Source organism: Athene noctua, chromosome Z (genome assembly GCF_965140245.1).
Source record: "Athene noctua chromosome Z, bAthNoc1.hap1.1, whole genome shotgun sequence".
NCBI classification, from domain to species: domain Eukaryota; kingdom Metazoa; phylum Chordata; class Aves; order Strigiformes; family Strigidae; genus Athene; species Athene noctua.
The window spans coordinates 55,410,169-55,698,526 of NC_134077.1; the positions used below are offsets into that span (position 1 = coordinate 55,410,169).

Genomic DNA, 288,358 nt, shown 5'->3' on the forward strand with positions numbered 1-288,358 from the left:
ACGTGTGCTGGGTTTGTGTGGCAGGGAGGGGGCTACAGCGGTGGCCCCTGTGAGAAGCTTCTCAAAGCTCCCCTGGCTCCAGGATGGACCCACTGCTGGCCGAGGCTGAGCCAATTAGTAACAGTGGCTGCACCTCTGGGATAACGTATTTAAGAAGGGGAATCTAGGAGGGGGTTGGGGCTTGTGAGTAGGACATACAAGAAGGACATATATGTGACCACCAAGGTCAGTGGAAGGAAGGAGGAATAAGAGGGAGAGATGTGCCAGAGCAGAGGCTCCCCTGTATCCCCTGGTGAGATGGCAGGGCCGCCCCCTGCCACCCATGGGGGGTCTACGGTGGAGCAGATGGTGACCTGCAGCCTGTGGAGGGCCCCACACTGGAATAGGTGGCTGCACTTAAAGGAGGCTGGGACTCTGAGGGAAGAAGAAGCCCCTGCCATTATAGTTCAGTGGTGGAAGGACTGCAACATGTGGGGGTGACCGATGCTGAAGCATCTTGAGAAGAATGCATCCCGTGGGGAGGATTCACACCAGAGAAAGTTTGTGGAGGACTGTCTCTTATGAGAGGGAAGCCACGTGGAGCAGGGGAAGAATGTGTGGAGTCTCCCCCCACCCTGAGGTGGAAGAAGTGATGAACTGACTTCATCCCTCATCCCTTGTCCCCTGCATGGCCAGCAGGGAGGAGGTAGAGAGATGGGGAGCAAAGCTGAGCCTGGGAAGAAGGGAGAGGTGGGGGAAGGAGTTTTTAGGAGGTGGCAATGCTTCTCGCTGTTCATTCTGTTAAAGTGTTGGTGTTGTTAGTGTTTGAATTAAAGTGATGTTCTTTTGTTTCCTCCCCTAACAAGTCTGTCTTTTGCTCATAACCATAATGGGTGAGCCACCCCTTGCTGTCATTATCTTGATTCCCAAGCCTTTTGCTTCATTTTCTTGTTCCCAGCACTGGGGTGGGGTGGGGGTGTGGGGTGTGAGTGAACGGCTGTGTCGTGATCATTTGACCTCTGGACTCAAACCACAACTGTATGCCATACATGAGTAGCAAAGTTGCTTTGCCCATGCATGGTGGGAATGGTAGGGATTTACAGACTTTGGCAGATTGGTCTGAACTGGCTCTTCAACTAAACAACCATCTGGAAATACCAGTCCAAATTCTAAATCCAGAGTTCTATTTACACACAATTTGCAGGCAGAAAAAGAGGTAACAGTCAATTTTGCTCAGGTGTCTCGTAATCCTACCAGAGGGAAGGGCTAGCAGGTACCTAGAGTAGATGGCCTGACACTAGGGTGCTGAGAAGAAGTATCCATGAAAAAACGGCAGTGCTGGTTGGACACCAAGGGTGATTACATCATATTGAATGTTTCACTGTAGCTGTGGGAGTCAGCTGCTAATGCCTTAGAGGCCACAGTTATCAATGTGGAGTAGTGCATAGTAGGTGTTTTCTCTAGGTTACAGGTACTGACTTGTTCCAGAATAGGCAGTAGTGCTAATTCTAAGTATATTGATGGATTTTGAAATGGTGTACCTTGCTTACTTATTCATGCTTCTGCGTGAGAAACTGTGGTTTGAGATAATAAAAGAGATCTTAAATGAACATGTCATAAATTATACTGATCCATCCAGTTAGTTTTAACTCTTTCATTCTACAGTTCACCTTCGGGTTTCTCACCTTAGCATAGGGATACATAGAAGAGTGGTTTTATTTTTCTTTAATTAAAAAAAAATAGTTTAATGGGCACTGCCATAACAAAAGACAGGTATTGAAATTTGAAAATTTGATTTTATGGGAAAATATATCCCTGTATATAATCCAATTATATACATTGGATTTCCTATTTGTTTTTTACTGTAAGGACAGATTAATGAGGTGATTGCAAAATCACTAAATTTATTACACTGGACAGAAAAAACTCAAAAACCAAAAAAACGCAACCCCAAAATTTTTAGTTAGATAAGAGATCTGATAGTGGTGGTGATTCTTCATTAAATGAATTGAAGTTGTTTCTTCTTCAGCAGTATTTTAAGTTAGCTCCTCCTTTGAAGGAACAAACTTATTAAATGTGTATCAGTTAAGTAGATTATATCACTAGTTTCTCAAATAGAAGTCCTTCTCCAAAATGAATAAAACTGAGTCAGTCTTAGTTTCTGAAGCTAAAAGTGGTAATATGATGTTGTATGAATCAGACTGTAGAAGAAAATCTCAGAAAGTCCATTAAGTTGCCCAGTCTGCATGAAATATTATTTCCTTTGCAGGGTGCCTCAGACAATGTTATGAGTGATGGATGCCTTGCATTTTTTTTACTGTTATCTGTCTCTGACCATTTAATTGAGGTTGAAACTGCCTGTCTTTCACATGCCTATTAAGTTTCCTAACAAAGACCAGAACCTTCCAAGTTATTAGGCTACTACCCAAACAGCCCAGTCCTCAAATCTCTAACAGGCAATAATGATTCCCTTAAGGTGCCCAGTGGCTCAATACAGATTATGTTGTGATAGTAGTATGATTGTGCTAAACTAACTGAATTTGCATCTTTTGAATTTCTTGACTGGTTAATTGTGAAGCAGGGGGAATTGTTTCATTCACATGAAAGTTCTGGGGAGATCCAAATGAACAAACCTGTAAATACCTGTGGTTGCTTTGACCCTGGAAGCATTATCACAATTGGTATTCCCATTCCCAGAATTAAAACCTTAATTGCTCTGTCAGAACAATCCTTGAGGTTTTGTTAACAAGAGCAAGTGACTACCCCACCTACAGTGCACACCCAACCACTTCTGTAACCAGTTTATCTTGACTTTTTCCAGATTGATTACTGCAAAGCATAGAGAGCATCTGTTTCTCTACCTGACAGCTTTTTTCCCTAGTGCATAAATCTGCATTTTATAAAAAGCTCCATGTCAGGCTGGTGTGATGTCATCTAACAGCTATTTTATATCAGTGTATTTGCAAGAAGTCTTGCCAGGAGTTCTCTTTTACTCAAGCCCAGGCTAAGAAACCATGAGCATGCATTGACAGAGCTGTACAGGCAGCAGTGTGCTCTGCAGATGCTGCTGCAGGGAGGGGAAAAGGAGATGGAGAAAACTAATCGAATTGTACAAACAGAAGAGCCTACAGGCAATGTGAAGAAGCCAATTATATTCAGACTTCCTGCTGGTGTGGTTCATTTGATTTGTACAGATATAATTCATATTAGTAGTCATCTGGAGAGATGACTGGATAAAACTCAGCCAGACAGTTGACTTAACAGGATCACATTGCATATGCTTCAGCATCTACCGAAGATGTGTTTAATTAAGTTGTAAATCCAAAAAGATATGTGGATACTTTTGGTTTGAATTTTATGAGGTTTCCCTTCCAGTCCGTCTTAGTCACAGGCAAAATAAATATTTTTTCCACTAATCATTTCTTTAATAACATGGAGGAGCTTCCTATTAGTCTTTGTCATTTAGTGATATATGCACATCTTAGGATATTTATTATGATGGTGTTGTTCCATTGAAGACCATTTGTTATAATTGGCATGGGTGCCTTCTGTCTAGCTTTTAAAATTCTTGTTATTTCCAATGTTGGCAGAATATATAACTTGATTCTGAAGCTTTGATGTAGTTACATAAAAAAGCTGTACAGTTACATGAATTCCAGAGTACATTCACATAGCTGAAATGGAGAAAGTGGAATATAAATGTCTTCCGACATTTTATTTATTATATACAGGTAAAAGTAAAATATAATGGTGAAGGATGAACACTCAAGAATTAAAAGGTAAAAACCCTCAAGAGTACCTACCAGAAAATCTATCACGTACTTATAGCCCCTAAAGATTTTTTGAGGTACTGTATTTTTAAATACTTTTTAAACTGGCATTTAGTCTATTTTATGGGGGTTTTGAGTATTTTCAGCATCTTTCTGAGCCTTTCCAGTTTGACTAATTGTCTGATACTGAATTTGTGGAAATCAGTAAAGCTTTATCATTTGCTTAAATTATCTGTCTAATTTTAGAAAGGGGTAACATGAAATACGAGTGAAAAAATTTTACTTTCCTGGAATTATTCCTGTTTGCTTTTACTGTATCTACCTCCTTCCCAGAGATACTAGGAAAGGTCTGTTGTATTCAGAATATTGACAAATTCAAAGTAGAAAAAAGATTCCCATCTTAATTCCTAATTAAAATTTATGACAGCATAATGGTGAGCTACTATAAAAGTGCACAGACCTCTTAAAGCTTTCCAGCAACATCCAGCATCATGGATGCCTGCTTCTCATAAAGGGAGGGCTCAGATACTGTGGCTAATCTCATCTTCCTGAATCTGTCAAGCAGCTAAGGCCCAAATTTATGTAAAGCTTTATGGGTTCAAATTAAATCCTGGATATGTATTGACAGTAAATACAAGTTAGAGAGTGTTCATGTGTTCACTGTGAAGAGAGACACTGAAATAGCCTATACCGTAGTGTTCTGTTAGTCACAGTCCTTATGATGAAGTAAATCAGCTTCAAATTATGTCTCTGTTAATCAAAACAAACAATTTTCAGAATTTGTTTTGTACAATGCAAAATCAGTCAATACACTGTTGGAAATGCTGTCTTTTTGATTGTAAAATAGGTATTTCGAGGGTGGAGGAGAACTTAGGTCAAACTGGCTCTCTGCACCCAACGGGATTTCCCAGTACTGGGAAAAAAATTGTCAGTTTGATGAATCTCTCAAGCTTTGAGACATTTGCACATGCTACCTCATCCCATTTTTCCATACCGAAGTGCAGAACTTTAGGGTATGATGTTTATGAAATAAAAAATGAGAGTTGTAAAGAACTCTTCTTATTTTTCCAGTTTGCGGTACAAAAAAACCTGGGTAAGAGGGAACTGGAGTCACTTTACTTTGTTTCTTCTAAGTGACCTAAGTATGCTCTCAGCTTGATTGAGAAGCTGAAGGGATGACATAATTAACTGGTAAAAGAAGAATGCAATACTTCATTCCATATTATAACCTGTACATGTCCTAGCTCACTAAATTCTGTATAGGGAAGCCTAAGAAAACTGATCTAAATGTTAAATGCACATAATTCTAAACACAGAAGCTATTGTTAATTCATTTTTACTTTTCTAGCAACAAAGGGAATTCTGTAATGTGCTTATGCAATGGCTAGTTGACTCACTTTCAAGAAAATTAATATAGATGCGCAGTGGAAATTTAGTTGTCTTTTCACATGGTTGCTCCTTAGGTTTTGAAAACAACCTCATTTTATGGGGTGTACTTTATCAGTGTAATCCAGAGGAAATCTTCAGACACCAGCTCCAGGTTTGCACAAGAATCTTACCAAATTTAATTTTTTATAAGAAATCAAAGTCTGTTTTCCCACATAAAGATTTCTTCATGTGACATGACCAAAATCAACCCATTAACATAAAGACTCCTGAAAAGTGCTTGACAAATCAGTATCTGTCTGAAACCATGAGGTCATAAAATAGTATTTTATTTAACTGACATGTCAAGAGTGTAAAAAAAAATGGGAAAATTACAGTGGTTTCAGACCAGAGTAACAACTAAAGCTGCAGCAGTGTGATTCAAAAGAGACTGCGAAAGTCAAGGGTTTGTATCTGGTGTAAGGAAAACACATGGGTCTTTCTGTTTGGAGGTGGGGTACACAGCGCTCACAGTGAGTGTGCAGCTACTGTTCACTCATTCACTGTAATTTCAGTGCTACTGGAGGGACAGACTGGAAATAAAGACCACAGAGTTATGGGAAGATGATTTTATTTTCTTTAGTCTCTTCAAAAAGAAACCAGGTATATGTAAAGAGGACATCAAGGGAGCTATACTGTTTCTTTTCAGTCTGAGATCAGAAGTAGCTTCTCCAGGATTACTTTGTCCCTTTGAAAGCTTCTGGCCTCCACTGGAAATACAGGATCTGCAACAGATTTATTATTTTATCATCTCCTCTTGTATTTGTCTCCTAATAGCCAGGGTGTAAAAGTTACATACTCTGTATTCCAACCTCACTTACAATAGCAACAGTAAATGCTGATGTAGAACCATTAATTTTGAAAACATTAATAATGCTTTGGGAAGTGGCAAGGAGAAAATACATGGATCTTAAAATGCTCCTCCTACAAGTAAGTCATAAGATTACTATTACTGAGCAGTTACTAACAAATGCTTTTGAAGTGTGCTTTCTTTGTGTCTCTGAGGTTTTTTGCATTTGGTTAGTCCCCATTTCTTCCCTGGATAATCAAGTCTTCATTCTGCAATCACTTGCATGCATGCATAGGTCTTACACCACAGAGCCTCTCATGTGCAAGAAGTTTGGCAACAAAGGCGATTGCAACTTTAAATCTTGTCCTCGTTAGCTCTTACCTAATTCAAAGAGCCAGATCAATATAAAGCAATAGTCCTTACAGTAATCTGGAAGGGAAGTAATGACAAAATTCAGAAGCTATAGACAGCTGTATCAGAAAGTGAATATTACTGCATATACTTATTTTAAAATCACGGTGCTAATTACTTTAATAACAGACTGTGAATAGAGATTAGATGCTGTCAAGATTAACAAACTTGAAATACCTGTTGTGTATTTTTCCTGTACTATTTAATTTGTTCACAAAATGTACTAGGAGCCTGTGCAAAGCAGAAATTCTATTTTCTGGATTTCACTTTGATTTATGCAAATTAGACATGGTATAAAATCTGATTCCTCATACAGACCCCAACTTCGAAAATCATTCCTGGTTGGAAAAGTGCTTTAAACACATTTCACAACTACCAGTGCAGACAAAGGATGTAAAATTCAAATTGTATGATTAGAGTATTAAAACTCAAAATAACCGCAAAAGAAGAGAAGGAACTACAAAACCAGCCAAAACTGGTCTAAGCACTTCCAGCTATTTCAAAGTGCATGTGTAGCATCCATGGCAACAGGACATTACTGCAAGTGAATTCTGCCCATCAGCATCCAAGTTCTACCCAGTAACAAGAGCAATACAAAAGAGCACACCAAACAGGTGTGTGGTGGAGATTATTTCTCTGTGGACTCAGTAAGCAAGGCTTTTTGCATGCTGGGAGTTCTTCAAAGCCTGGCTCTGAAGAGTGTGCTGGACTGGCCACCTGGTAACTGATAAAGTTTTTATGTATTTGATGTCTAGTCTTAGTGTTACAGTAATGATCAGCTTTTACCTGCAGTGATAAAGTTGAAAAAATGTGAATATTTGTTGTAACATTAGACTGTATTTTAAACTGGAGCCTTACTGAACATTCATTTAGATAAATACTATTAAAAAGAGGAGCTGTTCAGGCTATAGGTAGGCAATACTTCTTTTCTCTACTTGTCAACAATGTCTGCAAATATACCTCTACCTACTTAAGAAAGGAACTTTTCTGTCAGGCAGATGTGCATTGCTATAGTTTTTGTCTATACACAAATGCAGTCAGGAGAGCAGAGCCCTGATTTTTGGCTTAATCAGGAGATGCAGAATACCTTTATTTGGATTACTAAGTCACTGGTGTGGGAATTTTAATTCATCATAGAGTGGGGAGATACATGGATGTAGCAGACACCCTGCATTCCGCAAGAGACAATTCGGTTTCTGTAGGTACTGAATTAACTGTAGACATCTGAAACCAGCAGTTGTGTCACATGCAAAATCTGTTAGTCTTTCAGCAGTGTGAGATGGAGGGTTTCTCTGGGGCTGTTAACAAGCCTGGGAGTTTACTGCATGGATTGTGTGAAAGCAACTAGAGAGAACCAGTAGTAAAAGAAGTATTTGGGAACCAACATCAGAGGTGAGAGACCCCTTGGAGAGACAGCACAGGCAACTCTGAGAGAATACACTGCCTGCTGTAGTTTTCCTGACAACAATATTAAAAACCCAGGACTGGCCATGTGTTCACTGGAAAGAGAAGAGTGTACCAAAGAAAGTTTTCAACCCCTGGTGGTGAAAACCTCTTGGCAAGTCCTATGACAATCATCTCACTGAGTTTGTACGCTCTGAACCAAAGGCTGAGCTGACATTTGCCTTCATCGTAGTTGTCTTGTGTGGATTAAAATCAAAGTAAAGTTTGCTCCAATAAACAATTCTCAAGTGTGAAATTCTGCAATACTGTTTAACTCAGACAAATGCTGACAGGTATTTGAGCTTCCAGGTGACATCTGCAAGAATTTTGCTAAGAAGTTTGCACAGTACATTCAACCCATCATTCTGCACTGGAAGAGAGTATTGTAATGTTCTTTGCATACTTACTTCTCAATCTTTGCAGAGATTGCTAAACTTCAGCAGTAGAAGAAAATGTGTACTTCTGACTCGCCCTCACTCCGGCCATGAGCCATGGTTGTGAATGCTGTAGCAGTGCAACCAAGGAATCTGGAGGCCAGCAGGACTGCCAGTGCCATGCAAGCTGTGAAACATCCCTACAGATTTCAATAGGACTATAGAGCCTTTTGCTGGGGTAATTGTGGCCAGATATATCACTGATAGCTCTGCATTTTTTAGTGTATTTGGAGTGAGAGCATGTTTGGCTTACAATAGGAATTCCCTTTGAAGTACAAACATGAAAATCCCAAGCACTTCAGTACTTATGTCAGATAATGTCACATTTTACAGATCTTGTTGCCTTCTAGTTCATGCAATGCATATGTGATTTTTTGTAAAGTTTTTGAAATGTAAAAGAAAGTAGAAACCCCGTGTGAATTAAAGTTTCAGCTTCTGACTCAACTCTGCCATCACTGCAATCAGTAGAACTTTTGCTATTTAAATATTTTTTTCTTTGTAATGTATGTATTTTTAAATACTCTTAGGGTTTTTTAGTACAGTAATGAGCATTATAGAAATATGCATTAATATTTTATATACAGGTTTCAAATTACTGGTGTAATATTCAGATGTGAAAGACTTCATTTCAAGATGCAAATGCACCCTTTTTCTTTACAATTTCTTACAATTTTTTGCTATGATTTTTTTTTTTTTGCCTTCCAAAAGATTACTTAAGATTGAAACAAAAGTATCCCATAGGCCTGGGATGTCTGTATATGTAACATTAGATAAGCTTGTTTGTTTTCATGTTTTGAGTGCTGCCCAATATGCCCAGTTCTATTCAGTTAGCTCATTGCTAATTTCAGCTTGGCTTCTGGATATATTTTACACAAAATGTGTGTCTCAAAGGCAATTCCACTGAAGATAACAAAGCATACACACAAAAATTTGGGCCCTTGGTATGAACAAGTTGTTTGTCTAGTGTTCTGGGTCCTTCAGAAGTCATCCAAAGCTGCTTCTGTGTAATGGGACCTCTAGGACACTAGGAAGCTAGCTTTCCTGTGGACCTTTCAACTGTGAGAGCAAAACTCACACTTCCCTGACTATAGTAAACTGCTTCCTGAAATACAGGCCCATTGGTAGCTCAACCCCCACCCTCTACTCCTTAGGATATATTCAGGTGAAGCCCAATGTCCAGTTCATGTGTCTTCAGCTGAAATATTTTAGAGGTGGCTGTTGTAGGAAGGAACTAAATCAGATCTAAACTGTCCTAGACTTCATTAATTTTAATTAAGTAACTGTTGTTTGCGTATGCCAGCATGATCTCTGAGGCACAGTTAATTGCTGTATGTGCTGTATGGCCTGGCTGTGAGAACCTTTCGAGGGGCCCGAGCCCGAGGTGATTAGTAGGTGTGGGCCTAGGGGAAGGAGGTTGGTGTGACATGCAGAATACCCCTGTGGGCACAGCTCTATCCGTGCTAAAACCTAAGGTCTAACCCAAGGCAGGAGTATTTACAGCTGCAGCAGTTGCATATATGGATTCATCTTTTGAGTATTTGGAAATATATGTGTGCATGTATACTTGTTTAAATTATAAACATTAACTTAAGGAGCCAAAGTTGCTGTGAAGTCACTGAAGGGAAAAACCTTGACTATTATATTCTGTAATTTGGCTTCATGCAGAATCATCCAGAAATCAAAGCACTACTTAAGCTTATTAGTGCACCCTGCTATCCCTAAATCTAGCTTTTTATCTGTGAGCAGTTCCTAGTTAAATAGGAAGTATAGGCTACTGTCCCTTACTCCATCCGGGTATACTCAGTCCCAAGCAAATTCACCAGTTAGATGAACAAAGAATGGCAATGTGGCTGTTGCACTGAGTGGTTGACATTCCTGAGACTGATGAACCTCAAATGCATTTCAAGCATGTACCTACCCATCTACCCATGGCTGTTCTTGCAGCCATAATTACCTGATATTGAGATCTCCCATCAGATCTCCCAGGCTCTGCACTATGAAGCCAGGTGAGTGCTTGGATAGACCTCTCTACCATATGCCATGGTCTTGGCACCAATAGCAGGAGCTGATAACCTTCCAGTGAGTCAGATATCCACTGGTAGGTGTGCAAGCAATATTTATTTATTTTTTCCATACTATATCCACTCAGCATTACTGGTAGCTGAACTGAATTTAACTATGTGTTGCTTTGCCTTTTCTAACATTGGCCATACTATTTAATGCCAGTTCGTGAAGTATCTGACTTTTCAGATGATCTTTCCAAATGCTATCTGTCTAAGAACTGTTTGGCCTCCAAGCTACAGCAAAAAGGGGTGCACTCAGTCAAACATGGATGTTGAAATATGTCTGTGGGCTTTTCTGTGTAATTTGTAATGGTATGAGACTTTTAAGAGCCTCCTATTTGTAGGGGAAAAAAAGGCCTATAATGCTTTTTGAATAAGGAGGGGATGGGAGTCCTAACACCTGATGCAAAATCCATCTGATGGATTTACAGCCTGCAGTTCCAACGGGGTAGAGTGTTTGCTTTAATTGTCTGGGTTTTTTCCTATTGGATGGAGTATTAGGTTTTGATAGTTTCATTTATTTTGTGACATCCTGCTAGACAGCTGTCATATTCTGTGCTAGTAGTGACTATTTCTGAAACATAGAAATATTTTACTTGTCTCAGAGAGCAATCAGGTACCCCAAGTCTACATGGTATGGGGTATCACAGAAGCAAATAAAGTGTCAAAAAGACATGAGTTATCTGTCTTTAAGGCAGGGAAGTAAAATTCTGCTGAGCTTTGTGCTCCTGCAGCTGTGCTGCTGTTGGTACACACCAGTTCACACTCGCTGTGTAACAGACAGTTTGGAGGTGTGAATTTCACACTGCACTCATCACTGTGTAACTCTGAGAACTCCCGAGAAGCTCATCCCTCTCCATGTGGTCCTGACAGTAGAGCGAAAAACCCTCTGATAGCGGTGGACTTTGACCAGCTCCCTAAAGCTTCATCATTTGCTTATCTCCCTCTTCTAGTTCCCCTTTTGGATGGAGAAAGGTGTGCTGCAGAGATTGAAGGGCAAGGTAAAATACCCGGCCTAGAAACCGGCCTTCTCTAGAGAAGATTCCTTCTCTACTGTAAGCAGGAAAATCTGTGTTGCCTGAGAGTCAATCCACATGTGGGCTGAAATCCTGCCTCCTCTGAGTTCCCATGCTGCAGGAGGGTAGGACAAAATGCTATTTTATTATCAATGAGTGGGTGTCCACAACTGATGTCTTGGCTGGTAAGGACCTTCTTTCATACTTTGTGGGCTGACTGTGGCTACTGAGGTGAATAATCTTTTTCAAGTACTCACTGGTTTGCTTCACTATACGCTACGCAATTGGAAACATTTATAATTTATGAGAAGCATATACTTAAAGATTTTCTTTTATGTTCCACATCAAAGGGCTTTGCATATTTATTAGCTGATGGTAGTGAGCACTGTATACTTCTCATTTGTTTGTGGCTGTCTGCATTTCCTGCTGTTAGCAGCCCAGAAGAAAGCCAAAGGAAGAGTTTACAGGAGTAGCAGTGCTTAGGCTTTCCCACTGGATTTTCAAAAGAACATTACATTCACACATAACTATTTTCAAAATATGGAAGTTTACAGGTGGTCACGGAGAACTAGGCAAAATGACTGAAATACACCTTGTGCGTGGCTCAGTACTTTTTTTTTTTCTCTTTGGAGACTTCCAGTCACATCGCATTTCTCACTGGCTGTTTTTCATCTCCCACTGAAAAAGGAAGTGGTCTTTTTTCAACACAATGCTGCTGGTTTCGAGGTTGGTCAACTTCAGTGCTTGCTTCCTACAAGGTTTTGCACAAGTGCACATAGCCTTCTGTGGGGAGAACGTAACAGCGAAGCCGCAGGATGAGATATATTGTCTTTCCCACTTCCACAGCAAATGGGATGAGACTGCTCCTCCCTAACGGACCGTTCTTTTTTCCCCGAGGAAACCAGTTTCCAAGACTTGCACTCCTAAATGAAAGTGCATTATGTTTTCTTCCGTTTCCTTACAGTGCACTGATCTTCTTTGGTAATTTTTTTTATCTATTAAAAAACCACCAAAATCGGAGTCCTCCTCCTGTGCTGGGGGATCCCAGAGAGCCGCGCTCTGGCCGGGCAGCGTGGGGACTCCACCTCCCGCCATCAGCTGAGGGGCTGCCCCCCTCCTGCGGGGCGCCGGGCACTCCGTCCCACGCGAGCTCCCGTCGCTCAGGTGCACTCAGAACCCGGGACAGCACTCCTGTGGCGGGGCAGGCCACCGACGCGGTGACCGTTCCCCTCCCGGGGCTGCCTCTTCTCTCCAGCCCGACGGAGCGGAGCCCCGCGGGGCGCCCAGCCGGGCTCGGTGTGGCGACGGCGCGGGGGGAGCGGTTGAGGGCGGAGAGGTGCCCGGCGGGCCGGGCCGTGGCAGGCCGGGGGCGGGCGCAGGAGGATGCTGAGGCCGGCGAGCGGGGCGCAGGCTGACGCAGCGGCGGCCCCAGCCGCGGCGGCGGGCGGGCGGATGGCGGGCGGGCGCGGGGCGCCGCGGGACTGAGGGGCGGCGCCGCCGCCGCGCCGTGCCGTGCCGTGCCGTGCCGCGGTCGGCCGGGCGCCGCTGCAGGCTGGCCCCCTGCGGTTGCCTGAGGGGCGGCGGCGGGCGGGCTGCCGGCATGATCCGGTTCCGGAGCTCCAGCATCAGGTCGCTGAGCCCGGAGATGAAATGCACCGTGCGGCTGCTGGACGACTCCGAGATCTCCTGCCACATCCAGGTGCCGGCGGGGAGAGGGGCCGCGGCGGCGGCGGGGCGGCTCGGCGGGCAGCGGGCCGGGCCGGGACTTGGGTGGCGGCTGCCCGGCGCGGAGCCGGTCGCAGGGCCCGGGCGGCGGCTCCGCTCCGCTCGGCGCGGCAGCGGCGAGGGCGGCGCCGGAGCTCTCCGCACGCCCCGTTCCCCTGCGCGGAGCTCCGCGCACCCGAGGCTTCCCCGCCACCTCCCGGCGCTGCGCCACGGCGTTGCACCGCAGGGCGCGGAGCCCGCCCGGCAGCTGCTGAAGGCGCGGGGTCCGCGGTGCTCCGGCACCCCCAGCACGGCGTCCCCGCGGGCAGGAGCAGCCCGCTGGGCTGCGGCGGCCCGGGCGGGAGGGAGAGCCCGGCGGCGCCGCCCCGTCCGGCGGCGCGGTAACGGAGCGGCGCGATGGGCGCGGAGGTGGGGTGCTGGGGGCACCTGCTCTGCGGAGCCCGGAAAGCCTTGCCCTGGGAGGAAGGCCCGCGGCATGCGGTGTCTGCAAACGCCGTTACTGAGATAGCGGGCAGAGTTCAAAATGAAGCGCTGCTTCCCCTTCCTCTTCATTCAGGGTAAAAGATAACTTGCAGAAGGGTTTTCGGTGACAGAAGTTGCGCAGTTGGAAAGAAAGAAACTTTGCTGTAGTCCCTCTTTGTAATTGCCTAGTCCCTTTTTATTCCTTCAAGTAGTAATGATAAGGAGGTGAAGAGTAAGGAGTCTCTGGATTTCTGGCAGAGCTGCAGTGTTTGTAGTGTGTAAAAGCAGGTGTGTTTTAGGTGTTCTAACCACCCAAACTCTGATGCAGTATGGAAGTCTTAGTGATTCTTAAACTGCAAGTGTTAGAAACCACGTCAGTCTGTTTGACATTTTTATGGCATTCATAGAACCACTGAGATGAACTGGGCATCCAGATTGGAAGATGTGAGTGGTCTTTTGGGAACTTGCTTGTCACGGTTGCTCTTTCTGTCGCTTCGGTAGTTATGAATTATAAATGGCTTTAAATCAAGTTGGTGGTCCTGTACAAAGACCAACTGCAAAAATCAAGTGCCATGAGGTGCAAGGTACATTTCTGCCTGGACCAAATTCTGGGTTTTATTAGTTCCAGTGGAGCCATTTAATAGTGGAATAGACTAGAATAGAATATTTCAGTTGGAAGGGACCTACAACGATCATCTAGTCCAACTGTCTGACCACTTCAGGACTGACCAAAAGTTAAAGCATGTTGTTAAGGGTATTGCACTCTCAGGCATGGGGTATTGACTACCTCACCAGGAAACCTGTTCCAGTGTTTGACCACCCTCTCAGTAAAGAAATGTTTCCTAATATCAAGTCTGAAACTCCCCTGGCACAGTTTTGAACCATTCCCACACATCCTGTCACTGGATCCCAGGGAGAGGTGATCAGCACCTCCCTCTCCACTTGCCCTCCTCAGGAAGCTGTAGAGAGCAATGAGGTCACCCCTCAGCCTCTTTTTCCCCAAGTTGGACAAACCCAGAGTCCTCAGCAGCTCCTCACAGGACATGCCTTTCAGCCCTTCCACCAGCTTTGTTGCCATCCTCTGGATAATTCAAGGAGCTTCTTAAATCGTAGGGCCCAGAACGGCACACAGCACTCAAGGTGAGGCTGCACCAACGCTGAGTACAGCGGGATAGTCGCCTCTTTTGCCCGGCTGGTTATGCTGTGTCTGAGGCACCCCAGGATGCGGTTTGCCCTCCTGGCTGCCAGGGCACACTGCTGGCTCACACTGAGCCTGCTGCCGACCAGCACCCCCAGATCCCTTTCTGCAGGACGGCTCTCCAGCCACTCCTCTCCCAATTTGTACTTGTGTACTGCTTAACTCTCAAACAGCATGTAGCCTGGAAGTAACAGGAAATTGTTGAAATGTCTTGTACCTTTATCATTGTAGTGGTCTTGTTAATGAATAGCATGGTTGTGAGATCATAGCTTTAATGAGTAGGAAGTAGAATGGGCTTCAGAATCTTTTCTCAGAGATTAATACAAGTTTTGCATAACTTCTTTGGCATCTTTAAAAGTTAGTCTCTTTAAATGATGAATTTAAATTTAGCATCTGAGATGATGTCATTACAGCTCTGTAGATTTATAGTGCTCAGCAGATTTACATGTGCTAAGAGTATGCCCTTGGCTGCCCACAGGGTAGAAAAAAATAGTCATTACTTTAGGTGTTACATTGTGCAAGGTGAGGTAATGAGCTCAAAACCAGTTGAATCCTATTGCATCCATGTGGCTCATTCTATGTGTAATGCATGCAGAGGAAAAGTGTTTTATGCCACAGTTGAAAATGTTTTAACTATTATAGTTCTAAGCGTAATCCTGAAAATTTAATCCTGTTGTAAACTCATCTAGAACTTGTTTTCCTTAGTGTGCATACTGACCAAAAATATTTGAAAGCTGGAAATGACTCCTGCTTTCATTCCCCTAGGATTTTTAGGTACTGAAATTCTAAACATCAAAATGCAGATCGTAGTATGAGGAATCATACCGCTCTTGGTCACTTCAGCAGAAACATGCAATTAATGATGACATTTCATAGTTCTGACTTAACCTTTCACTCTTTCCTGTGTCACATGCTTCAAACTGTTTAGTCTTATCTACAGATAGCTACCCGCTACCTATCACTGTATATACAGAGGACATATAATTTAGTTGTATAATTTATTTATCCTCTGGCATGTACATAGCTGATAAGACACTAGAATAACAAATCCCGAACCACTCAACTTTTTGTCTTTAGCCTCTTGATCAGATCTGTATTTGAACTTAATGATGTGGACAAAACTTTCTAGGAGCTTTCACAATGCTACAGTTTTATTTTTCAATGGAGAGAAAAAGAAGTTGTGAGTTAGTTGCGTATCACTGCATATTAAATGGGATAAAATAGCCCAGATGATGTGCTGCTGGGTTAACAGCAGAGATGCCAGGGTTGTGCCAGCTGGAACATGTTGGACAGCTGTGTTTTGGTCATTAAGAGGATAAGAAAGCCTAATTCTGCAACACTGAGAAATGCCAGCAGAGTCTCTTAAGGACATGGGATACAGGAAGCAATAGTGACGACTAATATTCTAGCTGTGCATTTTCAGGGGAAAATGAGGAGAAGTACGCAGCTAGTCTAGTTGGTGATGTATGTAGCTGATGATTTGCTGTATTTTAGTGCACTGAGTTTTGCCAAACCCTACTTTTTCAGGTGTATCTTTCCAGGAGTTGGATTGCTTACGTGGCCTAGTATCAGAGGGCCCCAGTGCCACTTCAGTGCAGAGATGTCCGCTAACTTTGTCTTTGGGCATGCACTGTAGATCTTTGGCCCTACAAAATGTGCAACCACAATTGTGTTACTCAGCTAACACTGGGAGATAGCATTAGGAAAAATAAGTGGGAGGAGAGGTATTTAGGTGCTACATATGTGTGTATTTTTTTCTCTTGCTGTGTAAATTGCATAGTGTTTAGGTTGGAAAATAAAATTTTCTTTTTACTATTAAAATTCTTTCAAAGCAGTGTTTCATCAAGGCTAATAGAGCTAGCTTTTGGAAATTACATTTTATAGCATTTTATAGCAAACAGTCTAGTGACAGCATATGGGGTGGTGTGGGGAGAATCAGAGATGAGTCTCGCTTTTGCAGGCTCCAGCCAACTAGTTATTGAGCTGTGCAGCTACCATGTAGGTCACCAAGTTGCTCAAGGCTAGGTTTGCAGCTCAAAGGTCAGGATTCAGTGTGTCATCCTCCTCATCAGAGAGACTTCATTACTGCAAATCAGCTGAAATGATGACAGTCACAGGAAGGGGCTGGAGCCTGAGGGATGCTTAACTAATTCTTATGATGACATTTATTTTCCTATGTTTTTTATTGGTTTCTGAAGCTTCGCTTGGACCCATATCTTGGGCAGTCTTACAGCAGTAGCAGGGTGAAGTTGTAGTGGCAGAGCTAAAATGGAGAGGTTATGAAAAACAGCCTGAAGGACCAGTGGCCACTGTCTGTTTCCATGTGCAAGTGAGAGAGGTGACCTGCTTGTGCAGCCTGCCTGATAAAGCACAGAACCAAGGTGTGAAAGAGGGCAATGGGGGAAGTAGGTCTTCAAAACTACTGGAAATGTGTCTGGAGAAGCAGGAAGACCTCCTTTCTGGAGGTACTAATGAGATATTTATTTTCTGAGTCATTGATATAACACTTTATTCCCGTTTTTGCAGGCTTCATGCAATAGCTTCACGCATCTAATTAACCTTTTAGTAACAATAGCCTAAACATCTTAAATAGTAAGGATTTTTTTTTCCCTGTCTTATTCTATAAGATTACTTGTGCTTATTTCAGTTGTGAGTAAAGTTAACTGTCAAGGTCCTGTTATGGTAGACTTACTAAATATGTAAGTGGTGCTACTGACATGCTTTAAATAAGGCATGGGCTTCAGTATACCTCGTTTAACTGAAGTGAGTACTACTACTGCTACTTTAACTTTTTTATAAATTTGAGTAAGTGTGCATTAGTAACCATTATACTCTAAATTTCGTTCTCTATATGAGGTTAATAAATTGTAAACTCACTCTAAAAAAATGCTACATTTAATATATTACTTAATTTTTATAAATTTTATAAATTTTTATATTAATAGAAGTTTTACTTTATTCCTTGAGCTGTTCAGGTCCAGCTGTGCAAAACTGGAGATAAGGTTGGCACGAATTAGTTTTTTTTCTCAGCTGGAGCTTATTATTGACAGTAGTAGTGAACTTTGCTGTCTGTGTGTTTATTTGTAGAAATACTGTGTGACTGGATCTTCTTGTGCCTCAGCCTGTATGTAAAATTGTGTAGTGATGGGGCCTTTATAATGACAAAGGTTTTGCTTTGTATGAGCTTTCCCAAACAAAAATCTATATAGATATCCCCCAAAATATCACCTGGCTACACTACTGATTAATTTATTTTTTAATGTATCTGAATTATTGATTGTTGTTTTAAAGAACAAACTTGAATTTCTGTGTGTGTCCAGCTTTTGAACAAGGAAAGACAGAATTTTTTACAAATGCATTAGAAATCAGGAAGAAAACAAGCGGAGCAAAGCTTTGGTTTATTTGTGGTCTGTTCTTAGACGTTTTACCTTTTTTTTTGCATGAGTGAAAATGAGGGTGACAAAATCTGAGAAGGCTCATTTCTTTCTCTAGCTGATTGTCCAATAGTGTAAGATGGCCTTGTGTCTTTTTAATCTTAATTCAGGGGTGGTTTCTGTGCAGTTTGAATACCTTTGCCTGTAGTTTGACCAATAATTTACTAGCCTAACTTCCCCCCCCCCCCCCCCCCCCCTATTAAATGTGACATACACTGTCCTGTTAAGTTCTTGTTGTAGCACATAGATCACTGGAAACTTTCTTTCTTACTTAATATTTTCTGCTTGATCTGTGTCTTGCAGGCAGATGCTAAATTTAATAGAAATCTGGTAACCAAAGAACTCTCTTTAAAATTCCCATCCCTCAGTAAAGTGTAAAAAACAAAACAACATGCCGAAGCAGGCTGTGAGGTAAAAGAGTAGTGACTATGAGTCTGACTGTGAAGATATGCTGAATGTTGACAGTTTGGAAAAGTAAGTGGGAAAGGGAAGGTAGCGTGAACATAAAAAGAGCAGAGGCCAGAGATGAGAAGGCTGCAGAGAATAATGACTGTGGAAGGGGAAAGGTTAAGGGATTACGTAGACAGCAGGCAGGAGATTTAGTGAATTTATATTTATCCTGTAAGCGATGTCAGAACCGTAACCAGCAAGCGCCTTGAGCTGCTGGGATGATGCTATAATGGTTCAAGATAGAAAGATGAAATAAGGATGGGGATGCAAGTTAGGATGACTTCTTTGCCATGTTCTGTTGACACATTTTAGAAACTGTGTACTAGGGCTTGTATTCCTGACTTCATGCTTGAGCCTCTAATTGTACAAGTTGCAATAGGTACTCTTAGCAAGAGTTTCAGATGAGAAACCTTTCTAATTAAGCTAAGCCTATCGGTTAAAGCTGCCTCTGTTGCAGTTTTGTGTGTTTGATTAAATTTGCAGTAACGTGTTTTTGTTTCAGCAGCACTATGGATGTGCTCTTTGCTTCTTCCAGGGCTGAAAAGGAAAAAGGAGTAGAAAGTGCTACTAAAAAGTTACTAGGGTATTGGGAGTTCTCATTACAAAATTGAGAAATTAATTGTCTTAATGGATTTTGCTAAGTGTTTGTGAAGCTCAGTATTTGCTTAATATTGGTTTCTGTATCTCTGGTAGGGGAAAGGCACGTATCTGTGTGTAATACGGGTTGCTACCGATTCGCAAGTTGCTGTTCTTTCTTGTTATTCGTAAGTGAAAATAGTTACAAAGTTGGTTTATGCAGGACTTGATCCAATATTTACTAAACTGGAGCTGAACTGCTTTTGTGTTGGATAAAACTTATTAATGATGTTATTTTTTTTCCACACTCCATGTTGTCTGATTAATGAACAAAATCTGAAAATTCTCTATCCTGAAGGCAATGATCTTGCCTTTCATTTTAATTGTGTATTTCCTGTGTATTGCAATTGGCATTGTAATTAATGTCTGATTGCTACCAAACAAAGGTGGAGGAACTTAGATGTGTGCTTAAGGACTTGCCCGATCCTGGGTTGAAGGTGAATGTATATTTCAGTAAACATACAAACAGTAAACATACAACAACAATGTGTATTTCAGTAAACATACAAACAGTGAAGATGATAAGTATTTTAATATATTGATGATGATTCAGTGTGGAGGAAAAAAATATGAAAAATGCAGGTATCCTTAGGCAAAGCTAGCTAGTTAACAGAGACAAGCTAAAAGAATAGTTCCTGATTTAAAATGTAAGTATAATTTTTTTCACTTTTACCCACTTTTTCTTACAGCTTTGAGTAAAAATTTTTACATTATTTATTCTCATGCATGTTTGGATGCTGACTGAACAGTGGGGGTCGAGCTGTAGTACTAATAAAAGGTAACGGGAAAATCAATAAGACGATTCAGCACAGTTTAGACCTCAAAGTGCAAATCATCAGTTCGATCCCATAAGGTGGAAAGTGGCTCCTGTGAGAGCCTCTTTTTGCTAGCAGGAACTTCATACGCTGTTTTGTCTTGAAAGGACTTTTGGCACCTCATGAGGCTTGCACGTTGAGATGCTCTGGTCTGTCTAGGCACCTTCAGTGCACTTATACAGATCAAATATAGGAGGCAGCCAAGAAACGATCATTTGACAGAATTAATTGACCTAAGATTAGAGCCAAAATGAGTCATTGGTGAGGAAGTACTGCATTTCCACTTTTTGGTTGCATTTGCCTAGATTGAATTTTCTGTATAGGTCAGGAATGGTTTAATAATGTATGTCAATGTTCCTGAAATTACCTTTAACAGAAGAAGAGATTAGTGCCTTTTCTATGGGAGAGTGAAATAGGGAGTCTGGATTTTGCCTGTATGGTCGCTGCTGGTCCCCTGGAACAGACAGTATATTAAAAACCCAAGATTTAAATGCTTCGGTTAAAGAATGAGAGAAATGGCAGCTGATTTTTCTCTTCTCTCTCAAAAAAAGCAGGTGTGTTGGTAGGACTTGTTTTATCACTTTCGGTGATAAAATGCTTGTTTTCTATAGTGCTTCTGGGTGTTTTGGCTTATTAAATCAAACATACTGAAAATGGCTCTCTTAATCTTCTTATTCTATATCTCTCTTTTTGCACTTCCCTCCCCACTCCCCAGTGTAGATAATATCAACCTGTTGGCAAGATTCATAATGTCCAGATAATCTTTCTCTCCTTTTCCTGTTAAAGTCAAGCTGTCACCAGATGAGTTCTGCTGTGTCTTTCCTTGCTGCATGTGGAAAAAATCTCCACACAGTTCTTCCTCCAGCTGAGGCTGCTTGTCTGTTACTTCATTGTTTGCTTAAATACAGCTTCATTTTTCTCCTTAGCCTTGCTTTCTCAGAGACCCTTTCTAGACCTTACAAATCCTCTTTTTGTTCCTATTGGATTACCTTGTTCTCACTTCGTTTTAATTCTTTGTCTGATAGTGAAAACACAATTGTAGTAATTCAGCAGTAATTAATACTAAATCTTTTTCTTTCTGGCATAAAACTAAAAAAAAAAAAAATCACCACTCTTTTCTTCCTTCACTCCACTGCGGGCAGTTTATTTTATCCTTTCCAACTACAGATATTCAGTTCATAAAAGTGTTCCCATTTTCCTCTTTCAGGGTTTAACACTTCATTTTTGATGGAGGTGTGTTGATAATCACCTCTTGCCATTTCAGTGTGCTGTCAAGATAGATGCAGCTCTCCAGCTCCATCAGTAGCAGGCCAAGTGTGAATAATAATCATGCTATTCATAGTAGCTGTTTATGGGAGTTACTAAGAAACTCCATTAAGGACCAAGGGATGAAGAATGCACTGTTACATTTAGAGGAAAAGTTTCTCCTGACTGAAAATAATGCTGGAAACTTGAGATAAAATGCATCATACCAATCTGTGTAAGGTTAAGTATAGCATAAAATTTTTCAGGGTTGCTCACAGCCAGAAATGAGAAGGTATGGGCTGTATACCATGAGATTTTTTCAGCGGAAGTGTTCACAAACAGAAAAAACTGCAATAATTGGAAATCTGACCGGTCAAGATAGTTGCAGGAAAAACCATAAGCACTAAGTGGCTGAAAAATTATTGTTCTTTAAACTTTCTTTGGAAAAATATTACAACATTTTCATTAAAAACACTTGTTATTTTTCCCTTGTTTGCTTAAACCCCAGGAAGAAGTAAACAATCTGGTTTGAAGACGTACTTTGCTCCTTGCAAACATACTATCTCACAATGATATTTTTCCCCATAGCAACTGTCTTTGGAAGAGAATTGTGCTTAAAAAAAAAAAAATCAAGATTTGAACCTGGCCATTTTTTAACCTGCTGTTGTAATATGTAAACGTGCTACAAAACAGCACATGTTGCAAAGGTAACTTCGGGTATTTCTGACAATACTGTTTAAAACCTTTTGCATACAGTCAGTCTGTATGCCCACTTATTTTGGTCTTTCACCCAGCTGCAACAAAAGCAAAAAAGAAATAAGATTGCAAAATGAAAACAAACAAAAAATTCCCTCATCCCCCCCCCAAGCCAAACAGTATCAGGAGAATTTACAACAGGACTTAATAATTTATTAAATATAAAGAGATCAGAAAGCAGTCACAATTTCAAGTTAATGATGAAATGCTGTGGAAGTTGATGCGTAAAGTTCAGGTGTAATGGTGTATTTGTGTTATTTCCAGGCACAGAGGCTAGTCATGCATTTTTGTCTCCAAGAGAGTGTCTGCATGTGAACTGCCTTTGGGAATGGTTCCTGGAACCTTCTATCTGCTGGGGGATGCCTGGGAACTGGTTAGCAAGAATGCTAATTGGCACATCTTGGAGTTTTGTCAGGCAATGCCCTAACAGTTTGCTATCATGGGTGGTGGATTTCAACACCCCAAAATGGTTGGAGGGTTTTAGTAGTTATAGTAGGGAAGGAATCCCTGTTTTCAGAAGGAAGATGAAAAAAATATTTTCAAAATGACTAAAGATGTGTTCTGTAGTTCAGATACTAAAATGTGAAATGATAACTGTTCATAACACTTCTAAGTGGAAAATCTGAAGTGTCGTGTGGAGCATCTTAAACAGGTGGTGGTAGTTAAAAACTAGTAGCAGCACTGGTTTTAATAGGTGCTTACAAAATAGCTGTGTTTAGGATCTGTGGCAGTAATTTTGGATTTGAACCTGTAATCTCTTCTGGGATGACAGATTCTTGATTTTTTTTTCTTTTTTTTGAATGCTCTTAACGAAGAGCCTAATACAAAAGTATGCTGCAGGATCAGGACATCAGTTGGTGGTGGGTTTTTGGTTTTGGTTTTGTTTTTACAGACACAAACTCCAAGCCCTGTTGTGGAGTGAGAAATGAGATGTGGTGATTTCTTTGAACAGTGATTGCAAAAATACAGATGAGATGCCCTGTGGGGTGCTGTACATGCCACAGAGATGCTACAGAACATACTTTTAATCCTATTTCTTTAGGCTTTTCAGAGTAAAAGCAGCTGATCCTTCACTTTCACTCCGTTGCTTTAAAATTGGGTAACAGATCAATACCTTGCAGTGGGAGAGTGATGTTTGCTCTTGCCTTAGATGGGACAGTTACCTGGAGTGCAGTTTGAACTCTGAAGCTGTGCAGTGGCAGCCTGAATTTAGGTGACTTGAAGGGTTTGTCTCAAGACATTCAGTGTGCCAATAGGTGGAGTGCACCAAACACACCTACCCGGCTTGCTCCTGCTCTGTGCGAATTTTCTTTAGCTGCATCCTGGGAAAAGGAAGGAAACAGCAGAGGCTTTTACAGACGGTGTTGTGAGTGATTCAGCGTGCAGACGGAGCCATTCACATGAAATCGCTCCAGCAGCTCGCGGTGCCCCTGCCAGTTGCTAAGTGCAGATCCAGGGAGGCTTTTCTGTTTTGACTGGAGAATCCACTCATGCTGCCAGGATTTCCGGATTAGTTCTCTCATATGGTCTGGCAGTTGGTACTTTACAGCCACCAGAGCGACGAAGACTTGAGCGCGAATCATCAGTCCCCAGACCAAACCATGCTGCTGACTCGTGGGCATTAAAGCAAAAAGAGTGGCACATCTAAGTAAACAGCAAAAAATGTACACAGTTTCAGGAAAATGTGGTCAGGACAATTCTGGTTATTGTTTTCTTCATGGAGTACATGCACCAAATAAGTAGCAATTTTCATCCTGTAGCTTCTTGGGAATCAGAGGCTGGTTTGTAGAGTTTATGGTGTAATTTCAGGGAAAGGGCAGTAAAGGAATGCTTAATTCGTGTTGTGGTGATGAGATCACACAGAGTAATTCATGTAGTTGGCCTGAGTTTTAACTGAAGTAAAGGGAGGGAAAATACTACTGTAGAAGAAGAAATTCCAGGAGCTGGATGCTTGTGTGTGTGTGTGTAAGCCAGCAAGACTCCAGTTGTGTAGAGATTTCAGCAGTTATGTGGTACCTTGCAGAAATGGCAGTACTGACTACACCTTTCCAGTGTTTGCACCTGTTTTTTGTTTTATTCTGTTAGTTAGAAACTTTCCAGTGAAAGAACACGTAGTTCATAAATCTATGATCTCAACTGCTAAGGTAATTTTTACTCCTCTAATCTGTTTCCCTGTTTATTTTCTACTTCACGTTTGCTTTAGGGTGTCAAGAGGTGAGCTCTGTTGCATTAGGTTTGCATAAATAACTTGCCAACTCCCTGCTCTGTTAGAGGTTTGTGCAGTTTGTGAATGTAGCAAGAACCACAGGGTTGAGTTGGATTGGGGCAGAAGGGGAAACACAATTTGTAATTCTTCTCTTCAGACCCACTGTTTTTTATTTCTCCTCCAGCCTTTCAGCAACTCTTAGCTTACTGCCCTCTCCATCGTGAAGATATTAATACCATGCCTAAACCCAGACTCCTGCAATACCCTCTGAGGTCATCATCCAACTCACCAGTTGCATCACTTTTTCATTATCCCTTTCTTTAGTCCTCCAGACAGTTTTCAGTCCTTTTCGCAGGGCTTATATTTGTGGTACTTCTAAGTTACTATTTCTACTTTTTTTTTTTTTTTTTTAAGTAGGGCAATACACTGTGTTGGAGACAGAGCAGAAACCTAGATCTGTTGAAAAACATCATTACCTTATTTGCTGATTCCTGTAATTATTTCACAGAGAATATTCAAAGAATTGCTATAGTTTCACACTAATCATTGCTTACTTTTGTCTCACTGAGTTTTTTTCCCCCAAGGTGCATTTTTTGTTCATCATTTTGATGATGGAGATAGTGTTTGGACAGTAATTACCAGAAGTACTGGTTTTTGAAGTTTCATGCTATATTTTGTATTTTGGTGGTGGGTTTTTTGACTTAGGGGGGGAGGGGGGCAGTCTTTTGTAGTTTACTGTCTCAGTGAATTATCTCGACTCACTTGTTATGATTTTGTTGCTCTTGGTAACATACTCTCTGCACAGGGTAATGTATATATCTGTGTGTTTGTATACATCCTGTAACTTCCCTGTAATGGTCTGTGTACTTGTAAGGCTTTTACAGTATCCTCATTGTTTGTATGTCTTCTGCTAACTGCAAAGTGTAATGATTAGGTCTTACAACAACCATGTTGTACTTAGAAACTTCAGTTTCTTCACCTTCTTGCTCATTAACTAATTTATTCTTACCAACTTAATTTCTTTTAATCTGTTTTAGTCAGAAAAATCTTTTCATGGTCTGCTAGGCTGACCCCTCTCAACTCATATTACATTTTTTTCTGTCTTTTCCAAAGCCTTAATGTAATGTACGTATTTTTAAATTGAGATCCAGCACTTTCAGTCTTTATAATACAGAGATTTGCCCATTCTTTATATTTTCACTGTTGTGTGAAATTCTGAATGATACTGGGGTGGTTCAGGAATAACATTCAGAAATGTTTCTGTGTCCGGCAGGGGTTTTCATACTGTATGAGGAAACAAATAATTATTGAAAACTAAATCTCCCTCCCTAGATGAATTTCCTGTTAAAACTCAGCACTGCTAACATACTCTTCTGTATGAATATTCACATTTTTTTGTTTGGTTGGTTTTTATGTTAGAATTTACTTAGACATTCTGGCTTGTTTCCAGGAAATGATACAGTTTTCTGTCATGAGGTGCTAAATAGTTCAGTGGATAGCTTGAGTCCTGAAAAAATAGACACAAACTGAATGATTTTTTATTCATGGTTCCAACATCTGTCTTTTTACCGTTCTTTTTTACTCTGTGAGTAGTTACGCTGTTGTTGCTTTGTGATCAGAGCTATCATTGTAATCCAAAAAACTCAAGAGAGTTGTATTTAATTTTCAGTTTTTCCATATATAGCTGGTATTCTGAGGACGGAATAACTTCTGTTGCATTTGATGCATTTCCATTAACATACTTTTAAGAGCTCTGGCTAGCTGTATGTGGGTTTAGGTGCCTTCTCCTTCTTTCTTCTTCTCCCCACCATCCACAGATGGAACTTCTGGTCATTTTGAGGGCAACTGATTTCTAATAGTGATTTTGGTGCCCTCCTTCTGCTTAGCTGGGCTGTGCTTTGGTGGTACTCCAAGAAGGATGAAAACTACCAGGTGTTGGCAGGTATGGACCAAGAGGTATATATCCTCCTTGACTTCCAGGCAGGTTGTTAGTTATGCCTATGATGTCCTCACTTTTCTTCTGCCCCAGACTGACTTCTGTGGTTCTCTTGCTTGCTGCCTGTCTCATTATTATTAGTGTTATTTGTAAAACCTCTTTGCTTTCAGTCTTGGCCACACAGGTAATCTGTTGAGGAGGGAATGTCTTTTTTCTGTTCACTGCATCAAAGTGGGTTTTTTCCTTCTCTTCTAGTTTCTATTTTTTCAAAAGAACAAGCAGATAGGCACAGTGACATGTAAATCCTTTTGGAAATTCCTAATTCTCTGACTTGACAGTACTCAGAGATGACAAGAACAGCCATATTCATGGTGAACCCTCAGAGCTGTTTGTGCCCTACGTAATGTTTGGGACTTTTCCTTAGAGATACAGAAGGAATTGCATTTCCTAACCTATCTCTGCCTCCTCTGTCTTCAGAGGATTCACTGCTTACGCAGAAACCAAAATGTTTGCTGGAGGAGGTTTCTGAGTGTTTCATCTTGCAGGCTGAATGACGAAGATCAAGTTTATGAATCCAGGGGAAAGCCAGTTTAACAAATTCTGTCTTCCTGTTGTGTCCATACATATTTGATATTGCTTTGTAATTAAAATTAGATCTGCTTCTACAGAATATTGTTTTTCTCATTTTGAACTATGAATTCCTTTCCTTATGCATTCCTGAAACAGAAAAGCTAAATGTATGCTTAAAAAAAGGGGGAAATAAAATGGAAAGTACTGTCCTGAAGGTGCACTGGGATTCTTGTTGCAGTATTTCTTTGCAGAAATATCCTGAGTTGAGTTTTCTTGCTGAGAGAGGTTTCTGCTTTATGAACAAGATAATTGTATATTTCTGTTCAAACATCATTCTGACATGTTTCATGACTGCAAGATATTTTACGCACTCACTGGAATAAACACCACACAGGACTGTTTCAGTCACTTAGTCAATGGATAATGTTGGGCCTGCTTTTACACATCTTTCAGCTAAACCAGAGATCAAAACTGAAACTCCAGCACTTGAGGGCATGTGGGGAGAATTTTTGATGCTCTGGAGGAAAGTCAGCCTGTAAAGCTTTAATGAGTGCTCCTTCATCTCTGCAGATTTTGCTTTAATGGGTGCCAGATCTGCTGTAATATTGATGACATCCTTCACCTCTTTAATGGCTCGAACATTACAGAGCCAATGCTGGTAGTCTAATTTTGTTCTTTATGGTAGGGAGGCCACAAATGGTGAAGATTGCATGTAAGGATGTGAACTATAACTACAAATTTGGCATGCTTTCTGTTAAGTGAATGAAAAATATCTAAAACTGATTTTTGTGCACTGGACACATCCCATGGCTTAGCTGGCATGAGAAATTTTATTAAGCAAATTCTGGAACAGCTCTCTGACAGTGAGGCAATTAATAAAGTGTTGCAAGATATAATGGTAAAGTCACATTTTGAGCAACTGCTCTTATTCCCAGGAAAATATGAGAGTGTGTGGATGTACAAATCGCCTGTTGCTTTCTGTCCATTTTGGTCTGTGTGGTCTGGAGTTTTGGTGAATGGCAGTTAGAGCGCAGCAGTAGTTGGTGAAAAATTAAACGGGTAATACAAATGTTTAGCCAGACTGAGCAGCAGTGGTGTTCAGGTTTACTGGTTTACAGTCTGGGATTGAAAATGCCTGAATGGGGCTGCGATGACCCATGGTCATAGTTAGGGTTGCTCCTGGACTGATGTGGTCCAGTCCCTCAGAGAAATAAGAGGTGCTCTCCATGCACCTCTTAGGACTTTTTGTGGTTGTAGTGGTACCGTTCATCCCCAAATGTCTATTTATAGTGTTCGTATAAGGCATGCTGAGAGTTGTGTTTCTGGATTTTAAGGATAAAAACTGTTACTGGGAGAGAGGTTGTAATGGAAGGTGTTTGATTTGGAACACTTTATGAGTTCTGCAAGAATGACTACAAACTACCCAAATCGGGGATAGAAACATTAATGCTCTCCTCTCTGTACATGTAGATACATTCCCATGGGAACATTTTCCCTGAGATTCCTAAGAAGCATTTAGTTCCTCAGGTGACTGTGTGGGCTGGAGTGTCTTGCAGTGAACTAGAACTTGTCTGTTGCAGAGCTCATGAATGAGAATGTGCTTTGCTATGTGTAGTGTGGAAAAATGAATTATCATTCATATTTATTGTCTTCCTCCTGAGCCTCTCCTGCTTTGCAGAGAGGGGAGATGGAGCTTGCATTGATCACAACGTAGCTGTAGCACTCTTCCCAGGTTTGCAGGGTCAGTGTATCTCTACAAAGGAGAGAAGTAGCCATCCAGGCTGTCTGTACATTGCTGCTACTCCAGAGCTGGAGGGGATTAATTGATAGATGCCCTCTTCTGCTGGGTGGGATAGATACTGTGTCCCAGAGGGATGTTAAGCATTAAGTTTTTCTGTGTCTTGTGATTCTCACAAGAACAGCTATGGCCTTGTGCATGACAGTGTTACTGCCAGACCTCAGGTACTCCAGATCATCTGAGCATTATGTTTTTCTGTATTGTGTATGAGATAACCATTCAGGAGTATAAATAGACAGCACAGTACAGGAAGCACTCAGAACTTCCAAAAATTACGCCACATGCCTGTCAGAGGTTTTTAATTTGGCAAAGGCAGAATCATTTTTCTTTCAGAGCTCACTGTACCTCAATGCTAGTATTCACAGAATCACAGAATCGTCTAGGTTGGAAAGGACCTTGAAGATCATCCAGTCCAACCATTAACCTAAGATCGACAGTTCCCAACTACACCATATCCCTCAGCGCTATGCCAACCCGACTCTTAAACGCCTCCAGGGATGGGGACTCCACCACTGCCCTGGGCAGCCCATTCCAATGCCTGACAACCCCTTCTGGAAAGAAATGCTTCCTAATATCCAGTCTAAACCTTCTCTGGTGCAACTTGAGGCCATTACCTCTTGTCTTATTGCTTACTATGTGGTTAAAGAGACTCATCCCCAGCTCTCTGCAACCTCCTTTCAGGGAGCTGTGGAGGGTGATGAGGTCTCCCCTCAGCCTCCTCTTCTCCAGACTAAACACCCCCAGTTCCCTCAGCCGCTCCTCGTACGACCTGTGCTCCAGACCCTGCACCAGCTTCGTTGCCCTTCTCTGGACACGCTCGAGTCATTCAATGTCCTTTTTGGAGTGAGGGGCCCAAAACCGAACACAGGAATCGAGGGGCGGCCTCACCAGTGCCGAGGACAGGGGTCAGATCCCTTCCCTGTCCCTGCTGGCCACGCTATTGCTGACACAAGCCAGGATGCCATTGGCCTTCTTGGCCCCCTGGGCACACTGCTGGCTCCTGTTCAGCCAGCTGTCAGTCAGCACCCCCAGGTCCCTCTCTGACTGGCAGCTCTCCAGCCACTCCTCCCCAAGCCTGTAGCGCTGCTGGGGGTTGTTGTGGCCCAAGGGCAGCCCCCGGCATTTGGCCTTATGGAAACTCCTCCAGTTGGCCTCAGCCCATGGCTCCAGCCTGTCCAGGTCTCTCTGCAGAGCCTCCCTACCCTCGAGCAGATCAACACTCCCACCCAACTTGGGGTCATCTGCAAACTGACTGAGGGTGCACTCGATCCCCTCGTCTAGATCATCAATAAAGATGTTAAACAGGAGTGGCCCCAGCACCGAGCCCTGGGGGACACCACTTGTGACCGGCCACCAACTGGATTTAACCCCGTTAATCTGTGTATTGTCTCAGAATTTCAGTGTATCGTTTTCTGGTTTCTTGCAAAGGGGACTGATAATAATTTTCCTCCATGCTAGTATTTTGGTTTTCTTTACCATATCACCATTTTATTTTTGCAGGATTTGCCATTTTTAAATGATAACTGTGTGTCTTAAAAGTTTGGGTGACTTTCATTAAGAATGTCTCCTATTTAATCTCTGCAATTTAAAAGAACCATACCAAACAACCAAAACTCATATGCTTCAGTTGTCTCAGTATGTCTAATGAATAGAAGGAGCTTAGAGCCAAGATGCAAACAGCAGCTTGACAGAGAGAATGAAACATGTGGAGTGCTTTCCCATGGGCAGTGATAGCAGTGCTTACTGTGGTATCACAATAGCATGTCAGAGCCTAAGGCATGGATAAGGACCCCTTTTTCCTATAAGATACTAGTCTTGTATGAGGATGTGGACACCTGGTGGAATAGTAAGTTATATAAATAAAACAGCTTGCTGCCATTTAGTTGAGAAGTTGTGCTTGAATCTGCATGTGCTCTTGGTTCATGGCAACCAGGAGTGAAAACACAATAGTCTGAAGCCTTTTTGCCAATACATCTTAATATGTTGCAGCTGGACAGTGTTCACCAAGGCAGGCAATAATATATTAAATCCTCAAATGCAGCTGAGTTATATTCTGTGCCCACATTCTTAAAATAAGACTGTTGCAGACAAAGAAATAACACTGGGCAGTGTGTTAGTGGTCTCTGCACGTTGTCGTCTTTGCCAAGAACAGAGAGGTTTAGAAGGTTATAATGGAGTGTATTTTGTGGTCCCTTCTTCCTGACAGAAGGGTTGACCTGGAAGGGAATGTATTGTTGCTTGCTTTGAAAGTTTAAGAAGTGGAGTGTGGGAGCTGGGAAGGGTAGGCGATTGCTGTCCTCTGCAACTCAGCAGGAAGGCGACAAGGAAGCATAAAGTGAGAGGGTCTTGATAGGCACGGGTGAATTATGACTGGGAACAGATGGATGAGTAGCTGGTGGAAATAAGAAAATCACAGGAAGGGGTGCACAAAGGGATACGCTGAAGCAGTAGACCAGGGAAAAGATATTTGCGTCATTATTTGGAAAGATGTAATTGGAGCAAAACAGCATTTGGCAGGCCAGAGGATATGATATTGGCGTAATCTAGTCACAAAATGATCGTAACAAAGTAATGTCTTGTTTTATTATACCCTTGTCTACTTAGGGGTTAGGAGGAGTAACAATTATTTGTAATAAGAATGTGATTTAAGGAAACAAAGTAGGTGTGTGTTAGGAGAACAGCGGTTTTGTCACACTTCAGAATTAACTGAGCAAGTAAGAGCTTTTTAAAAGCCTTCTTTGACAGGCCACGGATGCATGGACTGTGAAGCTGATTGTATTATGTGCTAGGTGTGCTTCCAAGAAGGTAATAAATCTCTGGGCACTTGGCAGTAGAGCCCCATTTTCAATTAATAAATGACATTTTAATACTTTTTTTGTTTTCAATTTGGCAAGGAGAATCCTGAGTGACATACTACTGCCCAGTTGTGTGCTGGCAGGGTCAGAGTCTTCTAGATGAAATCATTTAGATTTAGATTTGCCCTGTTTTGGGATTGTCCATAATGTTATCTACAGACTTGAAAGATGAGTCTGAACTCCGCTGAGCTCTTCAACTTCTACAAAATTGCCGTACTTTTATCTAACCAATTACATGCACTCTGACCTTGAGTGGTATGATTTTCAATATGACACGCAGCTTTTAATGCTTAAAAAAATGTGACACTGTTTAACAATAAAAACCAGCTGGCATCTTGAACATGAAAGTTTTAATGGGAAAAACTCAGAGATTTTGACAAGGTGTTAGGGAACATGGCAGTACGGTAGAAGTGCTGGTGAGCCTTTTATTGTCTTCCAGTGTAGCTTGCCGCTTTGGAGAAAAAAGATGAGGCTCTAGAGAAAATGAAAATACATTTAGAAAAAATAATGTAAATGTTTCTGTTGATTTGTATCGGGTATTTGACTAGATTAAGTTGAATTAGAATAGATTAGTTTCCTAAACTAGGATAGTTAAAATTAAACTTAGGTAACAGGCTTTTGGCATGAGGCAACCAGATGAAAAGTGCTGAAAGACTGCAATACAGTGAATGCCTGTTAGAAAATTAATAAGTTAAAGAATTTAAATACTTTTTAATGAACATTTCATGGTTGGCTTTTAAAGGATTGTTTCAAGTGATTAAGCATTATGTGGTGAAGAATGTCAACAGGCTGTGACTGTTGTTAATTCCTGACCAAAAATGTGAAGGAAAACTGTTTGCATGCTTATTGCATTATTCATGGAGTACTCAGAGATATTATGCGTAAAGTTGAATATGACACACCTGAATTAAGAAAGTGGTTTTCTTATTTGCAAGAGACTTCTTCTTAATTTTATAGGATAATCAGAAGTGAATGCAGGTGTACGTAGTGCTCTTCTTAGTGCTGACGCCAGAGATGTAGGAGTGGGATATGCAAATACATATACCTTTCATTACATCTAAATTTTAGAGTACTGAAAATGTTTTTTTATTAGTTATTACTAGGCTATATGACAGACCACATGTTTTTTAACTGCAAAAAATGCATTGAACCAATGCTTTTGAACACAAAGGGGCAGAAGTTCATGAGCTTTAGAAGACATTGATGCCAGTTATGTTAGCATGTAACAAATCGGATGGATCCATGCTTGTCAACTCCTGGCAGCGTGGATTTAGAGGGAAGTTAGAAGTTATATATACTGCTTTACAGCTAAACTGTGTTACTGTGGGAATAGGGGTTATAATTTACATCAGCTTCAGGCAAGACTGTACCATGAATAATACACAAAGCTTACACAGTTTTTTAAAATTTAGATTAAGGTGTGTACAACTTTGATTTGTTTAACCAGTTAGTGACATCAGTTAGAAACAAATCTTTAATGCAAAACATTATGCAGAAAATTGATCTGTTTTCAGGTGTAAAGTACTTGAAAAGCTCAGAGTGGGAAACAAGCTTGTATACAGAAATTTTAGTTTGGAGGAATGGTTAGCTCTCTTTCAAAAAATCCTCCAAAGTGGTGATTTTAAGGTGAATGGAACCGACTGAGTGGTCCCAGTGCAGTCAGTGGAATCAATGCGGTTGAAGATATATGGAAGGTACACGGTTTATACATGAATCACCTTTATTTCCTGAATCATGCCTGGAATCTAGAACTGCACGCGCACAGTACCTAAAAGCATTTGCTCTGAAATACATGCGGTTTCTTACAATTTTGTTATGCTTACACTAACCAGGGTCTTTTCTCACAGGCATGACTGCATCTTGTTTTTTAAAGATACTGTAAGTGATTTCCCATCTTGCTCTATTGAAGTCAACAGAGAAGACATATAGAATGTTGTATGTGGCTCTGCTGGTGTAGATGTACTGACAGTTTTGGATTTGGGGCAAGAACAGTACATGCTGGTTTAAACGTTACAGCTATTACCTTCAGCCCTGTTTTTCTGAGACTGAGGATGCACCACCAAAATCATATGAGCATCACAACCAGCTTTGAATGTTAATTTTATGTGATAATTCTGAGGTCTTGTCAGACCAAATTAATAATTTTGTTTGAGGCTACATAGCTATAACGAAGACAGTCTTTGCAAGCGCTCAGAATGCTGAGGTTGTTTGCTTTATGTACTATAATAAAGCTGATTTTATGCCTGATGCAAACAGATAATGAATTGGAGTTTCCTGTAGCAATGTTGTTGGGTCTATCTGTGATTTTTGAGTTACAGCGAAGAAAAAAAGAAAAAGTTACAAACCATCCCATTGTCACAAGAAGCCACTAATCCATGTTTTGCTTCACTTCCTCTGCACAGTATGTTAAGGATTAGATAATGTAATACCTGGTAGAATCTAAAATTTGACATGTTTAATGGTATCAAGTAAAAAAAAACTTTCCAAAATGACAAACCTTATAAAAGTTGACTACTTTGTGGTAGTATTTCTTTATCCATTATTTACAATGGCTTTTCCTCGAACAGTCATAGGTATTGTTCACCTCAGTGATTGTACAAACTTCAGAAACTGATGAGAGCTGAAGAAAGAAGGCTTTTTTCCTCTTTAGCACTGTGAATGAAATGTTAACAAGAAGACACAAGCTTAGAAACATACATTAAAAGTAGTACCATATACAGTCCATATCGCCAACTGTACAATATTGCCTTCCTTTTTTTAGTAAGTGGTGTTTACATCTAAAACATTTAAGTCACTTGCTGGATTACCTTCCAATCCATAGTTTAGTTTTAATTAGTAGACATATATGTAATTTAGTTTTCAGCTGAATTCTATCCCATTACAACACAACACAAATGGAGATAGAGTATAGAAATCACACTTGGTGGTAATTGCTTAAATAATTATGTTTGTATATTCAATACAATGGCATAGTTATTTTGGCTAACGTTTCCAAGGATTATCAACTAAAGACAATTAATTCAAAGAAAAAAATGCAAATATTAAAATGGGTTTGTTTATTTTGCATGTTGGTAATTTCCTGGTCCCTATTGTAAATCCAGCATACATGTGTGGCAGTTTTCAATGTGCGTAATGGCTGCAGTGCCAGTTTGGCTTCAGGTTTTACTGGCAAAAATAAGCAAGCAAAAATCCTGACTGGTTTGGAGCTGAAGATCCTTCCCTGCTACTGTCAAGTGTGCCTGATGAGGAATTTTTGTAAACGTTTCAACCTTTGCAGTTTATCTTGTGGGCTAAATTCTGCTTCTAAAGGTGACCGTGTGCTTGCCACTGATTGCACGGCATGGAGTAAGTCAGGGCTGTGAACTGCTGGGCTCTGTACTGTCTGTGCTGCTGTATTGCTTGCTGTTCCTGGGCAGTCCCACTGCTGTCTGTAAAACTGAGGGAATTAATCAATTTAAAGGGAATTTACAAGTCTGTGGGTTGTTTTTTAAAATTATAGTGCTTAGGAGGAGGCAAATATAAAGGTCTCAAGTATTCACATTTACAGAAATAGATTTTTTTCAGTGTAGGTAATTTTTCTTTGCAGAAGGGTCACAAAAGTGTGTTAGTCCTAACTTTGTCTTATTTTCTTTTTATCACAACAAAGTGATGTTTGAAAGCAATTTGAGGGAAAGAGACAGTGTTAGGTTGGAAGTTCCTTTTTGACAATAAATATCGTGCTAAGAATAGAACATCAGTGTTTCTGGAGATACAAGTCTTACTTGGCTTATGAACTAGATGGAAGGAATTAAGCCCATTAAGGGTATGAATTTTTGTAATTATTTTAAAAGCAGATATCTAGCTCAGCCATTTTCAGTCACATAAGCCTGATTTACCCTATATGAAACAGCTAAGTAAAGTATATTACTTCAGTAGGAGACTGTAAACACACATATTTCAACTGAAGGGAGGGAAATTTGGGGGCATGCAATCTATCATAAAATATAATATATTGAAGGGATTATTATGAAGGTTTTTCTTATTCCTGCTGAGTGCTTCACAAAAGGCTACGTAATAACACTAAAGATTGAATTAGTGGTCACAGAGGATGTCCTGTGTCAGGAAAGATTTTTAGGTAAATGGGAATGAGTGCATTTTTTTACTCAGCTGTAAAAACATTTATTTATATGTGCATTTATTTATTTTAAAATTTAATTCATTTATTTAGGTATTTATTAATTTAGAAGACCTGTGTGCCTGAGGGGAGAAAAGCAGAAGCAGCATCTGCATCACTTGTGGAGAATTCTTTATTTTTAATGGAATTGGGCTTACTTTGGGGAAGAAATCCTTCATTAGTGTTACACAGCATGTTAGCATTTACTCACATGTTAGGGGTATGGCAGTTCTGTGCTGCAGTTGGCCTTGGTCCTATATGGGAAGGACTTGTTTTTTACTGTATTTTGTTTTTTTAATCGTCAAGCTTTTTTTTGTTTTTTTTTTTTTTTTTTTTTTAGGACCATGCTTTCTGTTTGGGGTTTTTTTTGTTGTGGTTTTTTTTTTTTTTAATTTAGGGGTAGTGTGTATTCAGATTGTCATGAAAATCCCTGCAGGTGAGAAGTTGCGATGATCATAGTTAGAAATTTTCATCTCAATCATTTGACTTCAGAACCGGTTGGTAGTTTAAAAAGGAAACCTTCCCTGACCATTGTCTTTTGATGTGTGACTAAAATCTCAAACATTTGACATCTCTGGGCTTGAATCAGTTCTATCTATCTGTGGTATTACTGGGCAGTGTTTCAGAGAGTATTTTCATCTCTCTATACACACCTACACACCCACTCTTTAGATGGATGTCCTGCCTACTGGGACGGGAGGCAGGACCCCGCTTCTGCACTGGGTAAAGTTTTTAGAGGTGTAGTGTTAAGAACAGGAGCCTTGGCATTGCTACAAACACTTCACATCCCTTTGTGCCCCGGAGCAAGGGTGTCCCAAAGCTGCTATTTGGGAGATGCTGCTGTTTAGACAGGCAGTAAGTAGGCAACTAGCAGTGACTCTTCTGTTTGCACAGCCCTCTGCTGATGCAAGTGAAAAGGGGCTGAGGAGTAGCATCTTCTGCTGGAGGGGTGATAGTGGTGGTCTGTGACTGTCCCACCTCGAGTACGGGCCTCCCTCGATAGCCTCTGCTAGGGCTGCTTCCTCACCTTCAGGCGGGGGAGGGTGCTTCATCTGTAGTTTTGGGAAGGATGGGGTTGATTAGGAATGGTGCCGAGGGATTGCATGGGATAGGGATAATTAGCTGCACACCTGTAGTGGGCATTGAAGGTGTCCATGGGGAGGAGTTCATGTGTGGTTGGAGCTCCCATATGTTGCTGGATATAGGTCTATGGGGGAAGCAGCTGGGACCCTAAGGACTTGCTTTGTTGCTGCTGCGCATGTGGGGGACAAGGACAAGATGACATTTTGTTGTGTAGACACCTTTGAGCTGTCCCTGATTCCTTCTTTATGCATTTCCTTATCAGCTTCATTGTGTGGGTATTCATTTGTTGGGACTACAAAATGCTGTGCATAAAGGTTTTAGTCCTCTTTATGCTATTTCTGACATTTCAAGCTTGCAGCAGTCCAGTTACAAAGTACAAACTTGATGTATTTCCGTTTCAGTCACAATAGCATGTCTCAAGGTATAGTCGTAGCTTGAGTATTAAGAGCTGTTTACATTTTTATTGTACAGTCGTGAGCAGGTTCTGCCCAAAAAATTATCTACAGAACTTTTTTTCAATGTGCAATTCATATTCTCATTTCAGTTAAACAGTAGATCTTGGAAGTTTTTCCACTCCAGTATCAGTACGGTGTCTAGGGGTTATATTTAGAGTATAAAGGGGTCTTTAGGAGTGGGACAGGTCCATTTGTTTAAGCCATACTGAATGCTTGAAAATTGTGTAATGTGGTACAGGTGAAATTTGGCAAGATTGAATTAGGCCTTTAGCTCTTTGCTTTATTGATAATTCTTGGGACAGATCTTATGAGCTCTTGTGATATTAATCTCACTTCTCTAATTCATTCCTAACTTGTATCATTTAGCAATTCAGAGGCCTCTGCTTCTAGGCTTTTCCAGTTTTTGGATACGCTCAACTGTTGGTCTTTTTTTTTAACTGCATGCTGAATGTATCTTCAAAAAAAGGCAAAATACTCCTACTGATAAGTAATTTTGCAAGATCTGTATTTTCCATTATGGTCAATCTGTGGATAAAGAATCAAATCTTCCACAATGCTTCCTGAGATGCTTTGGTTTGTGGTTTTTCAGGGTTTGATTTCTTTGTTTTGGTTATTTTCTTTTACCTGTGATTTAATTTGAGTGCCATGGAGACTTTGCATACCTTTGTAGCCTTAAACATGATTGAGCTTAATAGTCTAGCTTCTGTATTTCTGGAAATCAGCAAATGAATAGGTAAATAGTATTCCATAGTATAACTAAAAAGGCTGAGAAAATCTGTTGTGGTCTCTTTCCTTCATAGATTTTTACTGTTTGCCATCAGAAATTGAAGGAATCTTCAGTATTCATGATTACAGTGTATTGAGAGACCAGAGGGAAGCTACAGCAGCTCTTTCCTGTCAGCCCAGCTGTGGGTGAATGATATATTTAACTGCTTCTCTAGAACCAAGCTCAAAAGCTTGTTTCAGTCTTCTGTGAAAGCACTTTATTTGTAGCATGTAGTATTTGTTAATTAAGATAGAATTTGAATAAATAATCAAAATGTTGATTTCTTTGTGCATGAAGCTGTGCTATTTTTGAAGGTCAGGAGTAATAATATGTTATGACTAATGTTTCTGATTTTAAAAAAAAAAAGTAAATATTTATATGTTTGCTTTTATTTAAAATTTAACCAAAGCCCCCCTCTTTTCTGTGAGTTGTATCAGAGAGAAATGATCAGGACTCCAGATATATGTTTATTATGAGGAGAAAGTATGTCTGAATGCAAGGCTGAATGGTGTTTTATATGTAACCATCTCTGATACTAATTTTGGTGGAGTTAGTTTACTCTCAAACACTTTTTTCCTTGGCAACTGACATTCCTCAGTCCTTGCAATTTATGGGATTTTTACAGGTGTTTACAGAAACTGTTCGGTCTCTGGGTTTTTGACGTGTGAAAACTTTCTTTTGAATATATTTTCTTCTGTGATACAGCTGTGTCAAAATATTGAGTTAAAATATTAAGTTAACTTGCAACTGCTGCATGATAACAATAGCCTTTCTATATTGGATAATATGGTATTAGTTTGTCGTTATATAAGTGTGCATATATGTGTGTTTGTGTGTATAGTATTGGTTTACTATTATGATTATTGATGTATGTATACTAGGACAGGTTCCAGGTACATGGACCAGGTTAACTAGAAGTATGAGCTATTGGGTGCTAAGTTTCATGTGTGCCGTGCATTTCACTCAGCTTGTGCAACTGTGCAGAATGTTTAATGGTAATTTTATTTTTCTTTCTTGTTTATCTAATTTAAATAATGTGGTCCATGTTTACATAGTCCTTTTTCTAAGTGAAATGTAAATATGTTACTGCCTAGTCTACTATGAATCCCCGTACAGACAGTTCTGTAACCTCTGCTACTTTATTCCTCCCTTACCATGTCTGCTAAATGGTGCCTGTGGTGAGTATTTTCGCTTATATTTGTGTTTCTTGTATTCTGTATTGCCCTTCAGTGCACCTGTCTCCACAGCACCTGCTTTTCAAAGGAGTTGGACAAAGTGATATAATACCCGATTCACTTGTGGAAACTAATGACATATCTGGCTCAGTTTCAGAGCTTAGTCTGATCCTGACTTTGCTATTTGCAGTTGCAAATATTGTCTTCTTTCAGTTGCTCTTGCCTTATTCAGAACGTCAAGTTGGAGCCACTGACTCTACGATCTGTCATTAGTTGAGCTTCTTTAATCTGTCCCACTCTTGCTCTTCCTCCAATCTCTCTCTCTCTTCCTCCTTGTTTTACAAACTCATTTGTAAAGCTTAGATATACTTCCCTAAAAATCTGAAGACATTGTTTATTTTGATGCAATTTCTCTCAACAGGGGATTTGTAGAGAAATTGCAAAGGTTTCTTTCATGAGGGCTGGATGCAGCACCTGAATTGCTTACAACTTCCCAGCTAAGCTCCATCCACAGCATTTTGGTGAAAATCTTGTGTCCTTTTGATGATCTGTAATTATTTTATGAATTACACTCACTTGGTCATTGAGATGTTTACACTGTGAATATCATAGTTAACAAAGGATTACATAATTAATTTGAGTCTACTGAGAGTAAACCTTATTAATTCCCTGTCTACGAGGTCAGGCATTAGGGAGTAGTTGCCGTGTGATGACTCTAGCTCTGCAACACCAAAAGGCACTGCATGTTTTCTAAGCAGAGTGAGAACTGGAGCAGCACATTGCAGCAGCTACTTCCTAAAGCCCTGGGACAGCTGGGGAAGGATTTCCTGCCAGAACGTAAGAGGCATTGCGTATCTGGGCCATTGATGGAGGCTTGACAAAGTACAGAGCTGGCTGTGGACCAGAATCTGCCATTTAAAATCATTTTATGCCTGGTTTAACATGTTAGACACCCATAAGCAGTAGCAACTAGTAAGAAGATAAAAGAATGTTCAACATCAGCTGCTGCTTTCAAAACACTGAAGAATTAATTTGAAAAAATCTCAAAATCTATGTAGGATCTTGTGCATCTGTATCAGGTTTAGATTTGTGTCCGCACTGCTTGGTAGACACTGATACCATTTTACAGCATTATAGCTCAGTACAGTCTGCTCTTACTGCCAGTCATCTTCACTTCTCTTTTCTTTCCTCCTATATCTTTTCTGCTTCATTTGTAATGCTCCCTTTTCGTAATTTGTAGTGATGCTTACTGATAAATCTTATTTGGAGAAGATGGAAAGAAGAAGAGAGGAAGATGACTGAGGTAAAGCAAGAAAAGTAGGAAAGAAAGGAGTATGGAAGAATCGTCCTGTGGTCAGAGGCTGGATTTGAAAAAAGATTGACACTTTGAAAGCCATAAAGAGGTATAGCAGATGGTCAGTTGCAACTTTTTATTGTTTTCCTCTTTAACTTCTGTCAGCCTATTCAGGATCTTTTCAGAGGGTCATAGATTAAGTCTGCTAGCTAAAAATAGTTTTACAAATAGGCCAATTGTGTGGTCAACCTGAATGAATTAACTGCTTTGCTTTTTTTGTTTTGTTTTGTTTTTAAAGAAGTGTGAAGGATAGCGTATTTCGACCTTGGCCTTAATAGCACCAATACATTTTCTGATGCTTTGACCCAGGACTGAGTTTCGGGCTAGGGTGAATTTCCCACTCTCCCAAATTCTTCTCATTTCCTAATTGTTTGTCATAAATTTGGATATATTGACATATGTGGATGTATTAATACTATTGCTTTTGTTATTTTTCATTTCTGTCACTTGCACACTTTGCATGTACACAACATGCATGTTCATGTATGTACGGTTTTGTTTAAAAAACCTAGGTACAACTTCAGCAGAGGCAAATCTCATCTTCATATTTGATTCAGATGAGCAAATAAAGAGAGAATCGGGGTCTTCCTTTCTTGGGAAACAGACTGATTCAGGTAAATGTGGACTTACCCTAGGTCTTGTGTGTTCTCAGTGAATGTCCTGATGTGGTGTCAGGATTTTCTCTGTTTTTGACAGAGAGCTGGTGTCAGTAACACTTTCCTCAAAGCTTCATATTTAATGAATTGACATTTATTATGAAAACTTTGTACAACTTACTTTGTGTGTGCAATTAAGAAAGAAATGGACCAACTTTCTTTTTTTACTAGAGAACTTTACATTTAACCAATTTCCTAAATTTGTGTGGCATGTTCATATAGAACTGCAGATGGGTACTATAAAAATTATCTTAGTGAGTTTGGACTTTTAAATTTTTTTTTTTTTTTTTTTTTTTAATAAATAGCTGGACTGTTGAGGTTTTTCTTTCCCCTGTTGCATAGTAGGTGCTTTGTACACTATGAGTTTTATTCTATGAGCACTTATGAGAGGACAGCATTAGTGGCATTTTCTACATTTAATCATGGTATCACAGTCATTTAGGTTGGAAAAGACCTTTAAGATCATAAAGTTCAACCGTTAACCTAGCACTACTAAGTTCACCACTAAACCATGTCCATATGCAGCGCATCTACATGTCTTTTAAATACCTCCATGAACTGTGAGTTAAAGACTTCCCTAGGCAGCCTGTTTCAATGCTTAACAACCCTTTCAGTGAAGAAATTGTTCCTAAAATCCCATCTAAACTAATTTTTTAGTGTTGGTTAGATGACTTGTAAGAATGATCTTGCTTCCGGTTCCCAATGAGAAAACGTCTATCCTTCTGCCATCATGTCCTACTGCTTCTTTTAATTAGTTGTCTGTTGGCAATGTTTCTCGCTGTGGCACCTCAGGCCATCAAGTGTGGGATTTGAAATGCTGCTCATTTGCTAATTTGCAAGAGATACATTCTCCTTGGGATGAATTTTTCTTGCTTCATCTGTTTGGTTTCAATTAGCTGTTGGTCTAGGTGTCAAAATGTCCTACAGACAGCATGGACAGTTAGCTCTGAAGTATTTTGTTGATGATACACAGTTGGGAAAATGCTATTGCCTCACTGCTTCATGGGCAGAGTTAGAAAGTCTTATAATTGTTGTTAATTTTTTGATTGGACTGCAGCCTTATAGACAAAGTCATCCTTCTGAACAAGGAGGGGCCTGAAACTGAGACTGCCAGCTGACCTTGACATGCTTGGTGCATGCAACTTCCACCATCTTTTAGGATGTGTTTTTACAAAATGATGTGTTACTGCTTGTTTTCTGTAAGTGGTTTCATGGAAGGCTGGGATGCAGTTGTTGCAATTTATTGCACTGTTTTCTCCTCTGGTCTTTTCACGTGAAATGTACGGTATGAGCATGGGAGGGAGGCCAATGGTTTTGTGGTACTTTAGTCCTCAGCTTTTTTTGAAGAGGCAATTCACTTAGCTTTGTGTGTACCTGTTGCTCTCTGTGGGATCCAATCTACTGCAGTAGTACATGGGTAAAAGTCGCACCTGCAAGTGTGGCAAGCTGTGAAAACACCTGGCTGCAATTTAACTGCTACCTTTACAGGGCAATTCAGGGCCTTTCAGAAGCCCATTTTGCCAAAGTCAATTTGATTCATCTCTCTTTGTCACACTGGGGAGCAAGGGATGATGAGAGAGCCATTGGAGGAGTCAGATCCACTGTTATGCAGATCAAGTGTCTGTATTAGTAAGCCTCTCTCTTTAACAAAAACATAAAATAAAATAGAATATATGGGGAACCATAGACATAACCAGTTGAACTGTGGCCAGGTTGCGTGTTAGCATCTGCTGTGTAATTATTGTCAAAGGAGAACACTAATTTTGTAGAGTGATTATTTCTCATGAGATAATTTTTGCCTTTTGCTTAGCTCAATAGGTGTGGTTCATACTGTTTGCTAGGCAAGATATGTACTGCTAGGATTGACTGAAAGGTCTTGGTGTGGTGGCCAGCTAAATCTGTGTAGATGGTATGGGTTAACTATGGAGTTGTAACACAGTGATGCATAAAATCATTATTCAGGTAATTTTAAATGTACTGTATCCCCAGCAAAAACTGAATCCATTGATATATTGTAAAATGTGGTAAGAAAATAATTGGAGTATTGAATGTTAGTTAAGCCAGTGTTATAAAGATATAGAAATTTGGTAAAAACTAAAAGAGATGAAGCATGTTTAGTTTTTCCAATTGCAAACTCCACCTCATGCTTGAAGTTTGTATACTGCAAAAATGGCACCTTGTTTAGTTCAGTATTTATTGGTACTTGAATCTTCTTAGACAGATAAGCAGTATAGCTAATTTTAAGCCAGTGATAGAAACCTGGATTTGATCCAAGCAGTTCTTTGACTTCTGCCAGAAGAGCCCTGTTCAGATTTGCTGGGGTATCTTTACCTGGCACTACATTGTGTTACTTCAGCGTATGCCAAATGTTGAGTCCCTTGCTGCTACTTCTAACGTATCATGTGCTTTCCTTTCTCTGCATCTAAGAGAAGAAGCTGCAGCTGATAACAGGTGTTAGCAAAAACCAAATTTCATTATCTTCCTTCTTAGCTCCAGTAATTTCCCTTTTTACTTCCTTCTGATTTGAGAAACAGGAAATGTTTCTGATAAAGTATCATGGTCTCAAATGACTTTTGCATACTTTCTGAGAAGTGGCATTGCATGCGTGACTTCCAGTGTTGCTAAAAGCAGCCGAGAAGATATGTGAGTAGAATTCAATAATCAAAGCATCAAAAAATCACTTAGAAACACACTGGAAAATGATCTTATTTCAAAATTGGTCAGTATGACTGCTACCTCATGTTTTTACCATTGTAATTTCGACATGCTTCTAGCTGATATTATCATCTGCATCTAGAGTGAGTGGAGATTAACACTGCATGTCACTTGAAAGCTTTGATTATAAGCTTCCAGCTGGAATGCATGTTTGCTTTAGTTCCATCAATTCTGCAAGAACAGCCTCATGAAATAATGTGAGAGTAGGAGGAAAAGAAAGTAGAACTGAAAATAAGAAATCTTCTGTTGTAAAGTCCATTGGCTAGTAGATATTGCTAAGACTAACTGTCAGCCTAGAATTGCAGGAAACTGTTAAAATTTTTAGGAATTACAGTGGTTCCAGGTTGGTTTCTTTTCATAGAGTCCTCAAGTCCATGCTGAAGATTAAAATGCTGACATGAAATAGTCCAGCAATTTTTAAAACAGTCCTGGGCAGGAACCCTTACATTCTTAATTTGGATTTTGTTTAGTTAGCTTACAGGCCACACTCTCAGTAACTTCAGTTAGAGCTTTACCTCTAATCCTTTCCTTAGTTGGTGAATATTGTCTTGTGTAATAAATGTGGTTTTAATAACAGATCTTAAATATGTGATTCGCAGAGGTGATGGGTGGAATGTGCCAGATTTGTGTTTGTGTGTGTGTGGTGGGGGGGTTGGTAGTGGGGGAAGTGGCTACAGTGGTGGCCCCTGTGAGAAGCTTCTCAAAGTTCCCCTGGCTCCAAGGCCAAGCCAATTAGTGACAGTGGCTGAGCCTCTATAATAACATATTTAAGAAGGGGAACCTAAAAGGGGGTTGGGACTTCTGAGGAGGAGTTACGAGAAGGGCAAGTTTGGGAAAACCAAGGTCAGTGGAAGGAAGAAGGAGGATGGAGGGGAGGTGTGCTGCAGCAGAGAGGCCCCTGTATCCTGAGGTGAGATGGCAGGGTCACCCTCAAAAGGCCATGGAGATCCACATCCCATGAAGCAGTTGCTGACTAGCAACCTGTGGAGGACTCTACGCTGGAGCAGGTGGCTGCATCTGAAGAAGGCTGTGACTCTGCGGGAAGAAGCCCCCACTGTTGTTGTTCAGCACTAGGAGGAGGACTGCAACATGTGGTAGGGGACCCATGCTGGAGTGTATGGGAAAGTGCTGGAACGTATGGGAAGGACTCAAATCAGAGAAAGTTTGTGGAGTAGTGTCTCCTGTGAGAGGGACCCCATGCTGGAGCAGGGGAAGAATGTGAGGAGTCCTCCCCACCCCGAGGAGGAAAGAGCAGTGGGACTGACTGTAACCCCATCCCCTGCCCCCTATGCCGCTTTGGGGGAGGAGGTAGAGAAATCAGGAGCAAAACTGAGCCCAGGAAGAAGGGAGGGGTGTGGCAAGATGTTTGTAAGATGTTGTAATGCTTCTTTCTGTCTTCCTCTGTCTGTTGTCATTGTTGTTAGTGTATAATTTAAATTGATGTTCTTTTTCTTTGCCTAAGGAATCTCTTTTACCTGTGACTAATGGGCGAGTCATCCTTCCCTGTCCTTGTGTCGATTCCTGAGCCTTTTGCTTTATTTCTCCTTCCCATTCATGAGGGGGAAGGGGTGAGTGACTGGCTGCGTGGTGCAGTTGCTTTCTTGGCTCAAACCATGCCGGAGGGCTCAAGACCAATAGGACAAAGAGCAAGTGTGTGTGGGAAGCAGATACAATGTTAAACTAGAAACAATTTGCAGACAAGAGGCATGTCTGTTGACATCAAAGAAAGGTCATAGCTACTAACGGTGTAGCAATACTAACAAGTTAGCCTTGTGAACAGGCTTATTCTCTACTAAAAAATTATACCATAGCTGCTACATTGAGCTCCTGGCCTGTCAGATTCCTTTGAGATTCTGATGGTTCAGCCTTGGAGGAGAAGCTGTTCTAAAGCAAGTGGATGTCAGACCGTCTCATTTGAAAACGTTCAAGGAGTCCTGTTCAAGAGCATTCAGTGTGTGCACCAGCAGTATCAGTGGTTCAGCGAAGGCATGCCTCCTGAGGAGCTGCTTCTGCAGGCAGGCACAATCTCCATTTCTGGGAGCATTTATGATCCCTGCACAGCCAGATGACAAGCTGACATGCAGATCATCATGTTCAAGCAGAAAGTTTTGCATTAGCATGCAATGTTCTTATAGCTGCAGCAGGCCATCACAGCTTGAGGGGTCCCATGAAGACTGTCTACTGTGAGGTCTACCAGTCTATTCTTGGCCCACTAAGAAAGCATTCTCTAGCAAGAAGTAGGCTCTCATTAAAAAAAAAAAAAACTTGCAAAAAGTATTTTTTGTAGTGGACAGTGCTAGAATGGTGTAAAAAAGGAAAGGAGGTCTAACGACAGTCTGGACCAAATGATAATGTTTCGTGATATCAAGCATATTCCTTGACCTAATTATATCTAAAGTGACTCTAAATGTGGACTTCTAATCCCAGTCCATCCAGGGTAATTAATTTCAAATAATAAACATTAGATGTTAGGATCAGATTTGTAAAATTCAGAAGATGATAATATGAAAATGTGTCTGCATTTGTTGACCTTGTCCTACCTGAATGCAGGTAGCTTCTAAGTATCAGCCTCTATACATAATAACCATAGAGAAATGTCTGTTACAATGACTTGTGGAAACATGAATGCATACCTACATGCATCTTTTGTGGATGTCTCTCAGACCTGCCTTGTGAAGCTGTGGTCTATACCTTGCTTTTAATCCTGAAGGATCAGATAGGTGAGATGCACAGAGCTGTCCAACCTCTTGGCTTTGATCTGGTTGCAGGTTCAGCAAGTATGGAGCTGAGGTCCTGTTCTGAAAAATAGCTTAAAGCTTAACAAGGCACTTTGGTAAAGTGTGTTGTGAATTTTTTCTACAAATGCCAACTCTGCAGCGGAGTAATCTAGTAATGATGTTTTAATGGAGTGGGTAGGCTTGCCTTAGTGCAGTTTCTGTCTGTAGCATGTATTGTATCCCTTCGAAGCATCCTCAGAGGAGATCATTGCATTCCTGTGGTACATGGCTTTGCAAATAATTGAGAGTGTTGGAGTCCTGGATTGCTGAACAGGACCTCTTTAGAGATGGTAAGGACATTTAGGCGTTCGTGTAACTTCACAAATGAAAAGGAAATATGTTTGTGTTTGTATGTTCAGACATTGTCATTACTATTTCATAATTAATTTTAGCCTTTTCCACTTGTTACTTGGCTGTCTGTAACTCTTCCAAGCAGGTTGTTGAGAACAATATCCTGCATAGTAATCTTTGCAGAAGCAATGTAGTAGGTTTCTTTGCTATTAGTAAAGAGAAGATAACCCCTCTTTTGAGCTTTTCTGGTTGTACTAAGTGCCAAACAAATAAAATGTTCCCTGAATAAAGCTCTGCAAGCAGAGACCCAACTACTTTAAGATGCTAGGAGGCTTAAATAGCACTAAAACTCTCTCTTATATTATTTTATCAAAGCAAGAATCTTTACCTGAACTGGAGATACTTATTTTTCTGAGGTAAATGGTTTTGAGAGCTAAGTAGAGAAAGTTTCCAAAGGCTTTAAATGTAGAAATATGAATACAACAAAGAAGTGGAACTCCAAGCAGTTGTATTTCTGCTGTTTTAAGTATGTACTCAGCTGTTTGATCTTGAATGATTCTGACTCCATATATCTTACCCTAAGGTTCTCAGCTTCCAAAGATGATATCCCTTTGTTTAATGATTTGAGAATGCCATGATATCTGTTAATACCATTATACCATGGTGATAATGACTGGAGCTGGTGAGATGTTTCTGTTAACTTTGTTATGTATCCTGTAACTGCTGTTCTTAGGAAAGTAAGTGAAATATTTAACTTCTATTTTTTTCCATTAGAAAAGGCGGAGGGGGGAGAGGAAAAACAAACATAATTGAAGTTGATTGTGAAAATGCATGTAGTAGTATCATCATATGCTGCTTGTCCTCAGAAATGCAGTACAAAAGGAGTATTTAGTGTACCGCATATTCTGTTTTTCTATAATCATGTTAGTGGTGATATTTAATCATAGTTGCTGGAGATGCTGCATACAAAATTCTTTTAATATGGTAGATACCATTCATTGTCTAATCAAAATTAGCACCTGTTTTAGATGTATCTTGTATTAACCAGTAACACTGTCTCAAAATTTAAGAAGCTGTTCTGCTTCATGCTATTTTTTTTTTTTTTTCCCAGAAATTACCATTGACAGAAGCAAAGTTCTTCTGTCTTTAAATAGATACTCATTTTTCTCTTTTCTGGCTAGACCTCATCTAGTATTTTGAAAACTATTTTTAGCGTTTGTAGGAGGAGTGTGCTACAATCCTTCATCCTCCTGCCTCTGTCAGTTGTTAAATGTGCAAGTCAGAGGAACTCTGATGCGACCATGCTTCTCAGAGGATTTGTTTATGCCTTAGGGTTTGTATACATGTGGGCTTCATCACATGTTTGCAAGGGATAAATATTTCCTGCATCCATTCTTATAAAGAGCTTTTTTGCATATAGTCATTTGTGACAGCTCCTGAGAATATAAGTGGGAGGGTGGGGGGGAGAAGATGTGCCTCTTCCGCCTAATTATATTTTGAGTTTCTGTTTTGATGTATTTTTAATCTTGTTATTGGTTCATGTTGATTAGTGGTTTTGATGCAGTATATGTCTTCAAAGATATTTCACAGGTAGACTCAGAAGTTGAACAGCTGTTTGTAGTGAGTTGCTGCTGGCGCACAGGAATCAGTTCAGTCATGTTAAACTTCTGTGTGAGAATGAGATGCACTGATCTCATCAGTACAAAGCAAGCAAGTAAACATAAAGTGTCTTATAAAACACAATTGTGCCTTAAAGTGTATCTCAGGATTTAGTAGCTTGTTTAAGAATTCTTATCAAATATAGTTGTTTGAAAATGAGCTGTAAGCTTGTTGCTGTAGAGTCTGGAGTAGCTTTTAAGCCAAAAAGCTGCTGAAGGAATACAGTAGAAACTGGGAATTAAATGTAGGGCAACATCCGGGGTCTTACTGGCTTAGTGGTAGTCAGCTTCAGTCTAGTTAACAGGGATGTATTTAATGTGGAAGATTTTCTGGCAGAAAAATTGTAATTGCATTCTGCAAAGGATGAAACTTTTTTATAAACAGTTCAGTTAAATTTTAAGGAAATAAGTAAAATTTTGATTAAAATGTTATTTTTACAGTTGAACGGTAGGCTCATTGTCAGTCTTATTCACTCGTTTCATAAATATGGTTGTACTGAGATGATGAATTACCACATCCAAGACTTTCCAATTAAAGGCTGTCCAGCTTGTGCAGTTTTGACCCGGACTGATGGATTGATTACACAGCGAAGGTGCAGATTTGCAGCTGCACTCACTTTCATTTAGACGGGTTATTTGAGGACAGTAAGCAGTATACTATCTTGAACTACATACATAAAATACAAAAGAAATCAAAGGAAAAAGTAATTGAGCTAATACAATGAGACATTTTTTACATAGCTTTTACTTTGGTGATAAAGTTAAGTTTGATAGATACTTGTGTTGCTGCAGGAGGTGCATATTTAAGTAATTTTTTGATTTACAACACTTGACAGTAGCAGCTATTCTGTGCAAGGGTTCATTCTGTTTTCCATGCTTACTTTTTAACTGATAGTGAACCTGAAACTGCCTGCTGCTATGTGAGTTGTTAATTATACATCTGTAATTTATTAACCAGTTATATGATTGGATTAACTGCCCACCATTTCATCTTTATTCCCTGTTTTTTTCTTCTGCTTTTCTGTGGGTGTTGGTACCTAGATAACATGAGAAATGTGAAATGGCTAGAGTTAGTGTATATCATGCTCTCAGCCTCTGAGGCGGTGGTGGGATCTGCCTTCCTTGCAGATTTAAAGCAACATCTATAGTAAACCTTTTCCATAGAGGTTCCTAAAAACCATCAGTAATTTACTTCACACTCTTCTTTGGATAATGTTCTGGACAAACTTTTATTCCTGAAGTTGTTCTTTTTAGCCTGTGTTCTGATTTAAATCTTTTCTTGTCAGGGTCGCAGAAATTGGGAAACTGCAATGAGCAAAGAGGGAAGATGGTGCAGCTACAGCAGAAGCCTGGAAGAGCTGAGGTTTTATCTGCCTCTGATGATGATTGCTTATTTGTGTTTCCATGAATCTTACACCCTTTTTCTTCCTTCAACCCATCAGTAGGAAGTTAGATTACAAGGAATCATGAAAATGTAAAGCTGATACTTCACAGCTTCTTTGTTCCTTATGCCCTTATATGTAGTTTACCTGGCATACTATGTTGTGTTTTCAAGGAAGGGAAGAGGAAGCCAACAAGGAAGTAATTCCTTTACGGAAACATCCACTGTAGTGAGTTTATGTTTTCATATTAGCTATTTACTATGCATTTTTGAACTTGACCTGTACAGGTCTTCATCTAACCCCTTGGCTTCTCTAGAGCATATAGACCCTGGTTTAGGAGGATCAGGAAGCAGTATATCTTTTTAGTAGATAGTTACTGATGCAATCTATCACAGTACTGCTGATTGAGAGAGATTAGTGTTAATCCTGTATATTTTACTCCCGTGTGTGTTACTTGTGTGTATTGCAAAAAGATGTACTTTCAACGGTATTCAGAATTTGGAGTTGGAGGCTGAGAAATAAATATGAAGAGGTTGACAGCTGTGGGTCTACAGCTAATGAAAGTACCTGAAAGACACTTATAATAAACTTTTAAGCAGTTGCTTGATTTTAAAGCATGCTCTGCTTAGAATTTAGGTAACTATAGGTGAATATCTTTGCCCTTCCAGTTTTGCACAAAAGCATAAAGGGTGTGCATTTTCTGCAGCAGTTGACTAAAAGGAAAACATGCAAATAGCAAAAGCCAAAGTTGTGGCTGTGCTTCCTTGTCTTTGCTTCAGTTTTACACTTTTTTCTGCCCACTTTTCACAAGAATTGATGTAGCTTCTCTTCTGTAGTAATCATCTTGCAGATTTGAAAGGGCTAAACTTCTTCAGAAATTTTGATGGCTATTTACATACCCTAGTGGGTATGAATTTTTCTGAGAGAAAGACAGTAGTTTAGACCCATTTTACAGGAGAGCAAAAACTTAGATGTTCAGAGATTTGTCCAAATTCACACAGGCGGGGTAAATGTAGGACTACGGAAGCTTTCTTTGGTAGTGGGAAGCTCAGACCCCTGTATTCCCATATGTCAAGAGAGACTTACATGGTTTGAAGGCTTGAACAGACACTAACAGTTCTGGTGCAGCTTTTGGTAAGGTTTTACACAGGTCTACTTGCAAGTGAAGTGAAAACAGATATATGACTTAAGCAGCACTATCTGTGTACATGCACCTTTTTCTTAAATTGCTAACATGAATATGCAGATCTTATCCACAGTAACAAAAATTTGTAAGTGGTGTCCTACAGTAGGGTCTTCTTACAAAACAATTTGAGTATCAGGGAAGTCTTCCATTTTTGGGAGTCTCTGAAGCCTCTGAAATTGTTACATTAAAGTTTCAGTGAGATTATTCTGGTGAACTTTAGATCTGTAAAATAAAATTACAACATGCAAAGTAGCATGTCTGGGTTTTTGATATTTTGAGAAATTTTTGCTTCTCAGAATGAAGCTTCTAGCTGCTGCCAGGTGAAAGGAAGATGGATTCCTTGCACACCCCTTGTATGCTTCCTCATATGGGGCTGCACACCCCAGTTCTACCCCATGCTTCACATTGACTCCTACTAGAGTAATGTTAAAAGTGTACGCTTTTGTAAAATGTACAGTAATCCTACTTTTGAAAGTAGTTTTTAAATTCCATACTCATATTCTTTGAGAAAAGACTATTTGTGTGGAGTGAAAGAAGCTAACTATTTTAAAATCTGTAGAGGATTATCTGGGTTCTGATATACTGATGTCATAATGATATCACTGAATTTACTCTCATTACGCACCAGTATTTGTTTACTACAGGTTTATTTAAGGTAAATTTTAGGAATGCAGCTAGTTTGCCTTTTTGTATCAACATTTATACAAGTTTTCTTTGTGCTAAATCCTATGTTAAAGTATGTATAATATTTAGTTATAGTAAGTCACTTTTCATTTTAAAAGAACCTGCAAAACTTGCAGCAGCTGTGATATTTGCCTTTATCTGGAACAAAGTTGTTTATCTCCAGGAATTGAATGGCATCACTGTAGCACAGGGTCGCAAGGGGTTAGCTTCTTGTGCTTAGACATGAAAATTGGTATGCAAGTGGGAAGTTGAATGAGCGGTGGGAGGCTTTTATCCCTTCTCCCCAGAACAGTTTGGCAGAGCTTGTATGAGAGCAACAGACAAAAGCCTCTATCATCCCCTTAAAGAACAGTAGGCTTCTGTTGCGCTCCTGTTAAATGCAAACTTTGTGGGATTTCTAACAGGGAGTAGATTGCTTGTTCATACATGTTTCTGAAGAAAAATGGCATGCAGATGAATAAAAGTTGTAGGCTGGTGCTATACCACATATCTGCTAGCCAGGCTGAGGGGGAAACGGGCAGGATTGTCAGCTGAGGACACAAACTGGCACTTTTGCAAAATGCTACCCTGTTGGGTCTTGTTTTAAATAGTCTGAACAGCCTTGGGGCACTGATCTGGTAGGGTCCAAAACTGGTATGGAGAAGGATGTGATTGAGGAAGTGAGCAGCAAATATAAACCTACATTGCCAAGCGACAGATACTTGTCTGTGTGGGCATCCTGTTGGAAGTGTTTGTGTAGTTCACTGGGAACTGGTTTGTAGTGGAGGTGGAAGAGAAGAAAGGATTTATGAGTGAAGAGAGGATTTCTGGTGATTCACTTACATTGTTTAGGAAAGTGCCTCAGAGGGGAAAAACCCCAAATCTACTGGGGAGTCTCAGATTCTCAGAGTAAAAATGCATAGGGGTGAGTTGCAGGCAAAGTACCGAACTTGCTTTCACCAGGAGCAAGTGAAATTCTCAATCTCAGCTTCTCAAAATATCTTGGTTTCCTGGCTGGAATAGGAAGCATGGTGCTTATTTCCATCACTAAGATACCAAAAGAGAGATGAATCTATTAATATTTACTGGAAGTGTTATGTGACAATGATGGGGGCTAGTATTATGCTCTAAAATGAAGGAATGCAGAACTTTCTGCATACTTTTTTGCAATATTGTGATATATGGCCAGTTGGAGACCTTGGTTAACCTGGCTTCTGCAGCTCTGATACTTACAGATCCTGCAAAAGGGTGCTGTCATACAGATTGCAGAGTAAATCTATGAGCTGTAGGACAGATCGATGGGAATCTAATGCATGACTTCTAAGTAGGAAGATTACAAAACCCGTTATTTTTATTTTTTGTTGCAGAAAATACTAAACAAACTCTCTGACAGAAAAGCTTAGTATGATGAATTTACAAGTAGAAAGGAGGAGGGAACTTGGGGAGGGAGGAAAACTCCTGCCCAGACAACCTTTGAGTTTCTCTGATGAACCAGAAGGGTGTTTAATTCAGTTTCTCTTTTTTTTTTTCTTCTTCTCTTGTTCATCTTACTTCCTTAAGGGAGCACGCATAGAAAACTTTTTGCTCTTTCATTTTCTCTTGCTTTAGGCTTTCACTCCATTCTCATGGTGACTGCAGTTTTTTGAGAATGGGCCCAGAGCACAGCAAGCCATGATGGTATTTTCATCCTATTGTGTACTGCAGTATTGCCACTGGTACAGTGCTTATTACAGGTCTAAAAAGCCAGATGTAGAGACAAATTGGCTGGAGGAGAATTATATGTGTACCCAAGAGACAGTTCTTCTATGTCTAGGTGAGGCAAACAAGTCAACTCGGTAATATGTAGTTCCCCCTTCTTGTTGTGTGAAGTATTTGCTTACATGCCCATAATGTTGCACAAATCTGAGTTTCCGGAAGTCTGTAGCCTTTTTCTAGACGGTAACTTATTTCAGAAGAAGTAGTGAAGATTAAAGTTGCGTTCAAGTCTTCCAGACTGTTTAGATGTGTAATGGTCTGAACATTTTAAACTGCTTGCTGCTTGTGAGCTTAATTTTTGTAGGTGTTTTCAGAAGACAATATTTTACTTTACAAAAAGATGGGAAATAAATTGAGGCTATCACCTAATGTATAGATTTGTTGAAGCCCTTGTGTCTTAACCAGAAATAAAAGAAAGAGAGTGGTAAGAGACTTGGTAGTATATATAGTTGTAGCACTACAAGTAAATCAAAACTAACCAGTGTATGAGCATGTATTGAAGTGCTGGGCAAAAGTGATCTGCTTATTTATTTTATCCATTTATTTTGCACCTGCTGTGATTAACCCCAGCCAGCAGCTAAGCCCCACACAGCCGCTTGCTTGCTCCCCCCTGGTGGGATGGGGGAGTGAATTGGAAGAGAAATGAGAAAACTTGTGGGTTGAGATACAGTTTAAGAGGTAAAGCAAAAGCGGCTCCTGCAAGCAAAGCAAAGCAAGGAATTCATTCACCACTTCCCATCAGTAGGCAGGTGTTCAGCCATCTCCAGGAAAGCAGGGCTCCATCATATGTAACAGTTACTTGGGAAGACAAACACCATCAGTCTGACTGTTCCCTCACTTCCTCCTTCTTCCCGCAGCTTTATATGCTGAGCATGACATCATATGGTCTGGGATAGCCCTTGGGTCAGTTGGGGTCAGCTGTCCTGGCTGTGTCCCCTCCCAACTTTGAGGAGCGGAACAGGTCTTGACTGTGCAAGCGTTGCTCAGCAGTTAACTAGACATCCCTGTGTTGTCAACACTTGTTTTCAGCACAAATCCAAAACATAGCCCCATACTAGCTACTATGTCGAAAATTAACTCTATCCCAGCCAAACACAGCAGACCACTGCAGAAGCATGTTTTTGATGTTCATTCTAGTCAGCTGCCCGTGCCCATATCTCAGTGTGGGGCTTTTATGCTGCTAACCCACCAGTGTGATGGAGGGACAGAGGCTGTGGAGTAGCTCTTGGCTTGCTGTAGGGAGCTGCGCCTTGTTTCACACCTGGACTGGGCTCCACTGGTCCCTGGGAAGAGAGCCTGAAGCAGAGTAGCATCTTGTCATAGGCCTCCTTTAGGCCAAGCTTTATCACTTCTGTGCCCACTAAAGGAGAAATACGGGGTAAGAGAAGAATGTTTACTCTTTCTCCTGCCATCCCTCAGATTTCTCCATCTTGCTGCCTTCCTAGGTGTCAGAGCCCATCTTTTATTCAGCTTTAGGCATGTGCTGACCGAGAGAAGGCATTTGATTTAGGCATCACCATGTGAGACACAAAAGCAGCCAGGCGTAAAAGCTAGGAGGGGATTTGTTTATGTAAATATAAAATCAAGATATAGAGAACAGCATGGGGCATGAAGTGTGATCGCACATGTTAGCACTTTTCAGAGCTAGTAATAATTTTTTTGGCTCTAATCCATTTCTTACTGAAATAATTTCCAACTGACTTCAAATGCAGTTGAACACTTGAAGAAATCATTCTAAACCTCCCATATACTTCTAGCATATTAGGTAGAAAAGATCAGATTTTTGACTTGAAATTAATGGTCACTGAAGAGCTTATTGCCTGTGGGATACCTAAGCAGATTCTTCAGGAATGGATATTTATATTTTGCAGAGTCCTTCTGAACAGTAGCATCTCCTGTTGGCTACAGCATTTAGTCCTCAAGCTAACTTTCTGTTCACTTTCAATATGTATTCAGTATGAGGTTTTTAAAATTGAAAAAATAGCTATGGTTAATTTTGCTTATATAGTTTAACATCATATTCTTTAGACTTTATTTACAAAATTTTCATTGATAACTTCCTGTCAGTACCATTGTGATCTATAAAAATGGACAGAACTGTCAGTATATTTGAAGGATACAAGAATTTCAGGTCTGCTCTTGTAAATACATATTGTAATTAGATTTCCCTGTGTTTTTGTACTTATAAGTCCTGTCAAGTCATCAATGTTCAGTGCCAGTATTCAGTAACAATAGAGCGTGAAAGTGTGGAAAGGGACTATGCTGGCAGGACTGCTGTCCATTACAAGTTTTACCTAGAATAGCAGAGGAGAAAATGTTAGTTACAGTTCAGCGAACATGGGAAAAATGAGCTTGATGTTAGTAGCAGGCTCAGTGCTCTTGCTTGTCCATAATGGTCACTTCTGCAATAAAAAGTGATCTTTTAAAGTAGATCATGATCCAAGTAAAATTCTAGTATCCACAGTATGCTTGTGTGGTTTTTTATTTGGTGTTTGTAATGGTTTAAGCCCTGCTGGGACCGGAGAGCACGTTGCTATTGCCCTTCCCCCACCCGCAGCCGGTCGGGCTGGAAGTGAGGCACAAACCCGGGTTAAAATAAGAAGAAATTTAATACAACAGTGTGATAAAACAATCTGAACAACAACAGTGGCAATGATAACAACAATAAAAAGCAGTAACAGTGAACAAGACAAATGATATACAGAGAAATACCGCAAAATGGTCAGGGAACAAAGCTGACGCGTGGGGTCCCGCCACCAAAAAGCCAAAGAGAAAGTAAAATCAAAGTTTCCTGCCCCTGGACCTGACTTCAGCATGGTATGAATAACCCGGCTGGAGATCCCTTCCCCCTCTCTCTCTGCTGGGAAAACTTAACCCTATCCTAGTTGAACCAGGACATAATCCACCCCTTTATTCTATACCATCTGTGTCATGTCCAGCTGCCATTTAGCAGTTAACAATAGGAAAACAATAATTTGCAAAGGCACAGCATAATTTACTGCATGTTCTCACCCAGAATCTAGTCCCCCTGTGGTACACATTGGACCTCTCCATTGTCCTGCATCACCCACCAGGTACACCCAGGTCCTTGGGCAAAAGCAATCCCGTGGATGGGTTTGCCTTTACTTTTGCCTGGCGCAGGACTAAACCAGACCATTTTTCCCAATATATTCCTCATGCGCACCACAGGGACTTTATCCCCATCTACAGCACGTGGAGGTTTTGACTGAGCCGGGCCAGCTCGCCTGGCAGACCTTCTTGTGTTGACTAGCCAGGTGGCCTTTGCTAAATGCATGTCCCAGTGTTTGAAGGTCCCACCTCCCAGTGCTTTCAATGTGGCTTTTAACAGTCCATTGTAGCGCTCGATCTTCCCAGAGGCTGGTGCGTGGTAGGGGATATGGTAGACCCACTCGATGCCGTGTTCTTCTGCCCAGGCGTTTATGAGGTTGTTTCGGAAGTGGGTCCCGTTGTCTGACTCAATTCTCTCTGGGGTGCCGTGTCGCCACAGGACTTGGGTTTCAAGGCCCAGGATGGTGTTCCGGGCAGTGGTGTGGGGCGCTGGGTAAGCTTCCAGCTGTCTAGTGGTTACTTCCACCATTGTGAGCACGTGGCGCTTCCTGTGGCGGGTCTGTGGCAGTGTGATGTAGTCAATCTGCCAGGCCTCTCCATATCTCTATTTCAGTGTTTGCTCTCCATTTCGCTGGGGCTTCACCCGCTTGGCATGTTTGATTGCAGCACACGTCTCACATCCATGGATGATCTCTGCAGTGGTGTCAAGGGTGAGGTCCACCCCTCGATCTCGAGCCCACCTGTATGTTGCATCTCTACCTTGGTGGCCCGAGGTCTCATGGGCCCACCGGGCTATGAACAGTTCACCTTTGCGCTGCCAGTCCAAGTCCACTTGAGCCACTCTAATCTTAGCAGCTTGGTCTGCCTGCTGGTTGTGTCGATGTTCATCAGTGGCCCGACTCTTGGGTACATGGGCATCCACATGGTGCACCTTCACAACGAGGTTTTCCACACGGGCTGCAATGTCCTGCCATACTTCAGCAGCCCAGACGGTTTTACCCTTACATTGCCAGTTGTTCTGCTTCCATTGCTGCAGCCATTTCCACAGGGTATTCTCCACTGCCCACGAGTTGGTGTAGAGGTAGAGCCTCGGCCACTTTTCCCACTCAGCAATATCCAAAGCAAGCTGGATGGCTTTCACCTCTGCAAACTGGCTGGATTCACCCTGTCCCTCAGCAGCTTCAGTGACCCGTCGTGTGGGACTCCACACAGCAGCCTTCCATCGTCGATGTTTTCCCACAATGCGACAAGACCCATCAGTGAACAGGGCATATCGCTTCTCCTCATCCGGCAGCTCGTTATATGGTGGGGCCTCCTTAGCACGTGTCACCTCCTGCTCTGGTGACATCCCGGAATCTTTGCTCTCTGGCTAGTTCGTGATCACCTCTAATATCCTGGGTGGCTGGGGTTCCCTATTCAAGCCTGTATAACAACATAAGACCCTTTATACATTTTCCACCAATAACAAGCGCTAGCACTGGGAACACAGAGTGGATATAAGGATTAATGCAGCCCCACAATGCAAGCAAGTGGGCCAGCATTGCAAATGTTTTCTTATCAAACAAATAGAAATACAAACAGAAAAATTACACCCAACAGTTTGCTCTAACACACTCTGGTCAGGGTCTGTCCCTTTTTATTCTTATTTTAGCCCCATGTTGGTGCGCCAGTTAAGGCTGTGATGGTTTAAGCCCTTCTGGGACTGGAGAGCATGTTGCTGTTGCCCCTCCCCCACCCGCAGCCGGTCGGGCTGGCAGTGAGGCACAAACCCCGGGTTAAAATAATAAGAAATTTAATACAACAGTGTGATGAACAATCTGAACAACAACAGTGGCAATGATAACAACAATAAAAAGCAGTAACAGAGAACAAGACAAACGATATACAGAGAAATACTGCAAAATGGTCATGGAACAAAGCTGACGCGTGGGGTCCCACCACCAAAAAGCCAAAGAGAAAGTAAAATCAAAGTTTCCTGCCCCTGGACCTGACTTCAGCATGGTATGAATAACCCGGCTGGAGATCCCTTCCCCCTCTCTCTGCTGGGGAAACTTAACCTATCCTAGTTGAACCAGGACAGTGTTTTGTTTTAGTTTTAATTTTTCTGGCACCTTCTTCATATCAAGATCCAATTTTTGTTGAGTTTTTTTGGGGTTTTTTTGTGGCTTGTTTTTTAAAGTTATTTACAAGTGCCAAGTCTACAGGGAAAGAAATGGGGAACTGCTCTTGAGGTCAGAGCAAGGTCTGCAATTGCCATGAGCTGTGGAGCATATGTTTCCATGTTACCTCTCTGTGCAGTGACATGCAGAGGAGAACCGAGGAAGAAATGGTGGTAAGTCAGTCACTGAACTGCATGAACCCACAGGGCAATTCCTGTTAGAGGTAGTCTGCTGGAGGCATGGCTGCAGTAGTTGCTAGAATGTTACTTTGAACTGGGAAAGCATTTAACTTCCTTGCTTACTGAATAAATCATACATGCAAACACCATTTGCTTCATCTTTGTGTACCAGAGGAAACAATGACTCTCCTGGATTTTCCGTTAGAGGATTCTAAATGCTGGATTTTCTATTTCCGTTAAATTATTTTTTGGCTTTAAGCAACAATTGTTCAGTAAATAGTGGTATAATAATTAAATTTATTAAAGTGGTAACTACAAAGAGCTTTTTTCCCTTTTAATTTTTTTAAAAAGAAAATCAATATAAAGTTTCTGTAGGTTGAGTTTTTTAGAATGTGTCCTTTCTCATTTGAAGTGTCTTTGGTAGCATTAGGTGTGCTAAAATGTAAAGGAGAAAGACTGGCGTTTACTGGAAAAAAGATCAAAGAGCATAAGGATTGTGCAAAATAGAGATCGATTTTGTTGCTCAGTTTCCTAGGGAATTCCAAAGAAAATTTCAGGCCCTGCTACTTTTAAAATATTTAAGATTTATGCAACTATTGGTCAGCTTACTTTTGAACTAATGAACATGAAAGCAGAATTAATTAGTTTTTTCATCGCTAGAAAACTTTAAATATAATTACTGAAATTAATACACAGATGTCTGGTTTACATGAAAGGAGGGTAAAGAACTAAGGCTAAAACTTTGTTTCATTGCATAATTTACCCAATCCATTTGCCTTGAAGATGTCATTCCTCTTGTTCTGCTGGTTCAAGTTCATACCTTCTCTGAACAGTGCTCTGATGTAATTTCCCATGACTACACCAATTGATACTGGGTACAAACCTACTTCTCTGTCTTCCCTTTGGGAATACGTGAAACTTTTCAAAGGCTTCTGCTGCAAGTACGTTAAAGGGATCCAGCAACCTTGAGTCAGTAGCTGTCTCATCCTTGGTAGTTCCTATGCATATCTTGGGGTGCTGTGAGTGTCACACCTTCACACTCGGCATTGTAACACTCTTAGCCGCTGTTAGCTGCTGGTAACAAGCTATGGCATTTGGCCACTCTCTTTCAAGTGGATGCCTCTGGGCTATTGCTGAGTCTTGTGACTGATGACGGTTTTTCTGATTTTCCTTGCCCTGCACAGATGACAGGCAGGTGGACAGGATAATCTAGGCCCACATCTTCCCCTCTGCAAATTGGTGGCTGGCCCTCCTTATACTTTTTCCTGAGAACACATGATGTACGTGTGTAATATTACCATGATAAATTGACGTATTTCAGACCTTCAGAAGTCTACATGATATGCTGTGCTGCATCTCACAATATTAACACATTGAAAACAGAAGAAATTCAAGTCAAGGGTAAAGAAAATAGGTAAGCATGTTAATGCAAAGGGAAGCACAAAAAGGGTGACCCTGGCTTGCTCATGCTACATATACCTTGAGTTTTATTGAGACCTATACAAGAGAACTTAAGCCCTGAATTCTTTATTGCACTTCAGGAGTTGTGTACAAGTTTGAACTGCATAGATTAGCATGAAGAGGTACTTCTGTGATGTGTGAATAGCAGCTTGCATTGTAGGCTGAGATGCTAGCCTGAGACTGCAAAATGCTGTGTGGTGCATGCTCCTTTTTCTTTTTCCCTCATAGCTGTTAATTTATTCAGCCTGCATCAGATGTGAAGTTAGTGGGGCACTTGACCCTTGCAGAATTAAGATCTGAATTTTTGAAAATAAAACCAGTAAGATTTGTGGAGTGAGGATGTGTAATAAATAACTTAAAAATACAGCCTTTTGTAGGAGGGATCGCCTAAAGCCAGCCTTTGAACTAGTATTTTAAAAATGCAATTTGAAATTATATTGAACTATATTATTTACTCAGAAGGGTTTAATAAACTTTTCAAAATTATTCTCACATGTTTTTGAAAGCAAGGAAAAAGTTTTGATGGTAGCCTGGAAGTCTGTGTTGCTAGCCCAGAAGCTGGCATTGCTGAGGTGCTAGCAGTATGTTGTTTGATGCTGATTCTGCTGCCACTCTCAATGCTATGTGCTTTAGGCATGGAACACCCTGAAGTGAATAAGTACTGGATGTTTGAAGGTTATTCTTTCTTTCCACCATGCCCTGTATACTAGTGTCCTGGCAGTGGAGACATCTGCCTGTCCTGGGCTGGAACTCAAATGACTAGCTGCGGGATACAAATGTTGTCCGTATTTCTTTCATGGTTATGTTGGACTGTGACTAATGGTCAGAATAAGACCTTGAATTTTCTGTGATCTTCCCTGAGAAGCCAGTATAGGCAAGAAAGTTTTCAGTTTGCCTTTTTTTATTTGCTCTGTGGTGCTTTGGGCCGGCGTGGGGCTAGGGTTTTTCTTAGTTTAGGATGCATGTGGGAAAGAACTAGTGTACTTCCATAGTTAGGTTTCTGAGTGGAGACATGATCTGGCATTCAGTGCTGCTGCTCTTGGCCGTTTTATTCTCTTTATGAGTAAATAAATTTGCCCTTGAAATGAAAACAAATATGTAACTATATTACTTAGATGTTTTCCATGAATGTTCTAGGCAACTATGAGACGTTCTTGTAAGTAGACAAATTTCCTTAATGCAGCTTCTTTCTGGAGGAGTTTGGTTATATAATACGCATGGGGTTTTTGCATTGCCAGAAGACAATCATAACAACCCTTAATGAGATGAAAAATTAGTAAGAATCTACCTTCTGCAGAGGGGCTGATCCATTGTTCAGGCTAGTGTGGAGCAAGACTGTCTTCTTGACTGAAATACTGGCATTAAGTGGATAGAATGGATGGATGATTAGATTATCAAGCTGCATAATACAACTAAGCCCCCAGATGTTCTATTTGCTGTATTTTAGGGTGTTCAGTGCTATATAATAACATAATAGAAAAGGTTTTAGAAGTCCATAGTTCCTCACTATACCAAGATGGGCATCAAACTATAAGGAAGTGGAATACAGCTTTTTTTGCACATGAAAAAAAAAAATTAGTAGGAAGGCAAGTGGTATGGCAGAAAACAGTCAAAACTTATTTCATTAAATCTAGGCAATTTGTCCCTAGAATTTTTTATTGAATGTACTACTAAAATTTATGAAATGGAAAAGATTATCAAATGTTTATCATAGATTACCAGAATAAAGGCTATTTGTACACTTGATGTAGCATTCAGACAGCAGATATTTTTCTGTAATGTCTTGCTCCTGCAGTTGAAAGCAGTGTATACAAATTCATAGCAAAACAATTTTTTGGGAGTTTATATTTTATTGTTTGAACGCGTTAAGCCATCTCAGTAAAATGTGGTGTACTCCTTCCTAGATCAGATATAGTGCTGTAATAAATGTATTCATTTTTTCATTTAAAATTTGAAATCTGCAATGCAAATGACCTTTAGATGTTTGCTTTTTCACAGTCTAGGCAGAAGACTCTTGCATTAGGAAAGCTGAAACTTTGTCCTTGACACAGATTAATATCTCAGTGTTCAGGAGAAAAGCTGAGTTGGGTCTAATTTTTGTAGTCCTGGCAGGATGCTGTTGAAGGCTAATTGTTTATTGATACTCTCTTGGTCACACTAGTTCATTTGCTATGTGTCATACACCATATTTACTACACTTTTCCAATACTGCCAATAGCAAGCATATGGAAATCACCCCCAAAGCTTCAAGATTGGCATATAGGAAAATCAACTGTATTTACATAATGTAGTTTGCCTCCTTTTTTTTTAACTTTCTGGTGTTTTGAGGTGGTGGGTAAGTTTTTCTTAGCTTGGGGTGCATGTTTTCCTTGTTAAAGTTCAAACGGGTTCTTCTTCAGTTTTATGTCAGCTGAAGCTTTCAGGAGTAGATCAAATATCACAACAATTTTAATGCAATAATGGGAGCTGTCATCATCAGTTCTCTAGTAATCACACCTAACACCAGGTGTTTTGCAACAGGAGACAGATGATGTTGTAGGGAAGGGTAGGATGGCAGCTACCTGTTTTGAGAGGTTGAAACCTGCTCCTGTTGTGCCATTTGCTTTGGAGTATCATGGTTTTTCTTTTGGTAATCAGAGAAAGAAACTGAAAAAAGTATGTGAATTTTTAAGTTACTCTTGTCAGTGTCTTTTTTTTCATGTGCACAGTGTAGTTAACTGATACTGTTTTTGCAAGTAGAAGAATTTTTATGTTTTACTTTTCCGGTAATTTCAAAGCTCTCTGGCAGAGTGCATAATTCAGATGAGGGAGGGTGAAGTAAAGTGGGCAATGTTCTAATTAAGACACAGTCTGAAATGGCCACAGAAAGTCTAAAGTGGGTGGGAATTGCCACCTGCTATAGGCAGCATCTGTTTTCTGTGTCTGTTTCCTTCTTAGCTGAGCTTTTTTTACGGAATTTAACAAATACAAAATAAATCTCAAGCATTCAGTGCATGGCTCTGAGGATTTCCCTTGTTTCTGCCAGGAGGGAGGAGCCACCCAGATTTTTCCCCCTGATGTAGGGTAAAATTAGAAAGTTGTGCTGCAGTAAGATGGGAACCACAACTGTCATATAGCTGGAGCTGACATATGGGTTCCCTGTGATTTCAGGGGTGGGAGTGTGCAATTTCATCCCAGGGCAAGCTGCCTGCCTGCCTTCTGTTTCACTATTCTGTCATAAAGTTATCGGAAATGGGTGTTTCCAGTGACAGTACAAAAGGAATATCTATGACCCTTATTCTTGGTGCTAGCTCTGCATCAGCTATTGAAGGGCAGGGCAGTAGGCACCAGTGCAGGAAAATTGCTACATTTTGAGAGCTTGAGTGCAACTGTGTCTGTTTTTCTTGAGGTCCATGGAGTGTGTGCAGTCTGTGCACAAATTCCTTTCATACTTTTTGGAGAAAGGATATCTAAACTTTACAACTATTCAGAATACTAGAAGCTGTTGGTAAAATTTTACATAATTTTAAAGGATGATGCTGAAAAACAAGGTAGAGTTTGAAATAGATTCTTGTGTGTGTATATTGTAAGAGTGTAGTTTGGTTGGTCTGCAAAAAGTTTTACCCAGTGTGATGCTTCAAGTTGGCTGCTCACAGCTGTTTTAGGGACTTAATAAAATAATGATGAAACTATGTTAAAACTTTTTGGGAAAATCTGTGCTTAAAACTTTGGGATGTGTTCTGATTTGTGAGAAAGTGGATATTATTAAATATGACAGCACATATATATTTTAAAATAACAGTTTTTGAATGCTGTCAAATAGATCATGGTCCTTCATTACATCTGTTTGATCAAAGGAGATTGTTCTAGATAGATAGCTCTTTTTTTAGTATTTTTATTTTAGTAACAATGTTCATGGGGAACTATGATGATCCATGGGTCTATGCTGACAATATAAGTGAACCGTGATTTTTTTCAAGTTTGTTTTGTAAAGCTTGTAATGGAGTAGAATAAACCCGCAACAGAATCTGCAGATTTTCAGCCTTTTTGTTAAAGCTTTAAATCAAGATTGGCTGCCTTGGCTGAAGACATGCTGCAGAAAAAATGCAATTATTGAGCTTGACGAAACATAAATCTGGCTAGTATGAGACGTAAATCAGATAAAGTTGTATATTCCAAATTATACATACAGACAAATGATCTAATGGTCTTACCTAATTTTAGAATTCTTTAGTCCTTTTTCTTATATCTTTGTTATATCTCATTTCTTTATATATAAAGTGGTATGCATGTGTATAGACACACAACCTTAAAAAGTGTGGCGTGTGTATGTGTGAGAGGTATCAAAGATGCATTATAAGCTAGAAACGGAAGTGCCTTTTATTATCTAAAGACATGATGATGGTCAGCATTTTTTATCTATCGGTCATTGCTGTTATAGGATCTTAAATGAATATTCCAAGTCTAATATCTGATGAACTCCAAGATGGCTATGTATGGGTATGTACTGCAGAGACTCAGTGGGGTCATGTTTAAATAGGTAGTCATATGTAGAAATAAATACTGGCTTTTAATTATTGAAATACCTTTCAACCCCACTGTGAAACTGTGTCCTTCAGGAGTTCATTGCTTTCTGACAGCTGTGCACTGCTAACCATGTAAGCCTGCTTTCATGCCTTGCTTATAACTCCATGAAACTTACAGTCAAATGCTCAGAGCCCGGAAGCTGACATTCATTTACTTGTGGATTTCTGTTTTCTGTTGAGAGACGGTAGCCAAGCTTCAGAGCATATTGGTTGTTGGGTGTCTTGATGTGCTCTTCCCACCTGTGGCAAAGAGAAGGATGGGCAGGACTGGGAAGGGTTAGAGAAGACCAAGTGGTGGGACGGGGCAGCACAAGAGCGGTGTGTCACTCCTGCACTAAGATTTTAAATGCCTTGGAAAAAAAGGGGATCTTCCACCATATCTAGAAGAATACATCCTGGTTTAATGGGTCTAATGTATCTTTGGTATGGTTATGCTTAACTCTGGTACTCTCTCAGTTGATTTGGGAGTCCAGTCCTTTCCCTAGGGCTCTTTGGAAAACTCATGAAGATGTGTGGGTTTGGGTTACTGACAGAAGTGCACTCAGTGGAGAAGTCTTCCCTTGCTTCTCTGGCATCCTTCTGCTTCCTGCTCACACGTACTTAGGGCACATGTCTAGAGATGGTTTCCTCATCCCACGAGAAGGGTGCAAGTGCACTGAAATGTCTACTTGCTATCTTGCCAACTCCCATGCTGCCTTGCTTCTTGCTTTATTTCCCCAAATTTTTGCTTTGCTGTATCAGGCAGAAGAAGAAATCCAATAAGTTGCCTTGTGCTGAAAGACAAAGGTACCTTTTCTTCTTTGGTGTCATCTGCTCATATATTTTACTTTTCCAGTTTTGAAAAAGAGGATCATTAAAATAATTGTGTACTAAGTTTTTGCAGTCAGTTTTGGCGCAGCACATATGAAGCTGTCAGAGCTTTGCTTGTTATAGTCTGCATGTCAGCCTTGCGCTGGCTCTCGTGCTTTCTTAGGAGACTTTTTAAGATTTAATTTTTTTCATATAAGTCTGTAGCAGCCATAGATGACCTGAGTGAAGAGAAGGGAAAATGTGGCCTCAGTCTGCTTCCAAGTGACAAGAGGTTCAGCACAGAACTTTCAACATTCAGAAGGGAGAAAAAGAAACTTACTTAACTTTTTATCTTGAGATAATATTCAGATCTGTTCACACTTTCGTCAAGTTTCCCAGGTTTTGTCCTGACATTTACTGTGGTTCTACTTTTAATCTAAATGAGACAGGAGTGTAAACAGATAAATTTCTGATGCAACTGGTAACCTAGGAACTAGCTGTACAATATAGTTAGGAATTTTATTGAATGTTATAATATTTGACAGGTCTCCCAGCCACCTTAATCACCTGTGTGAGTACTGTGAGTAGAGGACTTTATTTCCAAGAATTTGCTTTGGTGCTTAAATACGTGTAAACATTTCACATTTAAAAAAAAAAAATTCATGTTTGACTTGTCTCAAGAGACTTGCGTGGGGGAACTATGCACTTCTTAATTGTGTACAGAATGTTCTTCTTAATGTATAGCTTTCTTATCTGACACTACACATAGTAAAATGAATACATGAGATCGTGTTCAATATCTTCCTCTGGTCTTTTCTTGTTTTAATGAGTTTTGTGTTCAGTTGCAATAGGCAATGTGGGTAGCTGAGGGAAACTGACCTGAGTGCAGGATAGTATCATATGCAATAAACTGAGTGACTTTACAATGCTTTTCTTAAATGCCAGCTATTATGGAACATGTCAGACAACTCCCAGTGTTTAAACATACATTCAGAAGTCTTTTTCTTTTTTCTTCAGTTTCAGCAGAGAGCTAAAATGTGATAAATACCAAAGACAGCAAACTGTGCCCTGAATAGACATATATAGTGTTTCTGTGAGGTCAGGGTTTGCACTGGGAAAAGTGAGTTGTCATTTGGTGTGTAATTCAGGGCTTTACTTTCCAGCTACTACATGTAAGAAATGATTGCAATGTCCTAGGATTTATTTTAGTGGTGTGGATCTTGAAAGAGATAAAAGAATAACTACTGCTGAGAAGAATCAAGTGTGATGAGTTCCCAACTTAGTCAAAAAGTATGCATTTTAATAGTGTGTCAATATGTTCTGTGACTCAGAGATGTAGGAAACAGACCAATTACTGAAACTGTAAAAAGCTAGGTCAGTTTGTCTTTGCACTCTGCTGAGTGTGTGGGAACAGGCAGTCTGGGCATGGGACAGAAAGATAAAGATTAATCTGACCAAGTAAGGGAGAAAAGTAAGAACAATTCATTGGTTATGGGACATGTAAAATGTATTGCTTTATTATATTATTTTTTGTAGCTATGGCTAATGGAACAAGCCTGTAGAACCCTCTGGAGTTTTGCTAGCCATTATTTAATAAAATGTGTTGTGTCTTTTGTGGTGATTCTTATAAGAAATTCAGAAAGAATTTTTGTTTCAAATCTGGATTATATTTAATTGTTCTTAAAATAGTTTAAAAAAATACTTAACATAGTTGTAATTTTGTGAGGTGATGATTACGAATGCAAGGGGAGTTCTGACTGTGCTATCAAATGGAAATCTTATTTTAGGTAGTGCTAATGAGGCAGTTCCTGTGGCTTTCAAGGACCGAATGACCTCCAGAAAGAAAGAGAGAAAAAAAATCAATCCATCTCCCCCCACTACAAAAATTTTGCAAACTAGGAACTTTTTTTGTCATAGAGACAGAAGATTGTATGACACAGAGAATGAGTTTCTCCTCTGATGCCAATAACTGGCTTTTATTAAATACCATTGGGATGCATTGTTGTAGGCACCTTGTCTAAGGAATGCTTCTGGAGGACTTCTTTCTCTAGTGTTTTCGATCTACCATAAATTTGCTTTTCTGAAGATTTGCAAACTGGGGAGGTCCCAGTTGACTGGAGGTTCGCAAATGTGATGCCCATCTATAAGAAGGGCCAGAAGGAGGATCCAGGGAACTAAAAGCCTTTCCGTTTGACCTCGGTGCTGGAGAAGGTCTTGGAGCAGATTGTCTTGAGTGCCATCACATGGCATGTACAGGACAACCAGGTGATCAGGCCCAGCCAGTATGGGTTTATGAAAGGCAGGTCCTGCTTGACTAGCATCAATTCCTTTTATGATAAGGTGACCCACATAGTGAATGAGGGAAAAGCTGTGGATCTTGTTTACCTGGAGTAAAGATGTAAGTAAAGTCTTTGACATCATTTCCCACATCGTTCTCCTGGTGAAACTGGCTGCTCATGGCTTGGATGGGCGCACGCTTTGCTGTGTAAAAAACTGTCTGGATGGCCGGGCCCAAAGAGTTGTGGTGAACGGAGTTAAATCCAGTTGGTGGCTGGTCGCGAGTGGTGTTCCCCAGGATTCAGTATTGTGGACAGTTCTGTTTAATATCTTTATGAATGATCTGGATGAGGGGCTCCTGTGCACTCTCAGTACGTTTACAGATGACACCAAGTTGGGCAGGGGTGTTGACCTGCTTGGGGGTAGAGAGGCTCTGCAGAGAGACCTGGACAGGCTGGAGCCATGGGCTGAGGCTGAGTGCTGGGTACTGCACTTGAGTCACAACAACCCCATGCAACACTACAGGCTTGGGAAAGAGTGGCTGGAAAGCTGCTCAGCAGGAAAGGACCTGGTGGTGTTGATACGGCTGAATCTGGGCCAGCAGGTGACCAAGAAGGCTAATAGTGTCCTGGCTTGTATCAGATACTAATATCCAACTGTATCAGTGGTCATCAGGGACAGGGAAGTGATCTTACCCCTGTACTTGGCCCTGGTGAGGCTGCACCTTAAATACTGTGTTCATGTTTGGGCCCCTCACTACAAGAAAGACATTGAGGTGCTGGAGTGCAGAGAACGTCCAGAGAATGGTGATGAAGCTGGGAAAGTTCTAGAGCACAAGTTTTATGAGGAGCGTCTGAGGGGACTGGGGTTGTTTAGCCTGGAGAAAAGGAGGCTGAGGGGGGATACCTTATCACTCTCTACAACCACCTGAAAGGAGGTTGATAGCAAGGTGGGTGTTGATCTCTCAAGTAACAAGTAATAGGACAAGAGGAAATTGTCTCAAGTTGCACCGGGGAAGGTTTGGAGAATTTCTTCACTTGAAAAGGTTACCAAGCACTGGAACAGGCTGCCCAGGGAAGTGGTTGAGTCACTAGCCCTGGTAGATATGCTTAGGGACATGGTTTAATAGTGGACTTGTCAAGTGTTAGGTTAATGATTTGACTTGATGATCTTAAAGGTCTTTTCCAGTGTAAATCATTCTGTGATGTCTAATCTTACAAATTTAATCTTGTTTGTTCTTCTTCACAATAAGGATCTAACAGCTAGGAGTATTACAAGGAGGGAAAATACTGATGAGAAATTTTTTGCTGTGTGATTATTTCTGACAGGAAGATATATTTATGCATGTGTGTCTAGTTGAGCAGTTTGGAAATAGTTTTTCATAGTAAAATTATTCTTTTAGTTTGCCCAAAGAGAGTAAAGAAATAAAACACTTTGTTGAGTGGGAAATGACCCAACACGATCCTTCAAGTTAGAAAATTTCTGCAGTCAAAACACAAGCGGAATGTGCGAAAGCATAATGTGATATTAATAAAGACTAAACTAGTCCTTTCAGAAAGGAGTGAGTTACTTTGGGCAGGTGAGCAAAGAATTTGAAATATTTCAAATATTTCAAATTTCAAATATATTTTCAAATATTTCAAGTATTTGAAAGAAAAAGTGTGTTGATGGATTCTAAATTAGTAAAAGGTGGGAGAGCTTTTTGTGCATTCTCACCCTCTTCCAATGCATACAAACCTTTTTGGATATCCTCAGAAGGTGTTATGACAAGTGTCCTCTGAGGCATTAATGATATGATTATATAGTATGACTATTGGACAGTTCAAGGGCATGGAGTGGTGAGGATTCCTCAGTTAATCAAAATTTTTTATCTAGGCACTTATCACATCAGGTTAGTGAATTACTTACACTTTTAGCTGAATCACTGGGAACTGTTGACTTCATCAGGGTGTTTGGGAGTCTTGTGTGTGAGGAGTCCTTATCTGTAATTTGCAGCACTTGTGGAGATTCAGTGTGCTTCAGAGTTGATACTGTCAGACCTACACAGCTGGGTTTGTGATACTGGAGTAGTCCACATAATGATGGGTCAAATTACCGTATCTAGTCATATATTCTGTTTTTTTTATGTAAGCTCTTAGCCTCCGACATCGCTCTAATAGCCTTTCAAATGGGCCTTAATTCAGCAGTTAGGAAATCTTTCCCTCTAGGGATTATGTTCCATGATCTTTCTTTTCCTTCTTCCTCCCTCCCACACAGTGCATGCACACCCCATGCCATGCTTGCAATCATTCATGGTGTATTTTCCTATGAGAGAAGAAAATGTGGGATTACCCCAAACTGGTGGGGTGAGGGAGAACAGCTGAGGTGCCATTACTAGTGCTTACAGGGGCACCAACTGCCCTATTGTAACAGCAGCTCCCATGCTCTGGTCATTGCTTGTTCCAACTTGTCCTTCTCTGCTATAGTCATACTTTCCTACCTGGTGTGGAAATGACAGTGTGGCTGTGTTGCATGACCCTCACCATGGTTGGTGTTCAGTACATTCAGCTGAGCCCTGAAATGTAGCTGCAAGGAGCATTCTTGTCCCTCACCAGTTGTTTTTTTTTCCTGGGAGCAGCTTAACTAAGCTGTGTCACACCATACCAATTCTCTCTTCTGCCTGTCCTCAGGGAAGCATCTCGTTTGGCTAGAAGTATTTTTTTTTTGTTGTTTTTCTTTTTTTAGAACACTTTTTGTATAAAAAGGGCTTGCTGCTGTGTGTCTGATACAAAACATATAGTTAAAGAACTGTACTTGGAGCAGAATATGGGGGAGGCCTCATTTTTGATATTGCACAGGGCCAAGGAAGGGTTTCTGACCATCACCTGTACTGGGGGACATTAAGTGGTTTTGTCAAAATCCTGATTTGGCTTTTTAGGTTGCTTTGTAGGTGGGGGCTGAGAACTCATTCTTGAAATCTCTCATCTGCTTTGCTAGATGTGGTATGATGGTGTGTCCTAGCTGTATCTTCCAAGTCAGTTTTAATGTTGAGGATGCAAGAGAGAAATCAGAGTTAGCTTTGCTGAACAATGCTGGATATTGAATAAAATGACAGATTTATTGACAGAAGCACTCAGTTCCTTTTAAGAAATCAATAGTGCCTCAGATAGCATCACAAATGCTGTGCTAATGGAAGCTGTTACCAGAAGTGAGTGGTTAATGCTGGAAGCCTTCTGTGAGGCTGTCACTTTAGCGATGTAAAACCTAAATGGCCAAGTGTTGCCCATATGCAGAGGGACAAAAAAGGATGATGAGCCCTGTAAATGAATATTACATTTGTGGTTTCTTCAGTGCCTGCCAGGCTGTCTGGTGGTGACTTTTGAGAACTGCAGTATGTGAAGTATAAATACTTTTTTTGTCATTTGTAATTTACTCATGGGTCAGAGGAATTTACTTGCAGAATAACACCGAGGTTGAGAGCTGATTGTGTGAAGGCTGTTACCTGTGTTCACTCCTGCTGTCCAGGTTCTACTGTGTAGTAGAATACAATTTTCATTTTCCATATGATTTTGTATTTATGATAGTTTCCATTGCATGGGACTAGCATTGTGTAATTTTTCTATGCTGTAGCTGTTTCTTTTTCCCCTTCATTTATTATTTGACCACTATCATCCTACAATAACCTCTAATTCAAGAGAGGGCAAAAATATGCTATTGTATGGAGAAAACTGACCATCTGTTGCAAAATAATATTTGTTGGCCCAAATGAAGCAGTAGGAAGAGATTGGTTTGTGTGTTTGTTTTTTATTTGTTTAGGGATTTTTTTGAATGTAGTTTTGTTAATTAACATATAGCACTTGGGGCTCAACTTACAATTAAAGGCTCAGAAATTTGAGTTTAAAGATTGGTATCTTTATAAAAATGATGTTCTTCAAGACCCATTCCAGGTTAGTAAACAAATTATTTCTGCTGGATTGGGTGAGTGATGGAGTTGCTTAGAAACATCTGGACATATGTAGATAAAACCTTTTTACAAAAGCTAATTTTATAACATTGTGTAGTGAAATAAGTGAATTTATACATAACAGAATGTATTTAGAGACACATTAAAAAAATCCATCCTCTCCTACATTCTAGAGTTAGAAAATGTTGATACAAACTACGGTTAGGTGATTGACTGTACAGAATGAAGTATATAATTTGCAAGATGTAATTGATACAAAATAATTTATGGAAAAGGACTCTTGTAGTTAAGTTAGTGTCAACTCCTTTATTGCAATGTCATTTTTTTGTGTTTCTCGCTAAAAATTATTAGCCTTGATTTCTTCCCCTTTGTTTCATGTTTGTAGATATACAATGAATTCCTCACTGTAAAGAAAAGAAAATTCTGTCATAAATTCTTTGCTTATAAAATTAAATCTGCCAGTTGCAAGTTGGGATTTTATCAGCAAAAGCTTGTTGTCTTTTTATATTTTGAAATTTTAACAACAACAAAAAAGTAAATAACATCTGGCCGTTCTTACAATTGAGAAAATTTCCAGTTAAATGCTATATAATAGGCTTCCAGTGTATTTTCAAGTAGCTTAAAATACCAGAGGGTGCTGATTATGAGCAGGAAGGAAATATTAATTGTTCTTTGTATTTTGAAGGCCTTATGCAATGTCCAGTTCTTCTGAAATATCTGCAAAAAAGATATTCCAATTTCTGTTTCCAAAGATGAAGCGAAAAAGACAAAGAAGTTGTCTCGGTATCTGTCTTGTGAATAGTTACTGTCATTTGTAATCTCAGTGAATCCATAAATCCAAAGAGCTGTAAGAAATTTGCCCAGGGTGTTGGAGGTTGTCAGGTTTAGGGCTGGCCCAGTGTTGTCTGCTTGGAGCTAAGCCCATTCCACTTTGATTGCTGCAGAATGAGGATTTTGTTCTTGATGTTGCTATTTGGGCATGGCTTAAAAATTGATGTAGAAGATAGTGAAATTCAGGCATGCCGGGTTGCCTTACTTCTCTGTGCCTTCAGCCCTTGTCCCTATTCAAATCCATGGGGTTGATATTAGATCAGTCCTGTTCCCATAGCACATGCCCCAGTCCAGTGGTGATGTATAGTGAACTATTTTGCTGTGCCACTAGAAAACAATGCAAATGTGATGACAGCTGTCCCAAAACTGACATGGACAGAGAATTGCTCCCAGACGTCCTTTTACAGCCACACTTTAGGGTATAAGAACAGACCCTGATACTGAACTATAAAATAATTGTCAGTGAAATGGAAGATGTGTGCCTGTTGGGATTCAAGATATTTCTCTCATGAAAAGCCTAGGAGAAGTATGATCTCATCACTGGAGGAAGATGTCTGAAAAGAAGCCAGAACTGTAAGAGGTGACAGTCGAGGAGGCAGTTAGCTCTGTAAATCTCTGTTGCTTTTAATAGTTTTTGTAAAGTATGTCAACAGAACTATACTATTCCAGTTTTCAATGGTTAAGGCTGCTTTTTGAATTACATTTTTGCCTTGGAGGAATTTCTTCATTTTGTCTGTTCTTCCGACCTGGTTAAATTTCATTCTGTGTGGTATTATGATTATTCTTGAATTCATGTATTTAATTTTTTTACATCCATATAACTTCAACATGCATTACACACTAAAGAAAACAAGCATACAAAATCAGACGTTATTCTTGCCTTGTCTGAGAGCCTGGACTTTCCATTTATTTAAGCAGAAATACTGGTTTAATTGTGGTTTTAATTTACTTTTCTTTTTTGAGTGGATTTACACTTAAGTAAGGACTTAAGTATGTGAGCAGCTTTACACAGAGGGTCACTGTTGGGAACTGTTCGCAGGAGTAAAGACACTCGTGGGATGAGGATTGAACTCCCTGGCGCAAATACACACTGTGTTTATGACCCTGCACTGCTGCTTAGTAATGTTAGTGGCTTCCTGACGGAGATAAGCACAGCTGGCAGGACTTCAGTGGTTAGATAACAGAGCAGAAGCATTGTGTTTAATCTGCTTTTGACTCTTGCTCTTCCTTGTGACGACATTCAGATAAATAGACACAGAACTCCACAGCAAAGCAGATGCAAATAGGGGAGACATTTCGCTGAATGCAAGATTTTAAACTGCTGTAAATGGCTTTCCTCTCAGTTTCAGAACTGTGAAACAGCCACAAATGTTTTGTGGTCTCATGTCATCAGAGAAGGCTTAAATTAGCAGAACAAAATACACTCTACCTTGCTTTTTAACTTGCACAGAGAAACTAGGAATAAAAAAAGAAATCCCGAAAGCAAACATGATATTGGGATTAGATTTAAACTGCTCAAGACCCATACAAATCTTTGTTTGGATTAGTTTCTGTGTAACAGAGGAGTTACCAATAAATTGTTTTAATCAGTTGTAAATTTGCAATTGCAGAAATGGAAGCCGTAATAGTAGTGCCTGGTAGTGAAAATGGAGCATCTCTGCAGTGTCTTACTTGGTTCCTAGAGCTAAGGAAGAAGCTCTAGTTGTCCTATGAGTCCATTAATGGAGGACTCTGCAGGATCATGTCTTCATGTTTTATTGGAGTGGAGAATGTCCCTTGTTTGGCTTAATACTTTTGCAACAGCTGCTAGTTTAATTTGATACATACTTGTTTCAGTAGAAGAGAAAAATTTTGATCCAGCTTAAAAAGCAGAGTTTAACAGTTATTTTTGCAAGCTCACCTTCTATGTTCAGGGTTTTTGTCATTTACATGGAATTATATCCCTTGTATGTATGTTGGGGTTTGCTGTGGGGTTTTAGTAGTATTAAGATCAGATACTCAAATGTAGCCTTAGGAAGAACATACCCATCTTGTCTGTGCCAATTTATATAAGCGAAGAAAGAGGTGGTCTTCAAATTATTTACAGGAATCTCCAAAAGCATATTTTTGTGTGAGTGTGTTGAATGGCTACATTATAGGACTTTGTTTAAGGCCATTTTAAAAAACACTCTTCATAGAGTATGGGTTACAAAAATCTGAAATATATCTCAGTTGAGATAGCCAGATGTTGTATTTGAGTTCATGGACTTAGAAAAAAGTGGCTTGTTTAATGTGGTATTCTTTCATTGAAAACAGTGTATTGATTGTGGTCTAAGGCCTTTGGTTCTCTTACTTGCACACTTTTGTGATTCCTGTTTCTGCCTGGGTTGGTCTTCTCTTCTTGAGAATAGTTGATGGCTTCTGGGTAAACTCTAGTATAATTATCAAAGATTTCAGCTGTGAGGCTTTTAAAAATCTGACTTGATTTTTGCTCTCAGATTCTTGTGGTTTTTTGTTGACATTTTTCAGTAGTGTTTTAAATAATGGCCTTTTTTATGATGTAATTTTTTCATGTTCTGTCAACATGCTGAAATGTGGTATAAAAATATTTTTATGAATTGCTGCCAAGTACTTATTGGTGTAGCAGGTTTTGTGGTTTGGTTTTGGTTGGGGTTTTTTGTTTGTTTGTTGTTGTTTTTTTTTAATTGGAAAGCTGTATGACAACTGTCTGAAATTTCAGGCAATGTTTTATATTCATTAGTCTGTGACCCAAATCCATTCCTGTGCTCTGTTGTGGATGACTGGCAGTTCCTAATTTAATTTATCCATATTCTGTCAGAAATGAGGATAAACTTTGGATTTAATATATTCTTTTGTACTATAATATGTAATAAGTGTATCAAAGAACACAGGAGACGAGAAAGATCGTCGGATTCTAAGGCTCAGGAGAATTCAGAGCATTGTTAGAGACATGTAGATGTTTATGGATGCTGTTTGCAGGAAAAAAAATTAACCATTGCCTACCCTTCTTGCAACACTATCTATTATGAATTCAGACTTCAGGTGCTCTGTGCTACATCAAGTATTTTCCCCTCTGTATCAGTTATGATCTGAATTTTTTCAAATTTCAGGTATTTAAGAAGTGCAATAACAGAACATTTACAACAGTATTGAGAACACGCATTACATTATTTATGTGCTTATTTAGCCATTTTTATACGTCTTGAATAATTTCCAATATCTGGTAATGAATCACGTGGAACTTGAAGCCTGTCTGAGTAGCACTATTAACTGAAGTGTGTACTAACCAAGAGTGAGGTTATTAACTAGTTCCTTTTATTTATCTGTGGAGGGCTTAAGGATTCCTAGAGCATGAATTCAGCTGGAAGCTTTTGTTCCATTGCACTTTTTTGTTTGGTTCATTTCCATCGTCTATCTTTCAAGCAGGAAAACTAGGGCATCAGTTCATTTTAGAAAGGGAGCATTGTTACTGGGTTGAGAAACACCGTATGTGCCTTAGTCCTTTATCAGATTCCTCAATAACGCAAAAAACTTTCATGATTATTTAAGTGGGTGAAGCAAAGTGCTTTTTAAATGAATGGATTAGAACGTGAACCTACAGACATTTAGTAGATTAGTAGATTTGCTGGCTGTTCTTCCAGTAACAGTCTCTAATGTCAGATGAAGATATGACTAGTTTGGTTTCCTCATCTCCAGTATTTTAAAAATTCAATCTCTTTTGTACACTGTTGTCAGTAAAATGTATTTTAAGGTTTGACTGTACTTGAGTCACCTAATAGCTGTTATTTGTCAGTTCTATTTAGTTCATTGTAGATTAATCTTAAAACTGTGTGCAACTTATATTTCATATCTGTGTTCAAATTTTTTCCCACTGCCTTTGTATTGAAATGTCACTGTAAAATTTTGTCTTAATATTTTGATGTTCTTGCTTATGACATAGTTACAAAAGTTTGCAGACACTTCTAGATTTTAAGCTGGAAAATACTTCACTGAGATATGACTGTGTAAGCGTAGACCTTTTTTTTTTTGTCAGTCACAGGGAGAATGGCAGTTTTCTTTTCATACTTTCCAATCTTTGATACCAGCTTTGCCTTCTGAGGAAAGTTTTCTCTGTGATGTCACTAGCACGCTCATACTTGTAACTAGGTACAGCAAACAAGTCTTGTTTTGTATGTCCCGAGGCTGAAAAGAAACAATTACAGAAGGAAAACCGTTACAGTTATGTTACAGGGAAAAAGATAGAAGTGCAGGGTGCAAAGCATGAGGTTGAGTGAGCATGTACAGAAAACGAAGAAATTAGGTTAACATTCTTTGACACTGGCTGTTTAAAAATAGGAAAACAAAGTACAGAAATACCACGGTGCAGACAAGGCAGTGATGTCCTCCAGGCAAGCAGCAGCATGTGGAAGAATAAAGGACACATGGTGAGGGGTAAATGCTTAGGAGATACAAGGTGGAAGAAGAAAGTTGTGGAAGTAGTTAGCTTACACAGTAGGAAGAGAAGCAGGTACACCATGTCTAGGAAAAATAAATTTGTAGAGAAACTGGAAATTCCATTGTGGCTGGAAGTGAATTTGTGAGGAGAGAAGGTCCATGTGACAGGGAAGAGGATGACTACAGGAGCTCCGTCACACTGGAAGGGCTGTGCAGCTCTCTGCTGGTGCCTTAACAGAGGCTGCTTTTTATTCAGCTGATCTTTTTGTTCAGTGATAGGAGCGGAAGGACAAGCAACTGTATCAATGTCAGAATTCCTTATTAATTGTAAAGATAAGAAAATAGAACATTATTTCACAAATTGTATTCTTTTCTAACACTCCAGTTTTGCAGCATGTCTCTTTTTTTTGTGGGAAGCAGTAGGTCTCACTGCACAGTGGTGGTCCCAAGGCCACATTGCTGTTTCTGCCCTTTAGAGTATGACCCTGGACAGGTAACGGCACTGTTTTTGCCTCAGCTGCTCCTGTGTGAAACGCAGATGATAACAATGTCCAGTTTTGTGAAGTACCTTGAGAAATGCAGGATCTGTATGTTCTTTTTTGCCTAGCTATGGTGTTTATGGTTTAAATTGCCTGTTAGCTTCTTAAAGAAAGGTTGGATAAGGCATAGCATTAAAGTTTTCAGGGAGTCATTTGGAGGAACAATTAAAAAATTTTTTTATATAGTGTGACTGTACCTTCTGTGTAGTTTCATTTTGTAGGCAAAGAGCTAAGTTCAAGTTATTCATGTCAGCAAAAAGTAGAGTCTTGCAAAGTCACTAACTGGTCCACTGCAGAGGCAACTCAGTGAAGGACAAGGGTGGACAGAGAGAAGGAAAGATATGCACTGACCTGACACTGTGACATATTAAAGCACCTTTGTCTGCTTAGAATGGACTGTTTTAGGAGAACAGCTTTAGCCCAGTGTTAATACTCACACACATCACAGTTCAGAAGAGAAAAAATCACATTAGCTGGGTCACAAGAAATGTGAAAATTCATATAGGTGCTCAGGCAGTAGATTAAGGAGAAATGAAACAGTATTGGGATTGAAAAAAGCCTAGATAAAGAATGAGATTTTTAACTAAACATCATGTATACAGTAAGTTATCCAGTGACAATGCAAAGATGAAAACATCTCTTTCAGTCATTTGGGCATTTCTTCCTTGTACTATAGTGCTGTCTGGGACTTAAGGATCAGGTCTCTCTTGCCATGGGCATTGTGTAAAGATCCAGTAAGGTACTCACTGCTATAACTGCTTTCAAAATTGGGGGATACAAAAAACCACACACTGTTTGGAGATTCCATAGGTAAATGGGTATCTCTATGGTTACTGCTAATATAGTAATGTTTTATATGTGCATCTATTAGAGTAGCTTGAGTTTTCCTGAGGCAGGAGTAGTGATATTTTCTTAACGAATCAATTGTGAATGTACAGGGAGTATATTGATCACTAATCTCCTGCATGCTTTAGAGGAGATGAATGCTCAAAGCCTTGTCCTCATCTGAATAACAACAAATTTCATGTGCCATTTTCCTTAACACTTTAATTAGATTTTTTTAATATTTATAGACATCAAGTTCAGAATACTCTGAATAATGTATCAATTCTTTCTCTTTTTACAGAGGGAAACCAAAGGTCAGTTTCTCATAGAACACATCTGCAACTCTTACAGCTTGCTGGAAAAAGACTATTTTGGCATTCGATACGTTGACCCTGAGAAGCAGAGGGTATGTATATGAACTCTGACTACATTTGCTTTTAAGTAAGGCTAAATTGGATTTTTATTTTTTCTAATAAGCAGGCAACTTACAATGCAAAGTTAGGTATCTCTGTGGGTTTATGCTCTGGGTGTTATCCATAGAGGTTCTAAAGTGATATTATAAAATTAATTTTCCTCTCAAGTATTTAGTTGCAAGTAAGTTGATATATTCTGATTTGTGTAGTTTTTCTGGGCACTGAAGCTAGGTAAGATCTATAGGCATGGCTCAGAGGTAGCACAAGGTAGCTTTAGGCTCTGGCAGTGTGCTGGAATTTGGGATTTCTGTTTTTCTGTAGTGTATGCTTTCTGGGAGATGTAGGCAGGAATCCTATTGAGTTTAACTGCTAAAAGCAGCTATTCCACACAAACAGCCATTCTATTCCACTTTTCACAGGGCACATGGATTTAGGTATCTGTAATACACAAAAGACATATAATTTGTCAGGTTGTGGAGGATTCTTCAGGTTAGTTTTCCCTGTGAGCATCTCTACAATTGTACAATCAAATTTACAGGCCTGTGCTCTAGGCTTTTGTGTGGACAATGATTAGTCATCTCTCCTAGGTGGAAGGTGGTCCTGTGGGTTGTATTCTGTAGGTGATTTGCGGCTTCTACTCCCCATCTGGTTTCAGATGATTGTTACGGTTTGAGAGTAGGAAATGATGGTCTGTAGAGGAAGCAGAAGTCCTCAGATGGTGAAATTCAGAACTGCTTCTTCACTGTGTGGTCCTGCGGGTCTCAAGATTTAAGACTTAGATAGGACTTTAAATGTCATGTGGTCATATACTGGCATTTAATCTCTGGAGATGATCACCAGTTTGAAACTGCTATGATTCAGGAGAAGAAAAACATTTTGCTGAGTATCTCTTGCTATACCGTAATTAGTTCTGTCACACCTTCTACTCAACCTCATAGAATTACAATAGAATTACAATAGAATTACAATAGCTTTGCAAAGCTGCAGCAGGTTATTTGCATTGCATCCTCCTTTTATTCTATTATTCTGACCAGTGTACTTAATTCTTCCCAATCATTAAAATTGTAGAGGTGTTCACCTGGTTGGAATTGATAGGAAGAAGTAAGTGGAGTGCTGGATTAGACTGTTATTAGGACTTAATAAATACTTAGGTTTTTTGGGCCTTTCTCTGACAGTTACTCAAAAATTGCTACAGAAAAGTTATTTTACTTAACAGCAATCCAGAAGGGTTTTTTTAGTAAGAATTTTTTTTTTTTTTTTTTTTTGGCAGAATACTTTAAAAAAATGATGCTTCAGAAAAAACTTTAAAAACCCACTCCACTGGGATGCCTGTTAATCATACTTTATGTGGTTCCCATGTTTCAAAGAGCTGTTGACTATAAGGACAAATTCACTGCAGTATCTTATTCTCATTGGCTATACAGTTGTTTCCACATCTTGTAGCATAGCTCATTCTGTATTAGTTTTAGGGAAGATTATTGTTTATTCTGAAGCTTAATTTTTTTCTTGGTTAGTAGTAAAAGACAATCTGAGAAAATATGTATGTTCTTACCTGAAAAATCTTAGCTCTCCATTTACCTTTTATTTTATATCTCCATTTATTCAACAACTAAGAATACTGTGGCTGTCCTGTTTAGTAAGATGGCTTATATCAACCAGCACACTCTTCAGGTGAATTTTGTTAAGCAAACTTCCCAAGCTTCCATTTTCTATACATATATTTTTAAATGCTGATTTATAATTCCTTTCACATGTATAAGCATATGGATCATTTATCTAATTGGGTACTAGTTCATGATTTTAAACTCTCATGAATTAAGACATGAATTATAAGGCACATTTCTTTATACAGACTTAAATGCTCTGGATGATGAGTTGAAAGCAACGTACATTTTTCTCTTAGGTTTATTACAATTCATCAACATAAGCTATTTTTACATGTAGTATCTTCTGTTGTCCCTTTGTCCTGTTCTGTTGGTTTTTTTCTTTTTTTTTTTTTTTTTAAGATTGCACTTCTAAGGATATATGCACTTTATATATAACATGCTTTCCCTCAGAGTGGGTATTTCCTCTGTGACAAACCCTATTCTAAGGCCTAAACTGCAGATAAATGTTACAATAAAGAAATAATGTTTTTATGTTATCTGGCTCTTTAGAATCTCTGATGTTGTTGAGGTTCACTTACCCGAGTTTTACCTCTGTATCAGATACAGATGCATGAATACCTCCCAGTCAGGTGCAGGAAGACTATGAAACTGTCTGATCTTAAAGAAGCATACTAACCAACGACCTCCTAGTAGTATAACAAGCATGGGACTTCATGACTAGAATAGCTGACATTGTAGTTAGATAAACTTCAGTAGATGACTTGGTAGAGAAGTAGAGGAAATAATGAGTTTGAAATGATGAGGTGGGTGATGGCTCTTCCCACAGTTTTGTGTTTTAACAGTTGTGAATTTAGCTGCCTGAAATTCATGCTAACAAACCCCCTGAGATTACAGAGGAGTAGTTGTTTACATATGTGGTTATAGACATAAGCTGTAGCAAGTATAAGATGTAGTGGAGTCACAGGAGGAATGTCCCATCATCATAGCCACCTTGCAGGAAAGAGTATTTACAGGTCTCTATAAGAGATTTACAAAGCTCTGTGGAACTCTTGTAGGTTCCACCAAGGAAAAAGGGAAAGACATTTCATACAGTTCTTATGGGTTGGTTAGATGTATTACAAACCAGTAGCTCAGTAAAGATCTATAGGTGCAATTCACCAACAGCTTCTTTCTGAAGTTAAATCCGGTGGTTTGACTTGAGAACAATTGCCTTGAAGGGAAGTGATAATTCATCCTAAACGAGTTCAACAATGTGTATGACATGTACTTCACTGCCCCACAGGCAAATAAAGAGATGTGGGACTGTGAATGAAACAAATATTACCTGGTCTGGTTTTGGCAATAAGCCACCAGCATGATGTGGCAATGATAAAAGACAACATTTTGTTAGTCCCTTCTTAGGACTGTATTTTCAGGAAAGTATTAATGTCATTACACCTTAATGAGACATCAGCTATTCTGATCTAGATGTCTGCATTTAAGAAAGATCAATGTAACTGAAACAGGAGAGGGAGCATTGGAAGGATAAAGAGAACGGAGAACTTGTTTTTGAGACAATATTAAAAAGGGCATAATCCACGTAGTGCAGCAAAACAAAGGATAAGAGGATATGGTTATACATGCATCAGAGCGTAAAGTAGAAAGAAAAAGAAACTTGAATCTAGAGAGGTGGTTTCTTAATTAAGCCAATGAGAGCTGCAGCAACTGGAATAGCCATAATGGAGGCAGTGGGGCAACATTTTAAATGAGATTTGAAAAGAATTTAAAGGGGTATCTCTATAATTTTGTGGAAGCGGTTTATATTGAGCATTGACAGAGATAGAGACTAGGCACCATTTTCTGAAGTTTCCTTCAAAGATTATGTAATAAAAGCTGAAACAAGAAAGCATAAATTTTTTTTCAGGAGAGTTATTACTGATTTTGCGGGTAGCATACAATTCATGTTGCTTTGCCCATTTTCTTGGAGGTGATGAAAGTCTCTGTTATAGTTTTTATATTCCACTGTGCATAGTCTGTCTTTACACAGAAAGGGCTATATCTGTGGTTCCAAATGAAACTGCCAAAATCGTGTTTAATTCTGGCTTTTAGTGAATTATTCTTGGATCTCTGAATAGTTAAACTATATGATGTAATAATATATTATTATATAGTGTACATACATATATATATATATATATATATATAAAAAAATGTTATGCAGAATTACTCCTGCTGGCATTTAGTCTACCAGTGATGCTTGCCTTCCTTTTATTTATATGTAAATTTTTGTGTGAAGGTTGTGGCGTTGCTCCAAAAGCTAATTTGCAGTCCTTTGTTTTGTAATCTATTGAGGGAGCTCAAGCAGGCAAAAATACCAGCTTTAATTCATCCTAAATGTCTTCTTTCAGAGTATGCTACCAAAATATAGCATTTTGACTTAGGAGTGTTGAAACACTTGACTGAGTTTGAGAATTTAAAAAATGAACTGTTTCAGTATTTCAGATGTTTCAAATGAAATGTTTTAGTATTTGTGTTTAGAAGATACAGAACTTCTGACTGTGAAAAATGTAGATAATTGTGCTAATTATCTTAGGTTGTAACAAAATTTTGAAATGTGGAAAAACTGTGGTGGGAAATAGATGTTGTTTTTACAGGATATTTTTCAAGTAAGTTGTAATGTATACTCCTTCCTCCTCACAGCCACCCTTTTATAATGATCCTTTCCTTCTGCATAAGTAAACGTGTGAGGATATTTCAGGCACACTTAAACTTTGCAAAATTTTCTATAGTTTTTCATTTTCTATTCCAGACTGAAAAAGAAACTCTGGAAGACAATCTTAACAGCAGACAGCATGGTAGCTTTTTAAATATCTTTGTGTATACAGGAGAGTAACAATGCCAATGACCTCAAATTCAGCTAGCAGTTAAAGACTCTAGGTTCTACACCATATCTGTTTTATCTTCTAGCCTCACATCTGGATGTTCCTTTGGCGAAACTGTGCCTTAGGGTAGCTTCAGAAAAGCTAGGATTGTGCAAAAAGTATGCAGAAAATTGCAGTATGCCATTTTATGTCTAATAGTACTACAGTGGGAACAAATGAGTTCCTAGTGTTCATATAGTAACTGTTGAGGTTTTTGCCTGGATTTCTGAGAAAACTACTTATATGGGATCACATTGCATTTCTCCTTGACTCTCAACTGTAGTAACTTTTTAAGCCAGTTTTGGTCAACTTTGGCTGGGAGTATACATCTGAAACATTAAGCTCCTGTAAGGTTTCACAGAGATAAGCTGACACATTGTTGGGTAAAACGCTATTATTCTCACTGAGGGAAGTGCTGTAGGGCAAACCCACTCCATAGGGAATCTAGAGAGAGCTGAGAGACACTCTAAGAACCCAGAAACCATCATTTGGCGTTTGTATTTTTTAGAAATAAGTAGTTTCAAACAGGAAACACAACTGGAAGGAGGTGTTACTGATTCTGTTACTCGAGGAACTATTCGTACATTTTCATGTACTAGATACTATATTAAGGCCAATTATCACACTCTCACCCTTGAGGAAATGCAGCATGGCTAATTCTGTGCCAGATACCCTGGCCTGACTGAGCACCTTTTTTTGTGGTTTTTAGCCTGGTAGGAGATGGGAATATGTTGATATAATGCAGCTACTGTTCACCATCTCTCACTAGAAAGGATCCCTTGATGAGAGAGGCCCGTGATACTGGGGGGAATGGAGTATTGGGCTGAAGGAAGACAGTAGTGTGGTGGAATTTATTCTTTAAGTCCCTTCAGGAGGGCATCTGAGCAGTGATTTAAAGTTGGAAGTACTTAAGTTTTTGGTTTCTTATCCCTAGTGGGTGGATTTGAGCATGTGCTTGTCGTTATGTTTTTGGATGTGAAAGTATGAGGTGGAGCAACCCTAGGGGTAGGTTGGAAATACTAGGTGTTACGAAGAGGCTTTGTAGCACCCTGAAGCAACTGTGAACTCTCACCAGTCACTGTAGAAATGTTTGAGATCGTAATCACCCTGAAGCATTAAGATGCTTTGTCATTTGAATGTGCTGCAGGGATATCTAGGAGCAACACAGTAGTGCAGTGGTTTTAGCTCTGTGCACGTATGCCTGGCAGTATGAAAACAAAGCTTTCAAATGAGAATACACTCCCACTATGCAGCTGATCTTGAATAGTGGCTGTGAGTACACTGGGATGTTCTGACTTTACCAGAGCACAGAGCCCAGATCTGTACATTGTTGGAAAGATGATATTGTGCACTGTGGATTTGCCAGTACTCGTGCCAGTTTCCCCCTAGAGAACTGTCACAATCACAGTTTTTATTTTGTTTTCAAGCTTAGACACCCTGAAAACTGGTGGGCACTACACAGGTAGGTTTTTTGTCAGATTACACGTTTATTTCACTAGTAAGGCTGCTAGGGAGTCCCATTTGTATTCTAGAGTACATTACTTCAATGGATCTGGGCAGTGTATTTGTTTAATCCTATAATCTAAATTATGGGATTAAGCATTGTCCCAGTATTTACTAGGGAAGGAAATTGAAACCTGTTGTCTGTGAGCAATGAATTTCTTTATCACGAAGTAGCAGTTCTGGTTTTAATAGGACATGTTACACAAAATGCACAGCAGTTCCTCATCAGAGAGACCTTTTGAAAGCGTCAGCAAGTCTTGGGAGCAGTTGATCTCTGCTTTACCAACAGCTATTTAATACATGGTCTTAAAATGTGCGCTTAGTCCCACGTGAGGGCGGTGAAGGTTGCAGAAAGAGACAACAGATAATTTGCAACCTCAGTTTAACAAAGTCTTTATGTAATGACTCCTAAGGATTAATACAGCTGTGTAAAGAGCTATCTAGGAGCTATCAGGTCTCTTTGAAGGGGTGGAGCAGAAGTAGTGTAAACTGAACACCAGAGTGACTGAGCCACAGGTTAATTAAAACTTTAATTAACATATTAATATTGCATATGAATCTCTTCTCCTGGACAGTTATTGCAAAAATTATCTGCTTTTGCACGAAGTCTTGCTGTGACCTTGCTTGGTGTGTGCAGTTCAGGTTGTGCTATTTCAAAAAAATATTGTTGAACTAGAAAAGGAACAAAGGCCATGAGAATGATATCAAGTAGGAATGAGTTTCATATGAAGAGAGATGGATTAGACTAGAATAATTCAGATATGAAAACAGATGAGCGAGAGAGAGAAAGAGAATGAGCAAGACACAATGAGAGAGAAGGGTGTGATGTAAAACAGCTTGGAGAAGGTGATCAGGGAAAGCTTGTCCTGTAATTCTTATAACAGAACTAAAATGCACTTAAGAAAATTATAAAGCACTTGGTATCGAGAAATAGTTTTTAAAATACCATACCTAGTTGTAAAATTCATTGTAGCTGAAAAAAAAAATAATTTAAAAAAGTGTTAAAAAATAAGTGGTTAGACAAATTGGTGAAAGTCTGCAAAGACTTGCAAACGAATTGTAGTGGAGGCTGGTGGAAAGAGCCTAGTGAACACAATGGGAGCTACTACTCTTGTTCTTTTTGTAACTGTTTGCTTCAGGCCACTTTCAGGGACAAAGTGCTAAGTTAAATGGATACTTGCTTTTACCAGTAGAGGTACATTTATGTACTAAACAGAATCTTGTCACAAATGATCAGTAGTGTGAATATACATATACACTTAATTCAGCAATTACACTACTACATGAAATATCTTGTGTAAAGATTAGTAACCTTGTAAACTAAATAATTCTGCAAGCTATTTTAATAAAAATAAACATGTTTTTTCCATCACTTGTGAACTTGTTGTCTGTGAGCATGTGGTGGCTCATGCATGCATCGAATATATGCAGATTTTATGGCCAGATGTTCAGCTGATGTAGAGGTTATGTGTTGGTTGAGCTACTCCAACTTACTACACTGGAGTTTCTCTGAATATTTTAGTGTAATAGAAATAGCAGAATAAGAATTTGGAAATTTGTTTAATAAATTCCAGTTCAGAATTATACAAATGGTGATTCTGTTCCAGTGTATGGTACTATTTCTGGACCAGATTAATTTGTGATAATGATGTATGGGCTTTATTTCCTGCTTAGCATACCACTAAACAGAGCCCATGCCCTGATTTTGGGAACAGTACAGAGGAACAGCTTCCTTGCTGCAATAGAGCAATACTGATATTCTTGGTTAGAGGTTCTTGAAGCCATGAAAAAATGGTGTCAGCCTCAGAGCATGAAGAGGAGGCACACAGGGTTCCCTGGATCCTTTCGCATGTGTTGTGCTGGTACAGAGTGGGCACCCAGTTAAGCTCCTGTCAGAGCTTCCATTAGCTTTGGATAGAGCTCCTTTTTTTTTCTTTGAGTCTGACTTTTGGCAGGTGATGACCTGATGCAAGTCACTGCCTTGAGGCTAAAGGAAATTGCTTGCAATTTTGCTTTTCATTCAAGGAAAAGGTTAGGAATTAATTTTCAAGATTAATATAGGGTTGAGATTCAAACAAAGTTAATTTTACTACTTTTCTAGCAGTGTTTCACTGCATATCTCCCTTCTCCTACTCTCTTCTGTCCTTTAAACAAAGTCTTAAAATCCAGTCGTCTGTCTAGAATATTCTTGTGGCATCTGCAGGTTCTTCTGATTCTGTTTCACTGTAAGTGCATCTCAGCACTTGACTGAGTATTGTTTGCCGAGGGGGATTTAGACCTTCACAGCATTTGGCCACTTTTGGTTGCCCCTTAATTACTCTTGCAAACACAGGGACTAAATCAAAGGCCTCTTGTGTTGGAGGAGGGGAGAGATTTTTCACTGAATTAATTTGACTTCCAGTTGGTAAGGTCCCAAGCACCTGGCTTGCACTTTTTTAGATGGGCTTTGGTTTATGCCAGTCTCATGCAGAAGTCCATTTGAAGAGGAGACTGGAGCACGTATCCTTGCCCTGTAGAGTGGCTGTTGCAATGTATAGGAAGAACAGTGTGGGGATTTTAATGACACCTGGCCCCTTACAAGGGCTGTAAGAATACATATGGGACATTATGTCATCTTTCCACCCTATTCTTATTCTAAAACCCTTAACCCTGTGCTATATTGAGACCAAGTTCAGCCCTGTCTGAGTTTATCAGTGAGTAACTGAAACAAGTTGTTGGCTGAAGTATCTTTACTAAAGTCACATCAGTGGTTGTGGAGTTAAATTGACTTTCTAGAATGGTGCTTTTGTCCTTGTGTTATGTCCTTGCTTATCCTGGGCTTTTGCTGTGCAAGCTGGTAGCTCGTCAGCTGCTCAGCATTTGTGGGTGAGCAGGAACACACCTGGCATTGCTAATGACTAGTCAGTGCCACTTAAATGCTCATCAGGGGCAACTGCTGTATTTACAAAAAATTGTACTAGTCTGAAACACAGTGTGCAGTCACAATGAAACCTTAGTCAGAAGGGAATTCTTAGCATATTTTAGGATCCCAGAATCAAAAGTGATATCCATAATAGTTGCTTACTCAGCACTGGCACTTGAACCACCAAGACTTGTTAGCTATCCCATGACTGAGCTGGATCTCTAAGTATCTTTCTTTCTGCCTTCTGCTTCTGTGAGGACATCTCTCTGATCATCTAGTTACCCAGCTCTTTCGGCAGAAGAGATTAGAAACCGGCAGTGCTGAACATGAATCTCCTCACAGGAACCTTGGTAACAGATGTTAGCTGGATTAGGATCAGATTCTTTTCTTCTCCATTGAGCAACAACCATGTTGCTAACATGTCAGCAAGGAAATGGGAGGCTCAGCCTCTGCAGGAATGATTTCTGAGGATCATGAAGTACAATGACATATAAAGCCAACCTGGTTTGAAGGTGTAGGCCACCATTTTATTAAAGCAACCTTTATGGACAACAGTGTGAAATACATGAGGCAAAAATGAAACTGTGCAAGACTGTTGGGTTTTTTTCCTTCCCCTAGTTTGCCCATTTTACGGCAAGTAGAGAAATTAAAGATTCATTTTTCTGGTTCCAAGTTTCTGCCTGGCTTGTTTTGTCTGTTTTATTTGTCTTATGAGGTGTTAGCCTTACAAGAAAGAAATGAATATACCTGTGGTCTGTTCCTGCAAGGCAGTGGCATACAGTAGTAGTTACGAAAATTTTTTACAGTTGAAGATTTAAAATGCTTTTAAAATTTGACCTGACAAGCTAACTTGAAATTTTATATTTTTCTTTCATATGAGGATTTTTTTTTTCTTTTTTGCAGAGCCAGATGCTTTTGAGTTTAATATTCCTGCAGAAACCCTTAGATCAATTTATAGGAACTTAATCTGGCCCTATCTATAACAGCTAATTAGTCTTGGAATAAATATAGCATGAATACTCTGTAATAGAGATGAGGCACAGTTATTGATTATTAATAGTCAATACCGTAAGGCTGGAAGATAAGTACACCAGGAGAAAATATTTTCTAAAATTCAAATTGAAATATGCAAGCAAATATGGAGGTGGCTATTTCCAGAAGTACTAGCAATGACTAGGTGTTTATCTTCCCCTGACACTTAGAGAGCATTAAGCATTTAATTCCTATGCTTTTGAAAATCTCCACAAATTATAAAGTAACTGCTCAGTTTTCTGGAAGATTCACCTGAATTGCCTACATGTTTGCAATCTTCCACCAGCAGAAGGTCACTACAGAAATCTGGGCTTCTAAAAACTGCCTGTCAGTTCCTTGACCTCCAAGTGAAAGTCTAGACCGTTTAATTGCTCAGTGTCTTTTCAATCGATTTTTAACCCGTGAAAGCCAGGTCTTAGAAAAACGTGTTTGGTTTTGGACATATTAGTTAGATCTGCATTCCTGGGGGTTTGGTGCACTGCATGAAGAATTTAATCCATGTTTCCCCTTTTTCATCATTCATATGGTGAATTATGAGGATTTCATATTTGCAAATTGGCTTTTTTCACCTCTGACTTTTTGTTAGAATAGGTAGTTGACTTCTCCAAACAGCTGTAAATGCTGACCTGGTCCATGCTAATATTTCAGCCTGGCCATTCAAAATCAAACAAATTGTGTTGTGCCCCTGCTAGGTGAAAATAGAGAAATGCCTCTTAACTCTTAGTTCCCTGGAACTGTACAGCACAGCTGTGTCCCAAGTTCCTCTTTGCTTTCTGAATCTTCAGGTAGGCCTGCTTAGATCTTGGGGGGGGGGGGGGGGGGTGTGGGGGTGTGGGGGTGTGGTGTGTGCATGTGAAGATGTTGAGGAAAGTAAAATTGCATATCTTTGCATCTTGTCTGGTTTCCTATTTGTGAATTCATTCTGGATTATGTATCTATAAAGTAGTATCCAGTTTCTTAATTTGCCTTACCTTTTTATGAACAACTCTCAGCCCCCATTTTTCAGAGCAAAATCTATAAATAATATTTCTGCGTGATTTAAAAAAGAATGGAATAAGCTAGATATTTCTGGTAAATTGATGAAACAGTCATTGCTTTCTCAATTTTATTTCTTCTTGTCCTCAAAAAAGAGAGGTATGGGTAGAGGGAAGAAGTGAAGAAATGGTGTAGGCTGGTTTGTTGTTGTTGTTTGAAGTTTGGGGTTATTGTTTTTTGGGTTTTTTTTGTCTTTTGAGTATGAGGGTTCCATATCAGTCTTTCAGTGATAACTGATCTTTAAACAGAAATACATAGTAGTGCTTATCGCCAATATTGCTGTAAACTATAATGCAGGAGTTTCTGAGAAGCCACAGCATATAAGCTGCAGATATTTGAAAATGTTCTTTCCAAGGTATTTAATTTGTCAGAAGTTCTGTTCCAGAAAACTAATTTACAGTTACATCTGATTTTAACTGAATTCTTGAGATGTCATGACTTTTAGAATAAAAACTTTCTGTCACCTATTAACAATTCCTACAAAATATCTTCCCCTGCCCTTTTCTGTAGTAGAATTACTCTAAGTTAGGAGGAAAATTAGTAGCTGATGTAGAATATTTTAAGTATTACATATGGCTTAAAAAATATGAAGTATTCTATTTAAGGTTTTAGAGCTAAACTGAAAAGTGTTAAAAATTAAACCCTCAGTGCAAGGCCTTCCAGTGCTGATTATGCTTGTTAGAGCTGTACTGTGCTTTTTGACCAGCTTCTTCTGCAGCACAAATCTCATTTTAGTGTGGAGATTTTTTGTTTACAGGAAAAATCCTAGTACAACTGCTGGTGGCTGTGGTCAGAAGTGGTACTTGAATATCATTGTGGGTTTTGTCAATCAAAACATCCTCCTGAACAATTTAGCTAGTGTTAGCAGGGAATGTGCTAAGGCTCTTAACTAAAATGTTAGTCTAGCTTTTTGTCACAGAAGCATCTGAGCCTATTTTCCAGGAGAATAATTGAAGTTTTACTACCATTGCAGTCTTTCCCTGGAAAGTTTTACACCAGTTGGTAGACTTCCATACCTCTCTGTTGTGCATTGACTGTCTAACATAAACATTTCATGGAAAAATACACTCTTCTTCCCTACAGGTTTTAGTTCTGGCTAGAAGAGAACAATAGCTTTTGTTCTGAGGGTGTTGACTTAGAATACAGTATTTACACATGCTTTAGTTATAAGAACGGTAGAAGACATCATTAATGAACAGATGATGTTAGTGTTTCTGGATAGGCTGTCCTACTGTCCACTATGGTAATTTTTCTGGAAAAAAATGGCTGAAAGCATAAGACTGAAATGTTTGATACAAATTAATCATGAGATCCTATCTTCTTTAAATTTGTCTTTGAAATATTTGTTTTAGTTTTGTGTCAACTACATCTTGCAAGCAGTAGTAACATCAAGTATGCTTATACAGTGCAGTTCCAGTATTATAGCAGTATGGAAGTGCTTTTTCCAGTTTATGTATGTCTCAGTGAAACAAAAATTCAACTTCCTGTTTTTGATACCACATACATCTACAAGATGTTGTTATCTGCTGTGATCTGTATTAATCTCTGCTCTCTACTTTGCCTCTCCAGCACTGGCTTGAGCCCAACAAGTCCATCTTCAAGCAAATGAAATGTAAGTGTTATGAGCTCATGTATTTGAACTGCTTTTGAAATGCCCAAAGGTTTTCCTGTGGTAATTTAGGGCATGCTTCACTTGGTTCTTGGTGCAAATAGGCCCTACATGTCCTGTCTGGACTCCTAAAAATTCCATGCAACCATCATTTCACTGTCTCATGATGCTCTGCACATCAACAACTTCCCCTTACTGCTCAAGGCTAGAGCCAGAGGCCAGCTGATGTATGTGGGATGGCAAATCTGGTGAGAAGACCTGTATGTTCTGGCACTCGTTTACAGTCAAATGCAATCAGCAACTGGGAGATAGCAATAAAATAGACAATATGACAGTCTGCTTCTGGGTCTTTCTGGTTTGCTTTCTATCCACTGCTCGCTGCTTCCTGACAAAGCAGATCATTGATTTGAGATCATTCTTACAGTCTAGCAAACTCAAGTGCTTTGGGTTAAATAGTGAGCTCCTGCCACAGGCAAGTGGAAGATTACAAACACTATTTTAAAAAGACTCCTCAAAATAGGAATGCATTGTTTTAATTATCTTTTTGAAATGTTACAGTTTGGCTCATCCTTGTCATTAAATCGGCCAACTGTGAAGACTTCTTCAGGAAACAGAACTACTGTGGTACTCAGAAGTTTATATCCAGCAGCAGAAGAGAGTTTATTTGGCAGTTCTGGAGACTGGATTTAAGTCACTGGGAGTTGTGTCTTGTTTAATAAAAGCTGTTGTCTATCTATCTACTTAGTTTATGAAATTAAGGAGAATTTTACTCACCCCCTATATGCAGTTGTCTTCTGTTTTAAGCATAAAGTTGTCTTTTGTGTGGGAGATAATGTATTTATTTTAAAATGTAATGAGGCTTAAGAGATTGTCTAATATGTAAAACCAGTTAATCTTGGGTGTTCGCTGGACTACATGAAATACTTCAAGAAATTCTTCCATTAATGCAACAGTGGTGTATATTGCAATATGTGTGTACACGTATATATAAACATGAACACATGCACCTAGCAAATTCAGTGTGAACTGTTTATATCTAGTGTTCAGGTAGCTGGAGCGTTATCTGGTAAAAAATAAGTTCGAGAATGTCAAGCTAAAACTAAGCTGTGTTCCTCTGCAATGCTGGTGAAGGAAGAAAACAGGGACTGTAATAATTACAAATTATCTCTTTTTTCCTTCTGATGTGTTATCAAATGTAGAACAGAATTTCCTCCAAGTATTCTCTAATCTGCATTTGCATCACTGCTTTCACCCAGCAAAGTGTAAGGGCTCATGCTTCTTGCTGCACTTTGCATAGCAACATATTCAGGATCTTTGCCAACAGATGCATTGAGAGTGTTTTGATCTATTCAAAACAACTCTACCTGCATATAGATGTTGCCTAGATGTGATTGATGATTCTCCATGAACTCCACAGATGTAGTGATGCGATGGTCTCATCAGAGGACTTGTGTGGTTTTTGGGGTAGAATCCTAATCAAAATTCTGAAGACTGAAAAATGAATGCATAGAAAAAAAGCAAAATAAAATGCAACTAGTGTAAGGTTATTTATCATGGTGAAAAGGTCTCGAAAACAACCACGAAAGAAAATGAGATCCTAACAAAGTGTTTTGTTGTCAGCCTTAGATTTAGGACACAGAAGTAGAATTAAATGTGTGATTGGCTTTTCATGAGCAATTTCACTTTAATACTGGTGTAATTTAGCTTTATCTTTTGCCACAGATGAAGAACTTTAGTTGCTACACTAACCCTTTAAGGAAACAAGCCAAGGAGATAGATATCTATTTTATATACGTGTGTAAAATCCATGTAGACTATGCATAAATATATCTTTTGCTCCCACAGGTTTCAAGGATGTTTTTGTAAGCATTTCACATCAGGAACCTCTTATTTTTCTAAAAATATGCTATGTTAATGTAGAACACTAAACAGGTTCTAAAGGCACACAGGTTAATTTGTATTTTACCTAAAAATATTCAGTTTACTATGAAAAGGATTAGACTCAGAAGAAATGAACAATATTAATTTGAAAAGCATCACAGTCTCAGGTGACAGAAGTGAGAACTGAAATTAGTAGTAGGTGGAAAGTGGAAAAACTGAAGCAGTGAAGTGACTGATTAACAGAACATACGTTATTTATGTAAGACTTCTAGGAGAAATGGTAGCAGAAATCTATTCAAAATGACTGTATTAGATAGAGGTTTCCTTTTTTCCTTTGCTGTTAAGGAATTTAGAAAACAGTGAAATGATGTGTTTTGTAAGAATGGATTTTCATTTCCTCTGATGCAGGAGTAGGTTACGTTAATACTAATGATGCAAAAAGTTCTAATGTTCTCAATTCAGTTAAATGCTCAAATTTACACAGGATTACAGAGCACTTGCAAACATTCAGCAAAATCTGAAAAATGCTGTGTGCTTGATCTCAGCTGCCATTTGTGGGAAACTTCATTTTCTCCCAGCACAGTAACAAGTTTTTCAGTGTATTTATTCATGCAGCTCAGTATTGACAAATATTTAGAGAAGACAAGTGGAGGAATGACTGGGAATAGTGTTTCAAATCACAGCAGGTACTCGATTTCATGGGCTTCAGAAGTACATGAATCAGGCATAATCACTCTGTGTAGTCAGGTTGTACAGAAATAACAATTTGGCAGCTATATGTTTCTGTCAGTGGGATAGAATGTTTTATGTTTGAAGCTCTGAATTCTGCATAGGTTCTTGTGTGATGCGCTACCACTTTAATTTCTTTCACTTTGGCGAAGATTGCCTTAAGTTCATATTTAGTAATACTGAAGTATGACAGAAGGAATCTTCCAAAATATCTTGTATTTTGTCTTATCACATATGAAACCATATTTAAATGTGTCCTGGTGCAACACAAGAAGAATGAAGGCATGGCATCTTTTTTGTCTCAGCATCTACCTTTACATTTTCCATCTTCACTGAAATGTTTCTGTCATAACATGATTTGTACAGTCTAGGTCTGTGCCTCAGCCATTTTTACCACTAATTTTGCCTGAGAGGGGAAATTTTAGTCTGTGAGAAATGTCCTGAACCACTGCCAGTCATGCCTGTACTGGTTGAAGCCAGTTGGTGTCCAGTGACCAGTAGCTGTGAGCACCATGCTTCTTATAGTGTGTTGAAAAATTCTGTGGAAGATTGCCCAGGGTAGCTGCATCTTTGTGGTTGTAGATAAAGACTTTTTAAAACCAGTTTTTCTGTTCTTTTGCATGTTCTTGTGTACACAGTTATTCTCTCCCAGATACTGACAGTAAAGTCCTTCTCCATTTGGCCATCATGCTTTCTTATTTTCTGTGTTGGAATGTCTTGTTATAAATCCTACTGGTCACATCAGTGCTAATGTTTAAGGAAAGAACAGAGTTTTCCTATGTGCTTTCCCTTTCTCTTTTTTCATTAATTTTAAAGGTTATTCTGTATAATAAGTATGCAGCTATCCTGTAATGTGCTTTGTGGGAAATATTGAGGTATATGGGTTTTGTTCTTGATGATAATGGAACAGAATCAATTCTGTTCTGATATGCAGGATTTCAAAATTTACATGTTTTGCTTGCTGCCTTGCATCTCATGAACTGAGAGAGTAATGCAAAAAGGATGTTCTCCTGTGTCAGGCCATTGGAATTTTTAAGTTAATTTCCTTGATCTCTAATGCTGTCATAAAACATGAAAGGAGATGGAATTAACCAGAGGAAGCAAGAACCCAGTTGCAGAGATAGGTTGTGCAAAACTTTGTAAAGATTCTTAAATCTCAACAAACTTGTCATCAGTTTTTGTGTCTCATTACAAATCTAAAAAGGAGTTTAATCGAATTTGAGGTTCATAAATCCATGCACAGTGAAAACAGGCAGTTTTATGTGCATCTTCAGGCACTAATCTAAATGCTGTATATTCTTTACCTATGATCCTCCTGAAGATTTAATAACATACTTTAAAGCATTATTATGACTGGTTGACAAAAATCTACCTTGCCCTCTGTTCTCGCCTAATTCAGTGCAATGAGGAAGATCCCACAATTTGAGGTTTATGATAGATCAGGTATATCTCATGCATACAATAAAAACCCTGAGTAGCGTTCTGTCTGTCTTTAAACATGCTCAGCAAGTGGTATGGATAAACAGCTGATTCATTTGGTAAGGCAAGAGGTATACAGAAACAACAGCGTATGTCTTAGGGTTCCCCAGAGATCCTTCTGCAGCATCACTGAACACTGTTTGAGTGAAATGTTTTTCTATTTTTTGTAAATGATCACTAACTTTGGTAGCATCGTATAGTTCAAGAATATGTAAAATCAGGGAGAGATGCAGGAAGTTTCTGCAATTTTGCATTCTCAGGGCTATGAAGATAATTTAAACATCTACTTTTGGCTTTCAGTATCCATCTGTACTCTGTGTTTAAACAAAAAGCAACACTGCTAGTACAGCTTATTGTATAAGCTAGTATTTGTGCCAGATGAAAAGCAGGTTGTTAAATAGGAAACCTTTCCAAAAGTGGCAGGTTAGAATCTTTTGTCCTACTCCCTCTTGGCTCACACTTTTAAAAATGCAGTCAAGTTTTTCATGAGCTTTTAAAAACAATTTTTCTCTTACGTAAATATTTTTTCTTGTTGTTTCAGAATGTGTAGTTTTACTTAAGCTTATCATTCCCTATAAACTCTTAATCTACACAGAAGGTTAATGATTCAGTGGGCTTTGCTTAAAAATGAATGCACATGAGACTTGGTCCCTTATACTTACGCTGTTTGTGCCAAGGGGTGCAGCTTCCATATCCCTCTTTGTTCTGGTCAGGGTGTTACAGTTGAGGTGTTTAGCTAGGATACTGTTTCATGTATATTGGGTAGCTTGTCTTAGTTAAATGAACTGAAATAAAACTTAAAAACATACCTGAAAACCTTCCATGCTATGTGTGTAGTTCCTTCATGAGGGCCTAATCATGACTCGTTTCAGCATATGATAATAATTTGATTAACCATTTAGTTTTATTTGTTCTTTTGCCTTGATCTCTTATGTGCTGTCAGCACATAAGCTGGCAAATTAATAGCCCTATTGCAATGGAGTTTGCAGTCTCGATGCTAAAGTAATTTGAATTATTGTAATTGTGAATCTTTTTTAGTGAGAAAGCAAAGCCTGTGATGGTAGAAAATTTTGACAAAGCCTTGGGCATTTCACTAGAGCAACTGTTGCTTATCTGACAGATAGAGGACCACTCTGAAAGAAGAGGCTGAAAGCTACTATAAAACTTACTCTATTCAGGCTAGTTTTGTGTTGAAGAAATATTGTTCTGCAAATCTTCTGTTTTGGGAAGATTTGTTCTTAGTTTCCACTTTAATGTGTGAGTAAGTGGTAGAAAGTAATTTTGCTTTCAAGGAATTGAGGAATTGTCTGGTTTGACAATCTCATCTCTTGAGTGGATTCCATTCACTGTCTGTCTTACTTTCCACTGCAAGAATTTCTCCAGTGCTGTAAAATCTGTAAGACAAAAGCCTTACTAAATGTTTACATAATGATCAAATGCATTTTTGGAGGAACATTAGGATTATGATCCATTTTAAAACTAGGATGGAGAGGAAGGTGGACAGCTGTGCGGGTTCCCTCCTTTCCCTTTCAAGTGTTCATTGTTTGTGTCTGGTTTTCTAACTGGGAAAGAGGAACAGAGAAAGGATCCTGTTCCCTTCTATAATTGCAGGGTACTTTCTTATCTCCAGAGATGAATTGTGTGGAGGGGATCATATTCTTTTTAACATTTCAAATTGCAGGTCTTGATTGTTCCATTCTTGAAGGTGTTGCTGAGAAAGGACCTCTGTTTAGCAGACTGCAGAAGCCTTGTTTTGTATTGCTTGCTGCACTGCTGAGGAATATTGTTACAGAAGCTTGAGTGTAGGTAATGGTTTGTAAAACAGGCTTCAAACTGCCTTGCCAAATCTCCTGTGTATTCTGTGCATTGGTGTATACTTCTGTCATCTACTGTCCTTCTGCTACAAGGAAAACATTTGCTATTATAACCTTTTCTATTAACTGAATGTGGGCTGCTTTTTAGTGCAGTCTTGAGTGTTTTTCTTGCCTTCAGAGGGCTTGTCAAGTATTTGATTAGCTTGAATGTTCAAACCATCCCTAGAGAACACTTAAGACTTGTTTTTCTTTCTCCATTTCCTCTTACTTGTTTCTATTTGTTAGTGTTTTCTTGCTTTCTTTTTTCCTGTATTCATCATCTCTCCTTCCACATCTTTTCTGACATTCCTCTTTGTGTCTTAAATGAGTTGTTATCCAAACAAGTAAAAAAAAAGGGAAATCAGCAGTTTTTGTTGAGGCTGACTATACATAAAAGAAGTGCAACATGAAGTCTTGAAAGGGGAAAATAGTCCTTCATCTTCAGAAGCAGTTGAACCTTCCAAAAGATACCAATCATAACAAAATTGTAATGCATTTTTATTTTCTGTTGTTTGTACATTACATGGAACTATGTGATATCCAGACGTGTTTCTGGAAAACTGCAGAGTCTGAGTAAATACTGCAGTCAAAGTAGCTTGAAGAGTATCATGATTGTTGAACTAATTTCCACATGCAGTTTATACAAACCAGTTGATCTAGAATGGTTGAGGAGATGGTAGAGTAAAATGTTCTGGTAGCTTAGTGATTATTGTTAGAGATTACAATATCTAAAATGTAATTTCTTGTTTCACCTGTTCTTTTGCTTCATTTCCTCTGTCATTTTCTTTGTCCTTTTCTTCTGCCTTCCCTTCTTTTCCTTCTGTAAAAGCACCGTCTGTTCCAAGTTTTAGGAAAGTTAGATTGACTGTGTGCATTCAGTATGCATTAAGACTAGGAGACTTAAAACTAGAATATTGTAGATCTGCACTTTACTATGAATTAAAGTTGCATGGATACTTTCTTTTAAAAGAGCAAAGCAAAACAAAACCCCCAACCCCCAACTTGTTAAAATTAAGGTCTATAAATGTTGAGTACTAGTGTAAATATGCAGAAAGTTAATTTCATAGTTAAATATTTTAATAAAAAGGATTATAATTCTGCACTCGGGTCTATAGGACACTCCCAAATGAACACAGTGATCACATGTTCCCATTTTGTTTGAAGTCCCAGCGTTTCCTCTGTTTCTGTCCATCTAAAAATGGCTACGCTGGTAAATGTTTTGGTAAAGACTACCCTTGCACGGCTTACTGTGCTGCCAACCTTGTTGCTTGGACAGCAGTTCTGCCTTGGCTGGAATCTCTCTCGGTGTGACCAGCAGGCCTGTCAGTTGATGGCCTCTGTAATATAGATGGTTTTTTTCCACCACAACATTTACCTTTTGAAGATGCAGTATTTTTCTTCTCACTTCAAAGTGGAATTTAAAACATGAACATTACATGGCTACAGATAACTCTGAGGGCTCTGCCTACCTGTGTATTGTGCCTGATGTGATATTTCTAAGCCTTCTAATTGTTTTTCGTGTCTTTTATCCTAACACGATTATCACAAGACACCTCTTTTATTGGAATATTAGTCTTCAATTGCTTTCTGTCTGATAATCACTAAAAGATTATCTGACCTAGGATTAGGTATCTTGAACGCTATCAAAGGTACAACAGTGGGATATAAAGCTGTGTTCATTAATGTAAAACTGACAGACAGATTGCAGAATGGAAATAATTACTGTTATTGTGAATTTTCTTCTTTTTTTTTTTTTTTTTTTTGAGAAGTGAAAGTATTGTACTTAAGGCTTGGTATTCATACCATAGCTCAGGAGAGAGTAATGTAGTCTTATTAAATACTGGAAACAGAAACAATTCTGTTGTTTCTAGCTTAATTAACCAAATTTAATTAACAGTCTCTTCCATTCTGTAGTCTACATAACACCTTTATATCTCATTGACAAGATGCAATTGTTTTCCTGTTTGCAAACTGCCAAAAAAAAAGCAGCCCGAATGTGTTTCATACTTCTTGGATCAAGCAATTAAGTCTTGAGAGGTGTAAAACCATTTACAAATAGATTTGCCTAGGTTAGCTGTATTTTGCATGTTCTTTGGCCTTCTTTGTTGTCTGTCCTATTATTTTCATATGTATATATAATATTTATTCATTTTCTTTGAATCCCTGCCTGATGCTTCAGAGCTAACCATCACACAGGCTACTTTATAAGACTATGGGAGGCCACTCCTTCAGAATTGCTGAGGCAATGTTTGTTTGCTGCTGTCTCATGCTTTTTCTTTATAATGTTTCAGCTCATCCACCATATACCATGTGCTTTAGAGTGAAATTCTACCCACACGAACCCTTGAAGATTAAAGAAGAGCTCACCAGGTATTTTTGTTTGTTTGTTTGTCTGTGCATTTAATGTACATGGTTAACAAGTTCAAAATAAGACAGTTGTGTTGGGTAGGGTTCTCACCATTTATGCTAAACTACTAGAGTAGACATACATGTGCACTATTGATAGCTTTTTTATTTTTTGTGATACGTATTGATTTTTAAAAGCAGTTTAAGGGGACTTTTCTATAACATACAGAGAAGTAGTGATGTTGTTGCAGAACTTTCAGAATGAGAAGCAATGGTCAAATGACTGAGCAAGGATTATCCTGACTCTCCCCATGGCTAGGATTGTGGTCTTGAGCAAGACCTTCCTTTTGTGTCTTAGGGGGGGTTTTTTGTTTGTTTTTGGTGTGGGTTTTTTTCTTTTTTTTTGGTATGAGTAATATGTGGAGTTTAATTCAGTAATGGCCCCAACTCTTTCAACAAGAACACTTATAGTCTCAGTGAATTTTCTCTTGTCTGTGTCTTTAGGACCACAAACAAGGTAGTATTTTTAAAGTACGGACAGACTTTTTGCATACTGATGTAGAGGTGCAAACACAACTTTGCATCAGATCAGTCATCGTTAGTGAATGGGAGTTTTGTCCTTCCTACTAGCCATTGTGAGTACTCTGTTGCTCTGGGTATTTTTCAAGAAATGTACTTGGGGGAGAAAATGTAGGAAAGGAACAGCTCTTTTGACCTCTTCATCAGCTGTGCAGGACTGTGTGTACTCCTTACCACATTGTTAGTCAGCAGGTCACACTGCTGACTATTAGTTGCATGTTGCAGAAGCACAAAGCGCCTGAGTGCTTTTTTGCCTTGAGCTGATGCTTTCCCTAAGCCTGGCAAATTCCTATGCTCACATCACTTCATGAATGGGAGTGATCCCGTTATCCCTGGTCTCGTACTGAACGTTTCAACAACAGTTTGCATTGTGTTCAATGGTAAGTTTATAGATTGTATAGAGCAGCTGGAACATGAACTTCGTATTATAGCTGTATATCTTAGGTGAAATACTGGAACTGTTTAGTTGAGTGAACAGGTTGTAAACCAGGAAGTCAAAGGATTTTCATTATATGTTAGTGTTTGTCCTTGGATGAATGTTTTACTTTTTATAAGCCACAATGTAAACTTTGTGTAGACCTTCCTCCTTCAAGAGCCATAATTAATTGATTTTTTTTTTAACTACTTACATACCCTCCCAGAAGTTTTCTCGAAATGCAAAGCTCACTGAAGTGTATTGTGCTGTCAGTATGTTTTAGGCTTTGCTGAAACATTTCAAATTTTTAAAATCAAACTGCTGTATGAAAAATGTTTTATGGTCTTTTGTTAAAATGAATACTATTAAGACCGTAATAAGGAGAAATTATTTCTTTTTTCATGTCCATCTTGTGCATATGACACTTGCTTGTATCTGATCAGCTTTACTGTTTCCAATGTCAATATTTTGCTTTGCCTAGGTCTCTTACACAATAGCAAAGTATAGGAAATGCTGCTGAAATGAGCAAGTGAAGTGTAGTCCTGTAATTCACCTCTGAGTTTACTTCATTGTCTAAAGCAGAGTGTCAAATTCAAGGTGATGCTCTAAATTGGCTTGAGTTAATTTTTTTTTTCTTGAATTGTAACGATTAATGAAATTCGAGAAGCAAAAGGTCCATTAATATTTGACACAGAGCAGTCATGAAACTTTGATACCTTGCTGGCTTTTCAGTAGATTTTTTTTTTTTTAGCTCTGCTCTGTTCACTGGACTATCACGTTTGTTGCAGTGTGTGCTTGAGATGATGAATACTAAATAAATGAATAAAATCGTCACCCTTTGACTTAAAAGCAATCTGAACTTTGTAGCTGTATATACAGTCAGGTGGCTCATAGTGCTTTGCAATTCTCCTTCTCTCCATGCTTAAGCATGTCACAGACCTGCTCTCTTGCTGGTAGAAAATGGTAGAAAACTGACAGGTGTCTGTGGTCCCCATTTAGATAATGAAATTAAGATAGAGTAAGAAATCCTGTCACGCTGTCATACTACTCTTTGGTTCAGAATATTAATTAATCCTCTCAAAATTTCTCAGGTGGATTACTGTTGATGCGGTCTTTGTAAAGGTTTTATAGGAATAAATAATTAATGGAGTACCTTAGAGACATCAAAGAGATGTACAGATTTTAAAAAGAGCTGGTTTTCCTGCTTTTCCGTAGCAATACCTGATGTAAAAAAATATAATCTCTTCAGTACATGAAGCTCTGCGTATATGGGGTAAATTGTTTTATTTCTGTGAAAATAGTATAACATGAATGGAAATACTATCCAGGTTTTAGACATCACCTGCATGAAGAAAACTGAGTATTTGTCACCTCAGATTGCTGCTGCTTCATTTCTGTTCTACCGTTGGTAGACTGGGCTGTACTGTAATCCTTGAGTTAGTCTGTAGTTTTATAGGTGGAACTATTTTCAGGAAATTAAGACAGAAAATGACTTAGATGAAATTATCACTCTGTCTATGATACTACAGAAAAAAAAAAAAAAAAAAAAAAGTGCATTCAGAGGCCAGGAGTGCCTTGGACAAATGATCAAGCCACACACTTGCCTGTCACTGCATTGTGTTCCGCTGCTAAGAATGTCTGTGAACATTATCAGTCATGTTGTACCATTCCAGCTGCTTACTTTTATGTTCCATCATTTTAATTAACAATTGCTTCCATAGCTATGCTTCTGAAATAAAATCAATGCCTGCCTCTGGATGTTAAGGCACTTGAGATATTTCTAAATGAGAAATTCTGTGGACTCAAGACAAAATATCTGCCTCTTGCTGTTGAAGGAAGTTCTGTGTGGTCCTTGATTGCTGTTTTCTCTGTTGTTAGGATTGTAATTCACAAAGTTAACTTCAGTGACCGTGAGGGTTGTTGGCTTGAGCTCTGTTTCTGTAATAACAGACTATGTGAAACCTGACTTGTCAATAAAGTCCAAATCTTAATGCACTTCAATGCTTAACCTTCTCAACTCATCTCTTTAAGTTGTGTCAACATGTCCTTATTTTTGGAAATACTGCTTCCTCAGTGGGACAGGGAGACCATGCATGTCTGAAACGTTTTTGAGAAAGACAAATGACACCCTTTTTTGTGTTTAATAGTTCACAGAATCACTGAATCATCTAGGTTGGAAAGGACCTTGAAGATCATCTAGTCCAACATTAGCCTACCACTGACAGTTCCTAAATACAGCATGTCCTAAGCGCTATGTCGACCAAAATCTTAAACACCTCCAGGGATGGGGACTCCACCACTGCCCTGGGCAGCCCATTCCAACGCCTAACAACCCCTTCTGGGAAGAAATGCTTCCTAATATCTAGTCTAAACCTTCCATAGTGCAAATTGAGCACATTCCCTCTTCTCCTGTCACTTACTACTAGGTTAAAGAGGCTCAAACCCAGCTCTCTGCACCCTCCTTTCAGGTAGCTGTAGAGGGCGATGAGGCCTCCCCTCAACCTCCTCTTCTCCAGACTAAACACTCCCAGGTCCCTCAGCCGTTCCTCATACGACCTGTGCTCCAGACCCTGCACCAGCTTCAGCTTCGTTGCCCTTCTCTGGACACGCTCGAGTCATTCAATGTCCTTTTTGTAGTGAGGAGCCCAAAACTGAACACAGGAATCGAGGGGCGGCCTCCCCAGTGCCGAGTACAGGGGTCAGATCCCTTCCCTGTCCCTGCTGGCCACGCTATTGCTGACACAAGCCAGGATGCCATTGGCCTTCTTGTCCCCCTGGGCACACTGCCGGCTCCTGTTCAGCCGGCTGTCAATCACCCCCCCAGGTCCCTCTCTGACTGGCAGCTCTCCAGCCACTCCTCCCCAAGCCTGTAGCGCTGCTGGGGGTTGTTGTGGCCCAAGGGCAGCCCCCGGCATTTGGCCTTATTGAAACTCCTCCAGTTGGCCTCAGCCCATGGCTCCAGCCTGTCCAGGTCTCTCTGCAGAGCCTCCCTACCCTCGAGCAGATCAACACTCCCACCCAACTTGGGGTCATCTGCAAACTAACTGAGGGTGCACTCGATCCCCTCGTCTAGATCATCAAAAAAGATGTTAAACAGGAGTGGCCCCAAAACCGAGCCCTGGGGGCACCACTTGTGACTGGTCACCAACTGGATTTAACTCCGTTAAACTAATCCGGCACTTTTTCCAATGCCTTTTAAAAAGTTGTGATGAGAAAGTGGAAAGAGTTTAACTTACTTTGCTCAAATGATTTGGCCTCTGAATTTATTTCATGTATGCTGGAGGCTCAGCAGATTGCAACACAAACAGTGAATATGTTTTTTTTACCAATTTGCGTAGTCTTTTAAACAGAGAGAGATGCTCAGCCTTAGTAGAAGAGTGATATTCCTCTATTCTGTGGCTGTCTCTGAGGGCTTGACTTCTGCTTCATGTGTAATATGTGGAGGATGTCGGGCTGTTCTGAATGGTACCTCTCTAGATCTGATTGTCTAGCACTTACAGGTGACATGAAGTCAGAACAATACTTCAGTTTCAGAAAACAGCATTTAACTGGCTTCACTGATCATCCCTAAAGAGAGTAATAACTACTAGTTTTTAATTAGGCAATAGCAGCATGACAAGCAGGTCCTCACATCTCCCTTGTTTCCTGCCACGTATACCTGTAAAACATTTTGGTTTCTTTTCTTGTTAAATCAGCACCTGCTCTGCAGCCTGTTTTGTGACTGACACTACACAGGATTGGGGTAGAGTCCCAATCATATACTTGGATTGAGGTAGAGGCCCAATACATACATTTTCAGCATTACTGCTAATTCCCCTTACCCCTAATTTTCTTCTTTTTTTTTTTTTTTCATCTTTCTGGTGCATTCCAGTTGTTTTTCCAGAGAGTGTGTTAGGCTTGATAGTGAGAGGGGGTTTTCTTTAGCTGTGTGTATGGAACCACATGAAGAAAAAAGGATATTCCAGAGTTCACTATGACGGTCAGGATTATTCTCTCAGCATGGCACGGAAAGATGTAAAATAGTCATGAAGGAAGATACAAAGATCATTCAATCCACAGTACACATAGCATCCCACTACACTCTCTAGAAAGCACAGATATTTTTGCTCTGTGCCTATCTTCACTATTCTGTGATCACAGGTCAGAGCCCTGGGAGGGTCCACAGCTGGGAAAGCCTGAGATGCTCCTGAAAAGAATGGGAACAGTCAAGGGAGTGTGAACAGATGGATCCAAAGACTAGTCATACATGGGGACAAATTTTTGTTATGTTATTCCTTTTCAGTGTTCTTGTTTAGATAATAAAAAAATGTTCGTTTTTTCTTATGGAATAAAGCAGCCCAAGGCCTCTTGCCTTCTTATCTCCAAATCCCTACATTATACTCTGTGTGTATAATTTAAATGAGAGAACATAAAGTCATTTGAGGTCCCAATGGCATGATCTAAAATGCTAGAGATCATACTGTATCAGCAGTAATCCATGATTATTGTAGAAAAAAGACACCTAGAAGAGGGCATGGATGAATAGCTGGTGGAATTAAACAAAGATGGATTATTTCAACTAGCTTTCATCATGCCCTTTTTTCCTAATCCATATTTCCTAATCCAAGAAGCAGTTCTTCAATCACTGTCATAAAACAATGTAATGAGTACTTTGATACAAGAAAAGCAGATAAAAAATGCCTAACTGGAGGTCTTATAAAATGACAAAGACTTGGTGTATGTAAAGATGACAATTTGAAGAGCTTGGAGTGAGCTAGCTTGGCCAAGGAAGAACGATACAGCTGCACACATTCCATGCTTGACTAGTCAAACAGCTGTATTTGATATTGTCTTGTGCTGGAAGAGCCTGGTGATTTTCCCTCCAGAAGTGGGAGGCTGGTTGATACTGACAGCGGTGCAGCTAATTGTTAATGCTGGAATATCAGCCCTTTATTTTCAAGTTGAAAAGTCTTGCAATATATTCATTTTTCCAAGGGTGAGCCAATATAACCTGGACCTGTGCTACCTGTTCTAGGCATCATTTAGGAATACCTCTGCCTCTCTGGGTAGTCTGTCTTGCTTTTCTTGAGATGTGCAATGGTAGAAATGTTTTGATGCTTCTGCAAGTCCACTTGTCAGTTTTGGCTTTCTTGAGGCTGTATTGCCCGTTGACAAGTGAGTTTATAGTTTGATAGTATGGGATTCACAATCAGATTGAATAGCCTACATCTTAAAAATGAATGTCATAAGTAAGAGCACTTAGTGCTGGCAGACTTGCAGATAGCATTCAGGGTGGGGAAAAAATTATCCAGGAGGGTCCTGAATTTTTTTGTGGAGCTTGTGCCTGTGGGAGTAGGAGACCTTTCACATTCAGAGGTCCTCTTGCGGTCCTCTGAGGGGAAGGCAGGAGAACTGAGAAGATGCAGATCAGTTGTGGAAATCTGTACAGAAGAATTTATTTCTGTTATGTGGCAGGGCTTTTATGTACTCAGTATCCAGAATAAAGCGTATCCCTTACCACTCCTTTGTCCTCTTTATTCCTTGGTGAAATGAAATTCCTTGGTGAAATTTCTTGTGTAGCAATAAAGATTTTTTTTTTACCCTGTAGCCAGTGCTGTCAAGCAGCTGGCTGGCATTGTAATTTTTCACACTTTTCCCTTTTCACAAGGAAAGACCATACACTGTAATGCAGGCACTGGCCAGCTCTGAAGGTAGGAGGACAGGCTCATGTATTGCTAGGTCCAAGGGGCAGTCATCATCCTCACAACAGGGGTAAGAGATTCGAGATGACTGGAAAGCTGTTATTCAAGTGACCTTCCCTCCCCCAGCCCAGGGCAGAAAATGGACTATTTCTTTATGAGGGAATAGTTTTGGTTTGTTTGTTGGGTTTTTTTGTTTGTTTGTTTGTTTTTTGTTTTAAATACTGTGGATGCAGAGTTTCTCTGATGATTTTGGAAGTCTAGGAGGGACATAGTTTCAGGGTGGAGTTAGGGGATGCTGATACTTGGGTTATGTTTGAATCCCTAGCATTAGGACTTCTTTCCAGAAGGTGTAGAACAAGGAGGGTCTTCCTACAGCTGTTTGTTAACACAAAAGACAGTCACACAGTTTCCCAAAAAAAGTTAACAAGGTAGTTCCTACTACTTTTGGTGTTAGATCTTTTATGAGAAATAGATTTTTATTTTTTCCTGTGTTTCAATGAAGATTGTGTTTTGAAGTCATGATGGCTGTACTTCTAGTTTGGAATTCCTCTGCTAGAATTTGGCTTATGACTGATTTTTTAGATTGAAAGGCCAGCTGCTCTATCATTGTGGCATGCTTGTTTTACAAATCTATGATGGGTTTAAACCAGTCTGGTGTGAACAAAACTCCCATATTGTTCCAGAAAAACAAGAAAACTAATAGATGATCTCCTCCTCACCCAAATTGAGGAAAAGGTTCCTTGAATTATTGTATTAGGAATGTTAACGTTTTCTGCCTGTTCATTATAGTATTATTTTCTGGATCTGTTGCTCATGAATTTGTCTAATTTTTTTTTTTTTTAATGTAGTAATACTGGCTTTTTTCACAGCCTTCTGAGACACTACCTGCTGTATAAGGTACTTTTGTCTGCCTTAAGCAGTTTTCTGATTTCACTGACTTCACCCTAGCTCTAGTATTACAGGATTCAGTGGAGTTCTGCATTTGCCTTTACCCTCAAGATTTCATAAGACCCATTCTTACTCCCCCTCAGCCACCATGTCTTATTGTAAGGGAGGCTCTATCATCTCATTCGTTTTAGTTGTTTTCTGTATCAAGCTCAGCTATGTCCAATTTAGGATGCAGAGGCTACAGCTAGGTAAAGCATTCAAGATGTGATTACACCAAAGCTTTAAATAGTAGCAAAATCTCTCTCTGTCTTGTTCACAGTATCTCCTGATATGCCAGACTTTTTACTGGCTTTTTTGGCTGCTGCTACACCCTGAGTTGATGATTTCAGAGACCTGTCTGTGATGACTCCAAGATCTATCTATGAACTCTGTGTTTTATCAGTAGCTAATAGAGTGATGGCTTTTCTTTAATATATATCAAAATATTTCTCAAATATTAGTAAGTAGACAAGCAATATACTTTTAGAGAATATAATTTTTTTTCTATTAGCCTTTTATCTAGATGGCACTGTAAAACATAGAAAAGATGTTCTCTTAGTTGTGGTATTACATATGAGGATGTAGTAATTAGTGTTTAGGTTAGATTGGTTAGTCTTTGGCAGGAAGCTAGTGCTCCTGCACTTTACTTGATGATAGCTACTCTAGGAGACAGAATGCAAAGATAATGTGCAGAATACATAAAGAACTCATAAATCCTGCTGGGGGAGGAGGGCACCCAGTCCAGGAATTGTGTAAACACGTTAATTCGTCCTCTGCTACTCTGCACTTGAGTAGCACAGTAGCATGGGAAAGACCAGTGCAGTCAAAGTCAGACACCACACTAAGGTAACAACTTTTGAAACATTGCTGAATCTCTTGAGGTGACCATGTCACCTACAAAGTCTGCAACAACACTGGGAGAAGTGCTTGTTACTGGAATAAAATGAGTGAAGTGACTTGAACACAACAAGAAAACACTGTGTGGACAAACCACAAAGTCTGGCTGTGGGCAAGCTTTCTTGCCTCATTGAATGTCTTAAAATAGATAAATATATTGACTGTTAAGCAGTTAGCAACATGGTCTCTGGGGGTCATGAAGCCTGCTTAAAAACAAGAATAGATATTGCTGACCCTTCATCTGCAGTTGCAGAAAGGGCTTGGCTAACTTGGAGTTGAGTCATCTTTATTGCAAACAAGTAATAGATGGAAATGAGGTTATTCCAGTGATAGACATTTGCGAGTATAAGTGCTGAAGCATACCTTTACTAGTTTGTTGGTAAGTCTGAGTATTTAGGGCTGTAAATCAGGCTATAAAGTTGTGCCAGGGCTTGGAAGAAAACAGCTGTGGTGGAAGGACATGAGGAGCAGCAAATTCAGTCATTTCTGTAACTGTAGCCAATTTTAAGTACATGCATAAACCTTACTTAATCCAGGAGTCAGGTATGTGTTCATAGATCTTTGGTGACTTGGGACATAAATTGCTTTATCAGAATTATAGGGAATGTATGAAGTTGAGCCAAACTTTGGCAAAGCTTGCAACATTGGCTTTCAGTCTAAAGGACATTTATCTCCTTCATTTGAAAGTACTCCTTAATGTCTTAGTCTTGTTCCAGACTGCCCCTCTTGCTTTGAGGATGAATGGTATGCCATGCAGCTGGCTGGGTGGTCTCTGAAAAACACATTCAGGCTCTCTGATTCTGCTCTGCATGGGTATTCATTGTCCTGCCCTTCTTGTAAGTGCAAGTGCATCCCTTGTGTCTGAGCTAACAATTTCTCCAGTCTCCACTGTGAACGCTGCTCAGTGCATCTTTTCCCCTCTTGACTGCTGCCTTCTGTCTTGGAGATGTATTTTTTTTTTTTCCCCCAGAAGTGAAATAATTCTTTGAAAGTGCAGTTTTGAACCGTTTGATTAAGGATTTGAATACTCAAATGCACGCAGCAACTCAGTAGCATGGAACCTTAGTGACAGACAAAATAAACTTCAGTATTTTGATTTTAAAAATTATTAGTGTAATAGAAAGGTAAAGAACAATTTAAGAGACACCCCCATTCCCCAAACAGCCAATGAGACATTGCAACAACAAACTCCCTTTCATATAAGGGAGGAAAACCAGAGCTTCTTCCTCAGACTACCAAATGCTAGGGATTATATATTTTAAGGCAAAGGCAGATGAATAACATCTGTGGCCCGTGTTTGTGACAGAAGCTGGCCTACATGATGGCTTGTGTTCAGCTCTGTCATCCCAGGATGATCACTAGGAAGAAATCAGCTCTGAGGCACAGATGTTCTTTTCCCTACAGTTATATCTTATGTGCTGTTTTGGTTATGTATCCTCTGCTTACTCTGATTTATTTTTTGTTAACATACCTCTCAACAAAAATTGAATAAGTATTTGTGTTTTCCCAACTGTAACAGAAAGGAAATATTTCCTGGCATGTTAAGGAGACAAATGTGAGAAAAATGTGTCGTGCTGAAGTTACAAAAAAATTATAATGAGGATTTTCTGCAATTTTTTAATTCTGATTTTTTTTAAAATTCTGAACAACTTGCAGAGCCAGTGATTTAGCTGGAGGGAATGGATAATAATACATTTTATTTACCTCATTTAATTGACAAAAATATGTATATTGACAATTTAAATTGAAAGCATATATTATTTTTTACTGTAATGAGGCTGACTTTGGGGGGTATTTTTCTGACAAATTTGATAGCTTCATATTGCAAACAGGCTTAAGCAGAAACTACTATAAAACCTATACTTATTCCTGTTTGATTTTTTTCTGGGAAAATTAAAACCATGCATTAGCTTATATAACTGAGACTATTATGGATGCAGAAATTTAATAATGACATTGAGGATCTAGTTAGCAACAACATGTTTGCTTAGAAATACCCCAAGTATGCACACTCCCACCCAACTCCCAAGATCATCTATATAGAATTTTAGTGAAATACACAGAAATGTGGTTTTGCCTTCATTCTAAGGAGTTTCTGTCAGTTCTCCTGTTGTCTTTGATCCTAAGTACCGGTGTAGTATCTTAGTGACCCACCACAAACTGTTGTATTTATGGCTGTCCTCCTATATTAAAAAAAAAAAAAAAAAAAAAAAAGGTTTTGAATTCTACTTAATATATGTGTGCTTTCAAGTTTATTGTCATAAAATAACCCTGTATTGGACAGGAGAGGGATTCCTTGCCATCTCAATTCAGGAGTCTAACTTGTGATTTAGTGCATAGCAATTGAGAGAGAGAAGGAAAGAGAGAGACTGCTTGATTCTTGAATAGTTGCTTTGAGTCAATTCTTGAAGATCTTCTATTCTCCCTGGGCTCTGAAGATAATGGCTTGTAAGAGATGGTCAAGGTGGGCAGCACTGGTGCCTAATCCTGTTACATGGGAAAGAATTTCCTGTAAAACTGTTATTTCTTCTTATAAATACCAAAATATTCATAGAAAAGTAAAAGTAACTCTTCATAGCATTTGCTTCCATCCATACAGCTGGAGTGTCAGATCTGGCACAGTCCAGAGACTTTAGATTGTTATCACTTCAGCCTCGTGTGTGTCAGGACCAGTGGCTTAATAGGCTTTTCCAGAAGCCTGTTTACTTTCATAGCTCATTCTAGTAATTTTCAAACACAGAAACCACTAACGTGTGCTGTCACTGGTGATCTGTTGACCTTCTAGCTCAGCTAACAAGTCATGCTGTGAAATCTTGGGATGCTCTTTCATAGGTGACTTTTTCTGTCACCTCTTAAAAGGTGAACTCAGTCTGGCCTCAAGCTAATCATCCCTGTGGAGAACGACAACCCTGTTTTTCACTTAGCAAAAATTTTAGGATGGGACTACTCATCTGCCTAATTTATGTATGGTATCTACATCAATATACTGAGCCTTTTCTGGTAGGCTATCATTGCAGAATAAGAATTTTTACTGCATCTCACAGAGACCTTCTGTTCACCCTGATGTAGTTCTCCTCTGGGAACTATCTATACCAAATTATGGATGTGAATTATTGAGCTGTTACAGAACACTGATTACAGGAAAAAAAAAAAGGGTTGAAAAATGAAAAAAAAAAGCCCTTGAAATGCAAGGTTCCTGTAGAAACTTGTAATACTGTAATGCAGTGAATGGATGTGGTCACAATGAGAAAAAATTGCTTTTCTCAGTGATAACTGTCTTGTATTTATGTAGCATTAGTAACAATCCAAGAAAAGGAGAAAAAACTCTCTTGCCCTTCAGGCAATACTTCCAATCTTGCTCAAATCTCGAAGTCACTGTAAGCTTCAGGTAAGCTACTTGGTGCAGGAACTCATGGGACACACAGAACCAAGTAACTTGGGCACAGTATGTCTGACATAAGTGTTATTCATAAAGCACATATCTACTGGCTGAACTGTAGCTCGAGGTTGGAGAGGACTGGCAGCATCAAGGAATGTCCTGGAGGCCTGCAGAAGCTACTGAGTCTGTTATTTGAACACTCTCTAGATAGTTGACTTTATCTGGTTAAGGCGATGTCTGAGTGGTTTATTTTCCCAGAGAGGTGAAGCTGCTGAGTGGCGCAGCTGTAACCAGGTAGGTGGCTGGGAAAGGAGCTGTGAGTAGGTGGCTAGGCTGTGAGTTGGTCTGTCTCTGGGAAGCTTCTCTCACAAGGAGAAAGCAAAAGAGAAAGCAATGGCCTTGTGGCTGCATCTGTCCTCTTGCTATTAGAAATAATGATGCTCTTTGGTAGGAGGTGGAGGGCAGTTAGAAGGAGCAGTGGTCAGTGTGCTGTTTTGTCTACAGTGACACAGAGATATTTCTTGTGTAAACCTGTATTTAATGAGAGGGGGTGTGCTCAAACTAGCTTACATTACTGTAATTTATTTCACATTACTAATGAGCATTGTAACAGCTGTACATTTTAAATAAAGTACTCTCCGTGCTATCTCTTAGTGGGTTTTTGTTACTTCTGCTGTCATTGTTTCATATCTATCTGTTTTATATCTACTTTTTCCTGGTTACACTTTATCTCTTTTGCTCCTGTTGAAGGTAGCAAGAGAGAGAAAAAATAATTGCACATTTTTGCACTGATAAATTATATCTGTTACAAAAAAATACCACAGAATTTCCCAATCTTTTAAATTGTATTTCAGATACCTCTTATATCTACAAATAAAAAGGGACATTTTCCATGGCCGTTTGCTGTGTTCTTTTTCTGATGCTGCCTACCTGGGTGCCTGCATTGTCCAAGGTAAGTACAAGCAGCAGGCTTTTTTAAATACTTAACTCATAGGTGTGTTCAGTATAAACTCAAAACCATCTCAGGGGTATAGGTAGCAATAATGTGGGGTTTTTTTCAGTTGTAATGTTTTGCTGCATTCATAGAATCAACTAGGTTGGAAAGGACCTTGAAGATCACCTAGTGCAACAATTAACCTCACGCTGACCGTTCCCAGCTACACCAGATCCCTCAGCACTATGTCAGCCCGACTCTTAAACACCTCCAGGGATGGGGACTCCACCACTGCCCTGGGCAGCCCATTCCAATGCCCAACAACCCCTTCTGGAAAGAAATGCTTCCTAATATCCAGTCTAAACCTTCTCTGGTGCAACTTGAGGCCATTACCTCTTGTCTTATTGCTTACTATGTGGTTAAAGAGACTCATCCCCAGCTCTCTGCACCCTCCTTTCAGGTAGCTGTAGAGGGTGATAAGGTCTCCCCTCAGCCTCCTCTTCTCCAGACTAAACACCCCCAGTTCCCTCAGCCGCTCCTCGTACGACCTGTGCTCCAGACCCTGCACCAGCTTCGTTGCCCTTCTCTGGACACGCTCGAGTCATTCAATGTCCTTTTTGTAGTGAGGAGCCCAAAACTGAACACAGGAATCGAGGGGCGGCCTCCCCAGTGCCGAGTACAGGGCTCAGATCCCTTCCCTGTCCCTGCTGGCCACGCTATTGCTGACACAAGCCAGGATGCCACTGGCCTTCTTGTCCCCCTGGGCACACTGCTGGCTCCTGTTCAGCCGGCTGTCAATCAACCCCCCAGGTCCCTCTCTGACTGGCAGCTCTCCAGCCACTCCTCCCCAAGCCTGTAGCGCTGCTGGGGGTTGTTGTGGCCCAAGGGCAGCCCCCAGCATTTGGCCTTATGGAAACTCCTCCAGTTGGCCTCCTTGTCAAGCAGGACCTGCCTTTCATAACCCCATGCTGACTGGGCCTGAGCGTCTGGTTCTCCCTCATGTGCTGTGTGATGTTACTCAGGATGAGCTGCTCCATCAGCTTCCCGGGCACCAAAGTCAAGCTGACAGCCCTGTAATTTTCTGGATCATCCTTCTGACCCTTCTTATATATGGGCGTCACATTGGCCAGTTTCCAATGTGTTGGGACCTCCCCAGTCAGCCAGGACTGCTGGTAAATGATGGAAAGCGGCTTGGCGAGCACCCCAGCCAGCTCCTTCAGCACCCTCGGGTGTATCCCATCCTGTCCCATAGACTGTGTGTGTGTCTGTGTGATGCAGCAGGTCACTGACTGTCTCCTCCTGGATTGTGGAGGATTCGTTCTCCCAGAACATGCACTGTTAAGTGTTTTAAGGAATTCAGTCCTTTATCCAACTAAAACCAAACTGGAACTCATTAAAAAAATTAAACCCAATGTGTTGTCTTAGCATTTAAGTGAAAAAATATGGCATCAGTGTGGGATTACAGTTATAAATAAAGGAAAATTCTCTTCAGAATACTGGATGTAAATGTAGCCTATTCTATTTAAAGTAAGCAGAAAAAAGTGTCACTCAGTGCCCTTTCTTATGGTAAAGATGACCTGTGTGATGATGAGATCTCCGGCAAAAACAGTGGATGTAATTCAAGAAGAAAGTTATTTTCTTTTTTTTTTTTTTTTCCCCCCCTTTTTTTATTCTCTTCCTCTCTGTCCCCATCATTTCCTTAGGGCCAACTTGAGGTATATGCCTTGGATTGCACATAGAGAAATAGCTAGATTTCTAATTAGGGACATCATGTGTGTGGAAGTCCCCTTCATTCTGCCTTAACATGAATGAAGCTCTTCATGCATTATAAGGCAGCATATTGAAACGAAGATTGAGTCTAGGCCTTATTAAAAGAGGCTTATTTGGAAAATCTAAACACCAAGTTCCGTGTTTGGGTGTCTAAGTGACACATCTTTTAGAAGAGAAATCGAATACTGTGGGCCACCTTAAATAATGTTACAACCTGTGTTTCTCTGCTGAAACTGAATTAAAGTAGTCCATATCAGTGAGAATAAATTGGTGTAAAAAAGTAGAATCTGGAATGCATTTTTTAGTTCTGCCTGATACCAGAATGACAGGTACTCAAAGGGGGAACATTGCGTATGCCTCTGGTTTATAGAGCATGTTTCTGCCACAGAAAATAGTTTGTGATTGCTAATTACTGCAGAAGTTAATAAGCTGTGAACTTCACTTGAAACTCATTGAAGTGGCAGTTACAAGGATTTTGTTGTTTCAATTAACTTTCAATTCTTCAAAGTAACATTTCTTGAGAGATGCTGGTTTCTTACCGATCATGAAAGTATCTTGAATTACACTGTATTTACAGACTTTTTTCTTTATTAAGTAATGTTGCAACTGAATTTTTCTGTTTTGTTTTGTATTTTGGATCTGTTTAGCTGAGCTTGGTGATTATGATCCTGATGAACACCCAGATAATTACATCAGCGACTTCAAGATTTTTCCAAAGCAGTCACAAAAGCTTGAGAAGAAAATAGCTGAAATGCATAAAAATGAATTCAGGTAATTTAGCATGCTGTTTGGTAATGAAACAGCTAGAAATAATCGTATCTGTTTCCAGATAGTGTATGTTAATTTATGAGGGTTTGTTCCTTGGATTATAACAGATACTCCACCACTATACTGTATTTGAGTATGCTATATTTGAAAATGCGGTTTTGGCTTAGTGTGATTTCTTTTCCTGTTAACATTCATTAATTATAGCTGATTCCTGCATTTGTGCTGGTAATTTAGACTGCATTTGCTTGAAACGTAGGTCTGGCTAGCGGGAGCGGCTCACATCATGAGTGCTGCTCTGGTTAATTAGTGGAATAACATCTTCCATTTAGGGATCATACGTCTTCAGCTGTGAAATTTCTGTATGTGGTGCAGTTTTAAAATTCTTGATAGATATTGACATGACTGAAACTGTAATTAAGTTATTTTATCTGTAGGTTGTTAACATAGTGGTGACTTGCACAGAAATGCATTTAAATAACTTCTTTGGAGGACTAAGGAGGTGAGATTCAGAACTTTGCATGCTCTTTTTCTGTCCTAATCTTTTAATAGTGTGACAACGGGAAATGGAGAAAGATAGATTAATCATTCTTTTGGTTTCAAAGTTGAATGTGTCCCTGAAGTACGGTTTTTCGGGAGAGAAGGAGCAGTGCATTGTGCAACTGTACCCTCTTCAGGATTGCTGGCGAATGACACGCACAGTAGTGACGGTGGCTTGTATTATGCCCTAGTCAATTCGCTTAGTTGAGGATTTCCTCGGAAAACTTGGAGAGGAATAGGATGTACAGAAAAACAAATGAAAGCAAACGATTAATTACATAAAGTAGATGGACAAATACTATTCAAAGATTACAAGGCACTTGCTTAAAACCCCTGTGTTTTGTTTTCATATTGCAATATACGTAAATGCTTTGCTTAAGTATATGAATACTATTTATACAAAAATTAGATTGTGAGACTCCAAATCCCTGGGGGAAAAAAAAAAGAAAAAGAAAATTCCTTTTTAGAAGAGTTAAAGCTTAAAGTGCGCCTTTTTTTTTTCAGAAGCCTATTAAATATGTTGTTCAACCAAAGTGCAATATTCATGACAGTATGCTTGCCAGTATTAATATGTCTTCTATCTTTTCCTTCCTGAAGCCTATATAATTTGTTTATATTTATTTCAGCAAAACAGTCTTTTAAATGGCACAGGTACATCTAATATTTTTAGAGCAGTTCAGGCTGCGCTTTACACAGACCAACAGAAACAGCCCTTTAAAAAAGAAAACAGAATTTCTGTTACTTTCATTATTGTTCATACAGTGGCTGGAGATTTCCAAAAGATAAATTCAACCTTTAAAAACCAAGCTCTTCATCAGTTAAGCCAAGGTGCAATTGAAAAGATTTTGATCAATTCAGTCTTTCAAGTACAGGCTAGTGCTTTATTTAAAGTTAGGAGAAGGGAAGGAGGGGTGGTTAGCCAAAGCTGGTGTTTTCTGTATTTCACAGCACTGTGACAGGTGTATTCTTCTGTGTTGGTTTTGTGCATAATTCTGCCCATCCACTGTAAATTTGATCTGCTAGTTCCTCTATTATGAATAACCAGGCACATTTTTTAGCTCATTTTTAAAACTCCCTTTCCTGTTACTGTAATGTTCCTGATCCTGTGACAATAAATGTTACAAGCCTTCACCCAAGTCCCTTTGGGATTTTCCTAGTCATGGATTATTCCCATCGATGGTGCTCACCATGTGAGGATGGCCCCTGAATTTTTTCAGTAGTCTTGGTGAGGTACACTCATGATTCATTATTGCTTTTCGTACATGTTGTGGTTTGAGATCAGAGGGCAACTGAGCACCATGCAGCCACTCACCCCCTCCTTCCCCCCAGCCCTGAGAAAGGGAAAATAAGCAAAGATGCTGCTCACTCCTGCCTTCCCCCCAGTGCTGAGAAGGAGGGAAGCAAGAGACCCAGGAAATTGAGATGAGAACAGGGAGGGATGGCTGATCTCACCCTTTAAGACAAAAGCAAAAACCAGACTACTTAGGGGAAGAAAAAAAAGAACATAAATTTAATACAGACACTAACAGCAACACTTAACAGACAGAGTAGGACTGTGAGAAGCATTACCACATCTTAAAAACACCTTCACCCACCCCTCCCTTCTTCCTGAGCTCAGCTTGGCACCAAATACCTCTACCTCCTCCCTCCCAGCAGTGCAGGGGGCAGGGAATGGCGGGTGCACTCAGTCCCACTGCTTCTTCCACCTCAGAGGAGGGAAAACTTGTGGCAGTCCTCCCGTGTTCCAGGGCAGTCCCCCTCTCACAGGAGACAGTCGTCCACAAACCAGCTCCGACACGAGTCACTCCCACGGGCGTGTGCGTCACCCCCACGTGTGGCAATCCTCCCAGTGCTGAACTGCAACAGTGGGGGCTTCTACCCAGAGAGTCACAGCCATCACAGAATCAGAATCATCTAGGTTAGAAAAGACCTTGGAGATGGTCTAGTCCCCTTGGAGATGGTCTAGTCCAACCACACTCACAGTTCCCTACCACACCATATCCCTCAGCTCTATGTCAACCCAACTCTTAAACACCTCCAGGGATGGGGACTCCACCACTGCCCTGGGCAGCCCATTCCAACACCCAACAACCCCTTCTGGAAAGAAATACTTCCTAATATCCAGTCTAAACCTTCCCTGGTGCAAATTGAGGCCATTAACTGTTCTCCTGTTGCTTACTACATGGTTAAGAAGACTCATCCCCAGCTCTCTGCAGTTTCCTTTCAGGTAGCTGTAGAGGGTGATGAGGTCTCCCCTCAGCCTCCTCTTCTCCAGACTAAACACCCACAGTTTCCTCAGCCGCTCCCACCAGCTTCGTTGTCCTTCCCTGGACACGCTTGAGTCATTCAGTGTCCTTTTTGTAGTGAGGGGCCCAAAACTGAACACAGGAATCGAGGGGTGGCCTCACCAGTGCCGAGTACAGGGGTCAGATCCCTTCCCTGTCCCTGCTGGCCACGCTATTGCTGACACAAGCCAGGGTGCCATTGGCCTTCTTGGCCACCTGGGCACACTGCTGGCTCCTGTTCAGCCGGCTGTCAGTCAGCACCCCCAGGTCCCTCTCTGACTGGCAGCTCTCCAGCCACTCCTCCCCAAGCCTGTAGCGCTGCTGGGGGTTGTTGTGGCCCAAGGGCAGCCCCTGGCATTTGGCCTTATGGAAACTCCTCCAGTTGGCCTCAGCCCATGGCTCCAGCCTGTCCAGGTCTCTCTGCAGAGCCTCCCTACCCTCGAGCACATCAACACTCCCACCCAACTTGGGGTCATCTGCAAACTAACTGAGGGTGCACTCGATCCCCTCCTCTAGATCATCAATAAAGATGTTAAACAGGAGTGGCCTCAACACCAAGCCCTGGGATTTAACTGGATTTAACTCCGTTCACCACAACTCTTTGGGCCCGGCCATCCAGCCAGCTTTTTACCCAGCAAAGCATGTGCCCATCTAAGCCTTGAGCAGTCAGCTTTGCCAGGAGAATGCTGTGGGAAACGGTATCAAAGACCTTAATAAAGTCAAGGTAAGCAACATCCACAGCCTTTCTCTCATCCAATAAGCAGGTCGCCCTGTCGTAGAAGGAGATCAGGTTTGTCAGGCAGGACCTGCCTTTCATAAACCCATGCTGACTGGGCCTGAGCATCTGGTTGTCTTGCATGTGCTGTGTGATGTTACTCAGGATGAGCTGCTCCATCAGCTTCCCGGGCACCCCAGCCAGCTCCTTCAGCACCCTCGGGTGTATCCCATCTGGTCCCACAGACTTGTGTGTGTCTGTGTGATGCAGCAGGTCACTGACTGTCTCCTCCTGGATTGTGGCGGGGGGTCATTCTCCCAGTCTCTGTCTTCTAGCTGAGGAGATTGGATTCCCTCAATACAGCTAGTCTTATTCTTAAAGACTGAGGCTAAGAAGGCATTAAGCACCTCAGCCTTTCCCTCATCACTTGTTGCCATGTTTCTTCCTGCGTCTACCAGGGGATGGAGGCTCTCCCGGTTCTTTCTTTTGCTGTTGACATAGAAACATTTCTTGTTGTCCTTGGTTGCTGAAGCCAGATTAATTTCCAGCTGGACTTTAGACCTCCTGATTTCCACCCTGCATACCCTCACAGCCTCTTTGTAATCATTGTGAGTGGCTAACCCCTTCTTCCAAAGGCTGTAAACTCTCCTTTTCTCCCTGCGTTGCAGCCAAAGCTCCCTGTTTAGCCTTCTGGTGCAGTCACCTGTCCAGCTGTAAGTCCCCTCACAGCTGCAAATCATCATCTGCTCCACCGTAGACCCCCATGGGTGGCAGGGGGCGGCTCTGCCATCTCAACAGAGGATCCAGGGGAGTCTCTGCTCTGGCACACACACACACCTCCCCCCCTTCTCCTCTGTTCTTCCACTGACCTCGGTGTTCACACAGATGTTCTTCTCACAACTCCCACCACAACTCCTCCCAGGTTCTCCTCCTTAAATACGTTATCACAGAGGTGCAGCCGCCGTTACTTATTGGCCTGGCCTTGGTGCAAAGGGAGGTTCGACTTGGAGCCTGGGCAGCCTCAAGAAGCTTCTCGCAGGCACCGCTGCTGTAACATCCACGCCTGCTACCAAAAAACCCCCAGACACTCACTCAGACCAGAACAGGAAATTAGATGGTATCAACCTGACTTTTGCCTGTGTATATGCTGATTCCTGCAAAGAATTCCAGGAGGAGATTGAGGCATAACTATAATTTATAGCATAACTCTTCTCATACATCCCACATATATATACATATAAGTTTCTTGATTCTATTTCTGTTCTAGATTTTACCAATTTTTATGTTATTAATGTTAGGCTCAGTGGCTTACAGCTCTTTACAGCCCTCAGGAACTGTTTCTTTAGGTTTTCTTTGGCTTATGTCAGCATCTTGTGTGCCTTATGTATTTGGTTACAAAGACAGTTTCAGAGCTGTCTGGATAGCTACTGTCTAGCAATTTTCCACTGTAGCTCTGTCTTCCCCAAATTGATCGTCCTATTACATTTTTTACATCAGACATTCACTAGTCACATAGAAGTTTTACCTTTTTCCAGATACTTAATTCCACAGACCTGTGTTCTAGGAGTACAAATTAATAAAATATATCTGTCATAAAATGAGCTATACAGAGAGAGAGAGGCCCAGTACCAGACAATCAGATTTCTGTATCTAGCTGGAAAAAGATGATTAGAAAAAACACTGTATTTACAGGTTTCTGTCTGGTATTGATCAGGACATCTGTTTCACTGCATTCAACAAGTTGCATTTTCTGATAAGAAGTAATGTTTTTCTGTTCAATGAGTATTTTTAAATGCTGCAAGAGGTTCCCCTGACCTTTTTTAAAAAGGTACTTGAGTGATGTGTTAACTAAGAACTAACATGTGAGAGAGCAGAAGAGATGAAGAGCCATTTTAGTCCAGCTGCTGTTCTGCTACCTTCAGAAGAGTTACTTCTGAGTTTAAGCACTGCAAGTGAGACTGATTCTTTTATTTCTTCACATGTGTAAATAAACAAAGGTCATGGCATCTCTCTCCTGCAGCAGGCTCCCATATAACCAAAGCCCTGTGGCTTGGAAGGGGCCAGGTCTTCACTGAATCCCGTCTCAGCATCCTCAAGACCTCTTCACTCGGCACATATTTTCTTCTGTCCTACATCATGATAGAAGAATTTGTCTATTGAAAAGGCACATGAAGACTGTGACGGGAGTGTCTGGGAAGTAGCAATAGGGTCCTGTGACAGCTGCCAGTGACTTAGTGACTCATCTTGTGTCATTTAGGAGCCTTGTTCTTATTAATTAAAATGGATGTATGACATGGTGCCCCTATTTCTTATCCTTTGTGGCTGTGAGAGCATCACTGGGTTTTAGCAAAATGTGACCTTTTATATGACTTTCCACTGCACCTGACCGCAAAAATGTAAATGTGACAGACAAAAATGCATGTCAGCTTTATTGAGCTGTGATTAATTGTCTGGTGAATTTTAATTAACTATTCTTCATTCATTGGGAAAGGGAGAGGTACAGAAATAATTTTACTGAACCTTTCCAGTGGTGGGACAAACATGTGTCTTGATTTCATCACAATACATATTCTCATTTTCCTGTCATTCCAAGTAAGTTCTCTTTTAAAACACAGTATACTGCTGAAGGCAAATAGATAATGCTCTTATAACTTAAAATCTTAGAATATGTGAGGATGCATTAGGAACTGGTGAGACCTGGAGACTTGGTTCTTAAAAGAATTCAAAATTAATTTGTATATTATAGTTTTAGGTATGTTGACTTACAACACAATATAGCTACTGAAGTAATAGCTACTTGCATTTCTGTTTCCCTGCTACTGTAATTAGATTGGGAGAGATTTGGCCCATAAAAATCTAGATATTCTGTGAGTGTATTCTGGTGTACCTTCTTCAAGTGAAGTGAATGCTAAAGTCCCTCCCCAGGTTGTTCATTTGCATGTCCCTTTCGCCCTTTTAATCAGATGTGTGCAAGTGCTTCTAAGGTTGCATTGTAAATCACATCAGTGAAGTGATCCAAGATAAAAATAACTTAGTTTCTTTTACTTGACTTCCACGCAAAAGTACGTGGAACCATACATTCAGGTATAAAGCCATAGTTCATTTTTATTTGTGTTTACTAAAACCCCCCAGTTTAACAAAAATATAGTGAAGAATTCTGTATTGATTTGGTGAAAACCAAACCAAAACTAACCCCTCAAATGAGTTTAAGCAGAGTCATGACATCTTCTAGGTAGAGGAGAGGAAAGCTGCGTGAAATGTTAATTCTTCAAGTATAGCAGTGGAATTATTAGGATTACTGGGGTTTTTTTGGGAAAGATCACTCGGGTGATCTTAATAATCTCTTCGGAATTCGAGGTTTTGCTGTGGTTTTGGGGGGTGGTGTGGTATGTGTGTGTTAAAACACATTAGGAGTTTGCTCTTTCCAGTTGTTCCCAAGCCATCATACTTTTTCTGTGGCAGAATTAGTACTGTTTGTTTGGGCAGCCTGCATTAGTGGCTTCCCAGTTTTGCTTCTAGCTCTTGCTATTGGATTTTGTGGGCTCCTCTTACAAAAGAATGGACTTTGTACGTATGTATGTACATACCTATGTCAGTACTAGTTCCAAACTGAATTCTGTGTTGTTATAACTGTGGGATTTCTGTGGGATTTGCTTCAGATAACCAAATAAAGCATCAGATGGTTTTGGTGCAGTCACATTCCTTTCTTCCTTTTCCAAGACAAAAATTCCTTCTTATGAATCAACTCTTATGTCCTTTAACAGAACATTTATTACTGTGATAAAATTCCCTGGCTTTTGAAAGATACCTGTCAGACAGAGCTCCCTGAGGCCAGACACCTGGAAAGACAGATGTTTCCAAAGAGAACATACACATAAATCCCTATCATGGGAATTTATATTTGTAGGAATCATGTTTTTTTTTTTCCCTTTTTTCTTTTTGAAAGGACTCAGTGGTTGAAAATAAAGATTTTTTGTTCTGTATCCTACCTGAAATCTAATGATCCATTTGTACTTATTCCTGATAGGAAATTTTATGCCATGTAATTTATGTAAAGGTGTTATGTAAACCGTCATTAATTTACCTGAAAGCCCTATGCAAACATTAACTTTGATTGGTAAATTACAAGAGTTACATTACCTGTTCAGATGCCTGTTTCCCAGACTGACCTTATATAGGTAAATGCAAGTTATTTATCATTGCTTGGGATGGCCACTGTGTGGATACAGGCTCAAGACAGTGCGACTGTCAGTGCAACTGAATTGGCTGTGGTCCCCATTGTGTGTATCCACACCGGCTTTGGCAAAAGTTGTATGTGGGAGAACATCTTTTGGGAGAAGAAAAAGTTTCCTCTGAGGGTGTGAAATTACTGCCATGTTCTGCTATTAACTACCTCAAAATCACTTCAAACTTTTAAGCTAAAGGGTAGTATTTTCTTGAAAATCACAGTAGCAAAACAGTGCTTGTGTTTAATCCAAGCTAAATTAAAACTGTTGTTTAAATTTGATTTGGAAGTCATATATCTTTTTTATGCTTTGCTGCATCATCTACACTGTAAGTACTCAGTGGTGATTTAAGTACTTCTGACTTCCCTCTGCTGCTCTCTTACTGTATTCCCCTCACTGTACCATGGGTTACCATGGTTGCTCAGACTCTGGTGCTAGCAGGAGTACAGGATTTCCCAGTCTCTGCTGATCTGGCTCTGCAGCTCTTGTGCAGATGTGGAGCTGTAGCTGTCAGTGGAGCCACTGGCAAGTGGAACTACAAATGTTACTATCAGAGTATGTTCTGGGAGGCTGGCCTAGAAGACTTGGTAAGGGTTGCTAGAAAATGCTTCTCTTTGTGGGTGTTAATATAATTTGATCCAAGATTAAAGCAACTTCTTGCATGACACTGAATACATTAAAAAGTGCTAAAACTAAATTCCCATTTGACAAGTCCAGAATAAGGTGGATCTTGTATTTCAATTAAGAGCTTCTTGCCATTAAAAGTACGTATTATCTGCTTAGATGCATTTAATGCTGGCAGCTCACTGATCTATGCGTTATATTTAGCTTATTGTACTAGCCTAATCACATTGGTATCTTAACGGCCTTGTACACACAAAGGGAATCTGCTTGGAAGGACATATGGTGTGCTCCAAAACTTCCAACACATTACAGAGGCCACTTTGATGGGGACTGAGGATCTGTTGAGGTTTACATGGAGGGAAGGGGATAGTCTGAAACAAGCAGGACTTGGGCTACAGCAGGGATATATGACTTCCAGACCTAAGGAGCCAAAGTCTTTGTAGTTCTCAGCTATACAAAGTATATCAAGGACTCTGAAGACCTGAGGAGGACAATGGTGTGTGGTTGGAATTCACAGGCAGATAGTGATGACAGCTGCTTGGGGTACCACCTACGTTACGGCCCTGGACTGCACAGAATGTCCTCTTCGTTTCTGACTTGATAGCCCACGTTGGCTGATTTACAATTTCCCAGTGTAGTCATTTAGATTTATGCATCAGGCTATATGTTGGCACATGTCACTGCAACTTCAGAATTATCTAATCCTCTCTAATTTAGTGATTGGGTATTAAAATGCCATTGTATTTGCTGTAATAGGTGAATAATTTGTTTATTTCTATTCTGCTATATATTCCTGGTATATTCTTTCACTCTAATTTTTATCAGTTGTAATTTTGCTGAATTAGGGAGATGGCTGGAATGTATGTTTGTTAGAAGTTTGAAACAACAGGTCCTCCTGGTCATGTAGTCCTTTCCTTGAAGAATGATGTGTGTGTTGCTTTCCTCAAGGCTTTGTTTTTCTGAACCATTTTTTTCTTACCACCTGCTTAAAACCAATTAAAATGAAGGAACTGTTCTTGTAATTCTGGGTGCACTTACTAGAAAATGGTAAGAGTGAGATGGTGTTTTGTTGAATTGGTGTCTGCATGGCAGAGAATATTTCCGAAGCTTTAAAGTAAGGAGCAGGTTTACCTGAACATGATTCTAATGGAAGATGCATTTGTATCAGTAATCTAGAGAAAGGACCTTCACAGACAAAACAGGTGACTTTTCCCTCTTCTTTTCCCAAAAGTCTGATGCAATTAAAAACTGGGAAGATATATCAATACATGTGATTTTTCTTTTAATGGGAATTCCAAGAAGTATTCAGCAAAAAGGATAATTGGATTGAATTAGAAAAGGTAGCTGTTTTCATTGTAGCATTGATAATTTTTTAGCTTTAAGAAAGATTGTGTGTGTGTGTGTGTACGCTTTTTTTTTTTCCCCTCCCCCCTTGGGAAGAGTGGTAATAATTATGATCCACAAATGTGGTTGTTTTCTTTACCAAACTAGTTGTTGCCTGTCTTGTCATGAGGCTTGGATTCAGGTTCTGCATATTTAGCATACTGCTGAATTCATATTTCTGTGTGAATTTCTACAATGCAGGGATTTCTTCATCAGCTGAAAGGATCTATTTCCTTTGCCCCTCTCTTCCCTCTCCACCTCTTCTTTATTTGAGAGAAGGTTTTACAGGCTAGGTGTGTCTGGACCAGAAAGATCAATCTATTGTGATATTAAAAACAGATAGCTCAGTAGATGTTTCTGTGTCACGTGAATAGATTTTAAATTAATAATAGGTAAATTAAAACTGCATCTGCTCTGTAAATGTATTCTGTCTGTTGAACAGACTTAAAGCTGTTTGCATCACTGCATCAATATATGAAGTAAAGTTGAAATACAAATACCTAAACAAGGACTTCAGGGATACTGTCTCAGCCTGAAGACACACAAGTAATTTGACGTGTTCTGATAGAAGGAGTTATTAAGCAGCACATGTCATTACAGTGTGCATGGTGTAAAATTAAACCCATAAGCATTTAATAGATTCAGTAAATGAGTTTGATTATTGTTTTAAAGTGATTATTCAGGTTTTTCTCATCCTAGGATTCTCTCTATCTGAGAGAAAAAACAGTTTTGCAGTACAAATTAAAAGCAACACTTCAGCAATTCAGCTACTTGCCAGGTGCTAAGGTCTCTTTTCATACTCGGACCAATTTAAAAAGGTTTTTCTCTTGCTGGTGCCATTGACCCATTCTCAGGGGAGCAGTGCTGCTGCCTGGGCAATGTGCAAAGCCTGGCCTTGCTATTCTGCCCTAACTGAGCCACAGTCTACAACACAATTTCATTTACCAGTTTCTTCATTTAGGGCTTTTCTTTGAAATTATCACCAACATTGTGCCATTACCTGCAGTACAATTGAAACATTGTTAAGTGTAACAGATTTGTGTTTCAATATCACACTGCCCTCCTTATCACCTTCATCCTGACTAAAAATACTAGCAGACAGACTATTTAAAAACATCTCCATTGTCTGACAAAATCTCCTGAGCTTAAAGGAAAAGTAAAAACTACTCAAGACCTTCAGCACTATAATTGTATATCAATTGGAGTCTCATCCACCTGTAAAAAGATTGAAAGAACAACAGCAAAACCTCAGCCATGTGGTAAGCAGTTCCATGATCGGTATATGGTGTGGCTAAATGTAGATTCTTTATGCAGAATTCTGGCTTTTTTTTTTTAGGTTAAAAGGAAACCCAGGTAACCCTGTTCTTCTGAGGGATGTCCTGTACAAGATCTGGGATGTAACAAGGAGAATGTTTGTAGGTGGAGATCCTTCTTGAAATAGTCACTGTGATCTCTCCTGAGACTGCAGTGAAGTATGTTCACAGTTGCAGAGCAGGCAAAGGGTGCTTGATGGATACTGAGCGTATGTTATTTAAAGCTTTATGGCTGGTACTTTACCCTCGTTTGCGTGTAGATGAATATGTAATGTTTCTAGAAGCCAGATCATTATGATCATTCTTACTTATTCTATGAATTAATTACATTGAAACACCCTACAGACCATAAACACCAGGAAATTAATTGTACATGGACATGCTCAAATACAGTATTGCTTTGTATTCTGCAGCAAGTAACTTTGTTTGACATAGAGATAAGGCAAAAAGATGGACAATCATTATGAATTTTATTATTAGTATAATAGTATATAGATATATATATCTATTATATAATAGATAATAATAGTATCTCACAGCACTTTATAAGTCAGTAAGAGAATCAGAGAAGATAAAGTGATTCAGGAAGCAAGAAACGGAGAATAGCATTAAAAGTTCTTTTTCTTTTCTGTTATTGCTGGAACTAATGCTAAATCCTGTGCTGTCTCATCTTTGATGTTCACTAAGTTTCACTACTTCAACATGTAACAGATACATACCTCAAAGGAAAGCTATGAAGGGAAGAAAATTCTAGAGTGAGGTGCTGTGGGCAGCCCAGCAAACCAAGTAGATCATTGCCTTTGCACACCCAGGAAGTATTCCCTGCTGAGCTTCCTGGCTTTTGAAGTGCTTCAGAGTAGGGGGCCCTGTGGGGAATAAACAGAATTTATATATCCTCTAGTGCATACGTCTACAGAGCCTAAAGGAAGAAACATCACGTTGCAGACTTCTCAGTCTTCTATTAAACTCTTTGTTTCATTAAAACTTTATTAGGGAATTTTTAGATTGATTGATTCCTAGGTTGAATCTTTAATTTGTAGCTAATAAATGTGGAGCTCTAATTTCACAAGTAATCCACATTTTATTCTTTTTACAGTATACAGAGACTTTGTAATGGTTTCTTTCACTGGTTCTGTTCAAAACCTTTGGGTGCTATAGCGGCTGCAACATATGGAAAGGGAACACGTCTTCCATTTAATGCTGAATATACACTGAAGAAGTTGGAAAGTCATATAAGGTCAAAAGGAATGAATGCACTGAGAGAAAGACCTGACTTTCCTGAGAGAACTGAGTTACAAAACAGCAGAGATATGTTGTCTAAATAATCCCTGGTTTTCCACTGTAAGAGGCATTAGTTGAAACACTTGTGTAAGGAAACTCTATACAATTTTGTATAAGGCTGTTTGTTGCATGTAGAAAGCTTAAAGGCTTTTTAAAAAAAGCCAATCAAATGCATGTCTAATGTTAAATCAGTGACTGATAGAAAAATACTGGTTTTGCTGATAGGGTTTGCTGTAGTGCATTTTCATTTAGTAAGGAAAAGTTACAGATTAAAAGCATATTAGTAAGGATTGAATATTAATCCCTTGGTAAAGCATGAGTGAGGATTTTTTCATTTGATATTGACCTTGACTCTTCTGCTTTGTGATGTTTTATTAAGGTGTTGCACAACAGCCGTTTGATTAGCCTGTAATCCTATAAGATCAAACTTGTCCATGTCTTCTGCTTTTTTTCCAGGTATCACAGCTTGTTTCACTTGATGTGCACAAAGACAGCATAGTTTCAGAGGCTAAAAGTAAAGAGAGCATGCTAATTCTTTTTTTAATGTGTTTCTTTAATAATAATTGCAATTTGTTAATTTTTTCCCTTTTGGAAATGCCAGACCCCCAAATCACATTGTTCCAAATTATTTGTCACTTTTTGGTTCTTTCGAACCAGAAGACTGACTACTTTCCTTTGTACCAGGAAAGGGAGGTAGGAAAAGGATGCATTTTCTGATCATATTTTTCTGTAAGGCCTAATTTCCAATAAGCAATCAAACTGTCTCTTTGTTAGGCTTTTCACTATGAAACGTAAGCTTTCTAAGTAATTTAGGTCTGTCCTGTGCAGTCGGTTGGTACATGAAACAAACATTACCATTTTGAGGTTCATTTATGATCTTAGAGTTGTGATTACACTTGAAGTTGTGATTTATTAGAGTTGAAAAGGGAAAAAAGCAGTTTAGTAGAGCCATCAGAAAGTTGATTGGGCAAAATAAGCATTTTTGGTTTGTTTGCTGCTTTCATGCTGTCTTCCCCTTCAATATCTAGCTGTGTAAATTTAGCTGTTCCACTTGATACATGTTCTTCTGCACTGGAAACTGGTGAGAAAGTGACCAAATAAGGAAGGAGAAAGAAGGGCACTTCTCCAATCTTTGTGTTGTTTTTCTTCTTTAAAAGCTAAACTTCAACAAAAATGTGATCTGAAGAAAAGCGCAAGTGGTGTATATCAAAGAGGACCAAAAGTCATATGGAAGAAGCCAAAGAAGTATCATGGGATTGACTGGGAGACAATGAGCAGTGAAGTACAAATGAGCATGAATTAAAACTTTGTAACAGAAAGGGTTACTGACATATTGTCACAGGGCATCAGCTTGAAAGGTTCAAAATAGGATTTGACATCCACAAGCATGCTAGACGTTTTGTCTTGTTAAATTGTACTTTGGTTTGGGTACTGAATCTCTTACGTCAATGCTTGTTGGTTTCTAGCTACTGAGGGATAACAGATTTAGAGGGAAATTATTCTACACCAGTGCACAGAGAAGTTTTTAAATGCCAGTTCCTGAGTGCTATTGGTCACAGTGTGAGACTAGACCCCAAAATGCAGGGGTAAGATCAAGTATGACTATTGCTGTGTTCCTTGAAGATCTGTCTATAGCTCATTTTTTGGATAATTTGCATGAGAAGTATTTATGAAGCCTGGCTTTATAAAGGTCCTAAGCACTGTTCATTGTCACAAAACTGTATTATCTATCAGAATCATGTACATTAGTCATGCAAATACATAAATAAAATAATACTCAGAACAGTTCACTGACAAACAGGCATTGTAAATCTGTGTTAGAGCTTATCGTAACTGCAGGAATTAGAAGAGCAAAAATCAAATAATAAAATTAATCTAGAACTCAAGTCTTGCAGGCCGTGTTTCAGGCTTTAGGGAATATTCATGGTTGATTATAGACACCCTAAATATAGGGTCGTATAATGGAAATGCTGACAGATTCTGAACTATCATGGTGGTAACAGGCACTGCTATTATTAGGCATGCATCCGAGAAGACAGTGTAATATGATTGCTGTGTTTATACCCTGTGCTGGAAGGAATGTTTGTTAATCTGCACAATCTTTTTAAATGAGTTGGGGAGCAAGAGTTTGTGGAAAAAAGGTGCTGAAGTTTATTTCATATTCAGGCTGACGTGCATGTATATCAAAGGACAACAAACACTTGCAGGATATTGGATAACTCTGGTTAACTGCATAATGTGCTATTTCAGGGTTGAGAAAAAAAACATCAAAATTTACCTGAAAACATCAGGCCCTGTACAACTCAGAAGGAGAAAACATCTGAAACGTTTTCTGTCTTATATTATAAATAGAACATGGTTGAAATAGTTTGTATTTCAGCAAGAACTTTTCTTTCTTCCTTTTTTAGGCGTTTAAACTCTCCAGTCAAAAAATCTTTTTCTCCTATTTTCTCTTTTCAGTCAACATGCTGTTTCTTTTATAATTTCAGAGGTCAGAGCCCAGCTGTTGCTGAATTTAACTTGCTCCTGAAAGCATATTCTTTGGAAACTTATGGGGTTGATCCTCATCCTTGCAAGGTAATAGTTCTTTTTACTAGCATTTAATAAAATTTTCTTTTTACTAATATTTAGTAAAAAGCCATTAATTTAATCGATTTAGCTCTAGTTTTTATCCAGACACAAATCAGGAGCAATTTATAAAGTAACTTGTCCTGGAACTACGTATGACATTTAAGTCTTGGAAGAACATTGACTGATTGACATTTCTGCATCAGTCAAAGGAAAGGTCTCTTCAAAGAAAGCAGAACATCATAGGAGAATGTAGTAGTGTCATGACAAAAGTTTTGATTGTACTTCAGAATTTTGTTGCATTTAACACAAAGGTTTCTCTAAATACTTCAAGTGTGAAATACTTTCTGTTTGCCAAGATTCTCAGGATTCAGTGTTATTCTGTCATGAAGATGCAACAAATTGCTGGTCCTTGGAAGATTACTTTTCCAAACACCATCAAAATATGCAGATCTTAGGAAGAACAGCAAACCAAATGTACAGAGGGGAGAAACAGATACACATTTTCATATTCCTTCACTTCGCTATTTTGTGGTTCTCCATAAGAAGGTGATTTTAGTTACCACTTCTGATTATCCCTTACATCTGCATTTTAAATTACTTGGTTTTATCTGCATAATCTGCAGTGTTTGCATTTAGTGTTACTTGCTTTGTGTTTTAACCACTGCTTTTACTTTGGTTTGTATACCATCTCATTTGGACAGCAGTGCTTTCCAGTTAGCTGCTCTCGTGGTGACCACCCTTAAACAGTCCACTCTAACATAAAACTGCATTGGATTTCATATATACTTTGCTAGGAATGGTGCTCCTGTGTGAAACGGAGAATTTGATTCAGAGCTCAGCAAAGTCAGTGGTTGAGTAAACTTTATAGTTTGTACTGCAGATTTTCAGAGGGCATCCCAGAGACTTATGTTGGCACTTAGGACAGAGTCAAAACTGGCTGAGAATTTCCTGTTTACCTGTGTGGCAGGGCTTGTACTGTTGGGGGTATGCAGGGGTTCATGGCACATGCTTAAGGAAAAATTTTCAGTCTTCAGGAAATGCACTGCAAAGCAAGGTGCTTCCCTGACTCTTTACGATGTGCTCCTTCCAGTGCTGTGGCTGCTACTCCAGAAGCATCCCTGCTTCTGTTCCCCCTTATTTTATTGGTAGAACATGAGGCACAATACAGTGGGCTAACTTTAGCAAGGTGAAGGTTTGAAACTTGGAATGGACAGGAAATCCAGTTAATAAAACATCACCTGAATCACTGCTTAAAAACTAGGAGCCAGAAGTTTTACTGTGGAATTAAAAATTTTTAAAAATGGTGTTTCCTATTTGAAGGACAAGTATCCCTTTATGTTCTGTTAGTGCTCAAGAGTACTTGCTTATTGTAGTAAATGCTGTCTGTCAGCAGTATTTCCAACACAGCATCTCACAGAGAAACAACATATTGTGAAATCTTAAAAAATAGCAGTGTTGAAGCAGATACAAATCCCTGGTTTGTAGTTAGTCAACACATTAAGAATGGGACATACTAGAAGTATGTTTGCAACAAAATTAGCAAGGGTTATGTAAGGATTCCTCATTGTCATCGGCTGCAGGTAGATGGAAGCAAAGTATAAGATGCTGTTACTCAATTAAATGCCTAGAAATAAATGAGGCCTGTATTGCCAAGAGCAGTCTTTGTTCTTTAGAAGTGTACAATTTGAAGGCAAAATTTATTTTGAAAAGGAAAATGAAATAGAGGTAATCTATAGTGGAGTAATAATTTATGCTATCAGTAACACATACCTCACTGGATGAGGGGAAATTTATATTTCTTTTTTCTCTTTCAAGGACTCAACTGGGACAACTACATTTTTAGGATTCACAGCTGCAGGATTTGTAGTTTTCCAGGGGAATAAAAGAATTCATTTGTTAAAATGGTAAGCATGTGAAGTAAGAGTAGATTAATATGCAAGAGTCTTTTGTCCCACATCTTCCCTTCTTCCTCCTATCTTCACCTGCATTTCTTGTCTTTAAGATGAACCATGTGGATATTTCTTCTCTTCCCTCATCATGTTTCTGTTTTAAAGGATCTTAGATGAGAAGGAGAATAATAATAATTTGGTCTCATTCTTTCTCCAGTGAAAATTATTCCACAGGGTGCAGTAGTCAACGTAACGCACAAATGCTAAAATTGAGTAGGTTGATTTTTCAACTATGTTGTTAATCACCAGTGAGACTTGTTGGCAGAGATGTCTAGAGGAGTTTACAAGAGTCCACCTGCATCTTTATTTGACTCTTGGAAATGTTCCTATTTCCTCATTTAATTAACCTCAATTTGAAAACTATAAAAGAACTGCGTAAGCAGAGGAGGTGAGAATGCCTTTGAATTTTTATTTTTTAGCCTCTTTTTTTTTTTTTTTTTAAGAAGTGGGCACTTATGCAGCTGTTGTTGGTTCGGCTGGCTTTGTTTTTGTTTTCTGCTCCTGTAAAACATCTCACTTAATTGGACAGCCTCATCCACATTTGGGGGAGAGGTAAAACTGAGCTCCTGCAGGTGGTGTGACAGCAGCTGGCCATGCCTGCAGCAGTGTGGTGCAGAGTGAGCACAGTCATACTCAGATGTTGATAAAACTAATTTTAGCCCTGCTGCTAAACAGATGCCAACAGCAGTTAAATAGATGTGGCTGTTCTACCTCAGCACTCCAGCCTGTCTTTAGGGAAGAAGATGGTCAAGAGGTGAAGAAATGGTGAGGTAGTTTTTTGTGTAGAACTGGACACTTTGCTGCATATCCATAGAAACCTCCCTGATTTTTGACTAAGCTGAAATCCTGAGAGGTGTATGCAGACAGTATAGTCCTTTGTGTACGATTGAGTTCCCTGTGGAGTTCTGGGGACACATCTGTCAAATACAATCACTCTGCAATCCTGAATTTGTGCTGTAGTTTCCCTAGGGGTTAATATCAGGTATCCCTAGTCACAGCGCTTTGGTGATTTGTGCTTTTAGCATAAGGACATCGTAACTGTCAGTCTAAGGTGCAGGGAGGAGAGGATAGCACTTCCCAAGCATGTATCCACTGTACTGTTGGTAATGAGTTTCACAGCGCTTCATTTTTCATGTTACTTAAGGATAACATGTCCTTTTGGAGGTCTTGGTTCATCCATTTGGTCCATTGGCATGTAAACAAGGTTATTAATTAAAGAGTGATAGAGAAAAAGCTATTAAGCTGTCTTAGTGCTGTGCTAGCTGTTGGAAGATCAGTATGGTGAGATGTATCTGAATGCCACATACTGCTCTTTTCATTTCTGAGACTTAGAGGTGCTGATAGCTTTAACTGATATTAGCTGAAATTTGCACTACACAGTAAAAATCCAAATTAATATTTGAGGTTTTCTTTTCAATGGAAAAAACTTTCTCAGTTGGAGTGATTTGTTGTTGTTTAATGTTAAAGGAAAACTCTTGTTATAAATTTTCAGGGATAACATTGTCCTTGCCTCTAGAATCATTTCCATTTCAACCATCCGACATCCAAAATCTGTGGAGAAGTTTATGGAAAACTAAAGTGTCTCCATTTTAGCTGTGGTAATGGCAAAATTTCCATTACAATTTAAGGAGAGACATTGTATTGCATTTATATGGTGCACTGCTATTCCATATGTAGATTGTGCTTTCAAGCTTGGTAAAATTAAATTTTGACATACATTTGGAACTCACAAGGCCCCAGTGTTAAGTGTGATCAAATATTTTCTTATTCTTCCTGTTATGTTCTGTCTATGATTAGTCAGTTACTAAGATGTGTCATATGAAACCACAAATAAATAAGGACAGATATAAGAGTATTATATCTCCCTCAACTTAACTGCATTAGATGTTCTATGATTTTAAGAAATAAGAGGAATTAGAAACTGTGTTATAAATATGATGTAAACATACTTTTAATTTCCTTTCATTTTCCAGAAGCCAGAATTAATTTTTTGAAAGTGTGTAGGGATGTAAAATAAATACTCTGGGACTATCTTCTCTACTTTAAAGAAAATTAGAATATTAAGTAATGCTAAACGTTTTTAGACTTCTGTTCAGGCTCTTTGTCGTTTCACAGCCTACTTGACTTTGGGAATCCAGGAAACTTGAATGCACATCGCTTTACTTACCTGTAGATCTACCTATTTTTCCTATACTTAAATGATTTTTCTCTTTCTAGGTGCGATGTCTATAAGCTGAAATTTGAAGGGAAGACTTTTTATGTGTTTGGATCTCAGAAAGAGGTCAGGTTTAATATTTTTACAGCACTTCTGTATTTGATTTAGAATCACCTAAAACATAACATCATTTTTTTTAACTAAACAAACAACAATCAATAATTGTACTTCATATTGTAACTAAAATAGAGAATATGGGTGAATATCAATATTGCTGTTGTCAAAAGAATGACTGATTTGCAAAGGGTTGAGACATTTCTCATTTATGATTCATGGTTTTAGTTGTCTGTGTAGTCAAGTTTCAAAGTGCTAAAGCTGTACCCACCCACTGTAAAGCATGAGCAACATATATATATATATATATATATAAAATTGAAAATTCAGGTGAGCATTACTGGATCAATGTGAGGTATTTTTGGCTAATTACAATCATCTCCTCAGATCTTGGTTAGCTGAATATAGAGTCTGTCCTAGGTAGTTAGGAGTGCTATCATTGGGCTCTTGCCATTGAAATTTTAGAGATTTTTTCCCACAGCATACTATAATCAGTTCTTCCCATAGGGCAGAGTGATATAGCCAAAGCTTATGGCTTTGGATGGAATCTAGGTGAGGGACAGAAAATGGAGGAAGGAAATAATGGCGGAGGTATCAGGGGCTATTTGTGTGGTTGCAGGGAGGATTTGATGGTAGGTCATAGGGAACAGGAAGAAATGGATGGTAAGTAGTGTAGCAAGTGTGCAGTGTGGAATATTCAACATAGAGACTTTCCTCCTTTGGTTTTGGACTGACTACAGTTGGTAGAGATTTATTCTACAAGGTGCTCATACATATACTCTTCTCTGCCCCCTCCAAGCATCTCTTTTTATTTCTGAAACAAATGCCTGGGCAGTTTAAATATCGTCTTTGTATGGGTTGTACTTCTGTGGGTGAACCACAGATTGAGGCTATAGAGGAAAGCTTGGGTCTTCAATGTATTTGGTTCATGGTGGTGCCATCACATACAGTTACTTCAGGCTGAGAATTCAACGTTTTCATTATGTTTATTTGCCTTCTTTTCCTTAGAAAAAGGCTGTGCTGTCATTCCATACCTCTACACCAGCAGCCTGCAAGCATCTTTGGAAATGTGGGGTGGAGAACCAGGCTTTTTACAAGTATGTAAACTTGAAGTCATTATCTGTACTGAAAGTAAAAAAATGTGCATGCTCAATGTGAAATGTTTAATTTCATTAACAGAATTCAAATACAAAGAGAAAATATCAGTTAATGGGGAATATTACTTCAGCTCAAGCCAGTATCATAAATTGTTTAAAATCTGAATGAGGCAGGAGGGTTTTGGCAGTGAATAATTACACTTTTTCCAGCGCGCTCTTGTTACTGCTCTGTAGCGTGATCTTCGATGGACACAGCATTGCACTTGTGTCTGGGAACACAGTTGTTAATCTTAGCTCTGCTGCTGAATACATGGAGGAAACAATCTGTTATGCTCAATTCTCTGGGCTCTTCTGTTGGTAGATACTGTTCTCCCACTTGAAATCCAATGTTTAGTAAGAGCTGATTGAAAAAAAAAATTCTCTGCAATGTTTTAAGAAATAAAATGTTCTTAGATACATTTTGAAAGATGCCAGCCATCTCATTAAAACAAACAAAAAAGTCTGTAAATGGACAAGATAAAATTAATATCTTCCTCCCTATTCCCTAAAAGTGAACCTGAAAATAATTTCTCATTAAAAAGTTTTTGTGCATTCTTTCTGCTGTCCACTGGCTTTGTTAGATCTGTTTATTGATGCTTACCTTTAGGCATGTAGCTTTTATTCTTTCTACTTAGACTCTTCTTACAGCATCTTGCATATTTTATAAAAGTTATTGTTTCTGTGTTGGAGCATAGCAACAGCAGGAGGCTGCTGTAAGGGTAAATAATAACTAAGTAAGACGAATGTGTTTTCTAACATGGATGCTAATGGCCTGCTTTATTTTGGAGAAGATTCCTTCTTTCGTTTCAACACTGATAGAGTAATATGTGTCAATATAATCTATTCAATTGACATACTCAACAAAGAAGCAGGAAATATGAGCTGGCACGATACAGCTATTAATTCTCTATAGTAATATCTATTGTGTTTGAGACTAAATTAAATGAAGATTATCAGGAAGTGTTTTCCACTGAAAGTACACGTAAGTAGGAAAATAGAACATGGTGTTTGAGCGGTTTTATTTTATTACTAGAAATATAGGGAATAGGAAACAGTTCCTACCCAAAGGAGAGAAATCAGTGCTTGAAGTAAAGATGTCTGAGGGAGACTTATAGGAATATCATCTCTTTGTTGTCATTGTTAAATGGTTGTAATATTAATTGTTTGGGATTTGGTCACAAATACCTGGCTGTGGTGTGTTTGGCCTTGACTAGGTGCCACATGCTGCTTTCTCACTCCTCCTCCTCAACAGATCAAGGGGAAAAAATAAGATTAAAAATTTAGTTTATGGGCTAGGCTAAAGACAGAAAGATTGCTTACCAATTACTGTTATGGGCAAAACAGACTTGACCTGGAGATGGTTAATTTAACTTGTTTCTCACCTTCTTACTCCTCTCCATGGGCCACAACTCCTGCCAGGAGCCAGTTCCTGTGTGGGTGCTCCACAGGGTGCAGCTTACCTCAGAGCATGTCCACCTGTTGCAGTGCCGTGTGTTCCATGGGATGCAGGATGGATATCTGCTCTGTAGTGGTCTTCCATGGGCTGAAGGGGAACAGCCTGCTTCCTCAGGGTCTCTTCCATGGGCCGCAGGGGAATCACTGCTCTGACACCTGGAGCACCTCCTCCCCCTCTTTCTTCTCTGACGTTGGTGTCTGCAGGGCTGCTTCTCTCATGTTCCCAAATGTCTTCAGGGCAGTACTGTGGGCTTATTTCTTCAGCATGATTGCTTAAAGTTATACTCGCCCGATTTAATTTTGGTGGGTCTTAAAAGAGAACTAATTTGGTAAAATGAAGATTGGTAGTGATATTCAGTAGAGAGGAACCTGGCTGATATATTGGAAGATAGTAATGATTAATATCCGGAGTGTAGAAAAATAACAACAATCCTCCAAACATGAAACTGAAGCCAAAGCAGTCTGTATATAAAGGCTTAGTAGATTTGAAACAGCAAAGGTTTTCATACCTTTCAGAGAAACTGAGCTGTACAGTGTGGATTGTTATTTACTTAACAGCATTAGAAAAATCCTTTGTGTTTATATTCTGTATGATACCAACAGGGTATTCTAATAAGATTAGAACAGATGTAGCCAGGTTGTATAAATAATTAATGATAATGATGCTTTGCCCTAATTAGATTTGGTCCTCTTCTCTGCTTAGAAGAGCTTGAGACTTGGATTTTAAGATAAGGTTATGATTGCTTGATGTGTATTGAAGAACAGAGCTTTAGTCCTGTCTCAATCCAGGTTCAGGGTTGACTGTTGTAATTACTTTCAAGTAGCTATAAATCACAGAAGATTGTCTACTGGGGTCTGGGAATGAGAGACTCGATATAAAATCAGTTTGCCATTTTGAAGGCAGAAAATGTCAAGGACATGGTGTGTCTGAGGTACTTGTCCGTGATCTTTGTGATAAAAGACTGTGGTAAAAGGTTGCTGTGTACTTTATGATTAGAGGGAAGCAGTAGGATATTCTGTAGGCTACTAAGAAGTTGACTGTATAGAGACATTGGAAATGGAACTATTTTTTGAGACAAGTGTTACCACTTCTTTATTATTTCTTTGTTATACTAGTGGGAAAATGGAAATAACCTGGAAAACAAATTTTCCAGAAACAAGGTGGTGTTAGGGCAAACTTGTCCCAGGGCCTTTCTTTCGTCTTGTGGGTGAAAGTCCCTAGAGATGAAGCAAGTGTCTGCATTTAATTTTTTGCTTTCCTATCCATGTAATCACTTGTTTTATGTTCAGCCATTCTGTGCCATCTGAATTGTTTTATGCATGCTTTATATTCTAATTTGTATAAAGGCCTTAAAAAAACTTGAAAAACCCATTATTGAATATTACTTTGTGGTACAAAAATAACAAAGCTTGTAATTTGCCCTGTTCATTTTTGCTTATATGGTTCCTTCTGTGATGAAAATGTGACAGCCTCTGTCCTTTTTCTTCAAGGTATGCAAAATCCAGTCAGATCAAGACCATGTCCAGCAGCAAGATATTTTTTAAAGGCAGTAGATTCCGATACAGGTGGGTGTTTGCCGTTCCTTTTTCCTGGTAAACCATTTCAGAAAGTAAGAGAAAATGTCACTAATTACTCATAGGAAATTGAGGCCTTTTCCTTCTTGAGGACCACATGTTCACACCTAATTCACATCAGGATTTGAAAGTTTTTCTGTTGTTTCTTTAGCATCATTTATAAAATAAACTGGAGGCTTCTGTCAGAGAGCACTTCCACCAGAACAGGGTTCTACTTTTGGTGCCATTTCTGTAAAAACAAGGATGCGTGGCCAGTGCAGAGATTGTACGCCTCCTGTAACTGGGCAGCTCTGGACCAGGGGTGCATTAGAGGGACAGTCCAGTCCCACTCCTAATGTTCTACTAAAGGTTGTTTCTACTTGAGTAGCTTTGCAGACTGGTGGTCATCAGACTTTAATCTGGGCCATTATATATCCACTACATAGGAATTTTTTTTTCCTTTTTCTTTTCTTCCTTTGGAAGTAACTTAACTGTATATATAGTGTTTGGCATAATGAGCTCATCTATGTTTATGCTTGAACATTTATTTCATGTTTTAATGCAGTGGAAAAGTAGCTAAAGAGGTTGTGGAGGCAAGCTCTAAAATCCAGAGGGAACCTCCTGAAGTTCACAGGTATGTCCTGACATTGAATATTAAAATTTAAGGACTAAGAAGGATTATTGTTGTCTACAGAGAAATTCTCTTTCCTTTACTATGAGATGTAATGGCTGTCATTCTGAGCTTCCTCAATGAGGCTTGCAAGCAGTGCGAAATATATGTTGCCAGTGTTACAAAATTCTGACAATAGCTATTGTCTCCTACACAAGGGAACTTAATCTGTGGTGCTTCGAAGCTGGGTTTAATCAATCAGTCAGGTAAGTAGCTTATATTATTTTCTTTGTTAAGACATAGACTGTTATTACATGATCCTGACAGAAAAGTACATTCTCATTTTATTCCTAGTTCTTGCCTGGTTTTGAAAGATTCTGGGTTTTGTATAAGTACATTTAAAAGTACACTTGTTTTTCCATAACACAGTCAGATTTAGAACCAAGAATTTCATTCAGTAAAGAGAAAAAAGATCAGAGAATCTTTTTTTCAGAGAAAAATATGGCTTGTTAGAAATAAGCAGCTAGGCTTTGGAAACAAACTAATGCTTTCTGGTCCTTACCACTCACTGTAGTGACAGTAAAAATTGATAAGAACCTAATTAAAGGCCTTCAGAAGAGAAGGGACCTGCAGGAAAAAACTATTTAAAAACTTTATTAAAGGGTAACTTTCTGAGCATTCTACACCTATATCCCTATTTTTAAAGTGATTTTTTTCAGGGATGAGGTGTGTGTATTTTGTTTATTTTTAATTGAATATGACTATTATGTCTATATTTGAGAGAAAAGTGAATTGTCTTTACTAAAGGGTAAGAATATATTTGCAGCAAATATTTATAAACACATTGTCCAGCCCTACTATGTAATTAATAGTAAGACCATGCAGAGATGTTTTTGAATATGCTTTTGCAGATTACATTTAAAAATGGCTAAGTAACCACCCAGGACGTGTTAACTGAAAACACAGAAGGTAGAATATAGGTCCATCATTGAGGCACACAAATGGCATTTTAAATTAAAATAGTTATTCACATAAGGAAATAGCTTATTGCCTAATTTCCATAGGGTTTCTTTTTTCCATAGGATAAGAAGAGATTTTCACAAGATTTAACTTGTATTTTACTTTGCTTTCAGTATTTAAAGTGTTTTAAACATTTTGTTAAAAACTCTTAGTGTACATAAAGAAACAGCCCTGACAGCAAATAAATTTATAGAGGAATGTCATATGGATTTAACTCCCATACATATTAATGTATATTTTTTATGATTAACCTTCTTAAAATGTTTGCATTTACAATATTATAGTAGCTCCAAGTTCAGTTTCTTAGAAAGATTAAGAAAAAGTCCAATGATTTCAAGTGGTTTTCGTAGTGCAGGTTTTGAATTGGGAGACAGGTAAATAGCTTGTCCTAATAGCACAAGTAGGCAAAAAGCATAGAAAATTTTCAGCTCATAACAAAGCAGGCTTTGGAAACAAGTTACTTTGCAAAAGAGGATTTGGAGATGGGAAATGGTAGTTTTTCAGAAGCAAAAAATCTAGAGGAAATAATATGAAGGTAAATATATTTTTTAATACATATATATAAAGTTTTCTTTCCCTGCACCACATCCCTCACTGTCAGTTCAGTTGTACCATGGCTGCATTGAGAAAGAAATGTGCAGTTGTGAGGAGGTTACTGTTCAGTATCTTTGTTTGCATATCATGCTTACAGCACTACAGATGGAAAATCTGTTGAAGTGTGTAGTCATGAAGCATTAATGCAGTGGCAAGTTCCTCTTACAAATACACACTGATTTAATATTTTGCTTCCAGGCCATGCCTAAAGGAGGGATCTTTGTAAATAAGTATGGCACAGGAGCCTTGTGTGTGCTCCCAGGCACAGCTCCTAGTTTGGTTGTGCTTGATAGCTCTCCACAGCAAGCACAAAGATCCAGGGGATGTATAACAAGCCTGTGAAGGTACCATTGGGCTGAAGTGATTGTAATTTATAGTTCTCTGAGTGAAAACCTTCTTTGCATTGTGAAAATTTAAAATAAATAGTTATTAGAGACTGCTCACAGGATGCAAATGAGGACGGAAGTAGCTTTGGGCATGCCTTGGCTAGCTTTTTGGTAGTGAGCAAGGAATCATGGCAATTGAGCAAGAAAGCTTGTTTATCCCCACAGAATATTTAATGACATGTAATGTGATTTAACATAGGACATCTGTGTCCTGAGTTTACCCAGTCCCTGAGCAACGTACAATCTCTTCTTTTCACTTGCAATAGGTGCTTTGTTCAGTTTGTTTATCTATGTGGAACTGTAAGTTGAGTCTTTGTGCAAATTTGAAATGCATTTTGTGACACTTTAGCACTGTGTACCATTCACAGTCAAATAGAATCCTCTTCCTTTTCATCTTTGCCTTTGTGAAAAGTAAATTATAACTGTAATGGTTCAGATTTATTGCAGGACTCTTGCTTCAGGCCTGTATTATGTAAGTCCTAGATAACTTACTCTAAAGAGCCATTTTCTTTTCCACTAATATGATTTAGGCTAGTAAGCCTCATGACTAAAACGAATTGACAGCATTTCTCAAACTTTCCTGAGAAAGTTCAACACCTCATACCAGGAAAGGCTGTTAGAGCCAAGTAAGACAATAAACAAAACCAGTGTGAGCACCTGGAGGCAGTGTCTGGGGAGTGTGAGAATAAATGAGGGCACCTGTATCTGTTAAGTGAAGGGGTATAGTTGTTCCTGCTTTAGTCTGCAGTGCTCAAACCGTAACAAATCCTTTACCTGGTCCTGGAGGCAAGGGAACAACATAGGGAAGATGATTTGTATCGTCTCTACCTTCCCCTTCCTTGAAGCCCAGTACTGACATGTGCTGTGCAGTGTGAAGAGGAGCAACACACTCAAATCCTGCATAAGATGAAAATGAGTCAGGCTGCATAAAGTGAATTAAGCCATCACAAAACCTTCTCTTACACTTTAGATATTGAAAGGTTTATATCTGCTGAGTGTGCAACATAACACAGCTGAAAGCAACATTCAGTGTGCAGAGCTTATTGTTTAGCTCAAGCCTCGTGTAATTATTGCAAAGTGTTTCTGAGATGAGACATATTAGACTACAGTTGTTTCCTTGTGAATAAACTGACCTTGTTTTCCTCATTCTTTTAGAACCAGTGTTACCCAGAGTCGCAGCTCTCCCTCGTTGAACAAGCAACTCATAATCAACATGGAACCTCTACAGCCCCTCCTTCCTTCTCCCTGTGAGGAGGAAGAGGTTCCTTTAGATGAAGGTGAGTCATTTACCCAATTTCTGCCAAACAAAACCAATATTTATTATAAAAAATATGGAAAAAGATGTGTTACTGACTCAGGGATATGGAAGAAATCTAATAATTTCCATTAGAGGTATACCATAAAGACTCTGCACATCAGTGAGAAATGATCACTGGCTCAAGGAACTGTGCACAAGCATCATGTGAGATATGTTGTGAAAAAGGTTACTGCTGTTAAGCTTTCTGCTGCAAAAATCTTTTTTTTAGATTGTCAGGTGAAAGAAACTTAACAGGAAATAATCAATCTCAGCATATCACCATTTTACTAAGTAGTAACTGCAGTTACTCAGGAGTGAAAACTGGCAGTTTACTGCTAGGTATGTTGTTTTTCTTGCTTCCCTATACTTTTATATTTATTTCTTTCTGTTTTAATGTTAGAAAAAACTCTCTGCTTATTTAATTCCATTGACAAAAAGGGACATTGTTTGAAGATCAGCTAGGAAAGATTCTCTGCTATTTAATCCCATTAACAAAAAGGGATGTTATTGAAAGATCAGTTTGAATGCATTTTGTTGAACAAGGTTTTCCCTGTATTTGTTTATTCCTTGATATTTTAAAAATCACACTCAACACCCATCTTTTTGAGATCTAGTCATTACAGAGAATCATATGAATATCTTAGCCAGCTTAAATGATGGTAACTGAATTCTTGCAAATAAAAAAGGAAGCCAAACAAACAAAACCTAACACTGGTTCTTACCTGAGTTGTAGTGATCTATTTGTTTCAGAAGTTGGGAAATATGACTTCTGCTGTTGCTTTGTTGTGAATAGTTAATGGGAAACAGGAAACAGCTGAGCAAGTATGTTCATTTTCATGGGACTATGTCCTAATTTCATTTTGTAGGAGTCTTATGAACATGTTTTGTTCATTCTTTAGAGTTTCAACACTGAATGATGAATTAGATTGCCTGCATACTTAGCTTCTTATAATTCGTATTAGTAGCTGCATGACATGTAGTTAATTTTAACAATTACTTGTTTACCTCTGCTGTGAAATACCTGAGAACTCACTTTTTGGCAGCCAAGTACCAACACTGTGTTTCTTGCTAGGCAGTTGCCACCACTGCAGGGTAACAATGGCTCGCTAGTTGTAAAACTGCTGTGCCATACTTACAACTCTAAGCAATGAAATCCATTTTTGTAAACTGCTGACTTATCATTACTATACACTTACGAGAGAGTGCTGGTTTACAATGTATGTTATGTAAGTTTGAAAGTCATGTTTCATTTTAGTCAGACAGATTGTTGTTAGTACTACAATTTGATAGAAATATTTGCTGGTGCGTTTCCCATAGAGTATGTTACACATAGTTAAATACCACCAGCTGCTAAGTTAACAGTATTTAACTCTTTTACAGTATTCCCTGCAGTGAACTTGGCTATGGTATCAAATTGCTGCTTGACCTAATTTCACAGCTCTCTGACACTGATGCTGGCACTCTTCTTCACATGCACTCAACCAGCTTCTGTGAATTCCCATCTTCTCCCTTGGCACCAGCAGTAATCATCCCAGAGTGAACTGGGAGAAGGAGATAAAAAAAAAAAATCAAAACACCACCAAAAACCTACCCAACCAACAATGTCCTAACTGTACAGTGTCCCTCTACAGCCTGGCTCAACCCTTAAGTGGCTCATCAGAGAGGGTTGGGCAAGGTCCTGTGTGAGCGCAAGGGCAGGAGCAGGAGGTAGGGAATGAGGGAGGCAGCTAGCCCTGGGACTGTCTCAGCTGCATCAGGAAACTGCTTTAGTGTGGTACACATGTGAAACAGCCTTGGCATATTTCTAAAGGTCTGAGCCTGAGGTAGGGGTGGACACCCTGGGGTGCTTTCCAAAGAGCATGAAGATATTGTTGAGAGCACAGTGCAGCCCTGTCTAGGTCAGATGTCCCTTTGCTGTGTGGATTGGTTAGTGCAGCTTCCAGGAGCCATGCTCATATTTCTGCAACAGTGCTGCCATATGCATACAGCTGTTCCAGCTGCTGATGGCTGAGACCTTCACACAGTACTGCATTGTGCTGTGCAGATGAGCCCAAGCAACTTGTTAGCACAGCTAGCAATAATGGGACTGTCAGATGTACGTACCTTGGGCAAACTCAGGAGAGTGCACAGCTTTGTTTTCTAACTGAGCAAAACTTACTTGTTCTTAATTTTGAATTGGTTTTATATATTATGAGCAAAAACACATGACCAAAAATATGGCAGCCTCAGTGTCTTGGGTAAATATGTCTGCTTCCTGAAACTTGTGGAGAGATGAACTCTGAGTTGGCTGCATCTGGGCTGTATGAAACTGAACTAACAGAAACTGCCAGGTGAGAGGGAAGATTTTGTGCCACTGGAGATGGTGATAGGAATCTGCAGGGGATTTTGAGCCTCTCCAGCCTGCCTAGTTGTCCTTAGGATAATCCTTTCAGATGGGAAATAAACACGATGCAACCAAATACTGAAAAACAACTAAAGCCCAGCCATTCTCCCATATGAAATTACATCTTACACATCTACTCTGGCTCTCATGCTGAAGTGAACCACTAAAAACCCCAAATTGTCCAGTGACTTTGCAGACATGTAAGAAAGGGTATGCTGACTAAACCTGGTCATAAATGACCACTGTTTGTGGGAAGTAAGATACTGGATGACCAGTGTAGCAGCTGAAACTTATGCAAGAGGATTTAAAAACAAGTACATAATGGCATTTTAATTTTTGTTAGAATGGCGGGCAAAAGTATCCTGATTTTGTCTATTGGTGTCTCATTCTTCAAGAGGCAATTCTTCAGTCTTCACTTAGAGGCCATATACAGGTATCCAATTACTAATTTTGGCACCTAGATTAAAATTGGTATTCTTACTTAAATGTGCTTTAATTCCTGTTTTTAATTATAGTTTAGTGACTTACCTAAGAGATTGGCCACCAGCCAATACATATTTTATCAGATTGAAAAGCTAATATAAAGTCCTCATGCCTTAGGTTTTGCAGGTTGTCTCAGTGCTTTGTGGCGACTGTTTAAGATTCTTCAGGCTTTCACATTCCTTGTTACTGACTCTTGTTTTGCACTAATGTCCTTTCTGTATCAGGAGGAGGAAAGAGGCTTGGTAGTGTAAAGATGCAGCTGTAAAATTACTGTTGTGCATAGAAGGTTATCCCATGGAATTAGATTTTACATGCATGAGTATCAGATATGCTTGGAGAGATCATTTCTACCTTTTGAATCTTCAAAAGGCACCTACCTACAAAAGTTTTAAGAGTATTCGGAAGTATGATTGCAAAATTCATCTTTGTCTCAGGTGACCACATGAGGTCCTTCTGAACGGTCCTGTTAGGTCCTCTCCATGGTCCTTGTTCCACGTGCAGTTGAACACATTGTATTTCTTTTAGTATTGCTATAGTAATTTTGTGTCTGCCTTCTTTCAACAACTGATTTGGTTAGACAAATTGTTGCCTGTAGTGATTACTTGGTGATCATTTTGCAGGTGACAAGATCACAGTCTTTGCATTTCCCAGCACCAGATGTTATCAGGGCTCCAGGTATTTGAGCAGTCCAATTAAAAAAAAAAAAAAAAAAAGGCTAAACCACACCTCTTGAGTCACAGGATATTAATGTGGTTTTGACAAAGTGATGAAAACTTCTTTTAAGGCACTTGGTATTTGTGTGCTCAGGTTTCATACATGAATTATTTGCTTGGTGACATTGACTTTTGCCTTTGGATCAACCAAAGCGAAAGTAGCGTACTTCAGTCATTCTACTGATTGATCTACCTTGTACTGTATTTTAGAAAAGAGAGATTTGATGGTACAGACTCTTTCTAAATTACTCCTGTTTAAAATCTACATTCCTCAATTTTTCCTTCCCCAGAGAGTTATACACTTTTTAAATGTCCTCACTAATCTTTTAAGAATTTTTTTTCTTATGAAATTGTATGCCTGTGCATCTGAGTTGTGTACAGAGAGCTCCTACCCTTTAACAAACTTACTTTTGTGTGTTACTCAAGTATAAGATATATTACACTAATTGCAATTCATTGGCATGAATGATATATTTACTTTATAATGTGGAGCCTTTGTTGCATCTTAAAAGCATATATGGGAATAAGCACACACTAGTTACTACGAGTCTAGTTTTCTGTCTGTGTGAGTTCTCATCTGTGTAAGCTTTGGTTGTAGAGCAGAGGCATATGGAGCTTTTGTGGGTACACCTTAGGCAACAACAGATTAAAAAATTGGCCACATCAGTAATAGTATGAATAAATATTAAAAATATGCTAGTAAAATATGGAATAATGTTAAGTATATGTATACATGTTACGATTGTACAGCAAGAACACTATAACAGGTATTCTATTATACTTTTTTCCCCTGGGCATATTCTATTCTACTTTTTTTCCCTGGGTGTAGCTCAGTGTTGTTACGTTTAATTTTTATTTGAAAAAAATTTATTGGCTTAGTGCTAACTGTTTCTCTGGGTACAACTAATAACACAGCTTGTCAACATTCATATTTTTAAAATCATACCTACTGTAAATGAGACAATTTATCTTAATTCAGATAATCATGAAACATCTTGTGTTGTATAGCATCAAACAGCTTTTCAGATTAAATTAGCAGAAGCAATACTATTAGCTGATTATACCTGGGGTTTGTGTGTGTCTATGATAACAAAAATTGTATTATGTAAGAGTTAATCAGATTTCTTAGTGACTTTTCCAAATACAATAACAGTTCTGTAGATTCCTGTGGTCTGCAGAGATGATGAATTTCTTCTAGTATTCCATTAAAATTAGTAGAGGACAAAGTGAGCATCCTTAGGTCAGGTAGTATGTATGAAATTTTCTACTTTTTCTTTTTGGCAGTTTTTAACATTGAGATCATTCTCCACATTTATGGAAAGTCTGGTCATCTGAAGTTTGTGCTGCAACTGTTCACTTTGTCTTGGAACTTTCTGGGAGTCTGACAAAGAATGTTTTGGCCTCAGCACATCATAACAGCACTGAGTGTGTCATCCTGTTTGTGTTCAACAAACTAGCTTGGATGTACAGTCCTCTAGCCATGTAATTGAGCCCTACAAGGTCTGAAAACAACTTTTTGCAAGCAAAGCTTTCACTTCAAGATAACAATACCTAATGCTAACAACAATTAGCTCTGCTAGCTTTCCTTCATAACTTCCCTTACAAATTCTCAGATTTCCAGGTGTTTACCATTCCATATGTCTTCAAAATAAGATCACTACTTTTATTACAAACTAAACATTGCCCCCATCACCATAATAAGCTACCTTTAATATCTGAAGACGGGTTTTATATACTTCCTTTTCACAAATATATTAAAATTGTTATGCTTGAACTGAAATGTCCAGTTCACTGTTTTCACTGCCTGGAGGATACTAGTTTTGAAGAGTGTTTTATCAGTTTTAATTTTCTGATTTGAGGAGGATATTGTTTTGTTTTTGCAAACCATACTTTCTGATTTTAAGAGAAGCTGCATAACCATCTGCAGTTTTCTGCCTCCTCTGTAACAGGACATGAATGCATGAAGGGTCTTTCTGCACAATTCCCACCAGTCATTAGCCTTTCATCTGTGTAATATCTGTAGCAGCAATTTAGGAAGGAGGAGGATGACAAAAGCTGCAAAGCCAATTAGTTACTCAGTGTGAACCTATTGCTTTGCTGGCTCTCTTCTGCACAGAGTCACGGGCAGCTCTGCAGGAGAGAAGCAGGCTCTTGTCTGGAAAATCTTTGCTGAAAAGCATCTTCCAGCCATTACACACGACATGCTGCAGGTGTCAGGTCATGCAGTTGTCTTTCTCTCAGGAGAAAGAGCCTGTTCCTTACTTGCTGAGAATTAGTAGGAGTGACAGAGAGTTGCTGACTCTGCTGCAAGGTTTCAACATAAATCTCCCTTAGTTTTGTATACATGGTTTGTGGGCAGTGACCTGAAATCTCACAGTCATTTCTCTTTTGCATGGTCATTTCATGTGAGCATGCAATGCATGAGCGTGGTCACAGGAAACATAAATGATACATGTTTATGCATTGAAATGAATGTGCTCTTGTTGGAAATCATTCACAGCCTTGTCCAGGTGACACCTGAGTCCTTGATTAGGCTTTCCTTTGCGTATTGAACACATTGGTGGTTAAACTTTTGTAAGAATTGGTGCTTTCCAGTTTTTGTAGCTGTGTACAGAGTGAAGATTCAACCCTTTTTAGTGAGATTTTAATGATTCTATTTTGATTGCTACAAGAGTTACGAGAATAAAGATGAGAAAAGCAGGCAGAATCTTACTTTTCAAGTGGTGTCAAAACAGAGATAGAAAGCAGAGGGGTTCTTGATCATTCCTCAGACCCACAAGGAGGTGCTTGGTGAAAAGAAAAGGAAGAGAGGAGTGTTTGCCCAGCAGGAGGAAGAGTCAAAAGGATATTCATACTATATGGGCCAGGCAGGGAAAAGGAACCACTCTGAACATACTTTCCAAAAGCTCTGTTGAAGCAGATGTCTTTCATGAGAGAAATCACTTGGTATAAAATACACATTTGCAGGAATTTCTCCACTGCCCCCTTCTTTCCCACATATTTGCATGCACAGCATTGATTTTATGGTGCAGAGGTAACAAGGACATCAGATAACTAAGACTGGGATGGTACACCATGTCTTAAGGATTAAAGGTAAGTATTCTGGGAAGTGAGAGACTGCCTCCTGGCCAGTACCCTCCTTCCAGTTTATCTCCTCTCCATGGTTTTAGTGGACTTGGTAAGAGCTCTTTTCCCACTAGGACAGTGTGATGCTGTGCATGTGGTTGCATTCCAGCTTCCAGCTGGAGCAAATTCTCAGCAGCCAGCATTTATGCGTCATGCCTTTTTTAGGAGCCTGCATATCTCTGCTGGATGGGGATGGGGAAGTGCCTAGCCTTCTGAAGCAACACTGTCTGGTGGGTACAGAGTCCAACAGTTGTCCACAAGTGGGAACTGGAGCACATATACAAAGAGACATTTTTCCCAAACTTTGGAATTTTCTCTTCTTGTTCCTACACAGACAGGTCAGCTTTGATTCTAGGCTTGAAATGAAAGCATTTTCGTCTTAATGGTTTGCCTTGTGACTATGGTTTGTAAGCACAGCATAGGATTTTTCCTTTTGTATCTATACATTTTCTGGAAATACTTTTCAGGCGCTGGTGGGGAACTGACATCTGTGGCCAAATTGAAGCTTTTTAGAAAAATAATGGCCACAGTGTCATTTTGTTCTGTGTAAAACAGACCTTAAATGCTGGCCTTTTGTTTCATTGTGCTATGTTTTGATGCCTTGGATATTTTTGTGTTTGTGTGTGTGGTTCAGCTGCTATGCTAGCAACTGCTAACTGAAATGGATGCTGTGGAAGTTTGTATTGTACATTACAAGGCATTTGGAAATGTTTAAAAATAACCTCTCGTTCTGTTCCCTACTGGGATATTTTTATTGGCCATCTTAGAAGCTTGTCATTTGATTCACTGAGAGTGACTTGTGTTAGCCTCTTAAAACCCAGTGGGAACTCAATAAAAGGTCAAAGCTGGTATGGGTAGAGCCTTTGCAGGACTTTGAGAAGAGGAATTAATAGTCAAAATGGTGAAATGTCTTGTAAAAATCCAAACCAAGAGAAGCATTCATTTGAGGATGGTTAACCACTGCAACAAGGAAGTGTGCATTCGATTACTGCGGCATGGCTCCAAGATCACAGCCAGAAGGGCTGGTAAATTTACATTTATTTTACTCGTACCTTCCCCCCTCTCTCTTCCCATTTTGTTATGCCAATAGTGATCTCTTGGAAAAGAACTATACTGTGAACGACAATGTTACATCTAGTCCAGCAGAGAATAAGGACAAATTACTTAAAGGAGCAGAGTTGCAAATGGAGAATGAATGAGACATTAAATGACATTTGTTGTAATATCTTAGGTAAATTGTGGATTTATCTGTTAATTGCTAACAAATGAGTGACTGGAATTTTGCCCATGTAGATTTCTTGCACTCAGTGGGAGAAATACTTTGACAATTTTTGACAAAACTAAATAGGTCTTAAATTAGCAGATAGGTTGGTAGCAGATGTTGAACATCAGCTAAATACAGTAAAGGGTACAGTTTAGCACTGCAGCTGAGTGGGTTGGGTTGCCAGATCATAACTTTGTTGGTTGTATTTTCCTAGATATTGAATAATTTAATATACTGAATAATTGGGGGGGGGGGGGGGCGGGGGGGGGGAGTGGGGCGGGGAGGGAAGTCTGCTTTAGATCTCTTTTACTACATACAACAAGAGTGCAACCCATGGAACAAAAAGTACTCAATATTGCTTTGGATAGCAACCACAATGAAGGGTTTTTTTCTCTTGTTTTTATACCAAATCACTTTACCAAAGATGAATTGGCCCTTCTATCAATCTATATGTCTCTGTTTCATTAATGTGGAAAGACGTTTCAAAATTTATTTCTCCAGGATTTTTGTGGTTCTGTTTACTTTTGATATTTTTGCATATATAGGTTGACAGATTTCAGCTTCCATGGACATAGATAAAACTGTGTCTTTGCATTGAATCTTCATTCCAGAAATGAGTATTTTCAGAAGAATTAACTGACAATGTTCTAGCAAAGACCAGAATATTCTCACACTTTTGGCATCTGAAAATGAGAAAGCACTAAGTGCAGTAGATGTGGGAGAACCTGCTGCTTTCAGTGATTTGTCTCTAAGAAACAAGAGCTCCTGGCTGCCTTTGCTTCATGAATTCACCACTCAGGGAAAACTGTAATGTCTATGAGACTGTACCTAACTCCATTCAAAAATAGGTAGGAAAATTGAAAAACCATTAATATTTACATGTGTTTTGTGTTCTTACACTTCAGAAGTTAAATGCTGGCTCCAAAACACCATCTTGGTTTAATATGACACGAGCCTAGTAACAAATTTGTGCACTGGGGCTATGCTGGTTCTTAAAAACCTTGATTTTGCAGTACTCTATAGGATGTTACTCCTTTTGTTGTACACATGCATAAAACCCGTATATCAGCATACAAAACATGTATATCAACATATGAAACCTAAGGACTGGAGTTAGCTTGTGCAAAACTTCTGTCAGGGGGCATAACTCCTTGGGAGAACTCTGTTGCGATTGCAACAGCTTTAGAACAACACTATCTCACCTGGGAGGGATCACTCAATCTGAGCAGGGATGCTGAAATGTCCCTCTTGTCCTTTTCTTGGGTGCTAAGCTTTCACATCAGTGCCCAGCTCTTTTCAGCCTTGCTTTCTTTGACTTGGTGCTAGGCACTGAGTGACTGGAGTCCCTTCCCCAGCTCCTTCTCACTTTTCTCTGAGCTGCTGACAGATGTATGTTGCCTTCTCATTCCTGCTCCCATGGTACACAGTTCTCCCTGTGTGACTCCCCTCTGCCTTTTTGCTGCTGGTTCTGGAAGGGGGTCAGCAATGCTGGGGTGGACCAGAGGGAGGTTAGAGACAGGCACCCCAGAACACCTGCTGTGCTGCGTGCTCTGTTTTGCTTCTGTCTCTGTGCCTTGGATGCCCTTCACAGGGTGTGAAAAGCAGGGCAGCAATCTCTGGTGGCTTCACTAGTTGTGACATTAGTTGAGCACTGTGACACACAGCACAGCTGGGAAGCAAGTTGTAACACTGCAGAGTCACAGTGCTTGCAACTGATGTGAGTTGGTGACTGACAGGGCTTTCTTTGATCCCTTCTACAAGTTCCTGTAAGACTAAAACTAACAGGAATGGCCAGCAAGAAGCCAGGTCACTGCCTAAAAAGGAGTTACTATAAGCTGTCATTGATTTACTCTCCTTGCAGAGGTAGAACAGGTGTCTTCTGTGGGCAAGGTAGGGATCCATGGCCTCCAACTCCTGAGGGCTTCTCAAGAATGGCAGAGCTGGGTCTGCCCCTCATCCTGTTAATCCTCAGCTGCTGCTTTTAGCCCCTTTAGAATCAATAGCAGCTGACAACGTTTATGTCAGACCTCGCACATTCATGTTTGCAGCAGATGACCGCTGTAAACTTTTATTCAGCTGTTCATTTTCCTATCTGTTGTATACGTTAGAGGTTTGGCACAACCCTAATATCTGGTGTAAGGGAAGTACTGAGTTTTGGCTAGTGTAATGAGATCTCTCTGGCTCTGTAAAATTTATCCAGTTGCCAGAGAGTGTAATAATTTTTTGCTATAGATGTATAATACAAAAAATAAAATTGAGCTTCTTTACTTGATATTCCAGTTATATGTATTAAAAGATTCTGATCTACAGAATGTAACTCGCTGGTAAAAATGTAAAATGAAGAATGGAAAGAAGGTCTTCTCGAATGTGATTTAATACTCAAGTCATAGTCCTTTAAATCTAAACACAATATAAATTTTAACTATTACTAAAGAAACAGTAGACTTTTCAAAATATAGCCCACCAAATTATACAAAATTATAGCCTTATAAGGGTAGTAGCAGCTAATTGTTATGTATGAATAGGAGCAAAGGTTTTTCAGCAATGTTGTAGAGTAATTAAAGGATATTGGCTTCGGGATTGCTTTAGCTTTTATATTCTCTGTTTCTATAGGAAGACTTTGAGGATTTTTTTTCCTTTTAACCTGGTTTTATTACTTCATGTAACTGACTTTCTTGAAGGCTATCCAAAAAGTAAATAATCTGAAAAACTTGCTCCTTTCTTAAATTTGTGTTACTGGAATATTTTATTGTACTGTAGATGATTTTTAATTCGAACTATTCTTAATTTTAGTGCTTTAATGTGATACTCTTATGCCTGCATAAGCATTATAAATGGTATGTGCCATAATGATGTTACACTTGTGTCTTTTAACACTATCAAAATCTGAGCGGCACAACATATACTCACCTGTATGTTGCAACTTGACTGGAATTTTGCTGTGGGCTTACATTGACCATGGTTAATAGCTAACTGTTCCCTCAGTCCTTGACTTGAGAAATGTTCTTGTGTTATAGGAAATATGCAATATAGGGAATGAAAAGAACAGCTTTATATATTTAATTTCTTAAATATAATGAACTCACAACAGCACCGGTTAATGCCCATTCTAAATTTTCAACTTATTTATATTAAACCAATATTTATTTATGCTTGTATTTGGTTCATGTAAAATGCAGTTACTTTGATTTAATATGTTTTAACAACCTGTAAAACAGTTGAAAATTCATGTTAACTGCTTAAATTGGACTATACAGTGGGCTGTAAAGTTGATGTATGTTTCAGAAATGTGACACATTCCAATTTTAATACAACCCCTTCAGAAAACACTGATCTGAAAAGGTTCCTCTGCTGCCTTCTATCTACAGGTTAATCACAAAGTCAGATGTTTAGCAGTTATTTGAGAAAAATACAGTTTTAATGAAAGTAAATATGATATTTCTTGTTTATGTTCACTATGTATGTTATGCATGCTGGAATTTACTCTGGGGAAGGAGAGAAGGCTCAAGAATCATAAATTGGGGTGACCTTTCTTTGCAGTAGCTGCAGCTGTCCTCTCTATGATGAGAAACATGATGAAGATACATTACTGACTTTGCGTCTAAGCAGGTATAGAGGCCTATATTCAGGATTCTCAAATTTGCAAGGTTAAAATTAGGTCCTTTAATCCGTATTGAGGTGCATAAGTGGCTCAAGTTACCTTTTACTGCTCTTAAGAGAAAGTGAAAAGCACATTTAAAAATCAAGTTGTAGTACTATTATACCGAAAGATATGTGTAGATGCTTAATGTTGGGTTCCAGAGTTTAAAAATTTTGGCTTTTATATTTTAAGATATCATGAGTGCACTCTCAAATGACTCATAGTGTGGTTTGATGACCCAGCCTCACCTGCTGTTACAGTGTGCTTAGGTGGAAGGTCCCCAGCAAATCTTTTCTCACCTCTTAGTGTTCATATATTGTTGTGTCTACTTTCAATTAGTTTGAATCTTCCTCCTGATGATGGTGGCAAGTATATTTCTTAATGCAAAGACTGGTGTAGACAATTCCAGAACAAAACACATTTCATGCTGAAATGTGAAGAATTTCTATAATGGCTGTGGTAGGAGAGCACAGAGTAATTGTGGCAAGGAATTATTATCTAGGCAGTTAAATTAATCTAATGACTGCATTTTCTTGATTGAGGACAAGGTTTTATTTCAGTTGTGCAGATCTGCTGGCTAGGTGCTGGTGAAAGGAGCACTCCTGGTCTCTCTGTCCCTGGTAGTGTGCTGTGCTTGTGAGAACATCTGACAAGCCAGTTCAGGAAGAAAAGCAATCAGAGAACTAATCCAGGAAGAAAACCAGTTATTTTCCTAGGCTAGCTTTACAAGCTGCCTTGCTCAGGGATGAAATGAGAGAAAGCAGAAATGGTCTTTTTGGTTGATTTAGACAGAATGTGAAACCTCATCCAGCGGTTTGGCCAGTGTATCTCTTAGAGAGCAGGAAAAGATAACAAATTACAGGTGGTGAGATTTATCTGGGCTGTTTTGAAGACTTAAATGGAGAAATGAATTTTAATAGCTAACATACTCTACCGAAGGGGGGTGATGCTTCCTGAGAATGGTGTTCTGTAAAGAGGTTTTCTGTGATCAGTATAACATGACACATAAAAGTATGAACTAAGAAAGGGAGATACTTCCGGTAAGGAGCAAGCTTACAGACATCTTTCACTGACATTAAAGAATTAGGCTGATTTGTATTATAAACTGTACTTTAACATAAATTTTCTGAGTTACTTCTTGGACAAATCATGTAACGTCGTACTGGTTTTACCCGCTATATCATTGTGTATATGTTGCATTTGGATTAGTCATTAGTAAAGAATGGAGAGATGCTTAACATCACAAAATGAGAAGTACTAAGTGTTATTATATGTTGCTGTTGCACATGATAGCGTGTATAGTCTGTTCCTTTTGCACACAGATGGCATCTGATGATGCCAAAAACATCTAAAACTGTTTTTCTATCATTTTGTCTGAGCTCGTCACTGTAGTGTTGATGTACTGCAAAACAGCTAGACTTTTTTCAGACTTATTGCTCTTAGTGTTAGACTGGAAAAAGGAGAGTAAGTTTTGAGAGGAGACAGCTTGGGCAGAGTGGTGGTCACAAGAAACAAGCATACCAGTAAGGCTAAGAAAGACTCCTCTGTAAGGGGCAGAGAGAAATTTAAAGAAGAGGAAGAAAAGAAACTGTGAGTATGAAGAGTAGAAAGATGACTGGAAGAAAAATGAGAGGTGAGGTGAAGTTTTTTTTAAGAAGTGAGGCATTTTCGTTCCAGTTCAATAATGTCTTATTCTGTTTGTCAACCTTCCTCTCCTTCTATCCTCTCTACTGTTAATATGAATTTATCATGATCTATTTTCTCTTTTTATTTTTATGCTCTATTGAAGTTCCCAACCTCAGCCATTACCTTATCACCTTCTCCTCATTTATCTCAAAGTAAAGTGGGTAGTTGTTGCTGTTGTTATTATTATAGTACACCAAATAGCACCAATTTACAAATGTACTAGGTATTAATTTATATTAGAAGTCTGTCTGCCAGTAGAAAATGAACTGTTCTGTTTTCTGGTTTGCATTACACTATTATTAGGGGTAGCTGCATCAGACAAAGTTAAGCAGACCTCATGTACAGCAGTATGGTAAAAGGTGTTGCCCTCCTCTGGAGCTTTTCAAAAAGCTTTTCCAGTTTTTGTTAATTGTGTATGGTCTGGTTTCAATATGCAAAATGATTGCAGAATCTTCTTTCCAACCTCTGTTAGATACTATTGGAAGGCTGAGTTTTGCCACCAGGAAGGCAGAAATTTAGGATTACTATTTTTATCTCATTTTTTCAGGTATCCAGCTGCCAAAGGAAGATGAGATTTCAGTACCTGTGGCTTCAGGCTCCCCAGTTAAGGACACTGGGGAGAATATTGATCTTGCCATTGAACAAGAAGAAAAGATGAAAGAGGAACCTTTAACTATCTCAGAACTGGTATACAATCCTAGTGCCAGCTTGCTACCCACCCCTGTTGATGATGAGATTGACATGCTCTTTGATACCTGTCCAAGAGTAGAGAATGAGAAAGATGATACAGATTCATTTGAGGAACTGGAAGCAGATGAAAATGCATTTTTGATTGCAGAGGAGGAAGAACTGAAAGAAGCTCGGAGAGCTCTTAGGTGGAGTTACGACTTTCTAATGGGCAACATAGAGGTGAATGCCTTTGTGAAGAGTTTCTCCAGACTTCTTCTTGTAGGCCTTGGGCTGTTGTTGTTTGTGTTTCCTCTTCTCCTTGTGCTCTTGGAGTCGGACCTTCAAATCTCTTTTCTCCATGAAATCCGTCAGACTCCGGAGTTTCAGCAGTTTCATATTGAATATTACTGCCCCCTTAGGCAGTGGGTGGCTTGCAAAATAAACTTCATTTGTGACATGCTCGGCAGCTTTTAAATTTTAAATAAATATGGCACAACTAAGGGCTATATTCAAAATTTCAGTTAGTACTAGCTTTCCATAATGACCCTTGGGCTGTCAGTCGGTAGCTGTCTTCATATTCAGTTCATTACAGACTCTTCTTAAGTTCCCTTTACATACTTAAATTGCCCCTTTAGTTACAGGCTTATACAGTCACCTTTTAACAACCAAAAAGAAGCTTTGTTTTAGTTGAATTTCAGACTTCTTGCTTATCTGTTACATCATATAAGATGGATTACAATAAGTTTCATTGTCCTTAACCTTTCAATCCATGACAGTAAATGCAATGAAACTGAAAGTAAAACTTTTTGAATATACTCCTTAGTGCAGCGATCTCTTCTAACCAATGCCTATACAAGCAATGTTTATGCTGGGTTTTTAGTTTTGGTTTATTTTTCTGTTTGTTTGGTTTTTTACATTTTTATGTGTTTAAAATATTTTGGTAAATTTTTAGCAAAAGACAACTTCTGATGTTATTTAAATGTACAAATTGGTAAGAATAATGCACAAGGGTATGTAGGGTGGTTTTAGTGTTTTAGCAAAGATTTGTTATTAAACTACTGGTTGGAAAATGAATGAGTTTAGCTCTATATAGGGGCACTATGGTTTGGGAAATACATAGAAAGTTCACTCAAGTTCAGTGGGGGCTGCCTGGGGGAGATGAAAGGACACCAGGTACACCGAAGAATTTCTGAAAGGCACCATTTTAAAGCCTGGGGAAGTCAGCAGAACTGAAACTAACGATCCTTCCTGTTGCCTGTCAGGTTGTCTTATAGTGTCAGTGCTGTAGAAAGTCTCTACAAGATAGTCCATGTACGTTTTGGAAGACAGTGAGTCTTCAGTCTAAATGTAGATTATTGTACATAATATGGAAGAAGATAATAGTAAATAGCAAAAATTTAAAAAAAAAAAAAAAAAGCCAAAAAAAAAAAAAAGCCAAAACCCTAGTTGAATCAGTAGGTGAGTTACCTACTTTTAAGAATGATAGAGAAGAAAAATTTATGCCTTTTTAAAAGCAAAGTATTAGGCTGTACAGTTGATATAAAAGTATTCTGACTCACAGGAAAAGGCTTAAACACTTTAAGAGATGCATCTTCATCTTTGATGCCCGTTATTAGTAATCTCCAAGACAACATATTTTCTGTGCATACTAGTATTCTCCCTTTTACATACAGCAGCATACATACACTCTTTCCGTGTTCTTACGAGCCCAGTTACAGGATCTAACGCTGTTTCCTGTAACATGTGTATCTAAAGGTATTCCAGTATAGCTTAGAAAATATACTTAGGTAAAATCTTGTCCATATTGAGAACATTTGAAGGCCCTTAAATGTACTACAAGGTTGTATTTAAGAGGAGAAAGTTTTATTCTTTTCCTGCTCCCCAATCTTAGTGGAAACATATTTCATATTTAGACTAGATAACTCTGATTTTAGCCTCAGAATCTTTCTCTTGCTTAGAGATTTATGAATTAGACACATACTTGAGGCTGTTTTATTAGATGTGCATTTAACATATTGTAACACATCTCTAATTCCTACAGAACAAGTTCCTTTAATTTTGATATCAGAGAAATGGTTTTGCTTGGGTTTCTCAGGTAAGCTTTTGAAAATGTCAGTTTCCTTAGAGGATTTTTTCTTCCCTTCTAATCTTCTCCAGTTTTTAAAGGATGAAACAGTTACAGGGTTTAGGAGTTCCTTTTCTCAGTTAAAAACTTTTGGACTGATATTAATTTCCCAGCCAACAAAGGCTAAATTAAACAACTGCCTTTTTTATCTTGTCTTTGTTTGTCCTTGCGAATTGTTCCCCAGAAGAATCCCTGATGATTAGTTACTTGATGTGTATTTCTTCTTGTGCTACTTGCAGCTAAATGATCCTTTCTCATGAGGTAATAATTATTCAGCCTAATAGAAATGGAGAGTGAGCTAATGTAGACATTTGGACTTAACAGGAAATTATTCGCTTTTATTGTTTCTAAACAAAGGTGTCAGAAAGCTGTGAGATCTGGCATTCTGCTGGACAATGGAGACATGGTTCCATACAGACTCCTATATAAATCTGATAATTATTTAAAAAACCCCAAACAAAGAAGTTAGATCGTATGCTCTAAAATATAGTCTTGTCCCTGTAAGTTACGGCACTCCAGGAGTATTGTTATGTTTCATTTAACACTATCAGAAAATAGCTGAGTTGTGTGAGAACATAACCTCAGAAAATGTGCAGTGCAGTGAAGTTTTATGTAGGGTTAAATGCAAGTGTGTTTGTGCTCATGTGCCTGCCTTTACTAACCATGTGCATACACATTCAGGCCTGGCCTTTTAAAACTCTTCCCTTCCTTTCTGATATTCTCTGGTCTGTCAAAGTAATTTACCTGAAAGTCATGAGAGCCCTATAACTTAAAGGCTAGGAACATGTAATAAACACAGAAAGATATGGTTGGGCATATTCGGACAGAGTAGCAGTCTAGTATTTTATTAGTGAGGATGATGGACTTGGATTATGGAGGTACAGTATTGTGTATTTATGTCTGTGCTTGGATTATATTGTAAAATGTTATGTACTTGAAATCTATTTTGTGCTTTGTCTAACATTTATAAACACAACTCTGGGAAGAATTAAAAATGGTTTTATTTCATGGAGACTAAGGGGAAAATATACCTGTAACTTGAGCCTTATCTTTGTACAGTGAATTTCACATTTCTATATGTCAACATCCTGATTGTTTTGTATGTTGATATGATGGCAGGAATCCCTAATAAAAATACACTGGACAAAAGCTTTCTGCAGTTATGACAGTTCTTATGATGAAAGATGTTTTGTAAATAATAGTTTTTGTTGAGAATTAGTTGGTACATGGTACTGTACAGATTTATTAGGACTCTTACAATTCTTATTTTAACATCTTTTTAATTTATCAGCTGGAGAGATGCTAAGAAAGTGCTTTAAAATGTTATTAGCATGGCTTCAGATGCATTAACCAAGGGCCTCATGGTTTGTCCTGTTACCACAGAAGAATTAGTCACAGTCTTGAATTTGCCCTGAAATAAAATTACTTGTCACAGAATATAAATTGAGAAGTTTTGGTTTTAAAGTCAGGCCCTGGCTGTAAACCACTGGCTGCAACCTCTTGGTAGGCAGATGTGGCTAACGTGCAGCTTTTGGATGAAGCTTGCTTACATTAGGTTGGTTTGGAGTTCAGACAATGCAAAAAGCATTTGGTAAGAAAGGTAGAGTCTGCAGAGAGGCAACTGAACATCATTTGGAGGAGATAAGTCAGAGAAACTGAGGCTACTTCTTGAGTACATAAAACATTTAGATGCAGATATGTCTGTACTGTCCCAAAATCTAAAGGGACTTGCTGGCAATATGAAATGTGAAGGGCCAGGACTATACAGTACAGGTAGACCTGTTTACTCAGTCAAAGTGGTGTAGGTTATAATGCTGTCTTCAAAGGAAGTTGCGTTCCTGCTTTAACATAATACAGTATATCCTCCTGAACGTTGTTTGCATTCTCAGTACTTAGCACAGTTTATGAAAATAGTATGTGTACTTTTGGTAGGAATCCAGCATTTGTCATAAATTCTTTCTGAATAATGACACATAAACTTTCTGTAAAATTACAAGGCACTGAAATGTTATGTCAAATCTGCATTTGAAGAAATCAGACTATATTAATCGGTACTAATGGTTGCTGTAGGTAACTGTTAGAACTTAACATCAGCCGTATTGGCCATGCTGGAGATCACAAGCACTGGAAGGCAGAAAACTTCATCTGGAAGTCAGTGTTTCTCAACTTTTTCTTTAAATCCAGAAGGGAGTAATTGTCTCTTCTATTTGTGTGAATTTGTTGTAGTTTTCTTACAGCTGTGTTTTATGTGGAAAAAGATCTCTTGAGACACCTTGTGAAGATCTCTGCTATTACAGCTGTTAAGTGCCATGTTACAAGACTTGTATGGGTATGGGTATGTAAGTGGTATTAGTACTCTGAGAAAGGACTGATCTCTTCTGATGTGTGAGCAGTGCCTTTAGCATTACAGTAGCATAGCTGGCATGTTTGTGTGGGAGGGGAGCTCAGAGGCTAGAAACAAAGAGTTTCTCTTGCCAGCCATGTAGTCATGACTTCCTCTTTCATGTATAGTGTCTTTCTGATCAAAGTCTTCTTTGCTCTTCTGATCTAGGCAACCATACTCCGCAAAACAAAGTTCCTCCTGTCAAAATCATAATTTTCTAAGCCTCTCTTCCTCTTCTACCTCTCATGCAAATTTAATAGACAGACCTCCAAACCATAGGACTGAACTTCAGCATGGCACATGGCTCTGTCCATCCGCTTGGTCCCCAGCACACTCTCCATTCCCAGTTCCCTTCTGCTTGATCTGCCTCTATAGCAACGACTGTGCTTCCTAAAATGCACACACAGACCCTTCCCACTGATGCACCAGGGAGGCTGCTGAGCTGTGCTGGTGTCAGGCTTACTGTGGGGGCTTGACAGGCACTCAAGACCTTGGCCACAGCCTCACCCACAGCCCCACACGTAGGCTGTGTGCACCAGGGGCCGCAGCGGTCACCTTTAAGCTGCTTGTTTGGCCATCCTGGCTTATGGGAAAGTGCAGCTGTAGCAATATTTGCCAATCACAGGGCAGGCTAAATCTTTGGCAATGCATTAAAAAGCCTATTTCCTTTTCATTCTTCTGGTTATTTACAAAAAAGACAGCTAATAGCATTAAAGTGAGAGACAGTTCTCGGTTTGTTTCCCATGCTTTTAAATTCAGTACTACTTGGACTTGTAATTCTCCTGAACTGTAAAACATGTACAACTGATATATTGTGTGCTGAATGGTTATTTTTTGCAACTTGCAGTGCAGCATTCACTGTTCTTAGATATTTACTAAACCTCTACAATTATAGAAAATTATACTATGATCCAGCATTCTCAGGACCTTCATAAAGTACAATAGCATCTGTTTCAAAGATTCTGGTTCTGTGAATAACACCTTGGAATTTATGGTTGTACTTTGCATATTGTTAAGCTGTATGTATAAAGAAACCAATTAATCTTTAACCAGTTGTTTGGGTTTTTTTATTCTTGTTCAGGCCACAGATCTTACAGCAAGTCATATAATAAGCAAAATGGAGGAAGATTCTACACGTGTTTGCTGTAAACACTTTTTCCACAAGAGTTTACTGTAAAGAAGAAAGATATTTTATCTGTTTGTGTTCCTTTTGTTCCAAACTGGTGATTGGGTTACATCAACTCAGGTGTTTTTAATGTATAATTCACATATTCTAATTACTTGCCTGGGTCTATCTAGAAAACTTGCACCCAATGTCTCTAAAATAATAAGCCAATGACATTGTAGTTATTTCAATACTTTTACTGCTACTGCTAATTTTAAGTTTTAAAGTTTTATGTTTCTAGAAACATAAGTCCTAAGTAATTTTTTTACAAGTATACATACCTAGTTGCTTTGAGCAATTAAAAACGAGGCACTTGAGTACTAGTACCATACCTTTACAGATATGGAAACAGCAATTTTCTAACAATGTTGTAACTAAAGTGTAAAATACGTTCCATCCTTTCAGAACCAACGCTTATTGTATAAAGGGCTACAGCTGTCAGCTGAGCTAAAATCTTTAAAGCGGATAGAATAACAGATTTTATTAATTCTTTACTACCTGAATTCTGAGCTTAAGTGAGATTTGGTGAATATGAAGAACTGTCCTTATCTTCTGTGTTGCTGGGGAGCAGAAATCTATATTTACCACTAAATACAAAAGGACTTCTAAAGCGCCTGTCCTCGTTAAAAAAAAAACAAAACAAAACAACAGTCTAAGACTGTCCTCTTGTGGCACTACAGAATAATTCATCAGAAGTTGTCTTGCACAGACACACTTGGATTCTAGTATTGGTTTCTAGTATTGGTTGGGGGGTTGGGGTGTGTGTGTGTGTTGGTAGATTTTGGTTGGTTGGTTTGGGGGGTTTTGTTTGTTTTTTTTAAAGAAATATTTGCTAACAAGTTTGAATTAAGCATTTATAGGTTTAGGCATAAGTCTTTCAAGTTTTGTTGATCTAGGAATAAGCTTGTCAAAGGTCTCCCTTAGCACCTCTTTTCACCACCCTGAGGGGACTGGGTGGCCCCAGTGTTGGTGGAGTTGTGAGTGCTCAGACATCCCAATCAGAGCTCTGCCATTGCTGGTGACACCCCTGCAGGTACATAAACAAGTTTATCTCCCTATATATGCATTATATATATAGTATACCCATAATGTTGTGTCTGTGAGGCGTAGTGAAAGCAAGCTCCATTTAAATCCTGGGCTGGACTTGTGTGCTTGTAGTGACTCTCTCACTGGCTGTGAGCATCCTTCTGCACGCCAAGCTTGCCTTTGGTCATGCCTCTCAACCCCACTTGGAAATGACAGGTATTTATTGTACAGTCATGTTTGGCTGATGGAACCTTTAATAAATGTGGCTAACCACAGCTTACACATTTCCAGTTTAGTCAAATGGGAGACCTTTAGTCACTTTCTCCTCTGCCTGTCCTGTGCTTTTGAACTTTGTGCCAAACACAAAGTAATCAGAGGTGATTTTTAATTTACTGCAGCACTCCTATATCTCAGGCATCTCAGAAATTAATGGAGACATTGGTGATGTGCAGCATCACAGAAGGAAACTGTTCATCCAGGACTGACAGCCTCTGCTGTGCATTCGCCTCCTTAATTGCTCTAAAAGGTCCTAATGACACACAGTGCTGGATTTCTGTGTTGGCAACTGCTCCTGAGCAGTGTGTAGTAGGGAAACCTCAAGCGTTCAATACGAAGTTGGAAAATTTGGCTGTAGGTTAAGATGGTGCCAGAGAGTAGACAGGTAAAAAAAGGGAACAGAAATGAAAACAATACAGTTGTGTAGTTCTTGAGAAGGTAATGCCAAGCTGAAACACTTCATTTATAAGGATTTATTTTTTTTTTTTCTCTGAACAATCACATACTTAAAAGAGAGCAAGGTTTTGGAGTACTCTGGTGAAGCAATATTCACTGACAAGTTTGGTGTGAAAAGTTTCTGTCAGCCCTGCTGATCTTCACCTGGATAGTGCAAGTGCCTCTGTTGTATTTTACTCGATGGTCAGAACTGAAAATTACCACCTGCATCAATTTATGTGGTTGCTCTCTTGAATTTTATGGGAAAACTGTAATTGATAAAATTGCCTTAGTGTCCTGAAAAAGCCTTGAGGTGATACAAAAGAAACAGTTCACTGAGAGAAAGTTGCCCAAAAGGCAGATGAGAGCAGAATACTGTGGAAACCTTCCCTGGGAAAAATCAAAGGTAGTGATCCATACAACCTATACATGTGTACTAACACACAATGCACAGTTTTGAGCTCCAGATAGTCTTCAAGTCTAAAAGCACTTAGGGATATCTTATTTTCCCTCACTACCTATGTAAATCAGACTTTTGATTTTGTTCTTATTGTGGGGAAGAACAGGATGTACTGGTAAAAACTATGAGAGTTTGATCTGAGCCAGAGCTTTGGTTTTAGACTTAGTTTTAGGAGGAAAAAAAATCCAAGAATATTTGAGAATCACCCTTAGAGAAAGCAAGCAATCAAAAGCATGTGGGAAAGTCTTGCTTTGAAAAATCAGAAAAAGGGCTGATAACTGAAAACCAGGTTTCTGAGAACAATTATTTTAAAAAAAGCATTGTATAATTTTCTTACCTGTTCAGATAGTGTTTACAAGAGAGTTTCCTTGTTTCTGGGTGTTGTTTCTGTGCCCATATTAGTTGTAAATTGTGAATGCTTGTTATTTATTTTATTTTGCTTTTTATCAAACCTACAAAAGTCTGTGTTGCATTTCTTGCTGTGCTAGTTAAGATTTTGAGTCAACTGCTTAGGTGTTGTTTTTCTTACTTCTAGCAGCTGAGAAAATGTTTATCAGCCCCAAAGGTAATGTTTAAAAGGTAGAAATGCACAAAGTGCATTATTACTTTTGTGGTCTAAATTAAAAGTGAGATTAGAGAGCAGTTGAAGGATTCAGAAATAAAAATGGTTAGAAAAAAGCCCTTGATATGTACAAGCAATGTCAAGTCTTGGGGTCTTAAAAGAACTATGTGGGAAGGAAACAGGCTGTGAAATAGTATCTTCTTGGAAGGAACAAGTAAATTTTCAGTCAAGAAGACCTGTTTTTGTGCACTGTGTTCCCTGTCTTCCAACTCTTATTTTTTGTTATATCTTACTCATATACCTTACTTGTGGCTGTATGTATCAATCGTTAACTCTGCTGTATTTTACAAAATCGTACGATAACATTTAATTTATTCAACATTTAATTTGGTGTCTATTTTGTTATAGATGTCATTCACTCCCTATAAATATTAGAGAAATTTTTCTATGCTTAACTGATGGGTACCATTTTGATTTGAATGTCCTTCTGACAGTCTTGTAGAGCCTCATGCTCTCTGCTCTGTTGGAATCAGATGGGCTGTGCAGACTGGTTGGATTCATTCCAGTGGCTTTGCTGATGTGGACATTGTTCCTGAGGTCAGCAGATATGCAAAACCCTTTGTCAGAGCGGAGACTGTATGTAATAGTTTTGTTTTTGTTTTTTTTTTTTTAATTGATTGCTTTAATACCTGAACCTGTGTGTCCTCTGCTCTGTAAGCAGAGTAGCCAAAGGAGGAGTAGGTGGAAGAGCTGTGTCAGTAGTAAGATCACTCTAACCTATCTTGAACCTGAGAAACGATATCATATGACTTGTGAGTTCTGACTTAGTTGTTTCCTTAATATGAGTCAGTCTGCATAGGTGAGATACTTGGGTAAGGAACTAAGATCAGTGTGGAAATGGAAGTCCAACAATAAGCAGAGTTTCACCTAAATTCTTGATCATCTGTATTGGTTTACCTTAGTGGCTTTAAGCCTGGTGGAAGCTACAGATTTTAAGGAATTTGTCTTGCCTTGAAAGTATCTGCTGCCAGTTTTGCCTTAGGAGAATTTTTCCTGAGAGTAGCCCCTGAATGAATTTGTTTTATTGATAATATTAACTTGGAGAATTGATCTTTTGAAACACAAAGTCTGTCTTAAAGTGAAGTCAATTCAGTTGCTTCACTGCTCCCTTTTTACTTATTAAAATTGTGATTTATTAGCTTGTAGTGTATTTTATTACCTTGTTTCCTAAAATAAAAAAGTAGCGATATGATTCTGAGGGCTTAAATACACAAGGAAAATACTTAAAAATAACCAGTGTCTACTTTAAAATGAATACTTCAGCCTGAAAGAGACGTTGCTAAAATTCCTTCATATTAATGCAGATTCATGGCTACAGAGGTGACCTTTGAAAAATGCTGTTGAGAGGTCTTACTATTACATGCAATCACATGCAGGATCATGTTAACAATGTTTCCTTGTTTGACTGCATGGTCACTCTGGAAGACCAGTTGATGACATGGTAGCTGCAGGCAGACTAGGGCACAGCGATCATGAAATAATGGAGTTCTCTATTCTTAGAGAGGCCAGGAGAGAGGACAGCAGAACTGACATCCTGGACTTCCAAAGGGATGACTTTGTCTTGTTTAGGCACCTGCTTTAAAGGATCCCCGGGGAGACTCTCCTGAAGGGTATAGGGGCCCAGGAAGGCTGGGCACTCTTTAAGAAGGAAATCTTCATGGCTCAGGAGCAGGCTGTCCCCAGGTGCTGTAAGAGAAGCTGGCGCCAGAGAAGACAACCCTGGCTGAACAGGGAGCTTTGCCTGAAACTCAGGGAGAAAAGGAGAGTTTACAGCCTTTGGAAGAAGGGGTTAGCCACTCACAGTGATTACAGAGAGGCTGTGAGGCTATGCAGGGTGGAAATCAGGAGGTCTAAAGTCCAGCTAGAAATTAATCTGGCTTCAGCAATTATGGACAACAAGAAATGTTTCTATAAGTATGTCAACAGCAAAATAAAGACCAGGGAGAGTCTCCATCCCCTGCTAGACACAGGAGGAAAACATGATAACAAGCGATAAGTAAAAGGCTGAGGTGCTTAAATGCCTTTTTTGCCACAGTCTTTAATAACAAGACTAGTTGTATTGTAGGAATACTAGTTGTATTGAAGGAAACCAGCCTCCTCAGCCAGAAGACAGAGACTGGGAGAATGACTCCCCCACAATCCAGGAGGAGACAGTCAGTGACCTGCTGCATCACACAGACACACACACAGTCTATGGGACAGGATGGGATACACCTGAGGGTGCTGAAGGAGCTGGCTGGGGTGCTCGCCAAGCCGCTTGCCATCATTTACCAGCAGTCCTGGCTGACCAGGGAGGTCCCGACAGATTGGAAAAGGGCCAGTGTGATGCCCATATATAAGAAGGGTTGGAAGGATGATCTGGAAAATTACAGGGCTGTCAGCTTGACTTCGGCGCCCGGGAAGCTGATGGAGCAGCTCATCCTGAGTAACATCACACAGCACATGTGGGACAACCAGATGCTCAGGCCCAGTCAGCATGGGTTTATGAAAGGCAGGTCCTGCTTGACAAGGAGGCCAATTGGAGGAGTTTCAATGAGGGCAAATGCCGGGGGCTGCCCTTGGGCCACAACAACCCCCAGCAGCGCTACAGGCTTGGGGAGGAGTGGCTGGAGAGCTGCCAGTCAGAGAGGGACCTGGGGGTGCTGATTGACAGCCGGCTGAACAGGAGCCAGCAGTGTGCCCAGGGGGACAAGAAGGCCAATGGCACCCTGGCTTGTGTCAGCAATAGCGTGGCCAGCAGGGACAGGGAAGGGATCTGACCCCTGTACTCGGCACTGGGGAGGCCGCACCTCGATTCCTGTGTTCAGTTTTGGCCCCTCACTACAAAAAGGACATTGAATGACTCGAGCGTGTCCAGAGAAGGGCAACGAAGCTGGTGCAGGGTCTGGAGCACAGGTCGTACGAGGAGCGGCTGAGGGAACTGGGGGTGTTTAGTCTGGAGAAGAGGAGGCTGAGGGGAGACCTCATCGCCCTCTACAGCTCCCTGAAAGGAGGGTGCAGAGAGCTGGGGATGAGTCTCTTTAACCAAGTAACAAGCGACAGGACAAGAGGGAATGGCCTCAAGTTGCACCATGGAAGGTTTAGACTGGATATTAGGAAGCATTTCTTTCCAGAAGGGGTTGTTAGGTGTTGGAATGGGCTGCCCAGGGCAGTGGTGGAGTCCCCATCCCTGGAGGTGTTTAAGAGTTGAGTTGACATAGCGCTGAGGGATCTGGTGTAGTTGGGAACTGTCAGTGTGAGGTTAATGGTTGCACTTCATAGTCATTTCCAGCCTAGATGATTCTGAGTTTCTGTGAAGTTGTAAGAGAGAGGACACCTTTTCATGTAACCTAGGATACCTATTTGCTTAAAGTGAAGCATGTAAAATGTTTCTTGTAAGATTAAGTTCTATAGATAAGTGAAAATGGGTGGAGTATGTCGTTGTATCTAGCTTAAAGGTAACTGTGAACATAGTTGTGGTTTGGTCTGAAGCATATCAAAATAGCAATAGAATACTGTGTAAAAGTTCTGTTGCCTTTTAGGCTGTTAAATTAAACATCACCTAGTTTTTAATTTTCATATGCTCATACATCCAGAGCCTGTTTATCCAGACTAAAAGTAAATAAATAAAAATTGTTTAAAGAGCTGTCTTGCTTGCTATGAATACTTCAAACTTTGTGAACTTTTAAAAAGTCAGTGAAAAATCCCAGTTGTGCATAGGGCCAATTCTAATCACATGAAGATTGTAACTGAAAAAACCTTAATCTTCTCACCTATTTCATGTTAGGTAGATAGTAGAACTTCAATAAAGGAATAGTGCTTTTATGTCCTGGTTTGACATTCACTGAGCTCTTCATCTTGAGGGTCTTTCTGTTGTCAGTAAAGAATTTCCTTTATTGGTGAAGGATCACATCTTATTTTATTTGTTTGTTTATTTTTATCTAATTTTGTTACTGTACAATTACTAGTAATTTTATTACTAAATAGAAAAATACAATGGTAGCTTCATTTAAGCACAAGTGATTTTAATTGGTTTTGCATGTTTTAAGTTTTTTACCCCACTATCTTATATTGCTTTTTGCCAATAAAATAATGCAGCCTTGAATTTATTAAAGAAAGATATAGCAGCCAGAATAACAAGTCAGAGTTTTTTCTTCTTCATGCAGAAAGGCTGATGTCGAACTGCCTCTCTCCCACGTCTCCCCCTTTGTTTTACGGCTGCACCTACAAGACTTGTTTCAAAGCTTTATCACTTAAGGTTTAGACAAACTTCAAAAAACACAGTATACATAAAATTATTCTACAAAAGGCTAAAATCAATACAGCAGTTACAGTTACTAGTTGAAAAGAGTAGGTTGGTTTCACTGCCAATAATTAAAGCATATAACTAAGTATTACAAAATAAACAATAAAGAAAATACAGAATAGTACACTTACTTAATGAGTACTAATATTCAGATCTGCAATTGCTGGGGAACCCTGGTTGCAGCGAGGATTTGGAGTACTTTTCCTTGCAAACTGGAAATCCTATGCGATGTGTCCATCCATAGGTGAGGCATCCAACATTGCTGCAAGCAGGTCCAGCCTCTAAATCAACAGGCCAAAATAACTGGCACTTTTCTTTGAGCAGAAACATCTGATTTCATCCTCCTATTGGGTTCCACCAACAGCCTGGCCAGCACTCAAGGGGGAAAAACCAAGGGACTTTCTAATAAAGTTAAACACTTGGGTTCTTAATTTTTAATATTGCTAAACAAAGAAAGTTGAATACACACATTCTTACAGCATTTCATCCTTCTTAATAACTACATTTTGTCTAAGCTACATTTTTACTAGTGACTAGTAAGCCTGTATATTTCCTTAATGATCAAATACTAATAATGCTAATAGCAATACAGATTTTACTAATTCAGACTTCTCTGATAGCTGCAGTTGCAGAGTTCCTAGGGGAACGTAGCCTGCGTGTCAATTCCTGCCTCGTTAGTTGAGGGGTCTGTGGCATCAGGTTGGAGGGTTTTTCCTTCCAGCTCATGATATGGCTTGACTTTCCTTGCTGGTATCAACGGAGGAACTGTGGGCGATAAAACACAAGCATACCCCCTCCCCCATACCAGCACATTTACTAGCCCTCTGCAGTTCTCCTTCAGGATCCTTATACAAGACCTGTGGTTTAATTGTAGAGTCTTTTGTGGTGTTAAAATGACATTCTGCTGTTGTCAAAGCGAAATGATTTCTGTTTAAGAAATCAAGAGTATATAAAGCCATTGCCAGTTGATTATGTGGTGTGTCCAGAGAATTCCCCCTTTTTGTTTTAAAATCAAGGCCTTTAGTGTACTGACCACCAGAAAGATTTAAAGTTAGTCCTTTTAGAATGTCTATACCTATTACATATTCAGGAATGGGGGGAAACATGAGCAAATACAATCATCTTGGGAGGTTTCCTATTTTCCTTTCTATTTGTGTTTGTACAGCTTTAATATGTTTTCCTTTCAAACCTGTGATAATTACAGGTTGTCCTTTAAATTTTCTGGGATTCCCATATATTAAAGGGGCTTTCGCTCCAGCATCAGTCAGGGCATTTATAGTTTGTGGGGACCATAATTAATATTGATTCCCCTCCCTTGCCTCCTGCAAAGGGTACAAGTCAGAAAAAGATGCCCAATCCTCTTTCACCCCTGGAACCATTGATCCATCCATGGGGGCTCTCTGTGAGCAGATGAGGGGTCTTGTTGAGGTTTGAGAAGAGGTGCCATAGGCTGAGTTGTCCCTAGATCCTTAGTTTCAGAACTATTCAGCCCTCTCTGTGTATATATTTATTAGGGCTGTCTCAAGTGTCTCAATTCCTTGCACTCCCTCGGGGGTCGCACTCTCCAAGGTCATTCAGCTACTGTATTTTTTAGTTTTTTACCACATTAGAAGGGGATTTGATGTCATATTAATCCAGAGCTATGATTACGTTTTTCTATGCTGGTGGGGCAGCCTTAATCAGTTTATTTCTCATCATGACAGACAAAGGATGCTGCATCACAGTGTCAGCACCTTCTATAAAACCGCCGCTTTTGGTGTTTGGGGGAGGTGGGGTGGGTGGGCATGGGTTGGGGGTGGCGTGCTGGACTTGGCCACAGGTGGTTGCCCCACGGCAGGGGGGGGTGGGGTGGCTCTCAGAGAGGCCCAAGGCTGCTGCCACCAACTCTGCGCTGGCAAGTGGGTGGGCGCAAATGCTGAGTACAGAGATCCACACACTCGGTTTTCCAGATAGAATACTGTGCCAGAGTTTTGGGAGAGTCCCCATCAGAGTACTCATCGGCAGGTAGTGGACATGTGGAAGGGGCTCACAGCTTTTCTGGGGGTGTCTCAGCCACGATGGTAGGATCCATCAGATCCACTAGGTGATGTGGCATCAGCTGCAGCTGCCACAGCAGTCCAATCACTTTTTAACTGTTTCAGCGATTCATGTACCAATTGCCATGTAGTTAAAGATGATGTAATGATGGTAGCCCCCTTTGTGGCCTCCTCAAATAAGGCATTGCTTGCCTCTTTCCATGTTTTGAGATTTAAAGCAGACTGTGCATCAGCAGGGATACCATTCCTTCTGCACCAAATAAGCAAAGTGCGTATTGCCTTTTCCTCATATTTGATGCCTCGCTTCTCCAGAATTCTTATCAAAATATGTAAAATAGACCTTTCCTTTGCAGAAATTTGCACCCCCATGTCAGTCCCTAGCTGCTCACACCTTCTTCCAGGTGCCTTCAGTTACTGTCTGGACTATTCAGCTCAATCTCTGCCAACAGTAGAGTTCAGCTGGGTTCTGCTACCACCACTCGGCTTCTGCAGTCCTCGTTTTGTCCCAAATCACATCAGGATTCACATGTCAGGGTCACCAGTTGTAGCGGCCAGAATAACGAGTCAGAGAGTTTTTTTCTTCTTCATGCAGACAGGCCAATGTCAGCTTGCCTCTCTCCCACAGAAAGATTTTAGGGGTTTTTAGCATGCTTTCTTTCCCTTTTGGATGGAACTCTTTTTAAAAAAGCAACTGAATAGCTGCATGCCAAAATCCCTAGTGAAACAAGAACACCTCATGCTTGAGAACTCAAGTTCTTATGGGTCAAGTACTTAGCTTACTATGAAAAAAGAAACATTACCATCATAATGCTGACAACAAACCAGAATTAGCAGTTGTGGGCAGACAGCCTCATGGTGATGTGTGCAAGAGCTCTAGACTTTCTACCATGTAATTTATCAGCATGGATTGCACAGAAGAATCCATTCTTATTAATTTCTTAAGAGAGAATTCATTACCTTCTCAAAACCAGTGTTTCTGTAAGAGTCAATCTAATACTAATCAACAAACAACAGTAATTATGGATAAATGGAAAGAAAAGAATCCTGAGATCATCAAAGTTACTTCGGGCCAACCTCCAGTTGCTGACCAACCACAAAACCTCAAGGAAAAATATTTTGAAAGCTTAGATGAAGGAGAAACAAGGGCAGACATATGCCAAGTCCAACTTCATCCTTCTGTGTGTAATGAGGATGATTCCAAAGACGCCATGTGAAAATACTCATACTTATTTTTGGGCTCCCCTAATTGATAATTCTGATGAGAACTATGCAGAAAGAATTGCTGTGACAGAGATTAAAAGTAGATCTGATAGTGAGACCACACCAAAAGAGAAAATACAAAACATTCCAACTTGGTTGGAAGGCAATATTTACTTCAGAAAAAAAGACCAACAGCAGTGGAAAATCCAGCATAGGGGAAAAGCATATACTAAATAATAGAGATGAGATGAAAAATTCTACTTCTCCCATAAAAATTGACATTTCCTATGTTTACAAAAACTTTACACATAGCATCAAAGGGCAGACTTTCTCTCCTAAGGCAAAGGAAAAAGTAGATGATTTGGAGGATTTGATCTTAAGTTTCTGAAGTACAGACAGGTCAGAAAAACAAAGAAACAAAGATTTGAAGATATAGTAGAGGATGACAAAATGTCAGAAGTGAGAAAGCAGACTAGCACAAAGCAAATGGATAGTGCCTTTACTGAATCAAGTAGTGATAGAGTTTTTGGTAGTAAGACAGTGCTACAATCACCTGCAGAAGGTTCTGCTGTGGAAAGCAGTGCTTTCATGCTGAACTCAAGAGATCGTCCTTCAGGACACTGCCTGCCCTTTAAAGTTTTTTCCGGTCATAAAAGTCTCAGCTTTCCTAACACAAATTCATACAACGATTGCGGCTATACTCTGTTCAGTGTATCAGTAAACTCTGGGAAATATGATGTGGAACTGCATACTAATGAGCAGAGAGTGCATCAAATCACATAAGCACATCTATGTAAGTTTTAAAAAACAGATTAGATGAGGCTCCCAAAGCAAGAAAAGTGTTGTGTTGGGAAGATGAACCATTAAGCATAGATCCCAAAATGAGTGTTTTGGGTAAACATTGCTTGAGGATGCTAAGTATGATGAGGAGATTTCAGCCCAAGCTCTTCTCCAAATAGAAATAATTCATTCAATCATTCATTTTCTCTTTAGAGAATACATTTGCCAGACATCTTGCAAATAAGGCGGTTGAACAAGAAACGATAGAAGAAAATGGCAATGATACTAGATCATCCAGACTGTTTTATTGGTAATTGAAAGATTGGTGATGTGGAACAAAAGACCATACTTCTTGAAAATGAGAGCTCTTAAGCAGAATCTGCTGGAGTATATGTTTTTTTCGAAGGCTTTGAATAGTCCTGAGTCAAGTAATAAAATAAACCAGAACAAATATCAAGTTCAGATAGGTAAAGAATTTCTAACATATGCCTAGCTGTTGATTTTAACTGAGCAAATAATCATTGTTAATGACTCTGCTAAGTACAAGTCATGCCTTTGATATGACTGTAATTTTGTTATAAATACATTTTGTTACAGTCTTGTCCCTATCGCAATGTCGGGGGAGGTTTCGATACGATCCCAAGAGCGAGATTAAGACACAAATGAGGTCAAATGCCATATACCCAAACCAGGTTTTTATTTTTAAAAAAGTGAAGAGGTGTAGCAATAGGACAGAATGGAAGGAAAAGGCAGAAATGAAGCAAGGATGCGGGATAGGGCTGCAAGAATAGTCACCACCATGGATCCAGCGGTGTCCCGTTGGTCCTCAGTCTTCAGTTCTTCGGTGGTGGGTGCACACAGATCTGGCTTCGATGGTGGCTGCACATGGAGCAAAATTTTCTGCTGCCTTTTTCAGTTCATCCTATCCACTGATCAGCATATCTGCTCGCCTTTAGGTTTTTTTTCCTCTGTCCAACAGGTTTTGTTGCATCAGGCTTCAGAGCAGGAACATTTGCCTCTTGTCAGTTCATTGTCAATGCAGGCATGGGGCCTGGAATACACAACAGAGCCACAAACGGCTCCCGGATGGGGCCAGCTCAGCACACCTCTGCCCCTGGGAGGCTTATGTAAAGAGTCCGACAATGCAACTGCCAAGAAGTGGAGAGTGCATCCTTCAATACACTCCTGCTCCCCTGGGCAGCATCCCCCAGACCAATTCGCAGGCAGGAGCAGCTTCTCCTGGAGGTTGGCACAGACACAGCAAGCTTTGAGACAGTCATGTGATATTTTGAAATGCTGGGGTTTCAACCCCAAGCCCCAAATTAAGGCTGACATACGGGTGATTCCCACAGCCCTTCCCGAAGGGGGGTGAGTTTGCCTTTAGGCTTCCCTCCAGGGTGGTGCCGGCCTTGCAGACAGAGCCGTTGGGTAAATGAGCCCCAGGGGTCTGCATTAAGGAAACAAGGGTCAGGTGTCCCACTGAGGGATAAAAGCTGGGACCACTTGCAGGAAGGGGCAGTGTCTGTCTGTGGGGTGGATGCACTTTGCAGAGTTCCCTGTTGGGGAAGGAGCTCCTGCCTCCCTGGGACTGGGCTCTAGTCAGGTCTGGCCTTTATAAATGTGGGCTGTGTAGAGATTCAGTATGTGGCTTCCTTGGTCTTACGTGTTTGGCTTGTTGACTCGATTGTCTCCTGTCCCTTCTATGGGAGACTGTGTGTCACCATTTATTCCACCCATGGTTGGTCATGCAGTGTTGTTGTTTGGGTCAGTGGGATTGATGTTGATTATGTATAATCTGACTGACTTGTTTGTACCCCCAGCGCTCACCCATGTACTGACCCTTTTGTATCAAATACAATTTGGTTATTGGTTCATCTTTATGCTGGCTGCGTCCTTTATGCTAGGCTTAATAACTGGCAAAACACATTTCAGTCTCTCACAAGTCTTTAACGTAGTGGTAGGAATAATTGCATTACCCTGAAATGTAGTACCCTTACTCACTGAAATACATAATAGATTGATCTACTCCAGAATGATCGATTTCTGCAGTAGAAAACTGTTGTCAAACAACACATAAGTTGCTTGTGTAACTAATTGCTAATGTTAGCACTTTTCTATAGGCTGGTTGTAGCCAAAACATCCCAAATAAAGCTGTTCTTGGGTGTTCACAAGAAATTATGCCAAAAGCTGTTTGTAGTGCAGCCCAATGCATTGGAGAACTATGAAACTGTGTTTAAACAGCACAATTGTATTAAGAGTGGAGGAGAAGTTTTGCTCTCTCATTAAAAGCAACACCCATTATGTTTTGAGTCAAATAAATGGTAACATATAGTGTTGTCGCATAGTTTAGATAAGAAACTCTATAAAACAGAAATCCTTAGAACAAAAGTGACTGGTCCAAGGGGACACTGAGAGAAGTCCAGACTTGCATAGTCATCTTACATACATGTGAAGTAAGGAACCTTAACAGAATGGATACAGGACAACTAAGAGAGATGCTGGACAGGCAGGATGATACAATAGAAGGGTGGACTCTCAGCAGGAGGGGCTCTTAAGATAAGGAGCTGCAACTACTGAGTCCCAGGATGAGACTCAACGAGTACTAAGTTATCATGATTATGGAAATACTAACTGGGTAAAAAGTCACAAGAGGAAGAGAAGGCATCTTCAATCTTCATCCTGAAGACCCCTGCTCACCACCACCAGGAGCCACTGCGCAGGCGTAACTAGGAGGAGACCAGGGCAGAGCACATGGAAATGACTTCATAGAACTCATAATAAAACCTGCCTTTTTGCCAAGAGATCATGAATATGTACAACTGGTTTTGGAACTATCACGAATATGTCACACTTTGTGATATAAAGCCAAGACAAAGTACCACGATGGATGTGCATGCTTGTGGAGGAGTGATCCCCTGTACACCCAGTGATGCAATAAAGAATGCCTGCTTTCTAATACTCTGATTCTGAGTCTTAGAGAGTTCTTCGTCGACTAGTTTTTTGGTATCACATGGGCAGCTGAAGTGAATGTTTGGTTACTTTCTAATTTATATGTCTTATAAAATGTTTTATCTATAGTGACTATTCCAGTGAAGGCTTTAATGCTGATTTTTTTTTAATGTCGCACTGTCCTTAATCCTTATCTTCAGCTTTAATAATTTTTTCAAGTTCTAGGGTATTGTCTTAAGGTTATAATTGTCCTGAGAATGACTTAACTCATAGAAATCAAATTACAGTTTTCAGTTCTTTGTTTTAATACATTTTCCAGTGAGGTGGTAGACTATAGTGGATACATTATTTTAATCAATGTTTCTAGCTGTTTGAAGCACATCCATAAATAAGACAAGATTTAAGTCCTGTATTTTTAATATCCCATAAGGCCTCCATAATATCTGTGGTAAATTTTTATTCAAAGGTCTCAGAACTTTGTTACTTTTTTTAGTAGACAGCTGAATATTTAAGACAGGGCTACTGTCCCAGTTTCTTTCCATGGGCAAGATATACCACCTTTCTTCAGAATCTTTTTCTCTTTCACCTTAATTTTACCTGAGATTTAGCCAAAACCTTGTTTTTCCATAATATAGACATAAATAATTCAGTGTTATTGTCAGAACCTTATGACAATACTGTGTTTTGAAAAGGAAAGTTTCAATGTAAAATTATAAAGAGATCATAGATAATAAAAAAGGTAATGTGACAAATACGTTTTATTTTTGAGACACAAATATTTTCTTTGAAAGTTTTGTCAAAACAGCATTTCTGCAAAAGTTTGTTTGCAGTGAAGTAACAGCTTCCAGTGGAAAACTCCTCCACCAAAATGCTTTAACTATGTCCTCTGAACTTAGATCATCTATGTGGTGTCTCCACTCAGATTGTTCTCAAACTGTTACATGCCTATGTTGCTAAAACATATGCATCCATGTATCTTTTTGAACTACTATGTTGGAGACTTTCATGAAGAGAAAAAGGAAAAAAAAAAGTTTTTCAGTGTGCTAACACTATTTTTTACTTCCTTTTCTCTTTGACAGCATATATTTCTGATCATATTGTGACGTTACTGCTAAGTGAAACTCTCCAAGATGGATGTATTTTGATCATCCCCACCCCTGCATTCTTTTCACTTAATGCTTTTCAACACTTTGCTGTTACTTTGTTTTGACTAATGTATAACGTCTTTTGATTCAAGAGTAATGACTTTCAGTTGTGGCTAGGGTTATTTGATGTATTAGTCATGTGGTGCAATGCAACCTGGGCAGTCTCTGCCACTCCTAGGTTCTGCTGCCAACTCCTTTGTGTCATTAACAAAGAATTTAAATGTGATAAAACCAAATGTTGGGACTCTGTGTTATTCTTCTGAAAGTCTCCCTACATACAGCTAATTGCTGCTAACTTGTTGCTTGTTTTTCTTCATTCACTCAGGTTTTGTTGCATGTGACCCAAACAAATTTGGAAGAACTTTGTGTGTAATGTTACATGAAAAAAGTGTAACAAATAAGGTATAAAACCTCATCAATTTCCTAAAAGACTTTTGAATGAACTTTACTGCTTAGAAATGACTGTGTAGTTTGTCTCTCATATTTTCTTGTTCATTTGTAAGGGCAAGCAGTAATAATTTATATTAACAATAACAAAACCCCCAAGGTTAAAACTTCTTTAACCCTTATGGCGTAGATCTGTATGCATGTATTAATTTTTTTCTGGAGTACCTCATTAAGGAGAAATAATAAGAACTGTTCTGAAATACACTGTTGTCAGAGATCATATTGGTAGATGAGAGGTATAGTTGAATTAACATTTGATTTCTTTTGTGGTATGATGCTAAAATGAATTCTAAGAAGCTCTTAATATCAGTTGTCTAACAGATGACTTAGTATGAATGTCTGATTATGACATTAGTATCAGTAATATAACAAAAGTTGAGTCTTCTGATACATTTTAATGGGAGGAGTCTGTATGCAACTCTTCAAAATAGTTAACCCATGAAAACTAAATAGTCAAATTTTAATTACTTCCTTTGAAGAGGTAATAAGCCTGTAAATATGATAGTGAATTCCTGAAATTCTTCATACGGCTATTAGGTTGGTTCCGCATTCCTTATATGTATTTGCAATTTATTAAATTATGCTGTCTCTGCAAAGAGGCACCCATTTATTGAGACATGTAATATACTTAGTACATTTGGTAAAATACTACTAGTATGATTTCAGTTATGGCTTTGCCTTCAGTGTATTTTAGTATTATATTTGGCAGTCCATAACAGCTAATACTCCCTAATACGTGAAACAGCTTCTTAATACCTCTTGATGAAGAGCAAATTAAAGAATTAATTTAATGAGAATTTTTAAATTTCCTGATGCAAATCCCACATCCAAAGACTAGTTTCAGCTGATACAAGCAAGAAGATATTTAATGATTCGTATCAAAATGGTCAGTCTTCAGGTGTGTGAATCAATAACCATTCAAATGACAAGAGTCCTTAGGCTAAATGTATGACTGACAATCAGGGATATCTGTTCACAGTGTGCCAGAGTAAATGTATACGCTGTTGCATATTTGTAGATAAAATACAAATTCTGATCAATGCCTAGGTAATCTGTAACTCCTAATGATGAGTGTGAGACAAATCGTAAAGTTTCAGTCTTCATTTTTCACATGGTCTAAAATGGCCTTATAATTCTGTTAAGGATGAAAATAGATTTCAGGTTATTTTATATTTTAATTAAAAACAGAACTAAAGCATGGCTTTTCAATGAAAGCGGAAATGATGTATTGGAATCTCTTAATGTTCTTCAGTTTATTTCTTTCTGGTTTACTTCTCTGAATGAGTGTCATTAACTGTGAAGTTCTGGTAGCAAATATTATGAAGTAGGGAAAAGGAAGCATAGAATTGCCTTCTTATCAGGCCAGAAAGTGGAACTGGATTGCCTGTATGCCTAGGAAAGTACAGTTGGAAAATACAGCCTAGGAAAAGACCAGTTTGATGGTCATCACTTTGTGTTTCTTTCTTGCCACACACAATCTGCAGTCTGTGGGTCTGTGTTGATTACTACCCTTCCCTTATCTCCAATTACCTCTGCCATCTGGTGGACAGTTACTGAAAGCTTGACTCTGAGCCACCGAGTGCATAATACTCACCTTTTAAAAGTAATTCAGAAGGTTATTAATTAAAATTTACATGATTTCTACATATCATCTATGAACTCATATTCTTTCTGCATAAATAATTTCATGCATGAACACTTCCACGTTATACAGAAAATATACTCTTATAATAAAGGAAGAAATTGCATTTCAGTCTTTCAGATCTCATGTTCACAGTGTCAGAACACTGAAAGAGATCCTGGAAAGGCATTAACATCCCATTGCTTAATAGGCTTGTGTGCTTATGCTAGATGCATTCTTACTGGAAGTAATGAGGGGTCATTCAAAGACGGAAGGCCCAAACAGGCAATCATTTGACAGATAATTTTATTTAACTCTGTGTGACTCAAGAATAATGTTACATAAAGCCAACCCTGTTCACTAGCAATGCAGTTAGAATCCATATTATTCTTTTACTATTAATCTAGTCATACATCTACACAGTACAAGGGAAAACTTCAGATATGAAAAGTAGCTTGTTCCCCCTCTCTCACGTTCTTTTCCTATTGGTTTACATCTGAGTTCATCAAGCTGATGGATCCCTAGCCACATATCATGGAAAGCAGCCCATGGCTTCTGTCTGAGTTGTAATGTGTTTAAAATTATTAAAATTCTTAGCATAGGTTTTGCAGTGTTTAAAGAGATTCAAAAACTTGGAAACCAAAGCATTAGGATAGAATGTTTGGTCCACAAGATGCTTCCAGATAAATTCAAGACTGAATCATTATGGTTCAGCACCACAGAACTACTGGATTGCTACACAAAGGTTATGCATAATGACTGAGTTGAGTTGTGTCGTGGATTCTTTCCAACCTTTGAAATAATTTTGTTCTGTATTCCATACTTATCACATCCTGAGAATACTAAAAAATCATGGATTTGCTGATTAAGTAATTAATTTTTAAAATTATGTACTGAAAAATTTTTTCCATAGCTTGTGTCAATTCCTGGAAACTTACCATGTCTGAGAAAGCATAACAGAAACTGCCTGCTGAAGGTAGAGTAGTAGCTCTTCAGAACAAAGTCTGAGTCATTCAGCTTTTGTTGGAAATACACTTCTGGTGTTCTGCAAAGAATCATGTCAAAAGAAGTAGTAGGATGATTTTCATACATAGTAATCTTGTTAGCACATGAGCTGTCAAGTGAAGCACAAAAATTGAAGGGCAGCATAGCATTCTATGTTCTCATTTTCTGTGTTCATAGTCTTTTAAGTACTAGTTTACTATGTCCAGAATTACTGGACTCTCAATTCTCTATTCTGCCCAGCTATTTAGTGGAGCAACAGAGTAGAACTTGTCAGGCTGCTGGTAAACCAGCAGTCTTCTCCATTCCACCATGCTACTGAACTTGAAGTGTTGAGTTCATTCTAGAAAGCAGTGTCAGTATTTCACAATGGTGTATAAAAGCCTAATTTGCTTCATGCTAGAATAATTAATTGGCTATTAACTGTTGACCATGTAGCAACTGCAGTGGCAGACATTAATGTTGAGGTCTGATGATAAGGTCTGTTTTCTTAAAAATGGGAAAGTGAAGTGCTAAGGCTTGGACAACAGGCCCAAGCCAGAGTTGACCTATAGATGAATCCTGTATATTTTATAACTGATAACGATTGTGCTAGTAGGTATTGTACTAAGTTATAACAACCCACTTATGCTGATGTAAAAAGGGATAAAGCATTGAAATACTGAAGCCTGAACAACAGGGCCCAAGCTAAAGCTGCTAACTTAGTATGTAGTCATTAACAAAGTATGCAAGCTGGCTAGTGAAAGATGCAGCCTAGAATATAATCAGTAGTGAGGACAAAATGCTGAGAGAATATATCCAACTTCCCTTGTTTAGCCTTGTTCAGGGCTGAGAACCCACGTATTTGGCCTTGTTAGAAACTCCCTTGGTCTCCCCCGCCCCGAGCCCTGGCCAGGCTTTGGGTGGAATCCAACAGGAGAATGAAACCAGAAATTTTCCACTCAAAACAAAGGTGCCAGCTATTCTGGCTTGTTGATCTCTGGTATATAAGGCTGGACCCGCTCACAGCGACTTTGGCAGCCTCACCTACGGGTGGACGCACCGTGTTGGATTTCCCCCTTGCCGGGACAGGCTCTGCAAACCCTCGCTGTAACCGGGGCTGCCCAGCCACTGCGGGTCTGGGTGATGGGAACGTGTGCAAGTGGGAATGGATCTTTCTTAATCACTATTCTCTCTCTCTCTCATGTAGTAACGATTTGATGCATTACCCTGTATTTTCCTGTTTGTTGCTTTGGGTGCACTATTCTGCCTTTTCTTACTGCATGTTTTCTGTATTACACTGTTACATTATTTGGTTATCACCAGTAAGATATGCCTACTGTTTTCACTATGGTGTCTGGGTTTAATTGGTATCCTTAATCAGCAAAACAGAAAGGCATATTAAAATCATGTGATCTGTCTACCTCCTACTCTAGGATGATTCCCTACAACATAGTATCTTAGTTGGAGTTGGTTTTGTAGAAAATATTCCTGTGCATGCTCAGACATCTATAAGACAACAACTGTGCCCAAGCAAGACAAATACCAAATGATCCTGGCACAAAATTTTGCCTCCAGTTACTTTGACCAGTAGTTTTGAGACCTAATAGACCTTTAAAAGTCTGAACTAAATTGTAGAATAGATCCCTTAACATCCCTATGATGGGCTTTTTTGACTTTTTGCACTGGAAGTTCTTAGAAATTATAGTCTGGCCAGCTGTGTAGTGGTTAAAATTGAAATGCTGAATTCCTCATGGAAAATCTAGAAACTCAATATTGATCCTGTTTGTCTCGTGGTGATAATATACCTATTTATTTTTCTGGTAGGGCATGTCAATGAAGCTTGACCACTGCTTATGTATTTATTACTTTGGGGTTTTTTTTGTACCTTTCCTTACTAAAAAAACCTAAGAAAATTTATCATAGCCCTGGTATTTCAAACTAATCTCTCTTTCCGCTAGGGTCTAATTCAAAATAGAGACCAATTTCAAAATATACAGTTAGACTACTGAGAAAACAATGCATTGAGTAAATGTGTACATCTATGCTTAGCTGTGTGTTCAAAATACTACATATGACCTTAAATTTTGCAAAGCCATGAATCAGCATTCAGATTTTTTTTTTCTGTCTATCCTAAAGATTCTCACTTTGGGATTACAGAGGCATCAATATCAAAGTTGACTTGAAAATTGTAACAGCATGTGTTTATTTTCAAAGCTGTTCTCTAGTGTTTTTTTACAAAATAGCTGTCTTCCAGGGTGTGGTAAGCAGTTTTTAAAGTAGGGACTAGTGATCTTACTTCCAAGAGTCTCTGGTTCGTGCTTTAGACCATGTTTCCTGTTCAGGAAAGTCAGATGGCATTAAAATAGATCTGAAGAACAAAATAAAATACTTCCCTCTTCAGTACCTGACTTTGCATGCTTACTTACTTGGACAAGAGTTGATTGTTAGAGACTGTACTGCATTATGTTTGTCATCCCTTGCAGTTACATGTAGCTTTAATCTACTTTAAGAGCAATAAAGGCAAAAGTGACTTCTCAGTGTGGCTTCTACTGCCTGATTAAGTGTGGCTATGTATTTTCTTTCTGATGATCATAAGGAACTTTTGCAGATTGCTCAAGTCTGCCACTGATTCCACCAGCTTGCAAGGGATGAATTGTTTTTTAAGTACATTACAATATCTGTATTAATATCAGTGAGCAGAAAGGGATGAAGTTCCTTCTGGTGGGAAATAAGAAATGAAAACATAACAAAAGTAACAAAAAATAACAAAAGAAACATCTAAGTAACCACTGATAGATATTGAAAGCTTCTAATTACAGTTTTATGTTTCAATTAGGCATTAAAATTCATATTTAGAATCTAAACAACTTGCTGTTCACAGATATTCAGACCCAAATTTTAATTTGGCAATACAGGCCCAGTTCTAGTTAAGTTACAAGTTTCTGTAGACTAAACATCTGTGAATATTGTATTTGCTCAAACAATAACTCTTGTTAATGTTATACAATCTTTGTTGTAAATAGAAACGGTACAATTTTTTTTATTTTTTAGAAATTTTTGAAGTGCAAGAATGTGCTCAGTTTTGGAGCAAATGAATTTGGAGCAAATGAATTCATAAAGCAATGAAGAGAGATTTCAGGTCCTTGGGGAAACTGGTTAAAGGGTTGGGGGCACAAACTGTGTTCTCCTCCATCCCTTCAGCTGGGGGGATGGATGAAGAAGAATACCAGAGAATTCAACAGGTTAACTTGTGGGTCCAATTTTGGTGTTACTGTCAGGGCTTCGGATTTTTCAATCATGGGTTGATATACCGGGCACCAGACCTTTTGACATTAGATGGGATGCACCTGTCCCAGAGGGGGAAGAGGATCTTGGGTCAGGAGTTATTTGGGCTCATTGATGGAGCTTTAAACTAGATTTGAAGGGGGAAGGGGGCAAAACACCGGCCCATCTGAAGTGCATGTATACCAATGCACACAGCATGGGTAGCAAACAGGGGGAGCTTGAAGCCATGATGAAACAGGAAAATTGTAATGACTATTACAGAAACATGGTGGGATGTCTCCCATGACTGGAGTGCGTCAGTTGATGGCTACAAGCTCTTTAGAAGGGACAGACAGGGAAGGAGAGGTGGTGGGGTGGTGCTGTATGTTGGGGACTGTTATGATTGCCTTGAGTACAGTGTAGTGAAGACAGTGTGGAGTGTCTTTGTGTTAGAATCAGGGGGAAGGCCAACAGGGAGGATGTTGTAGTAGGAGTCTACTATAGGCCACCCACCTAGGACAGAGAGGTGGATGAAATATTCTATAGGCACTTAGGAGAAATCCCACGATCACTTGACCTTGTTCTTGTGGGAGACTTTAACTTCCCAGACATCTGCTGGAAATACAACACAGCAGAGTGGGACCAGTCCCAGAGATTCCTGGAATGTGTGGGAGATAACTTCCTGATGCAGCTGGTGAGTGAACTGACCAGAGAAGGTGCCCTGCTGGATCTCTTCTTTGTGAACAGAGAAGGGCTGGTGGAGGATGTGGTGACTGGAGGCCAACTAGGACACAGAGATCATGAAATAGGAGAGTTCTCTATTCTTAGAGACGCCAGGAGAGGGGACAGCAGAACTGACATCCTGGACTTCCAAAGGGCTGACTTTGTCTTGTTTAGGCACCTGCTTGAAAGGATCCCTTGTGAGACTCTCCTGAAGGGTACAGGGGCCCAGAAAGGCTGGGCACTCTTTAAGAAGGAAATCTTCATGGCTCAGGAGCAGGCTGTCCCCAGGTGCTCTAAGAGAAGCTGGTGCCAGAGAAGACCACCCTGGCTGAACAGGGAGCTTTGCCTGAAACTCAGGGAGAAAAGGAGAGTTTACAGCCTTTGGAAGAAGGGGTTAGCCACTCACAGTGATTACAGAGAGGCTGTGAGGCTATGCAGGGTGGAAATCAGGAGGTCTAAAGCCCAGCTGGAAATTAATTTGGCTTCAGCAATCAAGGACAACAAGAAATGTTTCTACAAGTATGTCAGTAGCAAAATAAAGACCAGGGAGAGCCTCCATCCCCTGCTAAAATGAAGGAGGAAACATGGCAACAAGTGATAAGGAAAAGGCTGAGGTGCTTAATGCCTGTTTTGCATCAGTCTTTAATAATAAGACTAGTTGTATTGAAGGAATCGGGCCTCCTCAGCCAGAAGACAGAGACTGGGAGAATGACTCCCCCACAATCCAGGAGGAGACAGTCAGTGACCTGCTGCATCACACAGACACACACAGTCTATGGGACAGGATGGGATACACCCGAGGGTGCTGAAGGAGCTGGCTGGGGTGCTCGCCAAGCCGCTTTCCATCATTTACCAGCAGTCCTGGCTGACCGGGGAGGTCCCGACAGATTGGAAATTGGCCAATGTGATGCCCATATATAAGAAGGGTCAGAAGGATGATCCAGCCTGACAAACCTGATCTCCTTCTACGCCAGGGTGACCTGCTTATTGGATGAAGGAAAGGCTGTGGATGTTGTTTACCTTGAATTTATTAAGGTCTTTGATACCGTTTCCCACAGCATTCTCCTGGAAAACTGGCTGCTTGCGGCTTGGATGGGCACAGGCTTTGCTGGGTAAAAAACTGTCTAGATGGCCGGGCCCAGAGAGTTGTGGTGAACGGAGTTAAATCCAGTTGGTGGCCAGTCACAAGTGGTGTCCCCCAGGGCTCGGTGTTGGGGCCACTCCTGTTTAACATCTTTATTGATGATCTAGACGAGGGGATCGAGTGCACCCTCAGTCAGTTTGCAGATGACCCCAAGTTGGGTGGGAGTGTTGATGTGCTCGAGGGTAGGGAGGCTCTGCAGAGAGACCTGGACAGGCTGGAGCCATGGGCTGAGGCCAACTGGAGGAGTTTCCATAAGGCCAAATGCCGGGGGCTGCCCTTGGGCCACAACAACCCCCAGCAGCGCTACAGGCTTGGGGAGGAGTGGCTGGAGAGCTGCCAGTCAGAGAGGGACCTGGGGGTGTTGATTGACAGCCAGCTGAACAGGAGCCAGCAGTGTGCCCAGGGGGCCAAGAAGGCCAATGGCATCCTGGCTTGTGTCAGCAATAGCGTGGCCAGCAGGGACAGGGAAGGGATCTGACCCCTGTCCTCGGCACTGGGGAGGCCGCCCCTCGATTCCTGTGTTCAGTTTTGGGCCCCTCACTCCAAAAAGGACATTGAATGACTCGAGCGTGTCCAGAGAAGGGCAACGGAGCTGGTGCAGGGTCTGGTACGAGGAGCGGCTGAGGGAACTGGGGGTGTTTAGTCTGGAGAAGAGGAGGCCAACCTACCTGAAAGGAGGGTGCAGAGAGCTGGGGATGAGTCTCTTTAACCAAGTAATAAGCAATAGGACAAGAGGGAATGGCCTCAAGTTGTGCCAGGGAAGGTTTAGACTGGATATTAGGAAGCATTTCTTTCCAGAAGGGGTTGTTAGGCGTTGGAATGGGCTGCCCAGGGCAGTGGTGGAGTCCCCATCCCTCGAGGGGTTTAAGAATTGGGTTGACAATTGGGGGATATGGTGTAGCTGGGAGCTGTTGGTGTGAGGTTATTGGTTGCACTAGACCATCTTCAAGGTCTTTTCCAACCTAGATGAATCTGTGATTCCGTAAATAAATATAGGCTAGTAGACCCATTTCTGAAGTCATAAATTGTAAAGTTTTCTTTTGTCTCTTTTGAGTTATGTGGTGGAAAGATGCTCTTTGGAACAAATCTCTCTATTAATAATTGTGCAGTTCATGTTTACAAAGTAATGTATGTCTGTCTGGAGGGGAAAAGGAAAAGAACTTAATTTTCACAATCTTACTAGAAATTTGCCATGTGCACTGTGATATGTAATGTACTCCTTTTTGTTTCAGTATGCTATTTAAGTCTTTTTAGATATGCTGTCTTTTAGATATGTCCTGGTTTTCTTTATATGTAAATCTTAGTATTATTGGAAATTTAATTCAGTCTCTGGCTGGTTCATGTGTTCAGCTTCTGCATTAAGAAGGATTTTATTCCATAATGTTCCATTTTTCCTGCAATGTAGACTGTTTAAATTTACTAACCCTCTTGCACTACCAAAAGGCCTTGCAAAGCCTTTTACTTTTGTCATACATTGTAAATCAAGATGATGATAACATATAATGGCTAACTGCATTATATGAAATAACAACAGATATTACTATACTTGTTTTCTTCCATGTAATGTATCTCTATATTTTTTTTTAAATCTCCTGAACATGTTTGTATGTAAATTCTTTAAATATTCTTACATAAAATCATAGCCATTATAAATTTGGGACTATTGCAAATTCTAATTAATAATCCCTGATAAACTGTGATTTATAATTTACTTTAACCAGATTTTTTCAGTAAATGAAGTGCTTCCATTAAGGAAATTTCTTGCCTATTTATCTCTTGTAAGCTACTTCCTTTCAAGGTGCCCTCTCCCTCTTGTATTTTTGTTTTCATTTTAAAGTTCATCTTGACATGGCAGCTGTGGATTTTTTCCAGTTATTTTAAATGCTCCTACATTCAGTACCCAGGTGAATGTATACATGAGTGTAAACCAAGAATGAAAAAGATTGTTTTTATAGTTACAAAAGAACACATAAATATGTACCATCTCTTTAGGTCTGATCCACATACTAAATTTGACAGACATTACTTCAGCAGGTTTGCTGTAATGATAAAGGCTTCCTGCTCTCCTCCTTCAGCAGAGATTTTGATCACCAGGGTTCACATGCATATGCAGGTAGGGAAATTGTAGGTTTGTGATCAGGGCATCTGCATTTGGATCTCTGCCACAAATTTTCATTCATGACTGGGGTAAGTCACTGAACCCAAGTTTCTTCAGTTTGTACAGTTTTCCAGAATCTTTCACGCATGGGAAAGTTTAATTTACTGCAGAGAAAGAAAAAGTGGAAGATTTTCCATTGTCAAATAGTGTTTGTTTCATTGTTCTCAAGAATTCAAGTCAAAATATAATCAGATAAAAGCACCAGGAAACTTTTATCCAAAGGGTGAAGAGGAACAGTTTTGAAACAAAGCAAAGGAAAACTAATGTGCACTGAATGACCTGAATGGTTAATAGGCCAGCTGGCTTCTAAAAAAAGAAGAAACTCAAGGCTGTGACTAAGGAAGCAAACAAAACTGTAGGTCCCTGCTGTAGGCAGTTCTGTCATGACTTATGTCAAGTTCTCATGGTAATTTCCTGAGCAAATACTTACACCTTGCACAAACAAACGTCGGGTCTTGCATTTCAGTGGTGCTGAACAAATGTTCTAGCAACCAAGCGTGCTGTTTCTTGGGAGAGGCTATGGCAGCAGTAGGCGGCAGGGACCCTGCAGGTGGGCACACAAGTCTTGCCTCACCCCAGGTGTATCATCTGAGGAGCTTGAGACAAAGTCCCCAGGCCTCTTTGCAAGAGCTTTGCACTGTGTCATAGACTATCACACAAAAGGTAAACCAAACTCAGCAGGCAGGCATGGAAAAGCCCAAGTTAAAATCTGGGATTTTTCCTTTGCTGCTTTTGTTTTATTCTGCTTTGGTGGTTGTGCATGTTGCAAAGAACCAAGGCTTCAAAACTCAGTGAGGTTTTTTTCAGTTGTACATGGACAGTTAAATAAGAAAAAGGCTGTCAATTTCTGCATAATGAGGGTAGGTATGCAGCACTTCCAAATGCAGCATATATATTCATTTTCCAAGATTGACTAAGGCATACTCATGATTGACAGTCGATGCTTCTGTACATATATTTTCATGCTATCAGTATTCTGCTATTGATAATACACAAAGTCTGCAAATATGAAGGTAGTGCTGATCTTTGTTCGCCTGCTAGGAAGTCTCTAGCAACTGAAGCTATCTTTTTTTTCTGAGCTGAGGGCACTTATGGTAAACCTGTCTTTGTCATGCCCTAACATTTTAGACTAACATAGTATCTTGTTCAGCCCATGATGTCTGTACAATTATGTACTTTGTATGTGTATTTTTAGCATTCCTGTATTCCTATGTTCAATAGCTGTAGCTGCTTTCCACTTTAACAGTTCCACTAAGTATAGAGAAGTACAAGGGGGAAGCCAATCCAAAGACAGCTTTTTAAAAATCTGCTTCCTATTGCCAAGCTGGTATTGACAGATAGATTCATAGTAGTATAAATCGTGATCTTAACAACACTCCCCTCTGGTTGCTGGCACAGAAGGTGCAGTAGGATGGGAGATTTAGTGTTCTGAATACACTAAGCTATGAATATTCTGGGCTTCTCCTGTAACCAGCTGCTGTAGGTTATTCATCCATTAACATTACTACACTGTATATTTAGGAATATCTTATTTTTAAGAAAAAATACAGATCTATTTTAGCTTATATGTATTCTATAAGCAGACTAATAATCTCCTCAGACTCAATTAGAAATAATAAAATCATTTAGCTCCACTGTAGTCGTAAGTGCAGACAGCTGCTTTGAGTTCATTGATAATCTCTCAGCTGGTTGTGCAATACTCCATCACATAGCAAGAGTGGAGTGAGAGGCATCTCTCTCTGTAGTTTCTGTTCTTCAGTGTTTAGCAGTTATGTCCCTGAAAATCAAATCTTGTTCTGCTTCTAAAGTTTAGTTTATACTTTTAATTTTGGTTCTCAACCAGTTATTTAGACATGTTTTTTATTATTCTGTAGTAATGGTGAATGTTATTTTCTAGAGTGATTGTCAGGCAAGGATTTGAGGACTGAACATGGGGCAATCTTGTGTAATCGGGCAGTTTTCTTTAGGAAATAGTGGTACTCTGAGTGACTAGATTATATTTCACTGTTTAAAAGAGCAGGGTTGTTTAGCTCATTTATATTGGTCCCTGTCTCCTCTTTGAGGAAACAGCTGAAAATGGGTCTTACCCCAAGTTATGGATTGTTTCTTAAGTTTTACATTAAGCTCTCCTAAATACAACCCAGAGAGATGTGTATACATATATATGTATATATGTAACTGCCGTAGAGGAAGTGATTTTAAAAGAAACTTTGAGTTCCAAGCTGTGGAAAATAAAGTGGTTTTTAATATATGCACTATTTACATAAAAAGGGCTGTGTGTTTCCTAAGCTCATTAAGTCATAGTTAATTAAGTCTTTCAGTAGATGTTAGCATGTGTACCGCAGCAAATTATAGACACCACAGCCTTAGAAAGAACAGTCCATATTCTTCTGTCTGTAAAGCTATGTTTCATCATTCATATTAAATTCATAAAATATTTAATTATTATTCCTTTTCCTTCCTGCATTTTGAGGTGTTGTGGGTCCAGTCTTGGAGTACTAGCAGTTTCTGTAGACATGAATGCAGCCTGGGAAAGTTTACTATGGTCTCCAAACAAAGCTCTAGCTTAACAATATACTACATATGACTAGGTTATCTGTATGCACAATTTGAGCTTAATGTACATCAGAACAAGAGAAGAAAGAGATTAAATCAGTGTATTGAAATGGCTAAGGCTTGTCCAGTCAACGTATAATCTGCTTTGTGCTTTCTTCTTTTTGGAACTGCAATTTAAATTAATGGAGATAAGTACTGTGATTGCTTTAAGATCTGTTGTCAAATTCTGCCATGACTTTTGGCATGCAGAAAAAGACACTGAAGTGATTAACTTAAAGTAAGACAGCACACGTGTTGAGAAATAGCATATTCTAGATCTTTTGTGAATGAAGTTTGTTATTGCTGTTATGATCATAGCTTTTTATACAGCACCTGATGTGCACATGGTACCCTTTGAACAAGTAAGCAAGCAAGGTATTTTAGCTTTGTTTTAGATTGAACTTAATGTACTTGTAGCAAAGGACAGTGAATAAATGGAAATAGTTTTGTGACATTATGAAATCCTGAGCTGTAGGTGCTTAAAAAAAGGAAAATGGAGGACTTGGAAATGGCTGCAACCAGCTGCTCAGACATTGCCCTCAAACTCTTCTCACTTATAGAATGGACTGTAGAACACTTTTGAATGAGAGTATAAACTCAGGCTGTTGTACATGGAAAATCTGTGCAATAATGAAGATATGAAAAGCCATATGAAATACTGTAACAGTTACTATCCTGTATTGTTTCAATGTGGATGCAGAATATAAATTGGTGTACCTTAGCAGAGCAGTGCTGTCAGCTGAAGCCATTGTATGTTGAAGATTTAAGTAACTTCTTCAAAATCAGGTTGTCAGCTGTTAGGGAATCTTTATGGTACCCCTCGAGTTGAATTAAATGCATGTTTGTGCTTAAAATATAAAAGAAAATTTTAATGAACTGTACATTGGGCAGAGTTCCACCACAATACACGGTTCTACATGGAGTCTGCAAAGATCAGCACAAGCAGATTCCTCATATACACTTGCACCACCACCAATTCCTTGAGCAGTTGCATGGGGCATCTCAGCTTGGCTGTGGGTCCGTCCCACAGCCCAGCTCTGCTGCCCAAGGGTGATCCCTAGGCCTGGATTTAGTGCTTGCATTCCAGGATGGTCTACAAGACAAAGCTGAGCCTGTTTCTTATCTCACCAACCAGGGAAGTTTGCAAGGAGCCGTCTTCCCTCTGGCATTCCTGCTTTCAGCAAATTTAACCCCTTGTTGCAGTTGGGCTTCCTTCCCTTCCATGCTAGATCACTCCTTCATTACAAATTACTACTGCTGAGCAGTTACAATTAAAATTTCCTTTTCACAACGGAAACAGGACTTCTTGGCATCCTAGATCCAGTTTCTTCTGCATCCTACTGTGCAGTAAGCCTAGAAAAGTGTAATCATTTAATCTTTCATTTGTCTGTCCTGGAGATTTGGGTTTCTTTTTTTTTTTTTTTTTTTTTCTTGCTATGCATTGAATACATGTCTTGCCCTTAAGCAGCTAATTCAAAGGCTGTTTCAGGTATTTAAATAGAGGTATTTATATTTTATCCTGTTGTTGTTGGATCATCAGGCAAAGTAACAACATTTTAAACAGAGAAGAAGGGAAGATAACCAGGGTGACCTTTATTAGTGTCTTGCCATGCCCACAACTTCGGGCAAGAGCTGTGTGAAAGTTGACCCTGGAGCAGTTTTTCATTATGAGGTTGCTATGAGCACTGGTATACAATGTGCTGCAAACACAGACGGGGACTGAACTTTCCAGGGTGCTCTTTTTTAGAGATAAGTTTCAGTTACCTGGGGAATACTGAACCTTTAAGGTTATTTTTTTTCAGTGGTAACAGTCAAATTAACCTTTGCTATAACCAGTCATTAGCATTTGAGCATGTATTACAAGTCTTTTAGGTACTTTATTTAGATATATGCTGGAAGTAATTTGGGTTCCTTTCTGTTCAGGTTTTGCCTTGGTGATGTTCCATGCATTCATCTTAAGTCAGTTAGCTGCAGAGTCAGCCAGGGTAGTGTGCTTTCACACAGTGAGCAGCTCAAAGTAGAGTCACAGCTGGAAAGAATAAAGTAAAACCCTGGGAGTTAAGACCCTTTCAGGACCAAGATTAAGAAAAGGTTTTTCAAACCATAAAAGGCCCTGCCTAGATGAAAACTTCTGACAGATCAAGACCATGTTGAGGGGGTGATTCAGAATATAAATTTGGAATTTGGAATCCATTCTCAAGTATGACCTGAGAAGTGTGCTTTAGGTCATTAATTTACTTGAAAGGTTTTATTATGCTTCTTGTGTTAGCCCAGATACACAGAGCCTTGTTGAACAGGCTCAAGCAGTGCAGAACTAATTAGCTGACATCAAAGACATTCCTAATTTGGAGGTGGATGAAGTTGACATGAACTACCTGAGCAACATGATCGTTTTCTGGGAAGTAAGCAGAGCATGACTGAGGTTGAACTGTTCTTTACACAAAGCCTGCCTGACATACATCCTAGAGGAAACTGCTAATGTACCTTCCATTTTAGCAAGCACAAGGTAGTCTAAGCTTTATCACAACATTTTGAAACAAATAAATACATTTATCAAATACAAGAAAGTAATTTTTTGTTTCTCATGCAGTTAAAAATTAGGAGTAACACTTTGAAGAAACTAATAGTATAAAACCAGATGAGCAAGACATGTGTCTGGTGGTTTTATTCCAATGGTGTTAAAGGAAACAGCTTTGAAAACACTCTGTGTGAAGAAATAAATTTGCATTAGTAAAATTACTGCCTTTAATAGATTCTCCTTCTAAGAGAAATAATCTGACAAGAATCCAAGAGATGTTAAAATCTGTCGTATCAGCTAATCATTTTGCAGAATAACTGTATTCAGCAGAATCACATTTTTAAAATCCTTGAAATATTTTTTGTAATAGACTCAAATGTGCCTCATACTAAAAAGGTCTGTTTTGAAAAGTAAGAAAAAATGTTTTTCTAAAAATTTTACGTATACTTGTAGAATGGACAGAACTACAGGACTTCTCACCTCTAAATATACTCAAATGATACCTCTTGCTTGATGTGCAGTGTAGTGTAGTACTGTGATAAGTAGTTCTGGAGCTAGAATCAGTATAAGCATATCAGCATGGTTCCACCCTGTGTTAATTAGGCTGATTGGCAGAGCTAATTAACCAGGATGCAGTATTGTGCCGATAACATTCTCACATTGTGCTGATACAACTTTTTGGAACCTAAGCTACTATTGTTGCATGGTAATGTAGTGTTCCAGTTCAGCAATAGCTGCATTCCTTGGTGTAGCTGTGCTCACAAGAACTTTGCACAAGGAACAATTTCTGAAAATTTTCTATAAGCATTAACATGAAGCTGGAAACACTTGGAGACTTAAGGTAAACGAGGTTGCTTTTGCTGCAGCTGATCTTCAATCCTGCACTAGTAAGGCTTGTACTAAATGGGCAGATTTGTAAAAGACTGGTCATTCAGACTAAACTTTGAAGGAAGAGAGGAGAGAGTTTTTAGAAAGTGATGCCATAATAGTCATAGCCTATCAATAGCTTTGGTTTTCTTTGTTTCATAGAGTCATAGAATGGCTGAGGTAGGAGGAACCTCTGGAAATCATTTAGTCCAGTGTCCCAGCTCAAAGTGGGTCAGCTAGAGCAGGTTGCTTAGGGCTCTCTGCAGTTTGAGTATTGAATATCTCCGAGGAGGGAGAGACTCCACAGCATATGTGGGCAACAAGTCCCTGTGTTCAGTAATCCTTAGAGTCAAGAAATTTTTCCTGTGTTTAAATGTAATTTCTTGCATTTCAGTTTATGCCCATTTCCTCTTGTCTTGTCACTGGATACCACTGAAAGAAGTCTGTCTCTGTCTTCTTTATACCCTCCTATCAGGTAATTATATACACTGAGATTCCCCCCCAACCTTCTCCCAGCAATCTCTGTCTTCCCTTCTGTAACAGACGCTCAAGTGCCTCTTCTTCATGGATGTTTGCTAGTCAGTCCAGTATGACCATGTTTCTCTTGTACTGGGGAGCCCAGAGCTGGACCCAGCTCTCCAGGTGTGTCTCACCATTGCTGAGTATAGAGAAAGGATCACCTTCCTTGACCTGCTGGTGATGCTTCTCCTAATGCAGCCCAGGCAGCTGTTGGCCTTCTGTTGGTGAGCTGCTGGCTTGTGTTCAACTTGTCCACAGGAATTCCAGGTCTTTTTATGCCAGGCTGTTTGGCTCCTAGTCTATTCTGGTTAATATGGTTATCCCTCCTCAGGTACAGGACTTTGCCTTTCCCTTTTTTGAACTCCATGAGATTCCTGTTTGCTCATTTCTCCATCCTGATGAGGTCCCTCTGGATGGCCGCACAACCATCTGGTGTATGAGCCATGCCTCCTAGTTTTGTATCATCTGCAAATTTGCTGAAGGTTCACTCTGTCTCATCATCTAGATTGTTAATGAAGATGTTAAATTATATTGATCCCTGGACTGACCCCTAGTACACTACTCCACCAGTGACTAGTCTCCAACTGAACTTTGTACCACTGATCCATAACACTCTGAGACTGGCATTGTAGCCTGATCCTCTTTCACCAACAGCAGAGCCTTTCATGTTTGAAACTTTCTCCCAGCTGTCAGGGGACTGAGATTCCTGGAGGCAAATCCCACCAGTAAAGATTTAGGTGAAGAAGGCATTGAGCATCTTAGCCTTTTCCATGTCCATTGTCATCAGGTCCCCTGCCCCATTCAGCAGCATGCCTATATTTTTGCTATTGTTGTACCTGCAGAAAGTCTTTTTGACCTTCATATCCACCTCCCCACCCCACCCCCATTCAAGTCCAGGTGGGTTTTGGCTTTCCTAACCCCATCCCTGTAAGTTTGGACAGTGTTTCTCTATTTCTGCTGAGTTTCCTGGCCCTACCTCCAGCCCTTGAATGCTTGCTTTTTATGTCTGAATTTGGTCACGAGTGTTTTGTTCATCCATGTAGACCTTCTGCAGCCTTTAGTTGATTTCCTGCTTGTCAGGATGGACCTTTCTTGAGTTTTGAGGATGTGAGCCTTGAAAATCAACCAGCTTTCCTTGGTTCCTCTAGGGCTGAATCCCATAAGATTCTTCTAAGTAGGTTGCTGAAAGGGCAAAGTCTGCTTTCCTGAAGTCCAGCATTGTGATCCTGCTTTTTGCCATATTTTCTCCTCTTGGGATCCTGAACACCATCATCTCATGGTCATTGCAGCCAAGCTGCCCCTGACCTGTACATCCCTGATAAGTCCTCCCTTGTTTGTAAGTGTGAATCCCAGCAGAGCATCTCCTCTCATTTGCTTCTTGATTGTCTGCCAGAAGGTTGTCATTAGTGCAGTCCAGAAACGACCTGACTACTCGTGCCCTGCTGGATTGCACTGCTCCAGTTATTACGGTGGTCCTATTAGGGTGGTTGAAGTCCACCCTGAGAATCACAGGACCTGTGAATGTGAGGCTTCTGCCAGCTGTCTGAAGAACAAACAACTGTTTGCTGTAAAGATCTTGTTTAATTTCTTATTTTAAACTCATCTGAGTTATGGGTGCTAATAATAGTTATAGGTGCTAATACAATGCTGGTTGGTTTGGGGATTTTTTTGGCTAACTAATATTTTTCTCTCTCAGGATTTTATTATGATTCATTAGCTGTGATGATGTTTTCCCTGTGATTTTGTTGCAGTTCTAATAATTATTGCATTTGCATACCTAAATTACCTTAACTTCTAATGGAAAAAAATAACATAGTTATGGCAGATTAATGGTAAATTTATGCTGTGCTTCCTGGAGTTCGTCTGAAATCTCAGTGCTGGTTGCAGATTCTGTTGTTGTTATCTGTCTTCTGTATGCTGTTCTGTGGGTGGCAGAAAAGAGAGTATGTTGACCTTGAACCTAGTGCTAGTGTTTCAGGATTTACCATGTCACTCTAATAAAATCAAGACCTGAAAGGATTTCCCCTGCAATTTCTCCTTTATGACAGAGAATTTCAATCTCAAAGTAAAACAAGGGGAACAGAAGTAAATGGAAATGGAGAGACAAATTTTGCTTGGTGCAGGCCTATAGAAGATGCAACAAAGGACAGTGATTCCATAGTTTGCTGATTTTTCCCTTGATAATTGTAGATTTTTTCATTATTTCCTTTCATTTGTTTGCTGCACTAGCAGGCCAGTGAGAACTGCCCTTGTGTTCAGACATTTTCTGCCAGGTCAAACAAGTGTCCCTCATGTCCATGTACACCTTAGCCTCACCTTCCATTGCTGTCTCTCCTGTGCAGATTCCTCAGAGTATGCTGTTTCCCAGTTTTGATGTTCATAAATCGGGAAGTATGTGGCAAAACCCAATATGGCATCCAGAGTACTTCCTACAAAACAATTTTGATTTGATTTCAAGTTTTATAGCTTTTATTGACTTAATAACATGGTACTTTTGCCTTTATTTTAACTAGGACTCACTCGTATTTGGCTACCTCTTGTATCATTACCTGGTCTACCTGGTATGCCCTTTCATACAACATTTACTCAACAATTCAAGGTTTTTAAAAATTGGTAGTCTACTACCATATGATATATATAGCTAACTCTTTTAGGATGGAAGACTCAGATTTGATTTTAAAAGGGTTATGTCTAGTGAATGTTTTCAAATATAATCATCAGTTCTTAATAACCCAATCTTCTGTTGTACAAGTAAACCATCTGGATTCTTTTTAAATAAGAACAGAAATATGCATTGAAAAGTTTTGCCTTTTATGCCATATTAATAGTTTACCATCTCTGTCTGGAAGTGGGATTATATCATTGGCATTACTTCTTTTGTTGCTAATTTACTTCAAACATGTTTGTCTTGCTGGCCTTACATCTGACAATAAAGATTTATTTCAGCAGCCTTTAGCTTCCCTTATCCATTCCATGCACTTCATAATCTCAGTTTTTATTACTATCTATTTCCTCCTATTAACAGAAATAAATTATTTTTCTTATTTTGAATTGTTTCTTCTAAATGCAGTTCTTCACCGTTTAGACAAAGATGGCTGGAATTAAGGAGTTCTGCCAAATGCAACACTTGTTATAACTTCTGATTTTAGTTATATGGTTTTCTCTGAACATTTTTCTCCACAGTAATTTTTGTTACTACTTTTTTCACTGGAAAATTTAGCCCTTTTGAATAACAAATTATGTATAATTACTTGCTGGGACTGTGTTGTCTGTTCCCATATTGAACACAAATGTGTCACAATAACTGGTCATTAAGCAACCACTAGTTTCTGGTCTAGTAATTAATTTTTTATTCATTATATGAGGTAAATGTAGAGGTATTTACTGTTTTGTGCAACAATTAAATTCTATTTTTAATAAATGTGATGATTTGGTGCTTATTGCATGAAAGGTCCTGTATGTGATCTAATTTGAAGTCTACTCAAAGTCCTTAATTTTAATTTTTACCCATGAGTTATTTTGTTGTCCAGTTTGATATGGAGCTAACATGATCTTTTTTTTCCACATAATGCATATTGTTGCATTCTGTAAAGAAGAATGTGGAGAATTCTGCACATTCAATAATGAATTTGAATAGGAGTTGCATTGCTTGCTGGTATTAGTATCCTGTATTGCTAGTTTTGGCATATCAGAAATTCTTTAGTGTTAAGTGAAGTGAAATAAAGATTGAGAACCTAGACTAAATTAAAGCAATTTACATGTGCAGTCAGATAAGAAAACAAGCAGTCCTGCTAGAGGAATCAGCAGACATATATCTTGCAATTGTAGGCCAACAGTTAGATTAGAACTATTGATCTTCACTAATTATTGAGTAGTTCTTGACCTAAGTCACCACAGTTCCTATACCTGGTGAGATAAACTCTTGAATGTCAAAACCAGCTGACCTGAGACTGGCATTCTATTTTGGCTTGCATGTTCTGATTTCCATTCATAACAACATGTAAAACCTATCGGTGTCCTCAGAAATTGTTCTTCTTTTTCCACTCACAATAAACATGTTATGACACTTTTCAGGTAAAGCAGTGTTCATATTTTGGCTTGAATGAGTGTCTGAAACTCTTGAGTATGACAGTACTGGTATTATGTCTGCCCTAAATAAGTTATTTGAATTTTCATTGGGAAAAGTCAACATGAGAATGGAATAAATATGCAGATGCAAAAATTGTTCCTTCATCAATAATAGTTTATAGAAGTTATTTCCAAATGGTAATGTGTAACTATGGAGTCATGTTTTTGGCAAGTGGTAATACCATACCAAATAGCGATAAAACTTTTAAAGGATTTTTTACTAGTAGAAGACATGCAGGAAATGTATATGTTTTAATTTTCTTGTTTGTTTGGGAAGCACTGGCCTTCGCTTATGAAGCAATCAAAATTCATCTTTAGTTCATACTGTATTCTAATGATGGATTTATTAGTAGAAAAATACACTGTACACATATATTCTGGATCTAATTCTTTAAATGATTTTTTTAAAGAAATTATTTTCAACCTATTGTGTCATCCAAACAATAGAATAGAAATATGTGTTTGTACTTCTTTTTATACCATGGTAACATGAGTTTCTTTTTGCAGGAAGGCACATTCAGATTGCAGATTACCATTATTTAAAGGACAAGTGGCTGATCATTTTAGGGCTCCACCATCCTCAGTGTTTCACTCTTAACCTTTGCCATGATGAAAACTAGCAGCTTACTGATGAGGGGTTTGTTCTTTCATCATTGAAAAGAGTTCTTAAAGTAATGCAATTTTGTGAGGCAAAAGTCTTCTCTTTTCAGAAATTTCGTGTAGTTTATGTGCTGATATATTTTTGATTCTTGAAAATGTGCAATTTTTCTATTGCAAGTACATTCCAGGAAAGACTTATTCCACATAAAGGTCTGCTTCTTTTTTTATCTAAATTTTAATATATTAAAAAAATGTTTGTATAGCATGTGATGAGAATTGTCTGTTTCCTTGTGCTCCTCTGTTTGTTGTATTTACTTGTTGTCTCACATCTCAGTACTTAACTTGATGCTGTTTGTGGCAGGCAAGTTCTTTTATATTTCGTATGTTATCTGAAAAAGTGATGGTTAAAATCTAAGAATTAGTGATAGACATTGCAATGCACTAAAATGATTGATGATAGTTGTAAATACTACCCAGATACAAAAAATCAAAATCTTTTTTAAAGTATGTTATATAGAGATAATGAAGAACTGTTTAGAGGTTTACCTTTTCCAAGTAGTGTCCTAATGTCAATTAATTACTGCTCTCCTTATTTTACAGAAAATGAAGTAAAGAAACTCTAGCTTTGTCAGACATATGTGAGTAAAAGTAAGGACTTATGTAACACATTTGTTCTATTAATTTCTTGTATTTCGCATCTAGATATTTTTCCAATGTATGACGCATTTTAACTTACATGGTCAAACCCAGCATATTAATATATACACACTTTCTAATTGTATTTTGATTTTGTCCGTAGCTACACTTCCTGATTTTTGTAAACCTAAGGAATGAATTTACTATGTCTTTCTATAAATGTGTGAAGATCCACATATATTTTTAAAAGAAATGTTGTTTTTAAAACATTCAGGATCTATGGCAAGAAGAGTTTTTACTAGACAAGTATCTCAAATCAGCCTTAGCAGTAAAAAGATGGAAGAAAATACCTGCTGATTTATTAAAACTCTGTTTTACTGAACTGAAATAGTGACATTTCTTTGTGTTTCTTCATACCATAAATTAGGCTTTCAGAGAAAAATGCAGACACTTATTAACTAGCTTTACAGCACTCCTGTTAAGGTACATAATTTTTATCTTGGTTTCACAGCTGAGGCAGAGAACAGTTAACTTGGATGCATGAGACTAACCACTGGACAGTTTTTTCTCTTACTTGTATACCTTTTATATAGGAAAGTAGCTGGCTGTTCCTTGTTCATACTATTATAAATGTGAGGAGATTCAGTTCAAAATAATTAATGATAATGCAGCAGTTTTAATGCTAAGTAAACCTATCTCCTCATTTGAAGAACATTCAAAAAGCCCAGAGTCATGAGTGGGACTGATAAATCTTTCTCATTAATGCAAGGGACAATGTGATGAAGAACTTGTAATAAATCTTTGATGTGTGGTTTTAAAAATCCATTATTCTTCCAGCAATTACAACCAGTGTAAGTGCAGTTAACTTTGGGTGCCTTTAACAGGATGCAGATATCTAGCTACATGATCTGTCAGTATACTAAAAAAACCCTATACATCCTAAAAATAAGTCTGCATAAGACTCTATCAGTGCAATAAAATGTACTCATCTAATCTCTATTTGCCACAGTTCTGTATCCATGTCTGTGAACTCTTCTAAATGGCAGGGTTATTTGAATATTATAATGTTGTGGTTTCAGTGTATCATATATGCATTTGTGATTGATTTAACTCACAATGTGAGAGCCAGGATTAATGTTTCTTTTCAACTTGTACACTTGATTTTACAAATTTGGTTAAGAAATATTGCTTACATTGCTTTCCAACTGTCTGCTTGCACATGTGTTGAAGAAGAGACATCTCTATTGAAGTTCCACTACTGTGAAAATTTTGCAGAACAATCAGAAAAATAAAAATCCTCACATCCTTCAGCTAAAGATGGGAAGTAAGCAAAGTCCTTCTTTACACTGTGTATTACTAGAATGATTGCATGTCACAGTGAGATAGATCTTGAGTTTCTATGTGCTTTTGTTGGTCACTGGTTATTTATATCAGAACTTCTTTCTTTTTTTCTACAAGATGAAGTATACTGATTAATATTTAATTTGTACTCAATTTCTAAATAAACTGGGACAATTCTGACAGCTTTCTTCTTGCTTTTCTTTCACAGACAATTGGCCTAGACTGTTTTGTTGAAAGCTGTGCAAAAGTGTGTCTATATATGACTTGCACTGTGGAAGAAATCCTTAAGTGTGAATTGAGGGGGGGTCTCTGGAATGACCCATGCATGCTGTTACAGGCAGGAAGATGCAGACAACAGCCTTCACCATGACAAAGTCCAGTCTATCCCCAGGGAAGGTTCAAACCAGGTGGTATGTGGGTGCATTACCAACATGAGCGGTGTAGCAGGGAAGGTCTGGGCGATGATTTGACACCACCTGTTAGGCCTCTAGGGTTACATGTCTTTATCACAAATTTACCAGCCATAAAGTTCATATAACTCATCAGTCCTAGGTAAGCACTGTATGTCTATGCCTAACAGGTGATGCAAAAGAGATTACTGTGCAGAGGATGTTGCTGTTATTAATAGAATACTGGACATAGAGGACAAACTGCAGGAGACCTTGCACCCACATTGTGAGTTAGGCACCTTAACTGATGCCCTTGCGCATGACTTCAGCCTTGGTTGCCCTACTCTGAACACACCTGTGATGTGCTTGAGTGCATACTGCATATCCACAAGTATAAAGACAAGGAAAATTTGCACCTACAAGGAACTTTTCCAGTGCACTAGATTGTTAAAGTATGTTCTCTCAGTGAGTCACTCAATAGTGTGACACTGTAATTGCAGACTGTAAATTCTTACACTCTCTGTACCTCAATTTCTCATATATAAAATGGGAATAACACCACCTGCTACCCGTCCTGATGTTGAGTACAATTTCTCTTTGTGAGATTCCACTGCTGGAGTGAAGGTCTTATCTCAGACATGGCTTTGAATAGTGGGCAGTAGGTGGTACATGGAACCAGGTGTTAAACAGTTAAGACACACTGTTCTGTAGCTGCCCATGAGGTAAACACTGCTGTGGCAAGCAATGCAATTTCTGTTGAAAAAGATAGTATGCGGTAACATAATTATAAATTAAGGCCCTTGAATTAGATTTCCATAAACACATATTTTCTGACATTTTATTAGAAACTCCCTTACTACAACAGCAGTTAAAATTATACCTATTCCTTTCCAAAGCTATCTTGAACTTTTGTTTAGCGTACAGAAATTATACTGGTATAAAATTCTTCTAAGGTATAAAATTTATAGATAGAAGTACTTGATTCTGGGTTGGTTTTGATCAGTATTACATGATGATTCAAGAACTATTTGATTTTGAACCTTTATAGATGACTGAGAGAAATATTTTTAAGCAGAACACATTTCATTTCAAAACATACCCATGACTGTATTTCTGTCTTTTATTAGTCCTAGCAAATTTAGTTTTTGTGTGGAAAATTAAATTATTTCATAACAAGTAACCACGAGAGGGAGCCCATATCACCACATTGGTTTTTTAGTATGCTCAGCAGGAAATCCTGTGTTTAAAGAATTAAACATGAGCATTTTTCTTTAGCAGTTAAAGATGTTCAGATTTCTGTTCAACAGGACCTAGAGAAAAGTTACCTGGTACAGTATATTTTTGAATGTTACCTTCATACTGGGGAAGGGTTAAACAGGTATGATTCTTATTCTGAATTAAAACAGAACCAAAGAAGGTACTGGAACTGATTTGATTCAATTGATCTCTACTGAACTCAGAAGTTCTGCTGTCAACTTTAATGAGATCAGAGTTTCATCCTCAGGCTCTTAAAGATAACCCATACACACAAACGTACAAATTACTTAATTTCTGCTGATTTTTAAATTTGATTTAAGAATTTTCAAGGATTAACATGGGGAATAGTGTTTGATTTTAAAATATTGAAGATTGGTGGTGGAAGTGTGCTGCTTCTTCCAGGAAATTCCCGGACAGATCCATCTGCTTTATGGTCATGTGGCTACAAGCAAGTATATAAACAGAAGAAAAAAATTGTATTTGAAATTCAAAATAATAATACTAATTTATCTGACCAAGTAGTATGAGTTTACTTGTCAGACTTAAAAAAAAATACTAGCAGAATGTCTAACTGGTTTTATCTTACTTTTAATGCATACAGGTATAAGTAACAGGAGGGCGATTTTGCCTAGTGGACTCGAGCTGTTGCTAATAATGGCCACGAACCTTACACTTCTGTATCACCACAGTTTTTAGGAAATGCCTGAGATATCATGGTGAAGATAGGAAACAACATGAAAATACAGGCTGAAAAATATAGGCTTCTCATTCACACTATAGGTTTGATTTGCATTCTGTGCTGCCACACTGAAGAGGAAAATGTTCACAGGCAGTAACTGTCATAGATATGCTTTTGCATTATGAGGTCAGTATCGTGCATACATGTTTGCAGGTAAGCAAGTATTTTCAATATAACTGGCAACATACCATGAATAGAATTAGGTATCCATTTAGCTCTGTAAAATTTTATGGATCTATTCCTCTCATTTTATTAGGTGAAGGAGAAAGTTCTTCCTTACTAGAGGAGATTAGCTGAGTGTATCGAATGAACTACAGCTTTTCTTCAAAAATTTTGTGAAGTTCCTGCTCTCCTTTAGGCTTCCATTCAGAACAAGATTTTAATTTGGCAGAAATTCTTTCCATCACATCTGGCTAGGCCCTACAAATCTGTGGTAGTTTGACCTTGGCTAAATGCCAGGTACCCACCAGGTCGCTCTATCACTTCCCCCTCCTTCCCCCTGTTTTCTCAACAGGGCAAAGAGGGGAAAGAAAATAAGATAGACCAACACTTGTGGGTAAAACAAAAGCAGTTTTAATATAAGCAAAGCAAAGGTCTGATGAGGCAGCAAAAAAAAACCTCACAACAAAACAGATTTATTCACTCCTTCCCATGAAGAGGCAGTGTCGGGCCTTCTCAGGAGCAGGGCTCCCATACGCGTAGTGGTTGCCTTGGAGGACCAAAGGTGACCCCACCCCCTTCCTCCTTTCTCCCAGCTTTATCCTGAGCAGACATCACACGGTCTGGAATATCCCTTTGGTCGGTTCGGGTCAGCTGTCCTGGTTGTGTCCCCTCCCAAGATCTTGCCCACCCTGTCCCACTGTGGGGGGAATGTCGGAAGGAGCCTTGGTGCTGTGTAAGTGCTGCTCATCAGTAGCCACAACACCAGGGTGCTACCAACACCCTGCCAGCTCCCAGCATAAACCACAGCACCGTGAGGGCTGCTGCAGGGGAAAACCAATTCCAGCTCAGCCAGACCCAGTACAAAATCTCGGCTGTGAGAAGTCATGAATCTTTTCCCTCACAACCCATCATTTCTGATGCAGAAAGTTTCTGAATGTTACCTTTGTATTGGGGAAGGATTAAAGAAGTATGATTCTTACTTTGGATAAAGACAGAACCGGAGAAGATACTGAAACTCATTTGCCTCAGCTGGTCTCTGCTGAATTCAGAAATTTCGTTACAAACTTTAACAAGATCAGAGTTTCATCCTCAGGCTCTCAATGATAACACACACACCCCTACACAATTCCTAGTTTCCGGTGGGTTTTTTTTTGTTTGCTTGTTTGTCGTTTGGTTTTTTGTTGTTGTTGTTTTTTGTTTGTTTTTTTTTTTTTTTAAGAATTTTCAAGGATTAACATAGATTAACATCAGCAAACCCAAGGTGTCTGATAAAAGCAAGTATCTTGTAAATAAATTGTGAGTTACATAAATTAACTATTTTTCGTCAGAACATTAGCTGTGGCTGAATACTTCCTAATGAGAGCCTTGGGTTGAATAGTGAAATTATTTTAAGACACAGAGTTACTAGGAATAATTCAAATAATTTCTGCAGCAGTTCCTCTTTTGTGCAATAACCATTTCTTTATATGCCCTTTTCTGTAAATTTCAGATCAATGAATTGAAAAAAATCTATTCTGCTAAAGCAGTTATGGGATATCTTTACTAGTATTTAGTTGGTTTTTATTTAATAGCAATATTAACTCTTAACTGTGGTGCTGAAAAATTGTTGGACTACAAACTCTTTCATTGCCCTTTTAATATAACTACATTTCAGACCAAACAGCTTCCATTACTGACAATAGAAAGGATCCTAGTGGCTTCTGTGAGAGACGGGTTTGTTCTTTCCTCTTCATTTGAAGGTTCATCTTAAGGTTATATGTGGTCCTTTTCCCAGTGTTTTAGAGCAAACCTGAAAACTGACTGGTTGCACATCTGTGTAATGGGTTGTTCCTGCATGTGCTGCAGAAACTGTGACCTGTCTGTAAGGCCCCTTCTGAACTGAATCCAGACCTGGGCTATTTGGATCTTTTTCTTTCAACTTTGCTCTTTCAACATTGTTTATTCAATGGCTTCTCATTTTCTTAGAGGGCAGTAAAAAGAAGGGCAAACAAGAATATATATGGAAGAATAGGAAAGTATTGATCAGCAATGCTCAGTCCATCATGCTTGTCTATAGCCTATTTTCAGTGGCAAGTGCTACCACTGGAGCAGAGGACCTGCAGCTAAAACTAAGCAGAAGATGACAGGAAATGCCCTAAGGCAGGAATTTTCAGTCAAGGCACTGACACTGTGATATGGGGACTGCTCAGACTGTCACAGACTCCTTGTGCTATCTTCATGAAACTTCTCAAGGAGAAGTGAAGACTCAAAAATTCCCATATTCATCTCTTTGGTTCAGATTTTCTTTATTAACTGATAATAGGGTTGATAATGACACTTTTGCTCTCAGAGTTCACTGGGAAGATATATTCCTTACCTGTCAAATATTCTGATAACATGGTCACAGAAAATACAGAATTATCTTGGTAGATGGGCACAGGAAGAATGTTATTTAAAAATTATATATAATTTTAGATCTTGTTAGTATATCTACCATGTGTGATGTGAAAGCAAGAGAAAGATGCTTAAAATATTTAACGGGATTCCAATAAGCCAATTTAATAGAAACATTTCACCCGTGGTACCTAGTGAAGATTGCATAGGTGAACATTAATTGGTAGTTAATTTTGAAATTATACAAAATGCAATGGAAATCTGTTTCAGTGCTTTCTTCTGTAGGAGAATAACAATAAATCTTTTATTGATTAGCATAATGGGAGTTTCTGGCTTAAATGAGTTTTCTTCTTTTCTTTGGAAATTCATGTTCGTATCCTGTCCCATAGTGAAATGATTTATGGCATCACATTAGAGTTCCTAGCATTTACAACTTCTTGTGTGCTATGGGAGTGAATAGGCTTCAGAGTGGAGCTAGAGATAAATCAGTTGCCAAGGGGACAGTGTCAAGTAGAGAAAAACCACAGGGGATATCTGAGTGGGGCAGTCCATAATACCTGGCTGCAGTTCTGGGATGCTGCCACTCAGTGGGCTATAACCAGATGAAAAAAAAAAAAAAAAAAAAAAAAAAAAAGGACTTAAAAAGGACTTCAGATTGCTGTGTGAGAAGCGATTATGGGCAGCCCTGTAATAAGATTGCCAGCTGCAAACCTGCCTTCTGTTCAGAGCACACAGTGGAGCTCAGGTCTGGGAGCCTTCACTGCACCAAAGGCTGTTGGGGTGGGGGGGTTTAACAGGCTGAACAGGAAGAAAAGGAGGACTCAAATCAGGGCACTGGCTATCTTCACACACACTGTAAATACACACTGGTTGTCCACACAAGTGACTGTGGTGAGGGCTGTCACAGCGAGAACTAACTAAACTGTCAGTGGACTGAGGAAGTGACTGCTCACTGTTGTTAGCTCACTGCTCAGGCCTGGTAACTCCTGAGTATCAGGGGACAGCAGTGTGGGAGCTACACAGTACAATTTACAGTCTGTAAACTGTACAGTCTGTAGCTACCATAATACATACCCATCAACCTAGAGAACAGCAATTCTGCAGACTCAGGAGAGACAAAGAAAAGAATATAGAATTAATTACAATTAGTTTATATTAGGTTGAATTAAAACTACCTTAAAATTATCTCCAGGTTTTTGAACTCTTAAAATTGATAGAACCAAATATGAATCCTCAAGCTTCTTCCAGTGTATAATTTATTTGTAACAGTAGACCAAAGAAACAATATGATCTTTACTGTCTGTGATTTTCTTGTCAACAACAGTGACTTTAATTAATGAACAAGTTATTCTGTCCTTGAGTGTAGAAAACAAGGGCACTGACATAATATTACACTCAGGTATAACAACTTCAACTCATACTGAAGTGAAACTCGGCAGCAGTTAACCACATTGATAAACATCTAAAGTTTTGCTAAGGTGCACCCTATTCACACCTGCAAAAACTCTTATTTAGTTTTGCACCATGTAAAAACATGTACCTAAACACATATAAGGTAGTGCAAACACAGATATTTTTTCACATGGAAATGTTTACTTTAGATGTGGAAAATATGTAGTACACTAAGTATGTAGGCTTATTTGTATATACCTATATATTTTGTAAATGTGTTGCTGGAATCTCATTAAAAAGAACAATCTACAGTGTCATAAAATAACTTTTTAACTGTGTTGATATAAAAATGAGGATGAACAGCTGTACTTAAAGAATAGCAGCAGGATCAAAACTGCAGTATGAGAATTCTTCCAAGTCCATGTTTAGTGAAGTAAACTTTGCCAAGACCTTCCTATAGAATCATTCAGCACTGTTCAGCAGCAAAGGTGCTTGTTCATTTTATTTCTAAATATTAAAGGTAACAAGCTGTAGTGGTCCTGTTCTGAGAGGGGATACAATCCTGCTACATGCAAGCATCTTTTGTGAACAGCTTACCTCTGTGGCTAAGTAGCTGGGCAGGATCTACTGATTTATAAATAATTTCTCTAGCAGAAACTACTTTAAGGTCAAATGTTTTATGAAAAAGTGAAAAACAAGTCAGATCTTCACTCACTATTGAATTTCATGTATACATCTTGTTTTTTTCACTGACATAGATTTTCAAAATCTGCTCTATTCACTTGTTTCTTGGTACTCATCTGTACTAGAGCTCTGCTCATTGTGCACAGAGGAGAATTGGGTGGCAGAGAACAAATTCTTCACTCTTAATTTTCCAGCTCTATAATTCATGTACACCCTTGTGAATAGGACCTTTCTGTGAGTAGATCTCACTTCATGCACAAATTTCTGCTCCACTTGAAGGTTTCAATGCCTTTTCTGGTTTGTTATGTCCAGCTCCCATGCCCTATATGCCTCCTAAGTAGGGGGAGAGAGTCCAGAGTAAATTAGTCCTGTCCTCTGAAGCCAGTGAAATTGTCAGCTTTGTGTTTTGTTGGGTTTGTTTTGGTTTTTCCCTTCCAAGACTGGAGAAATAGCCATTACTTTTTGCATTGCAGTTTTCAGGGTGTTTCTGCTAATAGATACCAGATCAGCAAAGATGCTTTAAATAGTCTGGTTGGAAATTACAGTGAAAGGTAACTGCCATTCATACAACCTTGTGCAGTGATATTATGAGTTTATTGCGACAATACCGTTCTTTTGGCTTAATGGCAGCAGAGATTTATCATCTCTGCTATCTCAGTAAAGGTACGTATGACTGTGTTTATATTGGAAGGTGGGAGTTAATATAACTTCCAAGGAAAAGTTTTCATAACTGTTTTCAAAATGGGGATGTAGCTGCTGCAACACTGTCCTTATTTAACATAACAATAAAGCAGTATCCTATGCAGAATAACACCTGATGATAACCTAGTGGTTTTGACAGCAGGGTTGTGTCTACCTGAGGGCATTAATCATTGCAGCTGTTTGGAGGTGTGTTTTTCACACTCCAGAGACCCATGGCTATGCCAGAACTTTTAAGTGCAAATTGAGCCTTGAGATTACAAGTAAATGACTTGGTCTGAGAGGGTTTGAGGAAAAACTCCATTAATTTCCCCACTCTCTAGTGTCTCTGGTAGCCCATTTACCTCCCTTGCCCTTTTCTTACATCCACTTCCTGAGAGACCAGGTTTTGTTCCTGCCCTGTTTATGAGTTATGCATTCAAACTACACATAGTCATAACATGAATCAGTTCTGCATGGGTATGTCACCATCAAGCTCTTCAGATTCAAGACTGCACACATTTATCTCTAAGAGGATTCTGTGCTGTAACAGAGCTAATAAAAACTGGAAGAGTAGAACTGAATGTATGAACAGCTTATTTTCTGGCTTTATACAATTTCAGTCAGTTGAAATGTCATGTAACAACCTCAATTGCAACAACCTAACTTAATTTTGTGCTTGGGAGTATATAATAGGCATAAGATTTGAATGATTAGCTAGAAAAAAAAAAATCAAACCCTGTGAAACGTGGTTTATCAACAGTAAGAGCTATGTTAACATGATATTTAGTGAAATAAAGCAACAAGATGCAAGAGAATGAGAGACGAGTTAATATTTGCAATAATTCGGTGTTTATATATTTTTTGTAACATATGTCTAGGAAGTGTAAGGATTACATTGGGAATCTGTGTGTTACACATATATTGCTAACTAAGAAGCAAAATTTTTTTCATGAAGTATTTTGGCAGTAAGGTATAAGAACAGTGTCAGCCTGTGCTAAAAGAAAATCTGAGTTGTGTGGTAGCTAAACAATGATCAGAAAAATGAAGGATATGAATTGTGACATTTTTAGCTACCCAGACAAAGGAGTACTCTGAAGTAGTCTTGCTGGCTTACCACTGAACTTTCTTATAACGCGTGGAATCAGAAAACATGTAAATATGTCATTACTTCATGTGTGTGTGTTTCTGACATTCCATTTGTTATTGCTAAGAAGTGTGACACAGGGTATGGAGAACCTCAACCAGCTGAGACCTATTTTTATTTTGTTTATAGTCAGTGGCCAGTTCTTTTCCTCAGATGTTTACTTAGGATGGGGTAAAAAAAAATTGTGAATTAAGGATTATGTAGACATTGATGTAGGTTTCTTCTGAAATGTAATGGAGCTTAGTTTTAGGCAGAAACCTTGTTTGGCTAGGAGGAAGCAGACGATTTAATAGCTCAGACAGTCACAATAATTTTTGTCCAGCAGCAAATTTCTTACTGTGATTTGTTGTCAGGAGTATTGGAAATGTTGCTCTCCGACCTTCTTCCTAATATGGAGTTTGTTCAACTATCTCAAAATGTCTTCAGTGTACAATGAGGATGGATGAAATAAAATTTGGTTGTGAAAACCAGCCTTGACTCCAGCACCCGTCTAGTGTCAGGGGATGGGGAAGTTCTTTGGTGGTGTTTGGGCAATGGGTAAAAATACTGTCAAGGATCAGTCTCGTGAGTTGCCTGAATGCAGCCTTTGAACTGAGCACAGTCTAAACCAGACATTTCTACTTCTGTTGGATGCTTGGGATCTATACAGGAGCAATGGGGTATACCAGTCTTCTTTCTTTAGACTGATTCTTCCACTGAAGGGGTAAGACAGCCTATTTCTGTTAGAAATAGGACCATAGCTATTCATTTTTAAACTCAGACATTAGCCAAATATCTGTACTCTCTGGATTCACATTTTGCTCCATATGACTTAGTAATTTTGTTAGTTTAGGCCCTGCCGGGACTGGAGACCACATTGCCATTGTCCCTGCCCTACCCTCGGACACATGTAGGGCACAAACCCTGGGTTAAAATAAGAAGAAATTTAATACAACAGTGTAATAAACAATCTGAACAACAACAGTAGCAATGATAACAACAATAAACAGCAATAACAGTGAACAAGACAAAAGATATACAGAGAAATACCTCAGTGAAGACATCTAGCCCACAGCGGGTGCTTCCTGCCACCAAAGCCACAAAGGGAAATGTTCCCGTGCTGCCGTGCCAGACCTGATGTCAGCATGGTATGAATAACCCGGCTGGAGATCCCTTCCCCCTCTCTGCTGGGGAAACTTAACCCTATCCTAGCTGAACCAGGACAGTCATGTAAGTTTTTCTGTTCATATCTTGGCAGGATTTTTAAAATTGGTTTTTCTTTCCAGGATTGTGGGAAGTGCTTTAATTTTTGTTTCTTTTTACGCTGTATGTGTGGGTACAGTAAATATAGAGTGGTTCTGTGCTTATTAACTACTCAAAGGATGAGTACTACTTGATCCTATTAATATACATATTTTTAAGCAAAGTCCTGTAAGGAAATTTCTTTCTTACTTTTTTAAGCATGTGAATGGTTCTTCTTTAGTTAAACTGAGGTGTGAATTTTCACTTTTTCAATTCAATATATACATACACATATAAATCAATACACATTAAAAGACCTGCATTACCTCAGGTGCTAAAGGTAGCTCAAGTAATTAATAGGGTGAGTCTGTAAATTACTTGTATTTCAGTTGAGAAATACTAGATATATATGCATAGACACTCCATAGCAGACAGTACATGGATGGTAAGTGCAAAAAGGTCTGGACCTACTATGTTAGCTGTGCCAATCGAGTACAACACATGCAAAGGGTCCAGTGTATGCAAGATGTACTGGCTCATTGCATGTGCCATCTCTATATTTACAGAAGTCTGAGATGCTCAGATGTCTGGTAGCCCCGCAGAGCAGTAGTTTTGATCGGGTTGCCAGAAATATGGTAATCCTGCATAAATGGCTAAATTATTTTTCAGTTTGTGCAAAGTTTCTGAGAAAAGATCTGTTGGGGGAAGATGGTACATGTGGATTACATGTGGTAGTCCCCTGCTATGCAGTGTATCGTGTCCTTTTCCATTTTAAGATCTGATGCTTTGAAGTACACAGTTTGATGATGTCTTATACATCATAAATTTGAAAAGCAATTATCTGTGTAAAATGGGGAAAATATATGATCTTTCCTAGGGAAGGTTCATAGTTCTTGAAGGTTGCCTTCTGGAAAAAATTGGGGAAATTTTCATGATAATCTCAATTGTCTTCAGTTAAACTAATTGCCAGAAGTTGAGCACTGTGAATCACTTTTCTGTTTGAAGCACACTGTTAATTGTTAATACTTGAGAATTCAGTTTATGCATCATTTATTGGTAAGGATGATATACTTCGGATATTGTAATATAATTCAGTGAAAACTATTGTTACTCATGCTGCTTTTTCCAGAGAGGGATATAATTTCTTTTTTTTTTTTTTTTTTTTTTTTTTTTCATAATTCAAGAACTTTTTGTGTGCTGCATTAATTCAAATAAATTACACAAGCAAGAAGAAAGGAAAATAATAGTAGTCAGCTGCACTGTCTTCCAAGCAGTTCTTTAACATTCTGTGCAAAAATGTGTGTTACAAATAAGGATTATGTAAACAATACCTTGCCCGCCTATCTGATTTTCTTCAGCAAATAAGCATGTATCTTTCAAATCTCTGAGGCTGCTTAAATGTTTTCATTTAGTTTAGCATATCGCTGAATTTTTTATTTAGAATGACATAAAAATGTCTTTATATGATGAACTGCTGGCCCTTCATCTGTCCTTCCCATTTCATGTCATGCAGTACCATGTACTATCACAAATTAATGTATATTAAAACTTAGGGCAGGACTCTGCTCCTCACAGTGAATTGGCATTGTATGTGATGGACTAGATCCCTGACTATTGGAACTCAGTAGGATACTAGCTGATGTTACAGGAGCATCTCAGGAGTTGATCTAGTTTATCTGTGTGTATGTTTTTACACTTCTGTGGCAGGCAGGGAGGAAAAATATTCTTACAAGAGTCGGAGAGAAATGCAATCCAGGAGCAAAAGCAACCTTCAGTATAGCTTCAAAAGTAGGAAACAAAATTACTGATGGAATAATACTGTTTTAATAATAAGACCTTTCTAACTCACAGAATGGCAACAGTATCTTCTGCATTGATTTTGACACAATCTTTATTCTGTGCTTCCTCTTTCAAGGTTAGACATCTAAAATTAGTTATTTACAGAATCACTTCAAGACTGGCCTGATTTTCACAGCTGGTGAACACAATCTGTGTAGCCACCGTACATTTCACAGGGCAAACTGGATTTCACAGTTTGGAAAAACAAAAGCACTTAACTGATTTGGGAGGTGCCTGCACCGACGTTAGCAGGTGCGTGTGGAAGCCCTACAGCTAGCTTGAAATGTGAGAACTGGGGGCCCGCAGGCAGAGCAGCAGTTGCAGAGCAGCACTCTGCCTGCCAGGCAGCAGGTCAGCTCAGGGGAAGCTCTTCTGCTTTCTTGGTCTGAGTAACTCAATCACAGTTGTCCCAGGAACCCTCTTCACCACGATTGGTAGTACATCCTTTAGGCATATCTCTACTGGCTTTAAACCAGCTTGGCTAAAACCTGGGATCATCACAGAGAGAAATGCAGTGCAGATTAAGTGCATGAAAATCTATTTAGCTGCTTTGGGTATTTATGGTGACCGCAATTATGCTCCACGGTGCTGCTGCGATGCAGCTAGGATTCATTCAGTGCTAGCTGAGGCATGGCTCACAATTTATGGTCACAGCAGCAGCTGCAGACATGCAGAGCACTTGGCTACTGAATTCTGCTTCCACTTCCTATGTCTAAGTATGTCTGCATGAGGGAGTGAGAGCAGGTGGTTGCCAACTGCAACAAAAGGTGTAACTATAAACAAGCCAGTCAGGATCCATATCCTGTAATTAAAGTCTCAGTGCTGTTACTGACAGTTCTTCCCTGAGTTCTCTTTTACCACTTTCAAAAGAACACCTGTTCCTCTGCTTACATGTAGGTCTTGTATTAAATATTAATCCCCTCTTACCTCTGACCCTCACATTTTGTAAGATAGGAGTGAACATAGTGATCTGCAAAAAGTGAAAACAGATGGAACAGGTTATGCAGCGCATGGAGAGGGAAATTCCTTTTGTTCTTAGAAATAGTAGAAATGGCATCAGAGGCAGAGAATACAAAATAACTGATTTTGTATTTTTTCTTCCTAAGATGGAATGAAAAGATTTTGAAGAGGCAAAAAAGAGGAATCATGATCAAACAGGACAAAGGGGTTTCTAAAAGTAGATTTTGAAGTATCAGAAAGAGGGAAAATGTTAATAAGAACAAAGAATAAACTTCAAAATACTATAAGAATTGTAAGTAAGATATAGTTCTGCTCAGAAGGAATGTTCTCTTTTCTACCCTACTAGATTCAGGAAATGAGCACACCACAAAGTTTCCAGCACACTGCAGATTCAAAGTTATGATGAGAAATTTAAACAGGGACTTTCTTATCTGGGTGTATATTTGCCATGTGAAAGCAGCTATAAAACCTACCACCTTGTCCTGCAGGTTTCCTTTGGGGTAAATGAAGAACAGTTTCCAGCTGCAGTCTGGTTTGTTGCAGAATACAGAAGGTATCTAGTGAATAATTCTAGTTAGTCAATAACCACACTCGATATTTTCAAGGCAGTTTGATCCATACGAGTCTTGAAAGTTCACTGTAAGTAAGGTCTTTGGTGGCTGCTGTTGCTCAGCAATAGCTTTAATGATAAAACACTTGAGAAAAAAGTAAAGAGTTGAGACTTAAAGTGTGGTATGTGTGGTATGCGTTCTGTTTTATTATAGATGCTCTGATCTTTAGCAAGTCACTTCTTAAGCAAAAATAAACTAATATAAGATGTAATTTACTTATCTCTCAGAGGAAGTGTAAAGAGACTTTAAGCTGCATTTCAAAGGAATCACATATTTTATTGATGTGATTCTCCAAAGCATTGAAGGGGCAGGCAGGGGGAGTGAGGGTGGTGGGGGGAGTGTGCTCAGTACAGTGCTATTTTATAACAATGTCGTGCAGAAACAAAGAAGGAAGATTTCTTCATTCTTTGATTCAGAGCTGTGTTGAACCCTGATAGATGTCTTCTGTTATCATGCCACTAAAGGCACCTTATGAGGCATTGAGGAAAGATGGTGAATTAAAATTGCACATCTGCTCAGGTCTAAAATTTTAAAGCTTCCATAAGTTTAATTTTTGAAACTGAATGGATATTATTAAATACATTTATGCTTACATGATATTAGCATGTTAATGGACTATGAAACATTCCTTACATGACCGTATATGTAAAAAGCTGTTACTGCTTTCAAGGCTAAGTATGTAACTTTCTCACTGAATGTAATTTTCTTTTCTCCTGCTTCATTCCTCTTTTCTAATGGATTGTGTGTTGCTGTAATGTAGGTCCTGGAAGAGGGGCTGAGTCTGTCCAGGTTTGGAGTTATGTTGTACCACTGTGGCTGCAGGGACTGTTCAGGAGAGAAACAGAGGACTGATATGTAAGAAATTAGGTACCATCCTGAGAGATTTACATTCATATTTTCATCCAGCAAAATCTTCAGTTTATATATCTGGCATTATGGTCTATCAGGATGAAAATTTTGGACATTCTGAGAAGGTTTCCATCAAAGAAAGAGACTGAGATACAGGGACTAATAGATAACTACCTGATTTTTTCCCTGGTGTTGTTTTAGAAGTTTCTGGTTTTTGTATTTCTTCCCACGTTATACCAGAACTAGACAACAAGAAGTCATCAGTTCTTCTCTATCATTGTTTGCAACCTTTTTGTCAAGTCCAGTCTATTTTCTATTTAGGAAAAAGAAAATTGAAACAGTTTAAAACAAGTTTTGGATTTTTTTTTTCCTTTTTGTATTAATGAACTTGGATTTGATGTTTCTGCAATTTTATCCTTTTCTCCCCAGGCTCAGAAAACAAAAAGTAGCTGGCTGTCATTATCTAACTGCCAGATGTGTCAGCTCCATGGCTAGGGGCTCTGCAAATCTGCAGATCCTGAACAGTGACAGAGTCCTAAGCATTACACCTGCATGTTCACCACATATTTTGAAGTACCTGAGAAAACTAACTGCACTCATTGTAACTGAGCTCAGTGTGTTAAGGAAGTTTTGATTTCTTGCTCTGGCCTCACGTAGTTTTAAAACATCTAGGTGCAGTTTGATTTATATGTAGATTATTTGCGTTATATGCACATGCTGTTATTTGTAATGCAATGTGTTGATATTTGCTATATGCACTTACAGCATTTTGTGTAATCCGTAAGATTCACAGTAGTGCCTGCATTTCTTATTTCTCTATAGGCCTCTGGGCATGTATTGTTACAAATGCCATAACATAGTGCAAGAGAATGTCTCCTACATATTTTACAACACAGAGAACCCTAAAAATATTGTGATGGTCTCTGTCATTCATGTGTTAAAAACTGCATGTTGTTGCAGAATGTATTCTGCAGACTGTATTTAAAAAGACAGTAAGTTACCAGATCTCACTAAATATCAGTGGGAGTCATTGCCATTACATACAGCTTTAAAAAACCATGATGGGGTAGAAAGTGGAAAGGTATCCTCAGTGAGAGGATGTGAATGCTTCCTGTGATAATGAACAAACACAGACACTAAGAAAATAAGTTACAATTGGAAGAACTTTTGCTATTAAGAAAACAACCTGTTGCTATGAGATTTCTTGTTGCAAATAACTATTGGTTCCTTTATTTCTTTTGGTAGCTTAAATCAATGTATAGTTCTGCATTTTGCCTAACTGATAATGAAATAGCGATTGAAATAGCTCTTGATTTAGCAACAGAGAATGCATTGTTAAAGGTCTCTGCTCAGTGACGACGTTGTGATTTGGGAAGATCTGCCCTCTGAGTCAGGGCAATCACCATGCTATAGCAGACAAAGCTTGTTAGGGGAAGATCCAGCCATGTTATGTATATGTGCAAATGGAATCAATATGTGTTGTAAACTTCAATCTTAACTGCTACTACTACATATTTTTCAAGGTGCAAGAACCACATAATCGTAAGGGGTTGCAATACCAAGTATGTTTTGATGATAAAGTTGGGTATAATGATAACTGTTTCTCTACAGATGAGTTGTGCAATCATGAATAACCACTGGGTTTTATTGTTTTCAGATGCCATTCATCCCTGTTCTGTCAGGGACATTTTAGGCAGTTATGTTTAGGCACATACCTGAAGAATATGTTCATATTTCCTTTCCCCATTATTATGTTTGCCCATGCTGCATTTTAGGCGAGAGATACCATTGTCCACTTTATTGTGATTCAGTGTCCTAAACTGGAGTATTTAGTTTCCAGCTTCTCTTCACAATAGATAAAATCCTAGTGGACTTCAGCCCCTAATTATGAATGATCAGGTACAAATTTGAATGCTGAAAGGAAAATGTTTGTCTATATGTGAATCTTGTAAATTTGAATATTTCAGACATTCAAAAAATCATGTGGGTCTTGTTATTATAGTATTCTAAAAGCAGAGACTGTGGTTTCTTTACTGGCGATGCCACTGTGGTGGTATGTGAGTCCTGTATCAACAGTTAGTCTTCCTGGTTCTACTCTAAGCATGGTTCTTTTGAATGACATCCTATTTGGCATCTGCATAAATGCCCAACTTTTTCAACAATTTGATTTAGAAAAAGATGAAGACATCAATTTTCCTTCAGAGTGTATCTCAGCAGGCTAAGGTAGTGGTCCTCTGTAGAAATATTTATCTGGCAATGAACAATCAAAATGTTATGTAATGACTCTGTGAAGATATTTCCATGATGAAATTATGATACTCTATGAAAGACTGCAACATGTCAAATTATTAAATTGTTGGAAAAGTAAGTATTTTCTATATAAACACTGACAAGCAGTTTACTGTTTATAACAGAGCATTTTTTTTTTTTCTCACCTTTTAAATGTATGTAAATGAAAAGAACAGTTACAGCATTTAAGGAGTGAGATACTCTGACATCATCTACTACAGTTGAACTTTCCTTTTGTACTACAGAATCCTGGGTTCACTGATGCTGTAATTGTATAATAATTCCTTTTATCTTTCCATATAGTTCTATGTAATTGGAACCACAGAAAATAATGAGGTAGGAGAGACTGCTTCTGTCCATCGGTCTTGGGTATTTTGATGGTGTCTGATGATAATAATCAAAATGCTTCTTGCTCATACTCATTAACCATGTTGCTGAATGTTTTAGCCGAGCTTTATAGTTACCCATGAAAATTGTTATTAAAGCGAGGATACAGCATTACTTTCCTAACAGCCCTCTAGCATTCTCACGCATACGAAATTCTTAGCCAAGAAAATGATGCTCAGGTTTATAGTATCCAAATGGGAATGTGATAGAATACTCCACCAGAAAGGAAATGTTCTTGCAGTCTCTTTAGAATACTAGGATTTCATGGTGTTATTTGATATGGTGTTTTGGCATGAATTTTATTCTTGCATACAATATATATGTATTTTCAGATGCAAGACATGCCTTAGTAAATATGCTGCCATTTTAACTCTTAATTGGTCAATTAGTGCTCTAAAAATCCCATACTGTTTTGACATAGTTGTAAGCTTCCTAAGTTTATTATCCATCTTTGGTTAGGTAATCCAAGAATGAACACTCACCACCGGGTTTTTATTTTATGATATAAGATTGACATTCATGAGCTGCTTAGGCATGAGAATTGCAAGCAAAGCTAGTGGATCTCACATTTAGAATTCAAATGAAGAAACTTGTCTATAGAACATTAACTGTAACTCTCAGTTGCATATAATTGATTTATATTCCAGGAATCTTTACATTTTCCTTGTCAAAAGTGAATGTGTATATATAAAAGGCTGAGGACAATGTGGAAGACACATCTTAGTATAAGAAACCTTATTTTCTACAGAGTCTATCTTGTTGATCTGGTGTAAATCTGCCTCATTAACAGTTTTTGTACAAATTTATTTTAAACTGAAGCCATAATGGAAGCAGGAGAAGTGAGAATTATATGGTATATATATATGATATTGGTATAGAGTGTACACGTTTCAGAGTAATCAACTTAGAATACTTCTGTCATGGTCTTACTAGTATACTCATTTAAAAATTATAAATTTATATAGGTCACCCTGAAACCATGACTGTTTCTTAATTTTACTGTGCTCATAGCAGACATACTTTGGAAATAATAATTTGTTTTCATATCTACAGGTATCTTGACATTTGTGGCTATAAATGTGAGTGATACAAGAATTCAGGTTTTGGTAGGTAGCTGTTGCCAGGTTTATTATCTTGCTCTGATCTCTACAGCAACAAGCAAAAGAGGGTAAGTCACTTATTTGCAGTTTAATATGCTGAAAGTATCATTATTTTCTACCTTTTTTTGATGTAAGAAGTATTTTGTTTCTTTCTTAGAATTTTTCTTGCTAATTATGTGCATTCAAACATGGCCTGTGTGGCATAACCTTCAGTGTGAAGAATATAGAGTGAACTTCACTAAAGAATAGATACATGTTAATCACACACACGGAGACTGGCACCCTTCTCTAAGTAAGAATTATGCCAGAAACCCTTGTTTAAGGCAAATATTGTATCACTGTTGCAAATATGAAGGTTGGAATGGCACTTCCTGTGCAGAGTCTGCAGGTAATCCAATGGTTCATTCTCTTCATTACCTTTCTTTGGAACAAATCATTGACATACCAAAATTCTGCATGCATGAGATACTGCCTCAGGAATTAGACTTCTTGTTCCTCAAATGCATAGATTTGTTCTTTGAATGAAAAAATATGTGTCAGATTTTCTCTGTGGATTTTCACTTTTCTGTGGACTTTCTCTTATCCTCCCCAGCCTACACAATCCCAGGTGACACACCCTCACACCATCCTTGGACATAACATTGGGGTTACCATTGTGCTATGCTGTGGTAACCATTAACTTCTTCTCTAGGTGTGACCTAGTCCTGCATCCACACCCCTGATAAAAATCTTCTTTTTTGCAGTAAAGCTTTACAGATGAAGAAGAAATATTTAAAATGTTTTATGTTTTGAGGTTTATTGCAGTTGCTACCCTTATGGTTATTACTGCATTAGTTTCCTATTTAAAAATCACAACTAAAGCTCCAGCTGCCATATATTGTCTTTGTAAAATCTTCATATATATGAAATACTTCTTAGTTTATAATGTATGGAGTTGAATCTAAACCCATTATTATTCATCTGTATGTTTTATGCTTTTTCATAGACAGATTAACTATCTTATGTAGAAATTTAACACAAATTTTGAACATTCTCTAGATATGTAATCCCTCTTAGAAAAATTGATGTATTATTTATGTATGTGTGTTAGAGAACAGAGAATAGAAAAATTGTTGGTAATCATTTATCTATATCTATATCTATATCTATATAAAAGTTTTTTATGTTTGTAAATAGTGTTAGCAATTGTCTTTGACTTTTATTTGTGATAGCCTGTGATGTTTCAAATATCTCATCCCAGAAACAAAAGCAGAGGCTAATAAACTATTCTTATAAGGGAGGAAAATACTTCTCACAGTTTAAAAAACTGGCACTCTTGACTAAAATGACTGATAGTAATTTCTTATTAAGAATCTAGATGATTACAGAGGAAATGTTTCGTCCTTGCCAATCATTTCCTCACAGGAAAGGATGAACCCTGGCTGGTCATTGGATTCCCTGGAGGACTCAGGCAGAGCACACAACAATCTCTGGTCATTGATTAATTTATTTTTTTCTTTAAATAGGAATCAGTAACAAATATTTTACACATGCATTGTCCATCCTATTTCTTTTACAGTGGTTGTAGGCAGTGATTCCAATATTCTTTTTCTTATTGCTCCATTCTATATGTATACTAACAGGAAAATAGATGGTTCGTCTATTTGAAGTATCTTCTGCGCATAAATCTTAGAAGCATTTTACTTTTTTCTTTTTCTTTCCCCATATTAAAAATATTATGTATTTAATTGTTTTTTCTTTTAATAGTAACATTTTAGATCAGATTTTTATTTCAGAAAAATATTCAAAGGTATTGAAAAAGCAAATATCTTCTAACTTTCTTCTTGAACAAAATGACAAATATTTGTCTAGTGAACATGAAACCAGAAGACAGTAGCCAGCATATGATCCACATAACACATTGGATCATTTTCCTTTAAAAATTGTCTTTCAGAACAGCAGTCTATGCATGTGTTGGTTTTGTGTGACCTAAATTAAGGTGATGTTTCAAATACTCAGGTATGTGAGCATAATCTGCTTTTTAATTCAGTTAGAATGTTCACACATTCCACTCAGAATTTGTTATCTGCACGTACCTGTGATGGCTGGAAGACCATTAGTTCACATTTCAATGAATATTAAGATAGAGTTTTATTGAAAATATATAGGCATGTGTTTTTTCATTCTGAGCTGCAATTTCTCTGATGCCATCTGAGACCATTCTGTATATTTATGTGTGTGTATATGTGTGTCTATATCTACGGGTATGTATGTGTACGTGAATGCCACATACACACAAAGTTTTCCAGTACATATGAATGAAAATAAATGGTTCCAGTACAGATGGGTTTCAGGGAATTTTTGTCGTGTGCTTGGTACAGACTATTGGATGATTAACTTCTTCAGTTTCTCTTTTGGATGATGGCTACCTCAAAGCTCAGTGTGAATTCTATATGAAAGAGGTAAATTTTATTGGATCGGTTCCTGGACCACAAATGTTTCTGGAGTTTTTTGTTAGAACTGTTTTTTAATATTGCAATTGATGTAAGAATTTTTTCAGATTTTATGTTAAAGAATACCTGTCTAGATGGTTATTTTAAAGATTTGTCAGGAAAAAAAAAAAAAAAAGTTACATGGTGGTGGTGTACTTGTTCAACCAAAAGCATTTGTAATTAGGACAAATACAATCTTCGGTCTCTGTTTCTGTCTGTGTCTGTGTATATATATGAAAACTCAGGTGACTGCAAAACAGAGAGCTACATAGTCTAGATGACTAGCATGTGTGATCTGTAACATGCTAGCATTGACAAGGCTCTGTTTATGAGATCTCTTCAGTTTAGCAGCAGCACTGTTTAATGTTTGGCTCAGCCTCTGCAAAGAAGGCACACAAGCAAAATTCTGTGACATGCTCCAGAACAGATACTAGAGTTGCAACACAGGTCTGTTTAAGCCTAATTTAAAGCCTGATTATAATTGCTGGTTTTGAGAGCTGGGGTCTGACAGTCATGCTTTGGTTTGGTCTCACAATGCTGGAGGAACCTCTAAGCAGGGCTAGTATTTCCCTCTTTTTTTCCTGAAGCACTTAGAGAGGGGTCTGTTTTGAAATGCTGGATGTTCTTCCACTTCAGGTATTTCTTAGCCACTTAACCCTCCCTCTCTGTGACTTCCTGTTCATGTTGCTGGTGTTTTTCTTTTTCCCTTTTGTAGAAATGCAGAAAATAGGTACTGAAGGGGCCTCTGCCCCAGGTAGAATATCATACCTAGATTATTCTTTAGGGATGTGTCTTTTAATCCCTTCTTAAAGCTCATCAGTGGTGGAGTCAAAGAATGCTTAGGGTTAGAGTTGCTTGCAGACTGCAAGAGTATTAAGAGGGAAACATCACCTGTTTATGACCTGTTCTGACAGTCTTTCCTGCTCATCTGCTGTTGGCCAGTCAGAGGTAGGACACTGGATAGATGGTCCTGAAGTAGTCCATGCAACTTGCTTGTGTTATTGTCACTGAAAATCAGAACATATATTCCTTACTGCTAGAAAGCCTTTCCTTGTGTTCAACAGGTTATTCCTTACATCTGTACAATAGCCTCCTGTGCTGAATATTGTTATACCTTTGCTCAGTGTTCCCTTTTCCATGACAATGGTAGTTTTTTCAGACCTTTGGGATAGTCATATTTCCCAGGCTATAAACCTTGCTATTCTCCTCAGAAATCTCTTCAACTAACCCATGTAGCAAAAATTTGGCACTGTTTTCCCACTGAGACCTTATTAATGTTGAACACGGTAGAAGTTTACGTCAGGTATCTCTGAGGCTATGCTCCTCTGTATAGATTCCAGCATGATGTCTGATTTTTTGCTGATTGATGCCCAGATGATGATTCACATACCTCCAGACCCTTTCCTGAAAAATTACTATCTATCCAGTTCTTTCTCAACCAGCTGGTGCAGTTAATCATACCTGCCTACATATGGTCTTTAATTAATGAAGATTTTGTCCTCCCTAATTTGTATGCAGTTTTTTCTCCAATTTTCTCCAAGTACTTCTTAACTCTAAGCCTGCTGTTTCACTTGCTTGTATCTTTTTTCAGCTAGGTTTCAGCTACAAGTTTAGTAAGAACATTTCTAACTCCAGCAGGGTTATCAGTGAAAATCTGAATAGTTATATACAGATCTTAAATTTGAACTTTGAACCCTAGGAAAATACTCTCCAGATATGGTTTTTCAAGGGATTTTTTCAGCTACCTACCAATAGTTTCATGTTATCTATTATTTCACCACAGGCTGGTCCACAAAGGCAAATACTTTCTTCACATGGCTTTTGATTAAATTTCTTGCAACTATATTCTGATTTAGAAAGTATAGAAAATTTTTTTTCCCAGATAATTATTTATATCATCAAGGCAGTTCCTTTTTTTTTTTTTTTTTAACAATTGAAAAATGTATCTCATACTGGACTTCATATTGGTATTTTTTAGTAGTAAATAGCTATTGTGTTTATAGATTTGAAGAGAAAAAGGGAGCACCATTCACATGTTATTGGTCCATTTGTTTACAACTGTAGATCTTAGTATTCTGATTGTAACAAAATGTTTCTTTTTTGATGAGAAAATTATTCACATTTTAAAATATCATCTCTGATGGAGCTGATGTACATCACAGGTTTTAGAGCTTCATGCTGAGAGAAGTTACTGGCAGATATACTGAATATACTCTCTTTTCGTCATGATTCCATCTTTTAAGGGGTGAAGTGCCTGCTAATTAAAATACAGAGAGCAAAATAGGTAAAAGAACAAAAGGGCTTTTCAGTACATTTTCTATTTCCTATCCTGAATCACAGTGTATTAAGATTCCAGACTGTGTTTTGTAGGTAACTATAGTAACATATATTTTTGTTACCTTTTATGTTTCTTTAATAGAGCTCAGTGCTTTAAGAATAACTATTTAATTTCTGTTTGTTGTTGTCCAGTTATATGTAGTTCAGTGTGAAATTTTCAGTTGACCCTGAACTTAGTACTTTTTTTCTGTGCTGAAAATGAATTAAAGTGCATTTGTGTTGACTGCATGTTTTTTTTTTGTTTTTTTTTTTTTTGTAATTATACTTACCTTGCTATTTGTAATAAATCATTAGGATCATTTTGAGGGGCCTTCATGCCTGTGACTGACTTCTACTTTTCTGACTTCTAGAAAAGCTCTCTGTATTTGAAAGAATCAGACTAAACGTGTTTCTGTTTATGCTGTATCAGGTATAAAGTAGTTAGATTGCATGATTAATCTAAAATAATGACACCAATTTCTTTTGCAAGGATAGACTGGTCTAGTTTGACATTTAAAAAGAAGGAAAGAAAAGTGTATTATTTATTGTTAATATAGAAGAAAAGGGATTTCCCTATATTTTATCAATCAATAATTCTAACCATTCAAGAGGTTTCAAAGAGATGCTTAGCTGTAATCTCATGCAAATAGTAAATAATTTTAGGATTTGGATTTTGATGTGACCACATGTCTAGAATGGAAGGTGGAATGTACCTACATTGCATTTGACAGGGCTTAGATTCTGGAAAGCTGCAGTTTTCTCTATATTTTTCTCTCTGTTCCAGATTTCTGTGTACTCACTTCATCAGCTACCGGAGAAAGCCGACTCTCTTCTTTCCTTTTATATGTGGAGGAGTGGATCTTCCCTTTCACATTCTTCTTTACTTCAGCCCTCTTACTCTCCAGTGGAAGTCACTAAAGCAGAAGTTCTTAGATTTAAACTGCTGTGACATTTGGAGTACTTAGACATTTCGAAATGTTTTTATTGCAGCTGGACCTATGATTATTCAGTTGGGACTTATGGAGCTCAATATAAATGTCTTATGGGGGTTATCCCTAATATCTTTCAATTTTATTTTTTATAATTGTTTTATGTGGCCCTCCTTATTCATCACACTCACTACAAGTTTTTTTTCACGGCCTCACCTTAGTTTCCAGGTTCGTAGATCTTACCTGTATGTACTTTCATTTGTTCTTGTCCTCAGTTGTATGTTCAATATTGCTGCAAACAAGTGGCTGGAATTTGTTTCCGTAGATCAGATTCTTGGATGCATTGCACTTTTTGGTAAGATTTCTGTCAGTATTTAGAAAATTACTTTTATTCCCTCTGAATATAAAGAATAAATCACTAAGGAATGCTAAGTGACACATGATGCCAGTTTTATGCTTACAGTTTGTTGTGAAGTTAGCATTTATAATGGACTCTAAGGAGTACATGTGGGTTTTTTGTTTTTTGTTTTTTTTTTAAAGCTACAGTGGAACCACAAGGCAGAGACTTGCAATTTTCCCTGTTAGTATTACTATTCACTGATGATTCTTTTGAATTATGGTGGTGATATCACAGAAGAAGCAGTAGTCCTGCAGACCTGAAAATGTGTGTCTATGACTGCAAACGATCACCTTATGTTTTTGCACACTTCCTCTTCATTTTCGACTTTTAGGCATAACGAATAGCAATTCCAAAGAACAAACACCTTTTTGGTCCCTTTTTATTACATGGCAGGAAGTAGAAAGTATCCCATTTCTCTGCAGCCTAACCAATACAGTCAAGGGTTTATGTCCCTCAACAGAATAATACACGTGGTCTCTTTCAAAAATGTATACTTTCAAATCTTCCTATTTTCCACAAATGAAAGAGAAAATAGGAACATGTAGCTTTGAGCTTGATTTGTGGAAACAGACTCTACAACTCGAATAGAGTTGTAAAGCAGGTATGTTTACTCTGGCGCCAGGGTGCAAGGGGATCTCTCCACAAAGCTTGCACACCCACCACACATTTTACCAAAAACTTATAGAGTGTGGATATACATATTCATTGGATTACATAACACAAATATACATATGCATGAGTTTGGGTTAGTTCGAAAGGCTGATGTCAGCAGTTTATGTCATCTCTGCACCTGCTCATTGCCTCCTGGGGGGCGTCCTCGGGGGTCTTTGGGCGGAAGGCTCGTGGTCTTTTTCACCTTGTACTTTTCCTTGGAGCATGTGCAGATTCTCTTAGGCAATTTCTTGAATAACAAGAGTGGTTTCAGTCGGTTCACTCATTCTATCTTATCTAAGAGTACCAGTGTATCTATATCTAATATTGGTCTATATATGGCTATCCATTACAACTAGTTAGACCACATCTGCTTTCCAAGGCTAAGAAACATATTTTTGTTGAACATAGTAATTCTTGCTAAGTTTCCACAGAAAACGGCTTTGTTTTGATGAACACAGTAGCAGTAGCCCTTGGTAAGCTTCCACAGAACAGTCAGGGCAAGCAGGATTATTAAGCAATATTAAGAAATCATTGTAAATTGCTATAAGTAAATAGTGTGCAAAGTAGGTGACCATTTCCTTGTATCAATTCCCCCCTTTTCTTTTTCCTAAGCAAATTATTTTGCTATATCAAAGCAGGTATTTGAATACATATCTAACAATTGATCTTACCTAGAATTAGGGAGATATTCTGTATTAATATATAATGTGTGTTACGATCCCTCCCCATCGTTCGATCATGTTGATAACTAATGTCCATCCTTTTGTTGGATTCAGAGCCTCGGGGGTCCAGCCAATTTTGATTCCCATTGCTGTTTCTGGGCTCCTTTAAGTGTGATGTATCCATGATGATCATTCTTTAATCTTGATGGTTGTATGTGAAGTTAGTAGCACCTGAAACGGACCTTCCCATTTTGATTCCAGAGGTGAATCTGAAAAAGGTCTTACATATACATAATCACCAGGTTTAATGTTGTGTACGGGCCTGTCCAGACCTCAAGTCCTTGTCCCTAGGACCAATTTCTCTATTTCTCACAGCTGCTTTTGTAGACTTATATGGGCTGTTTGGAAATTAATTTCTGATTTCAACCTGTACGTTTGAAGTGGCATATCTCAGCTCAGAATAAAATTTACAAATCAAAATAAAAACTATTAGAATCAACACATTTTTGCCAATGAGAAACAAGCATATTTATTCTGGTTGCATAAAATTCTGGACTTCTGGAGGCGATGAAGTCATCGAAGGCAGTTTTGGCCTCCCCTTGGTTTCTGAAGCGTCTCCCACACAGGAAGCTGTCGAGATGCTTGAAGAAGTGATAGTCGTGGGCGAGAGGTCTGGTGAGTACAGTGGATGAGATAGGGTTTCGTAGCCCAGCTCATTCAACCATTGCAGCGTTGGAAATGCGATGTGTGGCTGCACGTTATCGTGGAGAAGGATTGGACCCTTTCTGTTGACCAGTGCTGGGCGCAGCTGTTGAAGTTTCTGGTGCATTCATTGATTTTCTGGAAGTACTTCACCGCCGTGATCGTTTCACCCGGATTCAGGAAGCTGTGATGGATTAAACCAGCAGCAGACCACCAGACAGTCAGCATGACCTTCTTTTGGTGCAGATTTGGCTTTGGGAAGTGCTACAGAGCTTTATTGTAGTCCAACCACTGAGCCGATCGTTGCCCGTTATCAAAGAGCATCCATTTCTTGTCGCACGTCACAATATGGTTGAGAAACAGGTCGTTCTGGTTGCGAAAAAGAAGCGCCGACGACACTTCAAAACGGCAATTTCTATGATTCTCATTGAATTCGTGTGGCACCCATTTATCGAGCTTCTTTGGCTTTCCAATCTTCTTCAGATGCTCAGAAAGAGTTGATATGCTTATCCTGAGTTCTTTTGCAAGTTCTCGAACAGTTGTGCGTGTATCTGCTTCCACCAGAGCCTTCGATTCATTGTCATCAATAGCAGAAGGATGTCTGTGACCTTCTTGATCTTCAAGGTCGAAATCACCATGTCGAGGTTTTTGGAACCAAAGTCGCACTGTCCCTTCATTAACACTTCCCTGGCCATATACCTCATTGATGTTTCGAGCAGCTTGCGCTGCATTAAGTCCAAGTTTGAACTTGTAGATCTGTCAAAATTGCTGTTTTGACATCTGAACTTCAAACCTCCAAAATTTGTAAAAAACGCAGTTTATATTATAATTTAATTATACAGCGTGAAAGTTCATAACACGAGCTTTTCAAAAATATATAACAGTATGCCAGTCAAGAAGTTACTATTCCTGAAACATATACAATGAAAATCACATTACAAAATGGAAATTAATTTCTGAACAGCCTATAACATAATCTGTTAGTATTTAATCTCTAACCTGGATTGATATTCCTGACTGCATCATATATGGTATCTCATATATGATACATGATATGTGATATATAAAACATATATAAAACATACCTGATAAAACAAACATCTCTCTGAGTTGTAAAGTCTGTTTCCGTGAATCAAGATAGATATCAGCAACTAATGTGTAACCAGAGCCAAATGTTGCCCTTGCCACTTGCTTTGGCAGCCAGTCATACTTCTTTGTTTGGATTGTGTCAGCTGAGTTTAAGACTTGTGGATTTTAAAAATGTAATATTATAGGTGTCCTTATTGATCTGGAAACCACCATTTTTTCTTCATCAAATGCTGCTGCTGTCAGTGAGTGTCTTTCACAGATAAAATTTAAGCACAAGAATATTTACACTAGAGTTCACCCAATTAATAGTCACATTCTGTCAATTGAAAGAATTCAAATGAATGTAGTCATCAGAATTAATTTTAATTTCTCAATTCTTATTAGTTACATTTTACATTTCTGTTTTCTGTGGAATTCTTTACACTATTACTTTTCATCTCCATTATTATTGAAAACCAGAGAAGTTTTCTTTTAACTGTGTTATTAACTGATATATTGTCATTTTCTAATCTATTCCTTGAGTTGTGGTAAGTGAACAAAATTGAGTACTTAGACATAATTATCCATTTTGAAAATGAACACTAATTATAAAAATCTTAATTGAAGACAAGCTCTTACAGTTTATTGCATGATGCATAGGCTTTGTAGTATAGTATGTATTCATGTTAAAATAGCTATTAAAGTTACATCACCACCCTCCCCTGCCCCCACAAATGATAATCATCTGTTGTTAATTACTTTTGTAGGTTCTACATCACTTTTTCAAAATTATAGCTCTCAAGGACAGAATATTTTACAGCATTACGATGTAGGTATTTTAAGTAGTGTCTTTAACACTAGATAGTACAGAAATTCATGAAGAGTAGATTTGTTTACAAAAGATTGTATTTTATTTAAACACCATGCTTTTAAAATTGTCATGAAAGTAAGCATGATTATACACATCTTTGACACTGCTGCACTGTAACATTTAACAAAGGGTTTATTAATTAAGAGCAAAACATTTTCTGTTGCTTTTCTTGTGAACAGTTTATCTTTTTCTCTCAAATCCATTCATTCAAAATTATCAGCTGGCTCATCCTTAGTCTTAGCTTGGAAGTTATCAGTTAATAATCACTGAAACTAGAGCTGTCCTCATTTCTGCTGAAGACAGAGTTACATGGTATGTTTTTCCTCTCTGATCAGATGGGTGAACAAAATGGCCTATTTGTGCTACCCCCTCCCCCCCCCCCCCCCCCCCCCCAGCAGTCAGAACAACACAGTATGTTAACTGTCACATAGCTATAAAGTGATATGAAATACAGTATGAATATATTCAACAGCTTTTAGCCCTGTAGTGTAGTCAGCCAAAGCACTTTATAACTCATCACAGCTAAAGCCTAACTTAATGCAGCCAAGTGAGCAGCAATTGTTATCTTTGGGTTTCAGAAGCCGGGCGCTTCAGGTGCTTTAGGAGAATCAGTTTGCCACCAAAAGCACTTATTTTATGTGTATTAACTTTTCACAAGTATTCTTGAGTATTTACTTGAAGTTTACTAATACATGAACATCACTATACTCACTTTGTAAAAGATTTCTGAGCAAAGGCTGATGCAATACAATTTGTGGAAGAAGTTTTACCTGTAGGAAAATAACACATTAGAAATAGTTATTTTTGTAGTCTTCTTCAGTTGTTTAAATCTCAAAGATCTGCAAGATAATACATGTCTAAAGGGTATATTAAATCTGTTAATGTATTTTTGCTCATAAGAACAACATTTTGTTTTTCTTTATGCTTTGGTGGCAGATGAGAGGGAACTTAGTTTTAGTGACATTTTAGAGAGGGAAACATCCAGTAGATTTTTTTTTTTTCTGATTTTATACTAAATTGCTGAGATGAATTGTCTTTTCTGTAAATTGAATGCTGAGAAAATCCCTTAAATTGGTAGAAACTCTGGCAAATGATTTTTCAAGTCTTTTTTTCTACAGCTATCACAACATCTCACTTCTCTTCAAGATTAACAAGCACAGTATTTTATTTCACATTCCAGAAGAATTAGTGTTGCTTTATAACTTTGTGATTCTTTTATTGTTTGTTTTACTTTTCAGCTCTGAGTCATGTAACCTTTAATCTTTAGTTTAAAAACCCCATGGATTTCCTGTAATTCCTTCTTATTTAGAAGATCATTGAGGGATGCTTTACTACGCCTTTCTTCTTGTCCATCTCTCCATTCTTTTATTGCAGTATTGTTTGGTCATACATTGTACTAAATAATTATTTAATGTTTTCGAATGCCCTTATTTTATTTCTCACATGATTCGGAATTAACCTTGCTTAGGCGGAAAAAAGTCAAATTACTTATATTCACAGTTACTCAGCTTTTATATTTGAACTTTTTAAATTTGAACTTTTTTACTCAAATATTATTCTGACCTTTTATAAATAAAGAGGCCTGTGCAGGCTATTTTTCTACCCTATTAAATTAAAAACATCGGAATTATTCCCCTGCACTGAGGCCAGAGGACATGGCAGTGTCCACTTCATTATTATTAAACTGGATTTACCTTCCAAAACAGGGTGGCCCCATTAAAATGGCTTATCCTATCTCCCAAACAGTGTTCATTAGTACAGCAAAATTGTTTGGGAGGTGCTAGTTGTCCTGCATCCAATATCAGGGGATTGTCCTAAACAATTTAACAGTGTAGGTGGTTGAGTTTCAGTGCCTTTGACTGAGATCTGGCACTTTTGAAATTGACTAGTTGCAGTCAAGGGGACTGAGAGACACCATTCAAAAGTACTTTCAATGGGGCATTGGTTCTGTTTTCCCCAAGAAAATTGCCCAGAAGCCTGAATTTGTGGGCATGTCCAATGGCCCTGTGGACATTGAGCAGCTCAACAGGCAAAATCTTTTTGGGATCCAGAAATGAGACTTTCTTTCTTCATTCTTTAAGGACCTGCTCTGATGTCAATACACAGAATTTGCCTAATGTGAACAGAAGGTTACACAAAATGGAACAGTGGCAGCCACTTTTGCCCAAGATAAAGTAGAAAGAAGTACTGATTGTGTGTGTCTTCTTTATAGACCAACCTGAAGGTAAGAGCATTACACACAGGCTTGGGAGATGAATTCAGTCAGCTTTTCTGCCTGAATAGATTCAGGTATTTCTTGCTCCATGTAAGAAACCTGTTCTTTAGTCTGTCTTACAGTTGCTCATATACCATCTATCCAGGATTTGTGAAAATAATGCTAGATTTTTTCGACTGGGCAGAGATAAATGAAGGATGGATCAGTGATCCACTGGCATAGGGAAAACTGGCATACAGCATCTGGCCTAAGGGCTTTTTATTTAGTTATAATGCACTGTAAAGCACAGCTGGATGCTTCTAAACTCTATGTCCCCAGTAGCTTCATAGTTAGGACACTTGAATAAAGAAAAAGAAAGGTAATTTTATTTGCTTCAGGCAGGGCAGTGAATTAAACTTGATTCTCCTTCTGGGGAAAGTTCCAGCACACTGAGCAGGAAAAGCAGGTAGGAAGAGGGTGAAACTTCCTGTTTGCAAAGAAAACCTGGATCTTGCTGTGGTTTTGAAAGAGCTTCATCACCATTCTGAAGAAAAAGAGCAAAGGTAATCCTAACTGGAAGGATATATGTCTGTTTGACCTAACATTGTTCATCTCTGTCCTGAAATGGGCATGTCTACCCTCTGTCTTCAGCATTGCTCATCATTAACTAGATTTGCACATGTATATTTGCATTTTGAGATGCCCATTTCTTTAAGAACAGAGAAGGTTCATCAGTAGATATAATTGGGTTTGACTATTAGAATTGGAAAAAGTATGTAGACTTTCAAACACAAGGAAACCTTATGTATCCGATAGCTTGTATATCCTTCAGGTAAAGAAAGATCCTATCTAAACCTAGAAAGCTTATTTTGCTTATGTCTTCAGACTAATCTGTCCATTACAGCATTACTAGCGAATCCCTTCATGGCTTCTGTAGGAAACTTAGGATCCTGTTCAATATGGATTTCACCATCTATGACCATGCATGAAGGAATATTTAGTCTACAGTGAAATTCAAAGTCTTAATGAGCAGCATGTAATAATGTAATAAATCACTTTTACATTGACATGTTATTTGTCTGTGCACAGAATAACTTTTTCTTTTCAGTTCTTTTCATGAATGGACTGAGATAATTTTGCTTTAGGTTGATTTCTTTTACAAATATGGAGAAAGACATAGTAAGAAATTAAGCAGTGGCCAGCTTTTCTCTCCACAGAGCAATATAATTACTGCCGGTTACAGCAATCCAGCCTTACCACAAGAAAATAACAGAATGAATCTAGCAGCTTTGATTTCTTTAAGCCTGGTGGGACTGAAAAGACAAGGGAAGAAAAGCCTCTAGTTTCCATGGATGTTGATGGATCTTCCCATGTCAAACAGTCTCATCTGCCTCTTTGTTTCCAAGGAAGTGTTACTTCCATACCCGAAGGTGGAGTTTAGGATCCAGTGACTTTTTTTGCGTTTAACTGAGTCAATTCTGCTTTTATATTCTTGTTCATTAAGAAGCAAAGTATTTGTCAGGATTTGTAAGCATTTATTGATAGCTGCTTATGTTATTCAAAACAATTACAGATTTTGAGAACTGGCAACTTTACAGCATACTTTTAGAAGAGTCTTTTTCTGTTGTTTCTGGGGTTGCAGTACTCTTAGAACTGCATGAGGACCACAGAATCACAGAATCCTTCAGGTTGGAAAAGACCCTTGGGATCACCGAGTGCAACCCTCAGCCCTACTCTACAAAGTTCTCCCCTACACCATATGCCCCAACATCTCATCTAAACGACCCTTAAACACACCCAGGGATGGTGACTCCACCACCTCCCTGGGCAGCCTATTCCACTGTCTGACCACTCCTCCTGTGAAAGAATTTTTCCTAATGTCCAGTCTGAACCTCCCCTGTTGCAGTTTAAAGCCATTCCCTCTTGTTCTGTCACTAATCACCTGTGAGAAGAGACCAGCACCACCCTCTCTACAATGTCCTTTCAGGTAGCTGTAGAGAGTGATGAGGTCTCCCCTCAGCCTTCTCCAAATCAAACAGTCCCAGCTCCTTCAATCTCTCCTCATAAGATTTATTCTCCAGGCCCTTCACCAGCTTCATTGCCCTCCTCTGCACTCGCTCCAGCACCTCGAGATCTCTCTCGTATTGAGGTGCCCAAAACTGGACACAACACTCCAGGTGTGGCCTCACCAGTGCAGAGCACAGGGGGACTGTCACCTCCCTACTTCTGCTGGTCACACTATTTCTGACACAAGCCAGGATGCCGTTGGCTTTCTTGGCCACCTGGGCACACTGCTGGCTCATGTTCAGCTGCTTGTCAATGAGAACCCCCAGATCCTTCTCTCCCAGACAGCTCCAGCCACACCTCCCCAAGCCTGTAGCCATGCAGGGGGCTGTTGCGGCCCAAGTGCAGGACCTGGCACTTGGTCTTGTTTAAGCTCATCCCGTTAACGTTGGCCCACGGATACAATCTATCCAAGTCTCTCTGTAGAGCCTCCCTATCCCCATGCAGATCCACACTCCTGCTTAACGTGGTGTCATCTGCGAACTTACTGATGACACACTCTATGTCCTTATCAAGATCATCAATAAAGATGTTGAACAGAAACGGTCCAAACACCAAGCCCTGAGGAATACCACTTGTGACTGGCTGACTGCTAACACCTTCAGACTAGGCCCAGCAGTCATCATTGGTCATTTCAGCATCTCCCTGGCTATTCGTTGGTCGTACAGAGAAGCTCTTAAAATGGCTGAGACATGTTCATACTCCTTTGCCGCCAATACTTCCTATTTTTGCAAATGCACCTTGGGTACTTCACTATTATTTTATTTATGTCTGTTTTCTCTCTTGCAGAATCTTCATCTGTATGGTTTTCTCTTCAGTCATGGTCTGGAGTCCATTAAAAACTGTGAAGGTCTTTCACAACCTCAGTGTCCCAACTGCTAAAGTTTCAGTTGAATGAAAAATTCTGTGTATCCTGATATTTTTGGCTTTTAAATGTACCTCTGCTTTGACAAAGAGCTTTTATCCTACTTTGTGCCTCACTTTTTGATAAAGTTGAAGCATAAAATTGTGTTCTTTTGCAATATTAGGCGTTTCTTTATTTCTTTGCCTTAGACTAAGTTTTTCAAGATATAGTTTATACGTTTTCCTCTTCAGAGGTTATAATGATGCAATATATCTGAGAAATACAGTCTATGATGCCTGTTGCTAAATACTTAGTTTTTAATTGAAGAGATTAAGAATGCGTGATATTGAGTAGTACTAAAAATTGTACAACAGGGAATCAGAGTATCTATAAATGGTCTATAATCTGCCCAGACTTGGTATCTTATGTGCACATATCTGATATGTTTCACATGAGGTGCATGTCTGGATATAACTGGGTAAACAATTGAAAATGCCATCAAAGTCATAAAAAGTGAAAATGAAGGCTCAGTAGGAGAAAGGCAGACAAGGGAAACAGCTGGGTGGGAAGAACCACTACCATAGCCCATCTGCTGGAGACCTCCCAGAACCACTCCACTCTGCACCCTCTCACCAGCCCTTCACATCTCTGGACATGCTGTGGTAGGGAGAGGGCAACGTTCATGAACAGGTACAGGTACAAAAGGAAGACATGGAGCACCAAATTGGGACAGTGATGCTTTGAGAGGCATAGTGGCTTGAAGAGATGGTAAAGTTTGTGTCAGTGAATGAAGAAATTGGAGTAGGTTTAATTAATTTTCATGGTGCTGTGACCAGTATGGCACCTATGTGTAACACTAACTGGTTTTACAGAATCACAGAATCGTCTAGGTTGGAAAGGACCTTGAACATCATCCAGTCCAACCATTAACCTCACACTGACAGCTCCCAAATACACCAGATCCCTCAGAACTATGTCAGCCCGACTCTTAAACACCTCCAGGGATGAGGACTCTACCACTGCCCTGGGCAGCCCATTCCAACGCCTAACAACCCCTTCTGGAAAGAAATGCTTCCTAATATCCAGTCTAAACCTTCCCTGGTGCAACTTGAGGCCATTCCCTCTTGTCCTATTGCTTATTACTTGCTTAAAGAGACTCATCCCCAGCTCTCTGCACCCTCCTTTCAGGGAGCTGTAGAGGGTGATGAGGTCTCCCCTCAGCCTCCTCTTCTCCAGACTAAACACCCCCAGTTCCCTCAGCCGCTCCTCGTATGACCTGTGCTCCAGACCCTGCACCAGCTTCGTTGCCCTTCTCTGGACACGCTCGAGTCATTCAATGTCCTTTTTGTAGTGAGGGGCCCAAAACTGAACACAGGAATCGAGGGGCGGCCTCACCAGTGCCGAGGACAGGGGTAAGATCCCTTCCCTGTCCCTGCTGGCCACGCTATTGCTGACACAAGCCAGGATGCCATTGGCCTTCTTGGCCCCCTGGGCACACTGCTGGCTCCTGTTCAGCCGGCTGTCAATCACCCCCCCAGGTCCCTCTCCGACTGGCAGCTCTGCAGCCACTCCTCCCCAAGCCTGTAGCGCTGCTGGGGGTTGTTGTGGCCCAAGGGCAGCCCCCGGCATTTGGCCTTATGGAAACTCCTCCAGTTGGCCTCAGCCCATGGCTCCAGCCTGTCCAGGTCTCTCTGCAGAGCCTCCCTACCCTCGAGCACATCAACACTCCCACCCAACTTGGTGTCATCTGCAAACTGACTGAGGGTGCACTCGATCCCCTCGTCTAGATCATCAATAAAGATGTTAAACAGGAGTGGCCCCAACACCCAGCCCTGGGGGACACCACTCGTGACCGGCCACCAACTGGATTTAACTCCGTTCACCACAACTCTCTGGGCCCAGCCATCCAGACAGTTTTGCCAGGGGAGTGAGTTTTAGTGAGATATTTCAATATTAGTGGTTGATTCTGTTTTAGAACTCTACTACTTTCTACTTCTACTGAAACACACAGAGGTGAATAAGAGAGTTATAACAACTATAGAGGGATCCATTCACTTTCATAACCACCCATAATATTGGGAATATTAGTTAATATATGCAAGAACTATAGAAAAGAAATACTCTGTCTTCAGAGTAAGGTCTGAATAATGTGCATTAAATTGTAAATAATGTTCAAGGCAACATACAATAATGAGGAGAAGCAAATTACTGAATAATTATTCCAGTTCATGATCTATTTCCTGTCTTTTAAATGCTTGATATTCCAAGGAAAAGTCTTATTTTAGTATGTATGTAAAATTCCTGAAACAATATATAGGGAGGAATGGGAAGAGGCCTGCTGTTTCCAGGGGATCTGCCTGGAGCACATCAGTCTGGCTTTACTGGGCTTCTGCAAAGTTCTGCAAAGTTACCATACTTCCAGGGACCACATGTATTCAAGTAGCATTTGAGTGTTCTGTAGCTTATCCCACTGGCCAGCTCAGGTCCTTTGCTTCCTGGGTCAACACTAAGTCTTGATGTCCTGTGGTGGCAACACCTCCTGTTTCTGGTTTCCCTGTCTCTTCTAATCTGCTCCATTTAACCTCTGCATCTATAACAACATCAAAACACCCCTTTTCCCACTCAGTACAATAGGACACTTCCGTAGTGATACAATGAAACTTCTTGTTCATGTGTAGTCTTAGGTCTCCCTGATGTTCCTGAGCATGTTTTAATGTCCTGTAATGACTCTTCAGTTGAACAGATGACCTGGCTAGCTTGTGTGTTTCATGGAACAGTGAAGTCAAACTGAGATTGAAAACTGTGCATGGGGTATATCTGTACCTGCAGCTTTTGTATCTTATGAATGTAAAACTTCTCCTGTACTACATCCACAGTACTAGGGCACAGAAATTGTGGTTTTGCATTTTTATATAATTTAGGACTGGATTTGTGGGCACAGATCCTTCCAAGAATAGGCACATAATTTCAGAACAAAGCACTGTTTTGCCGTTGCCTGCTGGGAATCCTGCCCTCACTACTCACGCTTATGTCTCATCAAGACAGACATATTTTATTTTTTATTTCTTTGCTGTTGTGTTAGGATCATTTGACTGAACCATGGCCTGCCAAGCAAGCATTGGTTGTGTGGCATTGTGTAACACTGCAGGCATTATCTGTTTTGCAGGATATACCTATGCTGTGGCAGTGTTCAATGACACATGGTACTCCATGACAGTGCCTGAGGTTTGTGTGACAAAACCTCTGTAACAGTGGAAATAAGGGAAGTGACAAAGATGGCATCCACTGAATACACAAGGGATTACCTGCACATGAAAGCAGAAATCTGGCCTATGTAGTCATTTCACTGGCAAATACTACAAGACTTTTATATGGCTTGATTCAAAACGGAACGTTAATGTGAAGATCTCAATTTGTTTTCAATGTTACTTATTATTTACACGTATCATACAGGTAGAAACATAAAGCTTTCAAGAAAAACAAAGAGACCTTTGCGGCAGGAGGGTCAAATCCCAAGTCATAGAAAAACAGGGTTACATAAAAAAGTTTGGGAAAAGTTGGTGTTAAATCTCAGAGGAAAAAAACCCAAAATATGGGTGCTATATGTCCAAAGTATGCTCTCTACTTAGTAGTCCAATGTAGTCACTATCACAAAAGATACACAGAACAGAGTGAATAAGAGAGTGGTCGGGATAAGGACTACTTACAAATGTCAACTTATAAACCTGCAGCCACAAAAGGAAACAAGAAGGTGAGCACATGGATTTGAGTGGGAATTTCCTGTCTGTCTAGTGAGACAATTTAACCCTGGATAAGGCTGTTCCAGATCAGTTTAGGAGCTATACCACATGGAAAGATATGTCCTGACTCCTATGAGCAGAGAGCTGGTGTGTGTAAACAAGGTAAGTTTGTCTCTTTCAGTGGCTGAACAACCCTTCATCAGCCCCCAAAGGGCTTCATGAGACTCTTAAAGTACAAAAATTTGATGGGCAGAAAGAAACCATGGAACCAAAAGAACACTTTTGATAAATCTGCTTTACTAAAACACTAGATTTTGTTAGACTTAGAATCTGAAGATGATAACTGCTTTGCTACTCTTAGGAGTTCTACAATTGTATAATGGAAATATGGTGACATAAATGTATAAATCATAAATTGAAGTCCTTCAGTTACCTGATATTTTTAGGTTGAAATGTATATTTCAAATTACTTAACATCTGCATTTCTCTAGATTGCAGCGAACATTTCATGAAACATTTCGTTGACTAGAGATAGATGGTTGGCAGGATTTTAGACTCATTCTGTCTAAGCCTGACAAAATAGTAAGCAAAACCTGTAAAATAACAATAATTTCCTTTGAGGGCATTCCATACCTCTTAGGCAGAGAACCACATTAAAGTTCCCATTCACAGTATGTGATTTATTCTAATAAGAGGTCAATTGGCATATTTGTCTGATCAGGTACTTAGATTTGGGCTGTGTTTTGGTCAATAAGGAAACTCTGTTCCAATAGTTAGATTTGTATTCTGTTTATCACAACTTTGGTATACACACTTCACATTTGCAGATAGACATAAAACAATAGTAAGTGTAGGGAGATTAAAAAAATTTCTCAGTTAAATTTTAACTCCTTTCAATGAAATTTGAATTTTGAGTCTCACTTCAAAAAAGTGGGAAGTCTTGACTTCTGCCAAGAAAGACAGATGCTAGTTCTTCTATACAGAGCACTGAAAAACTGGCTCCTTTGGTTTATGAATCTGAATGTAGCTTTTGCATTTTCAGTTTGCGCTAGTATTTTAAGAGTGTACGTTTCTAAATTACTGGTGATGGGGTAGCAGTGAGCACATACTCACCAGGACTGCTCGTGGTCAGCAAGAATTTAGCTAGCGAAACTTTGGGTCATCCTGGGTTCTTTGTCTTCCAGGAGCATAAGGAGTGTTTATATTCTGCTGGAAAACGGAAATCAGATGTAAGACCTTACGGCGACCGCACAGTACTGGGGTTCACATTTGGGTGCTGCGGGCCGGGCCGGGAGGTGTTTGCAGCTCGTGGCGCGGCACACAGCTCCGGCCGGCACCGGGCAGCACGGCGCTCCGAGGGGAACCCTGCCCTTGCGCCTCGGGCTGCGGGCGGCAGCCCCGGGAGCGCGGGCCGCGTCGCGGCCCTCCTGCCTCCTGCCGGCAGCGCCGGCAGCCCCGGCCCGGTGCCGCCGCGGCCGGGCCCCGCTCCCGCCGCGGCCGAGAGCCGCCACCTGCGGCCCGACCCCGCCTCCCAGCCTCGCCCGGCCCCGCGGGGCACCGGGGCGGGGCGGGGTCCGTCCTGCCCCGCCGAGCCGACGGCGAAGCTGTGCTGACAGGTCGGACCGCCGCTGCTCGCCCCGTCCCGTCCCGTCCCGTCCGCGGGCAGAGTATCCTCGGCCCCGTCCGATGGATCCCGAGGCGGCGGGGGACGAGCTGTCCCGCCTGCGCGCCCTCTTTCTGGCCTGCGACGCCAGCGGCTCGGGCCGCATCGAGCGGGAGGACTTCGCGGCGCTCTGCGCCGAGCTGCGGGTGCGGCCGGCTGAGGCCGAGGCCATCTTCCAGCGCCTCGACAGCGACCGCGACGGGGCCATCACCTTCCCGGAGTTCGCCCGCGGCTTCCGCGGCGCCACCCGGCGGCGGCCCGGCGGCGGCGAGCCGGAGGGTGAGGAGGAAGAGGCGGCGGCGTGGGCCGCCGCGGGGCTGGAGCAGCCCTGGAGGGACTTCGAGGTGCGGCTTGGGGACGAGGCGAGGTACATCCCCAGGTGAGGCCCGGGCCAGGCGGCGGGCGGGGCGGCCGCCCCGGGGGGAGCTGGGCCGCGGCCGCAGGACCGCCGGGGCAGAGGCTGCCGACGGAGAGCCTCCCGGCGGCAAACCGCCCCTGCCGCCCGCCGGCCGGGGAACAGCCCCCAGCGGCGCCGTGCGCCGGTGCTGATGCAATCGCCCGCCGGGGAACGGCCGTGACTGACCTCTCGCCCGCCGCACAGAGCCCTCCCCACATCTGCTTCCCGGTTTTGAGTGTTTCCAGCTCTCTTTTGCCAGCGCGCCGCCGCTCGCCTGCTTCCGCGCCGCTGCTCTGCCAGGGACCCACGTGGGAGAATGAGGCCGGTGAAACGCTCGGGATGCAAAATGCTGCCGGGTCCGCGCATGAAACTTTCTCCCCTCGCTACCCCCCGACCAGCCCCCAGCATCTTTCTTGCACCCTTGCTTCCCAGTAAAGGCAAACTGACGCCACCTTTGCCTCCAGCTTAGCGGTGTTCACACGTCCTGAGGAGCTCGCTCAGGGCCGTGGGAGCCTTTGCCCTCGATGTCGGTGAAATGGACAGGTGGAGGCTTGGTTCGGGATTAAACCCGATTCTCAAGGGTCTGTCCGTACCGAGCTGGTTCCAGTTCACAATGGCACGTTTTGGTGATTCGCAGTAATCTGCCTGAAACCTGAGGTGCTCAAAATTCGTATAAAAATGTTTGCCATAAAAAGTTTGGAGTGATTCTGCTTCATTAAAAAAATTGTAATTTATGATGGACAACATGCAATCTGAGTTTAAGGGCTTGGCAGGTAGTTAAGAGGCAGTAAAAAACAAACAAACAAACTTCGGTATCCAGACAGACTATATCAAGTTGCAGTAGGTCCTGGCTGTGAGGTACACAGGAGCTAACAGTCACTTCATCTCACAGGTTGTGCTATGAAAAGTTTAAGAGAAGTTTTTATTTATTTAACCTGCTACTTGTGCACAACTAGAGCCGATTGTTTGTGGGTGTTGGGTTTTTTTGTGTTTTTTTTTTTTTTTTTTTTTTTGACTGGAAGGGTAAATAGCATTGGTTAGTCTTACTGGACTGCTCCATTTCAGACAGATCAGTAACTTCATACAGGTCTTTCTTACCTAGTTCATGATGCCTTTCTTGCTTCCTACTTGAAAGAGGAAAGTAAGAGTTCCTTACTTTCTACAGAAGGAGAACAACAAAGCCCACCAAACAAAAGGCTGTTTGAAAGTTTGCGGGGGCAATTCATCATTTAACCTGGAAAAAATCTGACTCTCGAACCATGGTAGCTTGTGAAAGCATCTGTCTCCTTTTAGTAATAAGCCTATCTCAGTATCTTAGTTACTATGTTTGCAGCAGTAGTTTGATTATTGTCCAGTTGTTTGTCTAAGAGAATAGTAGGAGGGAAGGGGAGTAGCTTTCGTCGGCTTGACTGTGCAGCTGCGTCCTTTAGTCTTGTTGAATTTATCACGACACAATGTCATTATGATTCTTACACATCAAAATTGCAAATCTGGTAGTTAAATATGTGTGTATCGGGTGGGCAGTAGTTTGGTGTAGATGATTCCTATTCATGTTCAGCTTTATAAATAGCTTTGAACATTCTTCATAGTTGGCTGTATTCATTAGGTGTGTGCCAACATCAGCTGAAGAACAGTGTGCCCTTTGTTCTCTTGTTCTTTCCTGTCCTGAAGTGCTGGAAGCAGATTGGTGTTACAGCTCAACTTTTTTCCATTTGTGGCCCACATCTCTTGTTGTTGAAATGGATGTGTAAGTTTTTTTTTTTTCATGTGAGTAGTCCCACTAAAATCATTAGGATCCCATGTGTAAGTAAAGAATATATTGAAATTTTTTGAGGAATCTGGGCATAGAAGTGATTTTAAGCTATAGAATGCAACAAAACGATAAAGTACAAGCTTGCACTTCAAAAAAGTTATTGATCTTTTTATTTAAATTATTTAAATTTTTTTAGTTGTTTATCAGTTTAGGTTTTTTAGGGAAAGGCAGTACTTTGAAAAACAGACCTAGCTTGGAACACAGCTGCATCTTCATTACTGTAAAAGTGTTGGTGTGCTCACACTGTGGTTTATTACTCTTAATATGTTTGCTCTAACACTGAAAACCCTGAGAAGAGTAATTACAAAGAAGAAAATCCTCAAATCCAGATGAGTGGAGTTAGATGTCCATAATTTTTATCTCGATCATGTCTGTTTTTTATCTCGATCGTGCTGGAGTTCAGTCCCTCAAAATGCTGTGCCTTCTGGCCCCAGTCTAGCAAAACACTGGCACATGTGCTTTGATGCTTTTGTGGTTTATATATAGAGAAACAGGGCATAGCAGATGGAAGTCATGAGGTAAAACCAGGGCTGAAGTCAGGAGAAAATTACCCAGTAAACACCTGTGGTCTCTGTCATTCCCAAGCCTGATTGAGTGCCCATGGAAATCAAGGGGAAATTTTTCACTGATACCAATACGGATGATTCAGCCTTTCTTTCCGTGTCTGAGCTTTTTTTATAAGCCATAAAGGAACCTCCATAATGAGGTGTGAAACCCCGTAACAGATCAAAATCCTGCCCCAATCCTCAATGTAGTAGCAGGTTTTAGATGCAGCATTGTTTACTGCCAGGTACTGCCTCCTTCCAGGTACTAAAATAAGTATATACTACAGTAAATGTATTTTGAATTTAGTTAGTTTAAAAGAAAGATATTTTTATTATGGGATGGATCCTTCCTCTCTGTAGTTCGGTATATCGGTTGCACAGTCCTGTTACCTTATGCTTTAAAACATCAAAGTCTGTATGTACTGGAACTGTGGTTTTTATTGGAGTTAAACGGGAAGAGTAACATCAAAGCGTTTCGTTTCAGCCTTTCTCCTGCCCTCCCCTTCTGTGTTGTTACATTCAATCAGGTATAATGAGTAATTAAACACAAAAGATTGTAGTGCCTTTGATTTATATATAGTGAATTGCTAAGTGGAGTATACCTGTGTGAGCCATAGGACATCTGTTTTATTGAAAACTCAGGCATATTTGCTAGGTGGTTCCTCTAAGAAGTATTTACAGTGGTACAGCAGTAGACAGAAATGGTTAAGAAACTTACCTATTTGGTGCTCCAGGTGATGAGCGCTCCAGTGTACTGCCCGCACTAGGAGGGTTTAGCCCTTGACGTGTTACTGTGTGTTGCTTTTTTTTTTAAGTATGTGGCCAATCTTGGGTCTGTTTGGAAAGGTTCCCTCCGTGTTCCTAATAAGCATGTGCCCCTTTGAGCATGTGATAAAGTCCCCTAATGGCAATGCTTTTCCATTCTCAGCTTGAACAATGATCCAGCATCCACTGACACTTCAACAGAAAACCTGTACTTATGAATGTTATGGCAGTTATTTGGGTCTGTAAATTACAGGCAAAAAAACTTCGTGGAAAATAGATTTTGAAATTTTAATGTCAAAGACCTTCAATCAGAAAGAACAAAGGCTTGGGACTGTGTGTGCTGTGTACGTTCTTGTGTATTGTGGGATCACTGGCATATACTGAATCCCTTTAAGACCTACCAGACAATTTTTGTGTAATGTTTGGCAAATTGGATAATCTGATTGAGTGTGGTGGATGATTCTGGAGAATAAAGTTTGTATCCCTATTTCGACTTAAATCCTTCTGCTTTTGGGAGTCCTCATACTTTACGGCTTTGCTTTTTATTCTTGGAGTCTGTATTACTTGTGTGCCTTGTTCTTTGGGCCAGGCTGACCATTCATTGGGCTCTGATTTCAGTGCTGCCAGACTGAGATTTCATGCATCATATAATTCCAAATTCTCCTAACGTGATTATGATAACAGTTCGCCCCCAGTTGTGTCATCTGGAGTTGTATAGAAAATGTGGATCTGGGGGCTATGATAAAATGAGAAAAGAGTGCTGCTTTTAATGTGAGCTACATAAACTGCGAAGGCAGGTGATGCTCAGGTAATATACTGCTGTGCTACAGCAAAGGAGAAAGGCTCTGCTGCATAAAAAAAGGTCTGAAACCTGTTGTGCCCTTGCTGTCATGAGCCAGGATGGATTTTTGCCAGAGTCAATACTGAGCACAGCATCAGCTCTTATCAGCAATTTCTGTTCACTTCCAAGGGATGATGAACCATGATATCAGCACTAGAGACATTTCCTTGGAAGTCAAAATGTGTTCCCCAGAGAGGGGATAAAGGCAAATCCTAAGGAAAAACAAATGTTGGGTCCCCCTTTGTGACGGTTCTGGAGAGGGGATCTTTGCTGTAAGGATGATTGATGTCTTTGTCTTTGAATACATCTCATGACAGGGGTTTGACAAATGTGCTCTGCTGGAAGTGTGATGGATGTCTTTCTGTGAGCTAGAAGACTTCCTGAGCTACCATAGGTTTTAACTGCTCTTCTGTTTTTGCTTTAATCAGAACAGCATCTGTGCCAAATAACTTCAGCACGGCAACATTCCTTTGCTTGACCATAACGTCGTAACCATAACCTTTTTCTCCTTTTCCAGAGACTTCATCTTTCCCTCCCTGTCCCATGGTCTTTTCCAGTCCTGCTCCACTGGCTTCAAATCACACCTCTGCCTTTAGGAAAGGAACAGTATTTATTCCTTGGAAACACTAAAAATCCATTCCCTGAGAATCAGCCCTTGGCCAGGCTCTCTCACTGGGGTGTTGCAGAGTTGCCTTCTTTTAATGCAGCCTGTTTCTGAAGGGGTAGGTACAGGAAAAGAAAAGCTGGTATTAAAAGCCCATAGGTTTTTTTTCTTCAGGGTGAGAAATACCTTGAATTTTACACTGTGTTAACATTTTGTGTAATCTGTTTTTCCTCAAGGCATTTAATCTAGGAGAAAGTGTTAGGCACTCATCTGTGACGAAAGTTGATCCTTTCCAATTTGAAATGGATTTCGTCAATCTTTTCTGGTGGCTGATAGGATGGCGTATTGATTTTGTCTGCTTTTCAGAAAAAGGTATTTCACTATCTCTTGGTGGCACACATAGGATATTGGTTTCCAGTGTAAGGACAGTCATCAGATGCATAATGTTTGATCTTTGTCTTTCTCTAACTAGCTCAGACCTTCCTGGCTCAGACCACCTTACACTTCATCCCTTCATGCCCATAACAGAACAAAGCTGCTACAGGTGATGAGAGTAATTTTACAAGCTCACCTACACTGGAAAGAGACCATTAGAACAGTGTTCTAAAACTTAGGAATAGGAGCTTATTATCAGGGTGAAAACAAGTTTAAGTGCAGTGCTGATTATCTTTGCTTTACCTACACCTGCAAAAATAGAAACTTTTTCCAGTGCTTCAAAGATGTCTGGGTCAGGTTTTGGGGACCTTAAGTCTGCAGGTAAGAACATGGATAAGAAAGAAGTGAAGACAGAGGTCAGTAATTGACAAGGAATGGTGTTGAGGAAGATACAGTTTTACACAGAAGGACCTATAAAAACAGTCCAGCTGGGGAATGCTTTGGTTTAGTTTTTTTACCTCTCAATACCACCCTCGCCCAGCTAAGCCTGACAGCCCATGCACTGCTCCTGCCCATGTGACCTTTTACCTTGTTTTGCTGCTCTGTGCTTCTCAGAGTGCCTTGCTCAGAAATTGTGCTGGTCATCTTGTCTGTTTCCACCTTTAAATCAGACCCAAGTAAACATATGCAAAATAGCAACGAAAGAAACACTGAATCTTTACAATGTGAATGAGGGAAGGTGGTATTATAACACCACTGGCACATCTCCAGTTTTCCACTAGCTTATTGCACTTTGTACATCTTTGGTGGAAAACTATACTGTAAATACCTCCCTTGGGGTCAGACTAAGGGGCCCATGTAACATAGCATCCTCTCCCTGGCAAATACGTAGGGAACGCACATAAGATACTCAGCAACTGTAGAGTTATTCTTTGATAAATTCCATTGGGTCCCTCTGAGCTGCGTTCATAGTGTGGATCATTAAACAAATGGTCATTGTACATTCAGCAAACCAAAATAATACTATGAATTGATATGAATAAGCATAGCTCTTCAGGTTAAATTAAATTATGTCAATATAATCAAAATGGTATCTTTAACCAAAATGTTTTTATTCTTTCTTTTTTTCCTCTCTCTCTTCTGCTCCTCCTGTATTTTACCATGGTGTTTTGAATCTGACATATTACAAATTGTGCTATCATCAGGGCAGTTTTATTTTCCTTCTGTAATTCCCTCAGGAACTCTGTAACCATGTGAGTACAGTAACTTTGCTTGAAATAACTCTTACGTGATGTTGTGCAAATGTTGACTACACTTACTAATTACTAACTTTACTGTCAGCTTATGTTATAAAACCTTTGAAATGAGTTAAGATAAAGCCAGAGCAGTACTTGGCCAGAGTACTATACTTTTTTGGGTGCTAGTGTTTTGTGTCTGTACTTTGTAGAAGCAGCAGAAAGGCATGCATAGTAGCTAGTGTAACCATAGTGCCAGATGGTCTAAGGGGGTGGTTTCTTTCATGTTGTATATCAAAAAAATGCTCTTTCTGTGCATTAGTATTTGTGAATGTCTATAGTTGTGTTAGTGTGGAACTTAAAGGGATGCAGAAAAATCCATTTAAAAGTGATTTCAGGATTTCAAAGAAGACCAGTTTTAAAGGGCAAACCTGAGGTATTTCTGATTAATTTTACTGAAACTGAAGTAACAGCATTCTAGTTGCCTTTTTGTCCAGCAAAAGGATAGACTATTCAGGATTCAGGAGTTAACTTGGCGAAGTCCGTTTGTGAAATCTTTGGTAAATTTTGTATAAGTAATAAATTTGCAGAAAGGGATAGCATGTATTCAAGGAAAACTGGAGACAAACAAACAAATTCCACAATATTCATTGCTACTAATCTGTCCTGCTGCAGTGGTGTCACTGATAATAGCAAAGCATGTGAAAACAGAGGAGTTATTGAAATAATGGAAAAAGACGATTCAGAACAATTCCTCTCATAATCATCAAATACTCACTGCATCCTGATATAGAGTATATATAGCTTTATCCTTCTAAAAGCCTGTGTGCCTTTAAAATATCACAGTGTGCTTGCTGCTAATTCATCATAGTTACTTGGAGTGAGTAAATCAATAGCAGTCTTCCCAATTAATGAAAGTGTATTGCTTGTTGCTGAAGGCGTAAGTGATTAAGCAGAGTCCTATCAATTTTGTTGCATGACTTTAATTGCCCCTCTGTTTTTTTGTTGCTGCAGTAGTTGTTGAGTCATGTTTTTAATTAAGACTTCCTGCACAGTTGCCATAGAAGCACTCAGGTAAGAGTCACTGAGAATTTCAGTGGCCAGTTTTAATCTAAAAGCCTTCCAGGCCCTTTCCAGGATCGTGCACAGGTGTGGTTGTGTAGGTATTTTTTGCTTCTTAAACCTAAGCATTGCTTTATAAAAACTGTGTCACTGAGGTTTCTTGAATCCACCTGGATGGTAACTGGTCACTGGGCTAAAGGAGGAATAATAAATATAAAGACATTTTTGTATCACAAAGGAAGAATAAATTCTAACACTAATCACTTTGCACTTCTGACTACATCTTAAAGCAGACTTAGCTGTATGGCAGAGGCTCAGCAGCATGGAGATACTGATTTCTATCTTCAGTTATGTGTATTTGCATACACTTTGAAAAGAAGCTGCAAGAGGGAGTGCCTGTGGCATTCTTGTTAAGAGAGTGAAAGTCACAGAAATATGTTAAAATATTCCACTACAAATATCTTCAACTCCTGGCACAAAATATAGTAAGCAAAGGCCAGACTAATGGTTTGATTCTCTACTCCCATCAATGTAAGATACTGTATATTCAATTTTAATCTGTATGGTAGGAGGCCTGTGGTATTAACATTATGCATGTGCTGTTTTTGAACACAGGATTTCTAGTACTGTTTGAAGTACAGTGTAGTTTTGTGGATGTAGCTTCATTTTATTTAAAGTCAGCAGCTGATTAATCCTACACAAGATGGGGTGAGGAAGAGTACCAATATAACCCTATAATCTTGTGAAAAAAGTTATGTAGGTCATTAAAGATTCAAACCAAATTCAGTGACCTGTGATTTGGAAGTGAATCAGGAAAACATTTGCTCAAGTAATATTTTATGTTAGCATCAAGTAACAAGTATATTTCCTACTGTTTGCTTGCTTTCTAGAAAACAAGGTTATTAGTAAGCATCCTGTTGGTGAAATTTAAAGGAAAAAAAAATTCAGAACACAGGTTTCAAGTTTGTACTTCATATTTCTAAAAATAAATCATACATGTTGACGTAGATTGTGCTAGATTGATAGTCTATCTCACTGTGGCTAATGCCATTTCTATTTTACATGCGATTAATTTAAAAGACTGTAAGTATATTCACACTGCTTGAAGAAGTGACATTCTTCAGCAGCTAATTCTGGATAAGCACAATGTCTGCTTCTCTATAAAATTTGAAACTATTCTGAAATAGTTTATTGGCTGTTCTGGTGAGCAATCTGCAGCTCTTAAGGACAACTGCTGAAGCGCCAGGAATTTAGAAATGTAGCATATGTTACCAGCTCCCCGTCCAACTATCAAAAATGGAACTTCAAATGGAGAGACTATGCAGAAGCTACATTTTGTAATGTTTGAAGTACAGCCAGGCTCCAACTTCAAGCCTACCCATTGTTAATGGAGGTGTGGTAGGAATTCTGTAAATGGTAGACACTGAACTTGCTGTTTGTTTAGCTGTGTGTACTTGGAAATTGGTGTCTAAATGCTACAAATCTGCTGTACGCTTGAAATGTAAACTTCTGGAAACACTGAATACAGCTAAAGCATTAGCCTTTGTGACAGAAATCCTTTGCAAGACAGAAACGTGTATGTATTCTGAAATGCCCCTGACATCAGTAAATCTCTATTTTTGTGCTGCTGTTATGTTTCTGAATATTGAAATAAATGACAGCATTTCAGCTGGAAACAGGTTTTACAGTGTCCTGAAACACTTAAGTTTAAAATGGGAATCTGAGCTATAGTAATAGTTATGGTACTGATGTAATAAGTTATACCTTCAGTGGGGAAATCACATAGAAGAAGCCGAGTGCTGTCTAGAAGTCCAACAGCTGAGGGAACATAATTTTTTTTTTTTTGAAGGAGGCATGTTCACATCCCTCTCCTACTTTTAAACATCACCTTTAAGTGGTTGGCATTCATACTCATTTTGATTTCTTATGCAGCCTCCTAAAGTAGTACACTTCTTAATAGATTATGATTAACATTAGAGCCGCCAACAAAATTGATATACATTATGGGTTACTCCAGTGCCGTGCTCTTCAATACATCATGAATAGAAGTACAAAAAATTTACTTAAGCTGGAATTTTTTTTCCACAATAAGTAATTAATGTAGAGAAGCAGGACGCATAAACATAATTTAGAAGGGTTCATACATACTATGCTGAATGTTGAAAGTCCTTATCTAACTTACTAAATTTTGAAAATATGCAAAAAGGGGAATGTCTTCATTTATAATACATTTTTCAAACCTACTGTAGTACAGTGTTCCAAGTAAATGCATTAAAATGGTACCTTTCTTTCAGACAAGAGCAGGTCAGCGTTCTCTATCAGAACATACACATAGCGGAACCAAGATTAATCCAGCCTTATGAACATGTCATTAAGAACTTCATCCGAGAGATCAAACTTCAAAGCACAGAGATGGAAACTTTGGCCATCGCGGTAAAAAGGTATATTGAGTTGTGTTTCTGGTTCAGTGATGCAGTTACTTTTTTCTCTGTTGCACTTTGGTTAAACTACTGGGAGTTGATGTCAAAATGTCATGTGGAGTACTTCTATAAACTGAGTTCAAAAGTTAGTTTACATGTACATACATGTGCATAAGCACATATAGCAGCTTGCAAATGATTCCCTGCTCATGTTCTGGTAAGTCCTGTACCAAATTTTTGCAGGCTCTATTCTTATGTTTAATGTCTTAAAACATTTTGACTCCTCTTCCTTGGCTGTAGCTGAGTTTTAGCATACGTGCCCATTACACTTTCATTTTAGAAACCATATTTTTGCTTCTTTAGCTTCAAGGGGAGTATCTACCTGTTGTAACTACTTGGCATTTGCAATCTCACATCATCATTGCCAAAACCAAACAGATTAGCTCAAGACAGAGATCTTGTATGTGTGGGTGATGTGAGTAGCTGTAGTTATCCTATTGAAGTCTCTTCATAGGACAAACAGAGGGGCCTTTTATCTCTGTCACTTAATTTTAAAAAAGCAGATGTGATGTACTTCATACTATTCATCAGCTGTCGGCTATTATTTAAAACCTAATTTGCCTGTATCTTCAAATTAATTTGTGATTTTGGTTCCCAACCATACCAGCTTCAAGGTCTGGGCAATGTTAAAACTGTTTCAATGTCTGCCTGACTAATTTATTTCAGCTGAGGTAGGCAGATGTGTTTCATATAACATTCTTTCAAGCCAGAGGGCAATTCCTAAGAGAGTATTTACTTTCACATTTTTAGAGCTCAGGATAAAGCAGCAGTTCAGCTCAGTGAGCTGGAAGAAGAGATGGAGCAACGTATACAGGCTGCAGAGCATAAAGTTAAAAAGGAAGTGAGTATTTTATGTTTACAGAATTTCATAATTACTGAAGTCTCAGTGGTCTTAAGCAGCACTGATGGCCAGGTGAGTTTTTTTGACCCTGATGGGCTGACTCATACTGCCAAAGGCAGGTCCTGGATGAAAAGAAGCTATCCATGAGACTGTAAATGTATTAGCTTAATGTTTTCCCAAAGGTGAATGGCTGCTCAGATGTAATAAACCAAGAAAAAATAGTCTTTGTCTTTTGTGAGAATATGCTGGCCTAGAGGAATTTATTTCTGAGACCATTGTTGAAAACAGATTGGAGAAAATGACCTTTCACCATAAAAGAATGGAATCCAGTTCGAGTAGATTAATCTATGTAGAAATTAATGCTTAGATCTTTTGTTCCTAATATGTATATCTGCATGGGGTGGTGACCTTTCTCCTATTCTCATCTTGCAACTACATTTTAGAAAGTTACAGACATAAGAGAGGGTAATTGTGATGAGTGTGTGAGGGCCTGGACCTCCCAAGGTTGATGGGAAATTCTGTTTCAATGTGCTCGAGTTCTAGCCATTGCTTCAACTGGCTTGCAGTCTTGATGAAAAAGTACAAGAATCCTTTTTCCCTTACCCGTTGAAAGATACGTTAGAGACACATATGTGTAATTCTAAGTAGTGCAGTAAAACCACCCTACCTGTGTTGTCTGCTTCATGTTGAACTGTTACCAAATTTACATAAGATGAACTTAACTTTATAATGTGCGTAACAATAACAGTCTGTGAAAATGTTCTAATTTGGACATAAGAAATGTGGTAATTAAAACATACACTATGGGCATAATTATTGCTTTGTAGGACACACTATATACTGAACACTAATATATTTGCTGTGGGTTCTTTCACCAAAGCATTTGCAGAATCAGAAGCAATGCAGTGCAGTCTGCCAACTTGATTTATAATAGTTCATGGTAGTTGAGCTGTGAAGGTAAACAGTACTCCGATAGATTTGCTTCAAAAAGTATCTTTCTCTATACAAGAGGAAACACTCCTACCAAACTATAAAATTCAGTGTTTTTTTCTAGAAACAAAATGTAATGATATAAAACGTTAAAGATACTATCCCAGAAAAAAAAAAAAAGCATATCATAGTATGTTTGACTAATGATAATGCAGCTCTCACTTGGGATAAAGTTCCCATTTCCAGAGACACTAAGCACTTATGTCTGGAAAACAGATACATTTGCTCTGGAAAATTTCTGTTCCGCAAAAAGTGGTAAATCACTGAAAAAAGCCCTAAAGACTCTTTTCCACTGCTGTAAGATGACTGGGATGTGTGTATACACTCACTCTGAGAACATCCAGAGTTACAGACTAGCATTTTGTAAAAACACACCCAATATGTATTATCTAGTCTGTGTTTTTCATTCTAAAAAGTCCTCAAATTGTCTCTGAGTTGCATGGATTGGGATTTCACTGTTCACTGAAACATGGGCTGTAACTTGTTTCTCTCAGCGCTCTTTTAATTTTCACTCCTAAATGTTCCCTTTAGCTCATAGCTCTGCATACCCCACCTACGCCCTGAGAGTAAATGTAAGCTATTTACTTTGTGGGATTGTACTAAACCATTAATCTTAATGCCTGTACACAAGGCTATTTTTTTCAGGGTGATCTCACTCATGCCACTGTGACACCTGCCTCTGCATGATAGTATCTGCAGGCTGAGCCTATCCTGTATTTTGTTTCTTCAAGGGAAGCAAATAGTTACCAAATGATACGTAAAAGTCCTATATAGGTGCCAACAGTAAGAGAATCCAGTTTAAGATGATTACTTTGGTTATCATTTTAATACGTGGATTATCATTTAACACACTGATGTCAGCATCACATACAGAAAAGTGCTGAGTTCTGAGCAAAATCCATGTCTGTCTTTTCCGTGTGGAAACTCAACCTATCTCATTGCCACCACTTATCACTGCAGCATTGTGGTCTCTTGCGTTGTGAAACTGCGCACTGAAGTCTCTGGGGAGTGAGTTAGACACATACTCATCTATAGCACGTGGAATCTACCATTATTCTCATTGTGCTTGATGTAACTGCGTTTCAAAATCTCTGTTTTGATTAAAATAAAACTTAGAATAGTATACTTGGCTTGATATGCAGAGCAAGTACCATATGAAACTAAAGATGCTGTCATCATCATACCTTTTACTGAACATGGGCCTGTAACATTCCAACACTTGCAAGTGAAAAAGTTTAAAATAAAACCAGAAATAAATAATTGATGGTGGCACAGTAATACTGTTACTACCACACTGGTTTGAGGAAAAGGATGTAGTGCCCTGGTCTGTGTGTGGGAGTGTATGTATACATCTATATATGCAATACACACCTGAATTTATGTACAAATAAAATTTGAACACTTTCAAGTTCTTTTTAAGACATCAAGAATGTTAAGCACAGGAGATTATGACATGAATAACAAGCACTGAATTGAACCATATCTTTGCTTCCACCTTACCGTTTTATTTCTATGAGTATTCTGTAAATGGACTGCAACTACAGAATCAGAATCCATTTATCTTTAGGAAGAGGCAGCTTGACATAATGGAAAGACAAAGTTACACACATTAGTTTAAGGGGAAAGTGTGTGGTTTCCAAACTGATGAATGCATTTTTTAATAAACATTTGAAACCTGACTCAACTTTTAATTATACTAAATACTGCAGGAGAAGCGAAAAGCTGAAGAAGCGCTAAATGAGCTGAAACGCCAGTATGATACTGAAGTTGGGGATCTTCAGGTGACAATAAAAAAACTTAGAAAGGTAAGTGAGTTGAAGTCATAGTAAGAGTTTTTAAAAGATGCTGACCTTATGAAGTGCATCCCCCAAGATAGATAATCATAATTCTAACTTTTTAATGTAATGTCTTTTTTTTAGGTTGTGTTGTCATTCTGTGTTACTGTATTCATTCTGTGTAATTTACTGAAATACTTAAGAAAGGGACCAACTGCTATCCAAATTCTGTTGCTGAATAATTTTTTAGGTCCATCTAGTTGTTAACACTGCAATTACCTAGTCTTGTATTTGATACATGAGAAATAATCTAATATATTGCCTCTAAATATTTTTAATTTATAGATTTAGATGAAATTGGCTACTGAAATGTAGTAATTTACAGTAATAAAGTGCCTCTTAGCTAGCACATTTTTCTCAAATGTTAGTGGTAGAGGTGGGTTTAAGCTGTAATTTTAAGCTGAAATTGCTAGTGGAACTGGTTAGTACTAGTTTGAACTGAAATCCAGCTTGATCTTTTCATTTGATACCTAAGCATAAGGTAAACTAAATCTTGGATATGAATATTGGTTTGGGTTATTTTGTGATTTGGGTTTAATTTTGATATTAGAATTTACTCTAAGTTTTACTAGAATAATAGCAACCAGTGAGGGTATGTTTTTGTCTCTTCCTACTGAATTGCACTTAAAAGAGCATTGATAGAAATGGAAATTTCTCGCAAGAAACGTGAGAGCTTGTAGTACACATGCCACACAGATGAGGTAGCATATATTTTTTTACATCAGTGAGGATACACCTGTATATATCTTCTCAATAGCTGAGTTCTGTGTCGCTGGTTATGCATATTCAGCCTACAGAGTGAAAATGCTCATTAAACATTTTTAAAGTATTAGTTTAAAAGATTGTATAGAAATCCAGTGATTTTTGGAGTAATGCTGCCTACTAGCACAGTTGTGGAAACTCTGGGTTTAAAAAACTGTAATAGCTGTAAAACATTGTCGGTGTTATTTAGTATGATTTCCATTACTTTTTATGTACTTGGAATCAGAACAATTGATGACATATGTTAATTGTGCATTGTTTTATCCTTCTAGCTGGAAGAGCAATCAAAAAACATAAATCACAGGGAAGATGTGGTTGAACTGAAAAAAAGAATACATGATATGTTGCTGGTAAGAGATGATTATCATCAACACATTAATTTAGCCTCAGTTTTAGCCTCTGCAATACAGATTTTTTTATTTTTTTTTTTTACATTTAATACTGGTAAGCTATGAAAATAAACTCTTAAAGCTGTTGATAAGTGTATGAAGATCTTTAACTTGGAAAAAACCCTTTTCTGTATAAATGTGTACACATTCTAGATACAACATTTAGAAATGGCTTGAGATTATATAGTCCCTTTTTTGTGTAACTGACATGGAAAAATAAAAACTCAGTGGTTCTTGCATGCTGATTTACTTTGTTGATTTAGAATTCTTTAATTTTCTTTCCTCCTCTGTGCTCAGATTTTCTAGGGTTTAATTTTTATTTAATTTTGATGGTTTTAATTTTAATATTACAGTATTTTGACATTTTATGCAGCTGACTATGACAGCTAACATCTAATATCTTCCTTTTTTAAGGAAAATCAGAAACTTAAGAAAGAACTTTTAGAAGCACAAACAAATATAGCTTTTCTACAGAGTGAATTAGATAGCTTGAAAAGCGAGTATGCAGATCAGACTTTGAACACTGAGAGGTAAGGTACTTCTGTGTAATAATATTTTCACCATTGGAAGAAAAATCCGTTGTCTGATGTAGTTATTATGTATGCAGTTGGTAACTGTTATTTTCTAAATTTGCCATAAATTACATGTATACTTTTGACACCATGCAAAGTATGTGTTGAGTACTGTTCACTTGTGAGTTCACTTTTCTGAAAGAGCAAGTTCTGGATTTGATGTGAACTCCCATAATCTTGCAAGGAAGCCCATTGATTTTACTGGGACTTTAGTTAGGAGTAAATTTAAAACCTCAGGCAATTTTTCCCTCCATGACTTGCACTCAGATGAATATTCTGTATGAATATTTTTGGGAGAACAGTTTTGGAAGGCTCCCACATCAGTCTCAACCAGTTATTCCTAATGTGAATGAAAGCTGCTTCTGGATATTAATGTAGAGGTGCGTAAATGACAGTTTCATTGTGTGGTTATCTTGAGGTAACACAAATGATATTTCAAGGGGAAAAGAGGCAGTCCATGTGGTTATTTTAATTTTCTCTTTCATTTACAGTCGTTTGTTGTGGCAGTGATCAATGGAGTTACCAAGTGGTTTTACTTTGCATTAAACTGCTTTTAACTTATTTCAGCAGAATTGTAAACATAGAAAAAGTGTATTCAGAAATATTTTGAAATTAATCTTTTCCACACTATATATTTCTCACCTCTTACAGATGGTGACTCTTGAGTTTTGTCCTCTGCCAAAAGCAACATTAGAGAAATAAAAAAAGATACCCTATAAAGTATAACTTCTCTGGTTTTTTTTTGCAGAGACCTAGAAATGATCCGAGAGTATAGTGAAGACAGAGATAATCTGGAAAGACAAATTGAAATACTTCAGTAAGTTCTTCGTAATTCAGGGTTTTTTTAACAAACTTTCTCCCAACATATTCAGGGGTAGATGTTCTTGTATGCAAAAGAGTGGGATGAGATTTGGGGAAAAAATACCAAGTAAAAATACTGAAATGGCCATGATTCTGACAGAAGGTGCTGTGTTACTGGGCCACTAACTCTTCACTGTTTTTTTATTTCTTTTCTTAGCCTCACTGACTTTCATTTCTTTATGATAAGATGAACAAGATTTGAATCTACCCATGCTATTATAAAAATTATTACTTGGTTCCTTTTTTTATTGACTTTGCTTCTTCAGTAATTCCCTGTTTTATCATTATCTGGAAGCTACTCTGTGCAGTATTATACAGGGGGCGCAGCACAGATTTTTGATTTCAAGGATATGAATAGTATTTTTTGTATCTTTAGTTAATTTCTTTATCCTAAACATATTCTTTCAAGCAGCTTAATCACATCTGTCCTTGGAGTCATCTCAGCAATACTTAGAGGGTAGTCACTTTGTGTTTCAGAAGTGTTCAGAAGTGGTAGTTTACTACCACTCAGCTGTTTTTTTTCGGCGGTTGCTACAGTGTCTTTTTTCCCCTCACCTGACCACAGACCATGCTGTAGCAGTGAAACAGGGTTTCCTAGACTGTAACTGCAGGCTAAACTTCACAGTGCTTCTTTCACATACAATCATTTATTTAAGTATACAAGAACACATTTCTAGTTTCGCATTACTCTTCAGTGTTTATCTAAAGAAAAACAGAGGTTTGTTTGATATGTAATTTTTCAGTTTTTCTTCGTGATGTTACGTAATATTTAATGTTTTCTTTACTCCTGCAACTTAAACTATGTTTCCTTGTTAGATCAGCTAATAAAAAGCTACATGACAGCAACGATGGTTTAAGAAGTGCACTTGAAAACAGTTTCAGCAAGTACAACAGATCGTTGGTATGTAATTATAATCTTGTTTTGTTGTACTAGAAGATTTAAGAATTACACACCAAATGCAAATTTGCTTATACTTCAGTGGCTACTTACCAGATTAAGTTTCATTCAGTGGAGTCACTGGGAATACACTTGTGTAGTTGAATTTTGTTAGATTTTACTTATGTTCTGTGAAATAAGGGTGTTAAAGCACAACTACTTTCTGAGGTGCTTAGGAAAGTAGTGACTTTTAATATGCCATGGCCAAGTGTATCTGATGAGGTGACTAGATCAGCACTTTCTCTTGCACTAAAGGAAATATGTTTGTGTTGTTTATATGGGAGTGCCCTACCGCTGAAAACACACTTTTTCAGAAAACTGCTTTCTTTTAGTAGCAAGGTCTTAACCTAATTTGAACTTTTGTTACCAGGCAAGTCACTGGGAATGTGAATAGCAGGTACTGCTCATAATAGGGACTTCAGTCAGACCCTTTCGGGCTCTCACAACTATACAGGGGTCTGTTGTAACAGATGTAACCCATCATCCTGAAACCAGAAAAAGGAAGGGTTGAAAGTTACAAAAAAATCTACTCTATACTGCCGTATTGCAATATTGGGAAACCTGTTAAACTCCAAAACTAATGACAAGGCAACCCTTTACATCATTGGGAAAGCAACTAACTGTTTTAGAAGAATGGAGCCAGAATAATGAGGCCACAGAGACAATACGGGCCAGTAAGCAGGAAAACAGGGGTCACTGCCTGTTTCCAGCATACCATACCATGAACATGAGTGCCTTTTGCTGGTACAAGCTACCAGAGATTCACTTCAGGTGCAACAAAAGATACCGTTTCCTTCTGCCATGCCCTGAAACAGAAGGGAGGCAGATTACAGAGAAGATAGGGGAGACTGTTCCCAGTGTATAAACAAGTAGTGGGACAGCAGAATGCATGAAATACTCTGTCTCTGTCACATGCTACCAGTTGAGATGTCTCCTTCTCTCCACTGCCTCACTCAAGAACCAGGAGGTATCTCTACTGAAACTAGCTCAGCCAGTGACATTTCCCTTTTCACTTTAGTAGTCAGTATGCTGTTTTTCTAAATATTACTTTTCAAAGTTTAGCATTTGAAAGTCTTCAGGTGTAGTAATGAAATAATCTTGGAATTTCCCGGGTCCTTTGTGGTTGAGTGTGACTAGTAGGTTCAATATGAAGATGACAGTGGAGTCTAAATGCTATATGTAATGGGCCTTTTGACATCCTGTCCTCGATAAAGCATGAGGTTTAATTAAAAATAAGTAGTTGAATATATGTGAAAATACACTGTAGTAATTTTGACAATGCGCACTTTTTTCATGACAAATCTAGATGCTTACACTGTGTTCATCAAATATACTATGCATTTGTTATATATCTGTTGCAGCGATTAGCAAGCACCTCACCAGGAAGTACCAATTCTAGAAGCAGTCCTAAATTTAATGGTGGACAGTCTCCTCTAAACCCACGATACGACAGGTAAGCCACGTTTGGTTTTATTAAGCTTAAAAAGACTAGGGCATCACATTTGTCTTAAAAGAGCAAATGTTGCCAGATAACAGAGAGAATAGTTCTGTCTGATTCAGAAGAAATGTGTGACCATAGCATACGATCCAAAGTATACTGAAGTCAATATGAATCTTTTCAGTTACTTCAGAAAGTTCAGGAAAACTCTCCTCAGGGCAAATCATGAACTTATGGAGAGTTCAGACAGCCTCTTGTTTGGTCTTGGACTGTTTTGATTCTAGTTTGATTCTCAATCTCCCCTCCTTGTCTCCAAGAAACTACAAAAATCTACTGGTGACCTCTGTCAGCTAGCTTACTCAGTACTTAGGAAAAAAACCATTTTTGGTGTATCTTCAGCCTGTATGTCTGATTTTTCTCATGTAATAATTGTTACAAATCTATTTGGGCTTAATTCTTCAAAAGAATAAACATCCTCATCTCACACTGACACATAAGAGTGGTGAATCACTTGGATATTAATTAATGGGGAAGAGCCACAGAGAACATTATTATCTAAACGCAAATATCCAATGGTCAGAGCTACTTTGGTTTTGTGCTTATCTGATGTAGGTTATTGATCAGAGCTTCCTCAGCTCATTACAGAGGTTCTTACTGAAGTCACTGGGTATTGGATCCAACCTCAAGTGCTGTAGATGATGCTATGTTTTTCCACTTATTTTTTAACAGCTGGAACAGCAAAAATGTGTGTCCTTACTCAATTAAATAGATTGTTTTGTCTTATTTTTCTTTCAGTGGTACTTCAAATTCTAGAGACATCTCTGTTAGAGTTCTTAGCCTGTGTTCTACATTTTGCCAGAGAGATTAAGATATTTGGTAGGGATTAAACTGACTTCTGCTTTGCACTAATAATATCCCCATTCATTTAGTAGTGCTACTCTTACTCTGCTGTCTCCATGTGAGATGTTTGCTGGCTGTAAAGTTTTGCTTGTCACAAACTGATTCCTTCTACTGAATGCAGGTAAAACCAATTATATTTTGATGGACCCTCTGCAAATTTTGAGAGGCATCCACTACTAAGTTGCATATTAAATTCAGTAATTTTCTGGAGAGATAACTAAAACCTCTCTGGAGGCTTAGTGATGTCATTCTCTGTGAATATGTATTAGTAACTCCCACATGGTGCAATCCTTTCATTCCCACAAAGGTGAGAAATGCAGGCTACTTTAGAAGAAAGTTTATGCAGTAGAAATAAACCTTACTCTTAACAGGTACTTTGCTTCCTGACATCAGATCAGCATTAAGACATGCTAATGTTCATTCTAACGTATTTTAAGCAATTTACATTAGTAGGTATACTTTTTTAAAAAAAATTTTAGCTGTATCATTCATCAAGGTCTAACTTACTTTCAGCACATACGAAATTCCCAACACTGAATTGATGCTTCAGTGAGATTGAAAATTGACTGCTAAAGACCTTTATTTCAGGGAATGCCTGAGAACCTTAACTTTGTTATAGCATGCACTCTTTCTCTGTATTTCAGTGATGTGGTGTAGGCTAGTAGGGGCGTGAATACAAATAGCATGGATGCTGTGATATTCCACATCAGAGATCATGCTCATTCATGTGATTATTCATTAGCCTGAAATGATGTAAATTAGATGGTTCTGGATGTTGTTGCGTGAAACAATGATGTCTCTGTCACCCCTATTTGGCAACTTGCAGGAAAGAATTATAGTTGACTTAGTAACAGCTTCATAATTTGGTGGTTCTCCCCAGTGTACTCTTCTGTGGTGTGCCACTGATTGGGAATTCCCAGCCCCTCTGGCAGCAAACTGCCTTTACAAGGATTGATGCTGACCTTGTCTGTTCTAGAAGTTTAGTGCTTCACATCCATTCCCAATAGGGCAGAGCCAAACTGGTTCTCTTTTCTCTGCTGTGACTTGGAGACCATTTCTACCTCACTTTAATTTGTGCCTGTTCTTGTCTTCCTGCAGAAGCAGGATAATGATTGTAGCCATAGTAAACATTTTTTAAAAGACTGATTCTTTTAAGATTTGCTCTATTAATCTTTCTTTTCTGTAGTTTCATTTACATAAATAAAAACTAAATTGTTTTTCTGTATGCCATACTGTCATGGCTGCATCCGTTTAAGTATTGTTACATATTACGACATCTAGAATGAAAAAAATAAAAGAAGTTCTTTGAAGGAAAGTTGAGGGGAAAGAAAGGACTTTCATGTAAAACCTTAAGTTTTTCATAACCTACCAAACTGTAAGAAAACACATTTCAGACACTTCCACGATTACTGATCTCCTGAGCTCTATTACGCCCTTTTCTATATTTATAGCTGTTACTTATTGGCCTGTGTGCTTCTATGAGCAAATGCATTCATTTAAATTAGATAGAGTATTTCAAGGTCATTTTATGTGTCTTAGAACTGGTCAAAATTAGCTAAACCATCAGCCATAATTTTCTGCCTTTGCTGTCTTCATAGTATGTTATTTTCTGAATCAATTTAAACAATTTTTTCTGTGTGTGAATAGACATTCTTACTGAGACTTGGGAAGTCATCATCTATAACTATATAATATATAATTATATTATATAATTTAATTAATTCATTTAATTATATGTATTTGTGCATCCTAAAAGATATGATTAAAAAGACATTATTTAGAAAGGCAAAACAGGCATTGACATATGTCTTAAACTGTATAGTTGTCTCAGAATGCCTCAGATTTTGTTGGGAAAAGCAATTGTGGCATGTTTTTTTTCCCCTCTCCAATATTTTCTTATTAGATCATCTCATTCTTCTTGTGTGGATGAAGATTATGATTCTTTAGCTCTTTGTGATCCTATGCAAAGGATGAACTGTGAAGTTGACAGCTTACCTGAGAGCTGTTTTGACAGTGGTTTGTCTACCCTGAGAGATTCAAATGAGTATGATTCAGAAGTGGAATACAGGCATCAAAGGATTTTTCAAAGGTCACAGTGTATGCAAGAAAGCTTTGGTGGTGATGCTTCTGATACAGATGTGAGTGTCCAACTTACTCCTTCTCTGAGAAAGACCTTTGTTTGGAGACAAAATTAGTTTCCTTTTTTTAAAATGAAATGGAACTTTGCCCATAGGCCAGTTAAAACAAGTGTTTGGGTTATATGCATTTAAATAAGATTAGTGACAGATTTTTTTCAGAATGCATAAATAGTTACTTCTCTTTAGAATAAAAGCTTTGTTTTGACATTTTTGATAGATTTTTGAGGTAGTAACTTAATTTTTGTAGTACACATGGTTTTTGAAGGTTGCTGAAAAGCATGCAGACAGAAGCCTATTTTCTAATGATTGAAAGGCAAATACTATAGAAATAAAATAGGTTTCTGTTCATTTTCTCTTACACTGTGTCAGTGAAAGAAAAAATCACAGGAGAAAAAGAATACTGTTAGTGCATACACTGACTTATACAGTATGTCTCAGAATTTAGAAATGTAGGAAGGTGTTATTGTGTCCATTTATTTGTTAGTGAAATGGATAGCTTTACTGATGACTACAGAGCAAGACTAGTATCAAGCACAGCAGAACACAGGGGTCTTTTTTAGAGCAGATTCTTTACTGTGCATTTAGTAGAGACATCTAGTCTCTGCAGTTGAAAACGCTATGAATAGTGCTGATTACAGCTGTGCTGTATTTCATTTAGCTTGAGTAGTAATAGCATAGGGAGTAATGTCTTGTAGGGGAATTCTAAATTTTTGTAAAATAAGCTTTGAGAGGAAGCATTTGTTTATTGTAATTATTTTTTAAGCTGAAATTTTCCATATGGAAATTAGTTTGCCCTATCTGGAACCTGTACTGAAAGCATGTATGCCAAACAGCAAACACATTTAAGGACCAAATGTAGGCTATAGTAAACAGCAAATGTGAATAAAAAAACCCCAGAATAATTACAGTATTTTGACTAGAACTGCACAGATTTATTTGGTTATTTATCTCTGTTTAATCCAAACTGTTAAATATTTTAATCAGTCTTAGCCATGCCTTTCCAAAAAACACACTTTTTTTCTCACTGGAGCTAACACACTAGCTTGTACTTTCAGGTTCCAGAGATTGGGGATGAAGAAGCATATAGTCCTGATAACAGCGGTACAGTATTGCACTGGAAGCCCTCACAACCAGTAAGTCGAAGCAGCTCAATTGCTTCAACAAGGAGACACATATCTGCTCTCACCCCTCAGGTAAACAGATCTTTAGGGAGAAAAAAAATGTTTGATTATAGAAAATGTTTTTTATATGAGTTGAAATAGAGGGATTCTTTTTATTTTCAGTCAGATGCAACTGAATGTACTCTGAAATACCCCAGTTCAGACAAGGCTTACAAGATTGTTCTTGCTGGAGATGCAGCAGTGGGAAAATCCAGTTTCCTTACAAGACTTTGCAGGAACGAATTTCGAGGCCATACCAGTGCAACCCTGGGTATAGTTGTTTTTCTTAAAATACTAAAGTGAATTTCATTTCTGTTCTGCAGAAGGGAGTGAAAAGATTATCCTCTGGCCAGGAAACCCTGGCAAACCCTGATTGTTTGCCAGGGTTTCCTGAATATACACACACAGTTTCTTAGGGTGTGAGATCATGGAGTACAAAAGCTTAGAAGTACCTAACTGCCATTTGGAGTGGCTAATAAGGTATTACTCTAGTTTAGTTTCCATTTTCAAATTACGAAGCCAGTTCCTGAACAACACAAAACACCAGGAAAGGGAATTTCAGTATAATGAAGTTAAAATGTGTCTACGATCTTTCTTTATATTTTTCATTGCTTTCTTGTCTTCTCAGCTCTTTCCTCTTTCCTTAGTATTTCATACTATCCTTTGATGTTTTTCATACTATTTTTTGTCTCCGTTTCTTCAAAGTATTATTGAAGTTTTGGTTTAAATGCAGCTGGAGGGATTTCTGACATCGTGTATGTTATTATAGCTGTCAGCTAACAGACTTGTCTCAGTGATCCAAAGACTGAATTTTTGTCTTCTAATCAAATCATAGTTATATATTTGTTTTATTGCCTCTGAGTCAGGATTTTTGTTGTAATTTATCTTTTTCCTCCTTGGCATTTGAAATTGTCTGTTTTATAAAACATTTTCTCTTCTTCTATAAAACTGTTTAGCAAAATAAAGCAGAGAGAGATCTTGTTTGCTGGTCGTGATGCTAAATTTATATGAATGCTTTTGGGAAAATGTGTGGGTAAAATATTTCTTTTAATGTTTTTCTAAAGACAAATTAATTAGGTACAGGGGATTATTGCAGTTCAAGGCTATGTGAATGAAATCTCATAATCTATTAAAGGAGATGAATTTTGAAATAACGGCTATATATGACACCTAACTTTTCATTTTCTGTGGGTTTTTTAAGGTTATTGATTTTGTTTGTTTGTTTGACTGTACCCATTATTCTGTTCAGGTGTGGATTTTCAAATGAAAAGGCTAATTGTTGATGGAGAACCTACAGTGCTACAGCTGTGGGACACAGCTGGGCAAGAGAGGTTAGTAATTCTCTGCACTTATATAATTTCAGTTGGTTTTTTAGTTTCTAAGAGATGTTCGCCTTTTTTTAATCTGGATGATGGCCCTATAGTAAATCAGTATAGCCATATTTAAATGTCTATAAACAGATGTGATTTTGCTCTGTTGAGACCCCAAGACAAGTGGAATGTTTATTGTTTAGCTTTGGTGATACCTGAGGTAATCTTTTCTCTCTGCAGAGAGAAATAGTTGAGGTTCACAACAACATTAATTAAATCTGTATGTGCATCTCTTGCAGTACAAAAAGGTGGAGTAGATGTACATTGTTTCTTCCATTTTTAGTCTTTAGCTTTCTTTGTCCTTACAGGTCTCTATTAATCAACAGGCTTTATCTTAGCGATTCCTCTCCCTTCATTCTCCTTTCCTCCTTCCCGAAGACTTATGGCAAAGTTGTACAGATTGCTGAAAGTATATCCAAGTTCTTCAAATTATTGTGTAGAGTTTCCTCAAAATCCTATAACATCCTTATTCAAGAATCATTACTTCTTTACTGACAGCTTTTGGGGCTTATTGTGAGGTTAATCTAACACCTTGGAAGTCAGTTTAATCTGTTTGTTGACCAAGATTTGTACTGGGCTGTTACGTGTTTACTTTTGCCTGAAAGAGTGATTATGTGAAGCAGGTAGTCAGAGGCCCAATCATTCTCCTCCCACATAATAAATTTGTGAAGAATATTTTAACATAAAATGTAAATACCTAGTTGCTGTACTTGGTTGTTATGTAGATTGTAATGTTAATGGCAAAGATGACTGTAACTGATGAATTCATTCCTGGAATAAGTTTACTGGTTTAATATTTTTTCAAATGTAGCAGTTACCCATTCAATTCGTGAAGTTATATGTAAGTGAAGAAGGTTTGCCACCTAATGAAAAGTCCAGTGCAAAGCAGATTATTTATAATAGATACGCTGTAGATTGTTTTGATACAAAAAAATGTTTATTGCTGTTTAGGACAGAATCCAGTGGATCGTTACAAAGCATTTGTAGACTTGTATCACCAGTTTTTTGAAAATTAAGAAGGAAGCTATGAGAAAACTCATCTTGTAATCTTAGTAGTGCAATAAAGTCATGCTGTGCTTTTAATGATTTTAATTTGAATTCTTTTTGCTAATGTGGCCTTATGGAAATATTTTTCTTTTCTGAAAGATTCCGAAGTATTGCTAAATCATACTTCAGAAGAGCAGATGGTGTCTTACTGCTATATGATGTGACATGTGAAAAAAGCTTTCTTAATGTGCGAGAATGGGTTGATATGATTGAGGTGAGACCCTTAAGTAGATACAATTTAAAAACTATGTTTCACTGCGTTGTTGACCTTATTATTTATAAAATTTGAATATTGAAATTAGCCAGATTGCAGTCTGTCATAGAAATAAAAGCTAAAAGCTACATGGAAGTCTTAAATGTATCCTGACATATTCAGTTAGTGTTAAAGCTGATACATCTTTTTGTATAAAAGGTCTCATGTAATCATACTTTTCCCATTCATTTCCTTTTGAAATGAGCTTGAGAGCTCATTTCAGAAACCGTTTTGTGGATGGCTTGAGTAGTCCTTGGAGTCTTTGTGTTTTAAACCAATATGTTACACTCTCTAAATTAACTATTGTTCAAGTGAAATTTTCATTATTTATTTCTACTTCTTGTTTGTTTGTCTTGTCAAACTTCTTGTTTGTTTGAATACAAATTTGCATTTAATGAAAAGGGTTTTTCTCTCTTACCAGATGTGTTTAATAGGAGGGAAAATGATAAGCAAAATCTTTAATTAATCTTCTGAGGCCATTTCTTTTAATCATGGTATAGGAGTTGGTCACTTTTCTCATAGTAATTTTGTTATATAGCATTTGAATACAGTAACTGTTTCCATTAGACTGACCTAACATATGAAATTCCTTGTTGGGAAACAAGGCTTATGGGAGTGGAAGCACATCTTTGCAGGGTGATGTTTAAGCTGTCTGCTTAAATACCGACTAGCTCATTAAGAGTTCTCAGCACGACTTTCATAATTTGTCATTTTTTATGATAGTGCACAAGACTTGTTTTCTGTGGAAAGGAAATCAATATGACTTGATGATACTAGTTACTTCTTTGTATTCTGAGTGTTCTAGCAATAAGGAAATAAAATCCTCTTTCCAGGATGCAACTCATGATAATATTCCAATTATGATGGTGGGCAACAAAGCAGATCTCCGTCAAGCTGTTACAGAACAAGGGCAAAAATGTGTGCCTATAAACTATGGAGAAAAGCTGGCTATGGTAAGGTCCAAGTCTACCTCCTTAGTATAAAAAGGTCTCAAGAACTTCAATGTGAAAACCATGTCAGAAACTAGTAAACAAAAGTAATTTTCTGGTCATTTGTGACTTGCAGGTCGAGGGAAGTGATTCTCCCCCTCTGCTCTGCACTTGTGAGACTCCACCTGGAGTACCATGTGCATCTCTGGGACCCCCAGTGTAAGAAGGACATAGACCTGCTCAAGTGGGTCTGGAGGAGGGCTGTGAAAAGGATCAGGGGGTTGGAGCATCTCCCTTATGAGGACAGGTTGAGAGAGTTGGGGTTGTTTGTCTTAGAGAAGAGAAGGCTCCGGGGAGAGCTTATCGTGGCCTTCAGTGCTTAAAGAGGGCCTACAGGAAAGATGTGGAGGGAATCTTTATCAAGAATTGTAGTGTTAAGAGAAGGAGTAACAGTTTTAAACTGAAAGAACATAGATTTAGATTAGATACAAGGAAGAAATTCTTCACTGTGATGGTGGTGAGTCACTGGCACAGGTTGCCCAGAGAAGCTGTGGCTGCCCCCTCCCTGGCAGTGTTCAAGGCCAGGCTGGACGGGGCTTTGAGCAACCTGGGCTAGTGGAAGGTGTCCCTGCCCGTGGCAGGGGGTTGGAACTAGATGATTTTTGAGGTCCCTTCCAACCCAAACCATTCTATGATTCTATGATTTGTTCAAAGTAATTAGGATTCATGGATACTTTTCATGAAAACTGTCCTCTTCGCTGGTGTTTGCTGGGCTAAAACATGTCTTGGTGTCCACTGAGTGAACTTTGTTACTGGCTGGGATAGTTTTCTCAGTCTTTATGGTGAAAAAATGGATGGACTAGGAGACTTGAGTTTTTCTGCTGCCAAAGAGAAACGGTCAGGGAAAATACAAAGCACACAAGTGAGCATATGAGGCTTTTTGCGTACCTTGTGTCTGTCCAGCTTTTGAGTGAAATATTTTCATCTTCAAGAGACTGTCTTGTATTCCTGCTGAGTCCACAGAAAGGACAAAGGAACTTTCTCCTATAAATAGAAGTGTAGACAAGTTTTTTGCATATATTTATAGGGGATGTAAGCAATGCACATATCCCATATTTTGCAGAAAAAAACCCAGAATCTTTAGTCCTGAGTTGCTGAGTGCTTGCACAATTGATTGATTATACTGTGGCAGATACCATGTCTGTTACTTATGGAATGATTTCTGGTTATCCTAGAATACCAGATGCTGTAGTTTATGAGTAGCTAACAAGCTGGATTCAGTAACCTGTCCTAGCAACTCTCTTCCTATTTTGCAGTCTGTGAACAAGAAGATTGAGTTTGGACATTATGCCTATGATGTGTTTTTTATTCAGTTTGTTAATTCAGAATATACTGCATGTAAATAAGATACAATTAAAAATCAATTATTGTTTTCTTTCACAGTACTAAAGTGGAAAATTGGTGAATGAAGAGTACCAGAAGAAATAGTGTTTATTTAAATGTGTTCATCTGTGTTATTGAGGAAACCATTTGTAATTGAATATATGTGTTCACATGGGAACCATCTCAGATTAGTTGGCTTAATGTTTTATTTTTATTCCCAGGCTTATAATGCGCTATTCTGTGAAACAAGTGCTAAAGATGGGTCTAATATTGTAGAAGCAGTTCTTCATCTTGCTCGGTATGTTTCTGTTTTCAAATAAACACATATATTTTATAAAAAGGACATTTTATGTGAATGTGCATGCAAGAACACACATGTACATTTAAAATTGCACCAATATCAAATTCAACAAACAGAATTTAAAAAAGAATACCATGTTAACTGTAAAACAGGATTTATTCTCAGTTTAATCAAGTAACGTTTTTGCTTGAAATGTTACAAAGCTGTCTCAATAACTAGTATTTAAATTAGAGCTCAGTTATTGAGCTCACAATTTTAAAACCTGTTTGGTGAATGAATTACATTTTTAATGGTACATGGATTTCCTTTCTTAAATCGTTCTTAATTTCCAATGCATATAGTTCTGCTTATAAGTAATTCTTAATTATTTCACATATATTGATATATATATTCAGTTTTATTACAGATCATTCTAATCCCACATATTTTCTTTGATGTCCCTTTCTCTAAATTATGATTTTTGAAATTCTGATTATATCCATTTAGCAATCTGGTATTTCTGTGATAATGTGTGAGCCAAACATTACACTTCTATACTTCTACTACCTTTCCAAACCATTCTTGTTTACAATACAAGTTTGAAGGGCTGACGGTATGTAAAAATCCTCAGCTTCTGATTTTTCGGTTTAATACATGGAGCTTAAGGCCAGAATTACAAACCATATTCATGTGAATTTTGCAGCAGGCTAATACAATAATCAGACTTTCTGACATTGGTGAGTATTTGATTATTCATTGTTAAAATAATGTGGCTTGAATACAGAATACAGGCTTTCTAGAGAGGGTCATTGCTTCTTCAACGTGGGACTTCAAGAGCACCCATATTTACAGGAAAATGCATCCATCAGAGATGCAGCAAGAACGCAGGCATTTATTTCTCTGTTGGTGTCAATTTCAAGTTAATTGCTGATTTGTTAAATGACTCATTTCCAAGAACCTGGCCATGAATCCAGCAGTGGATTATGAAATTAGAGAACATACAGAGCACATAACATTAATCACAGTTAGGAAATTATCTCTGATGTTTAAAGATGATAACTTTATTTAACTGTTTCAAGGATGAAAAGTGTTTTGGCAGTTGGAGCCTCTCTTTTTGGAATGCAAAAAAAAAAAAAAGGTATTTTTCTTCACAAGGTTCATTGATCCTCAGATGGTCTAGACATTACCCAGAAACTTGATGTGGAATGGGTGCCTGTGATTTCTTTATTCAATTCTTTGTAATTTATATTCTTTGAAAGAAGCATTTAATTTTGAAATAAAAATATCTAAATGAACATTTCATTACCATTATGTTGAATTATACACTGTTCTGAGAGAAACTTCATTAATTTATTGTACTAATATGAGAAGGACTTAACTTACTTTATTTTTATACATACAGATAAAAATATATATAGAAATATAAATTAAAAATATATTGGGTTTATATATGTTATAAAAAAGCAAGACATTTTAGAGCTGTCTTTTAGCATTCTAGGGGCCCATAGTAAGAATAGATAGTAGTAATCACTCATTCATACACAACTTTTAAGTCTGCATTTGTAATAAAACATCCAGAAATGTGTATTTTTCCTTTGAGAGAAAATTTATACTTGAAATTGCAGTTATTTAGTTTTCTACTTTCAGCTATGAATGTATTCTGTTTCTGTGGTAATATACTGAAGCAAACAAAGAAAAATGATCAAAAGGAAAGGGAAAACAGAACATTGTGGAGTTATTACGTATCAGAAATTATTATATTTCTATCACTAACTATGATTTGTATAGAAATACTGATATGATTCCCAAATTGGAGACTTAGGAGACGTGTTGATTCTGTGCGTGAAAAACATAATTTTAACCATGCAATAGGTGGTGGTGAGCTCTGTAAGATATACTGGGAGAAAAGGGATACTGAATGTGAATAGAAATATATTAATTGTGGGGTTTTGTTTGTTTGTGTTTGGGTTTTTTTTTACAGTGAAGTGCGAAAACGAAATGATAATCAAGATGATACAAGGTCAATAACCAGCCTAGCTGGGACACCTGTGAAAAAATCTGCACTCATGAAAAACTGCTGCAATGTTTAAGTAATAGATACTTTTCCTGACTTAAATAACTTGTATATTTTTTAAAAAAATAATTAAGGTTTTCAGTAATGTATTCTTTTTATTGTGGACTTACACATTTGTATATTTAGAAATAGCACATCATGTTAAAAATCCAGACTACTTTCTACTCATTCATATTTGTGCACTTGTGTTGCCCCATAGGCTCTGGTTTCATTTTTCTTAAGTAATATAAGTTAACAAAGTGAACTCAGAATCAGTGCTACAGTAGTCACTGCATACAATATTGATATATTAATATATGTACCTGCTTCATTCTTTATGGGCTCAATATTTCTTACATACTGAACTTGATAATGTATATCACTCATAGGAAAAGAAACAATTACAGCTTCAATTAATTTAATCTCTTTTTGCTCATGTCTTCTTATGTATCTTTTTGAAGGCATTTTATAGGTTGATGAAACATTTCCTAAGAAAACCCCAAACCATTAAAAGGTTGCCTAGATCCAGGTAAACCCTGAGTTCAGGGTAGGAAGCAGAATGATCTGTTGGGAGGAGACAGTGGCAGGCGCATGGGATTCTGTTTTAACTTCACAAAAGTTAATGATTAGAATTTATTTAATTTTGAGAGTTGGAGTTTGAGTCAGAACTGAGAGATAGACTTTACATCTGAACCTACACAACTCAGAAGTGAAAGAAACATTTGCATGGACCATTACCATTCAGAATTCCAGAGAGACTATAATACCTGTGATATGTAGGATTACTGAGATGAATTAATGATCCAGTAGCCTGTTTGTTTAGACCAGATCATTGTTAGTATTACAGAGAGATATGGGTTGTAATTTTTCCTTTGTTTTTCAAATGGCTTCCATTCAGACAAGAATCGATGGATTGTAACAGTACAGAGGAGTCTGTTTTAATGAATATTCTTTATGCATTTTTGAAGTTTTAAACGTGCACGTGAAAGAATTGCTGCAAATGCACAAATATCTGTATAAACTGTTCCATTAAAAGAAGTCCCTGAAATGAACAGCAGCTACTTACCTTAATGAGAATTCCTTTGCCTGATTTTAGGAAAGTTCTGAGAAACTCACGAGTTGGTGGTAGCTTTAAGAGTCAGCATCTCTAAAATCTGAGTTATTATTGCTTATAATAGTTCCCAACAGTCCTATAGTGCATTAAAAACTGTAGGTATTTTTACGGTTAACAATCATAATACAGCGTTCACTAATTTTGATTGGAATGGGATAGGACCCCATCACAGCCAGCAAACAATTTCTGTCTTTTCTGTATATATTAATAAAACATCTTCAGGCTGAAACCTAGCTCAGTAGATCAACCCTTGGATAAAGTTTTAGGGACCGATTTGAAACACATATGACTAGCAGCTATTACTGTATTTTATCAGCACTGTATTTGAACACAATATAGCCTGTGCTCTGTTACCAATTTTATAAAATCTGGAGTTCTCAGAAACAGGATGTTTCATTATTTAAAAAAAAAAAAAAAGTTTTAACATAGGAAGAGTGGTTTTAGGCATCCTTTCAAACCTCTAGATCAGAGTAGCTAATCCTCAGATAACTATCTGAAAACTTGTTCTTAACGAGACAGAGAAATCTAATGCCAGAAGTGATAAGACATTTTATTTCACTCTGTTGTACTTCTGCCCTAGAAAACATGTTTAGTTTCCTTTTTGAAGTATTAAGGCAATCTTCATGCACTACTTTATTCCATGCAGCAGACTTTAGGGTTATAACATCTTCCCAGCCAGCAGTACAGGATGCCTCACTGCAGTCCCGATACTTATGTGGAGCAGGTGGCAGAGAATGAAGGAGATGCTGGTGTACCAGGGGTATGCCTGGTCACATATGTATTGTTTACTATTAATCCTGTTTTATTTAAACAAGAAAATTACAGCTGTAATTAGCTTCTCTGAGGAGAAAACCATGCTTAACTGAGCATATTGATACGAGCCTCTTTCGTGTTCTTTGTGTGTAAGAACTTCCCTCTCTCCAATGGAGTGAAATCAAGGTAGCGTTAGTGCGGGTTGTACTTGCAGATAGTTCTTCCTGCAGCAGTAGGGAGGAGAAAGGGAGATGATCCAGTGCTTGGTTTCTGAAGTGTAATCTTACAACATGTAGGCATTTGCATTTTCTCAGGATGAGGAGGTCATGATTGTAAGTTGTTACTTACATTCCAAAATACCGCTCTTCAGTGTTACTAACTTCTGTTAACTTGTAGGGTTTAGACTGAGGCACAGTGTTCTATGTGTGTCTCCTGAACCAGTGTTTGACCAGCTCTGTGGTCGTGGCCTGCAGTAAATGAAGTGAAATAAGTTTGCTTAAACCTTGTTGACACACCTACATGAACAAAACATAAAAACATGGATAAAAAGTTCTCTCCATGTTCAACCCCAGTTTCCCAAGTGACTACAAATTAGGCATTTCCCCTTTGCAATCTTGGTAACTCCCCTTTCAGTATCTGTAGGCTATTAGATCCCCCTTGACCTTCTCTTCACTGGTATAATAACACTATGAGGTACCTCTTGCTAATGCGGGTTCCACGTCCCAGAGGTGGCAGCATGCGTTCCTGTGTAGTAATTGCTTTTGGATCTGAGATGCTTACCATATAGCGTGCCATGTGAATGTCCATGCCTGTAGAGAGCCTGGTTGAAGAATGCGTGTTTAGGAACCTGACTTCACACCTAATTTTTTTCTCTGAAGAATGCGTGTTTAGGAACCTGACTTCACACCTAATTTTTTTCTCTGCAGAACTGGGCCATTGATATTTTGGGCACATTTTTTGTTTATTTTAATGACCAAAATCTCTCTTGTGTTATTTTGCCAAATTACGTAAACTGAATCCCCTCTTTTAAGCTCTGTAATTTTTATGTGTTATGTAAAGCAACTTTAATTTGAAACCTTTTTTTTTTTAAATAAGATTCAGGGTTGGAAACTGTTAATAAAGTTTTACCTTGGAGTATTTTTTTGGTCAATGTCTAAGTTACTAAAAAAGCACTACTAAATGGGGATGTTGCTGTAGCTCAGCTGGAACTGGTTTTAGAAATCCTACCATGATCAGTTTCATCAAGTCTGCATATTCACATAATATTGTGTAGAATTCATGTTAAAGCAAAAGAACTTGTAAAAATATTATTTAATTTTATAAATTAAAGCATGTATTTATCCATGGAATTAATGAATATAAAGTTTTCTGTTGTTTTTCTTTGAAAGGTTACCTTGCCTTCTATCTAAAATGTAAATAGCTTTATGCTCTGACATGGTTGCACTATTATACTTTAGGTGTTTTTGTGGTTTTGCTTAGTACGTAAAAACTATTCATTTAATCACACAAAGGGGGTTTTTTGGTTAGTGGATGTGTTCCCTTAATACATCTATTTATTTGAATGGAATGGCCTTTTGTGTTTTTCTTCATGACCTGTAAATAAGTTATTTTGATTCAATTGACACGGAAGTATTATTTTATCCTGTATTGGTTTTGACCCATATTAGTTGTGGCATATTACACATTTCTGAGGCAATACATTAGTGGATTAATAAGCTGCAGCTTCTTTTAATTGTTCTTAGAAGTATAGTTAGGGCCTGACAGGGTTTAAGTATTTTTCTGTTTAACCATTTTTGTATTGACTACAAAATCCTCTATTATTTTCAGAAAAATAAATTACATTTTTAAATTTGTGTAGCCTGTTAAAATGCATTCCTAGGGAACTATCTACAGGCCACTGCTGCAAGAAGCATCAAGATGTGCACCCATGCAGATCCCCTGTTAAACTAATAGGTTCGGTGTTAACACAGTTAATCTGTTCAAACATACATACTCTTAAAGAGGTTTTCTTTTTTCCCCAATCCACTGCTGTACAACAATGCTAGGTAACTTTTTAAGGAAAGAGATTTTGGTGAAAGATCCCTAATTCATAAAACAAAGGGAGATATTTATTAATATAGTCAAGGCACTTTATTGTATTACAAAGAAACCTGCTTCCAGGATGTTTCTGACTGTATTAGATAATTTGAAAAATAGACCAATATCACATGTGCAATTCAAATGCCCTTTACCACTGCCAGATTTGATACAGCATGAAATCCCTCTGACCCTTTCCAGGCTAGTTAAGCATTGGAGAATCTTTTTAACAGCACCAGTTATGTTAGTATTTCTGTCCCACTGTATTACTGTCAGGCCTAATCCTTTCTTAGTAGTATGCCTAGGACTGGTAATATCAATATTTATAATTATTTGTCTTTTTTACCTATCTTGTTTTGTGAGAAAACTCTTATGATAGAAGAAAATGACTCATATGTGGAACATAGGTTCAAATGTGTTACTCAGTTTGTAAAAAGTCCTTTTTTCTTTCGATTTCTGCACTTTGAATTATGGCTATAGATGGATGGGTTTATAGGAAATTAGTCATTAGGTGGCTGAATACCAAACAAACCCCAGCTGTGAAGGTTTGCCACTGAATATGAAGTGAAGTATTTAAAATAGAAGTGTATTCTCATGGCAGTATGAGGAAGAAATTCAGTGCCAATTGCATATGCCAACTTCTAGTAAAAGTCTGTATATTATTTAAATAAGGCTCTGAATTGTGAAAACCTTTAAAAGTTTAATTTATACTGTTTACTTGTAAAACTATGGTGCTCGTACAGTTTGTTCCTCCTCAGAACTACAGATCACTGTAGTTTTGTACATATATATGTTTAAAAAGAAGTACACATTTTCTGTATTACAAATTGCTGTATAATAAAATATGCCTCAGTAGCCATTTTTCTTCAGTGTATTTTCTTTTTGTTGGTGTTCATGACAAGTTCAGAATAGCATCTGTGACTTGTCAGCTTAATGTTGTTAGGGCTCACCAATTTCTGTGGCCAACAGCATACAAGAGTGATGCAACCACTGATATCTCTGGCTGCCTCCAACTTCTTGGTCTCAGTGAACAGTCATCAACTTACAGCTGAGCTGAGAGATGTCCCTCACTGAGAGTCCCAAATAATTCTTGAAGTTATGCTGCTGTATGTGTTTACAGAGATGTTTCAGCCACTCTAACCACTAAAATGTGATACTGGTAAGATGAGAAAGAAAAAAATAGCCAAAAGTAATAAGCCTATTGCAAATATGCTCTATAGAGGGCTCTAAACCTCAAATAGAAAATACTTAGGGGTCCATATGTCAAAGGAAAAACTGCCCCAAAACTCAGAAGTTGCTTCAAGTAAAATCAGCAACTTTAAAGCTTATTAGAGAATCATTTTGGTTGGAAAAGACCCATAGGATCATTGAATCCAACCGTTAACCTGACAAGTCCACCACTAGACTGTGTCCCTCAGCACCACATCTACACATGTTTTCAATACCTCCAGGGGTGATGAATCAACCACTTCCCTGGGCAGCGTGTTGCAATGCTTGACAACTCTTTCAGTGAAGAAATATTTCCTAATATCCAATCTAAACCCATCCCCCCTGGTGCAACTTGAGGCCATTTCCGCTTGTATTATCACTTGTTACTTGATAAAAGAGATCAACAACCACCTCGCTACAACCTCCTTTTAGGGAGCTGTAGAGGGCGATGGGGTCTCCCCTCAGCCTCCTCCAGGCTAAACAACCCCAGTTCCCTCAGCTGCTCCTCACAGGACTTGTGCTCTAGACCCTGCACCAGCCTCATTGTTCTTTGGAAGTGCTTCAGCACCTCAATATCTTTCTTGTAGTGATAAGCCCCAAAACTGAACACAGGAATCGAGGGGCGGCCTCACCAGTGCCGAGTCCAGGGGTAAGATCCCTTCCCTGTCCCTGCTGGCCACGCTATTGCTGACACAAGCCAGGGTGCCATTGGCCTTCTTGTCCCCCTGGGCACACTGCTGGCTCCTGTTCAGCCGGCTGTCAATCACCCCCCCAGGTCCCTCTCTGACTGGCAGCTCTCCAGCCACTCCTCCCCAAGCCTGTAGCGCTGCTGGGGGTTGTTGTGACCAAGTGCAGGACCTGGTACTCGTTGAACCCTCCTACAGTTGGCCTTGGCCCATTGATACAGCCTGGCCAGATCCCTCTGGAGAGTCTTCCCACCCTTGAGCAGATCAACACTCCTGCCCAACTTAGTGCCATCTGCAAACTTACCAAAGGTGCAGTTGATCCCCTTGTCCAGGTCACTGATACTGAGCCCTGAGGAACATCACTTATGACTGGCTGTGATACTGAGAAATGATTACTTGTTTTAAGATTTATTTACTTATTTACTTATAGAAAACTGCTTAGCAACTTATTTACTTACTTATAGCACGTTATAGTATTTTTAAAAATATTGCTAAGAATCCTGCTTGCCCAGACTGTTCTGTGGAATTTTACCAAGGACTACTGTGTTCATCAAAACAAAGCAGTTCACTGTGAAAATCTACCAAGGATTATAATGTTCAGCAAAATATTATACTTTTGTCCTTGAGTAACAGGTGGCTCTAACTAGTTGGAATTTTGCTAATGAATAAAGATAGCCATACATGAATGGTAGAAGTTCTATTGGTTCTCTTAGATAAGATAGAAAGTAAACCGTCGGAAAAGCACTCTTTTGTTATTCAATAAATTGGCCAAGAGAATCTGCACATGCTCCAGGGGAAAAACAAAGTGAGAAAGACTATGAGCCTTCCTCCCAAAGACCCCTGAGGACGCCCCCCAGTAGGCAATGCGCAGGTGCAAAGAGAACACAAACTGCTGACATCAGCCTTTCTAACTAACCCAGCCTTACTCATGCATATGTATGTTTGTGTTAGGTAACCCAATGAATATGGATATCCACACTTTATCAGTTTTTGGTAAAATGTGCGGTGCGTGTGCAAGCTTTGTGAGGAGATCCCCTTGCACCCCAGCCGGAGTAAACATACCTGCTGTATAACCCTATTTGAGTTGTAGAGTCTTTTTTTTCCCCGCAAATCAGCTGCCAACAGGATTTATCTCCATTCACAACAGTTCTTTGAGCCTGGCCTTCTACACTGATTCAATAGGAACTTAAAAGCACTTTATTGTCTGGTATTTTCTTACAAATATATTCTTAATAAGTGCAATCTCAAAATAATAAATATAGTCCATTTTAATAAAAAGTAAGGTACGTGAGAACAACCTAAAAGAGACATCATAGATTTTTAAGTTAGTTGTTAGATTTACTGGCAGAACAGCTACTGTGTATGTTCCTAGGCTTCAGAATAGCTGCTGCTTTCCTGAGTACTGCTGACACCTGCCTTGCAAAGTTTTGACACCTTGAGCTCCTTGATGAGTTTATAGTGACACTGGCTAGCAGTACACTGTGGTTTGGTTTTTTTTTTTTTCATACCTAGGCTTGGAGCAAAACTTTGGCCTCCTTGGCAGTTCTCAAGGAATTTTAGATTTGCTTGTTTTTTGTAGCTACTCTGAAGTCCATACAGGCATTAGATTCTCATGGATATCAGCCTCTGGTGTATTGGGAATTAGAGCAAAACAAAAATTGTGTCTTGGGACAGCAGGCATAGTGTAAGAGCAAGTCTTATTCTTTAAAACTCACTAGTGATTGGATCTGGAGCTAAAGCATGAATGTACGCTCCTTTCTGACCCAAAGCAATAACCTCTGGAAGGATGGTGCGGGAGTGGGGTGGGAATCACTATCAAAATGCTGTTTTCAAAGACTGAATTCCCTTCTTTTAGAACAAAATCTTACAAGATATCAAATTTAATTTTGATATTAATTTTCCTCTTTAAGTCTTTTCCTCCCGTATTTCTGTAACCTCTTCTTCCCATGGCCATAAATAGTAAGAATTAAAATGTAGTTTTGCTGCCTTTGTAATTTGCACAAATTAAAAGTTACTGTTGAAACTGAAACGTTTAGTCATATTTAATACCTGATATAATCAGAAAGAATTTTTATAGTCCTACATTAAGGGGCTACATTATGGTCAGTGGAGAATTCTAGTTCATAAGCTAGTGTTGTAATCTAAGGAAAATGAGAGGTGCAGCAGCAAAAGTTGATCTTACTGAAACTAAAAATACTCACCTGATAGTTTTCTGTTTACTCTTGTCTGTTATTTTGTGCAAATAATCACTGACTTTGCTAAGAACCTGCTACTGTTTTCCTTTTGCAAAAGGACTTCTTTTGATCTTATTTAAAAATAGGGAAAAAAAATTAAAGACAGAATCCTTAAAAGAGTGGAGAAAATCCGCCTTATGAGTTGCTCATTTTTTCTAATCCCCAGCTCCAACTGTGAATTACCATGAGAAATCTTAGAGTGTTTACACCAGAATAAAAGAGCAATGGAAACATTTAAGATATAGGAAAACAGAAAAAACCTGCTATATTTAAAACAGAATACTGCCTGCCTCATGGCTTGCTTTTTTTTTTTTTTTTCCTGAGCTTTCCACTTCAGACTGTATCCATTCCTGTAGAGTGTTTCCTTTGGTAATTCTTAGGGAATCATTCTGTTCACATCACAAACATATCTTTACAGAGGTAACTGTTATTGAAGTTGTCAGAGAAAATCTGCAGGCATTTTGCAGTAAAATTATGACAAAAGTTCCCTTTTTCTATTGAATATGTCAAAATGCCGGAGGTTTTGACTGATTCTACTAAACAAATTCAATCTCTATATACCGAATAGATGACCTTCTAAGATAAAATAATGGAGCAAATTAACTGTGTGAAAGATATCAAACTAAGACCAGGACTGTGAAAGCAGATGGTGCTATATTTGAACTATGTGTATAAGTGATGCAAATAACAATAGATGTTATCAATGTGTTGAAATTTTGGAGAAATCTAATCTAAACCCTAAATTGTGAATTATAGTAACAGTTTGTGAAGTAGTTGGTATTTTCTAAAATACTTCTGCTAGTGTTTATTTTACTCCAAACTGAAGACATTGTTCTGGCACAATCAGGACTGTAACACTAAACTTGCCTGTACCTATATTTGTGGGCCACAAGAATCCTAACTGAACCATACACAACATTTGCCAACTATGTAACTCTTCCCACTCTTAACTATTATTCTTGGTCCAACTGGTGGAAATCTGAACAAATGTGTTGGTTTAAGCCCTGCCGGGACCGGAGAGCACGTTGCTGTTGTCCCTCCCCCACCCGCAGCCGGTCAGGCTGGCAGTGAGGCACAAACCCGGATTAAAATAAGAAGAAATTTAATACAACAGTGTGATAAACAATCTGAACAACAACAGTGGCAATGATAACAACAATAAACAGCAATAACAGTGAACAAGACAAACGATTTACAGAGAAATACTGCAAAATGGTCAGGGAACAAAGCTGACGCGTGGGGTCCCGCCACCAAAAAGCCAGAGAAAGAAAAAAAGGTTCTGCCCCTGGACCTGACTTCAGCATGGTATGAATAACCCAGCTGGAGATCCCTTCCCCCCCTCTCCCTGCTGAAGAAACCTAACCCTATTCTAGTTGAACCAGGACAACAAAGCTGCATAGATGAAATAAATTCTACTCTAAGAGATTTCAACAAATACACAAAAAAATGCATATACTTTTTCTACCTTTACTTTCAAGTAATCTGAAGTGACCAAACACGAGTGACAGCATAAGGCTAAGCAATAACTAATAACCCCTTTTTTGCACCATAATATTCTGAAAAATCTCATTTAGAAAGTTGTATACATATACATGCCTATATACACATATGCATACACGTTAGGGTATATATACACACATGTATATATAGGTATTATGCATGCATATATGTATGTGAAACAATGACTACTGTCTTTCCCTTAAAAAATTAAAATTCTAGATCACAGGAGCTTTCCCATTGTGGTTTTCATAAAAGGTAACAGTGACATCAGTGTTCTTGTTACTTTTTCCTCTCAGCAATCTGCTCCGAATCCAAGGTTGTATTTTACTAAGCACATATTGCCACCTACTTTTGCTTTTGAAACCCACAGAGTATTTTTACTGTTTTAAAGTGCTTTGGTCTACCTACTATGCAGAGTCATAGAATCATTTAGATTGGAAAAGACCCTTAAGATCATCAAGTCCAATTGTAAAGCTAGCACTGCCCAGTCCACCACTAAACCATGTCCCTAAGCTCCATGTCTACACATCTTTTAAATACCTCTAGGGATGGTGGTATTTAAGCTTTTAAAGGTACTTAAGCTATTTAAGGTACTATAACATTTTTTGCACTTTATTCTATAATTACTTGGGAATGTGTATCAACATTTGAGTTTAGAAGTGCCTCAGAATGATCCTATGTCAAGATTTGCATGGATGATTTGTGTTGCAAGGTGGTCCCAAGGAATAAATAGTGTCTTTCCTAAAGACTTCATGGACCATTTAAGCACTACATTTCTTACAGAATAGCTGTGCTTTTTGAAAAGGAATGTGAATAACTGGAGCAGTGAAGTGCTGTGATGGGCATAAAATCTGTCCTGATTAAATGAGGAACATACACGGATCATTTCGTGTGTGTAAATGAGAGACAGTTTTTTCTGCCTGATAAAGAAAGACATGCCTCTTTTTGAAGTGTATTTACAAGTAACGAAGTACTGGGAAGGACATGAGTCATGCAGCCTGTGTGTAGTGTCTTTCCCAGAGAGCGTAATGACAAATAAAGATTTTAAGTGAGTTCAAAATAGAATATGGCACTTTCACTGAATGGAACAAATAGGTGATGTGGAGTGTGAAATATCTTTCATGATTAGCTACTGATAGGATTTTGTTGAACAAAAGTAGTAAAATTATACTTCCAAAGAATACATTTGAAGATGTATGGGGAGCTTTAAAATTCAGTCACTGAAGCATGTAAGTACCTATATAACTTTGAATGAAAGAAGTATAAGCAGATTTAACCTGGATCTTTAAAGGCAAGTTGTGTAAACATTTTGTTAAGTCATAACATTTTACTAAATCCCACCTTTTTCTTTTATCTCAAATTTGAAGTTTATGATTTAGGCAACTGAGTACTTGATATATCAAGACATTTAAAATATTTTCTTCTTTAAAGAAAGTCATATAACCAAAAAATGTAGCCAAATATTTGAAGGTCTGTTTTGCCAATTATCAGGCCTAGTATAAAGGACACAGCCAGCATAAAGATGAACCAATAACCAAATCATATTTGATACAAAAGGGTCAGTACGTGGGTGAGTACTGGGGGTACAAACAAGTCAGTCAGGTTATACATAATCGACATCAATCCCACTGACCCAAACAATAACACTGCATGACCAACCATAGGTGGAATAAATGGTGACACACAGTCTCCCATAGAAGGGACAGGAGACAACCGAGTCAACAAGCCAAACACATAAGACCAAGGAAGCCACATACTGAATCTCTACACAGCCCACGTTTACAAAAGCCAGACCTGACTGGAGCCCAGTCCCAGGGAGGCAGGAGGTCCTTCCCCAACAGCAAATTCTGCACAGTGCATCCACCCCACAGACAGACACTGCCCCTTCCTGCAAGTGGTCCCAGCTTTTATCCCTCGGTGGGACACCTGACCCTTGTTTCCTTAATGCAGACCCCTGGGGCTCATTTACCCAATGGCTCTGTCTGCAAGGCCGGCACCACCCTGGAGGGAAGCCTAAAGGCAAACTCACCCCCCTTTGAGAAGGGCTGTGGGAATCACCCATATATCAGCCTTAATTTGGGGCTTAGGGTTGAAACCCCAGCATTTCAAGGCCAAAAGTTGACCTGCACACCCAGAAAAGCTTACTGTTCTGCTCCCAAGTCCTGAAATTTTCTAGTCTTTATCCTGTGTCTCTATCCATCCCATACTCTCACTATCCTTCTTCCATGTTTTTCCACACCCCGCTCATTCATCTACTTTGAATTATTCAAGGTTTTTTCTATTTTTCTTTCATTCATATCTATTCCTTTGCAGACTTCCATCCCTTCTGCTTCACTGTGCTACCAGTGCAAGGGCTCTGTCTTCTGACATTCCTGGGCCTGTCTCTGCCCTGCCTTAGGGAAAGCTTTCTCAGTTAATCATGTGATAGTTTCTTTGCCAACTTATTAAGAAAAGCCCAGATGGTAGACATTTTCTCTGAGAGTGGTTGGCATTGGTCTAATTTCAGATAGGAAAATGTGGGTAGCTGTTTTTATCACCGATTCTTTTCAGATAAGAGCTTATGGGTGGAGTAGAAAAGTGCAATTCAGGAATCTAGAAGAGTGCACCTGTGTGTCCTAGGGGTTGATTATTAGTTAGATAGCTGTTTAATATTTAGCACCTACTGTTCTGCCAGGTTCATTAGGGAGATACAAGGTTGCTAATGCCAGAAGAAATAGTTTTGCTGTGTTCATCTGGAGCATTGTAGTCCTGGGTTAACCAAAAACTGAAATGTGTTTTGCTAGTTAGAGCAGACAGGTGCATGAGAAACCAAAAGCTGCTGGCAAACTCAAAGACTGTAAAAGCGCCATGATCAAGTTAGGCTTTTTTTTTTTTTTTTTTTTTTCATTATTAATCTGATTCAAAAGATAATTTTACTGAAGCTAGCTATTGAACAAGTTTGCACTATCAAAAACCTGTTATGGACTCAGGACTGACTTCGATCTGTTACGCCTGGGTACGCGCTCTGAACATGCTCCCACTCACAACATGTTTGTTTCCTTTCCTCCTCACTTTGCACGTCCATCTTGGTTTTTAGCAGAAAGGAAATGGGAGTGAGGTCCAGAAAAACCTTCCCTGGAGCATCTGTGGTGCATGCTGTTTAGATATAGCCTGAGAACTTGGAAAAGGAAATAATCTAGTTTACATAAACGCACCATCTACTTTATAATTTCTTTGCGTCAGAGACTGACTTTCAGTGTCCTGATAGTGTCAAACATAGGCCTAGGTAATGCCTTAATACAGAAAATGACACTGCAAACAATAACTTTTGAACAGACTATTCCTTTTTCTAATTTGTAACTGTACTTGAGTGGCAATAGCTTTCTATACTGGGAGGAAATCACACTTTAGGGAAGTTAAATTTGTGAAATCAGCCCTAATTTCATAAAGCAACCATCTCATACTCCAGAACTCAGTTTTGAAAAACAATGGTTAAGTTTCTCAAGAATAATTACACTGGAAAACATTAAGCTTGCATGAACTCTTTCCAAACCCCTTTCCAACCAATAAACCTACACTAGTTATGTGATCATGTTGCTAGTTGTGGTAATTTGGTTATATTGTTACACATGACTGTGAAGTCTAACTGGAGGTATATGCCTGTAGGATTCAGACATGCTCCACTAGCTTGCTACGTATAAAGATGAAAACCAGGGTTTTCACTGAAGTGGTTTACTATGGTGTTACAATTTAGTCAAGTTCGGTAGTATTTATGCTGATGAAATAAAGAGATTTTGCATCAAGAAAATACATCAAAGGGTATGATTTCAGCATTGTTTGTAATAAGGGCAAGTTCACATTAGAGTTAACATCTATAAGATAAACAAAAAACATGGTCACAAAATAGTGGAAATTTGGAATTACAATATTAAGGACTATTGAACAACTTGTCTACTGTAAAATACAGATTTAGTAAAAAAAAAACCCTTTGAATTTTTAACAAACCATATAGTACTCATTTACTCCTGTTGAAGTTGTGGGCAGTTCTGTAGACGTGCAATTTATGGGATGAAGGCAATGACTCACATTTATGATTTATGCTGGTTTTTGTTGAAATATCTGACACTATTTATTGTGAAAATCCCCAGTAGTGTAAACTGTGTCACATACATAAAATGTTTCCGAGACAAATTAGAGCAATTTGTTCATTGAACTACTTGTCATGTAATATAGATTTCTTGTCCGCAGCTGTAACTTTTCTGAATTACTTGTCATGCAACATTTTAATGCAACACAAAAGTATCACTGACTGTGTTCTGTCATCATTTATTGCACTACACATTCCATTTTGCAGAAATGTTTATTCATTTACATTCAAGTACTTTGTTTATTCAAACGATGTTTTAAGTCGAGGATTAACTAACATTTAATTATCATAAAATTCTATCATACATCAGTAATACTCAACTGATACTTGAGAGCAAAGCAACCTTTTGCAGAAAATACACTCTTCCAATTGCTTGTTCTGTGTAGTCACTAGAGGGCAGCAATGTCCAATACAACTCTATGCTAACAATTAACCCCTCGGGTTAGGCTGTTGCAAAAACAAACGCAGAAAAAAACCACGTTAGAAATACATACAGTCAAAAAGTAGGTTAGTATAACAGAACATCAGCACTATGTTAGTTAAATTCAATACTGTTTTCACTAAAACAACCCTTCTGAGTGGTTTATTACTTACTTGTGAAAATTACCCCAAGGCTAAAGTTCACATTAAAAAATCCTAATACCCTCCTCCCGCTCCCTCCGCCCCCTCCTCCCCATCCTTGTAGCAAATTTTTTTGGTGAACATTGGTTTGGCTGTTCTCATTGTGCTGTTAGTGGTGCAGCAGATATGTCTATGGGAGCCAGCTGCTGTCTTGCAAAAATGCTTAGATTAGTTTCATTCTTTGATTGCTTTCATTTGTCTTTTAGGTTATTATTATTATGAAAACTAATTGCTTAGGGTAGATTTCTGTAATGAAAAGCATTGTCTTATGGTCTTTGAATGGAGGAAAAAACCCTGTTCTACCTCCTTTGACTAAAAACATTGCACAGAATGAGGAATGTGTGCCATGTTTTGTGTCCTGGAGTATCTTGCAGGCTGAAGAGATTACATTTTAACAATCTCTTTACACATGTATCTTGATCGTCTGAATTTGTTAATATGGAGTAAATAAATAATTAAAATGTAAGAAATAGAAGGCCTTCACTTTGGGACTATTCTGATTAGAATTTTTGGCTGTGTAAGTGGCATGCATTAATTGGCAATTACCTCAAGTTAAATAAAACAACTGTAAATGTTAAGACTGGCTAGTCCCAAGGTAATTTATTCATTGCCCCATTTCATCAATGCAGCAAATGTTTGTTCTTTACCCTGCTGATCAGCCTAGGGTAATGAACAAATGTTTGCCGTTGGAAACAAATGAGCTCCATGCTAGCCTTACTGTATGCCATGGAAAACACTTGCAATCGTGGAAAAAACCTACTCATTAAGTAGCGAGCCTCTGACTCTGGGTCAGAGGTGATGGCCTGGTGCTATGGCAGCCTTTATTTTCACTGTGGAGGCTGTGGGCTGAGGTGAGACCTGACTTGCCATCAACCCCTTGGCCCAGTGCTCCTGTCACTGAGGCCTTGGCTAGTTGCCTGTGGCTGCGGAGAGTTTCCTGTGCCCTGGGATCACATAGGGCTTGAATTAAAACTTTCCAGGTGCTGCAGAAACACGAGAGTTAAGGAATCTGCTCTAAACTATTTGCTGTTGGCCTCCTGTGAGGTCCCAACCCTACAAGATTCTGGGTGATGCTGGTGGGGGATGGCTAAGGAGGCTGGGGAGCCCTGGGAGCTGTTGAGTGAGAGTGAAGTGGGATCCTGGCCTCAGGGGGTTGTCTGGCAGCGGGACTGCTGAGTGAGGGTGGGAAGGTGTGAGGATGGAGTTGCAGGGCCTTTCCCTCCACCAGAAGTAGTGGTGGTGGTGTAAAATTGCACCCTCTGGGGTGAGTGGCATGGTGAGGTGGGGGGTGTTGATGTTGATTGTTGGGGATATGCCCCAGGGTAGATTTTCTGAGCCAAACCCCTCCCATATTGTGTGTGGTGGCCTCGTGTGTGGGAGAAGAGAGAGTGAACATTGCCCTGCTGCAGGCTAGCAAGACTGCAGAGAGGATGGTGAGGAAATCCATGTTTATGAAGGGGAATAGGCTCAGAGGGCTGGGTAGAGATGGTGTCCCAATCCAATGTTGGGGGAGGTTTCGATATGATCCCAAGAGTGAGATGAAGACACAAATGAGGTCAAATGCCATATACCCAAACCAGGTTTTTACTATTAAAAAAGTGAAGAGGGGTAGCGATAGGATAGAATGGAAGGAAAATACAGAAATGAAGCAAGGATGCGGGATAGGGCTGCAAGAATAGTCACCACCATGGATCCAGTGAAGTTCTGTTGGTCCTCAGTCTTCAGTTCTTCGGTGGTGGGTTCACACAGATCTGGCTTCGATGGTGGCTGCACACTGAGCAAAGTTTTCTGATGCCTTTTAAATTAAATTCATCATATCAGCTGATTAGCATATCTGGCCACCTTTAGTCTTTTTTTCTCTGGTCCAACAGGTTTTGTTGCATCCTGCATCAAGGGCAGGAACATTTGCCTCTTGTCAGTTCGTTAGCAATGCAGGCATGGGGCCTGGCCTGCACAATAGAGCCACAAACGGCTCCCAGATGGGGCCAGCTCAGCACACCTCTGCCCCTGGGAGGCTTATGTAAAGAGTCCGACAATGCAACCACAAAGTGATGGGGTGCATCCTTCAATACACTTCCGCTTCCCTGGGCAACGCTTCACAGACCGATTCACAGGCAGCAGCAGCTTCTCCTGGAGGTTTGCACAGACACAAGCAAGCTTTCAGACAGTCATAGGACATTTCAGTCTCTCACAGATGGGGACAGAACACACGAGGCCTTGAGAAAGTGCTATTTATATGGGCAGCCTGTAACAGCACCTCTTTTTTAGAAGATGACAGGGCTGTGGGCTGCTAAGTGTGCTCTTCTGCATCACCATGTGAATTGCATAAAGAAGAGTAAAATTTCATGCTCAGCCAGCCTCTCTGTGGTGTTTAGCCTTGCCCCACTCTGGGTGTTGGTGTTGCCTCAGGCTTCCACATGCCATGTGGGGAGCAGGGCACAGTCCTCCATGGGACTCAGCTGTATTTCTTTATATAAACTCATTGTTTTAAATAAGCTTTTTTCTTTTCAGTTTTTTCTAAACAGAGGATTTCAAGACCATTGATCACGCCCACTATCTGGAAGAGCCCCAGCCATGTCTTCATGCACCTCCCTGATGGACTTGGTGCAGCTGCAGCTGATGATGGTTTTGGAGATGGGGCATCTGGTCCTAAGTACCCAATAGCCCTCTCCAGTCACGCTGGGGGGCAAATGCCCTGGCATCCTGTAGATATGGGCATAAATTTTGCTCTCTAAAAGGTAGGCCAGGAGGTAGGGTCTAATCCCAAATGGTAACTGAGAATGAGTTGCGTTACAGTGAGAGTAGAGCCCCCTTGGAGCCCTGGAGGAGTTTAGAAGGGTGGTGGGTGCTGAAGCTACAGTGAGATGATGGTGTTTCCAAAGACAAGATGGGTGGGGGAACTGTTACTTCTTTGTCTGAACATGTGAAAAAGAACAATAAATAGGGAAATAATAATGTTTTAATTGGTTGGGTGTTTTTTTTGTTTTGTTTTGTTTTTTAAGTCTCATAGATACATGGCTTTGATTTGATTTCTGGCTTTTTTTCTGTTGTTTTTGCGAGGAGGTGAGTGGGAAATAATGAAAGTCTTTTTAATCAAAGCTACATGTATCTATTCTGCAGGTTTAATGTCAAATGGCTTATATTTATGTGTGTGTAAATGCACACACATGAACACATACACACATACACACAAATTTTTCCTCAAAATGAGTTGCTTATGAGGTTACAAAAGTCATGTTTCTATGATTGTTTTTGTGTTGCTTCAGTAACTCTGGATCATTTATCCATGTAATAACATGGTATTCTGCTTCAGTGGTTATATAGACCTCATGCTTCAATAACTTTGTTTCATAGGATTCAGATGAAATGCTGCTTATGATATTTTGTGTTTAAAAGCTTACTTATAGCAAATAAGAAAAGCAGATATTTAAAAAGACATAATAGGTTTGACTGTAGAGTCTAATTAGGGTTCAACATATATATTAAAATATATGACTGAACAACTTGTTTATAATGGATGTAAATGTTGCTGTTTGTTGTGGTAGAACTGAAATGTGAATTATTGGCAAATATAGTTTTTGTAAATGAAGACATCTTTATTTCTTGTGTAAATAAAAAAATCCTACTTGGTAGTGTATTTTAAGGATTGATTATGAAAGTTGTTTCGGGTAGGCAAATATCTACGTAACCTTAACAGAATCTTCACAAGACTTGTAGTGGAACAATCATTACAGGGCACATGCGACACTGATATAGGTTAGCCTACAAGAGCATTATGTTAGCATGACTCCAAAATAATGAACCTCACCAAATTTGCTGTCCTAGCAGATGAATGAAACTCAGACAGATAAAAGTTAATCCAGGAGTTGTAGTTGTAGAATGTTAGTCTTCATATGTCAACTAACTCAGTAGTCACACGCATCTCCAGGCACTTTCTTGCAGCTCCAGTTCAGCAGTTACATCCAGTGTGCCCCAGAGACAGATAAGTGTTGTTCTAGAACAAGAAAGATTTTTGAAGCTGAAAGTCTTACCAGTTGTGCCTTCTCATATGTCGCTGAAGTTCCAGCTCAGACTCTGGTATTAGTAATTTTACAAGTATGGCATAGGAGAAGGATTGCCTTTCAAATGAGTTGCATACCTACAAAGCATAATAGTTTAAGCCTCAAACCTGAAATTCAATCCAGACTTGAAAGCAACTGATTGCATCTAGGGAAGGAAGGACATGACAGGTATTTGGGCAACTCACTTCTCATGGACTATTTGTGACTGCTGGAGTCAGTAGGATCTATTAGATAATGCCTACAGGCTTGTTATATTCACTCAGTTTACCCC

The 288,358-nt window shown here is 38.9% G+C and overlaps 2 protein-coding genes across 6 annotated transcripts; both read left to right on the forward strand.

Annotated features, from left to right (window-relative positions):
* The first annotated feature begins 12,824 nt into the window (after window positions 1-12,824).
* FRMD3 (FERM domain containing 3) lies at window positions 12,825-161,847 on the forward strand. 3 transcript variants are annotated; one of them, XM_074932256.1, is made up of 14 exons: window positions 12,825-13,030; window positions 78,859-78,963; window positions 91,519-91,561; window positions 99,792-99,870; window positions 112,579-112,676; window positions 115,076-115,199; window positions 130,050-130,137; window positions 131,947-132,035; window positions 134,298-134,361; window positions 135,358-135,446; window positions 138,432-138,506; window positions 139,060-139,128; window positions 142,260-142,381; window positions 156,244-161,847. In XM_074932256.1, exons 1-14 carry the CDS (start codon window positions 12,932-12,934, stop codon window positions 156,837-156,839), a joined length of 1,740 nt encoding a protein of 579 aa, XP_074788357.1. In that variant the 5' UTR covers window positions 12,825-12,931; the 3' UTR covers window positions 156,840-161,847. The 3 variants fall into 3 exon arrangements, with proteins under 3 accessions (XP_074788357.1, XP_074788358.1, XP_074788359.1); XM_074932257.1 differs by lacking the exon at window positions 12,825-13,030 and adding an exon at window positions 13,571-13,613; XM_074932258.1 differs by lacking the exons at window positions 12,825-13,030; window positions 78,859-78,963; window positions 91,519-91,561 and adding an exon at window positions 97,418-97,449.
* Window positions 161,848-239,445: 77,598 nt separating this feature from the next.
* On the forward strand, window positions 239,446-269,769 carry RASEF (RAS and EF-hand domain containing). 3 transcript variants are annotated; one of them, XM_074932456.1, is made up of 17 exons: window positions 239,446-239,831; window positions 249,384-249,530; window positions 250,320-250,410; window positions 253,110-253,205; window positions 254,270-254,347; window positions 254,801-254,916; window positions 255,707-255,775; window positions 256,636-256,720; window positions 258,118-258,209; window positions 260,998-261,232; window positions 262,288-262,425; window positions 262,516-262,663; window positions 263,642-263,723; window positions 264,909-265,023; window positions 265,896-266,015; window positions 267,596-267,672; window positions 269,636-269,769. In XM_074932456.1, the coding sequence occupies exons 1-17, from the start codon at window positions 239,476-239,478 to the stop codon at window positions 269,742-269,744; spliced, it is 2,154 nt and encodes a 717-aa protein (XP_074788557.1). In that variant the 5' UTR covers window positions 239,446-239,475; the 3' UTR covers window positions 269,745-269,769. The 3 variants fall into 3 exon arrangements, with proteins under 3 accessions (XP_074788557.1, XP_074788558.1, XP_074788559.1); XM_074932457.1 differs by lacking the exon at window positions 265,896-266,015; XM_074932458.1 differs by lacking the exons at window positions 264,909-265,023; window positions 265,896-266,015.
* Window positions 269,770-288,358: the final 18,589 nt, after the last annotated feature.

Bases quoted from the DNA above. Each gene is read 5' to 3' on its own strand.
- FRMD3 (XM_074932256.1), top strand. From the start codon at position 12,932: ATGATCCGGTTCCGGAGCTCCAGCATCAGGTCGCTGAGCCCGGAGATG. The intron at 78,964-91,518 runs GTATGTATATGA...TTGCCTCTCCAG, and splicing joins TTGACCCTGAGAAGCAGAGG to CACTGGCTTGAGCCCAACAA. The intron at 138,507-139,059 runs GTGGGTGTTTGC...GTTTTAATGCAG, and splicing joins GGCAGTAGATTCCGATACAG to TGGAAAAGTAGCTAAAGAGG.
- RASEF (XM_074932456.1), top strand. From the start codon at position 239,476: ATGGATCCCGAGGCGGCGGGGGACGAGCTGTCCCGCCTGCGCGCCCTC. The intron at 254,917-255,706 runs GTAAGGTACTTC...TTTTTTTTGCAG, and splicing joins CAGACTTTGAACACTGAGAG to AGACCTAGAAATGATCCGAG. The intron at 263,724-264,908 runs GTTAGTAATTCT...CTTTTCTGAAAG, and splicing joins GACACAGCTGGGCAAGAGAG to ATTCCGAAGTATTGCTAAAT.